We start from the raw sequence: 278736 nt of genomic DNA on the forward strand, positions 1-278736 counted from the left end.
GAGGGGGGCCGGGGGCTGTGCGGCTGGGCTGGCGGTATCTTTCTCAAGCCCCGTAAGGCTGCGTGTGTCTGACGGCCGGGCCGCCCGCCCGCGGCGCCATGTTGGGAGCACCGCGTGTCGTAGCGCGGGCTGCACAGCCCCGGCCGGCGGAGGGTGCGGCGCTCTGGCGCCTTCTTCACCTGTAATGTGGCGCGCGCGCGAACGGCAGATCCCGCCGCCTAGAGCAGGGGCCTCGCGCGCGAGGCTCGTCCGCCGCCCTCCCGCCTCGTGGAGTCACTGCCGCGCCCCGGGAGACGGGCACGTAGTGCTGGCGAGCTAGCGGGTGAGTGTCTGGGGTCGGCACCAGCGGGGAGGAAAGGAGGATAGTGACTATGCGGTTGGGCGATGCCTTCCTCACCAGCCTCCCACCCTTTCCCCAGCTCTCATTGACAAAGACGACAATGCGGCTAAAGCCACGCTAGCTGTGGGGGATGCAATGAACGTCGTGTCGCAACCCCCTCTGCTGTGTGGCGGAGCGACGTGGATCGTCTCCGTTTCCTTTACTCCCCCCTTGGCGTTTCTTTTGTTCCCGTCTCCACGTTGCCGGCTCCTTTTGCCAAGCCCATGGGACTGAGTGGGCATTTCAGCCAATCCAGAGCTGGATACATAATGCATGTTAAACAAGGAGACCGGGCTATAGTTCTTTTGTGGGTGGAGGAGGGGGCTAGTGATTTAGATGCTGTAGGCTATCTTCTGGTTTCATATCAAAAGACACGTCTAAAATTCACTGTTTAAAATGTGATGCCTTCTTGCAACTCTTCTATCTCTTTGTCCCTTTCTGCAGGGCTTTCTGGGAGAAGTAGAAAGTTTTCTTTGAGTACCATCAGTTCTCTAGAATCTTAGGTTTTGCATTTGAAAAAAACAACTTAAGGTTGCAGTGATATTATTAAAAATCTGAACAGTGCTGTCTTCATGAAACTGTCTAAACTAGGTTTTAATTTAATGTGTCTGAAATTTCCCAGAGTTCAGTTCTACCGGTGGTAGCAATGGTTAGAGGGCTAATGTGAACCAATGTGTCAGTTGGTGGATAATGACTTACTGGAGGGTGGTGTGTCCAGAGAGGCTCATGAGACACTGAAGATCAAATTACAGTGTAAAGCAAAGAAAAGCTTGATCCCCTACTCCCTGCACATACTTGCCCTTCAGGTCAAGTATTTTGTCAACCTCCCCAAACACACATACCCAACTTAATCATATAGGCTTGATACTTTGACTTGTTTATAGTAAAAATGGGGGAGGGATTTGAATATTGTTTGCTTCCTATAAGGGGTTGCCAAGCTGGTGTAGAGGATTTATTGCTGTATCGTAACCTCCATGTCCTCCCTATGTGCTCTGAGATGTGGTAGATAAAACAACAGTGGCTAGTCTGCATTCTTGCTTTCTGCAGTTGCTACCATCAGCAGAGCTACCTCATTAGTAGAAACAGAATGAAACTTTAGAAAAAAACAAGCATATTCACTCATTGTCTGCAAAGTTCCAATGTCTCAGTTGCCTCTCATAATTTTCCCAAGGCGCAATAAAGTGAAAACTGATCAGTTGTGTCAATTTCACATAGCAATGCAAATTTAAAAGAAACAGGTTAATTGTAATTTGATGCAGTGTGGAAAAGCTGAGTGGTAGCAGAGGCAAGTACTGGAGTTATTCACTAGGATGGAGGACCCATAATGGAGGCTGTGCAATGGTAGATTTATAGAGACACATCATTACCGCCATAATTGCAGTAGGCAGGAAGCTTGTGGATGGGGGAGATAGTGTGGTGTGAGAAAACAGTTCTTTCTAGCAGCCAACAGTGGGAGTGGGCTTCAGATGTTAGACACCTCCTAGCTGGGAGCTACAAAAGATGAAGCCACCAGGCACACAGTACTGTGTTGATTATATTAGCTGTCATAAGTTTAGATTTTGAAGCACAATATGCATCCGCCATAGAAAATTATTGCATTGGTGAGCTGCTGCAAGCAAGACAAATTTGACTGCTTCTTTTCCCAACAGCTTAAGGAAGGGGGGTGTGGGCTTGGCTTTTTATCTGGCCAGTCCTCAGCTTATTAGTGTTCTGGGAAATTTTACATATGAAAAAAGGGAGTGAGTATGAATTAGGGAGCAGGTGTATGGTAAGTCAAGGGAGAGTGATTATTGGAATAAATCAATTTAAAAAAACAGGATTCTGAGAGGGAGGCAGAAAATATAGAAGAGGTATAGATGACATGGTATCTAATGTGTACTCCTAAGGGCATTCTGTGCCAAAAAAACTAAAGATTCTGCACACCGTATTTAAAAATGCTGCAAATTTTATTTGTCAAATGTGGAGGCTCCACCATGGCATTGGAGAGCACAGGCCACTAGCTGCACAGAGGTGGGAGATCACTGTGCAGCTCCCCCCCCCCCCCCCCCCCCCCCGCATCCTCCATCCTTCCCAGGGACATGGACTCAGCGGTGAGGCTGCACCCAACCCTGACACAGTGCAAAGACCAGGCCTGCCCCAGAAACGGTCCAGGACCCTGCCCCTTCGTGCCAGGTGTTGACAGGCAGGCTCAGCAAGGCAGGATCCAAGTGTGGGGGGATCCAGGTGTGAGTTAAAAGGGTTCTGTGTGGGGCAATCTGGGTGTGGGGAGGATCTGGATGCACAGGGGCTTGTTGCGGGATTGGGTGCAGTGGTAATGAGACTCTGCAGGGGGCTGTCCAGGTGAATGTAGTTGGCTCAACGGAGGGGGTGTGGGGAGGATACAGCTTGGCGGGGGGGGTGGGGATCCAGCTGCTGGGGGAGTGGGACTCAGTGGAGTGGGGATCCAGATGCAGCTGGTTGGGGATTGGTAGGATGGGGATCTGGGTGCAGGTAGTTCATTGGGGTGCTCCAGGTGCAGGGGGAGTGGGTTTTGTCAGGGGATTCTGAGTGTGTGTTTGGGGGGGGCTCGGCAGGAGGGTCTGGGCATGAGGGGGTCTGGATGCATGCAGGGGAAGAGAAAGTCCTGTCCTCCCCAGCCCAGCCAGGACTGGCAGCTGAGCCAGGCGCAGGGTAGGAGCCACCATCCAGGTCTTCCCCAGTCCCACCCCCTGTCCCACAGTGATTTACCTTTCAGATTTACCTTTCTGCCTGCTGCCCTGGGCACCTGAAACATACTGCTGGGGAGGGTTGTATGACCGCTCTTGTAGCTGCCCTTTGCTTCCCCATTAGAAAGTCATTTTTCTGCGGGGAAGCAAAGAAACCTGTGGGGGACATAAATTCTGCAATGCACAGTGGTGCAGAATTCTCCCAAGAGTAAATGTGGAGGGTGTAAAGAGGAAGCATGCTGAAAGCAAGTGCATCAAGAAGGAGGACATAATGACCTAATCTGGGAAAGAAGAAAAACTGGAATAATTTCAGGAAAGAAGGTGAAACAAAATAAAAAACATATTAAATAGAAGTTTGAGACATATTTTCAGCTAACTAATATGTTATAGTAAACGTGTTCAACTCTTACTCTAAATTGCAAGGATTATGGAGGTTGGGGGGGAAGCAGCAACATAAGGTGTTTTTGTTTTTTAATGCTTGTAAGTCTAGTAAGCTCTTCAAGCTTGCATTCATAAAGACTGGAGGGAACCGTGTACAGTCTCAGTAGGAAATGGTAGGTAGCGTATTTCCTTTACAGAATGAAATGCACGTGATGATTTTTATCTTGTTAAAATCCCTACAAACCTCTGTGTTCACAGTGAAGCCTTTTTTTTAGTCATGGGGTAGGGGAAATCGTTTTAAAAAACAAATCATTGACCCATTGTTCATTTGGGACAACAACTAAAGATAATGTGGTTATGTCACCTTGTTGTTACATTTTGTTGAAGACATTGTAGTCCTTAATGGCCATTCCAAGATCTCTCTCTTTAGTAAGTTGCTCTGCATACATAGGACTATACTCTGGTATAGAGTGTATTGATATATCTTAAATACATTTGGTCCCATTTTAAAAATATCTTTACCTCAAATACAAATCCAGATATACAAAGGTGGCATTTATTGATCATTATAATAAAAAAAAAAAGTGTGAGAGTTGAGGATATCTCAAGAAGGAAACCTATTCATGAAGACTTCAGGTTTTATATTCTAGTTTCTAAATAATAAATGGACTACAAGTAGACATAAGTGTGACCTAAATTTCTTGCAAAGTAGAAAATGAAAAGCAAGAAAGCCTGCTGCAACTAAAAAGGTTTACTGGGCTAATTGAGTTCCTTTTTATTTGATCATAAAATCAAATGTTTTGATACAGGATTTTATCAAATTTTAAGATTTAAAGTCTTAATCCTACAAACACAAGTATGTGGGCCTGGCACAAAAAACAATGTTATTTTGTTTTCTTCACAATATTAAGGGAATGTAGTGTTTAGGGAAAGAGCTGATTGACAGCAGTGAAGATTGGAAGAGTTTATTCCAGAAATAAAATTTAAAAAAAAAAAAAAAAAACCCCAGACAGGCAAAAGCAGTCCAGGTTTATTCATATTACTCTATTGGTGTGTCTCATTGCTTTTCTACAGGACAAACTAAGTAATGTTTCTTCACCCATTCAGTCTGTGGCACCTCTACAACTAATGTCATTTATGATGGTGACTTATGTGTAGTGAACTCCTTTTCAGTAGAAACTGCATTAAGACTCAAATTTATTTCACGTAAGCGACCAGTTACTATAGAATTGGGCAAGATTTGAACCACAGACCTAGAAGCATACTATATTTTTATTACTTAAGATTACTAATCTGTTAAGACATCTAGTTCTCCAAATTCCTTTCTATGCCCAACAAATGTAACTGTTTTAAGAACAGTGTCAAAATAATCTCAGTATAGTTTTTTTAAAGCAGTCTAGTGTTTCTTTAAATTTTCTCATTTTAAATATTAAATTAAAATGAACTTTTTTGGTTGTGGAAATTCAAAAATCTACCTTTCTAAATGATACAATGTATGTGAGAAATGTTGACTTGCAAATTTAGACATTTTCTCTTGTATCTGTTAAATTTCAATTTCATTGTTAAAGGATTCTAAATAAACAGTTCAGTTTTTTATTTAACTATATAGCTTAAAGGGATACTTTGTAGTTGATTCTTCAGCATTTTTGTCATTGTCAGTAAGTGGCATTTTGTTTAGTTTGTAATGGAACATGTTTTGGACACATGAACACATCTTTCCAGGTAAAGGGGTTTTCGATTATTTGGTTTGATCTTACTTATTACTCTGAAGCTTCTTTACAGCCTGTATAGGAAAAAAAATGCAATATTTTCAGAGCTTTTTTATATCTGATAATTCATTTATGGTTGCCTTTTTATCCTTTCTCCCAAAATTTTTATTTTTCAGTAATATTTTCTCCCATTAAATATGAGAATTAAGTGAGGAGCTAATGGGGAATAGGTAATGTATTGTTCTGGCAAGCCCTTTGTATCTTTCTGTTTAAACAAAAGTAAAGATTTAATTAATGTTGAGAGATAGTAGTTTAAATAAGCAGTGATAATTTTGTATCTTTTGCATAAAAGTGGTTCTGCTAAATACAGGCAAATTGATTTATTCGTATGTAGGTCTGAATACATGATTTATCTTGCATTAACCAAACTAACGTATATACTTGATCATAAGCCAGTTCATTTATAAGCTGACACCTCCCTCCCCAAGATGGAAGTAAAAATGGAAATTTTTTATGACCCATTCATAAGCCAACCCTATAATTCAGGGGTCAGCAAACTTTGGCTCCCAGGCTATCAGAATAAGCCACTGGCAGGCCGAGATGGTTTGTTTACCTCGAGCGTCCGCAGGCATGGCCCCGGCGTGCCAGCTGCTTGCCCTGACAGGTCGGGACAGCAACTGATGGCGAAATTTGGGGGGGGGGGGAAGCTGGGCATCAGGGGATGACCCCCCCACATGATCCCACCCCTAGCCCAGGACCCCCACACTCTCCCCATCCCTTCCCACCTTATCTGGGGAGGGCTGGGGGAGGATGTCTTTGGCCTGGCTGGAGCTGTTCCGGTGGGCTAGACCAGAGGGCGTGGCCGCAGCCTGCTCTTGGGGGCGGGGCCAAGCAGCAGGGCTGGAGCCTGCTAGCCCTGGAGCTGCAGCTGCTTCAGAGGCTGCGGGAGAGAGAGAGCAGTGTGGCCAGAATCTGAGAGAGACTGGCCCCGCCTCTTCCCTTCTGGCTCTGCTGCCTCTCCTTGCTCCCTCTGTTGGGGGGAGGGGCTGTGTCCCACCTCTCCCTCTTTATGCCCGTTCATAAGCTGACCCCCTTCTCTGGTGCTTCCCTTTTTTACTTAAAAAATTCAGCTTATGAACGAGTATATACGGTACTTCAGGCAAGGATTCTTCCTCAGTCTTCCTATAGATGTAGTAGATAATTAAGCCCTGTATACTGGTGCATGTTCAGGTAATTATAAAATAGTATAGATACCAAAATATATGTCAGGTTTCAGAGTAGCAGCCGTGTTAGTCTGTATCCGCAAAAAGAACAGGAGTACTTGTGGCACCTTAAAGACTAACAAATTTATTTTAGCATGAGCTTTCGTGAGCTACAGCTCACTTCTTCGGATGCATAGAATGGAACACACAGACAGGAGATATTTATACATACAGAAAACATGAAAAGGTGGAAGTATGCATAACAACAGGAAAAGTCTGATCAATTGAGATGAGCTATTGATTAGACTTTAAGGTGCCACAAGTACTCCTGTTCTTTTTGTAAAATACATGTAGTTCTTATAGTAAAAATATTGATATTACACCACTGTCTTGCAGCTTGGCATCCATGTGGCCACAGATGCATGCATGGATCTAGTGGTAGGGTTAGAGCTTCAATTGTAAATACTTCAGGTTAGCCACCATGTCTTTTATTTTTATATATATATATGTGTGTGTGTGTATATATATATATGTGTGTGTGTGTATATATATATATATATATATATGTACAGATAGACCAGTAGTTGATAACTAAGTACTTATAATATTTTAAACCAATTCTGACAATTGGAAATGCCCCGTGGTTAATACAAGCAAATACTTGGAAATAGACTTGAGAAAATACTATTAGACATACATATACAGAATGTCCAGAATTGAAGTTGTTACAGGAATTGCTTTCAGTTCCTTTGTGTGTTAGGTTTCATGCTAGATTCTTTTGGATGCATTTACTCAACTGGCTTTTGGAGATCATAAGAATACCAGGCAAATTTTAACTATTGGAATACAGTAAAATTCTTTTGAGGTAGCAGAATACAACAAAAAATCTGATCAGAGGAATAGACCAGAATAAGAACCAAATGAACACGGACTCTCAAGGGTAGGTGTGTGGAGGGAATCTCTGAGGTTAGTAATTCATCTTTTAGGTCAGCAAGGATGATGCAGATGTGTAGTTATTAGATTGTTTTTGAAAAAAGTCTGCATATTTTTGAATAAAGAGTTGTTCAAAAGGAGTTGAATCTCTGGAAAACTGAGGGATTGTGTTAGACTTCTGGTTTTTTGTTTCAAAGAGAAACAACATAGTTTTTGTTTGGAAATTGCAAATAGTATTTTTGCCCGCAAGGGGAGAAAGTGGGGATTTAAAGATTTCCAGATAAAAGAAGTCTTTTGATGGTGCATAAATCTCTGTTCTTTCACTAAAACATCATAGCCAGATGATGCATTTGTGAACATACAATGAAATGAAGGTGTTTACTTGTATCACTAGGGTCATAGGAACAATTAAAGTTGCTTATGTGGCTTCTTGGGAATTTTGGCTAGCTCAGCTCTTATTTTCATCCATTTGGAGGAATCCATTTTTTGGGAGGCATAAACAGCCAAAAGGAGGCTCAGCAAATGCTGAATGAAATCTGTGATTTCATTTGAAAATCATAACATAGTATACTGATATTAAGGTCTTTGTTTAATTTGTGGTCCCCAAATACCTCTCTAGTAGACATTTTTGGTGCTTTATAACAAATATCTATCTTATTACTTCCTCCATTCACACACTCATATATGCTTTAGGAGTTGAATGTTCATTCTTTCCTGTCTTACTGTTGGCTGCTCTTTGCAGCACAGTATTTTCAGGAACAGAAAAAATTGCCGCTGTAAAGGTAGTTTTTCTAGATAACTGCAACAGAACATTGCAGGTGCTGTGGGAAAATCAGTATATTGCTCTTGATTTGAATTGGCTGAAACTATAGTAAAGAACAGAATTATGATGACACGCAGATGATTACAATAGGTTGGGAAGGAGTCAACATGGCTTTTGTAAAGGGAATAATGCCTCATCTATCAATCTTTGAGGGTGTCAACAAGCATGTGGACAAGGGTGATCCATCCAATTGATACAGTAATCATGGACTAAGAATGCCTTTCACAAGGTCCCAGCCAAAGGCTCTTAAGCAAAGTAAGCAGTGATAGTATAAGGCTTTGGCTACACTTGCATTTCAAAGCGCTGCCGCGGCAGCGCTTTGAAGCGCTAAGTGTAATCAAAGCACCAGCGCTGGGAGAAAACTCTCCCAGCGCTGTCCGTACTCCACTTCCCTGTGGGGAATAACGGACAGCGCTGGGAGCGCGGCTCCCAGCGCTGGGGCTTTGACTACACTGGCGCTTTGTAGCGCCGCAATTTGCAGCGCTGCAGAGGGTGTGTTTTCACACCCTGCTGCAGCGCTGCAAATTTGTAAGTGTAGCCAAGCCCTAAGAGGAAAGAGGATCAGTAACTAGTTAAAAGATAGGAAACAAAGGGTAGGAATAAATGGTTAGTTCTCTGAAAACATCTGCAGAATGTTAGGAACCATTAGGAAAAGAATAGATAATAAGACAAAAATGTCATAGTGGCACTATATAAATGTACAGTATGCCCACACCATGAATACTGCCTGCAGTTCTGTTTGCCTCATCTTAAAAAATATATATTAAAATTGGAAAAGATACAGGTAGAAGGACAGCAAAAATGATTAGGGGTATGGAACATTGTCCATACATATGAGGAGAGATTAAAAAGACTGGGACTACTCAGTTTAGAAAAGAGGTGACTAAGGGTGTGTGTGACAGAGGTCTATAAAATCATCAGTAATATGGAGACAGTAAATAGGGAAGTGTTATTTACCCCTTTACATCACACAAGAACCAGGGGTCACCCAAAGTTTTGGTAGAGTATATGTAGGTAAACATAATAGCTTTCATTACCTGAACGAATTACTGACTTGTGTAAGCAAGTAGTAGATGATACAGAAATAAAGTGCAAACAGTTAGACTGATCTGTCTTAAATGTTACTCAGTTATTTTTTTTTCTTAAAACATTACCTTGACAATCCTAGCTGGGCAACACTTCTGGCTCCTGGAGTATCAAAATTGATCTGAATACAAAATTAAGGATAGAAATTAAAAGAAGGTCTCTACCAATCAGAAGGATGAAGTTCTGGAACAGTCTTCTAATAGGAAGCTTGGAGCAAACAACTTAATTAGTTTTGAGAGAGACAAATTTGAGTGTAATTGTATGATGGGGTCGCTTGTGATGGTAAGGGGCAGGGTTCAACAGCTCTGGGGTTCACTTCAGGTTTGTTTTATGTACCTAAAAGGTCATGTCTCAAGGTTCAGCCAGCTGCCTGCAGGGGTCAGGAAGTTATTCCCCCTTCCCCAAATGTAGGAGTATTTTTTTGTTGTTGTTTTTTAAATCTCCCTCTGAAGCATCAGGGATGGCTACAGCTGGGAGGGCCAGGGTTCTGAGTTGGCACCAAGCATTCCTCTTCTGATGCTTGGCTGACTGGTTTTCTTGCATGCTGAAAGGATAACTGATCACTTTCCGTGGTGTAGAGAGGGAATTTTCCCCCAGGTCAGATTGGCAGTGACCTTGGAGGCAGGGGTGTTCCTTCCTCTGCAGCATGTGCTTATGGTCACTTGCCAGCATTATCTGGTGGGTGTATCTTACTTAATCATTTCCCTGCTATTGTGGGCACCTTGGAGGCTGGTGAACCTGGGTCCATCCTATTCTCTTCCTATGGCATATAATTGTATGCAGTGTAGTTGTAGCTGTGTCAGTCCCAGGATATTGGAGACACGAGGCTCGAAAACTTCTCTCTCACCAACAGAAGTTGGTCCAATAGAAGATGTTTCCTCATTCATCTTGTGGCACATAATTGTTACTCTCCTGTGGGTTGCAATGCTTTGGTTTAATTTTGGTTGTTGGGATTAGTGTGTGGGTGCTCGGTGTGGCGGCCTGTGACATCCAGGAGGTCAGATGAGATGCTCTAATGGTCCCTTTTGACCTTAAGCTCTATGACCGTTAGTTTTTGCCAGCTGAGAATGTATTGAGGTCACCATTAAAGAATGTGTGTGAGTACTTAGAACAGAATTTGTGAGGATAGATTATAGAGAAAAGTTAACTATACAGTTAAACATTCTAGCCCTGGATTTGAAAGGGATATTAATTGCTAAATCTGAAACATAAAATACTGTTTTATATGTAATTACTAACTTTTTCTTTGCTTGTTGCAGATTATGATGCATGATTATCACAGAAGAAATTCGTGTCTATAGCTCTTAAGGACTTGATTACATCATTTTCAAGCCTGCTAGTTTTGGAATCATCATTGCAGCTCACAGGACACGACCCGTCTGCTTGCACTTCAGCAAATTGTCTTCATATAAGAAGATATTGAAAGCAACGTGCTCTGATTTAACACCCCATTACCATTGGATTATTTAAGTTTTCTCAGTTATAAATTTACAGCAATATATTTAGCAGGTATGATAATGTTGTTAATTAAATGTGTAAAAGAACAAACATATAATTGTAGTTAGCAGATTTTTGTTCTGTTACTGTAATAGGCAGACATAACATAGTATTTGACTATAAATGAAAGTGTATGCAAAGGAAAAAGCTTGCAATTAAGTGAAACTTATCATTTAGTAGTTTATTTGTGGTAATTTACTCTAGTAAACTACTCAGGTAATTGAATTTACATCAGTGATTTACAGGGTTTTTTTTTTTTTAATATGGCTTATCTTTCTTAGTACTAATCTTTGCCCTAGTTTCCCAGTCTGGCCTTAAAATTAAAAACATTAAATCTTATGCTAATTACATTTCTTGAATTGTAAACTAAACTAAAAATGCAAATTGTTGTGAAATAATAAATTAGAAATAGCATATCTCATGTTCTTTTCCAAAAAGTTGTTTGGGTAACTTTATAGCGTGGGATTTTCAAACAGGTTTCTAACACCTTCAGTTGACACTTCTGAAGTTATATCCTCATCTTCCTTATCAATCCTACAGGCCTCTTTAAATTTGAAATCTTGTCAAACTCATCAAATAAGTTGTCGCTTCAAGTACTATTCTGCCTCTGAGTTTCCCTGTCTTTTTTTGGCATTCTTGCAATCACACTTTCCTATTTCTAAAAATGGTTCTCATTTACTCATAGCTATGTGAATGACCCACACAAACAGAAGTGACTGATTTGACTGAGCCCAGGGAACCAGTGAAACTGACTACATGTAAATTGCTATCAAATGCACAAAGTAAACTTTGAAAAAATAATTGTTCTTTACTCTGTTATAATAATCTTAGGGTTTCTCTGCATTATGCTGCAGTGCGAACTAGAGAAGTGTGAACTGTAGCACACTATTAACTGCTTGTGTAGACCCTGCTGCCTCAAACTAAAAGGTACCTGCTGTGCGTTAATATGACTAGATTAATACGCGCTATACGCCTTTTAGTTTGTGTCAGAAGAGTCTACATGGGGCAGTTAGACCTACAATTAATTTACTCCCCTCTAGTTTGCACTGTGGTGCTATGTAGATCAGACCGTAGGTGGTATTTATAAATAGGTAAAACTGCAAGTAGAAAAGACTTAAGTAGATAGTGATCCTTTAAATGTATGTTTGCTAATTGTTCAGGGTGTTTCGTTTCTGCTGATGTTATTACATAAAGCTAAACTGTTTTTTAAGATTTTTGTACAGTTGAAAAGTGTGTATAAACTAGGTCTTAAGAGTCATTTAAACAGAAGGTTGAAATCCTGGCACTTTTCAACTATTATTTTGTTTTCTTTGACCTCTGAAATGGTTATATTGTGCAGACCTAATGAACCATGCATGGCATGGAGTCCATAGAACCAGTAAAAATTAGTTCAGATGAACATACAGTACAAATCTTAGAATCATAGTAATTAGAGATGGAAAAGATCTGTTATCACTTAGTCCATCCCACTGCCAGTGCGTTTTGTCCAGTCTAGTTCTAAATGCGTCACTGCTCTTTATTTTATCAACATTGCACGAATTATCTATATATTTGGAAAGAGGGAGCTGGTAATAAGGAAATAGTAGTTTATACACTTCAGTGCTGTGTATGTAAACTTTACAAATTGAAAGACACTTACCTTTTTTTGACAGCCAAGCCAACAGCAAAATGATTCCTAATGGATATTTGATGTTTGAAGATGAAAACTTCATAGAGTCATCTGTTGCCAAATTAAATGCCTTGCGTAAAAGTGGTCAGTTCTGTGATGTTCGGCTTCAGGTAAGTTATAACGTGTCATCTGGGTGCAACATTTAAACAGTGCTCTTTGTTGTCTGTATACATTGATTCAGTGAATCTTAAGACTTTATAATCTGATTTTCCGTAGGATCTAAATTCAGAAAAATATAGTTAAAAACCATATATTGATAGCTGAAAATGTAGCAGTTTAATTCATCTGGTGCAAATTGAGAAAATGTGTATTAATAAAGTAATTTCTCTAATATACATTGAGTTTTGATCTGTTCAATTTTGAACAAGACTGCATAATACTTTGCATTTTTGTAATGTACATTCTTAATTTTTTACTGTCCTCATGTATATGTTTTTAAAATAAAGGTATGTGGACATGAGACGTTGGCACATAGAGCAGTCCTAGCTTGCTGCAGTCCCTACCTGTTTGAAATCTTCAACAGTGATAGTGATTCTCATGGAGTTTCTCATGTTAAATTTGATGATCTCAATCCACAAGCTGTTGAAGTCTTATTAAATTATGCCTACACTGCTCAGTGAGTATTACTTCCTGATAAGCAATAAGAGATAAATATTAATATTATTTGTTTTAGAATAACACCTAAATTTCTTTAATAGGTTGAAAGCTGATAAAGAGCTAGTAAAAGATGTATACTCTGCAGCAAAGAAGCTGAAGATGGAGAGAGTCAAGCAGGTATAATTTGCAGCTACTACAGGAGTCCCATTATTAACCTTTGAGGGGCAGAGAAAACATTGTATATTTAGTGTGAACTGGACACTCAAGTGAGATTACACTGTAGAAAAGTGATTAAAAATAACTACTTGTCGCTCGAGATCTATTCCTTGTGTACTCAAAATCACATGTACTAATTTTTAGTGACAGAAAGGTACTTACCACTTCCACACCTGTTAGCACTGTAGAGCCAAGATAATAGTGACGGATTCTGTACTTGTGTTTTATCACTAGAACTGTTGACTTAATTCCAGTCAGTTATACCCGTGCAAGCCTGCTGGAGGCACTGGGCTCGCAGAGAAGGCATAATTTGGCCTGAAGAACTGTAACTGATATAGGAATATGAATAATCCGCATTGACTCCCAAATCCCTGGTTGCTGGCAGTCTGTTTGTAAACAACACGTTCAATAGGGGAGACAGGCTATAAATTCATTTAAGAATAAACAATATGTACCTTGATAGGTGCTTAGATAGTACGATGTGGAGGCCATAAGTACTTAGGTAGATTTTATTTAACAAAACCACTAGAGAATGAAATGTTGCCCTCCTGTGAAAGAGTTAACCAGAAAATCTGTATCATAACTATACTGTTCTCCTTTTCTGTGGTATCTTCCATATTAAGGTACTAGCCATTACTGTTCTAACGTTATCACTACAATAGTGCATACGGTGATCAAACTTAGGTGATTCTACTTGTTTCAGAGAGATTTTCTGCACCCACAGTGTGGAGTACCAGTAGAGCAAGTAAAATCTTTCAAACTGGTAGAAAAGTAAGAGTTTGCCATATGTTGGAAAAGAAATGTATGTATAAAAGTGTAATATGCTATTAGTAAATTTGGGATATTACTCAATTTTTTTTTAAAGGTTTGTGGTGATTATTTGCTCTCTAAGATGGACGTTCAGAGCTGCATCTCTTATCGGAACTTTGCAAGTTGTATGGGAGACTCACGTTTGTTGAACAAGATTGATGGTTACATTCAGGAACATTTGTTGCAGATTTCAGAACAAGAGGAATTTCTCAAGCTTCCACGGTTAAAGGTTAGCAGCAATTTAAAGCTGTTTCTTTAATCTTGTTAACTAAATAAACCTAGGTAATTTAAAGTCGAGAGAGAGGACATAAGAACAGCCATAGTGGGTGAGACCAGAGGTCCATCTAGCCCAGTATCCTGTCTTCTGACAGTGGCCAATGCCAGGTGCCCCAGACGGAATGAACAGAACAGGTGATCATCAAGTGATCCATTCCCTGTTGCTCATTCCTAGCTTCTGGGAAACAGGCTTAGGGACACCATCCGTGCACATCTTGGCTAATAGCCATAGTAAGTTAAATAGTAAAAATCACTGGTTTCTTTTTCAGTGGTGGAGAAATTTCACACATGCTGAGTTTGCAGAGTAGTTTTCAAATTGTTTAACACAGTATGCTAGCATTTTATATAACTTTTTCTGGTAGACGTCTTCATTAGATTATATTGGTACCATGAAACTTGGCTGTGCATGATGCATGCTGTCTTCCATCCTGAGACGACTTTAGATATTAAGTCAAAATTAAAGGATGCAAAATCATCATTTCTGTTGCCAGGGTGTAGGAAAACAGCCAGGGGCTGATCTTCATTGGTGTAATAGTAGAGTAGTATACTCACTCATTTTCAGTATGCAGAGCTAGAAAATTCTGTCCTGTTTTAAATTCTTTAGGAATAATTAACTTCAGTAAAATACTGACATGCTGTAAATGTATAACTTTTATGCAGTAGTGTAAGATGGATGCTAACTACTCTTATTTTTAACTCAAGCTTGAAGTAATGCTTGAAGACAATGTTGGCTTGCCTAGCAATGGCAAATTATATACAAAGGTAATCAACTGGGTGCAGCGCAGCATCTGGGAAAATGGAGGCAGTCTGGAAGATCTAATGGAAGAGGTTAGTCTTTAAGAAAATGGGATTAAATAATTTAAAAAAATTAAACTTCTGTGACATGAAGGATGATCCCTTTTTTTCTTTTATTTTTAACCATGACCCTGAAGAATTTAAATTTTACTATAGGTACCCATAAGCTGAGAAACGGGGGGGGTGTCCAGGTGAGCTGAATGAACTGTTCAGTCTGGTCTCTTGCTTTCCTTTTTTGTTTTTGTTTTCTAACTGTGTGCTGTTTAACTATTCAAAGTGCATTTAACTTTGCTTTGGAAATGGGGAGGTGGCACTGAAACTTGCTGTAGATTCTTAAATGTTTTCTTCCACAGGTTTTTGCTTGTTAATGAGAAGTAGGTAAAAGCTTCTAATGGTTGTTCCTCCCCATTGATTTATCTCCCCATAGGTTTATTAACAAAACTAGGATACCAAGGCTGAAGAACCAAGAAGAAACCTCAAGTGTATTGACACGTAATGAAGCAGCAGTCCTGCCCCAGTTCTCCTAAGAAAATCCGCTGTGGGCAGAGAACGATGATGATGATTTAATGGTGTTTACTTACTCCTTTACAGGATATCTTATTTTTAATGTTTTGTGTGTTGTTTAATGGCTTTACTCATGAATACAACTACTACACTTAGACTGTGGCAAATTTTAAAATATCTACATTTGATGGAAATCATAGTGGAATTCTAAATTTTTAACTTGCTTGGAAAAATGGAGTTCACAAAACCTGTTGCTCATCATAAAATCTTCCCAGTTTGTTATTACAGGCACGGTAGATAATCAGAACACTTTTGTATAGGCGAAAGTACATGTTTATACTGTCAAATATATTCTTACATGTATGTTTCCCCTTTCAATAGTTATTTTTAAAATGCTCTGATTTTCCCAGTTGCAACTCAGATGCACTTGATTAATGCATTGCATTTGGTAACAAGTCATGGGCAACATTTCCTCCATAGCTTACATTTTTGCTCCGCTCTTTCAATTCCTTTCCTTTTTAGAATCCAATCTTTGGCTCCACCTCTCCCCCCTTTTTTTTTTGGCCCACAGAAAGCATTGTATTTGCAATTCAGAAAACTTGTTTGCAGGGAATAACGAGTGTTTGCATGAGATTATGGATTGTATAATTCTGAAGATAATGTACATTGTACTTGTGATATATATTAGTTACTATACTGGGAAATAATAGAAGTCCTTGGAAAATGAAGATTTCTTTCAAGCTGAGAAATCAAGGATCCTTCAGCTGATATTTGAAGACTTGCACCATGATGTCTGCTTCCTTTTAATTTTGCCATTCCTAGATTGAGATGACATGACATGACATGACGAGCTATGCTGGAGAGGACCTTCTGGAGTTTGTGTAAAACTGCCTGTAGTTAAGTAGCTATGGAGACAGCAGCCACATGGGTATTCTGTTCCTGTTTTGCAGGTTCAAACGTTGTACTACTCAGCTGATCACAAGCTGCTTGATGGAAATCTACTAGATGGACAGGCTGAGGTGTATGGCAGTGATGATGACCACATTCAGTTTGTGCAGGTACAAATTGCACATGGTCTGAGGTTACATCAGGTAAAAATATGGTTAGAGCAATTTATAGCACACCTAAAACCTTGCGTACTGTAGTAAAGGGAAGAAGCGGTATCTTAATGATTAATGCAGATGGGAAAACATTTTGCAAAAACGGCTTCTGTGTTGGTATTGACAATTCACTTGCTTCATCTTGTTATTAACAGTACTAATTTCAGTGCTAAACGTGAGTTTTTAAAAACAAAACCCAGGTTATCAGAGAACTGAAAAGATACAGAAGAGGATGGCCAGTACAAGGGAGTCTATTATAAAAATATTAGAAAAATTAAATTGAATATAAATAGTTTGAGAAGGGTGTGGGAGTGTCTAGTTTACACAGTTCATCTGGATTAGAAAATGTGGATGGCATGACTGAAAAAGTAATTGGCATAAAAACAAGAGGGTGCAGACTGAATGTAATACGAGCTAGGCATTACAGAGAGAGGAATTACAGAGAAATTTCTCTGTGCAAAATCTAACAATGTGTAGCATGGGCTTGCAAAGGAGGCAATACATTCTTTTGATTGTAGGGCCGGATGGGTTGGCAGGGGGGATCATGATGTAATATATATTGAACTTTAATCTGGTTTTAAATTTGGGCATAAGTCACAAGTTAAATTGAGTTTGGTGATTTAATTCTAGATCTTATTTGTTCATGTCCTTGAAAAAATAGACAACTTTGCACAGTTATTAGTTTGAGCAAGAAGCAGAAGTATGGAATAGTTAGGTTGAAAGTCAGAGCAGAGATACACTGGCAAAGTTGTGCAGGAAAGCATGTTCGTTTGTCTTCAGCTATTGCGGTTAGTCCTTGATTTTATAAATGCCAAGTTCATGAATCTTCCCACTTCTATCTTCTCAGCCTCCAAACTTTTTAACTAGTTCAAGAAAGGAACTTAAAAAAAATGGATGGGTTGATGGACCCAAATGAGAGTTACTATGTCTAAATTTGAATTGCTATTGAGTTTAAATGCAGTTTTATTTTGATTTCTGAAGTCATAGCAATGAGAGTTGCAGGCAGAAGCAATCTGGTTTTGGTAGATTTTTTTTTAAGTAAATTTTAAAAATACCTTTATAGTTGCATAGAGCATGGATTTTAAAAATGAAAATAAATCTGTAAAGAGAAGAGTTGAGTAAATAAACCCTGTTTGCATCAGTGGTATTTAATGAGTCCTTTGGATTAATTTTGTTCCTACTCAGTAGATCAAATATTTATTGGCAGTTCTCATACTTGGAAGCCAAGGACCAAAGTAAAATTCACTCGGATTTTTTTTCTTCATATTTGCAGAAAGAAACTAGAGCAAATATGTTTAAATTGTATCCATCAAATTTTTTTTTTAAGATACACTATCTTGGAGGATTTAATTCAGTCTTTAAAAATCCTCAAATAATGTAAGGGACATCCATGTGTACAAAAAGCTATAAAAAATGCCTGGGTGGGATTTAATACTTGAAACTGAAATAGTTTCACCATGGTGGGGGTAGGGGGAAAGAAGACACCAGTTTTAGTTGAGATACAAAAATAAACGCATTGTTTGGTCTCCTCAGAAACATATAACTTGTTGGGTAGTTGGTCTGTTAAGATGTAAAATAATTTTGGCAGACAACAGAGCCGTGCCATGTGATAAATATGGTTCAGTGCAGAGTATGGGAAATTCTTGGTGGAAAAACTAATGGATAAGCTTAGATTGGGAGTTAGTATTTTACAAATCTGGCTACCTTTTCTGTAATATGAAAAACGATACAGTTCAAGGGTCCACACAGGTGGTGTAAATTTCAGCTGCAGGGTTTTAGAACATTGTTATACAGAATTAATAGAATTGATAAATGTTGGACTTTTGCTCTTGACCTGGCTTTTACTCCAAACATTGTCAGTGATGTGATCTGAACCAAGTTTTTTTTCCCTTGGATCTGTTAAGTCTGCACAATAAATAGTTTATAAAATGAAATACTGAATAAACTATACTAGGGATGAGACTCAAGAAAATAACCCTTCCATGCAAAGTATTAGCATAAGAAAAGTAAGATCAGAGAAATAACTAAACAGCATCACAAAGACAACTTGAAGCTAAATCACAAAGACTTATTTTAGATGAGAACACAAGAATGGCCATATTGGGTCAGACCAATGGTCCACCGGGTCCAGTATCCTGTCTTCCAACAGTGGCCAATGCCAGATGCTTCAGAGGGAATGAACAGAACAAGCCAGTTATTGAGCAATCCGTTCCTGTCGTCCAGTCCCAGCATCTAGCAGTCAATGGCTTAAGGCCATCCAGAGCATGGGATTGTGTCCCTGACCATCTTGGCTGCTAACCATTGATGAACCTGTCCTCCATTAGCTTATCTAATTCTTTTTTGAACCTCATTATAGTTTTGGCCATCACAACATCCCCAGGCAATGAGTTCCACAGGTTGACTGTGTTGTGTGAAAGGGCCTCTAATCTGAGGAATAGGAATCTATTAAAAACCAATCAGAAATGGCATTGTGGGCTTAGCCCACATTCCAAGAGAGTTTGAAAATGTATACTTCCATTTTGTTAACCCCACATTCTTTGCCAGACTTTTATTATTAAAAAAAAAAAAAAAAATCTGGAAGATACAGGAAGTCTGAAAACCCTTTGTCCAGTGAAAGTGCATGCTTGACTTCTAAAAAGGAGTTCAGAGCCATATGATTTCTAAGGCTGAGTCTGTGATAGAGGCTCAGGTAGTGGTATGAGATGAAGTAAGTACTAAGGTGGGAGTAAATCGACTTAGGTGTTTTAATTATGTAAGCAATTCTATTTAAAATTTAGGTGTGCTATAAATGATGCTTTGCAGAGATGGAAAAGATCAAGCATTTTCCTCAGTTGTGTGGATTAGTTGAGAGAAGTAAAGGTAGATCAAGGTGTGGTCTCTGGCTAGGGTTCTGTAGCTGCCTTTTGATTTTGCAGAAAAAGCAACCACGTGAGAACGATCACAAGCAGATAAGTAGCAGTTCCTCTGGAAGCCTTTCTTCTCCAAATGCTACTGTACAGAGTCCTAAACATGAATGGAAAATCGTTGCTTCTGAAAAGACTTCAAGTAAGTATCTAGGCTTTTTTTGTTTGGGGTTTTCCCTGTTGCTCGTAATCATAGCATCTGAGCACCTCACATACATTAATGAATTTCCTTCAATACCCTTATGGGTTAGGGAAGTATTGTCCCCATTTTACAGGTAGAGAACCAGATAAAGTGAATTGCCCATGGTTACTCAGGCCTGTAGCATAGTTGAGATCAAAACCCAGATATTTTGAGGCCGAGGATGGAAAATTTTGGTGAATTGTGAGGAAGGTGGTGGACAAGTGCATTATTTATGGGTGAACCATGGAAGTTATTTTGTGCATGGGGAGGGGGACTTGCTCCTAAAATGTTTTCAGATTGATTTATAGTGTTTTTGTTTTTTTTTTTTAAGGTAGAATCTTAATTGAGTTGTCCAGTATAGTGTTTCTGTATAACTGGAGTGAAGTTTGGAGTCTGTAAATCTCAACAGTATTAGTATTAAGGTATCTCCAGACCTGTAAGGGTTAAGTATAGGCTTAAACTTGGAAGCCACTAGTTAATATTTTAAATATAGAAAAGTTTTTTAAAATTGTTTTTCAGGTAATACCTACTTGTGTCTTGCCGTTTTGGATGGTGTGTTCTGTGTGATTTTTCTTCATGGACGTAACAGCCCTCAGAGCTCTCCAACTAGTACTCCACGACTGCTGAAGAGCAGGAGTTTTGAGATTCAGCCAGATGAACTTATAGAAAAGCCCCTGTCTCCAATGCAGTATGCTCGATCTGGGTTGGGAACAGCAGAACTTAATGGCAAGCTAATAGCTGCAGGTAAAAATACCATTAAAATAATTAAAGCAAAAACTTGTTTGGATTGAACCATGTCTAATATACAGTACCTTCCATACGTAAGTGATCTGAACAAGGTTCATAGATTCTGTGCTAACTTTAATGAAGCTAGTAAACAATGTTTAAGACTTATTTTGATTCCCAATAAACTCCTTGCATGTGATTTGTTTTGGCTTACTGTTAGGTGGCTATAACAGAGAGGAATGTCTGCGCACGGTAGAGTGCTATGATCCACGAAAGGACCGTTGGACTTTTATTGCACCTATGAGAACACCAAGAGCCCGATTCCAGATGGCAGTTCTAATGGTATGTGCTGTGTAAAGAGCAGATTAAAGCACTTTCTTGTGATGTATAAATGCCCTAGTAGATAATTTTGATTGTGTAAGAGAAAGGAAGGATGGGACAAACAGATTTAGATCTAAAATATGCACAAATCCACTCAAAGGTATTCAGAATTTCTAGGATAGTGTTTCAAAAAGAAATATTGCAGCTACACAGAGGATATTATGATTTCATGCCCCATCTGCCAAGTGGGATAGTTAGTGTCTCAGTATTCACAAGCAGCCAATTCTATAGGTTTGCCAGGAGGGATTTTATTTGATTGTATGGGAATTAGTGAAGAAAGCACAGTATTGTTGAACACTTTCTCAGTTTGACTAATAATTAGAGGGGACTTAATCTGTGTCTATTAGAACATGCTGTGCTGAAAAGAGCTGACCATAGAGACTTCTGGAAACAGTTCTGTCAAGCATTCACATTTTTCTTCATTTGCAGTGTCCTCCTTGGTAGCTCCAGCCTTTGAGGAGGTTGTTCAATTACAGATGCAGAGACCCCTGACAATATAGAAAGACCATTTTTCTTAAAATATAACTTAAGCTTCAGTAATAAATACACCAGTGATGTTTGATATCTGGTTACATCTCTGGGATTGTACCTTGAAAAAACTGGGTTTATCAATCCTTAAAAGCAACATACAGGGTCACAGTAAACTACACTGTATTTAACTAATAACTTAATTGTTCTTGTACAGCGGGACTTTCCCTCGCAATTTCTGTTGCAAGCAGTTGAGTAATTGTAATTAATACCAGTGAACTGCTCTGGAACAGAATTAATTTCAGTTTACATGTGAAACACTGGTTGTTTTTTCTTCCACTTAGGGACAACTGTATGTTGTAGGGGGGTCAAATGGTCACTCCGATGACTTGAGTTGTGGGGAAATGTATGATCCAGAAATAGATGACTGGACTCCTGTTCCAGAACTGAGAACCAGTCGTTGCAATGCAGGTAATGGCTGTTTTGTTGACTGTGGCTGTTTAGTTCCTTACAAATTTATTAGATGATAAATCACTTTTATTTATATACAAACAGGAGTATGTGCTTTGAATGGTAAGCTGTACGTTGTTGGTGGCTCAGATCCTTATGGCCGGAAGGGATTGAAAAATTGTGATGTGTTTGATCCTATCACAAAATCTTGGACAAGCTGTGCTCCACTTAACATTCGTAAGTTTGTTGTGCTGTTTTTAAAGCAGATTTTTTAATGTTGCTGCCTATGTGCATATTTTATTTCTAATAAAAAAAGCAGCTGCCATGTACCAGCAAGTCTGTATTGCTAAAATCTTAGGAGTGGTGGGTTTGGGTTTTTTTTTGGCGTCTCAATATAACTAATGGCTTCTGATTTGTAGGTAGACATCAGTCTGCAGTATGTGAGCTAAGTGGATATTTGTATATAATTGGAGGAGCAGAATCTTGGAATTGTCTGAACAGTGTAGAGCGTTACAATTCAGAGAGTGACACCTGGACTCTAATTGCACCTATGAATGTGGCTAGGCGTGGAGCTGGAGTGGCTGTTCATGATGGTAAGTTTCTAGTCTTTCAGACAGTTAAGCAAAGGATTGGCAGAAGAAAAAAAATTTCATATACTTCCTGGGCTTGATTTTCATAAAGGACTTCCGACAATGGAAGTTTTATCTAGTGAAATATCATCCTACGCTATCTAGATAAACAGCATTTGAACACTAATTGGAAATTGTTATGGAAGTAATTCTGAAATTAGTACAGAAAACAGTTTTGGTAACCAAGAGAGCACAAGTAGTTTGATGGTATTGGGAATACACAAATCCCTTTTCCTAGATTTCAACCTCCCTTCATGTTGACTTAGTTTAGTAATTTCTTCACAAATGTACACAAGTAGTTCATGAAGGAGAAGCTTATGGAATGTAAGCAGTTAAACTTTTATCATTCCCTTTTAAATAGGAAAACTCTTCGTTGGTGGAGGCTTTGATGGTTCTCGTGCTGTCAGTTGTGTGGAGATGTATGACCCTGCTAAAAATGAATGGAAGATGATGGGAAACATGACTACTCCAAGAAGCAATGCTGGTATTGCAGCTGTGGCAAACACCATTTATGCAGTTGGAGGATTTGATGGCAATGAATTCCTGAATACAGTTGAAATCTACAACCCAGAGTCAAATGAATGGAGCCCATATACAAAAACCTACAAATTTTAACCACTTTAAGTGCCCCAGGCAAACTAACAGGCTTAGTGATGTAATTGTGTTTTAGTAGAGGTATGTGTCAGGGTTGGGAGGGTATAGAAGTTGCCAACAGCAACACAAAGCTTTTGCATATTGCATACTATTAATGTGCTGTATATACTTTTTTTTAGAAAGATGAAGGGTGTTTTGTGTATTTTTGGATTTTGTTACTTAGATTTTGGAAATTGATAATATTGTAAGAGAAATTAAGAACTGATTGGGCATATCATTTCAAGAGCTTCCCCCCCAATGTTTGTTTTGCCAATTTGCACATTTTTTCCCCCCTTAGAATGTGTGTTTGGGGCAGGAAGAATAGGGTTTTTGGTTATAGGCAGTTGGTTTTTCAGGCTCTCTTCCCCCCTCCCCAGTAACTGGAACAGTCTGTAACAAGAAGCCTTATTTAACACATATAATGCTTTTTTTTATTATTAAAGTTGACATGCCTGCCAATACTTAACCTTTTATGATTGCCTTTTTATAACTTTTTATATACTCAGCAGAATATTACCTGTTGAAGTGAAAGTGGCAGATAGTAGTTATTGAGGCAGACAATACCTTAGTGTTCATAGAGATGGGGTGGGATATTTAATTTACCACTGTACATGAGCATCTAAGCTTTTGCCTCTGCTACACTATTGTACTTTAGTATGCAACACTGATCATTAAATTTGAATGGAGTTTCTGAACATAACTGATTTTTATTTAAAATAATTGTAGCTCTACATATTTTGACACCTGTCAGAGGTGCTTTCTGAACAGCATTTTGTTACAAAGGTTGAGCTAATATTTGTAAAACATGAAGTGTTCATGTTTTTAGAATATTACTAGTGGTGATGAAAACATTTCTTAAAATGGTATTTATTTTTCTAATAGTGCAAGCTGACAAATATGCTAGAACATGAATTGTACTTAATTTGTTCCATAAGTGCTTGGTATTATGTTTTGATTCATTTTCTCTATTCATATGTAAAAATGTTGGCTGGGATGACTTGGTGTCTAATGTGTAGTGCTGCACATCTAACTTTCTTGGTGCCAAACTTAGCACTTAATGCTTGCTGCTGATGCAAACACATTAAAAGGTACCTTTCAGGAAATCCTTGCACCATAGGATTACTATCAAAGTTGTAGTTGTGGCTTTGTTCACAGGTCACTAAGAAGCTCTTTATTTAAAAGATAAATGATCCTGCAACGCAAATGGAAGTGAACCTGCCCACTAAAAGCAAAATTTTAGGATTTGCTAGAGCAGTGATACTCAGACCTCAGCAGCCAAATTAGCAATCAACAGTACCCAAAAGAGCCACAGTAGTGAGTTCATTGTTTCATTTACTATTTTTATTTATATATTTTTCTCACAGCAAAACAGACCAGGTTTTCTACAATTGGTTAATACTGAACTTAAAGTGGCTCATTTAGCACTATTCTAAAGCATAGCACTTTCAAATCTAAGTAACTGAAGTTTTTCTAACTACATTTTAAAGTTCTGATCTGTATAGCTAAAATTGGTCTAGGCTCAGGACCAATATTCTCACAGTGAGCACCACCAACTTTTGTCAGTCTTACACCTTTCCAACTCTGTACAGCAATGACAGGCCTTGCTACATTTCATCTTAACTACAGAACACTGGAATTAATTAAACTGGAATATTTGAGAGGTGGACCCAGAAGTCATAATGCCCACAAGCTGAATGTTGATTAGGCATTGTTAGCTCAGGACAGACATTAAGCCATATTAAATTAGTTTTATTAACTGGTCAGAAAATTACTAAGAGCTATCTAACTTTTAGTAGATCTGGAAAAAAGGCATATGTTTTACATATATACACACTGTGATGCATTCCTGACAAGTCACCAAGTTTTACTGCTGCCTTGAAGAATGAAGTTGTCAGAGTGTTTGAGGACAACAGCATTGACAGTATGTCATGAACAAGCTTTTTTTTTTTACCCCAAGCATATTAGGTACACATTAGAATACTCAGAATGGGGCAGCAAGGTATTTTTAAAAAACAATTTTTTCCGCAACTGAGAGCCTGTACTGTAGCAGCTTCTGAGACATTTGGAAATTCAGTACATAAAATGGTATAGAAGAACACGAACAAAAGAAATATTCCCCCCACCCCACCCCACCCCAGGTGTGGTAGAATTTGCTTGCCAAACTTTATCAAGACTTGAATAAAATCTCATCCTGCTCTTTTCTATAAGTGGTGAGTGGACACATTTGCATCTACATAGTAAAGATACAACTGTGCAAAATAGCACAATTTATTAAGGAATTAAACTTCAATTAGTTACACTTCCAATAAAGTTTTTACAGAGTCAAAATATATTAAAAAAATCAATGATACAAGTATCTCTGTACAAGCAAATAAGTAGTGTTAAAGGCCAGAAGTATTGTAAATAGCAGTAGACAAATTGAATAGCTGTGAACTCAGTTTCGGGAAACAAGTTAGTTACATTCCAACAGCAAAGTGTGCAACTTGAACAGCAGCAAGGGAAATCATTTGACAGTGCCCTGCAGTAGAAAAGTTCCTTTATATATAAAGGTAGGTTGAAAAGGTAGGTGTGTTTTGGTATTTTTTTTTTTTAAGATGACTTCTAGGTAAAAAACCATCCAAATTTCTACTGTAAGGGACAGGACAAATAGAATTACTAATCATGTATGGGTAAATAAAACCAGATAATTTAGAGGAAGCAATTTTTAGGCAGTTTTACTTGTTAGTAGCTGTTTAACTCATACACCTTATAAGAAACACTAGGGTCTCAGAACCTGCACCACCTTTGCTTAAGTTAAGGACAGGAAATTCTCAATACCACTCAGACAAGTACATACAGGAAAGGGTTAACTTGATCAGTGAACTGGAGGAGGGCAAGAGAACTTTTAAACTCTTTCTAAATTGGTGAAACCTATTTTTCAACTCTTCACCTGTCATCTTTTAGGCAGACCAAAAAGGTTGTCCTCTGGCTTGGATTTAAGATCTTTGAAAACAATAGCTTTTGTAGATTTTGTCTTGAACCTCTTAAGTTTTACACCACACTTTGTTTTCTTGCTTTTTGGTTGTGATAGAAGGGAGGTGTTTACAGGGTGGTCTTCTATACTATACAAAAAACACTGGCTATTTATTTTTTGCACTTTAATTTAAAAGTGGTCCAAACAGATGATGTATGTTAAGTATCCTAGTGGCAACATCTAGGATTGTGTTAATCTCGGGAAGACTAGATATAACGCAAATGCCAACAATGCTGCTGGTGGACTCCTGTTGCTAGCTGAATGGAAAAAAAAAATAATTCAGGAAGTAGATTAATTTACACTTTAAACAGCACTGAAAAAAACTGGACTAGATTGTGGTTGCTCTCCTGACAAAGTTCCCCATTTTATTTTTAAAAAACAAGTATAATTTAAGGCGGGGGAAGCTCCAGGGAGAACAGTGTAGATCAAAACCTGAAGTTGATTGTAGTATCATAACCAGCCCCTATTTTTGGCCTCCATATGGACAGATGCATTGCATTGTGTAATAGTGTATTCCAGCTGTGCCAGTTGGCAACATCCAACTGTTAATCTCTCTCTAGAAGGAAAAGAAAAGATGTATATTAAACCGTGTCAGCAGTCAATAACTTATAAAATGCCTACTTTGCATATTCAAAAATGTTTTAATTTTTAAATGTAACATGGTATTTTCAGAAAGGCTGTGCATCCAAACTTTCTGAACAGTGGGAGTGGAGGACACCTGACATAAGTGCCATCCTTTATCTACATATTGTCTTAGTCTTTCAAGTAGTAATATTAGTGAGTTTCAACTAAGCCAGCTATTCCCGTCCCCAGCTGCATGAACAAAAATTAGTATCAGCATATTTATGGAATTAACGTTTACCTAGACAGTCATGTACATGGAATAAAGTTGCCAAATATGCAATTGAAACTACAGATTTTATTTTAAAAGCTTTTTTCCACTGAAGCTGTTTTGAATGAAAACAATGTGTAAATTCCAAAGTCACCTTGTCCTTTAGAGTTTCTTTTCCCAATTTTTCCTAAGATTGCCTCATAACAGCCCCATTTCCACAAGGAATTTTAAATTAAGGGCTTAAGTATGTGAGCAATCTCAGACTTCTGTGAGACTACCTGTATGCATGAAGTTACGCACAGTACCTCCCTGAATTAGAGCCTATTTTCTGTTTTCCTACAGTAAACATCTCAGTTTTTATGGTAACCTCATCTGAGATAATTGGAAAGTTGATCATTGTATAGTCCAATGCTCAACTGCAGCAAAAGAGCATACAGTGGAATTTAGCTGCCTATCCACTAGAGCAGGGGTTCTAAAAACTTCATTGCACCATGTCATGACCCCAGGACGGGGGACTGAAGCCTGAGCCTGCCCAAGCCCCAGTGCCTTGGATGGGGGCCAAAATCTGATCCCCTCTGCTATTAGGGGCCAAAGCTGAAGCTCAAGGGCTTCATCCCGAGGCAGGGGGCCTGTAACCTGAGCCCCGTCATGCAGGGCTGAAGCCCCAGGCCTCAGCAAGTCTAAGCCCTGGGAACCCCATTCAAAGGGTTGCAACCCACTTTGGGGTCCCAACCCCCAGTTTGAGAACTGCACTAGAGCTACTGGAGCTAGAAGCCGTCCTGTGGCACTGATACTGCAGACAAATCTGTGACCTTATTTTGCCCTCTCCTTCAGTCTAGGAAATAAGAAGTGGAGTGTATTTTCTCAAATTAGGCATTTAACTTCCATGGGATTTGGTTAGTACAATCATTACATTTAGTTGTTTAGACGTGGCTTAATACTGCTCATTCAGAGCACAGGTACTGTATGACTTACACTGTGTTTCTGAACAGGAATCCTGAGGACCGATTGTTCTAGTGTTAATAAATTTTGAACAGTCATTGGTTTTGTTTCACTTTTGTTATTTTGTTTAATTGTTGCTCATGGAGATTAAAGAGGACCCTGTTATACCTCCTTAACATTACACAAGCAATACATACAATGGGGCAGATAGTCAACTGGTGTAAATTGTAGAAGTTCCATTGACTCCAGTGAAGCTCTGTCAGTTTACAGCAGTTGAGGATCTGTTCCAATGGGCATCATTAAACCCTAACCATTATCCGGGTAACTGCAGTAATCAGAGTAACTTCTATTTTAAACAAACACACTGAGTATGCAGAGTGGCAACTGCTGAGTTTTAATTTAAACTAGTATCCATTGCCGATTCACACAAGCCTTTCAAACTGAGTAGACCCCACTTCTCTGAGAAAGGTAAGCAATTTTTAGAGAGAATAAATAAATAAAGCCACCTTCCAAATTGCCTAATTTCCAATTATTTTTTTTTAAAGAGTCTGAATACATATTTGGTGTGGTTGTAAAAAAAGTTTGTTTTTACTGAGTTAGCCTCTGCCCCTCCACTCCCAGGGTTTCACAAAACCACAGAGATGCTCTTTTAAACTTTACCAGTTGAACAGCTAAACCTTTCCTAAGGCAGCTAACTTGCTAGATCTGACATCTGTATGTCTTAAGTTTTCTTTCTAACTTGATCTTGTGTTGGGGCTACTAAGTGGTAGAAATTCTATTTTTAGCTTCAAGTCACCATTACAGCTGGCAAATACGGAAACAAAAACCCTATAGTTTATTCAAAATGTACTTTGCTGCACTATTGAAGAAAATTAAGACTCAAAGCAAATTAAAATATTAATCTTAACACATTTAACAGCAGGAATATCCACAGAAATAGCTAATAGTAACAAGCTATTACTAATCTCACAGATTTCAAATTCATGCTAGTGAGAACATGCCCGGTGCAAAGGATGCTAAGATACTCAGCCAATTGGGGAACAGGAGCACATTATAGGTCCTTTGTGTCCAGTCAAAATAGCTTATATACTGGTAAACTGCCACAACTGAGTTACAGAAGTTATTGTTTGAAGTAGTAACTCAGCAAATAATTTTGAACAGTTTGTAACTTTTCTCAGCAGAATATGTGAACAAAAATATTTCTTGAATAGCATTCCTTATGAATTACTTGATACATTCTAATTGGGAATGTCAATGCTCAGACAACTCATGGAACCAATTTTTGCAAGTCTAATCTAGGTTTTGTCTTAAAATGCGTATAGGCAGAGGAAGTTATAATTACCTAGATGGCAGATGCATAATTTAAAGACTAGGCTACAAAGAGAACTAGAGATTGATTACTCTAAATCTTCTAAAATATGAGGACCACATCTAAATTATATATAAATATCCCTGTGGTAACCACCCTGCCACACAGCAATCAATTGCCACCCCTACCTTCAAATAAGTCTCAGTCACTCTGGCTGTTGTCCATGAAGCTATTTTGACTTATTACCCTGGCTTTGCCATAGTGTTGAAAAAAAATATCTAAGTAATAATAGGTTGACAAAATTTACAAGAGGAATTTTATCATGATGTTTGCTGCAGTTAGCACTGAGTCTCATATCTACATCCATTACAATCATGTGGAGCATTAAAAACCTAACACCAATTGGCATTACAGTCCCAATACCACTGTCTACCCAGGCAACACTTGCTAGGAATTTAGTGTGCATTATGTCCAAGTAAGGATTTCAGCAGTATGTCCTTGATAATGCCAAGGGGTTCTAACGCACAGATAATGTAATACCTTTGAAAAGCAGAGCGGAAAGAGTCTGGCAAAAAAGTCAAACTTTCACAAGATCCACAAGTAATGCTGAGATGGTCCAAAACTATTGCTAGTCCTACCATTCAGTCAAGACACCATCTGTATTTGAACAGTTAGGGTTTTATATCAACAGTTTGCTCAGCTATTGAGGCTTTTTCTAGCTACAGAAATACATTCTTTTCATCTCTTTGTGTATTGATATTTCACAGCTATTTAAATAGTGGTCATTTAGTGTCATGCCAGAAGTGGCTCCACTGCTGTCAGTGGATGAAGTTCTCACTGGTTTATAAACGGAGCAATCAATTTGGTAATAATGGCAGTATATACATTTCAAATAGCCTTTGGAGACAGTCTGTTTAATACTTATATATCTGGACTAAGTCAATGCAGTACTTGAATAACGAAATATCCTGAGCATCTATTACTTTGTCATAAGAGAATCTTGGGGGTGGTGGTTGTTTTTGCCCACCCCCCCACTTTTTTTTTTTTTTTTTTTAAAAGAATGCATTTTATTTCACTTTACTATGCAAAGGAAGCTATGATAAGGTACCTTTAACACACACATTTATTGCATAAGTAATTGTTACAAGCTGTCTGCGCCTAGCCAGAGGTCTGGACATGGCCAAAACTATGGAATTCCACAGCCAACATCAGATTGATTACATAGAATCACTGTAAGCCTGGATATCACTACCCTGAAAGATTCTTGCTAATGGCCCCAATTACTAGCCATAAAATAAACAAATAAAAATACTATCTATAAAACAGAAACAGTAAGAGTCATGCAACAATTAACCAAGTACAAAGGGTAAAAGCATGGTTTGGTAGAAAAAGTTAACGATAATGACATCTATGGGGTCCATATTTATATTTTGTTAATGACTCCATGTCCAGGACAAAGAATCACATGAGTAGGTCAACTGATTTAATTGGGACTACCTGCGTGAGTATGGATTTAAGTGATTATGGGTTTTACATTCAAGTGCCCAAATCAGTCAAAACAAGATTGTTCTAATTGCTTTTCAAATCCCCAGTATAGTTTTCCAGTGCTGGAGAATACATTTCTACCTCATACCATATAGTTACAATAAAGATTCCAGAAGCAGAATTTGGCTGCTATCTGCATTATCCAAGATAATAAATCTCAATTTTATCAGCAGATAAGACAGAAGAGCAGTAGTAAAAGTTTTGTTTTGTAAACAGTCACTTTCACAATCATTCCCACGCACTTCTATAATACCCAATACATAATCACTGCACATTAAAGGCTCGGTAGCAGAAATATACCTTTTTCCATTTTACATCTACACCTGACCATTGTGTAAATGCCATGTGTGTGTGTGGGGGGGGGAGAGATACAGTGTATGTACTCAGCATGATGCTGTAAGTGCAGACAGCCCTATAGACATTTTCCTCAACTTATCTAGCCAATAACAACATACTAATGATATGGGGCAGGTCTATTTACAAAGTTAACTAGTGAACAATACCAATACAAAATTATGAACTTCGAAAGCAATTAGAATGATTTTGACAATACAGTCTAATGAGATATTCCTTAGAAACAAGCTCAGGAAGATATCTGCAGCTCAAAACATAAATTAAAATCCTGCCTAAGATATTGTAGTGCCAATTGATTAGCAGCTAGACAAGATGAACATGAAAGGCAAGATTTAACATCCAGGCTCGCTCTCTTACACTAACAAAGAAGTAGTGCAAGAGGATATCAGTTCCGTCTGGGACTATTGATTTATAGTAGTTATATCCAATTCTCAGTGGGCCAACAGAGATTGTTTCTACATCTCCTTATTGCAAGAGGGAGCCTGATAGCATTAGCATTTTTATAGCATGTTGTTTTGTCATCACAGCTCAGAACATGGCTGCTGCTGTCAGGAAGCTCAAATACATCCCTTTTCTACTTGTGAAAAAAGGGGATAGGACAAAGGAGATGCACAGAAGATACTGAAAATAGGCTCTGAGTGTACCAGTTAAAGATACCCATTCCTGACTCAGAAGCGTCTTTGCCTCTCCTGTCATGCATGAGTTTGTAAATAATATTGCCAGTGGCTCCACAATTTCTTCAGCTAATTCCTTCCATAACCTCAGGTGAACAGCATCTGGCCCCATTCAAATTGATCAGAAAATCTCTGAGGTGTTCTTTACTTATCCCTATCTGCATCCCTTCCTCTTTATTGTCTATGGTAACTTCTCACAAAAAAACAACAACATGTGACCGGACAACTAGCGAAGACTGAAGCAAAATAGGCATTGAGCAGCTCCGCCTTCCTGTCATCCTCAGTTACCAACTCACCTTCTCCATTGAGCAATGGACCCAGACCATCCTTGATCTTTCTTTTTTGGCTGACATATTTGAAGAACTGCTTCTTGTTGTCTCTAACATTTGTTGCCAGCTGTAACTTATTCTTTATCTTGGCTTTCCTGATTTTGTCGCATCACACGCATGCTATTTCCATGTATTTCCAGTCTCCTTTATCCTCATATCCCAGCCTCTAACCCAGACAGCAAGGAGTGGAAGATGAGAAGAGGAAATATGCAGACAAGAGCCCTTGACAAGAAAAGCCCTGAAGCAGTTTCTCCGATTAATATCCCAAGTTTCAGAGAAGCTCTGATCAAACAAATCATGACGTGTTCAATAAGACTGGAACTCCAACAAGCAAACTTCAGAAGGTCACCAGGAGGTTGGTGGTAGTGGGGCAGGGAGTCATGAATGGGATATAAAGGCAGAGGTGGGCTGTAGAGCTACGTGAGGAGGGGAAGCTGCCAGTCATCCTGTGCAGGTGCAGCACAATCTAAAGTAGCTGATGGATCTGAGTAGTCCTGCTGGCTTTTGCAGCTGTAAGTAAGACAACTGTTCTTGTAACTCATCATAACCTCTTTCTCATTTAAACTGTGGGACAGTTTAATTTTGTCCTATTTACTGTTTAGAAAAAAAAAAACTTGGCTTTCCTGATTTTGTCGCATCACACGCATGCTATTTCCATGTATACTTCCTTTGTAACATGCCCCTCTTTCCATTTCCTTGTATGTATCCCTTTTGGTTTTTCGATAGCTAAAAAGCAACTTGCGCAGCCTCATTGGCCTCCTGGGGCTATTCTTATCTTTCCTCGGTGTCAGAATAGCTTGCTGTTGAGCCTCTAATATTCCATCTTAAGAACTGCCAGCCCCATTGTCATGGTCAAGCCTATACTCCCCAAGCTAACATTCTCTTAGGTCTGGTCTACACTGGGGGGGGGGGGGGGTCGAACTAAGGTACGCGACTAAGGAAGTCGAACTCACCGCGTCGACCCGCGCGGTAAGTATGGACCTACCCTTAGTCTAGACAGGGCCAAAGACTCATGGACCGAATAATTTTAATGTAATAATAATTCTTCCTCCCTCCTTGGGTTTTACGCCAAATTGTCAATTAGTCAATCCATATAACCCCCCTCACAAAAACAGTATCTCCTCTCAACACTGAAAACTCTAACAAGATATCCTAAATTAACCCCCAATACAATACCATACCCTTCTCCAAATATTAGCTACCACCACAACTACATAATACTACCCTCTCTACCACACTCACTTGCAATCCAACAATGCTATTGCCCTCAATGTACATGTTCCAGAACTGAAAAATGGAAAAGGGCAGGAAGAGGTGGAGCTTTCAGACAAATTCCCTGACAAGCTGCGCTCTTCTACTGAGACAGCTTCTCTGTGTGATAAACTTTCCACACTTCACCAGACAGGGAGCTCTACTATGATTAACTATGGATGGTTTATCAGGTCCTGACTCCACCAGCCAGCTTTACTTGGTCAGAGAGACAAGAAACTGTACTGGGAGAGAGGCTGATCAGACAGCAGGGAGCACTGCTTCTCAGCCCTTGGCCTTCCTGCTTTCTCCAGCCCTCTGACCTTGACTCATTCAATGATGGTCAAGGGGAATTTGTTAGAAAAGCTGCCCAAATAGTAGAACTAGGTATATACCCCTCCCTTTCCCACCCAGTCTCCTTTATCCTCATATCCCAGCCTCTAACCCAGACAGCAAGGAGTGGAAGATGAGAAGAGGAAATATGCAGACAAGAGCCCTTGACAAGAAAAGCCCTGAAGCAGTTTCTCCGATTAATATCCCAAGTTTCAGAGAAGCTCTGATCAAACAAATCATGACGTGTTCAATAAGACTGGAACTCCAACAAGCAAACTTCAGAAGGTCACCAGGAGGTTGGTGGTAGTGGGGCAGGGAGTCATGAATGAGATATAAAGGCAGAGGTGGGCTGTAGAGCTACGTGAGGAGGGGAAGCTGCCAGTCATCCTGTGCAGGTGCAGCACAATCTAAAGTAGCTGATGGATCTGAGTAGTCCTGCTGGCTTTTGCAGCTGTAAGTAAGACAACTGTTCTTGTAACTCATCATAACCTCTTTCTCATTTAAACTGTGGGACAGTTTAATTTTGTCCTATTTACTGTTTAGAAAAAAAAACCTGTCCTTTTTACTGTAGGGTAGGGACATGTCACATGCACACCTAGCAGAATGGGGTCTCAATCCCTGATTATCACCTCTAGGTGCTCCCACAATAAGGATACTACAACATATGAGATACTACAGTAGTGAGAGATGGAAATATGTGGCTGTTTAGTTACAGGGAGTCCCTCTCTCCTCCGTCAAAATGGTTAAACACTTCAGGAACAAAATTTCAAAATGGAACCATTTTAAAATGTTGTTTTCTCTTCAAAAATTGACAAATATTTGTCACAAAAATCATAGAAAGTTCAATTACCTTCTGGAGGTGTTAATCTGTAGACTAAATTAATCTAAGACAAAGATTTTTAATCCCACTTCAACTACAAGTCTCAATACCTTGGCTATTCAGTCTCTACCAACATCCACATAATCCACCTGCCTTAAAAATAAAGGATTCTTTTTCCTCTCCTTTGGGTTATTGTGCTTCCATTTTTATAAAGAGGGCTTTCAGACCAGCATTTATTATTTTTATTTCATTGGACAGGATCATGTTTTATTTAATTTCTGTACTACAAAATAACTTCACTGCTATAATAAAAGAGGAAGCGCAATTAAGGATAGAAGTTGGAAACATTACCTGTAACTTGAATTTGTAGATGCAAGATCTACTATCTAACTGGTTTGCTTGAAAGGTTCCCAAATGAGGCTACTTGTATGCAACATAAGCATCACCAAGGGGCAATGTGAACACATGTAGCTCATTATAGAAAACAAAGTTCTGATACAGAGCAGCCTGCTCGACAAGCTTCTCAATGGTTTACCCTAATCAAATAGCTGTGACCTAGTGTCAAGAAGCCAGAACTAGCAGAATTCCAGAAAGGGTCCATTTAATTTTTGGGATCCTCCAGAAAATGAAGAATTTTGGAGCTTGTTGAGGCAAGTTTTAAATACTGAGAAATTCCTCAGGTTATAATTATCTTCACACTGTACTAACACAGTACAGGAGGCTGTACTGTGGATTTTATTCCAAAGTTAGTTATTTAATTGCCTACAATCGGCTCCATAATTACTGCTGAAAACTGCATAAGTAGTTGGTGCCACCAAAAGCCAATGGATCATCCAAAATATTCCATCTCTATTGAACTCCAAGTTGAACCCCTCCCCAACACTGCAAAATATTTTCTCTAACACTAGAGTCAGCTTGTTGATAGGACAGTCATAAAAATTTAGTACATCCTGAATCACTAATCACCATACACATATATACAGACTAAGGGTTTGGAAAGATTTTAGCTGAGCAGGACAATGTATTGCAAACATGTTATGCATTTTTGGTGGAAGCCATCTTATTTTTTATTACTCTTAATTGCCTCTAGTTCCAGTTTATAATGGAAGCATCCAAGAAATCCCTATCAGCCTTTTACAACCTTAAAAGTTGGAATGTATTTTCAATTATGGTATTTAAAATAAAATCAAAAGCTCTGCATCACAAGCCTTTTAATTAATATTTTTGTAGGGAAAAAAAGTGATTGTTTTAGTTTGAGCCACCAAATAGTAGTAGTTACCCTTTTCTGACAGCTTTGATAACCCCCCCCCCCACACACACACACACAATAGCTAAACTGTAGGCAAAGCTTTAGACACCAGTGACCTTTATCCCCAAATGTTTGTACAATTCAACCTCTTTTTTCAATTTAATTTTAAAAACAAAACAAACAAAAAAGCTTCTATATTAAGTGTGTTTACTTCTAAGAACCTACTTCTTTGGATTGAGTTTATTCCAGACTTAGGGCTTGTCTACATGTGCATTAGTCTGTGTTAAAATATGTGAAATTCTAGAGTGCATGACATGTTAGTGCACAAACTGGCCTATATGGATCCTGATGGCACACTCAAAGTCACTTGGTGTACTGTAGTGTCCAAGTTTCCAGGGCCTACATTAATATGCACTAGGAGACATTTAGAGTGTGCCAGTGGTGTCCATACAGGCCAGTTACTGCCTGACACACTAGCACAAACTGGAATATACACCCCCTCTAGTGCAGACTAATGCACCATGTAGACAAACCCTTAAGAAAACTCAAACACAGTGGATCGAAAACAGTAAGTTGGAAGCAAATAACAGACCAGCTCCCTCAATAAATCTTAAGAACTACTTTGTATAGTAAGGTAATAATGGAGATTTTTCTAAGAGAAAATAACCAAGTACTATAAAGTAAAGCTTAACAAAATATAGTGCTACAACTGTTTCAGGAAATCCAGTAGATGTAATCAATAACTGGACTTACCTATACACTTCCTGTGAAACACACTCATAGAGTTCCTCAGCCGTAAATTTTATGCTGGCATTTATCTAAGATGAAAGAAAGAGTTACTTAGGATCACATACTTATGAAAATCACATGGCTGACATAACACACATTGGACCTAATGTACACACTTAACTGGAAGGATCTCAAGTCTAGACAATGGGAGAAGAACTGAAGCCAGACTATATAGTACGGACCAAGTATTCCCTATTCAGAATGATAGGGCAAAACAATCTAGAGCTAACAGTGCAAGTATCAGCTTGGTTTTCTTTAATAGCATTTTTATAGCAGCTTCCAGATAACTCGAGTACAGAAAGAACCATCCCCACAATTCCACAGCAAAAGATTTATAGAATTTGGAGCTCTGACATTCATAAACAAATATACTAAGCATATACAATGGACATGAAAATAATGCATCTTGTAACAAAAATGCTGTATATTTTTGAATGCCCATACTGATATAGAGCCATTAGTCCTTTATTTCAAGTTCAAGTGTCCTATAGTCTCCTTGAGCTGTTATCAACAGAACAATATTTTCTATTTTACAGGTTTAGCAGGATAGGAGAGACACTGTTGTCTGCTTTGTAACAGGATTTTTAAGGATGTTGAAGTGGCTCCTAGAGGCAGATTTTTTTTTTTAAATAAAATAAAAATGACCAATATAAATACAGTTCTGAATTTCAGGTTTCATATAAATATTCCAAACACTGCAATGCCACATACTTGTTTTTCTGTTTGGGTCCTTAGGTTGCTGTTTTGGGTCCACACTTTTAAAGGGGAAAAAAATTCAAATAATGGGTAGGAGCGACCTAGCTACAATAGGGACAGTTGATGTTTAGGGGTCATCTTTCTGTAACTGCTGACCCATGTGGTTGTGGTGAGGGTTATTATTTATATTCTAGTAGGTCTTAGAGGTTCCAAGCAAGACTGGAGCCCAATTGTGCTAAGAACTGTACAAAACATACAGACAGGGCAGTAGCCCTGAAGAGCTTATAAATGTACCTATAGCATCACTCATTGTATAACCCTGGAAAACTAGCTGCAAAACAGCCAATGTACATTGATTCCTTAAACTTAGTTGCCAATTGGATGCTGTTATGACAAGTTTAGTCTTTAAAAATAACTCATTTTATCCTGAATGTTGGCTCTATTAGAATGAGCAACACAACCAAAATTAAGATAACTGGTGATTCCAATGCTAGAATTGAATGTCATCCCTAGAGTTAAGTTTTTCAAAGTAACTAAGTAATTTAATTATAAATCTTATATAAATTATTTGTACTCTGTGTGAAAATATATTTCTAAGTTTTGATATTTCCACGTGTGATGTACTCAATTTCAAAATAAGGAGTTAAAAGTTATCTAAAAATCAAACAAACAATGTAGAAGTTAGGAACCTAGACAACAACAAAGAAGTAACCCATGCAATACGTTACCAGGAAAGTGACTGAAATGAAGAACATAGGAGTGGACTATAATTTTATTAATGGGGAAAACGAACACACACCTTGAGCCTCACTCAAGGTCACACAGCCCATTTCTATGGAAGAGTCAGGAATAGAACCCAGATCTCCCAATTCTGCATCCTCAGCTGTAGTCACAACATCCTTTCCTATTTTATAGGAATTGTCAATTTGTTTCTGAAATATTTTATTCCTTGCATAGATATTCACATATATTCTAAGAAGATATAGTTTGATTTCATGGTGTGTTGTGTTAATGCTGTTTTTAGGAATACTGTCATTTATGTTAACAAGTGCCAGCAAGCCATCACTCATGTGGAAGTGGCTATCAGCACAGGTACTCACTTTCAAACACATTTTATCTAAAGTCCTATAAAAACAACTGGTGATCTCAGATTACCTTAATTTCTCTAAATTGAAGGCCCCAGGCCTCATATGACTGCCTAATGGATTAAGTTAATATTATTTTTGTAAATTATTAGACTGGTGATGACTGTTAATTTTAAAGACTTCCCTGTAATGAGTTTATAATAAACCAGTGTCCTAGATTTAAAGGCTGCAGCTTAAACATGGTACCTGAATGGTTGGAGTTCCATTAGAAAGTCCAATGACCTCTGATCAAAAGAAACAAGTTCATATTTTTCCCCCGTAGACTTTATGACCAATAATGGCCAAGAGTACCAAATTTCACAATTCTAGCTCAATTGGAACACGAATGGTAGCTCTACCAGTTAGGCTACTCACTACATTTGCCTGTAGTATGCCATTTGGGGATTTTTAAGAGCATGTTAGACAAACACCTGTCAGGGATGGTCTAGATAATACTTAGTCTTGTCTTGAGTGCAGGGGGCTGGACTAGATGACCTCTCAAGGTCCCTTCTAGTTCTATGATTCGTCTTTATTATACATTTCCATTAAAGATTTTCAAAGAGATAAATTTCTTACCTCATTACTGATTAGGAAGTTATAAAGCGTCCAAATGTCTTGAAAACTACTGTTGGGGGTCAAAACTCTAAAAAGAAAAAGAAAAAAAAAGGTTTAAAAGATGGTTTATAGAAGAGCAAAAATACCCTGGAATGATATACATCTAAATTAGTAAGATACAGAAAAGCCGCACTGTGTAAAAATTCTAATTAGTTCCAGAACAAAACAAAAAAGAACACTCACAATCACTTCTGATTGCTGATATTTTTCCCCCAATTAAAAGAACAAAAGGAGTTTATTCTCTTAGTGGGAAAGTTCTATAGAAGGTTTTTCCCAATTAAAAATTCTAATGCAGTTTTCACATCAGCCAGTTCACTACATAGAAAGGGGGGGGGGGAACCAGCATATAACTAAAAGCCTTTTGTTTCTCACTAGCAAAGCCTCTCTTGTGTCAAGAGAGGGCAATAGAAAATTGACATACAATGCAAAAAACTTTCCCACACTTCAAAAAACAAAAACAAAAAAAAAGGGAAGGACTAAGTACAGATTGAATTTTTCTTGCATACTTCCCATTTATGGATGCAGAATTGGGTATTTTAGTTTAGGGGGTTGGGGGTGGAGAGAAGAGGAGAAATGGGATTGGTGAACAGACTGACATGCCAAGTCATTGATTCTTTTATTCATCTACAGAACACATACAGTACTGTCAACAGCACTTCAAGTTTCCCCATAGTGCCTACTCATGTATTTTACACCACGAACAGAGATACCACCTGTGGGAGCAAGATGGTAGTTCAATCTATCCATACCCATTCAGTCCTTGGCCCTTCTCCTGAGATTGCCAACAAAGGTACTTTATCAGTTCTAAGGGCTGATCTACACTACACAGTTAGATTGGCGTAAGGCGGCTTACGTTGACCTTATTATGTCAGTGTCTACACTATAGCCTTCCTCCCACCAATGCAAGAGCCTTACTACACCAGAATAACAACTCCAGCTCCATAAGAAGCGTAAGGCTTATGTCAGTGTAGTTAGGGTGACCTAGTGGCTGTGTAAACACTGCAGTTCCTTACATCGTCTGTAGACTGTCTTGTCAATTTCATGACAGGAGCTGTGAAGTTCACAAGAAAGCTGGGCAGTTAGGGACAGGGCCGGCTCTAGGCCCCAGCAAGCCAGGCGCGTGCTTGGGGTGGCATGCCGCGGGGGGCGCTCTGCCGGTCGCCGGGAGGGCGGCAGGCGGCTCTGGTGGACCTCCTGCAGGCGTGCCTGCGGAGGGTCCAGTGGTCCCGTGGCTTCGGTGGAGCATCCGCAGGCGGGCCTGCGGGAGGTCCACCGGAGCCGCGGGACCGGCGACCGGCAGAGCGCCCCCCGCTGCGTGCCGCCGTGCTTGGGGCGGCGAAATCGCTAGAGCAGCCCCTGGACCTGGAGAATGCCTCCCTCGCTTTCCTGGCCAGGAGCCATGGCGAGAAGCCCAGGTGATGCCCCTCACCCCCTGCTGGGAGCCAGGCAGCTGTGTCAATTTATGATTGGCATATGAAAATGATGGAACGGATGGGACACACTGAAGAGGAGGGAGGGAAAGAAGAAAGGATGGATAGGTGCAAGGAAGGCAGGAAGAATTAAGCTAGAAGCAAAGGGACCGTAGGGGGAAGATGGGAGGGGAAGTCAGAACTAAACAGCCAGAGAGCAAAGAAAGAACATCCATACAGTAGCTCAAACTGAAAGCAGAGTCTGGGGTCCTGCCTGGGTAGGGCTGTAGGACTGACTGCAGCCAGGAGTGCTGTTCACCCTTCCTCAGCCCATGTGGCTGGGGGAGGGGCCATGGGGACTGTTTTACATCTGCTGCCCCCAGAGGAAAGGGAAAAATCATGCTGGGCCTAACCCTGCCCCACCGATATTCTGCTGACAAAGTTTCTGCCAAATGAATGTCCTGTGTACATTATTACAAGAACTATACTGGGATCTGCGCTATGAGAACTGCCTATAAATCCACACTTTAGTGCTGTTTTGACACATCTCTGTAAACGAACTGCTGCTAGATAAGTGGTATAAGATAAAGGGTTTGGTTTTGTGAAACACTGGCCTTTTTTATGGAGAGAAGGGGCTATACCAGGGTTTCTCAAACTGGGGTACGTGGACTCCTGGGGGTCCACAAGGGTACTCCAGGGGGGCCATGAGTCATGTCCAGGGCCACCAACACCACTGATCAATGCCTCCCCCTCTCTCCCAGTACCTCCTGCATGCCACGGAATAGCTGTTCAGTGGCATGCAAGAGGTGCTGGGAGAGAGGGGGAGGAGAAGGGAAGGGGCATGCTTGGGTGAGGGGGTGGAGTGGGGGCAGGGCCTGCAGCTGAGCACCAGGCTTGGGGGTCCGTGAAAATTTTAAAATCAAAATGGGGGTCCTCGGGTTGGTAATGTTTGAGAATTACTGGGCTATACAATTTGGAGGACCTCCATCTCAGCAGAAGGGGAACCTATTTTCTAGGTGACAGGCTGGTTAGACTACTTAGGGTGGCATTAAAATAACAAAAAGAGGGTGAAAATGGGGAACAAATGAACACATTTAGTACAAAATCAAGACACTGAGAACAAAATTAATCAAGGGATCTGAAGAGAAGTTCTTTAGTTGCTTATACATGAATGCCAGGAGCCTGGGTAATGAGAAGAATTGAAATTGGTCATTTATGAGCTTAAATTTCACCAAGTTGGCATTATTGAAACCTGGTAGGAAAATTGATATGATTGGAGTGTTAAAAATCAATGGTTATAAGCTATTTAATGGGGATTGAGTGGGCAAGAGGGGAAAAGGAGTAGCACTCTATGTCAAAAATTACCTTACCTTTTTTCCGAGTCACTGACCACTCAGAAACAAGTGATCTTGGGTGCTTATGGATCAAGGTCTTAACAAATAAAGCACAAAATGGGGGTACTACTTGGTGTCTGCCATAGACAACCAAAAAAAAACCCCATCCCAAACCTGGATAAGGTTAAGTAGGAGGAAAAAAAACTGCACTATCATAGGGGACTGCAATCTGAGTGACATTCTGGAGGTCTCATGCTGCCAGCACTAAAAAAATTTCAGAATTCCTAAATGTTACAGATGACAATTCCTAACTCCAATCCAATATGGGAAAAGTGTGTGTGTGTAGATAGGTAGATTAGATAGAGAGAGCGCACGCGCACACTGTATATCTCAAGTATGTGTGTACACACACACACACACACACACACAATGTTTTTAAAAGGGCCAATTTCACAAAGCTGAAAACAATTATGAGCCAAATTAGCTGGGAGAAAGAATTTGAAAGGGAAAATATGAATAATAATTGGGAACTATTAGATTTTACTAAAATGCACAAAAAGCCATGATCTCACCATCAAGAGAGAAGGCTACACTGCTTAAAAAAACCCAAAAACAACAAGTTGGCTTAAGGGGTGGAAGTAAAAGTAGCTATATATTTTAAAAAAAAGTTGGGGGGGAGGTTAAATCCAGATTGGATGTTTTCCAACAGACATATTGCAGTTTAAACAGGAATTGATTTGAGGAAGCTCTATGGCCTGTGTTATGCAGGCGGTCAGACTAGATGATCACAACAGTCCCTTCAGGCCTTAATCTAGGAATATGAATCTATAAAACAGTCAGTCTGAATAAACTGCTCAAGACAGTACAGTATTTTCAAGTTAAAGCAACTGGTTGTACTCACTGAAGAAATATTACATGAACTTAAAAAAACTGAGGGAGAAAGAAGTTATGCTAGACACATATTTACAATAATTTCTCCCACATGAATTCTTTAGAAGTCAGTCTTCTTCCTAAATGTGCTTATTACTGTTTCCAACTAAAATTAAAAAGGTCTTGGACCAGAATTCTTGCAAAAAAAATTCTAAATGTGTTTCTAAGACAAGGCAGTCATTTTAAAGAATGGCAATTAAAAGATCATAATCAACTATCTACTGTTTTTTTAAAATGCCCCATTTCTTCCCTGCAGCCACTTTTGTTCTTTAAAACTACACTTTCTGTTTTAGTAGGAGATGTACATGAATCAAACTCCTAGATCCAAAAGCCATCTGAAACCAGGAATGTTTGGATTAAATTCTTATATCAAAATCACTTTATTCTCTCAACTTTGTAGCGCAGGCTCATCTCTATTTTCAGTGGAAATGTGTAGTTCTCCTCAGCCATGGAAAGGTATCTAAAAGCAACCTCCAACAATCCCATAAGACATTGAGTGAACGAGTTCTTCTATTTAAAATTCTTATTGTGAACTAGAACCATTAGTTTTGTGACCAACTGTAATATTAAATTACTTTATCTCTATTTCCAACATTAGATGGTAAGCACAAAAAAAAGTGAAATGTGGAAAACCATTGTGTCAACTATAAACTTATGTTTCAGGATAGCTAAGGGTTACGTCAAACCAAATAATAAACAGGGACAATTTAGATCCAGCTCCAAACTTCCCAAAGTTCAGACTGGGAAAGTATGGGAAAGGAAGTTGAAGATGGGAATGCTGGTTGAACTGGAAGCTTTCTTGCCTTTCAGAGATTATTGTGTTAGGATTTGCACTTGAACAACCTTTAACTGTTAACTTTTTCATAGTGTGGATATAACAATACGGGCATACAACCTGTTCTGGGGTGAAAGAGAAACCTTAACAGCACATAGCAATGCTACATTTTCAAGAGTCGAGTACAAGTGAAGAACATCATACCAAACAGAACTGAGATTTTTTTTGGCGGATAATATTATGCACAGACTGAAATCTGGCCAATGCACTGGGTTTAACAGCACTGCAAAAAGAGCACCACAGGATTTTTTTTAAAAACCGACCACAAGTGGCCAGGGCCTCCAGTTTTACATCCTATGAAATACAGAAACTCTACAGCACAATGTGCTGAACTACCACTGTGCTGAGGCACTGATTACGTAAGTGTAATTTAAGACCCACAACATTTTCCTACACCACCTGGATTTTCTCTGGAGGTTTTTCATCCAACCATTGTTCTGGCCAGACCTGCTTAGTTTGAGAGAATTTTCTCTGAAATAATTATAACTACTCACTTGTGTGCCAATAGATGTAACAAAAAATACAGCCTTCAAAACACCACTGGTGTGTGTACAGTAGTACCTCAGAGTTACGAACACCAGAGTTACAAACTGACCAGTCAACCACACACCTCATTTGGAACCGGAAATACGCAATCAGGCAGCAGCAGAGACAAAAAAAAGTAAATACAGTACAGTACTGTGTTCAACAAAAACTACTAAAAAAAATAAAAGGAAAGTTTAAAAAAAAGGACTTAAGGTAAGGAAACTGTTTCTGTGCCTCTTTCATTTAAATGAAGATGATTAAAAGCAGCGTTTTTCTTCTGCATAGTAAAGTTTCAAAGCTGTATTAAGTCAATGTTGAGCTGTAAACTTAAACCACCATAACATTTTGTTCAAAGTTATGAACATTTCACAGTTATGAACAACCTCCATTCCCAAGGTATTCGTAACTGAGGTTCTACTGTACTTATATCATGCATCTTGTGTTCTGCACAAAATCCCTACTTTCAGTTTCCATGTCAATTACTAGCTTTCAATGACAGCCAAAGGCCTTTAAACTTTTTGTACAACAATGCTGTTTATAGTTCATTGTATTCAAAATATAAATCTCCGTCTTCCTGTCTTGTGTGATTCCTGCTACTAACTACAATGGCATGTGGCCCGTTAGCAACTGCCAGTAGCAAAAATCCCCAACTACTGGAGATGGGACACTGGCTGGGAAGGATTCTGAATTACTACAGAGAATTATTTCCCAGGGTCTAACTGATTCCTTCCCAACCCCAAATATGGCAATTTCCCCTTGGGTCAGATTGGCAGAGACCCTGGATTTTTTTTGGCCTCCTCTGCAGCATGGGTCACGGGTCACTTGCAGGTTTAAACTAATGTAAACAGTGAATTCTCTGTAACCTGAAATCTTTAAATCATGATTTGAGGACTTTAGTAACTCAGCTGGAGCTTAGGAGTCTATTTCATGTGTGGGTGATGTTCTGTGGTCTGCAATGTGCAGGCAGTTAGACTAGATGATCACAATGGTCCCTTCTGACCTTAAAGTCTGAGTCTGAGGTCAAGGAATCTAAGATTGCTGTAGATTTGCTTGGCGGGAAGAGTAGCAAAAAGACTTCCAGTGTTAGCCTCTATTTCCTCCAAAAGTGTCTATTCAAGTCAAGTCAGGGAAGAGTTTTATTACAAACAGGACAATAGTCAGAGGTTTTTCCCCCCAGCACATGACTATGGAAGATGGACCAATGAACATATTAACTAAGTACCCTCACACAGCAGAAATCACAGCCCATAACATTCACTCTGTATTTACAAACTGGAAATACAAAAATCTTTACATGTATTGAAAGTTAAAGAACAAAAGTCATTTGGTTGGCTCCACCTGGGCTGGCAACTGGTTTTGAGAGTCTCTATGCAGAAGTGAGATGTGCCTGGCACAATCCAGTACCTACCTCACCAGTGACTTGGTTTTCCCAGACTCTCATAACACTCTCACCCATTCACCTGCTGAGTGCAAAGGCACATAAGGCAACCAGTACAGAGGGCACAATAAAGGTAACTGGATAGAGAAACAGGAAAAAAAAATCTGATCTAGTTCCTTGCCTGCATGTACAATGGAACCACACCTGGGCTAACAACAAACAAATGCTGAGAGAGAAGTGGGCTAACTGGGCACAGAGCAGGTTAACAGTCAGCAGCTCATTACCAGAGCTATAAGGGGTTTATGCTTCCAAGAATTTGGCTCGCCACTGCCAGAGTCCTAGACAAAGACATAGGCTGCCTGAGGCCAAAACTGGGATCCATTCTTTATGGCGTGGCATCTATTACAGATTGATTTATCTGGTCTTTTAATTCAAATACTAAATAGAACCTATGATGTTTTGAAGCATTAACCTATTCACTACATCCATGAGATTAATCACCAATAAATTTGAACTTTAATTATTTAAAAACCCTACTTGACCAGAGATAAAACCAGTTCTACCCATCTGGGGCTTAAGATCTGGGTGGCTGAGCTGACTTCCGTGAATTTTGCAGCGCTGGTGTGGCTGACCCCAGGACCACTCCAGCAGCTGGGGAAGTCCAGGGGCCAGCCACACCGGCCACTGCTCTGGCAGTCGGTCCCTGGTGCTGTCCTAGAGCAGCGGTCCAGGATCGGCGTTGGCGTCGGCGTTGCCCTGGGCCGCCCCCCTCCCTGAAGCAGTAATCTTCAAGAGTGCCCCCTTGCAGCAGGTAAGATTTAGTCACAGGTATTTTTAGTAAAAAAGTCATGGACAGGTTACGGGGCCGTGACTTTTTGTTTATTGCTCGTGACCTGTCCATGACTTTTACTAAAAATTACCCATGACTAAACCGTAGCCTTAACTATGAACAAATCTGACAATACATAAATATTTATTTTTATTACGGTTCTTTCCTTGAACAGTTGATTCTGCTTGTTCATTTCAGTTAGCAAAGTCAAACCAATTTCTTCTTCGAGTGATTGCTCCTATGCATTCCATGTAGGTGTGCGCGCCGCGCGTGCACGGCTCTCCTGAAGATTTTTACCCTAGCAACTCCGGCGGGCCGGCTGGGCACCCCCTGGAGTGGCGCCGCTATAGCGCAGGATATATACCCCAGCCGGCCCGTCCGCTCCTCAGTTCCTTCTTTCCGCCCGTGACGGCCGTTGGAACAGTGGAGCGCAGCTTAGCTGACCTCCACTTCCCTAGCTACTCGTAGTTTTCTCTCATTCTGTTTATAGTTGTAGTTAACTCTGTTTGTTTGTAGAATAGTATAGTGTATTTATTTTGCAGGGGTCGGGGTTTATCCCCTTCCCCTCACCCGGTGCCGGGTCCGATACCCGGTCCACAGCGTTTTCTAATGCTCGGCCGGCCACAAGCCGCTGCCGACAAGGGATCTTCTCCTCAGTGCCTCGAGGGATCTTACCTCACAGATAAGTGCCGCATTTGTGAGGCCCTTAAATCAGTGAACAAAGGGGAGCGGGGCTTTCGTTTTAAACAGCTCCTGAGGGAGGCAGCTCTTGCTCCTCCGCTCTCGGCGCCAAGCGCTAGTTAGTTTTCACGGCGCGCTCCCTCGGCACCGGATCGCCGGTACCGCCAAGGCCTCCTGGCACTACCGTCGCTACCGACGTACCCTTGGCATGGACCCCTCTCCTGGAGGATGAAGAGTTACTCCGGCCAAGCAAGAGCCATCGAGTCAGGTGCTAGAAAGCTCCCCGGTACGCACCATGGTCGAGCTCGCCCGGAAGCTGCGTCCGAGCCGCCTGCTCCGCAGCCGAGCGCGTTGCTCAGTAGGATCGCCCGGCACCGATGTCTGCCGCGGCACCGACAGTATCCACACCGTTAGCTCCGGCCAGGTAAGAGCTGTCGAGTCCGGTGCTGGTAAGCTCCCCGGTACGGACCGTGGTTGAGCTCGCTAGCATGCTGCGTCCGAGCCGCCTGCTCCGCAGCCGAGCGCTATGTTCAGTGGGACCGCCCGGCACCGATGTCTGCCGCGGCACCGTCAATGTCCGCACCGTTAACTCCGGCCAGGCAAGAGCCGCCGAGTCCGGTGCCGGAAAGCTCCCCGTACGGACCGTGGTCGAGCTCGCCCTAAAGCTGCGTCCGAGCCGCCTGCTCCGCAGCCGAGCGCTCTGCTCCGTCGGATCGCCCAGCACCGATGTCTACCGCGGCACCGACAATGCCCGCACCATTAACTCTGGCCAGGCAAAAGCCGTCGAGTCCAGTGCTGGAACGCTCCCCGGTACGGGCCGTGGTCGAGCTCGCTATGAAGCTGCATCCGTGGTGCCAGTTAGGGTCGAGCTCACTATTCCCTCCACGCCGGAGACAGTGTCCACGGCGAGGGGGCTGATTGCAACGACAGCATCTACGCTGCCTCAACCCCCGGCACCGCCGGTAGGGGTTACATAGTCGATGGGCAAGCCTGCCTTGATCAAACCACCCTACCTCGGCACCGCAGAGCGGCACCGTTCAGGGTCGCGGTCCCGCAGATGTTCTCGGTCCCGTCACCGATCTAGGTCTCGGCACCGTTCTCCATGTTGGTACCAGTAGTGCTCGCGGCACCGGTCAGCATTCTGATCCCCGGTCCGGGACACTCAGTACCGATCAAGCCCCAGGCACCGGGACGCTCGTAGCCACTCCTGATCATCGAGCCTCGCACCCTCGGTCGACCGCCCGGCACAGCTTCGGTGGCAGGTCCCGTTCTCGGTACCGGTCTGTCTACCGGTACCGATTCCCGGTGCCGCATCGAGCAACGTCAGTTACAGATGGAGACTCTACCAAGAGCTTTTCAGCTCCTCCAGGGCCATCCAGCCATGCATCAGTGTCGTCCCGTGCGGACACTTCATATGCGTAGCACTCTGTTTTCCGATGTGCCCTCCAGAGTCTTCCAGGAGACCTATCAGTGGTCATTCTGGATGCCTTGAGTGTACTCCCACGCCAGAGGCGTACCGGGGACCCCATCTCGCTCCGTTCCCTCGGAGCTCCGGGTGCCAGAGGTGACAATTAGTCGTCCCCGTCCGACCGGTACAGAGCAACCCCCGGTTCGGCACCAGGCTCCCAGATCCCACCGGATCAGCGTTCGTCCAGGAGCTCAAGCCCACACAGGACCCGCTTGTCCCTGGCCTTTCTTATTCCTCCTCCCCAGATGAGGCGGGGGCAGGAACATACCCCTCCGGCCCTCCTCTAATCGAAATGCGACCAGCCCCTAAATCCAAAGAGGCTGGGCGTGTGGTCTTACTGGGCCGTAAGATGTACCCAGAGGGGGCCCTGCAACTTCGTGTAGCGAACCAGCAAGCCCTGCTTATCCGCTACTGTGGGTGGCAGTGGACAAATTTACAGAGTCGGTTCTTCGTAACTCCCGTCAAGAGTTCGATGCCCTCCTGCGGCAAAGGACGGAGCTGGAGAGAGCTTCCCTCCAGGCCTTGTTGCACGCAGCTGACTCCGCTGCCATGACTCTGGCCTCGGGTGTTGCCACGCGGCGCGTTTCATGGCTCCAGTTGTTGAGCCTTCCCTCGCGGCTGCGGCACGCTATACAGGTCTTGCCCTTCAATGGCACAGGCCTGTTCTCTGAAACGACTGGCCCTAGGCTGCAGAACCTAAAGGGCAGCAGGGTCTCTTTGCTCTCTCTCTCTCGGCATGCACACGCCGGTGATTCAGCGCCGACGTTTCCATCCCCAACCTCCGCTCTTTCCCTGCGCCTTGACAGAGTCAGGACTTGGCCAGCGGGTATGGCTTACACGGTCGTGGCCATCAATCCGCACCCCAAAGGAGCCGGAATTAGGGTCCTTCTAACAACCAATGGGGCAAAAGCCTACCCATCCTCGCCCCTCCTGGGGACCCCTCTCACGAGCGATTCCTCTGGCAAGAGGTGCGGACGCTCCTCTTTATCGGAGCTATACAGGAGGTACCTAAGGGCGAAACCTAATCCCCTAGGCGAAGGGAGGTCTCAGACCTACCCTAGACCTGCGGGAACTCAACAAGTCCCAATGCAGAGTTAGGTACAATGGGGCTTCTGGGTTCCTTGGGCACAACATGAGTCGCAAGGCCCACCCATGCCCACACGGCCTCCGGGTTCTGAGCGTCGCGTGCCGGAAGCGACTGTCAGTAAGGCCCCGCCTTCGCCTACACCAGGAACTTCTCTGCCACTCCCGGTGGCTCAGCCAGACTCAGATGTTCCTGCTCCGATGGTGGACGAGCCACCGCCAGAACCTGCGGGCCCGGGTCTGTCGTCGTCCTCATCACCGGACGAGGCTGTCGCAGGGTCGTCAATGGCGGACCCACCGCCAATAGACTTAAGGGCGCATCAAGACCTGATCCGCAGAGTCGCGCAGTCCATCGACCTTCCAGTTGCTGAGGTTGTAGAAAATGACGACCCGGTTACTAACGTCATTGGGTCTGAGGCCCCCGTGCGAGTGGCCTCCCTTTTATTCGGACAATTCAGCGTAACGCCAACACCATCTGGCAAACGCCAGCGTCCATCCCACCTACTGCCCGAGGCGTGGAACGCAAATACTCGGTTCCCCCCACAGGGTACGAGTATTTGTATACTCATCCGACTCCGGACTCCCTCGTGGTCCAGTCGGTAAACGACCGGGAGCGTAACGGTCAACCGGCTGCAACCCCCAAATCCAAGGACGCTAAACGTATGGACCTCTTGGGCCGAAAGGTCTATTCGGCGGGGGGCCTGCAGCTTCGCATTGCCAATCAGTCGGCATTGCTGGCCCGCTATACCTACGAGATGCTACTCTCGCTCTCAAAATTCACCGAACTTGTCCCGACGACCTCCCGCCAGGAGTTCAGCGCCCTCCTTGAGGACGGTAAAAAGTCCGCGCGCTCCTCCATCCAGGCTGTGCTAGACTCGGCGGACTCGGGGGCCCGTACCCTTGCCTCTGGGGTCACTATGCGACGGATTTCCTGGCTACAATCCTCCACCTTGGCCCCGGAGGTGCAGTACTCCCTCCAGGACCTGCCGTTTGAAACGCACGGGTTGTTCTCTGAGAAAACGGACGCCCGTATACAGACCCTAAAGGACGGTCGCGTGGCTATACGAACACTGGGAATGCACACGCCAGCGACCCAGAGACAACCGTTTCGTAGACAACCATCCCGGCCGTTTACCCAGAACAGATCCCGACCATATAATAGTCGCCGGACCAACCTGACGCGCCGCCGACCATCAGGCAACAGGCGCAACCAGTCCCAAACGTCCTCTAAGGCCCCTCAAGGGCCTAAGCAGGCGTTTTGATGGGACGCCCGGGGACGGCTCTTCAGTCTCTCCATTGGATCCTTCCCCTTTGTTTTCCAACCGACTCTCCCATTTCCTCCCGGCATGGACCCACTTAACATCGGACAGTTGGGTTCTGAGTACGGTCCAGTCCGGGTACCGCCTCCAGTTTATTTCGCCCCCTCCTTCCCACCCTCCCTCCCTGTCCCTCTTCAGGGACCCCGCTCACGAGCAAGTCCTCCTACAAGAGGTCGAGACTCTGCTGAGTTTGGGTGCCATAGAGGAGGTGCCGCCCGACCGGCGGGGCAGGGGTTTCTATTCCCATTATTTCCTCATCCCCAAAGCAAAAGGAGGTCTCCATCCGATCCTGGACCTCCGGAAGCTCAACCGGTACCTGCTAAAACTCAAATTCCACATGGTATCCCTGGGGACTATTATTCCCTCCCTGGATCCAGGAGATTGGTTTGCCGCCCTCGACATGAGAGACGCATATTTCCATGTCGCGATCTATCCCCCTCATCGTCGATACCTCCGATTTATGGTGAATGGCAGGCACTACCAATTTGCGGTGCTTCCCTTCGGCCTCTCCACCGCCCCGAGGGTATTCACCAAGTGTATGGCGGTGGTTGCCGCGGCCCTCCGTCGTCGTCGGGTGCACGTGTATCCGTACCTCGACGATTGGTTGATTCGCGGCCCATCACGTCAGCTGGTAGCGGACCAGGTGACCGATATACTCTCTCTTTTTCGAGACCTGGGCCTGCTTGTCAACTTCGACAAGTCCGTTTTAACTCCAGCTCAAAGGGTGGAGTTCATCGGAGCGGTTCTGGACTCGCAGTTGGCCAGGGCCTGCCTTCCGATCACTCGGTACCAAACTCTGGTGGCTTGCATCAAGGATCTCCAAGCCTTTCCCACGACGACGGCGCGATCCTTTCTTCGCCTCCTGGGCCACATGGCGTCGTGCACTTTCGTGACAATGTATGCCAGGTTGCACCTTCGTCCGTTCCAGACGTGGCTGGCCTCGGTGTACCGTCCACATCGCGACCACATGGACTCGATCGTCACAGTCCCGAGAGCCACCCTCGACACTCTCAATTGGTGGCTAGCCCCTCAGGTCGTCTGTGCAGGGGTACCATTCCGCCCGCCATGTCCCTCCGTCACCTTGACCACAGATGCCTCGGACATGGGTTGGGGGGCACACCTGGGCGACATTCACACGCAAGGCCTCTGGTCCCCGCTGGAGCTCTCCTTACACATCAACGTCCGAGAGCTCAGGGCGATACGGTTGGCGTGCCAGGCCTTCCAGGCTCTTCTCCACGGCCGCTGTGTCACCGTGCTGACGGACAACACGACGGCGATGTTTTATGTCAACAAGCAGGGCGGAGCACGCTCCTCCCTGCTTTGCACGGAAGCGCTTCGCCTGTGGGACTTTTGCGTAGCCCACTCGATTCACCTGTCAGCGTCGTTTCTTCCGGGCATTCAGAACACGCTAGCCGACCGCCTCAGCAGATCTTTCCTTGCGCACGAATGGTCCCTCCGCCCAGATGTGGTGTATACGATCTTCCGACGGTGGGGATTTCCCCAACTAGACCTCTTTGCCTCAGAAACCAACAGGAAGTGCAACCGGTTCTGCTCCAAGGGCACGCCCGCGGCTCCCTGTCGGACGCGTTCCTTTGCTCGTGGAAGGACCACCTCCTATACGCCTTCCCTCCGTTCCCACTCGTTCATCGGGTGCTCCTAAAGCTTCGGAGGGACAAGGCTCGTCTCATACTGATTGCTCCGGCCTGGCCGAGACAGCATTGGTACACCCTGCTGCTTGAGCTCTCCGTCCGGGATCCCATTCCTCTCCCATTGTGGCCGGACCTTATCACACAAGACTTCGGCCGGCTTCGCCACCCGGACCTCCGCTCCTTGCATCTTACAGCCTGGTACCTGATTGGTTGACTCACGCGGAGTGGGGCTGTTCGCAGGCGGTTCAGCGAGTCCTCACTGAAAGCAGAAAGCCCTCAACGAGATCCACCTATCTCGCAAAATGGAAGCGGTTCGCTATCTGGTGCGACCAGAAAGGCCAGAATCCCTTTCTCGTCCCTATTCCGGTTGTCTTGGACTACCTTTGGTCCCTTAAGGAGCAAGGCCTCGCTGTCTCCTCCTTGAGAGTACACCTGGCGGCGATATCGGCTTTTCGTCCTCCGATTGAGGGTCGCTCCATCTTTTCCACCCATATGGTATCCCGCTTCCTCAAAGGCCTGGACCGTTTGTACCCACCCATACGACGTCCTACGCCGGTCTGGGACTTGAACCGGGTGCTGGCCAAGCTCATGGGTCCACCATTTGAGCCTCTGGCGACTTGCTCCCTGCTTCACCTCTCATGGAAGACGGCCTTCCTCGTCGCTATAACATCGGCGAGACGGGTATCCGAGCTTAGTGCATTGACTGTTGGGCCCCCGTATACTGTCTTCCACGCGGACAAGGTTCAGCTCCGGCCACATCCTGCCTTCCTCCCGAAGGTCGTGTCGGCCTTCCATATTAACCAGGACATCTTCCTCCCGGTTTTCTACCCGAAACCGCACGCCTCGTCTCGGGAGCAGCGGCTTCACTCCCTGGACGTCCGTAGGGCCCTCGCCTTTTATATTGAGCGCACAAAGCCTTTCAGGCGTTCGGCCCAGCTCTTCGTCGCGCTTGCGGAGCGTATGAGGGGCGAACCAGTCTCCTCGCAGAGAATTTCCTCGTGGGTGACGGCTTGTATTCGAGCATGCTATGATCTCGCTCGGGTACCACCTACTCGACTGACTGCCCACTCTACCAGGGCACAGGCCTCTTCAGCTGCCTTTCTGGCCCATGTTCCAATCCAGGATATCTGCAGAGCAGCCACCTGGTCATCCGTCCACACATTCGCAGCGCACTATGCGTTGGTGCAGCAATCAAGAGACGATGCAGCCTTCGGCTCAGCAGTCTTGCATTCTGCCACGTCTCATTCCGACCCCACCGCCTAGGTAAGGCTTGGGAATCACCTACATGGAATGCATAGGAGCAATCACTCGAAGAAGAAAAGACGGTTACTCACCGTAGTAACTGGTGTTCTTCGAGATGTGTTGCTCCTATCCATTCCAGACCCACCCTCCTTCCCCACTGTCGGAATAGCCGGCAAGAAGGAACTGAGGAGCGGACGGGCCGGCTGGGGTATATATCCAGCGCCATAGCGGCGCCACTCCAGGGGGCGCCCAGCCGGCCCGCCGGAGTTGCTAGGGTAAAAATGTTCCGAAGAACCGTGCACGCACGGCGCGCACACCTACATGGAATGGATAGGAGCAACACATCTCGAAGAACACCAGTTACTACGGTGAGTAACCGTCTTTTCTCAGCTGCCTTCCTGGCTCGCATTCCCTTTCGGGGGATGGGTCCTCGGACCACACCTTTGCCTCATTGGTCCCGGAGTCCAGAGCTGTTGCAGCCTCCAGCTTAGCGGTTGCGTTCTGCAACATCTAGCTCCGACCCCACCGCCTATGTAAGGCTTGGGAATCACCTACATGGAATGCATAGGAGCAATCACTCGAAGAAGAAAAGACGGTTACTCACCGTAGTAACTGTTGTTCTTCGAGATGTGTTGCTCCTATCCATTCCAGACCCGCCCTCCTTCCCCACTGTCGGAGTCGCCGGCAAGAAGGAACTGAGGAGCGGACGGGCCGGCTGGGGTATATATCCTGCGCTATAGCGGCGCCACTCCAGGGGGCGCCCAGCCGGCCCGCCGGAGTTGCTAGGGTAAAAATCTTCCGGAGAGCCGTGCACGCACGGCGCGCACACCTACATGGAATGGATAGGAGCAACACATCTCGAAGAACAACAGTTACTACGGTGAGTAACCGTCTTTTTTGTACATCTGCAAAAGCCCCCCAAAATTTTCAATTGAGTTAATTCCACATCATTCAACTTGATACTTATTACTAGTGGAGTAACATGTACATGTGTATTAACAATGCATTTTGAAGGGGATAAGTTTTACCATCCATCTAAATTCTTTGCATTGATTTGGCAGATTGGTCAAACACTTATCTTTTCCTCTCACATATACATGTTGGTTTTACTCAGAAAATATGCCCAAGGTTCAATAAAATCAATATACTTCCTAGTCTGATTTTAAGTCACTCCATTTCCAACTAGGTTTAGATAGAAATCATAGTTAGTGTCCAAACTGTTGCAGAATACAACTGCTTCATGACAGTGATCATACTTAATATCCCAGATTTTCCATAATGAGTTTGTTAATACCAGATTATCCTCAACCCCTATGCTTTAAATAAATGTTTCTATGGTAGGGTTTTTTAATCTATTACAAATGGACCTTTTATATGCATCTTGTTAAAGTCGTAACTACTACAGACAGTCTTTCAGAAACACCATGTCAATGTCTAGCATCTTGCAAGGTACTAAACAACTGAAGGTCATTTGTGATTTTAAAGCACCAAAGAAAAGACGGTTACTCACCGTTGTAACTGTTGTTCTTCGAGATGTGTTGCTCCTATCCATTCCAGTTAGGTGTGTGCGCGCCGCGTGCACGTTCGTCGGAAGATTTTTACCCTAGCAACACTCGGTGGGTCGGCTGGGCGCCCCTGGAGTGGCACCGCTATGGCGCAGGATATATACCCCTGCCGACCCATCCGCCCCTCAGTTCCTTCTTGCCGGCTACTCCGACAGTGGGGAAGGAGGGCAGGTCTGGAATGGATAGGAGCAACACATCTCGAAGAACAACAGTTACAACGGTGAGTAACCGTCTTTTCTTCTTCGAGTGATTGCTCCTATGCATTCCAGTTAGGCGATTCCCAAGCCTTACGTAGGCGATGGGGTCGGAGTTAGATGCTGCAGAATGCAAACTGCTGAGCCAAAGGCTGCATCAGCTCTGGACTCTTGGACCAATGAGGCAAAGGTGTGGACCGAGGACCAGGTAGTTGCACGACACATCCCCTGAAAGGGTATGTGAGCCAGGAAGGCAGCAGAGAAGCCTGAGCCCTGGTGGAATGTGCAGTAAGGTGGTTCTATGGAACATGGGCCAAAACACAGGAGGTGCGGATGCACAACGTCATTGAAGATGAAATCCTCTAGGAGGAGACAGGTATGCCCTTCGTCCGGTATGCCGGTACGACGAAGGTTTGGGGGCGTTACGAAAGGGCTTTGTCTGCTCGATATAGATTGCGGACGCCCTATGGACGTCTAGGGAGGGCAATTGGTGCTCTCCTTGCGATGAGTGTGGCTTCGGAAAGAAGACTGGAAGGAAGATATCCTGGTTGATATGAGAGGCCGACACCACCTTAGGGAGGAAGGTCGGACGTGGTAACAACTGCCCTTGTCCTTGAGGAACGCAGTATACCGTGGGTCCATCGTGAGAGCCTGAAGCTCGGAGACTCGTCTGGCCGATAGAAAGGCTACAAGGAAAAACTGTCTTCCGGGACAGGTGTCAGCGAGCATGTTGTCAGCGGCTCGAATGGGGCAATCATAAAACTGGTTAGAACCAGGTTGAAGACCCAGGTTTTGGTGGGGCCAACTGGGGGGGGTATAACGCTCCAAGCCCTTGAGGAACTTATAAACCGCTGGGTGGAAGGGAGAGATGGCTGCCAAGTGCACCCTTAAGGAGGACCGCGCCCGGTGCTGCTGTTTGAGAGACCCGAGGTAGACCAAGACGGAATGGATCGGGACCTCGGCGGGAGAAACATTGTGCGTTACATAGCAGCAGGAGAAAACGCTTCCACTCTGCCAGATACGTTAACCGAGTGGAAGGTTTCCTACCATCCAGGAGAATCCTGTAGAACCGAGGCAGAACAATGTAACTCAGATCGGTTCAGCCACGCAGCAACCATGCTGTGAGGTGCAGGGATTACAAGTCTGGGTGGTGAAGCTTGCCGTGATCCCGCGCTATGGGGTCTGGGCAAACAGGCAGGGAAATAGGGTTGGCTACCGACGGGGGTAGCAACCTGGTGTACCAGTGCTGCCTGGGCCACGCTGGAGTGATCATGATCAGGTGCGCTCTGTCCCTGCAGAGTTTCAGCAGGACCCTGTGAACCAGCCGGAACGGTGGAAAAATGTACAGCCAATGGCTCATCCACGGCATCAGAAAACACCTCCAAGATCGAGCCCGGGGAGAGGTCTTGGAATGAAGAGAAGTTCTCTCTCTTTTCGTTCTCGCGAGAGCGAAGAGGGCTATGCGGGGGAAGTCCCACTTCTGAAAAACAGAATGGATAATGTCCGGAGGAAACGACCACTTGTGAGACAGGAAGGATCTGCTAAGGCGATCCGGCAGCTGAAACGCCTGGTATACAAAGCAGACTGCTCTCAGCTCTCGGACATCGATGTGCAAGGCCAGCTCTTGAGCCGACTGAAGGCCGTGAGTGCAAAACTGACCCAGGTGAGCACCCAGCCGAGAGATGGGGTGTCTGTCACGAGGGACCCCGAGGAGTGAATGGAACAGCATCCCTGGATACACCAGGGAGGGCGCTGACTCCCGGTAGACGGAGCCTAGGATGCTCAGGGGGAACGAGACGACCATGAGTATGCAATCTGTGCCCGGGTGGTACATCAAGGTGAGCCACGATTGAAGTGGACGGAAGCAAAGCCTGGCATGTTTGGAAACAAACGTGCAGACAGCCATGTGACTCAGGAAACCTAGGCAAGTGCGAGCCAAAGTTGCCGGGAAGGTCCGTAGACCTTGTACAATTGTTACCATCGCCTGAAACCGAGGCTGAGGTAAGCAGGCTCTGGCGAGACTGGAGTCCAGGATGGCCTGAATGAATTCTATTCCCTGTGCGGGAATCAGAGTGGATTATTCTATTGATCATCAGGCCTAGACACAGGAATAGGTCCGTGTCGATGCCCACATGACTGGTAACTTGGGCCCGGTGGTCCCTCGAATGAGCCAATCGTCTAGATACGGAGAACGTGTATCCGACGGTGGCGAAGAGAGGCGGCGACTACAGCCCTGCACTTTGAATATACTTGGGCTGTATAGAGGCCAACCGGGAGGGCCGTATACTGGAAACAACGGGAGGCCCCAAACCAGGGGTACCTTCTGTGTGGAAGAGAAATGGCGACGTGAAAATACGCGCCCTTTATATCGAGGGCGGCATTCCAGTCTTCGGGATCCAAGGATGGGATGACGGTCCCCATGGGTACCATGCGGAACTTATCTGCATCGTGAACTTGTTGAGTTCCCGCAGGTCTAGGGTAGGTCTGAGACCTCCCTTCGCCTAGGGGATTAGGTTTCGTCCTTAGATACCTCCTGTATAGCTCCGATGAAGAGGAGCGTCCGCACCTCTTGCAAGAGGAATCGCTCGTGAGAGGGGTACCTAAGAGGGACGAGGATGGGTAGGCTTTTGTCCCATTGGTGGTTAGAAGGACCGCAATTTTGGCTCCTTTGAGGTCCTGATTGACGCCTACGACCGCGTAAGCAACGCCTGCTGGCAAAGTGCTGTCTTTGTCTAGGCGCAGGGTAAGAGCGGTGAGGCTGGGGATGGAAAGGTCGGCGCTGAAGCACCGGCATGTGCCTGCCGAGAGAGAGCGCAAAGTGACCCTGCTGCCCTTTAGGCTTTGCAGCCTAGGGCCAGTTTTTTCAGAGAACAGGCCTTTGCCATTGAAGGGCAAGTCCTGTATAGTGTGCAGCAGCTGCGAGGGAAGGCTCGATAACTGGAGTCATGAAATGCGCCTCGTGGCAACACCCGAGGCCAGAGTCGTGGCAGCGGAGTCAGCTGCATCCAACGAAGCCTGGAGGGAAGCCCTCGCCAGCTTCTTCGTTTGTTCCAGGGCATCGAACTCTTGACGGGAGTTCTGAAGAACCGACTCTGTAAATTTGCCCACCGCCACCCATAGTAGCGGCTAAGCAGGGCTTGCTAGTTTACTACACAAAGTTGCAGGGCTCCCGCCGAGTACATCTTAGGGCCCAGTAAGACCATTCGCCTAGCCTCCTTGGATTTAGGGGCTGGTGCCTGCTGGCCATGGCATTCCGTCCCATTGAGGGACTGGACGACAAGGGAGCGGGGGGGAGATGTACATATAGGTACTCGTACCCCCTGGAGGATACCATGTACTTGCATTTCGATCAGAGGAGGGCCCGAGGAGTATGTTCCTGCCCCCGCCTCATCTGGGGAGGAGGAAGAAGAAAGGCCAGGTACAAGCGGGTCCTGTGTGGGCTCGCGCTCCTGGACGACCTCCTGATCCGGTGGGATCTGGGAGCCCGGTGGCTGAACTGGGGCTTGCTCTGTACTGGTCGGAGGGGGACGGCTAATTGTCGCCTCTGGCACCCAGTGCTCCGACGGAACAGAGCGAGACAGGATCACAGGTACGCCTCTGGCACAGTAGTACGCCCAAGGTGTCCAGAATGACCACTGATAGGTCTCCTGGAAGACTCTGGAGGGCACATCGGAAACAGAGTACTGCGCATATGAAGTGTCCGCACGGGACGACACTGATGCATGGCTGGATGGCCCTAGAGGAGCTGAAAAGCCATTGGTAGAGAGTCTTCCTCTCTAACTGACGTCGCTCAACGCGGCACCGGGGATCGGTACCGGGAGACATACCGGTACCGAGAACGGGACCTGCCACCGGAGCTGTGCCGGGCGGTCGACCGAGAGCGCGAGGCTCGATGATCAGGAGTGGCTACGGGAGTCCCGGTGCCTGGGGCGGTGCCGGGAGCTGGATCGATGCTGAGTGTACCGGGCCAGCGAACGGGACGCTGACTGGTGCCGCGAGTACTACTGGTACCGAAATGGAGAACGGTGCCGAGACTGCGAGCGGCGTCGGGACCTCGATCGGTGACGGGACCGAGAACGTCTGCAGGACCGCGATCGTGAACGGTGCCGCTCTGCGGTGCCGACGGAGGGTGGCGTGAGCAAGACAGGCTCGCCGCTAGACAATATAACCCGCACCGGCGGTGCCGGGGGTTAAAGCTGCGCAGGCTCTGCCCTTGCCATCAACTCCCTCGCTGTGGAAATGTTTCCGGCATGGAGGGAATAGTGAGCTCGACCACAGCTCGCACCGGGGAGCGTTCAGGTGCTGGACTCGATGGCTCTTGCGTGGCCGGAGTCTACGGTGCTGATACTGTCGGTGCCGCAGCAGGTATCGGTGCTGGGCAGTGCGACGTAGTAGAGCGCTCGGGCTGCGGAGCAGGCAGCTCGGACGCAGCCTAATAGTGAGCTCGACCACGATCCGTACCGGAGAGCTTCCGAGCACCGGACTCGACGGCTCTTGCCTGGCCGGAGTTAACGGTGCGGATATTGTCGGTGCCACGGCGGACATCAGTGCTGGGCGATCCGACTGAGCATAGCGCTCGGCTGCGGAGCAGGCGGCTCGGACGCAGCAAGGATATTGTGCCTCTTCATCCTCCAGGAGAGGGATCCATGCCGAGTGGAAGCCAGCGACGGCCGGTGCCAAGAGGCCTTGGCGGTACCGGCGATCCGGTGCCGAGGGAGCGCTCCTTGAAGACTAACCAGCGCTCGGCGCCGAGAGCGGAGGAGCAAGAGCTGCCTCCCTCAGGAGCTGTTTGAGACGAAAGTCCCGCTCCCCTTTGTTCTCAGATTAAAGGCCTCACAAATGCAGCACTTATCTGTGAGGTGAGATCCCTCGAGGCACTTAGGAGAGGATCTCTTGTCGGCATCGGCTTGTGGCCGGCCGAGCATTATAAAACCCTGTGGACCGGGCATCGGACCCGGCACCGGGTGAGGGGAAGAGAAATTTACTCACCTTGCAGTAACTGAGGTTCTTCGAGATGTGTCCTCCTGTGGGTGCTCCACTCTAGGTGATGGTGCGTCCCGGCGCTGTCGATCGGAGATTTTCGGTAGCAGTGCCTGGTTGGGGCGCACGCACCCAGATGGCATCTCCCGTCTAGTTGGAATCTTCCTGAGTCCGTGCGCCCCACACCCTCCTCAGTTCCTTCTCTACCGTGGAGAGTAATCTTAGTACTCCACAGTAGAGGGGAGGAGGGCGGGGAGTGGAGCACCCACAGGGACACACATCTCGAAGAACCTCAGTTACTGCATGGTGAGTAACTTTCTCTTCTTCTTCGAGTGCTGTCCCTGTGGGTGCTCCACTGTAGGTGAATGTGTAGCAGTACCCACTACGGTTGGTGGGACTTTGGAGATACGGCAGGGAGTACTGAAGAAAGTACTGTATGACCTACTATTGTGTCTGCCGTGGTGTTTTGCGTTAGAGCATAGTGTTTTGCAAACGTGTGTTCAGATGACCATGTAGCCGCTTTGCAGATATCAGGAATGGGAACATTGTGTAAGAAGGCAATGGATGCCGACATGGCTCTAGTGGAATGAGTTCTAATGCCTTCAGGCGGTTGAAGATTCTTCGCACGGTAACAAGATCTGATGCAGTCAGAGATCCATTTGGACAGACGTCGTTTAGAGATAGCCATACCGGTTGATTTTTTTGGTAATGGAAACAAAGAGTCGTGGAGACTTGCGAAATGGTTTAGTCCTGTCTAAATAAAAGGCAATTGCTCGCCTGACATCGAGAGTATGCAGGGTTGCCTCTTGTGGAGTCTTGTGAGGTTCGGGATAGAAAGTAGGTAAGTATATAGGTTGGTTGAGGTGGAAGGTAGATACCACTTTAGGAAGAAATTTAGGATGTGGTCTCAAAGTGACTTTGTCTTTGGAGAAGATTGTGTAGAGAGAGTGGGCCATCAGGGCACTCATTTCACCTACTCTCCTTGCCGATGTTATGGCAACTAAGAAAGCCACCTTCATGGATATATGGAGATGAGAGGAGGTAGCCAAGGGCTCGAATGGAGACTTCATGAGAGCGTGTAGAACGAGGTTAAGATCCCATAAAGCAGCTATTGGGTGAATTTCAGGGTATAGGTTTTGCAGGCCTGTGAGAAATCGTTTTATGGTTGGGTGAGTAAAGAGTGAATAACCTGCTAAGAGGTCATGGAAGGTGGTAAGTGCCACCAGGTGCACTTTGGTGGAGCTGAGCGAATGTCCATCTTGTTTTAGTTCGAAGAGGTAGTCTAGAATGATAGGGAGAGTCACCATATTGGGCGCTAAGTGATTACGTGAGCACCAGAGTGCGAAATTCTTCCACTTCTGCGGGTAGGTTTTATGAGTGGAGTCTTTCCTACTGTGCAGGAAGACATATCGGACTTGCTCAGAACAGGCTAGTTCATGGGTCTGGAACCATGAAGGAACCACGCTGTGCGGTGGAGCTTGAGGAGCTCAGGGTAAAGAGCCAGTCTATTGTTCTGGAAAAGGAGATCTGGTCTGTTGGGGAGAGCCCGTGGGTGACGGGAGGACATGCAGAGTAGGTAGGGATACCACGTCTGTCTCAGCCAAGCTGGGGCAATAAGTATGACCCGGTCCTTATGGTCCACAATCTTCCGAAGAACGCCGTGTAGCAGAGGGATTGGTGGAAGGCGTACAGGAGAGAGGTGTTCCGCGGGATGAGGAATGCGTCTCCTGGGGATGCAGTTCTGAGTCCCACTCTGGAGCAGAACTGGGGACATTTTCGGTTCTGGGTTGTGGCAGAGAGGTCTACTGACGGGGTGCCCCAGAGGGAGAAGAGCTGTTGAAGTATTGTGGGGTGCAGTTCCCATTCGTGTTCCGTCGAGAAGTGCCTGCCGAGTGCGTCGGCAGTAGTGTTGTGTCAGTCTGGCAGGTAGGAAGCGGTGGTCTGTATTTGACGTTATATACACCAATTCCATAGGCGGATGGCTTCCATGCAAAGAGAGTGTGAGCGTGCTCCCCCTTGTCTGTTGATGTAGTACATACATGCTACGTTGTCTGTTAAGACTCGCAGGTATTTGTTCTTTATGAGGGGAAGAAAATGAAGGCACGCTCATCTCACAGCTCTGAGCAATAAGAGATTTATGTGTAGGTGCGACTCTGATGCAGACCACTAGCCTTGTGCCCTATGTCCCTCTAAATGCGCTCCGCAACCAATTAGGGAAGCGTCCGTGGTGAGCACGAATGCTGGGGATCAGTTCTGGAAGGAAACCTTAGTGCAGAGGTTCTCTGGTCTTGTCCACCACTGTAGGGAAGCTAGAAAGTTGGGAGGCGGAGTTAACAGCATCCCTAAGGTGTGTCTGTTGGGTTTGAAATTGGAATTGAGCCAGCCCTGAAGACATCTCATGTGCAGCCTGGCGTACTGGACTATGAAGGTAGTGGCTGCCATATGACCAAGGAGCTGTAGGCAGAGTCTTGCCTGTGTCCTTGGATGAATCGAGAGCGTGCGTTTGAGCTGCGTGATAGCGAGGAATCTGTGATATGGGAGCAAGGCTCTGCTCTGGATTGAGTTGAGATGGGCTCCGAGGAACTCAATCTGTTGTGTAGGTGTCAGGGTGGATTTTTTGGGCGTTTATTTGGAGGCCTAGGCTGTGAAAGAGGGCGATAGTGAAAGCGGAGCTTGGAGTGTCTCGCCATAGGAGTTGCCCTTGATGAGGCAATCGTCCAGGTAGGGGAACTGCGTGACCTCATGTTTGTGGAGGTGAGCCACGACCACAGCTAGAATTTAGGAAAAAAAACTCCCAGCGCTGTGGAGAGGCCGAAAGGAAGAACTCTGTATTGGAAATGGTCGTGACCGATTATGAAGCTTAGAAAGCGTCTGTGAGCTGGATGAATTGATATATGAAAAGAGACGTACTGTGGGTCAAGGGCTGTAAACCAGTCCCCTTGATCCAGTGCAGGAATTAATGTGCCCAGTGTGACCATTTTGAATTTTTGTATCCTCGCAAATTTGTTCAGTTAGCATAAGTCTAGTATAGGCCTCCAGCCCCCAGTCCTTTTCTGGGTCAGGAAGTAATGGGAGTAGAAATCTTTCCCTGGATGTAGCATTGGCACAGGCTCCACTGCGCCGAGCTGTAGAAAATAAGCAACTTCTGCGCGAAGCAGGTGCTCATGAGAGGGGTCCCTGAAGAGGGACGGGGAAGGGGAGGAGGATAGGATATGAATGGGCTAGAGTAACCGGACTGAACTATCTCAAGGACTCAGCAGTCCTGTGTAATTGCTGACCGCCATGTTGGAAACTCTGGAGGCGGTGGCGAAATGGGCAAATAGGCTGTGGAATCAAGGAGTGGTCGCACAGACCCTGAACCAACCTTTTAAAATTGTTGTTTATTCCCAGATGGATGGGAAGTGGTTGCTTGATTTTGTCTGCGCTTAGGGGGTCTAGCGCGATTCCTATTTATGTGGTAAGGTTTGGGTTGATATCGTTGACCCCTGGGAAGAGATGGGTGAATGCCCAGGGTGCGCAGTGTCGCTCTAGAATCTTTCATTGTATGAAGTAGTTCATCAGGTTTTTTTTTGTTTTTGTTTTTGTTTTTTTTTTTAAAAAAGAGAACAGTTTATGTTTATCAAAGGGGAGGTCCTCCACTTTGTTCTGCAGGGCTTTAGGGATGCCAGATGCAGAAAGCCATGAAGATCTGCGCATAACCACAGCCGGTGCAGTTGTACTGGCTGCTGTGTCTGTCGTGTCTAAAGAGGCTTGTAGGGCTGTTCTGGAAATCAATTGGCACTCGCTCAAAATTGATTTAAAGCCCGCTGTCCTGTCCTCTGGAATGTAAGAGGCGAATTCAAAAGTTTATTGTAGTTATCATAGTCATGCCTGGCAAGGAGTGCAAGGTAGTTTGCGATCCAGAATTGTAGAGTGGAGGATGTGTGAACCTTGCGACACAAGACGTCAAGGCGTTTAAGGTCCATGTCTTGCGGGGTGGACTGATATTGTGGCTGTTTCGTTCTTTGTGCGACTGCATTGATAATGAAAGAGTTCAGTTGTGAGAAAATAGGAAGTCAGCGTCCTTAGCAGGAACATAGTATCTATGTTCGGCTTTTCTGCAGGTTGGTAATAAAGAAGCTGGAGTTTGCAGAGAGCGTCAGCTGGTTCCAAGAGTGCCTCATTTATAGGGAGCGAAGTAGGGAAACTGAGGCTGGTGGCTGCAGACCTTATCCTGAGGTGGAAAAAGGCTCCAGTGGGGGAGGAGAGGGAGGTGCGGAGAACTCTGCTTGCCGTTGTAGATCAGGTTCGCTCTCAGTGAAGGTAGCCAGTTCAGGTGGTGGGACTGCGCTGTGTCATGTTAAGAAGCGAAAGTGAAAGTGTGAGCGGTGCAGTGGGTCGGTTGGAGGTACCCTGCAGGGGGTCTGCTGTTGGTGTGGGGGCGGAAGGCAGGCTCGGTGCCGATGTTCTTCCTGGCACCGGGGCAGAGCACGCGGTCGGAACCGCGGCTTTTTTTTTTTTTCCCGCCCTGAGGCTTGCGGTGCCGACGGCTTTGTCGGCACCGGGGCAGAGCGCATAGCCGGCTCCGCGGCTATTTTTAGCACGAGGCTTGCGGTGCCGACGTCCTTGTCGGTACCGGGGCAGAGCGCGGAGCCAGCTCCGCAGCTGATTTTAGTCCTCAGGCTTGCGGTGCCGACGTCCTTGTCGGCACCGGGGCAGAGCGCGCAGCTGGCTTCGCGGCTATTTTTAGCCCTGAGGCTTGCGGTGCCGACATCCTTGTCTGCACCGGGGCAGAGCGCACAGCCGGTTCGCAGCCTTTTTTTGTTTTTCCTGAGGCTTGCGGTGCCGACGTCCTTGTCGGCACCAGGGCAGAGCGCGCAGCCGGTTTTCGCGGCTATTTTTAGCCCTGAGGCTTGCGGTGCAGACGTCCTTGTCAGCACCGGGACAGAGCGCGCAGCCGGCTTCGCGGCTGTATTTAGCGCTAAGGTGCTTGGTGCCGCGGAATCCTTCTGTGTTCGGGAGGTTGAATTTCCGCCTCTACGGTCTGTGGGAACCGTTGTTGAGGCATGATCCGGGGCTGAGGCGCCTAGCTTTGGCGCTGTCAGCACAGAGGGTAGGGATCTCGCAGGAGACCCCTTACCCTTGTTAGAGTCTCTCCTATGAGACTGCTCTGCTTCTTGCCTCCGCTCCAGGGAGGGTGAAGCAACGCTCCCCACCGGTTCCGATCTGGCTGGGGAGGATGTGGGAGTGGGTTTAACTTTCCCCATCTCCGAAAGCGGCTGCGGGGATTTCTCCATGAGAAGCATTTTAAGCCACAGGTCTCTGTCGTGCCGAGCCCTCGACTCGAGGCTCATACAGTGGAGGCACTTTGCGGGGATATAGGCTTCCGCGAGGCACTTCACACAACGTGAGTGCCCATCCAACCTTGGTATGGAGTCGTGCCAGAAAACACACCTCTTGAATCCTGAAGCCCCTGGCATTGTAAATTAGAAATGGCAGGGGAGAGTGTCTCAGTGAGAGACAAGTCTGAAATGATTTTTTTTTAAACTAAGTAACTAACTATGTAACTATACTAAAGGAAGGGAAACAACTGGGAAGTAATAATTATTTCTATGTTCTTTGTTACTGTTTCCTATAGATACCAGGGAAGAGAAGGCAGCACTGCTCCGAGTCCCGTCTTCAGCCGAGGACGGTTGAGAAGGAACTGAGGAGGGTGTGGGGCGCATGCACTCAGGAAGATTCCAACTAGACGGGAGATACCATCTGGGTGCGTGCACCCCAACCAGGCACTGCTACCGAAAATCTCCGATCGACAGCGCCGGGACGCACCGTCACCTAGAGTGGAGCACCCACAGGGACAGCACTCGAAGAAGAAGGGGATAAACCCCGAACCCCTGTGAAATAAATACACTATACTATACTACAAACAAATAAAGTTAACTACAACTATAAACATCTGAACTACATACTTAACGAGAGAAACTACGAGTAGCTAGGGAAGTGGAGGTCAGCTAAGCCGCGCTCCACTGTTCCAACAACCGACACGGGCGGTAAGAAGGAACTGAGGGGCGGATGGGTCGGCAGGGGTATATATCCTGCGCCATAGCGGCGCCACTCCAGGGGGCGCCCAGCCGACCCACCGAGTGTTGCTAGGGTAAAAATCTTCCGATGAACGTGCACGCGGCACGCACACACCTAACTGGAATGCATAGGAGCAATCACTCGAAGAAGAACAGAAGAATCCTGTTTGTGTCAGACCTGCAAATCCTGGCTAAAGAAACGCATAATGCTGCTAAGATGTTTCTAACAAGACTGAAACTATCAAAAGTTTAAATGCTGCAACCTGTGCAAGCCGTATCTCACTCACTCAAAGTGCGGGTATCTGGAACAATAACCACTTTATAGTCAAAAAACATATACACTGAAGTTTAAATGGGTTATTGTTGGGTACAGAAAAAATAGTTATATAACAAACAGGCACAGCCTGAACATATGAAGCCATTCTTAATGCTGTTCCATAGCTTTCAAGGGCTTTAGCTGCAATACATTCTCAAAAACAACTTCTCAACAGTTCTCTTTTGGTATCCTAAAGCAGGAAGAGTCTCTGGCAGCTTGGGTCATGCTGAGTTTTAAATAATCAAATTAGTTTCCTACCATCCACATGTTGCAGTGGGGGAAGCACGGAGGACAAGAACCTCACCCCAGCTGCCCTCAGTCACCTGTTAAAACATGCATTCAGGAAACTTCACCAGCTCCATGCTGCAAACTGAGGACAAAAAAACCAAACAACAACCCCCCCCCCACTATCTTCCCCTTAACCCTCTGTTAATTAAAAAAGCTTCCATGCAATCAAGGCGAGCTCTCTAGTGAACTTGCATGTACTGGTGGGTTAAGCAATCACTTGAAATGCACTAGGGCCTAAGGTCTATCCACATCTAATGAAAGAAATGAAAAAGGTAGGTAAAAGACAGGCAGCAAGACCTACTCCTTTTGGGGAATTCTGCACCACTGCGCCTGTGCAGAATTCATGTCCCCAGCAGATTTCTTTGCTTCCCTGATGAAAAATGACTTTGACAGGGAAGCAAAGGGAAGCTGCAAGAGCAGCCATGCACCACTCCCTAGCAGCACAGGTACATCATTTCAGGCATCCGGAGCAGCTGATGGAGAGGTAAACCACCACAGGGCTGGGGACTCACCAACCAGTGGCTCCTACCCTGAGCCAGGATCAGCAGCTAGTCCCGGCTGGACTGGAGGCAGATGAGGACAGGACTTCCTCTTCCCCTGCAAAGAATGGCTGGGGTAGTGTCAGATCCACCCACAGAAACCTCCCCCAGCTGCAGGAAGTTCAGCATCCTACCCTGCTTCCTTCCCCCATCACTCCTCAGCTGCAGGGGGAGGGATCACTGTATGGAGAGCTGCACCCCACCCACCCATCCTCCATGCATCCAGGCCTCCCATACCCAGACACCACCACCAAGCCTCCACCTGTACATCCTGAACCCCCACTAGCACTCCATTTCCAAACCCCACTGAACCTCAACTCCTGCATCTGGAGCCCTCTGCACCCAGACCCCCTGCCTCCAGACCCTGCACCTAGACCACCCTCCAGAGCTCCCTGCACTCAAACCCCCACCCTCAGACCCACATCCAGACTCCCATACCACTGACCCCCAACTACTTGCACCCAGACCCCCACCTCAGCAAGCCCCACTTCCCCAGCATCCAGACTCCCCCACTGAGACTCCCGCACTGACCCCCTCCACTGAGCCCCAACCACCTTCACCTGGAAGCACCTGCAGAGTCCCATTGCCCCTGCACCTGGAACCACCCCCCGCCCGCAATGAGCTTCTGTGCATCCAGATCCCCCACCTAGACCCCCCACTGATCTGCCTGCACCCAGATTGTTCCACACAAAACCCTCTAACCCCATACCTGGATCTCACCCCCCACTGAGCCCCTTCACACTGCCTGGTTGAGCCTGCCTGCCCCACACCTGGTGCACCTGGCACAGAGGTGCAGACCCCAGGGTGTTTCTGGGCCAGGCCCAGGCCTTTGGCTGTGTCAGGGTCAGGTACAGCCTCACCACAGAGTCCGTTTCCCAGGAGTGGGGGTACTGCAGGGTGATCTCCCACCTTTGTGAAGCCAGGGGCCTGTGCTCCCCACTGCCATGCTGGAGCCTCTGCATTTATTTATTGACAAATAAAACTTGCAGAATGTTGAAATATTGTGCGCAGAATTTTTTATTTTTTGGCACAGAATGCCCTCAGGAATAAAGACCGCTTTAAAGTGAGGAACAGACCAGGAATAATCAATGGGCAGTATTATATATATATATATATATATATATCTCCAGGATTCCTGTTTAAGAACTAGAAACCATCCCAAACTTTTATACACCAGTTACCCAAACTAAATAAGCTATATTAGCAACAGCACTTTTTGCCAGTATAAACTGCCCTCAGTAGGAGGGTTTGCTGGTATATCTTTATTGGCAGACCCTTGAAGTGTAGACAAGCCTAATTCACTGGTTCTCAGTTGGAGCTGCTTTCTAGTTGTTAATTTCTCAGTCTGGTGGAGGAAAGGGTGGATCCAATGTTCCAGTTTGGACCATTTTTAAATAAAACTCATTAGCTACTAAATTAGGTCCATGGTAGCCACCATAATCATACTTATTAATAACACATTGATACAATGGTGTGGACTTAAACCTTACATGTGTCTATGCACAAGAACACACATTACATAAAACAGACACACCCACCCACCCCATTTTGGCGGAAAAAAACAAAAATTTTTTGCAGAAGCTTACTTTCACCTCCTCCCTGTGACCTCTGTGTATTGAGCTGATAAATTTATAAAACAAGCAAACAAATTATCTCCAGAAAGAAGCAGAATATACTAGTACTGAACTTTGATACCACAGTGAAGGAAACTGAGAGCAACAGTCTTCTAAAGATATGAAGAAACCTTGGTTGCAAGATGACACAAGAAAGGACATAGTGCTAAGAACAGTGCTCTCCAAAATTGTTTTTACTCTGTATCTGCTAGTGAGAAACTTTTTGTACCAGCCAACTTAGTTGTTTTTCTTCCATTAAGGCATTAAAATAAAGTTAAGAACCATTGTGTATTTTTAACACTATGTGCCTGATTTCCAGATAAGTTCCCACAGTTCCAGCTGAAGTCAATGGAAATTCTAGGTGCTCAACACCTCTGAAAAATCAGGTGCCATGTGTTTAAGAAATGAAATTCCAATCCTAGACTTCATTATTTTAATGTTTCCATCTCTAGATCTGCACTTTTTAAGATACAACTCAAAAGCATTAAAAGCAAAGAGAGCACTTTTCCATTAGATGCTACTAGCATACTGAGAACAAGTTAAGAAAGTCAGGTCATTTAATGCAACCAAACATGCTCCATTACGTTCCACAAATGCACTGTCTAGGATTAGATGTTTAATACACGATTATGTGAATTTTTTTTTCCATTATAATGCATTATGATCAGTTAACAGATTCACTGTGAAAGCCTTGTTTGAAATAGTGAACTACTAAAAAAAAAAAATCAATTTGAGAGAGTATTGTACTGAAAACATGCAGGCAATAATAGTTTCTCACATAAAAATTCTCAAGGGCCCAGACTATGCATAAAAACATTTTTTTCTTTTAAAAAACTAGCTATACTTGCTAGATGAAGCTGCTGGCTTGCATAAACCCCTGTAGGGACCATAAATGCTTCTCTGGTTTAAGATTTTTAAAGAATGGCCGATCTATTCATTTTTAGTGCTCCCATCAGCATGGTAACTGGAAGACAAAAAGCAGCTAACAATAAAATAATAATTAAAAAAAAAAACTTACATAGGATTAAGTTGGTCTGGACCAACTATAGTTTTTATTACTATTGATATTAATATTTGGCACTTATATAGTGTCTCTCACCATAGCATCTCAAATTGTGTATTACAACTTTTGGCTAAATTCACTGCTGATGTAAGTAGATGCAACTCCAGTAAATGATTTTGGACCATTAAATCTAACACTCAACATTTACAGTGAGGTAAAAAAGTTAGGGAGAGTTAGTGGTTTCCCCATGATCATGCAGCAAATCATGTCAGAACTGAAAACAAACAAAAAAAAGTCATGGACTTCTGATGTCTTATTCCAGCATTTCTCAAACTGGGGTCCCTGGACCCTGGGAGTCACGGAGGACTCTCCAGGGGGTCCACAGGCCCTGCTGAAAAATTCCTCCCCCTCCCAGCATGCCAGAGAACCAGCTTCCTACTTGCCCTGGCTCCATGCTGCTCCCGGAAACATCCGGCACGTCCCTGCATCCCTTGGGGGGGGAAGGGGGAGGGTATCCTTCACGCATTGCCTCCACCTCCAAGTGCCAATTCCGCAGTTCCCATTGGCTGGGAACTGCGGCCAATGGGAACTGTGGGGGTGGTGCACAGAGATCCCCTGCCTCTGCCCCCACCCCTCCGCCTACGAGCCACTGTCAGGGGGATGTGCCGATCGCTTTCGGGAGCCACCCCAGGTAAGTGCTGCACCCCTCACCCCCTCCCACACCCAAACTCACCCCCCAGCCCACACCCCACACCTCCTCCTGCAGCCCAACCCCCTGCCCCAGCCTAGTGAAAGTGAGTGAGGATGGGGGAAGAGTGAGCAAGGGAGGGAGGGGGGATGGAGTGAGTGGGCGTGGGGCCTCAGAAGAGGTGGGGCAAGGCTGAGCGGGGCAGCTTGGGGATCCCCCAAAAATGTTAAATAAAAAAGGGGGGTCATCAGGGTGCTAAAGTTTGAGAACTGCTGTCCTATTCTAATGCAAGACACTCTAAAATATACAAATAATTTAGTTCTCTTGTGCTGGATTAAAATATAGTCTTACTGTGTGGAGTTACTGAAAGACAAACACTTCCTAGCTGTACAAAATATCTAGAGGCAAGTGCTAATGTAACTTTACTTCCAATTCAAGCATACTGTTTCTCATAAATCCAAATCCTGCAAGGTATGCAGCATCTTATGAGATCAGATCATAGAGATGATTTATTTCTTTGCTATAAAGCACAATACTTTTCTTCTCCCGAAAAAAATCACAAACAGCCCAATCTTACTCCAAGTGAAACTGAAGGCAGTCTTTCTATGGACTTCAGCGAGGCACAATCCTGAAAACCATTTATTGTATGAATACATCCACTGACTTTAGTGGGACTATTTGAAGTCTGAGAAAAGATTTACAAGATCAGGCCCTACGTTAGTACATCCAAGTACTTGACTCCAAAATAAACCCTAATACATGCAAAACTTTAAGCCAACTCTGAAAATTTAACAAATATCTGTGAAATAACCCTTTAGTATGTATTTCAAAATTATATAAAATTGGCTTTAGAATATGCTTAGGAGAGAGGCTATTAGATTTCCACAGAACAATCAGCCCTGCTCCTCCTCCTCAGTCAATGGAATTTTCTCAGCACCTGTACAACTGTAGAGATGTCCTTGAATTTAAAATATCTTTCATAACCTTCAGCATAAGGAACAGATGAAGCATTGAATGCTGGCAAAAAAGAAAGTTTAAGTACGTTTGCTTGGCTTTACAATCTGGCTGAGAGTATTAACCTAAGGAGTTTAAAACCTTCTAGAAGATAAACATAGTAAAATGTTTTCTTTTGTCAATTTAAAGTATGGATAGATAGAACAGTCCCTGTGAAAAGAAGCTATTCCATTCTCATTCTTTGGCATGAGCAATTTTCATGTATTTATGAATACAGAACTGGCCTTTTGCATTGGGATACATTTGATCTCAAGTGGTTGATTTTACCGAACTGTTCTGCCTTGGAACAGTCCATGCTTCCCTTAGCAACTATCTCTGTTTAACATGGAAATGAAAACAGCACTGGTTCCAATTCATTTTCATTAAAATAGTGATTTTGTGCTGTACATGTTTAGAAATTAACAAAAGTAATGACACCACCGTGCATTTCCCGCAGGCCACTGAACTAAGGAAGTAATGGACTTTCATCCCTTACAAATCTGGGCCACATTCAAACTCAAAAACTGAAAATGAAAAGTTTCATATCCCACAGCCAGTCAGTCCTGAGTGTGCTAAGGGTCAGATTTCCAGAAGAGTGCAGCTACCATTTTTACACCAAAGAAAGAAGCAAGATTTTCAGGGAGTTAAATGGGAGTTAAAGGTGTTCAATATTTCTAAAATTCAAGCCCTGTTAAATTGATACAGTAGTATCACATCTATTACATTTCCTGTACAAATATCACCACCACTTCATATTACTTAGTTTGTGGCAAACATGTCTGGTCAGAGACTCTCTTTTTGTTGTGGCTGTACACTGCTCAGCACAATTGCGTCCCGATTTCTGGCCGGGGTTTACTACTACTACCACCATTTTTATTGTAAAAAACAAACATTCTATTCAAATTCCTTAATTAAAAAAGTCAGACAATGAGCATGCCTTGCGCTGCAACTTGTCCACCTCAGAGTTTAATGGGCAGAAAGGACCAGCAGATCATCTAGTCTGACCTCCTACATAGAGGACCCTACCAAATTCACCGCCATGAAAACCCCATCACTGACCGTGAAATCTGGTCTTTTGTGTGCTTTTACCCAATACTATACAGATTTCAAGGGGGAGACCAGTGTTTCTCAAATTGGGGGTCCTGACCCAAAAGGGAATGGGAGAGGGGGTCGCAAGGTTATTTTAAGGCGGAATCACAGTATTGCCACCCTTTTTTCTGCACTGCCTTCAGAGCTGGGCAACTGGAACGCGACGGCTGTTGGCCAGGCACCCTGCCAGCAGCAGCATAGAAGTAAGGGTGGCAATACCATACCATGCCCTCCTCACTTCTGCGCTGCTGCTGGTGGAATTCAGCAATCACATGATTACACCCAAACATACCTTAGAATATTATTTTTCTAGCTGTTTTCATAGGTGAACAGTCTTTATTACCTTATGGAAGTAAAGACGATACTCTGACAAAGCATAACATTTTTGAATCTGCGTTTTTAGTCATTCTGTGGTCTTAAAAACAAAGGGCTTAATCTTGCCACCATTAATAATCCATACATAAAGTCCGACTGATTTTACTAGCATCAGGATCAAACATAGCTGGTTTTGACATCACTATTACAGCTGCATTATATGTTTGCTAGAGTAGCCCTTGCTAGTTGTGATGCCAGTCATGCCTCAAGTGTTTCTCTATGGCTTTGTCTATACTGGAAATCTGCCCTGACTTCAGTAACTGATGAAGCTGTATTGGTGCAGATCCTAAGGATAGACAAGCACAGCCACATAATTTGTGCCACCAGAGCATATCCATGTTTCAAACCAGGGCTCCACCAATGCAGATTTCAGCTTACCTTGTCTACACTTAGGGTTTACATTGGTGTGGACATCAGTGGCTGGTCATCAATTGCTGGAAGACAAGGCCCAAATTTATAGAGGACGGGGGAAATTGCTCCAAGAGATCCAAATGGCTAATGATTTAAATGTCTACAACAACTTCATATTCTTTTTTTACTGACTGAGAAACACTCTTCCAAGTAAGTACAAGCAGTAATATCTCTCCTTTACTAATTCTGAGATATCTGAGCACACAGTACATTACAGTTTTAAAAAAAGTTATGCACTCTGGTTTGCTAAAATACTCACCTACGAATCCCCGCAAGAATATTATTCACAGCTGCCATCAGTTTCTGTAGGCCTAAAAAAGCTTCTTCAAATGAAGATATTTTCGCAGTGGTGAGGGTGGTGATATTGTGATCCAGCTTCTGGAAAATTTCAGTACTAGTATGAGGGCAAAAACAAGAGAAAACATTCTATCAGAAGAGGCCGTTAAAAAACAGTCTTTTTTGCCTCGTATCATGGAAAACTAGAAACGCACAACATCACAAATACTATATTTTGACTACCATAGACAAACACACACACATTGTCTCATAAGGTCAAAAACAAATGTCAGGTACATTAGTGTTGTCCAAAACACGCACACAGGAGTACAAAGTTTTCATTTTGTTTGTGTGCATTTTAGATAAGGTGCTTAAACAGGTAACAGAAGCCACCAATTCAATTGTTTTGTAAGTTAAAAAGGTAGATTTCTGATCACTTATTGTTACTTTAACAAATGTCATGTTGACATAGGACGTTCCAGCTGAGGCTTTCAAAACACTTTACAGAATAATTAAGTGGCACATTCCTATGAGTATGGAAAAGACCCTGGAGTGGTTATGCAAAGTGCTCACTGAAGTGCTAGTTCCAGTTTCTAACTGGGAAGCTACTCTCACTATTTAAATTTATAATATTAGTCAATCACTCTATGGCTGAGACCTTAATTGTCAAGAATTAGTCTTTAGCACATTTTGTACAGTTGGATTAGAAGAGAAAAAACTCCAAAAACCGTTCCATAAATTAAAAAAAAAAAACATTTGACAAAACGAAACAATCCTTATTTTTAATTTTTAGAAAACTTGTAACAGATATCTTTCCTTATAGAGTATCAAACATTTTAGCATAGAAGTAGGACCAGATTTCATAGTGCTAGACCAGATTTCACAGTCCATGACACGTTTTTTATAGCCGTGAACTTGATAGGACCCTCGTAAATATAGCCTTGTATAAACTTGGGGTCAAATTTTCACATGGGTCTCAAAATGCAACTCCAAAATGTGCAGACACACACATTTTTGATTTGTGCAACTGGAGCATCAACAGACTCCAGATGTGGATTTTCAGACATCTTGTTTAAAAATTCAACCATTAATACACTTCTTTATAAACTGCAGAGACCAAGAACTTAGTAAGATTTAAAGAAGAATGGTTGGTCATTTATATAGATAAGTTAGATTACCTAAACCAAAAAAAAATAAAAATAAAAAAAAATTGAAAGGCAAAAACCCCCTCATGTCTGAGTTTAAGCCAATCTTCCTGAAGAGCAGACTACCCCACATAAACCTATTGTCAGGTTCTTGTATCTTACTCTGAAGCATCTAGTGGTGGATAACATCAGAAACAGCATGGTCGGCTAGATGGACCATGGCTGATTCAATACAATTCCTATGTCATTACTAAGACATTCAAAATTAGAATGTGATTTTTCCCCACCCCTCAACTCATGTACATCACTAATAGGACAGTTTTGTAGGGAAAGGCAGACAATTTCCAAAAATAGCGTGTGTTTGGGGGAACCACACGAAACAACCAATAGCATGCAAACCCCCCCCGCCCCCAACTCTTTCAGCACTTTGTACCTGTACAGGTTTATTGTATTCCAAATGCTTTCAAGGACAGACCAGATTTCCTGATGTCTTTTATCTTGGGACAGCTGAGTGTTTGACAATGACTTGCCTTCCTCACATGTTTGCAGATGCAGCCTCACATCTTCCATTTTTGAACCTGCAGTGTTTTCTGAAAGAGCTGTCAGGGCTTCTGATGATTTTTGTCCACTGTCTGACCGAACCTCATGAAACAGACAACCATACAGTGTTGGAAAACTTTAGAAAAACCTACATGGGGATCCTTTCCCTCCCCTCCTTTCTTTTTTTGAAAATAATCAACATATCTAAAGGTACTTATATGGCCTTCATCACCATAGCATCTGAGACCCTCACAATCTTTAATGGAACAACTCAAAATGTCCCTGTGAGGCAGGTCAATCTTATTCCTATTTTACAAATGGAGCACTGAAGCACAGAGAGGCTAAGTGACTTGCCCAAAGTCACACAGGAAGTCTGTGGTGGAGCAGGAAACTAAACCCAGCCTCCCAACTCCTAGGTTAGTGCCCTAACCACTGAACTATCCATCCATAGAAGACTCCAAAGCTGAATTTGCACATTTTAACCCACGCCTTCCCCCCACTCCGTATAGCTCATTAATGCACAACAGAAGTGTTCCATTCTGTTTAATCGTCACTTAAAGATGTAAAGCACATGATTTTCACAGTAAAATGATTTCAACACTTGTTACAAACCAAGGACATGGAATTTCTTTCACACTAATGCCACATATACTTGACAAGAGTTATTCTGCAAAGTGAGGATTTGAAGTATTTTACATATAAATTACTACATTAAAAACACCACAGCAGGCTGTGGTGTGTGCAAATATTTTCTTTGTTTGTAAAAATGGGGATACTGAGAAGACCCACTGAAATGATTTCAATAAGGTCATCGTTACAGCGCTTTCCCTTCACCCTCTCCCCTGGTTCTTGTCATGCAGACAGAAAGTAGAAGACCAGAAGTCCGAAGTGCAGGCAATGCAATGTTTATTGGGGTTAGTTCCAAGCAAGCATATCCATATACACCTCAGAAGAGTCCGTTTCCTAGTGTCCCCCTTCCCAGCTCTGATACTACAGAGCCTTGCCTGTATCCCTGTTCCCCATTCCCACCTCCTCTTTCTTAGCAGGCCCAACTATACCTGCAATGCATGCCCTCGGTCCCACCCCTTACAACTTATGGTCATGTTCAGTTTTGGGGGGAGGGTTGTGGTCTGGGGTCTTCGTCCCACCTCTTTTGGGCCCCATGGGAGGGGTACGGAGTGAGACTGTGTTCTGGCCAAGGGCAGGCTTTTCTTTGGCATGCAGTGTTTCTTAGGCCTTCCCCCCCTTCCCATCCTAACTGGTTGCTTGACCTCGGCTTGAGAAAGGAGCCAGGCAGCCTTTCAGTATATGCTCATATTACACTTTCACCATACCCTGTAACACTTTAGCACTATCCCTCATCTTTTCTCATTGTAGTAAAAGCCCCATGTGGTTGTGGGAAATGCAACACAGTGTCTTTGTTAATTGTTCTTCACTCATCTCTTATATTAATATGTGTATCAAAAAGTCAAACCCAAAATTCTATCTCAGGCTGACAAACAACCCTATATACCAGGGATTGGCAACCTTTCAGAAGTGGTGTGCCGAGTCTTCATTTATTCACTCTAATTTAAGGTTGTGTGTGCCGGTAATACATTTTAACGTTTTTAGAAGGTCTCTTTCTATAAGTCTATAATATATAACTAAACTATTGTTGTATGTAAAGTAAATAAGGCTTTTCAAAATGTTCAAGAAGCTTCATTTAAAATTAAATTAAAATGCAGAGCCCCCCGGACCAGTGGCCAGGATCCGGGCAGTGTGAGTGCCACTGAAAATCAGCTTGAGTGCCGCCTTCGGCACACGTGCCACAGGTATATATAGTGCCTACTCCTGCTATATACTATACTAACAGTCATACTGGATCAGTGGCAAACCTAGGAATAAGAACCCTCTAAGTTTTAACTTTTATTGCCCTTCTCTAAAGAAGACAAAATTTAGCTGGGTGAGTGGGGGGTCAAAACCAAAACTCAAGTGATCCATGGTATTGGGTTGTATAATTCATGCAAGACTACTGTCAGATAATTTTTCAGACCGATAAAGGAAAAGGAGTTGCTCTAAGAGCAAACTACTAGGATAGAAGGTCAGAAAAAACTATTTCCTCTACTCTATTTAATGAGCTTTAAATTTCTATAATGTCAATCATGCCTAACTTGAGTCCAACAATTTATTCATATATGGAGCATACTAGATAAAGGCTCAGGCAAAACTCATTGCTGAAGAGAACTTAGGTAATCAATTATGTATTTGATAGGGAAAATAAAAACAAACTCATGCAGATACTTAGTCACTCCCATTCTGAAGTGTAGGAGACAGCAATTCCTGTTCCAATCAATTAGATTACCTTTACTCATTTTATACTGAATAACTTGATGACTACCTCTCAATAACCCAATAGCAAAACAGAAATAAGGATCTAAGGAAAAACAGCTCATGTTGTAAAAATAAATATACAAAACACTAACAGCCTCTTTTTGATCTCCCTGGGACCCTGGCTAGGCTAACTGGCTCAAAGTTACTACTCCCCTATAATAAATACGGCTTTTTGTTTTGTTTATTTAAACAAAATCAAAAAACAAAAAAAACACCACTTTTCCTCAGCTGTGGCCTATATACTATTTTTCATCCTTAGCGCCAGAATAAGAATTACCAGAGCTTTTAACTGGGCAGTCCAACAACCACCAAGTATAATGTGTCACCTTTCTGCTTTCTTTCAACAACTTTTATTCTTGTGAGGGGAAAGGGAAATTAGACATACAGGATTTCTGAGTGCACAAAGGAGAAACTTCACAACTGAATCACAAACTGAGTTGTCAGGAGGAGAAGGGGGGCAGCCCGCTCAACATACACAGACATATTCACAAACTAAGTGAATCTTACAAGATCATTTTAATTAGAGAAAAAAAGATTGGAATTGATTTATTAAATCACCTTCAAATGCAGGATAACAGGTATTTATTTGATATGAAGTTCAATATCAAAAAGCAGCAGTATGCACTTGCTTTTCAATTATTCACTTTCTTTTTGAGAGTTAATAGAATTTTGCTTCTATCAGGGATATTTTTATAAACAGAAAGCCTTCACTTTTGTTGTGGGAGCGGGGTTACATTTGGGACGCACCACTTATGACAATATCCTGTTAACCCCCACCTAGCACTGTTTACAATAATGTTTTTTGTCATTATAACAAAGAACTAGAAAACCCTTAGTAAGTTTGTAGTGTCAATGATTGGTGACGCTAAAATTTCAGTTAAGCCATAGTTTTAGTGTAAAAACTTATGTACATTGAAATGCAGCTTACCTCTGCAAGCATCTGGAGCAGTTTAGTCACATAAGCAAAAGCCTGCGGAAGTACCCCATCATAGTCTGACCTTGAGCTGAAAGCATGCAATAGCTTTTTAGATTCCTGGAGCAGGATGTTTGCTGTTATGTGGTCAACTGTCTTACCTGATATAAAAACATTAAGAAGAAACATGGGAAATCAGTTTTAGAGAAGTAGGCTAGTATGGTGTTAAAACACACAGGCAGTAAAGGAAAAAGCTAACAGTTCCAAATTGAAACCAAGTATAAATCACCACCAGTTCTATCATTTCAAAAAGGTATTACAATTATTGTATGAATTAAACATTCTAGGATATCCATACGTATAAAAATAAGTGTGTGTTATTATGTAAGATCATTATCAAACAAAAAAGGGTCTGAAAATCCTATTGACATAAATGGTATAAGATCAGGTGCAATTGTCTGAGGGTTTAATGCCTGTAGTCAAAGTCCAACAGTAAGCCTAAAAAAAAAAAAAAAAAAGTTTCAATGTGCTAGCACATCACTAAACTTAAAATCTTCCCTAGAGTTTGTAAAGTGCATCAGAGTTTGTGTTCTACTCAATTCAAGGGGCTGAAAGATTGTAAAGTGCTCCCAAGCTCCACTAAATACAGAACTCTGGCTGGAACAGGAAGCTATGTCACACATTCTAGCAATTTTGTTTTGTGGGTAAAATGAGAGCATGGAGGGAGAGAAGATCATCCTCATCAAATGGTGATCTGTTAAATGTTAAAATGTAAGAATAAAAATCTAGAACACTGCTTTTTAATGAAAAACAAAAACATTTAAAGACTCATCTACATTGTTTATTTCAGCCAGTATATGAAATATGTCTTGGATACAAACCATGAGCATTAAACAAACAGTTTCAGGAAGGAACATTACAATAAGCAGTGTGTAAAAATAAGACTTACTTTTGGATCAAATCACCCTCCATTCAGGATCTGGCATAGGCTCATTAGACATGTTGGGTTCCTTCCCCACTCTGAACTTTGGGGTACAGAGGTGGGGACCAGCATGAAAGACCCCCTAAGCTTATTTTTACCAGCTTAGGTTAAAAAACTTTCCCAAGGCACAAATTCCACCTTGCCTTGAATAGTATGCTGCCACCACCAAGTGATTTAGACAAAGAATCAGGGAAAGGACCACTTGGAGTCCTATTCCCCCAAAATATTCCCCCAAGCCCTGCACCCCCGTTCCTGGGGAAGACTTGAGAATAATATCCTCACCAATTGGTACAGCTGAACAGAGATCCAAACCATTGGATCTTAAGAACAATGACAAATCAATCGGGTTCTTAAAAGAAGAATTTTAATTAAAGAAAAGGTAAAAGAATCACCTCTGTAAAATCAGGATGGTAAGTACTTAACAGAATAACAAAAGATTCAAAAACACAGAGGATTTCCCCTCTAGGCAAAACTTTAAAGTTACAAAAACAGGGATAAACCTCCCTCTTAGCACAGGGAAAATTCACAAGCTAGAATAAAAAATAACCTAACGCATTTTCTTTGCTATCACTTACTATTTTTGCAATATTAGATGCTTAGCTTAGATATGGCTTAGGGAGATGCATTTTCCCTGCCCTGGTTCCTTGTTGACTCCAGGAGACACAGACAAAAAACCTTCCCCCACAGATTTGACAGTATCTTCTCCCCTTATTGGTCCTTTTGGTCAGGTGCCACCCAGGTTATCTAAGCTTCTTAACCCTTTACAGATAAAAGAGGAATTAACCCTTGACAGGGTAAAGAGGGATTTTATGCTACCCTTAGCTGTATGTTTATGACAACACGTCATCATCAGATAATCTGCTCATTACCTGTCCTCAGGGCCGGCTCCAGAGCCCAGCGGGGCAAGCACCTGCCTGGGGCGGCCCTTTCCCGGGGGGGCGGCAGGCTGGGCCGGCGGACCTGCCGCAGTCATGCCTGCGGGAGGTCCACCGGAGCCCCGGGAGCAGCGGACCTGCCGCAGGCATGACTGCGGAGGGGACGCTCGGCCGGCGGCTCCAGTGGACCTGCCGCAGGCATGACTGCGGACGGTTCGCTGGTCCCGTGGCTCCGCTGGACCTCCCGCAGGCATGACTGCGGCAGCTCAACCGGAGCCGCCGGACCTGCGAACCGCCCGCAGCTGCGGGAGGTCCAGCCGAGCCGCGCGACCAGTGGACCCTCTGCAGTCATGCCCGCGGGAGGTCCGCTGCTCCCGCGGCTCGGGGGCGCCTCCCGGGCATGACTGCTTGGGGCGGCCAAAAACCTAGAGCCGCCCCTGCCTGTCCTAACACACATTCTGGTGGACCATATCCCAGCATAGCTATGGCTACAAGTACTGAATGGAAAACTACTGCCAACTCATAAAAGCATTGACACTTTCATAACTAAATGCAAGACTCATGTCTTCAACTTTGCTTTCCATCAATAAGTTCTTCAGAAGCACAGCACACCTATACAAATGCCTATAAACTAATTAAGCGGTTTATCTTACAAACTAGGAAGGAAGATAGATTACAAATAGAAACAACAAATGCTTTGGAGGTACTTAAGTACTCTGGTAACCAAGCAGTCATGCCCGGGAGGCGCCCCCGAGCCGCGGGAGCAGCGGACCTCCCGCGGGCATGACTGCAGAGGGTCCACTGGTCGCGCGGCTCGGCTGGACCTCCCGCAGCTGCGGGCGGTTCGCAGGTCCGGCGGCTCCGGTTGAGCTGCCGCAGTCATGCCTGCGGGAGGTCCAGCGGAGCCACGGGACCAGCGAACCGTCCGCAGTCATGCCTGCGGCAGGTCCACTGGAGCCGCCGGCCGAGCGTCCCCTCCGCAGTCATGCCTGCGGCAGGTCCGCTGCTCCCGGGGCTCCGGTGGACCTCCCGCAGGCATGACTGCGGCAGCTCAACCGGAGCCGCCGGACCTGCGAACCGCCCGCAGCTGCGGGAGGTCCAGCCGAGCCGCGCGACCAGTGGACCCTCTGCAGTCATGCCCGCGGGAGGTCCGCTGCTCCCGCGGCTCGGGGGCGCCTCCCGGGCATGACTGCTTGGGGCGGCCAAAAACCTAGAGCCGCCCCTGCCTGTCCTAACACACATTCTGGTGGACCATATCCCAGCATAGCTATGGCTACAAGTACTGAATGGAAAACTACTGCCAACTCATAAAAGCATTGACACTTTCATAACTAAATGCAAGACTCATGTCTTCAACTTTGCTTTCCATCAATAAGTTCTTCAGAAGCACAGCACACCTATACAAATGCCTATAAACTAATTAAGCTGTTTATCTTACAAACTAGGAAGGAAGATAGATTACAAATAGAAACAACAAATGCTTTGGAGGTACTTAAGTACTCTGGTAACCAAACCTATACAAGTTTCTTACATACATCATTCCACTTTCTGGTAGCATGCATATGAAGATGTAATATTTGAAGCGAATCCTATAAATGACTAATTTCAGTAGTGCCTGTTCCTGTTTTTAAACAAATTTAAACAAACATGAAGGGAGCAGCAGACTATCAAAATATTTAATTAAGGCTACCAAAACAGTCTCCAGAGACAGTTAGCCTTTTTGTAGCTTCTTCAATAAGTAGCAGTGAATCCTTGCGCCATTTTAAGGCCCACGTCTGGGAAGATTTGAGAGTTAGGCAGGTTTTTCTTTTTGTCTTTACTGACAAGTATTGTATCATGGATCTTTGGGCTCAAGTTACAAAACGCTTGCATGCAGCAAACTGGGATTTTTGCCGCCCATCTGGAACCACCACCACCACATTGTGTGAAAGTCAAGAAGGAAGGCTACTTCTCCAGGGTATAGTCTCCCTTGAATAACCCACGTAACTCCCATTATTCTTGAATTAAAAGGAGAAAAATAAACCCTTTAAATATATTTTCATAATGCACACTTAAGACTCCTGTGATTAGAGGGCTTGACCTCAATGGAGAGAGGTTTATGTTTAGAAGAAGTTGATTACTAAAAAGGAGTCACATAAGTTCTTACCTTTACAAAGATGTTCATGCAGGCATTCAACGGTTCCAAGTAAGCTTCTTGGCACAATAGAGCCAAATACAGCCATCCAGTGTTTTTTAAAGCACTGCAATAAGCTTGCTAGGGTCCATGGGGGCTTCAGATACAGTACCTAAAAGTGAAAAGTTTAAAACTTCACAACCATGAAACTTTATCAATGTACATTTCTCAATTGTGCTATTCTTTAATACCAATTGTACATGCTGAAGTAAACATCCAAAGCATTCTCAGAAATAAAAGATCAGGTGGATTTTTCCTGGTAAAGTGATTGTATATTACATGACAAATCATAGCCTTGCTCAATTTAGTTTTACTCAGGAGGTGTCTTACACAGGTACAGACCCTTCTTAAAAGCATTTCAGTTAGCATATGTGCACTGCTGTGACTAAGACTATTTAGACTTTTATGAAGTATTTCTGTAAAGGATATTCTATTTGTACAACACTCAAGATTTACAAGCTCAAACAAGAAATGTTAGTTCTAGTTACCCGATAGCTCTCCGAGTTCATCTTGTGCAGATGAGTATAAAGTAAAGTAATTAACCATTCCAGCTAGATGAAAATGTTAATTGGAAGACACACAGAGATAAATAACTGGACTGATAGTCTTCTGGCTATAGTCAGAATATTTTGGTTCTACCCCCAACTCTGTCACACACTTCCTGTGTGAACTTTGACAAGACAGATAATCTGTGTGTCTCAGTTTCCCCACCTGAAAGTGAGGACAGTATTATTTCCCCTTCTCCTGAGGTTTTGGGAAACAATGTTTGTAAAGTGTTTTGAGCTCTTGGATGTTATGGAACATGGGTACAGCTTGCTCAAGAAGAACAGGCAGGGGAAAAAGGGAGGAGGTGTTGCCTCATATATTAAATGTATACACTTGGACTGAGGTTGAGATGGAAATAGGAGACAGACTTGTAGGAAGCCTCTGGGTAAGGATAAAAGGGGTAAAAAACACAGGTGATGTCACGGTAGGGATCTACTACAGACCACCTAACCAGGAAGAAGAGGTGGATGAGGCTTTTTTTAAACAGCTAAACAAAATCATCCAAAGCACAGGACTTGGTGGTGATGGGGGACTTCAACTACTCAGACATCTGTTGGGAAAACAACACAACAAGGCACAAATTATCCAACAAGTTTTTGAAATGTATTAGAGACAGTTTTTTATTTCAGAAGGTGGAGACAGTTACTAGGGTAGGAGGCTGTTCTAGATTTGATTTTGACAAATAGGGAGGAACTAGTTGAGAATTTGAAAGCTGAAGGCAGCATGGGTGAAAGTAATCATGAAATGATACAGTTCATGATTCTTAGGAATGGTGGGAAGGAAAAAGATAATAGATTTCAAGAAGGCAGACTTTAGCAACCTCAGGGAGTTGGTAGGGAAGATCCCATAGGAAGAAAGTTTAAGGGGAAAAACCAATGGAAGACAGTTGGAAGTTTTTCAGAGAGAGACATTATTAAGGGCATAAGAGCAAAACTATCCCAATGTGTAGGAAAGATAGGAAGTATGGCAAGAGATCACCCTGGCTTAACCAGGAAATTGTCAATGATCTAATAATAATAAAAAAGAGTCCTACAAAAAGTGCAAAGTAGGTCAAATTACAAAGGATTAATATAAACAAATAACACAAGCCTGTAGGGACAAAGTTAGAAAGGCCAATGAGATCAAACTAGCTAGAAACATAAAAGGCAACAAGAAAACATTCTACAAATATATTAGAAGCAAGATGACGACCAAGGACAGGGTAGACCTGTTATTCAGTGAGGGGGAGAAAAACAATAACAGAAAACATGGAAATGGCAGAGGTGCTTAATGACTTCTTTGTTTTGGTTTTCACCAAGAAGGTTGCTGGTGATTGGACATCTAAAATAGTGAATGTCAGTGAAAATGAGGAAGGATCAGTCTGAAATAGGAAAAGAACAAGTTAAAAATTACTTAGACAAGTTAGATGTCTTCAAGTCACCAGGGCCTGATGAACTGCATCCTAGAATACTCAAGGAACCGACTGAGGAGGTATCTGAGCCATTAGAGATTATCTTTGAAAAGTCATGGAAGACAGGCGATTCCAGAAGATTGGAAAAGGGCAAATATAGTGCCCATCTATAAAAAGGAAAATAAGGACAACCTGGGGAATTACAGACTGGTCAGCTTAACTGCTGTACCTGGAAAGATAATGGAGCAAATAATTAAGCAATAAGGTGATAAGTAACAGTCAGCATGGAGTTGTCAAGAACAAATCATGTCAAACCAACCGGATACTTTCTTTGACAGGGTAACAAGCTTTGTGGATGGGGGGGAAAGCAGTAGATGTGGTATATCTTGACTTTAGTAAAGCTTTTGATACTGTCTCGCATGACCGTCTCATAAACAAACTAGGGAAATGCAACCTAGATGGAGCTACTATAAAGGTGGGTTCAAAACTGGTTGGAAAATTATTCCCAGAGAGTAGTAATCAGTGGTTCACAGTCATGCTGGAAGGGCATAACGAGTGGGGTCCTGTAAGGATCAGTTGTGGGTCCAGTTCTGTTCAATATCTTCATCAATGATTTAGATAATGGTATAGAGAGTACACTTATAAAGTTTGCAGATGATACCACTGGGGAAGGGGTTGCAAGTGCTTTAGAGGATAGAATTTAAATTAAAATGATCTGGACAAACTGGAGAAATAGTCTGAAGTAAATATGATGAAATTCAATAAGGACAAATGCAAAGTACTCCACTGAGGAAGGAACAATCGGTTCCACACATACAAAATGGGAAATGACTGCCTAGGAAGGAGTACTGCAGAAAGGGCTCCGGGGATCATAGTGGACCACAAACTCAAATACGAGTCAACAGTGTGACACTGTTGCAAAAAAAAGCAGACAGACATTCTGGGATGTATTAGCAGGAGTGTTGTAAGCAAGACACGAGAAGTAATTCTTCCGCTCTACTCCATGTTGATTAGGCCTCATCTGGAGTATTGTGTTCAGTTCTGGGAAAGATTTCAGGAAAGATATGGACAAATTGGAGAAAGTCCAGAGAAGAGCAACAGAAATGATTAGAAGTTTAGAAACATGACCTATGAGGGAAGATTGAAAAAACTGGGTTTGTTTAGTCTGGAAAAAAAGAGAGAACTGAGAAAGGATGTAACAGTTTTCAAGTACAAAAAAGGTTGTTACAAGGAGGAGGGAGAAAAATTGTTCTTCTTAACCACTGATGATAGGACAAGAAGAAATGGGTTTAAATTGCAGCAAGGGAGGTTTAGGCTGGACATTAGGAAAAACTTCCTGTCAGGGTGGTTAAGCACTGGAATAAATTGCCTAGGGAGGTTGTGGAATCTCCATCATTGGGGATTTTTAAGAGCAGGTTAGACAAACATCTGTCAGGAATGGTCTAGATAATACTTAGTCCTACCAGGAGTGCAGGAGACTGGACTAGATGACCTCTCGAGGTCCCTTCCAGTCTTAGATTCTACGTTACAGAAGTCCAAAAAGTTACTGTTAATAAAATATGCATTCTGAAAATTCACATTGAACAACCAGACAGCACATAAATTACTATTAAATGTAATGTTGCACAGACATTACTAGTCAAACAATCATTCCAATATCAAATATATAATGAAATTTAACAATACTATGTGAGTGGATGGCTCACAGGATTGGAAATGGCAAGCATGAATCTTCGCTTCTAGGTCACTTGTTCAAATTCCCTTCAGGATAGTAGTGACTAAGTTATTAGACGGCCTGTGTAAAGTGAATTACGGCTCTTAGCCTAATACATGTTAGAGAGGTGTCCATATCACAAGAACACCAAAAGGCAAACTCCCAAAAGAGGTGAAGTACAAAATGAGTTTGGAGACTGAATTTCCCTAGGCAGGATTGAACTACACTAGCTGAGCAGTTGCAGGAGGTGGCAACGGGAGGGAGAAATGCTTCAGCTGAGGTTGCCTGTGATATGATCGTCCTATAATTTTTTTTTTAATTAAAAAAAATCATCTAAAATGTTAGTATGGTCACACTGGCACCTTGCAATTAAACACACATTCTACAATGGGTTAATTGACAAATTAAACGTTTATGGATTAAGATAACACTAGAATCCCTAACCAGAACTGTAGTCTTTTCAATTTATTCTGTATAATTTTAAAGAATGTTTCTCATCAACTCTTTTCCTATTGGTGCATTTTTACATGAACAGTTTAGATTAAAAAAAATCAAACGTTGAAACTCTCTTAAGCACAGAAGCAGGGTCCCTGAAGAATCATGACAGAGGGCAGCACAACTGGTCAGTTTTGCAGTTTTCAAACAAAAAAATCTGTTTAAATTTTCATAAGAGGTTATAATTGAAAATGAGTTCAGGGTCAACAACTGTAATGTAGTTTGAGACATCTTCCACATCATTGTACTGTATCAGCCCTATTTGTCATTAACATTGTAATGTAAAAAGCAGGCAGTGAACTTTGGACTCCGAGACAATCTTTAACTTAGTATTTGAAATATCAAGCAAAACACCACAAGTAACTACCTCCATCCACAAGTTTCCAAAAGCAATTTTCATTTCAGTTTCTAATATCGAGGATAAAGCTTCTCCTAAACTTTTTTCAAGGTCAGGAACAATGCTTAGGAGTGGAGTAGTAAGGCTGGGATCTTCCCTCTTGGTTTTCTGGGACCCAGTATCTGCCAAGTAAATACAGTTACAGTAAGCGCTTTCTTTAGTGTATTATTCATAGACAGTTATAGAAACAAGTTGCTAGGTTCTGTAATCCAGTCTTTGTGAGTGCTGGTTTGTTGACTACAACATATTTAATATTTGTCCTCTAGTTGCAGATCTCCAGCTACAGAGGATTCCATCACTTTACTTCTATGTAGTTACTTCTACTACTCCATGACCACAATATCCAAGCACCTTCCAAGTATTTTAAAATAGAATCAGTGTCCATATTTCTCACCCTCCTCCCCCATCCACCACCACCAGAAGGAGAAATAGCATGATTCTTCTCTAGGGTGTTTGTTTATGTTGTGTGAAGAGCCTACTGAACTTAAGAACTGCCATACTGGGTCAGACCAATGGTCCGTTGAGCCCTGTACCCTGTCTGACACTAACCAGTACCAGAGCTTCAGGAGGAGCATACAGAACAGGGCAATTTGACAGATCAACCCCCATCTTCTCCTCCCAGCTTCTGGTACTCAGCTGTTTAAGGTTGCGAGCATGGGCTTGCATCCCTGACCATCTTGGCTAATAGCCATTGATGGAACTATCCTCCATGAATTTATCTATATCTTTGTTTAACCCAGTTATACTTTTGGCCATCACAACAGCCCATGGCAATGAGTTCCATAGGTTAGCTGTGCATTGTGTGAAAAAGTACTACTTCTTGGTTTGTATTAAACCTGCTTATTAATTTCATTGGAGACTCTTGGTTTTTGTATTGTGGGAAAGGGTAAAAAAACCAAAAGTCTCTATTCGTTTTTCCATCCCATTCATGATTTTACAGATCTCTATCATATCCAGCTCAGTCATCTTATTTCAAAGCTCAACAGCCCTAAACTTTTTAGTCTCTTCTCGTCTGGAAGCTCATCCACACACTTGATCATTGTTCCTCTTCCATGAATCTTTTCCAGTTCCACTAGATCCTTTTTGAGATGGGGTGACTAGAACTGGGAATGGTATTCAAGGTATGGGTACAACAAGGACTTACAGAGCGGCACTAGGAGATTTTGTCTGATTTCCTATCCCTTTCCTAATCATTTCTAACATTCTGTTAGCCTTTTTGATTGCTGCGGCAAATTGAGCTGAAGTTGTCAGAGAAGTATCCACGGTGCCTCCAAGAGCTCTTTTAATTAGCTAATTTAGACCCCATCGTTTTATATGTATGGTTGGGATTATTTTTTCCAATCTGCACTACTTTGCATTTATCAGGTTGAATTTCATCTGCCATTTTGTTGTCCAGTCACCCACTTTACTGAGAAAACCCTCTCTCTTTTCGCAATCACTTTGGGATTTAACAATTTTTGGGACAGAGTCAACATGGTTTTTGTAAAGGGAAAATCATGCCACGACAATCTACTAGAATTCTTGGGGGGAGGGGAGTGTCAACAAGCATGTGAACAAGGGGGAAATCCAGTGGATATAGTGTACGGAGATTTTCAGAATGTCTTTGACAAGGTCCTCACCAAAGGCTCTTAAGCAAAGTAAGCAGTCATGGGATAAGAGGTAAGGTCCTCTCATGGACTGGTATCTGGTTAAAAGACAGGAAACAAAGGGTAGGAATAAATGGACAGTTTTCAGAGTGGAGAGAGGTAAATAGTGGTGTTCCTCAGGGGACTGTACTGGGACCAGTACTATTCAACATATTCATAAATGATGCAGAAAAAGGGGTAAACTGAGGTGGCAAAATTTGCAGATGATACAAAACTGCTCAAGACAGCTAAGTGCAAAGCAGACTGCAAAGAGCTGCAAAGGGATCTTGATAAATACAAACTAATGCACAATGGAAAACAATCTCAACTATACATATAAAACGATGGGGTCTAAATTAGCTGTTACCACTCAAGAAGGATCTTGGCATCATTGTGGATAGTTCTCTGAAAACATGTACTCAATGTGCAGCGGCAGTCAAAAAAGCTAACAATGTTGGTAATCATTAAGAAAGGGATAGATCAGACAGAAAATGTCATATTGCCTCTATATAAATCCATGATACACCCGTATCTTGAATACTTAGTGCAAATATATCTCAGAAAAAGATATATTGGAATTGGGAAAGGCTCAGGAAAGGGCAACAAAAATGATTGGGGTATGGGATGGCTTCCGTTTGAGGAGAGATTAATAAAATTGGAACTTTTCAGCTTGGAAAAGAGACAACTAAGGGGGATATGAAAGAGGTCTATAAAATCATGACTGGTGTGGAGAAAGTAAATAAGGAAGTATTATTTACTACTTCTCATAACACAAGAACTAGGGGTCGCCAAGTGAAATTAATAGGAAGCAGGTTTAAAAAACAAAAGGAAGTATTTCTTCACAGAATGCACAGTCAACCTGTGGAACTCTTTGCCAGAGGATGTTGTGAAGACTATAACAGGGTTCAAAAAAGAACTAAATAAATTCATGGAGGATAGGTCCATCAATGGCTATTAGCCAGGACAGGCAGGGATGGTGTCCCTAGCCTCTGTTTGCCGGAAGCTGGGAATGGGTGACCTGTTCTGTTCATTCCCGCTGGGGCACGTGGCATTGGCCACTGTTGGAAGACAGGAAGGTAGGCTAGATGGACCTTTGGTCTGACCCAGTATGGCCATTCTTATCTTGAATAATTTTTTAAATCACTGTTCACTCCCTTTTCCAAATCATTAATGTATATGTTGAACAGCACTGGTCCCATTAAGATCCTGGAGAGAAAGATTAGCAAATAACTGAATTTTGTATTAGTTCTGGAACTACGCACGTCCATCATCATTCTTTTCTCATAGCAGACAGTTCCTCTGAAAGTTTAGTCTCGCACACTTCATGAATTTCCTCCTACTAGCCGAGTTTCTTTGTTCGGAACATACCAAATATGGGAAGTCCAATCACACAGGGAGAGGTGATCTCTTTGGTACCTAGAGCCTGTCCTGCAGAGGGCTCTTAATATTAGGCAGAAACCTTGATCTGGACTCTGTATTTAAAGGGCAGCAAGTGTAAAGAGCACTAAGATGTGTCCACAGAAAGCTGTGTTACTAAGCTGTGTTACTAATTTAGCAGGATATTTGCCCTAAATTTTGTTTTCTTAGGTTTTCCTCAGTACTACTTATTATGCTTTGTCTTAAGCGACAGACCACTAACCAAGATGACCTAATTTCTCAGAATATATTTATTCATGATTCTACTCCACATTCCTGATTTTTTAAGTGACTTAGACACACACAAGTAAGTTCATTTCTAAGAAACAACTGTCTATAGAATACCAAGGGCCAAATACAGCCATGGTCTAAGAAGGTAAAATTCCACTGATTTCAATAGAATTATACCTGGTATATTACAAGACAACTCCATAATACTGTTTAATACGAACAGCTATCTTGAATCCTGAACAGTAAGAATTGGCCCACTCAAGGCTAAGTTACACCATTATAACCCATTGCCCAGGGTACAAGTATAGCTGTTCATATTAAGCAGTATTATTGAGTGACCTTAGATTTATAAGTTAGTTCAGGAATCCAACTAATAGTGGATTCATGACTTAGTATGAAACCTTTTTCAGTTAGAGAGTTGTGTTGGGGCTAACCTCTATTTCAAAATGTATTTTTTAAAAGGTGGCTAGAAGTTTTGTTTTAATGCACACATATACACAGAGCTGGGAAACATACTTAATACTTTCATTATTCGATTAACTGAAACAGTTTTACTCAAGCTCTCAAAAACTTACACACACACACCCCCACACACCCCCTTTGGGTAGAGGCCAAAGGTGGAAAATGTCATAAGAACATAAGAAAGGCCGTACCGGGTCAGACCAAAGGTCCATCTAGCCCAGTATCTGTCTACCGACAGTGGCCAATGCCAGGTGCCCCTGAGGGAGTGAACCTAACAGGCAATGATCAAGTGATCTCTCTCCTGCCATCCATCTCCATCCTCTGACGAACAGAGGCTAGGGACACCATTCTTACCCATCCTGGCTAATAGCCATTTATGGACTCAGCCACCATGAATTTATCCAGTCCCCTTTTAAACATTGTTATAGTCCTAGCCTTCACAACCTCCTCAGGTAAGGAGTTCCACAAGTTGACTGTGCGCTGCGTGAAGAAGAACTTCCTTTTATTTGTTTTAAACCTGCTGCCTATTAATTTCATTTGGTGACCCCTAGTTCTTGTATTATGGGAATAAGTAAATAACTTTTCCTTATCCACTTTCTCAACATCACTCATGATTTTATATACCTCTATCATGTCCCCCCTTAGTCTTCTCTTTTCCAAACTGAAGAGTCCTAGCCTCTTTAATCTCTCCTCATATGGGACCCTCTCCAAACCCCTAATCATTTTAGTTGCCCTTTTCTGAACCTTTTCTAGTGCCAGTATATCTTTTTTGAGGTGAGGAGACCACATCTGTACACAGTATTCGAGATGTGGGCGTACCATGGATTTATATAAGGGCAATAATATATTCTCAGTCTTATTCTCTATCCCCTTTTTAATGATTCCTAACATCCTGTTTGCTTTTTTGACCGCCTCTGCACACTGCGTGGACATCTTCAGAGAACTATCCACGATAACTCCAAGATCTTTTTCCTGACTCGTTGTAGCTAAATTAGCCCCCATCATGTTGTATGTATAGTTGGGGTTATTTTTTCCAATGTGCATTACTTTACATTTATCCACATTAAATTTCATTTGCCATTTTGTTGCCCAATCACTTAGTTTTGTGAGATCTTTTTGAAGTTCTTCACAATCTGCTTTGGTCTTAACTATCTTGAGTAGTTTAGTATCATCTGCAAACTTTGCCACCTCACTGTTTACCCCTTTCTCCAGATCATTTATGAATAAATTGAATAGGATTGGTCCTAGGACTGACCCTTGGGGAACACCACTAGTTACCCCTCTCCATTCTGAGAATTTACCATTAATTCCTACCCTTTGTTCCCTGTCCTTTAACCAGTTCTCAATCCATGAAAGGACCTTTCCTTTTATCCCATGACAGCTTAATTTACGTAAGAGCCTTTGGTGAGGGACCTTGTCAAAGGCTTTCTGGAAATCTAAGTACACTATGTCCACCGGATCCCCTTTGTCCACGTTTGTTGACCCCTTCAAAGAACTCGAATAGATTAGTAAGACACGATTTCCCTTTACAGAAACCATGTTGACTATTGCTCAAGAGTTTATGTTTTTCTATGTGTCTGACAATTTTATTCTTTACTATTGTTTCAACTAATTTGCCTGGTACCGACGTTAGACTTACCGGTCTGTAATTGCCGGGATCACCCCTAGAGCCCTTTTTAAATATTGGTGTTACATTAGCTAACTTCCAGTCATTGGGTACCGAAGCCGATTTAAAGGACAGGTTACAAACCTTAGTTAATAGTTCCGCAACTTCACATTTGAGTTCTTTCAGAACTCTTGGGTGAATGCCATCTGGTCCCGGTGACTTGTTAATGTTGAGTTTATCAATTAATTCCAAAACCTCCTCTAGTGACACTTCAATCTGTGACAGTTCCTCAGATTTGTCACCTACAAAAGCCAGCTCAGGTTTGGGAATCTCCCTAACATCCTCAGCCGTGAAGACTGAAGCAAAGAATCCATTTAGTTTCTCCGCAATGACTTTATCATCTTTAAGCGCTCCTTTTGAATTTTGATCGTCAAGGGGCCCCACTGGTTGTTTAGCAGGCTTCCTGCTTCTGATGTACTTAAAAAACATTTTGTTATTACCTTTGGAGTTTTTGGCTAGCCGTTCTTCAAACTCCTCTTTGGCTTTTCTTATTACACTCTTGCACTTAAGTTGGCAGTGTTTGTGCTCCTTTCTATTTGCCTCACTAGGATTTGACTTCCACTTTTTAAAGGAAGTCTTTTTATCTCTCACTGCTTCTTTTACATGGTTGCTAAGCCACGGTGGCTCTTTTTTAGTTCTTTTACTGTTTTTCTTAATTTGGGGTATACACTGAAGTTGGGCCTCTATTATGGTGTCTTTAAAAAGGGCCCACGCAACTTGCAGGGCAACTTGAGGGCAACTTCAGCCCTCAAGGTGAATGTTCTAGAAGTTCTAAGTATATGAAGACAGAAACTTAATTTTCTGCAAATTTAATTATGCTCCGCATGACTCACACGGCCACTATAAATATGTGCACACATGCAAACTAACCTGTTTTTGATTGTTGTAGGCCAACACAGTTCTGATGGCTGTTTACATTCAGGTTCTGGAGTGAAGTAACCAAATCTGCTTTGGATAGGGCCTTTACATCACTCACTAGGGCTTTGCTGCATAAATTTTTATCATCCCTATGAAAAGAGATTTACTTTTGATTTGACTGTATTAATTTTCAACAACAGTTATATTCTAAATTGTAAAGCTAACTCATTGACAAACTTGTCTTCAGTAAGCCCATATAAATCTTGAAGAGCTTCACTGTAAACAACATATTGCCTGCGAAATACAGGTACCCATGTAAGAAAGCAGATGAGATACTTCTTGATTTAGCTAAGTATTCTGAAAAGCAACACAAAATATATTAAAAACCACACAAAAAAAACAAAAAACACAACCCACCACACCACACACTTTATAACCACACTTTAGGTGGTTATGACTTCACCGGAAAAGCAGTTGCAAACACTGCCATCTTCTAACTCAACAGATCAAACCACATTCGCTTACTTACTGCCAAAAATAACACCGCCCCTCCCCCCCCCCCACGTCTTTACATCAAATTGGATTTTTTTAAATTTAAATCAGTTTAATTTAAACAATTTTTCTTTTTAAAATAAAACTATAAATAAACTTTAATTGATAAGTTATTTTAAGACCTACACTTACTTTAATCTATTAAAGTAATTTAAAATTAAAAATATTCAAGCAGGACATGTTTGCTACTAAAATTTTAATGAAAGTCAAACCACTGAACTGGTAGAAGTCACTGGATAAAGCACCTGGAACCAGAGTAAGTAGAAATGCTAAATCAGCTTTTGACAGTAGTAGCCTCTTCTGAGAGAATATTTCAGGTTAATGACTAATTCATTCAAAAAGGTGAGAAACTATTTGGGAATTGGAAAAAAAAAAAGAAAGAAAGAAAGCTTGTTTTTTATTCATAGATTGGAAGAGGATAACAAAGTGGGAGGAGGAGGAGTTCTACCTGAAGGACATAATGGCACTGACTGTTTCTAGTCACTAACTATAGATAATGTTTTCTTTAATAAATCTGTTTTAAATGCAATACATTTGATACTTATTCATCCAGCACATGTAAAAGATATTTTTATTAATTAAATAAAACCAATTTTAAAATGTTGTTTGTGCATTAATTGAATTTCAATTTTCATTCAAAGGCAGCTTGACACAAATCACAAGTAAAAAAATTAATGCTCTAAGATCATAAAAATGTAAAAACTACAAATCTGAACACATGTATATTAAACTATATAATTGATTAAATGTGTATTGATTCAGTGTATCATCCAGAGTGGCAAAAAGAAGCACCAAATTTAGTGTGATGGCTCTATGTAGTTACAAATCAATGTGTTTTAAGGTTAATGAGAATCAGCCTGTGTGATGAAGTGGGACTGGTTTTAATGTTCCCTCTGAATACTGTGTGGGGGCCTCAGCTCTGGCCGACCCTCTGTCGCCTGGCAACTAATGGCCAGGCCCTTCCCCCCCCTGCCAAGGGTTGCTAAAGGTGTTGGAGACAGAGAGATCAGGTGACCTCCTGGCCCGGGAAAGGAACAAAGCCGAGAGAGGAGGGGCTGGAGGGGGTTTGGTAGTTTTTGGAAGATGGAGGGGAGCCCCGAGGAGGCTCGGGCCTCCCAGCGGGGCAGTGGTCTCCCTGGGGCCCCAGATGGACCTAACTAAGGGGGGGTCTTGTTGTCTGTACTGGCAAGACCTGTTGTGGACTGTGTTCCTGTCATCTAAATAAACCTCTGTTTTACTGGCTGGCTGAGAGTCACGTCTGACTGCAAAGTGGGGGTGCAGGACCCTCTGGCTTCCCCAGGACCCCGCCTGGGTGGACTTGCTGTGGGAAGCACACGGAGGGGCACATGCTGAATGCTACGTGTGAGCTTCCTGCCCTAAAGGTAGTCTGCTCCAAGGGAAAGGAGGCTCCCCAAGGTCCTGATTGGCTTTGTGGGGAGCAGTTCCAGAGCATCGCCCGGGGACTCCGTGACAACCTCTCTTAGAAAGAATAAAAAATAGTTACATGCCTGTTCTGCAACTTTTGCTCAAGATGAGTTGCACATGTCCACTTCACTTAGTTGTCTGTGCACCAGTGTGCCAGAGTACTTTTCCCCCATAGCAGTACCCATTGGGCACTCATACTGCTTGGTGACAGGTTAGAGAGCAGAGCCATCACAACCTCCCCCTCAGTTCCTTCTTATACCAGAAGCCACCATACATATTGGCTCCAGTGTAAAGGGGAGAAGAGCAGGTTATGAAATGGACACACGTAACACATGTTGAACAACAATTACTGGACAAGCATATATCTTTTTCCCTTCGAGTGCTTGCACTTGTCCAGTCTACTTAGGTAACTCTCAAGCAGATCCTGACGGAGGAGGGTATCACTGTCTACCTCAACAAGGACTGCACCACTATTCTCCCAAACTTAGTATCATCTCTGAAGGGGAGATGGCATAAGGGTCATCATATAAACCAAAGACCACATGGTAGCCTAGCAAGTGTCAGTAATAGGAACACGACCCAGGAAAGCTGCTGAAGCCAACTTAGTCCTTGCAGAATGGGCTAACATTTTGTGAGGAAGAGATACATGGGCAATATTGTAATAAGCAAATGCAAGTGGAAATCCAGGAGCAGATTGTCTGGGAGGTTATTGATTTCCCTTTTATATAATAGTAAATGAAACAAACAGCTGAGGAGATGCCCAAAACGCCTTAATTCTGATAAAGTAAAAAGCTAAAAGCTCTTTCAATGTCCAAGGTCTGTAGCTGCTCTTCATCTTTGCGAGAATGGGAAAGAATGTCAGCAAACAAACAGTCTGGTTCAAATGAAAGTCCAAAACCACCTTGGCAAGAAATTTGGGGTGATGATGTAAGGCCACTCTGTCATAAAAAGTCAAATGGGAAGAGTCAGCCATCGGTGCTCACAGCTCAGCAACTCTCATAGTAAAAAAAACCAAAAACACAACTTTAATTAAGAGATGGGACAATGAACACGTGGCCATGGATTCAAAAGGAGGTCCCATCAAACCTGAAAGAACTGAGTTCAAATGCCGGGAGGGGATTGGATCTTACACAGGAGGGAAGACAGTCTGCCCAAACCTTTCAAAAATCTGATATAATCATAGGGTTGGAGAATACAGACCTGCCACCTAAAGGTGGGCTAGTCACTGAGATAATTAAGAATACACCTTGCTGCTGTCAGGCTCATCTGTTTTAGGTGAAGGAGGTAATCCAGATTCACCTAAATAAGAGCACTGGACCATGAGGTACTCTCAGTGGCGGATTAGCTACTGGGTCGACGGCGGTGGAGCCCTGGCCACCAGATGGGTAGAGGGAACCCCCGCGCCCCGGCAGAAGTGCCGGGCAGCCAGGGCAGGGGAAACCCCTGTGCCCAAGCCCTGGCTGTGGCCCCAGGACTAGAGAAGCTCTTGTTCCCTGCTGTGGAGGCTCTCGCTGAAGCCCTGGGGCTGGGGGGGAAGACACAAAGCTTCTCCAGTTTTGGGGGGAGGGGGAGGGCAGAAAGGAGCAAATGGGTTGCAGGGATGCAGCGGGGTGGGGTGGGAAGAATGGGCAAAACAGGGCAGGGTGTGCCCCCCCCACACACACACACTTGCTCTGGCCCAGGGCCCTCGAAACCTTAATCCGCCTCTATATCAGGTGCCAGGACCAAAGAAAGTTGTTCTATTTCATGAAATAATGTACATCTGGTAGAAGACTTTCCATTATGCAAAATGCACCGTCTGAACTGCCACCAAAACAGGGAAACCTTTGATGATCTAACCACTGAGTGCATCCAGGCAGTGAGATGCAGGCTGAAAAAGTATTCAAAATCTGGCTATGATCCTATCAGATTATGCATGGAGGGAATTGGATCCCAAAAAACAGATGTTCAATAGGTTTGAGAACAAACATTGACCAGACCAGGCAGGCACTATCAAAATTAGGATGGCATGGTCCTGTCTGAGTTTGGCACTACCTTCAGCACTATTGGGAATGGAGGGAAAAAGCATAAAGAAGTCTTGTTTCGACATCAGAAAGGCAGCCGTTAGTGACCTTGGGTAGAGGCCTCCCCTGGAACAGAATTAGTGACACTTCTTTTTCTGATGGGTGGTGAACAGGTCCAAGTCTGGTAATCCCAATTCAGAAAAATTAGCTTTGCAACATGAGGTATGTCATGGCCTCTGCTGAATGACCGGCTGAGTCAGTCTGCTAGTGAATTGAGAGCCCAGTAGATGAAATACTTGCAGGTATTTTGCATTCTTGAAGCAGAAATTCCAAAGACCCTTCACCAAGAAGCACTGGACATCAGATGTGGCCCCTCCCTGTTTGTAAAAGTAAAACATCACCACAGCACTGCTTTGAGAACCTGCATGGAGCAGCCAGCTACATGAGAGAGAAATATCTGACAGGCTAGGTATATAGCCCAAAGCTCCCTGACATTGATAAAGAGGAAGAGGTCCCAACCCTGAGTTTGTAAGCTCACAGGATGTGCTCTCCAGCCAAGGATGAAGCATCTGTGACTAGAGTCACTGATGGTAGAGCAGGAGTAAAGGGAACCCTGGTGCTTACATTGATTGAGTCCATCCACCAATTCAGGGAGAAGAGAACAATTGCAGGTATTTGAGTCAGCATGCCCAGCGGATGTCAGGAGCAATGATAAATTGACTTCAACCACCTCTGCATGACCCTAAGGTGAAGTCTGGCATGCTGGGTCACATATGTGCAAGTTGCCATGTGTCCTAAAAGTCTCTTGCAATTCCTCACTGTTATTCAGAGATGCGCCTGGAATTCTGAGCACAGATTGTGTACTGCTTGAAACAAATATGGCCTCACTGTGGTTGAATCGAGAACTGCCCCTGCAAATTTTATCTTCTTTGCAGGGGTGAGATCTGGTTGGTCTTTGTTGATTAGCAGGCCTAAAATTTGAAAGAGACAAGACCTTCTGCACCCCTTCTTCCACCTGGTTCTTGGACTGTACAGGGAGCAACCAGTTATTCAAGTAGATACACCTAAATGCCCACCCTTTGAACACGTGCTGCCACCACCACCACCACGCACATTGTGAAAACTCAGGACAGGGGCAGAGGACAAGCCAAATGAAAGAAATGTGAACTAATAATGGATATCTGCCAGAACAAATCTTAGGAACTTCCTGTGACTCTGGTGAAGGGCCACAAGGAAGTATACCTCCTTTAAGTCAAGGGTAGCAAGCCAGTCGTTGAGAGATAGGAATGGAATAATAGAGGATAGAGTAACCATTAGAAATTTTATCTTTAGGAATTGCTTGAGATTCTGCAGGTCCAGAATGGGCCTGAGGCCTTCCTTGGACTTCAGAATGAGAAAATACCAGGAATAAAATCCCTTCTCTTGATGTAGGAGCCATAGAAGAGACTGTCCTTCCTGAATTAGTACAGTCTCAGGAGAGCGATCTCTGAAAAGAGACAGAAAAGGTGGACAAGAGAGTGGAATAGATGTGATTTGTAGAATATATCCCACTTGCACCGTGCTTAGAACCCACCTGTCTGACAACATGATTCCAAGTAGTACAGTTTGCAGCCAAAGGGAAGGGAATTCTCTAAGTGGTTTGGTGCTCTTGACTGAGAGACAACACCACCACCACCAAGACAAAAGAATAGGTAAATGGAAACCTAAAATGGGCACAGCTAACTAACACACAGAGAAAACATGAAGAGCTCACACTTGCTCTGACCACCAATCATAGGCGGTGAGAAGAAAAAGGGGCACTGGGGCATCTCTGCCTTTCATGCTCCCGCTAAGCAGCACCGGTGCATGGAGAGCACATGTGCTGCCCAGATGGGTACTGCTATGGGAAAATATGTTATCTAGCTCCAGTGCACTGGCACACACTTAAGTGGAATGGACATGTGCAAGCACCCAACAAAGAATTAAGAAACGCAAATGCATAAACAAGATTTAAGCCAATGATTTAAATCAATCCACCCTGCTGCGCACCCAATGAAGATGTGATGGACTGAGCTGAATTCTGTTCTGCCTAATACAACAATTACCCAAGTTCCAGCTGGAGAATCTTTATTACTCATGAGGCTGTAAGAAGCCAAAAAGAGTATAGATAAATTTTAGCGTATAGATCACAGCCTGAGTTTAATAGAGCCGCATAATATAAGAGTCATCTCTTAACTCAGTTTGTGCTAACTTAACATGGAATCATTATGGACAGTCTCCCCATACTCATGTTTGTCTGGGTTTCCACTGAAAACACTAATTTGGCTCCCACACATTAAGTTTGCACAAATTAAACCAGTTCCCGTTAGAGAACTCATTTCCACTTTCTGAAATGGTATTGATTTTGTCCAGTCTTCGTTTGAACCACCTTTTCGGGATCCCTTCAGGGAGATCAGCTGCTGAAAATTACATTTCAATTCCTAGTGTAGCCAAAGCTAGAATCAAGTCACAAAAATCAGCAGGAGAATTAGAACAAAGTCAATCCCTATCCATACATGCTGTGGCATACATACTACCACCACCTTCACCATGTATGAAATCCAAACATCTATGTACAACCAGATCTCTGCTCTGTTCCCACACAAAATGTGATTAAGTCTTCAGTTACTTTATGCAGCACCAGTAATATTAGCAGCTGTTTTCCAGCAAATTCCAGTTTTAAGAAAATTAAGAACTTGAATTAACTCTACTTAAAGTGTTATGGTTAGAAAAGTGTTTTTAATTATTCCTTTATACTACAAAGGAGTTATATTGAGTGATTGTGCTTCTCAAAAAAACAAAACAAAAACAAAAACAAACCTTATTTCAATCACTTCTAAAAGTGATGGTGTGTAGTCTCCTCCCCACACACAGAATTCAGCAATCTTGAAAACAAAACATGAAATGCAGATGTAACTCACGTGCACAGTATGACAAAAGCTTGAGGGAAAAGACTCTGATACTGCAAGCAGCATTGTAAAACACGATCATCATTGTTTTCATCACTCAATCCATCTGCAAATTTAGCAAACACAATGGCAATAAATTCAGAAATAATCAGGCTTAATGAGCAATATCTTAATATATTTATTAAGATACTGTATTCAAACACTGTATTTGTTCAAGCAATGGGGAGATGTGTGGTCTAAGCACAGATCTGGGATACAGGAATTCCTGAGTTCTACTAGAAACTGCTGCTTTCTTGCTTTGCAACTTCAGGCAAGTCGCTTACACAGCTCTGTGATCAACTAGGTTGCAGTCAGCAACTGAAGACGACACATAATCCATACCTAGCTTGGTAGGATGAAGTAACTCCCCACAGCCTGTTTATAAAGTGGAGACACAGCTGGAATTGAGAACGCTGTAACAAATAAATTTATCGATAACATGGTAGGGAGTGAAGTACTAGTTTTGATTATAAACTACGCATGTACTAAATCTGTTCAAAAAATCTTTTACTACTGATTAAGGTGTATTTGATAGGTTCATGCTGAAAAATATAGGTGATGTTTGTCTTCTGATAACTCAGAAAGATACCTACCCATCACAAAAGATTGAGAAATATATAGGGCCTGATTCTTCACTCCATTACACCAGTTTTATGCCAGCATAACTCAGACATCAATTAACAGTATAAAATTGGTGTGACAAGGTGGAGAATAAGGTCCATAGTGATAGTCTGATGGCCACTGAAAGGTGTTAGTCAATTTTAATAGGGAAATTGCAAAGGTAAAAATGCAGATTATATTAAGCCCAGAAGTAGATGCTGATGCTCACGCTAGTGGAGCTGTGAGGACCATTCAACCCAGAAATAAATGCAACTATGTACATAGCTTACATATTTTCTGAGAGGCAAGCTGCATGGATTGCCCCCACAGCTTTGAATCTTGGTTTTTGAGACAAGTGTAGATGAACTGAACTGCAGGGACAGCTTTGTGCCGAACATGTTGTAGTACTTTGCCTTTCTTCAAGTTGTCCAGTTCTTGTAGAACCACCCAGGGAATTATCAGTGCAAGTCTGCCAATGCCTAGAAAACACAATTTAAAAAAAAAAACAAAAAAAACCCTGCCAATTGAACAGTAGGTTCCATTTTAATATGAACATAGTTCCCGAGGTTTATGTGTATTAGCAGATTTCTGCATTACTGGGCAAGACCCATTTCAAAACAGAAGTCAGCTTCCTTAACGTTAAATTCAATATAAACACTCATTCAGTGGGTTATTTTAAAAGTGATGACATGCAAAATTGAGGAGTAAACAATTTTTATCACATTACTGTACCATATTTTGACATAATTGTTGTGGTAATCCTGTTTACCACACAATGAATGCCACACTGTGTGATGCTTGATGCTAAAATAAAAGTCACTGAGCAGTAGAGGAAAAGGGAATACTGACATGTTCACAAATGATGGTCATTATATAACCAAATTCTAATTAATAAAAGGCGGCAATGGTTTGCAAAGACTATCATCCAACAACACTATCTCAGTGATAAACGCTATGGACACTGGACAAAAGTTTTACTGGCCTACATTTTCAATGAACTTTGTTAAAAAAAAAAATCTTTAAAAATATGTACTAAAAACTTTGTCATTAAAACTGGAATATACCAGACACACAATGAATACATTGGAAAGTGAATGACTATTCTGTCAATGCTATATACATTGGCCCTGTTCTTTATCTCTGGCACTTACATGATCAGACCTTATAAAGAGATACACCACATACATTATAGCGTAATGGGGCTGTTTCCAATTGGTTTGCATTATAAGTCACTGTTCATTAGCTCAGAATGTTAGAAGCACCTGATGGACTTCACTGGTGCAAGCTGGTATCTGCAGTCTTAGTCCCTCTAGCAGTACAGATCTAGAATTCAGCAACATACTAAAGGCAGTACTGAAAGCAAGGGGTTGGATGTCAGAACTCCAGGTGTATTATTTCCAGCTTTGACCTCAATTTTTTTTTCCCTGACAATTTTTTTCCTGCCTTGATAATATTTATCTTACAGATGGGATAATTTGTTCTTGTGTCCTCAGCTGTGTTTGAGGGTTAAACAAAGTGATTTGAGATCTTTGTATTAAGATACTTACTATTAATAATAGATCAAACGCTTAAGTCCCTACTCTGCCCTTACCTCAGGTAAGCTCTTACTGACTTTTTATAGCATCCAGTATCAGGTAGAACCAGACCTAGGGGTTTTTAGAAAGCAAGGATTCCTAAAACTTATGTATGCAGAAAAGTTTAAAATTTGTAATAAGTTCAGTTTTCATTACAGTAGATATGTACATAATAGGCTCTGATTTCAGATGTCAGTTTCCTTAATAGGAAGCCTACACTCTGAATTTAGACTCTCATGAACAGGCATTTACATGTGAAAATCTAAGCGTCCAAATGTGGAATTTGGATAGCTTGTTAAGGAACCCAGTGTTTGAGAGTTAGCCTCAGTATGTATGAAGTTATTTTTCCATTATGCACATTCCAGTACAGTGTGTTAGGCATTGTCCACACACACGGTATAGCTCATACCCTGAAGAGCTTACTATACAAACATGAACCTGTTGATTGTCCCTCTTCTATAGGGGCTGTAAAAGCATCCACATACCTGGTATATCTCTAGTTTTCAAAGTCATGATAAACTGAAGGTGACTAATCATTATGTTGGTGTCAATCACTATCAAGAGGTTCGAACCAGAAGTAGCACTTGCTGTAGAAGAGAACACATAGCAATTCATTCTTTTGCATTCCTTACTTAGGACACTGATTACTTTTAAATGTTGTCAGTGTGGAAGCAGATAGAGAAACCTCCTGACAACTTTACAGATGACATACCAGCTGGAATATCTGCATTCTCTTCTGGAAGATCTATTTCCATACTTGTCAATTCTCCACAAGTCTGCACGACTGGCAAAGCTATCTTTTTGTCAATACGAGCAGCATGCAAGTCCTCTATTATTTGCATCTATGGCAACACATGAATACATAAAATAAGAGGTGGGTAAGCTCTTTAAAAAAAAGTTGTCTGATAGGAACAAGCAATCTTTGGTATCATTGCTGATGTTTTCATGCAGTTCTTAGCATTAGTTAATTTTTAACTGGTGCAGCAAATTTAAGAGTATGAGCATCTGCAGCCTATACCCAAATATAGGAAGTCCAAGGTATGGCCTAAAAGTTTCATTTGTGACCACATTTCTAACCAATAGTTAACAGGCTTGATCTGTTCCTTACTACAGAGGCCGAAAGTGCTCTGCTAACAACAGTTCTTTAGGAACATTGCTCTTTATCAGTGGTTCTCAACCAGGGGGACACAAACCCCAAGAGTACACAGAGGTCTTCTAGGGGGTACATCCACCCATCTAGATATTTCCCTAGTTTTACAACAGGCTACATAAAAAGTACTAGCCAAGTCAGTACAAACTAAAATTTCATACAGACAATGACTTGCTCTATATACACTATACCCTGAAATGTAAGGATAATATTTATATCCCAAGTGATTTTATAATTATATGTTAAAAATGAGAATGTCAGCAATTTTTCAGTAAGAGTGTGCTGTGACACTTTTGTCTTTTTATGTCTGATTTTGTAAGCAAGTAGTTTTAAGTGAGGTAAAACTTGGGGATACTCAAGACAAAAATCAGACTCCTTAAAGGGGTACAGTAGTATGGAAAAGGGTGAGTCTCACTGCTCTATTTCTTTACCAAAAAAAAGTATAAGGATGCTGGAAAGTAAAGTTGGTGGGATTTGCAACCAAATATTCTGACCCCACTTTCCAACATGGAAGCAAGAAGTCTAAAACTAGGTTGTACCATGTAAACTTGTTTCAGAAAGCCCTTGACAGGCACAACAAACTAATTGGATTTTTTAGTACTTAAGAGATACCAGAGCCACTAGGAATGGAAGAAATGGCATAGCAACAGTGCAGAATGTCACAGTTTCAGGATACAGTTGTTTAAACTAACATAGCACAAACCTCTTGGTCTGTCTCTGTAATGTGAATGGCTTGATGGGAGGCAGAAGGGCATGGGACTTCAGAGCTCTGTTGAGAAATAATGCCAGAAATAAGACATTTACAAGAATTCAAGCACTTGCTACCTCACGACAAACTTTGTGACCTGACAATAAAATTAATGTTCTATCCAAATACTATTTTTGCAGTAGTATTATAAAGAGTTAAGAATGCAGTGTGCATATAGAAAACAGCAGAGAGTACTAGTTAAATTAGCACAATCCTAATGATACAAAAACATGTTAAGATGCTTTAAAAAAAAAAAGTAGACAAGTGTCTTGTATGAATGAGGTAGGGATGAAATTCTTCTTAGTTGTGGCCAAACTTAAGTCTACGTCTCCATACGCAGAGGGAGAAGATATAAACGGTTATCTAGAAACCACCATTTCAAAAACACAAAACAAAACCAAAAAAAACCCACCACACAGCCTATTTGTCCACTACTAACTTGTCCAGGATTTTATTACTTTACCTGTCTTAAATGTAATGGTATGGCTTCAAAGGTCCTTCCTTCAGTTCTTGAACTAACAGTTTTGCTGGAATCAGAATGCTGTTTCTTCTCTTTAAGATACTGCCATTCCTTAGATGTTGCAGTTGAATAGAATAATGGTATATGTTTAGTAACATGGTGATTTTTGTTAGATAGTTCTTTGGGGTTTTCTAGGTGTTCTTTATTCTTACAAGTCTTCAATGATGTGTGTGATATATTAGTGGGGAAATTGCCATCTCCTGCACTCTTTGGAAAGGTGGCTGAGGACTTTTTCAGACTTCTGAAATCATCACTCAGTTTTTTTGATCCATGCAACTTCTTACTCAGCAAGTCTGTAGGAAAGGTAGCTACCTTGAACTTCTCCAACATAGTTTGTTCAACTCTAGCCTTTAGTTTGCTGAGCTCAGTTTTCTCTTTCTTCTTCTTCCTCACCATGTCCTTCTGGATTGCAAAACTATGCCGCACCATTTTCCCTCCTGTTCCAACATTGTCAAAATAGTGGTCTTTTTTACAGATTTCCCTGCTAGTAGGGACCACACCAGAATCACTTTGGCTTTTCTCTCTTCCATGTTTAACATCATGATGTTTAAACTGTATAGATATCCTTTTTCGTTTCTCAGTTTGAATCAAAACAGCACTGATTGTTTTGCTATCGTTTGAAGACTCTCCTTGGAACCCTTCAGTAGTGCCTTGTGGAACATAGGAACTTTGCTTTTGTTTCTTCTCTTGAACCTCTTTATGTACTTTGAATCTGCAGAAATGTTACATAAATGGAAATTATTAAAAAAAGAGTCACAATATAGTTTAACGTGACTGAAATCAACAAAGAGAAGCCTGCACTAGACTGTTACTGTACTTCTTCGCCCAGCTAGTTACTGCTAAGTATTTGAAATTTCATTAACGTTGATCCTTTAAAAAAGAGTTGGGGGGGGAGGAGGAAAGAGATATTTTTGCTTCTCATGGACATGCTTTGCTCTCACTGTTTTTACATCTTGCATAATTTTCTTAATTTGCCAAATGTTGACCAAAAAAGGTAACAGTAAGGTCACTGTCTACATTGTACCAACCTAGTACAATTATTACAATATGGCAGTGACCTCAACATTGTTAAGACACTGTTCAGTCTTATAGCATAGGCAAGATTGGTTAAAATGCTGTTCATATTCCTGAGCTGAGGTTGCTGAAATCCAAAGATATAGCACTCAGGTTCTGTCTGCACTGTGAGGAATAGTGTAGTAACCAGGTAGTACTTATAAAATAGATGAGACCCAAATCTAGCTACTGCATGCACTGCAGTTTCAGCCCTGAACAGAGATTCTTAATCAGGGCAAAATGTCTATAGCAGTCTTTTTTTATTTTTTATTAAAAACCACACAATGCAACATTAGGGTGTGTAATAGTTTTCAAATATTTATGCCCATAACACTTTTTGCATCTGTGTTCACCAGTTATAGTCACCCACCATGCTTCAGTCATGCTACGGGTGGCCAAAAGCAGAGTTCTGTCTAGCACAAATGAGAGGGGGGAATGCCCCCTTTGCAAATGAGCCCCAAGATATGCTAAAATGATTATAGTTCAACATGTTCAAAAATATAGTCAAATATTGTTCCACCGGAGACCAATAAAAAACACTGAAAATGTAGCTAACAGAAATCCTAATAGGCCCATTAGTTATCATAAAAGTATAAACATTTAGTCAACAATAACTGAGAAATTCACTTAACATATGAATTCACAAGTCAGCCAAAGAGCATATTTGCCATTCCACAACTTGAACGATTTCTCAGTGCCTGTAACCTTGAAAATTACTTGAAGCATCAAGTTGTTATTGTTATCCAAGGTTCTTTCAACCCAAAGCTCTTGGCAACTTTTACTCTGCGTCAGGTGGTGTCTCTAGGCACCAGCAAAGCAAGCAAGTGCTTGGGGCAGCAGGGATCCAGCATGGGAGCTGAAAACCAACAGGGGGCCCTGGGAGCTGAAGTTCCTTGGTTAGCTCCCTGCCTATAGAGCCAGCCCTGAAGCAGGGAAAGAACTACATTTCCCAGCATTCCCTTGGCCACTACCAACAGGCAAGGAAGGGGGAGGGAGTGAGGTAGTTAAGACTTCATGCTGCAGCTTGCTGTGAATGGAGAGCTACACTGTGAAGGGTAGGGATATGGGAGGCAAGTTTGTAAAAATTTTGGTGGGGCCCAGAACCCGCCCCCAACTCCGCCCCCCCAACTCCGCCCCCACCTGCCTAAGGCTCTGGGAGGGGGCTCGGCGGGGGAGGTCTGGGGTGCAGATCCTGGGCTGGGGATTAGGGTGCAGGAAGGGTGCTGGGTGCAGGCTCTGGGCTGGGGCAGGGGGTGGGTGTGCAGGAGGAGGTGAAGGGTGCAGGCTTTGGGATGGAGTTTGGGGTTGGGAAGGGGTGTGTGGGAAGGGGGAGGGAGTTTGGGGATAGGAGGGAGTGCAGGGTGAGGACTGTGGGGCTGAGGATGAGGGGTACATGATGCAGGAGGGGGCTCAGGGCTAGGGAAGAGGGTTGGGCTGTGGGGTGAGGGCTGTGGATGAGGGGTTCATGATGCGAGGGGGCTCAGGGCTAGGGAAGAGGGTTGGGCTGTGGATGAGGGCTGTGGATGAGGGGTTCATGATGCAGGAGGGGGCTCAGGGCTAGGGCAGAGGTTTGGAGTGTGGGGTGAGGGCTGTGGATGAGGGGTTCATGATGTGGGGGCACTCAGGGCTGGGGCAGAGGATTAGGGTGGGGGGGGATGAGGGGTTCATGATGTGGGGGCGCTCAGGGCTGGGGCAGAGGATTAGGGTGCGGGGGATGAGGGCTCTGGCTGGGGCTGAGGATTAGGGTGCAGGGGGATGAGGGGTTCATGATGTGGGGGCGCTCAGGGCTGGGGCAGAGGATTAGGGTGCGGGGGGATGAGGGGTTCATGATGTGGGGGCGCTCAGGGCTGGGGCAGAGGATTAGGGTGCGGGGGGATGAGGGCTCTGGCTGGGGTTGAGGATTAGGGTGCAGGGGATGAGGGCTCTGGCTGGGGCTGAGGATTAGGGTGCAGGGGGATGAGGGGTTCATGATGTGGGGGTGCTCAGGGCTGGGGCTGAGGATTAGGGTGCGGGGGGAATGAGGGCTCTGGCTGGGGCTGAGGGTTTGGGGTTGGAGAGGCTCAGGGTAAGGGCAGCCTGCCTTGCCAGTACTGGCGGGGGGCAGGCACTAGGACCCTGCGGCAGCAGACAGCAAATCTGCTGGGAGCCCTCTGGGCAGCAGGCAGGGGAGAGGCGCGCTGCGTTCTGTCAGGCAGGGACGCAACACAACGCGGCGGAGGGGGGGAACACGCGGAGGGGGGGTGGCAGGCGGGGGCTGGGACCTGCTCCAGGCAGGGTCGCGGCGGCGGGGGGAGACCTGCGGTGGCCGGGGCCGATCCAGGCAGGACCGGGGGGGGGGGGGGGGGGAAGAGACCCAGCTCCAACTATTGCTGGAGCAGGGCGCCCAGCCCTGAATATTGCTGGGGCCCGGGCCCCACACAAATATATAACCTGCCGCCCATGGGTAGGGATACCATATTTTAACATTCAAAAAAATAGGACAGTCCATGGGGAGGGAGGGTTGCCCCACCCTGCCACCATCCACTCCCTCTGACTGCCCCCCACAGAAAGCCCAACCCATCCAACCCCCCCGATCACCCCTCCCGGGACCCCTGCCCCTAACTGCCCCTTAGAACCCCACCCCCTAGCTAAGCCTCCCTTTTCCTTATCCCCAACTGCCCCCTCCTGAGACCCCCCACAACTTCCCCCCAGGATCCCACCCCCTACCTGTCCCCTGACAAACCCCTGGGACTCCCATGCCTATCCAACCACTGCCTGTCCCCTGACTGCCCCCCCGAACCCCTGACACATCTACCCCCCCTGCTCCTTGTCCCTTGACTGCCCCCCCGGGAACCCTCTACCCCTTCTCCAACCCCGCAGCCCCCTGCTGCAGACATGCTGCCGTGCTCCCCCATGAAGCCACAGCCCCCCCCCCCCCCCCCAGCACCTGCCTTCCAGATTTGAACACCTCAAAATTCAGGAGTGCTCAAGCTCAGTTTGGGCAGCCGTTACTTCATTTCTCCCAAATCAAATATATTGATCCACTGTAACTTGCTGTAGAAAAAGTAGGATGAAATTGAGCAAGAAATGCTTCCCAGTGGTTATTAGGACTGGAATTGCTATTTTCAACAGCCATTGCCTTTTGTTTGTTTGTTTGCTTGTTTAAAAGGAAGACAATGATATTGCATTGGCAAATTCCCCATAGAAACAAAGAGTGGAACAAAAGAATAATAAAGGCCCCTCAACTTTTCCTCATTTATGGAGGACAGTCTTATAATATGCATCCAGATATCCTCCAATCACACAAGCTGAAAATTGTTCTATTTTACTGCAGTTCTGTAACCATATGGGACCCAATCCTGTCTGTGTTCTGTGCACATCCAAAATTCCTGCTGAATGACCCGCCCTGGGAGCGAGTTACCAGTGACCCAGGGCTGCAGCGGCAAGAGGTGTGGGGGGAAGGCGGGGGGGTTTAATGGTGGGGGGGAAAGGGAGGAGCCCAGAGCTGGGGCGGCAGGGGGTGTGGGGGGGGGAAAGAGGGAGGTCAGAGCACCCAGGGCTGGGGCAGCAGAAGGGTGCGGCGAGGAGCCCAAGGCTGGGATGGGGGGCAGCCAAAAATTTTTTTGCTTGGGCCGGCAAAAAACCTAGAGCCGGCCCTCGGTGGTGTCAGGAAATAAATCAGGGGAGACATGGCCATCCGACCGATAGATAGCTGGCACAAACAGGACAACACAAGAGTACTTTCACTTAAAGCTAAAGTTTTCTCAGTCTCAAGCACTTATACACGTCTGCAACAGGTTAGTAAAACACCCCCAACCCTCGATAATTAAAAGGAGTGCTCAAGCAAGTAAGAGTGTGGCTCTTGAGAGGCACAGCGGCAGCCCGTCTGCTGGTGGGGAACACAAAATGCATCCAGAGGGAGAATCCAGTCCCAAAGAGTCTCACTCCCTCAAACTTTTCCCTTATTTTATACATTAGTAACACAATGACATGTCCCTTAAAGAAAACTTGTTAAGCTAGCAGTTTCAATGGTCAAGCAAGAGGTCTTCTTCTGATTATTATTGATTAACCAAGTGTGATTTTTTTCCCCCGCATAGTTTGCAGCCTTGAAACCCTGTTAGACACATTCCTGAGGGCACATCCTCTCTTCTAAAAATGCATGTATCAGCAACTTCAACACACTTCTTATCAGGAAGGACGCGGGGTAAAGCGGCCCTTTCTGTGGCACTCAAAACCCCCTCCCCTCCTGCCTTGGTCAAGTTGCGCTTGCTATATGGCCACTTTACAGCCTGCTGACTTGGCTGCTTTTAGCAATAAGCAACAGTGGGTTCAGGCACTTTACTTGTTTGCTGAACATCTCCCTGTACATTATGACAACTGGATTGATTTGGGGGCTACCTAGAGCCAACAGAAATGGAAAATGAAAGATATTATACTTAATGCAAAATCCTCCTCTAAATTACACTATGGCTCTCTACTGTTTTTTGCTTTTGTTCCATGCCCAGTACTTCTGCTGACATCTACAGAATAACATTCAATACAGACACATTCCTATTACGAGGCCCACTGTTCAGAATGAGGAGGATAACACTGTCCCTGGTCTCCAGGGAGCAGCGGAAAGGTGCCATTCCTCTCTTGTTTAGTGTGAAGTAGCACAAATTTATAGTGAATTTAAAAAGAAATTTTAAGGACCTCATCTCTTAATTGCCATCACAACCTGACTGACTTAGGCAGAGTCCATTCATGAACACAAATGGAAATGTTTTATCTATTAAGGTAGCCCAGTTCTCCATCACTGCACAAGTAAAAAACCCAATATTTTGCTAGAATACTAAGCACTATCCTGTTGATTTTTTTTAAATGGTTATGTTTAATGACAAAGTAAGCATTTACCTTTGAAATTCTAGCTGTCCTTTTATGTTACAGATTCCTGTCTCTTCTGATTTCTGAAAAAAAAAAAAGTTAAAAACTTTAACAGGAACCACTAAATTGCAGTGAAATGCGTTACTGTGATCTATCACTAGATGCATTCAGATTTTGACTAGCTAAACTCAAACAAACTGGCCATCTACTCCATTACAATGTATTTGCTTCACTGTATTCTGTTACATTTTAAGAAAACACAAGGAACAAGTGAGCAACAGCATACAAACAGACCTGAATTACGAAAGAGAAACGAAGTATAACTGATTACAGATCTTTCAATACATGCATATCCTATATTCTACAAAGAAACCAGTAGATAAAGAATACACATTATCCAAATTGCTTCCTAGAAGCTTCTATCTAGTCGAGAACAGAGTTTTGACAATGTTTGGTCACAGTCATATTAGCCAGCCAAGATGCATTAGAAAGTTGCTTTTTTTTTTTTTTTAAAAACAGAGTTTCAACAGTTTCCTGAAATGAGTAAGACTTCAGAAGTCTTCTCTACATTGGAGGAAGTCTTCCAAGAACTCAACATCATTGTGGTGGTAGCCAGCACCCTATCCAAACGGGGGCTTCCAACACTGCTAACTTCAATGAGTCTGAATAAGTTAGCAACAGCCGAAAAGTTACCCTAGTGTGGTGGCCTTATACAAACAGAGCATCAGACCTGGTCCCTGTGCACAATCAGGTCAACCTAACATCCTACTGTATATTCTGTCGACCTAGCTACTGCCTCTTGGATTTACTACAGCAATGGAAAAATCCTTTCCATCGTTGTAGTAAGAGGCTACACTATAGTAGTACAGCACCACAGCCGCTGTAATGCTTGTAGGATATACATACTTAGAATTTACTCCAAGCTTACAACAGAGCTATCTCCCAGAACTCATCAATATCTAGCCATCAGATCAAGTTCAACATGACTAAAATAGAGCTAGCTCTTAATCCCCACCTCCCTTCTCAATCTCTGTGAACAATGCAACCATCCTGCTGGTTACCAAGGCCTGTAACTTAGACATCATATTTGACTCAGATGTCTCTAAGTCCTCATATCCAGACTACATCTAAACCTTGCCAATTCTTTCTGCATAACATCTGTAAGATCCAGGTTTTTCTATTCATCCTCACACATTTAAAAAAAACAAAAAACCCTCATCTTGATTATTGTAACATCCTTTTCTTTGGCCCTGCCTTGCTCAGCGCCATTCAGAATGCTGCTGCATAGATCATTTTCTTTTCCTCATCACCCCTCTCTTCACATCACTTCAGTGGTTCTCCCCATCGCTATTACACGAAGTTTGTCTTTACTTTCAAGGTCCTTCTCTACCCCACCTATCACTTTTCATTCACTAGCAAGATGTCAGCTCCTACCTCCAATCAGACCATGAAGCCAGCCTTCACTGTCCACATGTTACATTTTGAAACAAACACTTTGTGGTTATTCCCATCCAGCCCCTCATGCTCAGGGGGATCCCATAAACATTTGCAAAACTATCTCATTCAAATCCCGCCTTATAATTCTCCTTTGCCATGACAGTTACAAAAAGATGACCACAGTTGGGCCACTGGTGTGCTGAGACCACTATCATGCTCACCAATATTGTTTCATTATGACCTTGTACATCATTTGTCTATACTCATCTGCTGTCATCTGTTTTATACTTAGACAGTAGTGTCGAAGAAAAACTCAGTTCTCGCTTTTTGTTTGGGTGCAGCAAAATCAAATACTTTATTATTTCTCCAGTAATTACAATGGAGGGAGAGAGTGCCATAGGACACAGGGTCGCCCCAGTCCTGGACAGGTCTCTCAACTGGTAAACAATTACACCAAGCCTTTATACCTTTGTTACAGACAATTTCTAGCAATCATGGAGACAGTAAAAAGCAACAAATACATTTTGACAGGTTTCAGAGTAGCAGCCGTGTTAGTCTGTATCCGCAAAAAAAACCAGGAGTACTTGTGGCACCTTAAAGACTAACAAATTTATTTTAGCATGAGCTTTCGTGAGCTAAAGCTCACTTCTTCGGATGCATAGAATGGAACACACAGACAGGAGATATTTATACATACAGAGAACATGAGAAGGTGGAAGTATGCATACCAACAGGCAGAGTCTAATCAATTGAGATGAGCTATCGTTAGCAGGAGGAAAAAAAAACTTTTTGAAGTGATAATTAAGATGGCCCATAGAAGGTGTGAGGAGAACTTAACATAGGGAAATAGATTCAATTGGTGTAATGACCCAACCATTCCCAGTCTTTATTTTGTTTATACATAGCAGAAAGGCTTATCTTATTTGTCTCTCTCTTAAGAAAAGCAAGCCTGCATTTTGGTTAGTGATTGCAAGGTCGTAATAACTTTGTACACAGTTCTTGTCCTGTCGCCTCGCACTATCTTTGCTCCTACAAGTCTCACGTCATTAGGGTTACAGTATGGCCTGACTCTTGCTAACTGACTGACACGCATTAAAATCCGCTTCAAATCCTTATTGAAGCTTTCCCTGCTTCCACACTCCCCCCTTTTGTACTTCTAGTACAACAAATATTTTCAAATCTCCATTTGCATTAATCCATGGATTTCAGATTCTACAGCAGATATGTCAACCTTAGGGGTTTTCATGGGATGTAATGACAATGCATGATTAGCATGAACATGAAAGGTATTATTACTATCATTACGTCTTTTACAACAACAACATAATCCTAAACTAACTAACAACACTACAAACAATAACATTCCCATAGGAATAAAATAATGGGGTTGTTGTACAGTTTTGGTCACAAAGCACAATACATCATACTTAATACATAAAGTAGACACTCTATAAGCTGTATAAAAGGCATTCTGTTCAGCATGATATATATATATTCCGAAGCATATGAATTTGTCCTTGCAATTCAGAGATTCTTCGAACCTCTGGTAATAATGAAAGCAAATTTTGAAACCGATCAGGCACTACTCTAGTCCAATAGCTTTCCACCAGCCCCAGCCCTCTGGCTAAAAGTCTGAGGTAGCCAGAAGGATCCCTTGTACAATATGGGGAGTGGGTTAACTTTTCATGTCCTTGCTTCCAAAGACTGTTGGTATGCAAATTTTAACAACAATTCTTAATTAAAAGATTTGGCCAATGTAGTTTCTTTCTCTTACTGAAGAAAATGTATTAGACTTTAGTATATCACATTTTTCTGATGTAACCAAACACTTTGTATTCTAAGTTGAACAAAACAAGTATCTGCATTTCAAGCCAACACTTCCGCTTGAGTTCAAATCAGACCATCCCATGAAAATATTAAACAACAATTCTGGCCACGAGACAAACACCACAAGACAGAACATAGAACACACAACATAATTTTTTACTGTGCCAGTAAATCAAGGTACGTTGAATGTTGTGCAGCTGGCATTAGTTTTCTTTGATTATCTGAAAGACAAAAACAGAGGTCCACACCTTCTGGGCAGTTAAATACTTAAAATATACAAATACTCTTGTTGATTCTAGGCAAAACAGAGGAATTACCCCATATTTTCTCGTATGTGTTTCTTAGACAGCCCTGGTTCAGCGGCCTCTACCTTATCAGTTAGTTAACTTGCATTAACACAGATGCTTTCTGGCTTGCTTTTTTTACTTTTAACTCCTGCTTTTAAACACTGAAAGAAAACATCACCACTTATAGTGCCTGTAGAGCCTAATAAAATTTTCATTACATAGCACTGTATACATTCTTCAACTGATTTAACAAAATTGTTCATAGCCAAATGATTGCAATCTAATAATTTCTTTGCCTGAATTTATTTACAAACATTTCAAAGACACCAAAAACTGTTCTCTTTGTCTGTTGCCTGCCCGCCTGGGCCCGATCCTTTTTTCTCGCTGAGCCGTCCCTTCCATTTGGCACCAATTTGCTCCACTACCAGTTTAGCTAGGATGGTGAGCTTCTCAACTAGCCCCACCCTACTGGTCTTTTCCCCAAAACATTTTTACTTACAAGACTACCCGAGTCCTCCCTAGTAAGGCTTGCCACCTGGGCAAAAATACATGGCCATTGCTTAAAGGCCATTTACTCAACACACAATCCAAACCTCTTTAGGGGGTCTACCCAGAGACCCACCCATTTGTCTGCTGACACTTAAACAGAAAAGAAAATTACACAGAAAGCAGAGAGAATTACAGTCTAAGCCAGATTTTTCTACTTCTATTACATTGTCCGTTACAGGGGGCGGGACAGAAAGATCTCAATACAACCTACGTCCACACCAGAAGAATGTGTAACCACCCCCTATTTCTGTGAGCTGACCTTCGTTGGCTAGACGAGTTTCACACAAGGCCGCAATATCGATGTTAAATCTTGCGAGCTCTCTAGCGACCAGGGCTGTTCTTCTTTCTGGTCGATCTGCTGAGGGGTTATCTTGAAGCGTGCGTACGTTCCATGTACCAATAATGAGTGGTGTCACCTTACGGTTTTTTATTTGAAGTTTTGTTGTTCGACCGCATAAGATGGGATCCCCTCTAGCCGCGGTAAGCTGGCCAGGGTTCTGTGAAGCAAACAATGTTTAGGGCACCTTTTCTAGCCCCTTCCTCTTGCTACGGAGGTGAGCAGTGCGGTCCTAAAAAGGGCTGCTCAGTCACTCAGGTAGACGCCAAATCCAGCTGTTGCTTCGATCAGCAAGAAGACGACCATTAGACCTGAGCCGCCTGTGTGCAGGTCCGCGGCTACAGCTCCCAGTGTATCCACACCTGCTGCTTCGTCGCTCGCCCATCGCCACAGGACTTTGAAATTTACGGAAGTTAGGAGATGTCAAGACTTGCGCGTGGATTGGATTAAAATGAGGGAGAGGTGCGCATAGTCAGCCTCACTCTCTCTTCCCAGATCCCATCTTGCTCCAATGGCAGGACAAGAGTCGAGACGGTTGGAGATGGGCTGGCCACAGTGGTTGACCAGGGCATCGTTCGCGTCTTGCCGTGCTCTTAGCGTACCACACCGCTTGCAGAAACCGCCTTCATGACCGTTGGTCCTATTCTAGAAGGTCTCATCCGCTCAATCCGCCGGAGTCTGTCTTCACATGCTCGGGATAGACAAAGCCCTATCTCACCGGAGGTCTAAGCCCAACGGCTACCCTCAACCTGGTTTAGCCAGCCTGTCGAAGCTGTTGCCCGGGGTGTGGCCGCTGCACATGCTACAGCTACAGGGAGCCACAGGTGAGAGCTGAGTGACAGGTGGGGACCAAAGGTGGACGAGCTGCCCTGAAAGGACACGACATGCCCCTACACCAGAGGTGCTACCCCTCCCTGAACACCCCATACAATCCTACAGGCCATCAGCCAGCTGTCCAGTGGCAAGGCCTCAGGATCTGATGCGATCCCAGCAGAAGTTTATAAGGATGGTGGTGCAGTGCTTGTTGACAAACTCACTCAACTGTTTCAGTCCTTCTGGAATCAAGGGTCTATTCCTCAGGAATTGAAAGACGCGTCCATCGTACACCTCTATAAGAGGAAAGGAAATCGAAAAGTCTGCGATAATCATAGAGGAATATCATTGCTTTCCAGCGCAGGCAAGATCCTTGCACGAGTGTTGCTGAATCGCCTGATTGACCACCTGGAACAGGGTCTATTACCCGAGAGACAGTGCGGCTTTCGTAAAGAGCGTGGCACTGTGGACATGATCTTCGCAGTCCGACAGCTCCAAGAGAAGTGTCAAGAGCAGAATCGTGAACTGTACACCATCTTTGTGGATCTCACTAAGGCTTTTGACACTGTCAGTCGTGAAGGTCTGTGGCGTATCATGTCGAAGTTTGGGTGCCCTGATAGATTCATCCTGATGGTACGTCAGTTCCACGACGGCATGACGGCTCGTGTTCTGGACGACGGAGAAGCTTCAGAGGCCTTTCCCGTCACAAATGGCGTCAAGCAAGGGTGTGTGTTGGCACCGACCCTGTTCAGCATGATGTTTTCAGCCATGCTGTCAGACGCCTTTCAGAACAGTTCCTTGGGAGTCAGCCTGAGATACAGGACTGATGGGAAACTGTTCAACCTGCGAAGACTCCAGGCTGTCACCAAGATAAAGGAGACTGCTACGAGACCTCCTTTTTGCTGACGATTGTGCCCTGAATGCTGGATCAGAGCAGGAAATGCAAGCCAGCATGGACAAATTCGCAGCAGCATGCGATAACTTCGGCCTTCTTATCAACATAAAGAAAACCGAAGTGATGCACCAGCCAGCTTCGAAAGCCCAACACCAAGAGCCCACCATCACAGTGAAGGGGCAAAAGCTGCAAGCAGTGGACCAATTTACATACCTTGGCAGCACCCTCTCCCGCGCAGTGACAATTGACATCGAGGTCAACTGCAGAATCGCCAAGGCAAGCTCTGCATTTGGCGGACTGCTGACCAACGTGTGGGACCGCCGTGGAATAAGCCTTGCTACAAAGCTTAAAGTCTACCGAGCAGTAGTGCTAACTACTTGATGTATGCCAGTGAGACCTGGACTGTATACAGGAGGCACGCTAGGCAATTGAACCACTTCCACACGACTTGCCTCCGCAGCCTTCTGAGGATTCGGTGGCAGGATAAGGTGCCTGACACAGAAGTCCTTTCCAGAGCAGGCCTGCCGTCAGTTTACACTCTGCTTATGAAAGCCCAGACACGCTGGGCAGGCCATGTTGCAAGGATGCCAGACCACCGCATCCCCAAACAGCTCTTCTATGGTGAGCTGTCTCAAGGAAAGCAATCGCACGGGGGACAAAAGAAGCGATACAAAGATACGCTGAAAGCCTCTCTTAAGTCCCTGGATATCGACATCACCTCCTGGGAAACCCTGGCACAAGACCGATCGACATGGCGTACGCTGATCCACCAAGGCTGCCAGACATCTGAAGCCAGAAGGATAATCCTAGCACAAGAGAAGCGAGCACTCCGTAAAGCCAGAGCTGCAAATGTTGTAACAGTGGTGCCCACACGTCTGCCCAACATGTGGCAGAACATTCCGTGCCCGTATTGGCCTTACCAGCCATTTGCGGATGCACCATGGACAGCTCACAACCTGATAGATGTTAAGGTCTTCTTCGAAAACGATGGACGAACATCACTTAGACAGTAAGATCTTTGTGGCTAGGGCCACCTTTTTGTTTTATGTTTGTACAGAGCCTAGCACAATGGAGTCCTGGTCCATAGATTCAAGTATTCCAATGCCAGAAGAGACCATTTTGATCATCTGACCTCTTGTATAACACAGACCACAGAACGTCCTTAGAATAATTCTTAGAGCATATCTTTTAGAAGAACATGCAATCTTGATTTTAAATAACTGTCTGTGGTGGACATGATCCTTGGCAAACTGCTCCAATAATTACCCTCGCTGTCAAAAATGTACATCTTATTTCCAGTCTGAATTTGTCTAGATTCAGCCACTGGATTGTGTTACGCCTTTCCCTGCTAGAGCAAAGGGCCCATTATCAAGTTCCCCATGCAGATACTTATAGGCTGTAATCAAGTTACCTCTCAACCTCATCTTTCTTAAGCTAAATAGATTGAGCTCCTCACTATAAAGGCATGTTTTCTAGTCCTTTAGTCATTCTCGTGGCTTTTCTCTGAACCCTCTCCTCCAATTTACCAACAACATTATTTTTAAACTGTGGGCTCCAGAACTGGACAAAGTATTCCAGCATTGGTCACACCAGTGCCAAATCTAGAGGTAAAATAACCTCTCTGCTCCTACTCAGGATTCTCATTTATGCAACCCAGGATCACATTAGCTCTTTTGGTCAAAGCACAACATTAGGGGCTATCCATCAAAAACCCCAAATCTCTTTCAGAGTCACAGCTTCACAGGATAGAGTCCTCCATCCTGCAAGTATCAATTACAGTATCTCCTCACTTAACGTTGTAGTTATGTTCCTGAAAAAAATGCAACTTCAAGCAAAACAATGTTAAGTGAATCCAATTTCTGATCTAATTAACAAGGCAGTGTACTTAAGGGAAATGCATATATCTCCCTCTATTCCTGCTGCCTTGCAGAGTCAGAGAGTTAACCCTTGAGGGCTCAGCCAATTGCTAGTTCATCATTTAGCAGTAAGGGAAATATCCCACCCTCTGACTCCTCCACCTCAACGAAGCTTCACAATTATCATCACTGTGTTCCAGTATTAAATTGTTTGTTTAAAACGTGTGTGTGTGTGTGTGTGTGTGTGTGTGTGTGTGTGTATATCTTTTGTCTGGTGAAAAAAATTTCCTTGGAACCTAATCCCCTCATTTGTCTTGATATTTTGTGACACTCTGCTTTTTTTTGGGGGGGGGGGGGCGCCGCTGGCGACCCCCCCCCCCACACACACACACGCACAATGTGTCCCCATATTTTTCTTCCTCTCATCTGGTCACCCTATATGCAGTAGGATTCCTGTGAGGGACAGGATTCTGTTGAAGCCATCCAGCCATCGTGTTTTATGTTTTCCTGGGTATCTTTTCCATTCTCCTTTCATTGGCTTAAAGTCAAAGATGATTCTTGCAGGGAAGATGGTAGGCATTCAGAGCAGGTGACCAAATCACCTTTGAGAGCTTTGGGTGACCATTTGCGAGAGCAGGACCTGTTTAGTTAGAAAACAGATCTCTTCATTTGAATTTAAATATGTACCATCGGAGGTTTTCAATCAGTCAGAGATGCTTCGTCTGAATAGAGTCTAATTTCTTGGAAACAGCTGGTCCAGCACTTTTTAACAGTTCTGCAGGAATTCCAGTTTCCTGATGTCAAAATCTACAGAAATAAGGCAACAGTACATTCGCAAAGATCATTTTATGCAGAATAGGTCAACTTGGCAGCAGCCTTAACGTCAGGGTCCAAAGAAACTGGGGGTGCATTTAACAGCTGGCTGAAGTAGTCACTCCAGCCTGTCATGCACTCCATTTCTGTATTGATTAGCTAACCAGAACTGGAGTAGACTGCACCAAGTGAACCACCTCTCTCATCAATAAGGTCATGCATGTGTTGATAAAAGGAAGCAATATTGCTCCTGGCAGAAGCTTCCTTGAGTATGATGGCTTTGGCGTCCATAAAAACTTTGCAATCAGTGTGTATTACTTTATTATAAGTGCCATTTAACTTATGATACGTGACCATATCGCCTCTCAGACAAGTTGTATGACACTGTTCAATGCTGGTTAAGATATTAACAGAGATCCAGAGTTTCTTGACTCTTTTTTGGGACCAATAATAGTCATAGCGACATAGGTTACCAGGGCTCTGAAGTTCATCCAGGTGGACTCGCTGTTAGTCTACTCTGGCAGGGTCTCAACCCAATTCAAGATTTCAGTGGTTTCAAATTCTATTGATTTTTAGGTTAGATCATTTAAATTTTGCTAACCTTTTTATTCTACAAAAGGAAGTCTGCAGAGACTAAGATGTGGTCAGCATTACCAATCTCAGCAGACCAATAAGTTCTGCAGTTGCTGATGTGGGTATGGAAGCTGTTCCATACCCCTGATTATTTTTGTTGACCTTCTCTAAACCTTTTCCAATTCTAATACATCTCTCTTAAGATGAGGCAACCAGAACTGCATGCAGTTGCCTTGGGTTCCTACATAGCATAGGGCTGTTATTATTTGTCTCCTTCCTGTTAAGTTGCAGAAGTTTACTTCTAAATATAAGAGGCATCACAAAATATACCATATTATCCTCACAAACCCTTAATTTTTTATTATATAGAAGGTCTCATCTTTTTTTGAAGGAGTGCTCTGCAGGATGTATTTTTAAGTTATAACTGCAAAATTAGCATTTCCTGTAATAAAATTGTAAAAAAAAAAAAAAAATTAGTTTAAAATGACCAAGAGTTTGCTTTGGTAAAAAAAAAAAAGCTAGTGTAGTTAAAACTAACAATTTTCCTTAGTACATTATATATAAGCCCCTTTGTTTTCAATAAAAATTGGTTTTAACTGAAAAAAAAAATCCCAGGTTTTACAAAAAGTATTAGTTTTTTCCCTGAATTTTTACCCTACTTTTGTATCATTCAAATGTATTAACAAAACAAAAAACTTATTTTATTAGGAAAATACAATACATTGCATGAGATATATGTATTTGATAATACATTAGTCTGTATGTATATGCGAAGCTGCCTGTTGAAATAAGGCTACGTATTAGTCTAGAACAGAGGTGGGCAAACTCCGGCTCACGGGCCACATCCAGCCCATGGGATCGTTCTCCCCGGCCTCTAAGCTACCCCCAGCACTCCCCTGTTGTTCCCTCTCCCCCACAGCCTCAGCTCACTGTGCCGCCAGCACAATGCTCTGGGCGGTGGGGCTGCAAGCTCCTGGGGCAGCACAGCTGCAGACCCCGGCCTGACCCGGTGCTCTGTGCTGTGCAGTGTGTGGCTGACTCCAACTGGGCAGCACGGCTGCCTGTCCTGGTGCAGCTGCACCGCCAGCCACCGGTGCTCCAGGCAGCACAGTAAGGGGGCAAGGAGCAGAGGGGGGGGGTTTGGCTAGAGGGCAGAGGAGTTCGAAGGGGGGGGTGGTCACAGGCCAGGGATCCGGATAGGGGTCGGGGCAGTTGAATTGGGGCACGGGTTCGGGGGGGGGGGAAGAGAGAGTCAGGAAGGAGAGGAGGGGCTGTATGGGGCGGCTGAGGGCAGTTAGGGATGGGGGTTCCAGTGGTGGTCGGATGGGGCAGGAATCCTGGGGTCCGTCAGGGGTGAGAAGCAGTGGGGGGAGGGGGGAGAGGGTGGGGCAAGCCATGCCTGCCTGTTTGGCGAGGCATAGCCTCCCATAACCAGCCCTCCATACAATTTCTGAAACCTGATGCGGCCCTCAGGCCAAAAAAAAATAAAAATAAAATAAAAAAAAAGAAGTTTGCCCAACCCTGGTCTAGAAGATACACACAATAAACAGGCACACATGTAAGCTCTAAAAGTACATGGTATTTCAATGTATTGATAAATCTCATGCCCAAATACACATTTCAAGCTGTTAACAGATACCAGTTTAAAGATTTGACACACTAAAAATGGGAAAACGGAAATCTGTATCAGAATACATTTCAGAACACAAAGAAGTACTCAAAAGCTTAAAAAAAAAATTGGAGAAAAGGATGAAGTTGAGTGTATGCACTGCAAATGGTGTGGCCTAATTATTAAATGTAAATATCTATAGGCTAGTAGTTCTAAGTCTACAATGGTAAACTGTTTATTCAAATGAAAAAAATTAGAGATATACTGTTTTCTCAAACTCAGAGTTGGCATTGAGTTCGGTTTCAGTTCTGCAGCAAACCACATTAATGCTTTGAATTCTGTTCATCAAATCTACTGAATATTTTTACCCCCATCCTTCCATCCACCAAAATAAACCACAATATTTACCCAGAAAAAAATATTTTGCACTGATTTTCACCTGTTTAATTGTTGTAGTAATAAACACCAATACATTCCTGGGAAAATGTAAATAAAATAAAATAAAAAAAAGAACAAAGTGCCCTAATTATATACATCTTCACACACAAGTGGGAACAAGTTTGAGCTTTGTTTTTTCTGTTTTGGTTTGTATCAGCAACAAATTTCTCTTCATTCATATTTCCAACCAGCAGTGTATACCAAGCAATTTCACACCTAACAGAGACTAGAAGTTGCAGAATTTTCCCTACAATTCACATCTTTTCCCTGTGGTCCTGTCTACACCATGCTAAAACAGCCATGCTTAAATATAATTATGATCAGATCATACTGTAACATGGTTTAACCTTGCTTGTATGAACAGAACACAACCCAGCACCATCTATCATCATGTTAAGTTGGTTAAAACATGGTTCTTTATCTACAATAGGTTGTGTCTACACTGGCAATTGTTGGAAAGTCTCCCACCATTACACTAGAAATAGCACAGCTCCAGCAGCTTCAATAATAGGAGTATTTGCGTGGAGCAGTGCTTTAATCACAGTGCTATCTAATATCCTTCAGAACAGGTCTAAGTAACACAATGGTTAAAACATGGCAGTACCAGTGATAGGGTCACAGTGGGAAGTTTTAAGAAAACCGATAGATTACACAAGGCTAGCAAGTACAATTGCACTAGTGTTGGCAACACTTCTCTACTAGGATGACCAGGTGTCCGGTTTTTTGACTGGAACACCTGGTCGAAAAGGGACCCTGGTGGCTCCGGTCAGCACTGCCGACTGAAACGTTAGAAGTCCAGTTGGTGGTGCTGCAGCGCCAAGACAGGCCAGTTCCTACCTGTCCTGGGGCACCACGCTGAGCCCTGGAAGCGGCCAGGAGGTCTGGCTCCTGGGGGTGGGGGGGTCACAGGGCTCTGCGCACTGCCCCAGCCCCAACTCCACACTTCCATTGGCTGGTTCCTGGCCAATGGGAGCTGGGGGGGGGGGCAGTGCATGCAGGTAAGAGCAGCACACACCATGGAGCCTCCTGCCTGCCTGTCGTCCCCCCCGCCCCTAGCAGCTGGACCTGCTGGCCACTTCCAGGTGCAGCACGGTGCCCCAGCACAGGCAGGAAGCCTGCCTTAGCACCCACGCTGCACCACTGACCGGGAGCCACCGAGGTAAGTCTGCACCCCAACCTTGAGCCCCAGCCCTGAGCCCCAACCAAACCCAGAGGCCCCTCCTGTACCCCAAATCCCTCATTCCTGTTGGCCCCAGCCCAGAGCCCATACCCCCTCCTACACCCAGCCTTGAGGCCCTCCAAACCCAAAGACCCCTTCTGCACCGCAGAGCACACACTCCCATCCCAGAGCCCTCACCCCCCCCCGCACCTCAACCCGCTGACACAGCCCAGAGCCCACTCTCATACCCTGAACCCCTCATCCCTGGCCCCACCCCAGAGCCCAAACCCCCTCCTACACCCCAACCCCGTGCCTCAATCTGCATCCCCCTCCTGCATTCCAAATCCCTCAGCTCCACCCCCCCAGCCTGGAGCCCCCTCCTGCATCCCAAACCCCTCATCCCTGGCCCCACCCCAGAGCCAGCACCCCCAGCCTAGAGCCCTCACCCCTCCCATCTCCAACCCCCTACCTTAACCTGCAGCCCCCTCCCACATTCTGAATCCCTCAGCCCCACCACCCAGCCTGGAGTCCCCTCCTGTACCCCAAGCCCCTCATCCCCACCCCCAGGCCTCACTGCCTCCTGCACCCCAACTCCCTGCCCAGCCTGGAGCCTCCTCCTGCACCCTGAACCCCTCATTTCTGGCCCCACCCCAGAGCCCACACCCCCATTTAGAGCCCTCACCCTCTCCCATACCCCAACCCCCAGCCCAGTGAGAGTGAGTGAGGGTGGGGGAAAAAAATGTAGTGAGCAGGGGGACGAGGCCTCAGGGCAGGGGCAAGGGCTAGGGTGTTCGGTTTTGTGCCAGTAGAAAGTTGGCAGCCCTACTCTCTACTGTTGCATGTGTGCACACATGTGAGGAGAACATAGCAATAGGTATTGTTTTGTGATAGGAGAGGTCAATAACGGGTACTGCTGAATACAGCCAAGACACCTAGAGGGACATTTCTACTAAGTTTCATTTGTACATGGATGCAAGATAATTATATTACAGTAGTGCCTTCTTAGATCAAAGACCCATTGTGCTAGTCACTATCAGGGACGGCTCCAGACCCCAGCACGCCAAGCGTGTGCTTGGGGCGGCATGCTACGGGGGGCGCTCTGCCGGTCGCCGGGAGGGTGGCAGGCGGCTCCGGTGGACCTCCCGCAGGCGTGCCTGCGGAGGGTCCGATGGAGCCGCGTGGCTTCGGTGGAGCCGCGGGACCAGCGGACCCTCCACAGGCACGCCTGCAGGAGGTCCACCGGAGCCGCGGGACCAGCGACCGGCAGAGCGCCACCCCACCCCCCACGGCGTGCCGCCCTGCTTGGGGCGGCGAAATGTCTAGAGCCACCGCTGGTCACTATACAAACAGATTATGAGACAGTCCTGTCCTGTCAGTTTATATTGGAAACAAGATAGACAAAGGGTTAAGGGGGAAAAAGATTTTATAAAATGATTATATCCAATAGTTTTAGACAACACTCACCCATTTTCTTTTCTCTGAGGAAGGTGTTGAGCTTGCCAAGCTGGATGCCTTTGTTTTATTACTGGTAGTCTTAGAACAAGAAGGCTGAAAGAATATAATTGAGAAGCAAACAATGGGGAAATCAGGTGATAAAAATGAATACAGCATAAAATTAAAAATGTTTTAAAGTACACATTTGCTATGCAACTGAAGTCTGAGTGACTTGTTTGCCAAGAATCAAGAGTGATGTACTTATATTCATTTTCTCCTCACACACATTATTCCTTTATCCAAAAGCCTCCCAATGCCTATAATCACCTTCAGAGAATGCCATAAACTCTGTCAGCCATATTTCTGCATTTTTCCAAACTACTCCCACTTTAAGGAGCATGTATAATGCCATTTGATGGCTCACTTCATCCCACCTAAATTCTGAGTGAGAAAACTTGCTAACCTGAATTACTGGTTTGTCATACAGCCATCAGAAGACCAGTCACCAATAAAATAAAATGAAATCCACAAAACGTTGGGAGATTATTCTGACTGTGTGTGCAAGCATGGCCAAACAGGGGTTGTGGCCGTTAGAATCTACATTTAGCTTGTTGGACTAGGATTTTCTTAAGTGATTTGCTGAAAGAAACATCTAAAAAAAGTCAATCATTGATTAGATTCCTAGTAATGGTAACATGTCTGTACTCATAATATTGGTCATTGATAGAATCAAATCTCACAGGTTAAGAAAACACATTTCTGTGGGAGCCACTTGTTAAAATATTGGCAGAACATCACTGGCTCCTAATCTTAAAAAAAAAAAAAAAAAGAGGAAGATCACTACTCTGCCTTGGGCTGTATCTAGCAGATAAACAACACTGCTTTCTGACCGACAATTTCTCCTAGGAAAAAAATGCATACACCAAGATGAAAGCTTTTCTGACAAGTTCTGTACCTAGACTGCTCACAGCCTTCCTGAAAACCAGAGTGAAACTTAAAAGAACCTTGTTGATTCACTCTTGTTCCTGCCCTCATGACCCTATCTTTCCTCTCAGCCACTGATTCATTCCTCTATTAAGCATCTGCTAAGCAACTGAAACTCTGCTTTAAATGTATGTTATTTTCACAAGAGTATTAGTTTTCTTACTTTGTTATCCAAGCCATCCGAACTTCCCTCCTTTTGCTCAGACTTCTTGGATTTCTTTTTGGACATCTCAAATCCCTAAATAAAGCAGTGTTAATCAATATTATTTCAGAATTATCTTTCCACTTCTTGCCAAATACATGCAATTTAATTACCATTTGCATCAAATGTGATTGGGGGGGAAAAATACTTTACACTCAACTTTCCTCCCCCTGAATTCAGCCTCATGAGTTCTCTTTTTTCTATTTACACTTAACAGAACAATAAAAGCAGACCTCTAGTATAGCTGGATGCGAGGATCTCACTGTAACAACACTAGAGAAACCCAGAGCTGGGGAGGAGGGACAGAGAGAAACAAAAAAACCACCTACCACAACAAAGCACTCCAACGCACATACTTCTCTCTGTGGGGAGAGAGAGCAAGTGACATGAGAGATGTTAGACACATTATTAATGCATTATTGGAAGGCACTCAGCTACTATGGTGATGAGCATGGTATAACAAAGTAATAAAGAGCTTCTCTGTCTTCAATTACAGAAATACCTTGTTCACAAGTTTGTGGAGCTGGACCTCCATTTTTCTTCTCTCTCCTTTTATCTGTTGCTGCCTTATTGCAAAGAAGAAAGTTATCATTGTTGAGCTGTGTAATCACTATTTCATTCCCCTCCTAATTTCTTCTCCTTTCCACTCTTCCAGTGGAATCCTGTAGGACTACATTAAAGCTACATCCCTGAAGTATGCACAGAGAGAGGGACCAACTGATCCTAAACGATTGCTGCATTCAAAAAGGATCAACCATGAAGCATGGGCTGTGAGAGGTGGCCAAGTTGCCCAGAAAAAACGTTGATCTAGGAACCCATCCCTAAGCATACAGGGGGTTAGATTGGGAGGAAAGGGAGGAATGGGAGGAAGAAAAGTTTGCCATCCTAGGTATGGGAAGAATGCATGAAACGAACAAAAACAAAAACAGTGGAAGTAGAAGCTCCATGCACCCAGCAACCCAAACTGCACAATCTGGCATTTAGTTGTCATAGTGATAGAACTAGTTTCAAAGATCAAGGATTTTTCAGACCCCTCCCAACTGAAAGAAAAAAAAAATTAAGCAGAGGGACATTTTCAGGTAAGGTAGGCCTAAAAAGTTTGATTTCAGGATGGGTAGGAAACAGTTGTCTGTAATGTTAATAAAAACATTTTCATTAATTTTAAAACAATTTCTGATCATAAAACATTTCTGGTTTAAAGTGCCCCTAAAATATTAGTGAACCAAATATGAGAGAAAGCTTTAGTGCCCAAGAACTGAAACATGCAACTGATTTTTGTGTTAGTTTCATCATCATATATAACTTAAAAGAAAAATGCAAACTGAAATTAAATCAGAAAAAGCAAATTCAATTTTTAACTCTGCTAAGCTCAGGTGTTCTTAAAAAACACATATGACGACATTTTTCTAACAACAGTCTAACCCAGAGGTGGGCAAACTACAGCCCGTGGGCCACATCCAGCCTGTGGGGCCCTCCTGCCTGGCCCCTGAGCTCCTGGCCCAGGAGACTACCCCCGGCTCCTCCACTGCTGTTCCCCCTCCCCCACAGCCTCATCTCACTCCACCAGCAGCCCAATGCTCTGGGCTGCGGGGCTGCAAACTTCTGGGGCTCTGTGCTGCACAGTGGCGACACTGTGGCTGGCTCCAGCCATGCAGCGCGGCTGTAGCACTGCCAGCCACCAGTGCACCAGGCAGCGCAGTAAGGGGGCAGGGAGCGGGGGGCAGGGTTGGATAGGGGTCAGGGTGGTCAGAGGGCAGGGAACGGGGGGCGGGGTTGAATGGGGGCAAGGGTCCCAGAGGGACAGTCAGGAATGAGAAGAGGGGTTGGATGGGACGGCAGGGGGCAGTCAGTGGCAGGGATTCCAGAGGCAGTCAGGGGACAGGGAAAAAGGGTAGTTGGATGGGGCGTGGCTCTGGGGGAGGGGGCCCGTCAGGGAGCAGGGGGGGTTGGATGGGGCAGGAGTCCCCTAACCAACCCTCCATACAGTTTCCAAAACCCAATGCGACCTTCAGGCCAAAAAATTTGCCCACTCCTAGTTTAATCCAATTTATTGATTTATTTGGCATATGGAATCTGGTCAAGCCAAGCCACAACATTCTTATCAGCAATGTTCAAGGCATGAAGACCATCAAAAAGTGGAGTCATTTTGTAGACCTCAACAATGTGGGTCATGATTTGTGGCTGCCCACACTGACATAGTGGACTGTCTCTAAAACACCACCAAAATTCTGCTGCAGCACAAATTCCATGTCCTGTACAAAACATAGCTGAGAAGGCTCCATTGCCTTCATGGTAAATAAAACACGGGCTGATGCTGAGTGGAACATGGGATGAGATAATTATTTGTCACTCTGTCTGCGGACCATGAAGCTTGCCATGTGTCCTCAACCATAAATCCCCTCACCTGGTAAACTTATCCACAACTGACGCTGTGAGGGCAGATGATCATGTGGTGGATTAAACAAGTCTTTAATTAACGGTAGATGTGACATATCACACAATTTTGTTACAAGCTTTGCTACACTTTCCACTCTATGAACAGTGAGTGGGAACTATAGTATAGGAGTAGATTTAAGTGTGCCTGAAATAATATGCTGTACGTAATGTTGATCATCCTTGTTTGAGATGAGTAAGCCCAATAACGTCATATCACAGAATTTAAGGCCAGAAGGCATCACTAGATCATCTAGTCTCACCTGGATATCACAGGCCACTAACACCTCCAGCAACCCAAATTACACTAAAGTATTACAATCCTCACCAGACCAAGCCACAAAAGCAAAGAACTGGAGGACCAAGGTACACCAATGCCCAAGGCTCCTGTGATGACAGGGAAAGGAGTCCAGACAATCCTAGCAAGCAGCCTACACCCCATGTTACAGAAGAAGGCACCCCCACCCCATGGTCACTGCTAATCTGACCTGGGGGGGGGGAAGTTCCTTCTCAGCCCCACATATGGTGCGCAGTTAGACCCCAAGCATGTGGGCAAGAACCAGCCTGTCAGGCTTCTTACTATTATTATCTCCATAGTGCCTAGGAGTCCTAGTCATGGACCAGTACCCATTGTGCTAGGCACTGTTCAAACACAGAACAAAAGATGGCCCCTGCCCCAAATAACATACAATCTAAGCACGAGACAACAGCTTGATATAGACAGACAGATGGGAGAGCACAAGTAAATAATGACACAATATTGGTCAAGTTTTGTTTGGGTTTTTTTGTAAGCATCACAGCAAATAAGTTTTAAGGAGGGTTTTGAAGGAGCATATGATGTTTACAGGTAGTTCCTCTCAAGCATGAAGTTCAGCACGGGATAAAGCACAAAGCTGTTTGTTTTAAGAGTGAACAAATGGGCAATGGAGGCTGGCCTTAGAAGAAATGCCACCTGGAATGGGTGGGTCAGGTCTGACAGCAACTGCTATCCTAGAGTTATTCCGTAGGGTCACTAATCGCTTGTCAGGGCAGACTGCGAATTTACCTAAGCCCCTTTGCACCTCGCAGGTCAGTACCCTTGTTCCTAGTGCACCCACGATCGTGGCACCCACGCCAAAGAAGGGGAAGCAGAGAGAACTCCAGCCCTGAGAACAGTTCGGTGACTTCCCCCTCCAGCCCCCCAGCACCACACCACCCCCTATGTTTACAGCAGCAGCAGGGGGGGCACGATACCCCACAGACCCCGCGGGCAGCCTCCCTGCCACCGCCAGGAAATGCCCCATCCAGCCCCAGAGACCCACACGGCCGCTACTCCTCTCCCCCCCCCCCCGATGGGGCAGCCAGCCACTCGCCCCCCCCCAGTAAGTGAGCGCCCCTCTCTCCCAGCGCTCGGCCCCAGCCAGCCCAAGGCAGAGACCGAGGAACACAGACACCCCCGCAAACAGCCCGCAGCCCTACTCACCCTGGCGCCGTCTAGCCAAGGCCCAACGGAGACCTCATCGCACTGGCATTCTGGGTAGTGTAGTTTTCTCATTGCGCCTTTTGGCCGCCCGAGACTTTTTTACGTCACAGTGCCTGTCAGGGGAGGGCGGTTGGGTGCTGTGATCCCGGTGTATTCTGGGTAGTGTAGTTTTTTGCAGATATGCATCTCGGGAAGCGTAGTTTTTATTGGCTGGGCCCGAACGACTGCACCCCGCCCCCTTGCGGCGAGTCGGCGCGGCCGCCTGCCCAGGGAGAGGAAGTGAGCGGCGAACAGCGCCCTTCCCCCGCCCAGCGCGGCCAGGAGAGGCCTTTGCGGCTTGGACTCTCGCTCCCCTCCCCAGCCCGTAGTTCGTGCCGTGCCCTGTGCGGGGAAGATGGCGGCTGAGGAGGCTGCAGTGGCAGCGCTGGCCCGGCTGCCCCCCGAACAGGGGGAGGCGGAGGAGGAGGAGGAGGAGGCCGGAGAGATCAGTAAGGGAGCGGCTGCGGGCGGGCGGGTGGGTGCGTGGCGGGGGCAGCCTGCGATCTGGGGACAGACCTGTGGAAGAAGGGAACCCCCCCTCCCCCGGCCATAGGGGCTGAGCTGAGGGGATCGGGTGGGGGTCCGGGCCCTGCTCACCCGCTGCGGGGGGCCGGGAGCGGTGTGTGCCGTAGCAGCAGCATCCTCACCAAGCCCGGGGATGGGAGTCAGGACTCCTGGGTCCCGCTGCCTCCCTCGGCTGCCGGGAGGATGCTGCCACCTGCTAGCGGGGCCGGCTCGTGGTTGTGAAACGCCTTGAGTGGATGGCGATAGAGAAACGCAACGCCTCCCTGGCCCCGGTAGGTGGAAAAGCTGTGTTATTCCTGCACCGCCAGGTCTCTCCTGGCTCTGGGACACCAGTGAAGGCTATTGATGGAGCTGCTTCCTGCTCACAATCTCAAGGGTGTGATGTTCCCTCCAGGGGCATCATTTCAGATGCCGGGGGGGGGGGAGAGGAATTAACCACGATTCCAGGGGTGAGTTAGGTACCTGAAAACTCTAGGTGTTTTGCAGATAACTTAGAAATTAGCTGGCAGGAGCACTGTATCTAATGCCTTCCTATGTAAAGAAGGAAAATTAAATAAATATTAGATCCATTCAGCTGTAATAGTAACATGTTCTGACATCTTGTGCCAAGTCACTTAAGGGACATTGGTTAGGTTTAAAATACTAAACCTAATATCAGTTAATATTCTTACTTTTTTACTTACTCTTGAATACAATAGTTGAAATCGTTGTAGAAAAATCTCGATTCTTTTCTGTCATTTACACTTCTTACTCTTTGCAGTTCACCAACCTTGGAACAGGTCATTTAACTTTTGGAAACATCCTGCTAGGGCAAGGCTCTGTGTGTTTATACTTCAACTGCCCCAGGGCTCTAGAGGTGTTACCATACTACAAGTAATAGACTAGAAACTTACTTTAAATGAGTGAAACTGACAGTTTCAGGTCTCTTTCACAGTATTGCCAAACTCTAATGTTCAAAAATCACGAGTCAGGTTCACCAAAAAGCATGAGATTGGCTTAAAAATCATGAGATTATGTAAAAAGAATAGATTTGGTGTGCTTTTTGTTAGTCTTTGGCTTTTTGACCCTTGAGGGTGCACTGGGTCACATTTTGAAGCTTTCTCCACAGCCATGAGGGCTGGAAACTTACTTTTTCTTTATAAATGAAAGCTGAAATAATCACATAATCACTTAACTCCAGGAGCTGGGGTTTTAAGGAAAACAAGGACAAAATCATAAGAGTTGGCAACACTGCTTATTAACAAAGGACCTAACCTTCTAAACAGTTTTGAAAATACCGCTAGGTGCCTAAATACCTTTGAAAATCTGGCCCTTAATCTCTCTGTGCCTCAGTGCCCCATCTGTACAATGGGGATAACAGCACTGCTCTACCTCACAGAGGGTGTGCGAGGAGAAATAGGTTAGACATTGTGAGATGCTCAGATCCTATGGTGATGGGGCCACATAATTACCATAGGTAGGGTGGGAACTTCTCCATATCAGTGCTATCTCTTCCCTCTGTTTTGGCCTATCTTTTCTTCTATCCTCTTCACCTTCTTTTCACCTATCCTCACATCTCCATCTTTTCTGAATGTAACCTTGGCTCAGAGGGCTTGGCTGTATTTCTTCTGAGTCTCCTGTGTTCTTCAACACCCTTCTCCAGCCCCCCACAGAGGGAATCCTGTTTTACAGGCTCATCTAATGACTTCCAGATCCTTAATTTAATTACTAGCCCTTTCTTATCTTAATCACCCTGCCTCTGTTTGTAAACAAAATACTGACTCCCTGCCCCAGGGGAACAAACTGGGAGCAGCACCTCTCCTCTGCAGAATTCACATTCCATGTTCAGGCTGTGCTGCAGTTAAGAGCTCTGCCTGGGGCTAGGATGTGCACTATGAGCAGACAAAACTCAGGGGTGGGCTAGGAGACCTCCCTCCTGCCCTCCCTAAATGGTGCCCCTGTGAATACTGTGTCAGAATATTCCCAACAGACAGGGATTCTCTTGCTGTTTTACACAGTATAAAGCTCTGGAGAACAGGTTTCAGAATAGCCCTGTCCTTTGTGGGGAGGTAATATCCATCAGTGTATTTGAGGTCTTCGTCTTTATACACTGTTCAAAAAGACATTGAAACTAACTGGAACACCTTGAGTTTACAATACCAGTTTACCTTACATCTGTTACATGCACTAACCTTTCCAGTTGCTGGTGGTAGTTGGTTGGAACATGTGTGACAAGAAGCCAAACTTTCTATTGCCCTGAATCATCGGTTCCAAGGCCAACAGTGTGATCATCTAGTCTGACCTCCAGTACAACACAGGCTATTGGACTTCCCCAAAATTCCTAGAGCAGATCTCTTAGAAAATCATGCAATCTTCATTTAAAAATTGCCAGTAATGGAAAATCCACCAAGGCCTTTGTAAATTGTTCCAATGGTTAATTGCCCTCACTGTTAACATTTTACACCTTATGTCCAATCTGAATTATCTAATTTCAACTTCCAGCCACTGGATCATAGTACACCTTTCTCTGCTATACTGAAGAGCCCATTATCAAAGGCCCTGTCTACAATGGCAAGTTTCTGCACAGTAAAGCAGCTTTCTGTGCTGTAACTCCCGAGGTGTACACATTGCCAAGAGCCACTTAGTGCACAAGCAGCAAAGAATCCTGTGGCACCTTATAGACTAACAGACGTTTTGCAGCATGAGCTTTCGTGGAAATTTCCACTCTTGCATCCGACGAAGTGGGTATTCACCCACGAAAGCTCATGCTGCAAAACGTCTGTTAGTCTATAAGGTGCCACAGGATTCTTTGCTGCTTTTACAGAACCAGACTAACATGGCTACCTCTCTGATACTTAGTGCACAGTAACTGCACAGTTGCAGCGCTTTAAAAAAATCACCTCAATGAGAGACGTACAGCTTTCTGCGCCAGGGCTACAGTCAGGAGCGGCACCAGGGTTTTTGGCGCCCTAGGCGAGGATCCTTCCGTGCTCCCAGTCGTTGGCGGCAATTCTGCGGGGGGGGGGGGTTCTTCCGTGCTCCCGGTCTTCGGGGCACTTCGGCGGCGGGTCCCGGAGTGAGTGAAGGACCCACCGCAGAATTGCCGCCGAAGACCCGGAGCGCGGAAGGACCCCCCTGCCGCCAAATTGCTGCCCCCCCAAATCCTGGTGCCCTAGGCGACCGCCTAGGTCACCTAAATGGAAGCGCAGGCCCTGGCTACAGTGCTGCAGTGCCAGTGTAGACACTGTGGCAATTACAGCACTACGATTGGCCTCTGGGAGGTATCCCACAATGCCTGTTCTCACCTCTCTGGTCATCGGTTTGAACTCTACTGCCCTGCCCTCAGGTGACCAACCATCATCCCCACCCTGTAAATTCCTTTGGAAATTTGAAAGTCCCCTTCCTGTTTGCTTGGTGATACGTGCAGTGGTCTCAGCGCATCTTTCCAGGTGGCCAGGCCAGCTCCACGCACCAGGTGATCCCCCTCTTAGAGCAATGCCAAGCTGCTGGACCTCATCAGCATTTGGGGAGAGGAGGCTGTCCTTTCGCAGCTGCACTCCAGCTGAGGAATTATGATACCTACGGACAGATTTCAAGAGGCATGACAATGCAGGGTCAAAGAGAAGGAGCTGCGAAATGCCTTCCACAAGGCGCAGGAGGCAAACCACCACTCTGGGGCTGTACCCACGAGCTGTCAGTTCTACAAAGAGCTGGACGTGATACTCAGCAGCAACCTCATGTTCACTGCAAAGACCACTGTGGATACTTCGTTGGCTCATGTGCCAGTTGAGAGTGGACTGAGCCAGGAGGAGGAAATCTTGGACGAGGATGTGGAGGGGGAGGGAGACCCAGAGGCAGAGGATGCCTTGGAGGCCAGAGATGCATGCAGCCAGGAGCTCTTTTCTACCCTGGAGGACGCTAGCCAGTCACAGCTGTCGGAGATTGGCGAAGTGCAAACAGGAGAGGAGGACCCTGGTAAGTGGATCTGATTTGGGGAATCTCTGAAGTGAGTTGTTGGGGGCAGGAGAGTTGCAGAAAGCAGGCTTGTCTCCCACCGCATGCCTAGTCTGAGCAGCGGAACAGGCTATTGATTGACTCCCTCACTTCACAGGACTCTCCCTCAGAGATCTCAACGAAACTCTCGTGGAGATACTGGGCGATCCCCTGCTGCAGGTTCTTTGGCAGAGCTGTTTTGTTTCTTGCCCCACTAATAGTAACTTTCCCACCCCACTGTGCCATCACAGCAAGGGGGGACCATTGCTGCATAAAGGCAAGCCGCATAGGGGCCAGGGTGGAAGCCACAGGCTTGGAGAAGACCCTCCTTTGATTCCTGCTCACCCTCAGCAGCAAGATATCTTCCATAATGATCACATCCTGTGGAAAGTGTGGGGACAGGAATGATTATCAGGCCTCCCCTACAGTGCTGACTGTACCCAAGAGCCATGTGACCAGTGTACAGCAGGGTCCGGGAAGAGTTATTCACCCTGCCCCTGAAGCTACTCACCATTTGGGGGGGCTTGTTGCTCATGTATGCTTGCCAGGGGTCAGCCAGTTAGTGACAGGTGTGTGAGTACTGGCTGTGTTTTAAATCACTGAATCAATGTTGTCTGCATTGCAAACCATACTGCTTCTGTAAAATGTTGCGTTTAAACTTCACAGAGATGACCTTGGGAGCCCAGCCTCCCTCCTTGTTATCGGCGGCTGAACAGCTGTGCAGAATTAGAAAGCGGCCAAGAAGAACTAAGGAGGACTTTTTGCACAATGTTATAATGTACTCCGTTGCTGAGAAACAGGAATTGAAGGAGTGGTGGGACAGCGAGAAGAGGGACCGAAAGGAGAACGTGGCATGCCAGAATGAAGCCACGGAGCGGCTCTTAAAGGTTATGGAGCACCAAGCAGACACGCTCCATGCGATACTACCTCTTCAAACCGAGCAGCTCCGCCACTGCCCCCCCCTGCAGCCACTGTCGCAAAACATTTACCCATGTGCCCCCCAGACACCGCCAACACACTCTTATCAACCTCCTGGCTCCAGTCTATACCCACAGCATTCCACTCCTCCCCACTCAGCACTATGGACTCCCACTACCCACAGCACTCAACACCCATCCCTCTGCGGTTTGGCCCTGCTGAAGTACAGTACCCACTGCATTGTACTCCAGAGGAGAAGGTTAGATATGATCCCTGAACATACACAAATCTTTAGCCATCCCGGGACCTCCTCCTCCTCCTGTGACCTTCCCTTCCTCCATCCCCCTCACTGCTGATGTTTTTTGTTGGTTTTTTTTTTTGTTTGACTCTCTCCTCCAGTTGTTGTCTTTTAATAAAAAATTATGTTGGTTTGAAAGCAAACTTTATTCTATTGATTGAAAGCAAAAACAGCACTGCAAAGCAACATACAATTATGTTAAACCCCCTTATTGCATCATGTGCACCAATCACCTCCTAGCATTACAAGCACTGCAATCCCGAGCATAGCAACAAATATTAGTGGCTTTCAGCTTCAAATTGCTGCCTCAAGGCATTCCTGACCCTTATGGCCCCACGCTGTGCCCCTCTAATAGCCCTCGTCTCTGGCTGTTCAAACTCAGCCTCCAGGCGCTGTGCCTCTGCGGTCCAGCCCTGAGTGAAGCTTTCACCCTTTTCTTCATAAATATTATGGAGCGTACTGCACCTAGCTATAAGCATAGGAATATTGTCATCAGCCAGGTCCAGCTTCCCATAGAGGCAGTGCCAGCAGGCTTTTAAACGGCCAAAAGCACACTCAACAGTCATTCTGCACTTGCTCAGCCTGTTGTTGAACCACTCCTTGCTGCTGTTAGGTTGCCCTATATATGGCTTCATAAGCCATGGCATTAAGGGGTAGATGGAGTCTCCCAGGATCACATTGGGCATTTTGATTTCCCCTACAGTGATCTTCTGGTCCGGGAAGGAAGTCCCTGCTTACAGTTTCCTGGACAGGCCAGAAAGAAGTATGAGTCATGCACCTTTCCAGACCAGTCTGCGTTAACGTCTGTAAAACACCCACGGTGATCCATAAGCGCCTGGCGAACTATAGAGAAATACCCCTTGCAATTAATGTACTCAGTGGCTAGATTCTCTGGTGCCAGAATTGGTATATGCATGCCATCTATCGCCTCTCCATAGTTAGGGAAGCCCATTTGTGCAAAGCCATCCACAATGTCACGCACGTTGCCCAGAGTCATGGTCTTTCGATTAATGGCCCGGCACACTTCCGTCAACACGAGTCCAACGGTCGACTTTCCCACTCCAAACTGGTTAGCAACCGATTAGTAGCAGTCTGGAGTAGCCAGCTTCCACAGTGCAATCGCCACACGCTTCTTCAACGACAGGGCAGCTCTCATTCTCATGTCATTGCACTGCAGGGCTGGGGCGAGCTCATCACACAGTCCCATGAATGTGGCTTTTCTCATTCAAAAGTTCTGCAGCCACTGCTCATCATCCCAGACATGCATGACCATGTGATCCCACCTCTCAGTGCTTGTTTCCTGAGCCCCAAAGTGGCATTCCACTGTGGTCAGCACTGCCATGAATGCCACAAGCAATCTCGTGTCATAGCTACTATGCGTGGCGAGATCAGTGTTGCACTCCTCTTGCCTTTGTAGTTTAAGGAATAGCTCCACTTCCACTCATGACATGTTAGTCAGAGCGAGCAGCATACTGGTCAACAGTTCGGGATCCGTTCCTGCAGCCCAAAGAGGTGGGGCGCGCAGTACACAAACTGTTGAAAGGTGGTGCCAAATGCGGACAGAAGCACAGGGATTTCTGGGATGGGAAGCAGTGCATCACAGGGCATTGGGACAGGACACAGGATGCCCCGTGACCCTCTCCGCCTTCCCACAAGTCTTAGCAGCAGAAGAGAAAGGGATGCTCTGTGGGATAGCTGCCCAGAGTGCACCACTCCAAATACTGCTGCAAGTGCCGCAAGTGTGAACACGCTATTGCGCAGGCAGCTGACAGTGTGAACACACAACAGCAGTTTCCTTTCAGCGCGCTCTGAGCAGCGCTGTAACTGCCAGTGCTGTAATTTTGCCAGTGTAGACATGCCCAAATATTTATTCATCGTGTAGGTACTAATAGACTGTAATCAATTCATCTCTTAACCTTCTCTTAAGCTAAATAGGTTGAGCTTCTTGAATCTTTCACTAAAAGGCACTTTCTAATCCTTTAATTGTTCTCATGGCTCCTCTTTGAACCCTCTTCAGTTTATCAACATCCTTCTTGAGGGCACCAGAACTTGACACAGTATTATGCATCCTTGCATTGCATTGGCCACAGCATCATACTAGGAGCTCATGTTCAGGTGATTATCCACCATGACCCAACTCTTTTTCAGAGTCAGTTCTCTCCAGGATAATCCCCCATCTTGTAAGCATGGCCTACATTCTTTGTTCCTAGATGCATAAATTTACATTTAGCCATATTAAAACATATATTGTTTGCTTGTACCCAGTTTCCCAAGTGATCCAGATCTCTGTGAATCAGTGACTTATCCTCTCCATTATTTACCACTCTCCCAATTTGTGTGTCATCTGCAAACTTTATCAATTATGATTTTATATTTTCTTCCAGGTCACTAATAAAAATGTTATATAATGTAAGGCCAAGAATTGATACCTGCAGGACCGCACTAAGAAAAATGTCCATTCAATGATGACTTCTTATTAACAGTTACATTTTTAGATCTACCAGTGAGCCAGCTTTTAATCCTTTTAATATGTGCCATATTAATTTTATGTTCTAGTTTTTTCATCAAAATGGCATGTGGTACCTAGTCAAACACTTTACAGAAGTGTAAGTATATCAACATTACTACCTTTATCGGCCAAACTTGATATAATTTTTTATGAGATTACAAGTTATTTTGACAGGATATATTTTCCATCAACCCATGTTGATAGGCATTAATTATATTACCCTCTTTTATTTCTTTAGTAATCATGTCCTGTATCAGCCACTCCATTATTTTGCCTGGGATCAGGCTGACGGGCCCATCATTACCTGGGTCATCCCATTTACCCTTTTAAAATACTGGCACAACATTAGCTTTCTTCCAGTCTTCTGGGACTTCCTCAGTGCTCCAGAACCCATTGAATATCAAATTAATGATCCAGCAAGCTCCTCAGCCAGCTCTTTTAAGACTTTTGGATGCAATGTACACCGCTACCCCGATATAACGCAGTCGTGGGGAGCCAAAAATCCCTACCGCGAGGCTACTTAAAACTCAAACAAGTACACAGCCAATATTCATAACTTTGAATACAAAAATGATACATGCATACAAATAGGGTGAATATATTCAGTAGATCATAACCTTTACAGAGATATGTTACATGGCATATGTAGTATAAACATATTCCAGTTATGTTATATATACATTCATAAGCATAGTCCCAATGATTTAAAAATGTCTAACTATAGTTGCTGCTGTTTAACATCCTCCTGAGATATTAGTGGAAAGGCAAGAGTGTTATCATGACAATTGATCTGACTAGATCATTTGTTTCCTTTCCCCCCCACCCAATAGAGAACAGAAATATTTATTGAACATTTCTTCCCTTTCTTCATTATTATTAATAATTATACTATTTACATCTAACAGGGACACCATTTCAGATTTTGGAGGGGTGGCAACTTTAACTGTGATTCCAGGGGCTACTTGGGCACCTGAAAACACTTGTTTTTTTGCAGATGATAACTTAGAAATTATTATTTGACAGGAGCACTGTATCTATTTCCCATCTTAAGAAAATAAAATATATTAGATCCAATCAGCTCTAATACTAACATGTTCCGACACTTTTTCACTAGGAGGGTGGTGAAGCACTGGAATGGGTTACCTAAGGAGGTGGTAGAATCTCCTTCCTTAGAAGTTTTTAAGGTCAGGCTTGACAAAATCCTGGCTGGGATGATTTAGTTGGGGACTGGTCCTGCTTTGAGCAGGGGGTTGGACTAGATGATCTCCTGAGGTCCCTTCCAACCCTGATACTCAATTATTCTATGATTCAACTTCATGTCAATTCACTTAAGGGTCACTGGTTAGGTTTAAAATTGTAATGTATATTCTTACTTTGTTACTAAATCTTGAATACAACAATTGAAACAATTGTAGAAAATCATGCGTCTGATGTTTCCCCCATGAAAGCTCATGCTCCAATACATCTGTTAGTCTTTAAGGTGCTACAGGACTCATTGTTGCTTTTTACAGATCCAGACTAACACGGCTACCCCTCTGATACTAGCAGCAAAGAATCCTGTGGCACCTTATAGACCAGGGGTCTCAAACATGCGGCCCGCGGAGCTCCCCAGGGGAGCTCCGCAGGGGCCCCCAAGAGAAAAGCGGAGGCTCCCGCCTCCGCCCCTCTCCTGGAGCCTCGGCGCATAGAGCGCCGAGTCTCCGTCCGAGCGCCTGAGCCCCGCCCCGATCCGAGCCGCGTGGGGAGGGGGCGGGGCTGGGAGCTCTGGGCTGAGCGCTGCGCTCGGCATGGAGCTCACAGCCCCGCCCCCTCACCACGCGGCTCTGAGCGGGACGAAGCTCAGGCCTCGCCGGAGACGCGCTCGGGTAACGGGGGGGGGAAAGCGGGACCCGCCGGGGCCGGGCCGTGGGGGGGGGGGGAAGGGAAGCGAGACCCGCCGGGCCGGGGGGGGGGGGAGGGAAGCGGGACCCGCCGGGGCCGGGCCAGGGGAAGGGAAGCGAGACCTGCCGGGGCCGGGCCGGGGGAAGGGAAGCGAGACCGGCCGGGCCGGGGGGTGGGGGAGGGAAGCGAGACCCGCCGGGGCCGGGCCGGGGGAAGGGAAGCGGGACCCGCCGGGGCCGGGCTGGGGGGGGGGGGAAGGGAAGCGAGACCCGCCGGGGCCGGGCCGGGGGAAGGGAAGCGAGACCCGCCGGGGCTGGGCCGGGGGGCATGGGCGGCAGGTTATATACTTGTGTGGGGCCCGGGCCCCAGCAATATTCAGGGCTGGGCGCCCTGCTCCAGCAATAGTTGGAGCTGGGTCTCTTCCTGCCCCCCCCCCCCCCCCCGGTCCTGCCTGGATCGGCCCCGGCCACCGCAGGTCTCCCCCCGCCGCCGCGACCCTGCCTGGAGCAGGTCCCAGCCCCCGCCTGCCACCCCCCCTCCGCGTGTTCCCCCCCCTCCGCCGCGTTGTGTTGCGTCCCTGCCTGACAGAACGCAGCGCGCCTCTCCCCTGCCTGCTGCCCGGAGGGCTCCCAGCAGATTTGCTGTCTGCTGCCGCAGGGTCCTAGTGCCTGCCCTCCGCCAGTACTGGCAAGGCAGGCTGCCCTTACCCTGAGCCTCTCCAACCCCAAACCCTCAGCCCCAGCCAGAGCCCTCATTCCCCCCGCACCCTAATCCTCAGCCCCAGCCCTGAGCACCCCCACATCATGAACCCCTCATCCCCCTGCACCCTAATCCTCAGCCCCAGCCAGAGCCCTCATTCCCCCCGCACCCTAATCCTCAGCCCCAGCCCTGAGCACCCCCACATCATGAACCCCTCATCCCCCTGCACCCTAATCCTCAGCCCCAGCCAGAGCCCTCATCCCCCTGCACCCTAATCCTCAGCCCCAGCCAGAGCCCTCATCCCCCCGCACCCTAATCCTCTGCCCCAGCCCTGAGCGCCCCCACATCATGAACCCCTCATCCCCCCGCACCCTAATCCTCTGCCCCAGCCCTGAGCGCCCCCACATCATGAACCCCTCATCCACAGCCCTCACCCCACACTCCAAACCTCTTCCCTAGCCCTCAGCCCCCTCGCATCATGAACCCCTCATCCACAGCCCTCACCCCACAGCCCAACCCTCTTCCCTAGCCCTGAGCCCCTCGCATCATGAACCCCTCATCCACAGCCCTCACCCCACAGCCCAACCCTCTTCCCTAGCCCTGAGCCCCCTCCTGCATCATGTACCTCTCACCCTCAGCCCCACAGCCCTCACCCCTGCACTCCCTCCTATCCCCAAACTCCGTCCCAAAGCCTGCACCCCCACCCCCTGCCGCAGCCTGGAGCCTGCATCGAGCACAGAGCCTGCATCCAGACCCCCTCCCCCACCCAAACTCCCTCCCAGAGCCTTAGGCAGTAAATCTAAGTGCGTGTTTTGTCCTTTGAGTGAGGTGCATTACTGAGTGTATATATTTATTAAAACTGCGCGCGCTTAGGGGAGGAGGTGGAGAAGAGACAGGGCAGGGGCGGGGCCTCATGGAAGGGGTGGATTGGGGGTGGGGCCAGGGGCAGCAAGGGGGCGTGTCAGTGATGCGGCCCTCGGGCCAATGCACTAGTCCTCATGCGGCCCTCGGGGTCATTTGAGTTTGAGACCCCTGTTATAGACTAACAGATGTTTTTGCAGCATGAGCTTTCGTGGGTGAATACCCACTTCTTCGGATGCAAGTAGAAGAAGTGGGTATTCACCCACGAAAGCTCATGCTGCAAAAACATCTGTTAGTCTATAAGGTGCCACAGGATTCTTTGCTGCTTCTACAGAACCAGACTAACACGGCTACCCCTCTGATACTTGACACCTCTGATACTAGAAAATCTAGATTACTTTCTATCACTTTTTGCAGTTCACCAAGCTTGGAATAGATCATTTAACTTTTGGAATCATCCTACTAGGGCAAGGAGTTTAGACTGAGTTTAAACTGCACCTCGGGACATTACCCCCACTACAAATAATAAACTAGAATCTGATTTTAAACACACTCCCAAGTCACTTTCACAGTATTGCCAAACCCAAATGTTCCAAAATCGTGAGTCAGGCTCACAAAAAACCATGAGATTGGCTTTAAAATAATATTATGTAAAATAATAGATTTGGTGTTCTTTTTATTAGTTTTTGGCTTTTTGAGTCTTGAGGGTGCACCAGGTTAACATTTTGACGCTTTCTCCACAGCCACGAGGGCTGGAAACTTGTTTTTTCTTTAAGAAAGAAGGCTGAAATCATCACATATTCACTTAACTCCAGGAGCTGGGACTTTAAGGAAAACAATAATTATCATGACACTCATGACAAAATCATGAGAGTTGGCAACACTGCTTTCACTTTCGTTTAAAGGCTAATTACTTTCCAGAAGGTCTTAAACACAACACTACAGTCATTCTGTTGTAGTTTTCATAGGAGAATATTTAAAACCAAACACCAAGAAAATTCCACATTTTAAAGTTGAGAAAAAAATTGAGACTTTTAAGGTATATCAGGGCCACTGCAGGCAGGAAGGGAAAATAAACAGACACAGGAGCTCTTGGCAGCTCTTCCACTTGAAAGAACGTTGGAGGGTCCATCTTCCAGTCCTTAATCAAGTAAAACTTCTATTGCCATCAGCGCCTCCATTCATAGACATTAAAATCACAGTGAACATGTGATGACATTTAGTTAATAACTATACACTTCATACCTAAATATCTGAGCCATCTTATCCAGAGTTACACATCTCATACACATTGGCTCAAGAACTACATTTTCTGGCATAGTCTGAGCAGTGCTACACACACAGATAGTGCCCAGAGAATTATACAAATCATGACAATAATCGTCAACTTTATGGATGCAATTTCTCTTATTTGTTCTGCAATTCGCCTGAATACAGCTGAAACCCTAAGAATTTGAGGCATAAACATATCTGATACTCAAACGACACTTTTTCATTCCTTCCTTTTCTCTAACTCTGATTAAAAAATGACAAAACAAAATATTTCAGTTAAAATCTAAAATTGCACAGCAGGCATTGCTCTGCAACCCAGCCTGGGGCAGAACCTGCCACCCCTCTCATCTGAGTCTCTTCTTTCTTTCTTACCACTATGCTGCTTTTCATACTGTCAACCATGATATCCTTCCCAATCACCTGGGACCAATTGCTGGAGTCTCCGAGAACTAGCCTTGGTTTTGCTCCCATCTATCAGAGCCTTCTTTTTTGTAGCATGCAGCAGAGGGATAGTCTGGTACAGTGGATAGGGAGCTAGCCCTGAGTTCTACTCCCCCCATAGATTCCTGTTTGACCTTAGGGACAGGGTTTCATAGGTTTTTAGGCACCCAAAGATGCATCTAGGCATCTAGTGGGGAGTACAAAGCATCTAACCTTCTAGGTGCTTTGAAAATCCCTCTAGGTGCCTAAATACCTTTGAAAATCTGGCCTTTAGTCTCTCTGTGCCCCTGTGCCCCATCTGTACAGTGGGGATAACAGCACTGCTCTACTTCACCAAGGGGCTGTGATGTGAGACGCTCAGATACTACGGTGATGTGGCCACATAAGTACCACAGGTAGAGTGGGAACTTCTGTATACCACAGCTATCCCATCCCTAGGTTTTGGCCCCTTCTTTTCACCCACGTCCCTCACATCTCCCTCTTTAAAGAATATAAACTTGGCTTAGAGGGCTTGGCTGTATTTCTTCTGAGTCCCTAACAGACTCAGGGGGTGGGGATTTCTTCAACACCCCCACCCCCTGCAGTAGAATTCCTGTTTTACAGGTTTATCTAATGACTTCCAGATCTTTAATTTAATTACCAGCCCTTTCTTATATTAATCACCCTGTCTCTGTTCACATACAAAATACCGACTCCCTGCCCCAGGGGCACAAGCTGGGAGAAGCACCTCCCTGAAGAATTTACATTCCACACTAATGCTGTGCAGTTAAGAGCACCCCACCTCCGAGCACACTTCCAGTACGAAATTTAGGATTATTTTTGTTCCTAATATACTCAAAAACTCATCTTATTGTCCTGAACTCTGGGGGCCACAGATTTCTCCATGTGTCCCTTTGCTTTTCTTTTTAATTTTCTACAATTCCTAGCTTCTGATTTATATTCATTACTATCAACTTCCCGTTTCTTCTATTTGCTTTATATATTTATATCTGCCTCCACTTCCCCTCTAAATCAGTTTACATATGCATGTAGTAATTTACATAAGCACAAAGTTAGTGCAAAATCCTATTTTTCAGAGTTAGTGGTTTATGCTAGAGCCATGCAACTTGACCTGAACTGGATGGGACCCAACTGCAAGTGTCGGATCAGGTGGGAAAACAATTGGACTCTGATGGGTTTAGTTGACCCTCCTCATGCTCGAGGGATCAGCATAGTGGCAGCTGCATGCCCCGCTCCAGCCTGCTACCACCATTTTGCTGCACTGTGAGTGTGCCTACTGAGGAGCTGCAGCACCTCTTACAGTTCAGCAACAGGCAGCAGATGGCAGGAGCAGAGAATGGCTTTGAGCAGGGGGTTGGACTAGATGACCTCCTGAGGTCCCTTCCAACCCTGAGATTCTATGATTCTATGAATGCAGCCACTGGCAGTGGCACAACCAGCTGCTACCATGCTGAGCCCATGGACTGGCGGCAGCAGCAACAGCAACTCAGATTCAGGGGGAACGAACTGGTCCGAAAAGCGCTGTGACCCTCTTGACGTCAGGCCTAAAAATTAGTCTGAACAAACCTTTACTTTACATTTGCTTTATGTTGTTGTAAATGACTACCGATGGTCTTCTGCTCAGCTCTGGCAGATCCAATGCAGTCTGAACCAGTTTGTCCCCACTTTGGATAGGAAGTTGCACCAGTTCCGATAGTTGTCTTAACTCTGTCTGACAATGCAGTTCCTAACAGTTTACAACAAATTAAATGCTCCACTTCTAAGCTAATTAAGCCTTTCTTAATCATTTATTTTGGTGTATCATATTGTATATTTTTTTTGAGTGCAGTAATCTGTACTTTTATCCTGAAAGCTCAAACAATTCATCCTCTCAGTTTTGCAGTTCAGTTCCAGCATTCAAATACTGCTTCTACTGCTGCACAAACTGACTACATAATTGTACCAGTTCCTAATTATTTTGGTTTTTAGCAGTTTAGACATGAAGACTAAATCAGTTTTAGCACACATAACACATTTAGTCATATCTCATTTGAATTTGATGGAATTTCTCCTCCATTCCCCCTCTGTTTATTTAATTGATAAACAATATAAGAATTTGTCCGCAAGTAGCTAGAATCTTTCCCTTTGCCTGTGTACTCTCCACTTACAAAAGCTGGCTGCTAAGTAATAGGACTTTGAGAGAGATTCCAATTCTTCATGAATAACTGGCTTCTACCACTTGCAAACAGTTATTATTTACATGGGTGGCGGGTGAACCCTCGCTTTAGGGAGTCTAGCCTGTTGGCTGTGCCCCTTCTGCCCGAGGCCCTGCCCCTCCCGCCGCACACCAGAGCCCCGACCCCACCCCCATAACAGGAGGACCCTGAGGCCCCCTCCTGTGACTGCAGGAGCCCCACAGTCTGCCCACCCCAGCCACGGCCACGCAGGGTCGAGCCGTCCCCCGACCCCACCGAGTGCTGGGCTGAGCCACCGGCCACCCCAAGCCACCATGCCAGCCACGCCAGGCCAGGGTGCTAGGGAGGAGGGATGCAGCAAGCAACAGCAGGCAGGCAGCAGCAGACAGTGGGGGCTTGGAGAAGGGGCAGGGCTATATCTAGACTGCAAGTGAAGATGTGATCATAGCCTTCTCTGGCCTATTATACCCGCCATTCATGATCATTTATCATTATTAGGCTAGCCCAGAGAGTTTGGACCCTGAGCCTCTCCCATCAGACTCTACATTCATTTCTTGGCCTCCATCTCCCATGCCCTCTCCCCTCCCCCCTGCATTCCTCTACATGTGTTATTTTAGAGTATTAAGTACTAATATTAAATTGTGATTTATTTTTTTTTGCTGATCAATTGTCCAAACATCCAGTGTTCTAAACTTTTATTAGCTATATTTTAAAATAGATTCCTGTAGTTTGGATACCTTATTTTTGTCTGCTTTATGTGTTTCTGGTCTGACAGGGGTTTTCTGTCTCTGTTTTCATTCCCTGTGCACACATCTTAGGCTCTGCCATCTGCCAGAAAGTAAAATTTACTTCATCGTCTGTATTTTCTCCAAGTGCTTCATTGTATTCTTTTGGCCACAGATCCTAAATTCCAAAGGAATGTTTTCTTCTTTTGGATCCTAGAAACTATAAAAATGGTTTTGAAAAATAAACAGCAGTTTAAAAGGGAATCCCCATTTATAGCAGATGTCTCTCCTATCTCTGTAATATCTTGTAGCTCCTATCTTAAAGAAAATGCAATGGAGGAGAGAGAAATTATGTCACCACATTACAACATTTTTGCCTAGATTAGAACCATCTAGTTTGAGGGTATGTCTGCACTGCAGATAAAGGTGTGACTGTAGCACAGGTAGGCATGCCTATGCTTATTTGACTCTAGCTAAATGTGAGTAACAATAGTAGTGTAGACATAGCAGCACAGCTTATCAACCAGAGTACAGACACCAGTCTCCAATGTGCTTGTACTCTGGTTGCTAGACCATGCTGAAGCCCGTCCTGCTATATCATTGCTGCTGCTATTACGCATACTATTTAGACTAATGCTAGCACAGGTATGCCTACATATGCTATGATCACATCTTCACTTGCAGTGTAAACATACCATGAGTCCTCGGTCCAAAGGAATGATTTTGATTATCCAAATTTCGTTTAATAACCTATGTCAGTTTTGTAAAATTCTACTTGCCCAGGACAAGTAACTTAATTTTTGACAAGCAAGTGAAATATAAATATTTCATTAACATCAGACTCTCCATGATTAGGGTGGGTGAATAGACTTTTCTGTTGGAGGTAATAAATTTTCCTGGCTGTTTTTCAAGAATGAGATGTAGGTATCCTGAATTATTCTCTGACATGGTGATTAAACAGCTCCTCTCTCCAAAGTCATTGCAATCCTTTTTGCATGATATGTAGCGGGAAAGAATGGGAAACTGAAACCATAATTAATACATCATGCAAATGTTATATAAACAAACTAATTGGTTTCTGATTTTTTTTTTTAAAGATGGTGTGGTTGTGTCTGGAAAAATGGATAACAACAAACTAGATGTGTATATGTCTGAAGCAGAAATGAAAAACAAAGAGGAAAGAACTGAACAAGAATCTATAAGGGAGACTGATAGTACTATTTTGGATGCCTCATCTGATTCTCCAAGAGGTTTGCTAACAAACTTCAGAAATCTTTGTAGTAGGGGAGGGGGAAAGGATGTGAGACGTGATTCTTAGTACAGGTTGTGCTCCAGGTTCTGTTTCAGCCACAAATATATACATATACACAGAAAAGGCTGTACTCCCCCGATGCCCTGGATTTCAGATGTTTTTCATCTGAGCTAGCATTTTCCCCTGTATCATTTCTAGAAATCTCTTCTAAGGCGCTTACTGACACAGGAGCATAAAACAAGTCATGTTGTTGAAAGAGCTGGGGTCTGCATCCATATTGTAACTGAAAGTGCCACCTTTTTCATTCTCTTGGTTCAGATACATGACAGTGACTAGAGAAAGGCATTGTATCTGAGCACAGAACTGGGAGCTAGAAATTTCTGGGTTGTAATCCCAGCTCCAACACTTACGAGCTCCCTGGCCTTGGGCACGTAATTTAATCCCTGCTTCAGTTTCCTTTCCTCATAAGGTACTGTGAAGTTTAAGGTTTTTAAAAGGTTTTAAAAGCGGAAAACCACTATAAAGTCAAGTATTATTCTGAAACTGCGTCTCCTGTGTCAGAGCCGCGCAATACAGTATGTAAAGGCAACAGCCAAACTGGTTATCTGTCAGTAAGGAATGGTGCCGAATTTAGTAAAAGCAAGAGAAGTTGTGAGCATTTGAAAGCAATTTTAGAGGGAGTTAATCTCAACCCTGCCAAAAAAACCAGCCCAGAAATGGATGAAGGATCTGAGGTGTATAATGTGCCATGGTTGTATTAATAAACCATGGCACATTGTACTAATATAGAAAGGTGTATCTATGATATGCTAGTCTTGCCAAACACCTCATAGGACAATTTTGTATTTGCATACCACATTTTTCATGATGTGAATATGGTGCTCTCAATCTATAGAATGGCATCAGTGAAGAATCCACAAATATAAGATGTAAACATTGTATGAAATTCTTCAGTTTAGCTTTTAGAATATCTTTAAAAAACAAAAATAAATAAATCTGGAACATGTAGGAATTCAGATAAGTTATTCCATTCTGACTATAGCACTTTCCTCAGATTTAAGTTTGAAAGATGAAGAATGCAAAATATTATTCCAGCTGGCATAAGATTCAGCTAGCATTAGAATTGAAGTGGCTGACAGAAGAACAATATGAACTGAAAAATAAATGGAATGTGAAAGTAGAAGTGTTTAACTTAAAAATCTCTAACTTTTAGAGAAACATATTTCAATTCAAAGACAGCTTGCTGATCTAGAGAAACTAGCTGACCTGAGTGAAGGTGAGTTTACATCGACTGTATCCCAGAACACAGATCAACATGTTGCAGGTATTTACATTCTTCTTTTTAATGTATTTTTAAAATATTGTCATTTTTCTTTGTAGTCGAGTGTTTGAGTCTTCAAGTTTGGAAGTTTTTTTAAAAATATTGCTTACTATTCCCCCTTACCTTTTAGCAACATCAGTTCCCACTCCATGTATCCCGTTCTTAATGACATAGGAAAGGCCCCAGTGGCTCCATTTTTGTTTGTTTTTCTCTCAGTATAGTAGCATCAATACTGTAATGAACATATACAGCTAAGAAATTGTGTTACACTGTTGGCCTACAGCTAGAAGTTATACTCTAACATTGTTTTCTAGTGTCATGCCAGAAGGGTGATCAATATTTTCCTTGGTAAATACATATGTTGTTTGAAATTAAAAGAATAGGATTATTATTTGAATAGTTGACCTCTTTGCAGCTGTTATTTCACTGTCTGGCTTGCCTCAAAGCATTTTTACTTGTATCTGTTACCTTGTAGCTGTTAAATTCCATCATCTATGTACAATGAATATGATAAGACACATATTTTATTAAAAGGCTTTCATGCTACAAGATGCTTCTCATTCATCCTGTGCTGTCCAAAGTCAAAATGGAAGCTACTAAATTCTGCCTGATTGATCATTCAGCATCCAGTCACAGAACTCAGCACCAAGGACATGCACAGTTGCATGTATGAATCATATATCAGAGCAAAATATGACTCTGAAAGCTGGATTTTATTTCAGGGTGGCATTTAAATTATTCAGAATCCTTCAATACCAGTGGATTCTTATACAAATTGATTATCACATCCCTGACTTTGACGTTTCTAGAATTGTTGCTTTAACGTTGACTACAGAAAATGATTTATTTTAAAGAAGGGATTTAAGAGTCGTGTCTGAAAGTTTGTTTTGGAGATTCAGCAGAGAGAGAGAAAGCAGACTCTAGCACTAAACGTCATGAATGTGTTTTTTAAAAGATTTTGTTTGAAGTGTAGTTACTCTGAAACGAGGGAAATGGCACTGCGGGGCTAGATAGGTATTGTGTCTCAATGATTTCCTGTTGAAATTTACAAGTAAAATTTCCCCCCATCTCCCAGCTTGGTAAACTCAACCTGGAAACTGAAAGTCAAACTGGGTTCTTTCTGCCTTGTGCATCAATAATAGCAAAAGTTGTATAGTTAGAATTGTGTAATTCTCTGATTGATGTTTATGCCAGAAATATCTAACTCATGCTCCTGAATCTGTATTTACCTGGCTCATGAGTAAAAAGAAGCAAAAACTTAGTTTGCCAGTAACTAGATACGAGTCTGAATACACAGAGAGAAGATCAGTTGAGTAAGAACACGTCAGAAAAATGACTGTGTAAATGACATTAGCCACGCTTTGAAATATTATTTGATGAGAAATTCACTGAGAGTGGATTGGGTTGAAATAATTATTATTTATTTGTATTGTGGTAGTGCTTAGGAAGCTCCAGTCATGGATCAGGATCCTCACTGTGCTAACTGCTCTACAAACACACAACAAAAAGATGGCCCCTGCCCCAAGGAGCTAACAATCTAAGTATAAGACAAGAGGCAACAAGTAGATAGAACATCATGAATAAAACAAAACTTAGAAAACGTTGTTGAATGTTTTAAAGGAGCATATGATACCTGCATGAATGGCATTTTGGGATTATAAACTTAAATATGTCTGAATTTACAGAGTTTAATCTTTTATTATACAAAAACACAATTCTACCTGTACTAGATGTGGAGGAAAATAATGTTTTGTCTCAAATATGCATTAGTTATATGTATGGAAATTTATACCAATATATAGTAGCATATACAATTCTAGTCTGCTTATATCTCCTTGTTTTGTTCTTATATGAATTTTCAGCTGGAAAGAAACCTTGTCCACTGTGTCCTGAAGAGAAATTCAAAGCTTGCTATAGTCATAAGCTCCATCGCCACCTTCAGAATTTGCATTGGAAGGTTTCTGTTGAATTTGAAGGTAAAGTCTTTTATACTTGAATAGATTGCTTATATTTTATGGAACAAAGTACAGCATAAGATTAAGTGGAAGCGTAGAGCCCAATTCTGTAGTCCCCCCATGCATTTAAAATTCCCATTGAAGCAGTGGGAGTTTCACGCACATAAAGACTTCTAGATCCTGACCCTAAATCAGAGCCAATGGTATGTTCCTCTTTAAACTTAATGTTTATAGCACAAGTCAAAATCTGCATATTTCATTATTTTTCTGACTAATTTTAAAATTGCTACATGGATATGCTAAATGAGTTTTTAATATTAATATCAGGAAATATCTGTGGATATTTCACCTTAATGTGAGTTTGTTTATACACCTAATCAGTGGTGCAAGAAAAATCCATTTCTTATTGGGGGGGGGAACCAGCAAAGGGGAGCACGTGACCTCCCCACGTGGCCCTCCATGTGATTCCTCACTGCCCAGCCCAGGGCTCCTCCTGCTGCACCAGAGACTTTGTGGCAGTGGTCTCCCGGGAACCGCAGCGGGGAAAGGAGCAGAACCCCCAGCCCTGCCCCCTGCCCTTCCATGGAGCTGCGTATCTGTCCTCCCTCTGTGTACCACAGCAGCAGCCCCACCAGAGGACAGGGCTGGGCGGGGTGGGGGAACAAGGTGCCAATAAGGAGACACAGTAGGTTACATTTTAAAGTTTATCATATGGAAAGTTGTTTGGCAGTATTATATTTGCATACAGTACACAAGTGTTTTATTTGTTTAAATTGCAGTCAAGGCTTTTGTGGTGTTCACAGCACAGGTATTTTCACTTGATTAGTAGGCTGTGGGTAAAATTTTCCAAAGCTCTTAAGTCCCAGATTCAAGGATAACTTAGGCCTGGTCTACACTGCATGGCAGAATCCATCTAAATTATGCAACTTCAGCTACATGAATAACATAGCTGAAGTCGACGTACTTAGATCTACTCACCGCAGTGTCTTCACTGTGGTGAGTCGACTGCTGGCGCTCCCCCATCAACTCCGCCTGCACCTCTCAGCCTGGTGGAGTACAGGAGTCGACAGGAGAGCACTTCGGGGTTGATTTCTCGCGTCTAGACTAGATGCGATACATTAATCCCCGCTGGATCGATCTCTGCCCGTTGATCCAGTGTGTAGTATAGACATACCCTTAGACATGAAGGAGCCTATGTCTTATTTGAAATCTATAGGACTTGGGAGCCTAAGTGGTTAAAAGTCACTTTTGAAAATGGAACTTAGGAGCCTAAGATGTTTAGATGCTTTTGAAAAGGTTACTAGTCAGGTAGATGTTTCAAGTCCTAACAACTACCTAGTACAGTTCTGGGACCTGAGTGCCTGACAGTGATATTTTTTGTATTAAAGTTTAACAGCAGAAGCTTCTCTGCATTGATAGGATATATGTACCAGAATAAGTAGATGCTATTATTTACTCTTATTATTTATTTGTATTGTAGAAGCACCTAAGGTGCTCAATCAAGGTCCCATTACAATTGTACTGACAAGTAACAAATAAGATAATCCTTACCTCCAAATTGCTTATGATATATGATAATTATGTACTATGTATTTATCATACTGTAAGTTGACAAGAGCTAGTTTGTTTTCTAGGATACAGAATGTGCATCTGTCACTTACCTTGTCGCCCAGTGAAGCCAAACCTCATTGGAGACCAGGTAACAAATACTAGATCACATATGCTCATTTACTCTATAAAAAAGGGGAAACTAAGAAGAACTTTTGTGAAGTGTTTCAATGTAGTCTTCAAACATATGTTGTTTTCTGTAATGGGATGCAGAACCTTATGGTCCCCAATTCAAATTCAGCCAAGACCTTTAGGTGGTGAGAATTAAACCTTTCTGATGTTAGTTGAATGGCCTATGGTATGTGTAATGGATTTGGTGGTCTCAGTCCTGTTCCCCATGGACAGATGTCCACATCAGATAAAATAGTACCACATTTTGGACTAATCAGCAACCTTGTTTGCAGTCACAGGAGAGGCCGAAAACTTAGTAGACATACAAAATAAATGTACTGTACCCTTTTGACCCCTAGAAGTGATCTTTTTGGGTCAGGTTGAGAGGGGCAGTAGTATGGAGGAAGCCAGTACTGTCACTTCCCATGCTACATCTTTTCTGTGGACATACTTTTGTCTGCAGTCTCCAGTCCAGAACCCTTTGGCCACACGCAGCTTTTTTTTTTTTTTAAGATTATCTAACTCAGGTTCAATTCCAATTTAGGTCTGTTGCTGTATTCTAAAAGTGCTGTAGCCATGTTGGTCCCAGGATATTAGAGACACACGGTGGGTGAGGTCATATTTTTTATTGGACCAGCTTCTGTTGGTGGAAGACACAAATCTTTCAAAGGTTACTTAGGGCATGGCTACACTTGCAGATGTAGAGTGCTGTGAGTTAAACACTCTCAGCTGGAAGTGCACTCACGTGGCCACATCAGCGGCTTTTGCAATGCCACAAAGAGCAGTGCATTGTGGTAGCTATCCCAGGGTTCAAGTGGCTGTAATGTGCTTTTCAAATGTGGGGGGTGGGGTGGAGTGTGACAGGGAGTGTGTTGTGTGTATGTGCTGGGAGAGAGAGTGGGTTTTTGGGGTGCTGAGAGTGTGTCAGCTGACATGCTCTCAACCTCCAAAAACCCACTCTCTCTCCCTCCACATACACACACAACACACTCCCTGTCACACTCCACCCCACCCCTCCATTTGAAAAGCACGTTGCAGCCACTTGCATGCTGGGATAGCTACCACAATGCACTGCTCTCTGTGGCCCTTGCAAGAGCTGCTAGTGTGGCCACGCCAGAGCGCTGGCAGTGTGGACAGACTGCAGCACTTTCCCTACTGCACTCTAAAAGGCTGGTTTAACTCAAAGCACTCTACATCTGCAAGTGTAGCCATGCCCTGAGTGGACGGGTTGGGAGTTAGGACGCCTGGGGCTGCTTTAATGCGCTCTAACTTGCAAGTGTAGCCATGCCCTCAGAGTTCTTCTTCAGGTCTGAGAATCATACTCAGAGTGTCACAGCTAAATACAAGGTGGAACAGATTCTTTAGCCTAAATAGTCAACACATATTGTAAAAGACCATTCAAGGGAAAGTGGTCGGTTAACACCTTTGCAGCCATAGGATGGAAAAAGAGGACTTGGGGGGTTACAGATTGTTGTAGTAAACCATAAATCAAGCATCTCTATTAAGTCCATGATTTTTAGTATTTATAGACCACTATGTACAAGAAACCCATGGATAATCACACTTGCCTTGACAGATCCAGTAACCACCCCAAACACAACAAGAAATCTATTGTCTACAGCCAGGCCGTCCAATGCCACAGAATATGCTTGGAGGAGAAAGTCTGGGATATACACTTTAGCACATTTAAAACGGCCTTCACCAAACAAGGATGCTCCACTAGAGAAGTAGATCACATCACTGAATGGGCCGCTCCAATATCCCAAGAGATCTTGCTTCAATATGGGGGATTTGGGGAACCCTCCAACTGCACACCCCTAGTTGTCACCTACCACGCCACACTCGAACCCCTGTGGGATATCAATAAATAATTTCAATGCATACCTATTTGGAACCACATCCTGAAAGAAACAGGTCCTGAACCCCTTCTTCTGGCCTTCCAACAACACCCCAACTTCACTATCCAAAGCAATCTCCCCACAGACCAGGACACACCAACTCAAATTGGAAGACCCTTTCATAACAACAGATATAAAACCTGTAGACGCATTTCCACTGCTGTGATAATCTTTACTCCCTGCCCCCAACACACCCTGCAAAATCCATGGGTCCTACACATGCCTATCACTACATAGTGTACCAAACCCAGTGCACTAAATGCCCCAACAACTATATGAGTGAAACAAGACAATTTATGCGCTTTCCAATGAACTAGCACAGAAAAATGATAAAAGAGAAAAAAGACACTATCAACTGTGGATAAATACTTTTCACAAAGTAATCACTCCATATCCAGTCACTCTCAGTCCTCATCCTCAAAGGAAACTTGTATAACACTTTAAAAAAAATGAGCCTGGAAGCTTAAATTCGTAACTTTGCTAGACACTAAAAATCATGGACTGAATAAGGACACTGAATTTATGGTTTATTACAACAATCTGTAACCCACTAACGTCCCTTTTTTGTCTAATGATTGTAGAGGTGTTAACGCACCACTTCACCTTGAGTGGTGTCTTACAATATGTGTTAACTATTTATGCTAAACAATCCGTTCCACCTTGAATTTAGCTGTGACATCAGGTCAGGTCTACACTACAAACATACATGGGTATAATTACATCACTTGGGTGTGAAAAATCCACACCCCTGAGTGACGTAGTTATACTAATCTAACCTCCAATGTAGACAGCTACCACTTCCCATGGAGATAGATTAACTACACCGACAGGAGAAGCTCCCATGTGGCAAAATCTTCACTAAAGCACTACAGCAGCAACGCTGCACAGGTGTTACTTCACTCACTTTGTCTGACTGTATTTTAAAACTACACTGACTCTTTTACAGAGCTCTACGAAGCTGGGAGCCCATTATCACTGCATCATCTGTTCTGCAACCATTACACGAAGAACTGACATGATAGGGCATATTAAGCGCCACGTGAACAAAGGAGAAACTGAGTCCAGGTATATTGCAGGTAAATTATTTAATGTTCCTGCTTTATTTGTAAATGGATCCTTTACACAGTGCATTGTGTGTTATACCTGGGCTATATGTTCAAGGGACTGTCAAAAGTAAGCCTGTGCCAAAAGTAAGTTTGCTCAGGGTTAGGAGGAAATTTTAAAAAAGAGAAATCTATCCTTCATAATAAAGGTTGCCAAACTGTTAATCTGACCTTTTTGCTTGGATAACCCCAAAAGGCTGGCGTGCTGAGTTTGTAGTGTTTACCCTCTGCTCTGCCCTCTCGCTTTGTAGCCTATACATTTAGGTATTTGCTAGGTAAGGCATAGGCATAAGAAAGCTAGTAAAGCAATGAGCTTACAGGCCTCAGGCCTGAAAGACAATAGCTTAGCTAAACAAGGCATAAGGCCCAAAAGCTTTAGCATATGCAGTTAATCAGGAGTAACCCTAGATCAGAGGTTCTGAATCTTTCTTTATGAGACTCCTCTCTCTCCCCCACCCCACACATGCTATAAAAACTGCTTGGCTCACCTGTGCCACAATAACTGGTTTTCTGCATATAAAAGCCAGGGCTGGTATTAGAGCATAGCAAGCAGGGCACTTGCCTGGGGCCGTGTACCACAGGTGCCCCCACGAAACTACATTGTTCAGGCTTCAGCTTCAGCCCCAGGTGGTGAAGCTCAGGCACCTGGGTTTCAGCCCCATGCAGTGGAGCTTTGGCTTTCTGCCCTGTGCCCCAGCAAGTCTAATGCTGGCCCGGCTTGGAGGCCCCTAAGGGGCCCATGAACCCCTGGCTGAGAACTGCTGCCCTAGATCATAAGATATCACAAGATGGAACACTGTAATGACTCAACTGCTGACAGATAACCACAAGATGCTAGTTTATACCAGCTAGATGGGATATTTTAAGTTAGGAACGTCAGCAGACATCTGACACAAGAGAGCCATGGTACCTAATTGATGTATATGCTAATAAGCTTGAGGTAAAAGGCCAAGTAACCTATGGGAGAAAAGCACCCCAACATTAGTAGGGTGAGGAAACACAAAAGGGAAGAAGCTCTTACTGAATATGCATTAGGTATAGTAGTGTCAATGTAACACATTCTAAAAGTTATATCCTGGTCTGTGTCCCTTGGGAAATGTAACTCTTGGGAGATCCCAGGATGACCATCACTGGAGGTGGTGATGATGATGATGGAGAGGATGACACTTCAGGTCCTTTTGCAAGGGATGGTGTGAGTATATGGCTGCTCAGACACACATTCTGTATTATCTCTATCTATGTTGTTGGGTTGGAGGTGTTTGACTTTCCTAATTGTGTTGGTAAAACTACTGCAAATTCAAAAGGCTTTTCCCAACTGAGAGTGTTGCAACCGTGCACGTCAGGGTTCCCATCAGAAAAATAATTGTAATAATGTTGGGACAAGAATCTACCAAACCTCAGAGTGTTAATTAAGAATTCTTAAGTGATTGATATAATTAATATACAATTAATAGATCAGGCGACAGCTCTGTTTTTTGCTCATAAAAAACATCATTATTTTGCAATTAGCTTGATAATCTTGGAAATGTCAATACCCAACCTTTTCAAAAGAATGGCACAGATAGTGAGAGACAGTACCCGTAAAACAAAACTGGCGTGGCAAATTTCATGCCTCCCTATTTTGACAGCATCCATTTATTTTTGAAATCAATCCCGAGTATAAATCAAGTTCAGATAGAATACTAAAATGCTGAATTGTTTGAAGTGCATAAATATGGAATATTGAAACCAGCTGACTGTCTTCAGTTCTACAGCATGTTGATAAAAGTGTAGATGGTAGGTTGCTCATTTAATTCAGTAAATCAGAATCCTATTGCAAATCCCCATAAATTATATGCACTAATCTTTTGGTCTGATAGAAGCTAAACTGTAAAAGCGAATTATATTATTGGAAGGACTCACTCATTTTAAAGAAAGATAATTTAGCACAAGATTTCAGGTACTTTATTTTTGCAAGTTATTAAAGGAAGAGGTTACTTACCTGTAACTGGAGGTTCTTTGAGATGTCTGATCCCTATTTGTATGCCAAATGTGGGTGCCCAGGCTCTCCATGCACCAGAGCCGGAAGCTTTTCAGCAGCAATGCCTGTTGACCCATACAGCTGCCTTATGTCGTCATGTGCTCCAGGCAAGGTTATAAAAGGCCTTGTGGGGTGACACACCCTCAGTCTCTGTCTTACCATAGCATAGAGAGTCTGCAGCAGAGGAAGGTGAGTGGGTATTGGAATATAAATAGGGACTACACATCTCAAAGATCCTCCAGTTACAGGTAAGTAACCTCCTCTTCTCCTTAGAGTGATGGTCCCTATATGTATTCCAAATGCAGGTGAGTATGGAACAGTGATCAGCTCCGGAGGTGGGTGCAAGGACGCAATTGGTAAGGCCTGTTGCAGGACAGCACGGCCTATGGTGGCGTCAGCAGCCGCCCACTGGTCAATGGCTGTGAAGGTGTGGACAGAGCACCATGTTGCCGCATGGCAGATCTCATGGTAGCATACGTCCACCACGGAGGTGGAGGTGGTCACATGCATGCCTTATTGCCACCCCTGTGGCCAGGGAGCAGGAGGACATGTCTACCGCATCCTCCGCAGCCTGGAGGCTGACTTGGCCCCAGGCAGCCCTCATCCAGCAAGGCCTGGAATCGCTGGACCTTGGTCTGCATGATGTCCTCCAAGAACTCCACTAGCTTAGTATAATTATTGAAAGTGTACTTCACTAGCAGAGCTTGATAGTTAGAAAAGTGGAATTGAAGGGCTGCGGAGTAGAGTTTGCAAGCCAGGAGGTCCAGGCATTTCACCGCTGTGTGTGTGTGTGTGAGTAAGAGTTGGAGTGCTGGTGTGCCCATTCCATGGCCATGTGCATGACCATTGAGGCCAGAGGGGGGTGGGAAAACAACTTCCGCCCCCCTTAGCTGGTACGAAGTACCTGCCTTCTGCTCTCTTGGGTGTGCAGGCACAGGTTGTAGAACAGCGTTGTGAATGGGCAGAGCTACGTGTGTCAGGCCCCGGGGCTGGAGAATGTCTAACAACTGGTCCAGTTGGTCTTGGACCTCTTCCAGGGCGATGCCCAAGTGTAGCAATGTGGGACTCACCCCTGCGGCGCCTCCTGCTGGTGTCCTGGGAATTAGCTCATTTTCCAGCCTTGGAGCACCCTCTGCAGGCCAGTGTCCCACTGCTGCTGGGCCTCCGCGTCGCTCCCTGGACTCTGGTGCCACGTTATCTGGGGTGCTTCCCCTGGCAGTAACCCCCCCACTCTCGGGGTCTCTCCTTCCCGGGGAACCCCCATCCCCCTATCCCCACCTCGCCTCAGTCATAGGCTACTGCCAGTCACCAACTAGCCCCCGCTCCCTGGGGCAGACTGCAGTATAAGCCACTCATCACAGACAAGGGGTTTTTGGACCTGCTGCCTTTCTCTGCAACCCAGTACCTCTATGGGGCCTTGGACAAGGCCCTGCAGCCTGGGGAGTTGCCAGCCTGGAACTCCCCAGCCCTGCCTCACTCTAGGCACCCTGAGCTTCCCAGCAGCCTCTCTCTCTCTGAAGGCAGAGAGAGACTGTCTGCTCCCCAGTCCACTGCCCTCATAAGGGTCAGCTGCAGCCTGATTGGGGCGTGGCTCATCTGGGGCTGTTTCCCTATCAGCCTAGGGTTTTCTCTCTCAGCCCCAGCCCTCTCCAAGGGCTGGCTTTTGACCCCTTCAGGGCAGGAGTGGGGTTACTGCCCCGCTACACCAACTCAAAGGCCATGCTCTGTACCAGCTCCTGGTACTGGTGGGGATCGTCAGGAGGCAAGAGTGTTGAGGGATCAGGGCCTCATCTGGAGAGAAGAAGGCTGCTGTCATAGCCGGCGGTACCGGATCAAGCATTGGGTCCTCTTCCGGATCTGAGACCATTGGAGCCAGCAGAGGGGCTAAGGTGGTTCTGGTCTGAGGCTACTGACGGTGGGTACGGGCAGTGATAGGGGTCCCACGTGGGCCAGTGATGCCATGAGGCCAGGTCTTAATGGTACTGCAGGCCCCATGGATACCGGTACCACCCAGGTGAGCCCAGAGCATAGGGAGCTGGAAAAGGCATGTGAGCCTGAGAGTCCGCATTATGCCGAGAGACTGGGAAGAAGGACATCTCTTCCGCTGAGAAGCCCTCCGAGTCCGAAGAAGCCTCCAGCAGTGCGGGCGGTACCGCGATCGCCAGGGGTGTGTCGCAGCTGAGGAGGAGTGACTCAACCACTGGTGAAGGTGGCCAAGAGGCCGAAAGAAGCAATGAGGGCAGGTACAGCAGCTCAAGATGGGACAAGGAGACCAGTGGATCCATCTGGCCTGGTGGCTAGGGCACATCCCATCCTCTGCCACGCTGAGCAGGGGTATGCAGAGCACAGCCTGGAGAGTGCTGCCATGGCTGAGTAGCATGCACAGGCAGGCTGTTGGGACCTTGCTCCTCACAGGAGCTGGCAGGTCTCGCCTCTGCTTTTCCTTGCCCCCCCTGGCTTAGGGGGTGGCCCTGCAGGGCCATCACATGACATCTCATCCGACCAAACCCATCTTGGGGAGGAAACAGAGTGTGGCTCAGCAGTCTGCGATGGGGACCTGCTGCAGTGTTTGAGAGAGCACTTGTGACTATCCTTGTGTGCTTTCTCATGTTTTGGTGGTGCTGATGGATCCAGGTGTGAAGTCGAGGGCAGGGCACTTACCGCCAGTGATGGGCAATGCACCACCTGCACGAATGGTCTGGGATCAGACACTGCATGAGGCTGGAGTGCTTCCACCATGAAGAACTTGCAGAGGCGCTGAAGACAAGCATTGCAGGTCCTTGATGGAAAGGATTTGCAGATATCGCAGCGGGTGACAAAGTGTGTTTTGCCCAAGCAGTAGAGGCAGCACATGTGCTTGTTGCTCACGGAGAACGAGTGAGGGCAAGAGGCGCAGTTCTTGAACCCCAGAACATGGGGCATATTCCCCCGAATGGGTCAGGACAGGACCTGTAAGGGGCTACTATATAAACTAACTAAACTAATGTATTTACAGAAGTATGGAAAGAAAGAACCAGAACTCACTATCTACCTACAATGGACCGTCATTCTCGTAGAGTGCACAAGCACCAAGAGAGGATTCTGACTCCAATCACGTTGTAAGAGGAAACTGAGGTTACGTCACCCCACACAAACTCCTATAACCTCACATGGAGCACATGGCAACCTAAGGTTGCTGTGTGGGTCAATGGACACTGCTGCTCTAAAACTTCTGGCTCTGGTGCATGGCATGCATGTGCACCTGCATTTGGAATACATATAGGGGACCATTACTCCAAGAACAACAGTTACTACTCTTCTAATTCATAAGATATGCAGTTCTGCTCCTCTCTGTCCTCTTCATCCATCTTCTATTCTGTCCTCTCTACCACTGCCACGTGAAGGGCACGTAAAATTAAAGGTAGCTCCCATTCTGCTGCTGCCATATGAACAGGTCATTGTAGAAAGTGAACCTGTCATTTTCCCCACCACCACACATGCATATGATTCTATATACACACACACACTCTTCATTTAGGGGGAAAGGTGATCTAATCAACTGAGTATGGGATTGGGAGTTAAAAAATCTGGGTTTTATTCCCAAATCCTCTCACTAATTATCGGCCTTGGATCAATCTCTGAACTTTTATGGTCACTTTCCCCCCCATCTACAAAATGGAGATACTACTTCCATACCTGTATAATTTTGAGATTGACAAATGGAAATCACAGTATAAATTGTGAAGTACTTGCTCTTTGCTCCTTTCCCCTTTTCAGTTCTCTATAATGTAGTCCTGTTGGTTAAGTCTAATCAATTTGTATTAAAAATGAAAGATTTGATTCCAATATTTTATGGATGGTTGGGGAGAATTATATAAATATCTAAGCAGTACATATGTAGGAGGCATTTATATGGTCCTCATCCCCATGATATATAGTACCTAGACAGAGATACAAAAAAACCTTATTTGTGTGACGCCTCACTTGTCCCGACTGGATCAAGGCAGTAGAGGGAGTACACAGCACATGGATACATTCTCTCTCTAATTCTCTGTTAGTATGATTCTAATGGAATGGCAGTATTCTATGTTTAAGCATGCAGAATAGAAAGCCTGTCTTCAGTGATACTGCCAGAGAGGGTAGATTTGCAAGGTTCAGAGTATATAGCCAATTCTCTGCCTCTAGGAGAGTAATGGTTTGTTTCAGAAACTATTCTGAATTTTTCAGGTAAAAATGAAGGCCTCTGAAATCCTGGACTGACTTGAGCCCTTCTGGCTTTTTAGTTATCAAGAAGTGACTGGAGAACTATCACAAGCTCAGTGGTATTTTTTGTTATGAGAGAATGTATTTCCTGCAGCATCTCATACTATTCAACTTGAACGAGTTCTTGAAGGGGTGTAAATCTAAGAAAGAAATTTGATATGATGAAACTATGGCATTTTACAGGGTGTAAATCAGGGTAGAATTTGGCCCCAAGTCTGCCAATGTCCTGAATTTAAACTAGCTGTGATCTCCTTTCCTGACACCAAATGGTAATAGGCTGGTTTCCATGTGTTAACATTGTTATGTATCAGTGGGATTGGGGCCCTAATCATTGAGAGATCTTTTTTGAATTTTATAAAATGTACAAATACTCACAAATTATCATTAACTCTCTCCTTTCCTCCCCTAAAATATTTTTTAGCCCCTGCTCCTAAGTCTTCTCATGAAGTGCTGAAAGAGGCAGACACAGATGTACAAGTTCTTCCTAACTACTCCACACCTCAGAAATCAGATTCCTATTTTAATCCCAAAATGAAACTCAACAGGTGAGGGGGGTAGTGGGGAGAGGTTGCAATGAAAATGCTCTCACATAAAAAAAATTATCCCAGTAAACAGCCCACTATGATGTCTAGAGGAATAACATTTTTCAAGCAATAAAATAAGGTGCCCAATATAGGAAGGCTCCATTTTGATGCTTTTCTAATTTTGCTCACTGAACTATCTTCCTTATATACTGCTGGGAGTTGGGGTCCGTTTCGGTGAGCGGCTGCTTATCTGGTCTGTGAGAAAAAAGGAAACAGCTGCTGTTTGCTTTCAGTGAGTGAGAGAGATGCGGGGAAGGAGGGGGGTCTGAACTTACAAGACAGCATGCTGACACACTCTCAGCACCCCAAAAACCCACTCTCTCTCCCCCGACTCTCCCTGTCACACTCCACCCCACCCCCATTTGAAACGCACATTGCAGCCACTTGAATGTTGGGATAGCTGCCCATAATGCACTGCTCCCAATGCTGCTGCAAATGTGGCCACGACAGTGCGCTGGCAGCTGTCAGTGTGGACAGACTGCAGCGCTTTCCTTACTTAGCTGTACGAAGGCGGGTTTAACTCACAGCGCTGTACATCTGTGAGGGTAGCCATACCCTCAATTGCTGCAACAACAAAGCCTGTTCTCTGAAACATGGAAGTTTAATTACCCTTCAGTCATTGCCAGGGTCCTTTTCCAGAAGGAACCCTGCCAAAGATAATTTTGAATCGGGAAAATTTCTCAAGCCAGTCTAAGAAGATTGCTGGTAATTTCCAGACAGCTATTACTAGCACTGAATGGTTTAAAAAAAAAAACCCACCACCAATAATGTCTCTGGTCTGTTCTTTCATAGAGCACATTAACTTCCTATAGAAAGCAGCACGAACCCCAAACAAACAGCATATACTCTTAAACCCCAGTTAGTGTTGTTTAACTGGCAAGTGGAATCTCAAGTTCTTATTTTTCATATTACCTTTTTGCCACACAGTGAAGGATCCATTCCACTACAAACTCTTAGGCCAGGTCTACACTACAAACTTATATTGGTGTAACTACGTCACTCAGGGGTGTGAAAAATCCACACCCTTGAGTGACATAGTTATACCAACCTAACCTCTCATGTAGACACCGCTATGTCAACGGGACAACTTCTCACGTTGACATAGTTAATCCACCACCCTGAGAGGCAGTAGCTGTGCTGACAGGAGAAGCTCTCTTGTTGGCATAGTAGTATCTTCACTAAAGCACTACAGTGGTACATGAAGACAAGCCCTTAGGCCAGCAGTTGGTACTTTAAATGGCCAAACAATTTGCCTGCGTACCAAATTTGTCCTGCTACATGGACTCACTGATCATAGAAACTGTTATATAGTGGTGTTTTATATCTCAGTGCTCCCTGGATCAGTGTTAAAGTCAGCACTCCTAGAAAGTTATCACTGGAATTAACTTAAGAATATTTGGGTACTCTTAGACCTACAAATGCTGTTTAAGGAAGCAAAAGGTTTAGAAAACCTTCTGGAGGCTGTTAAACCCAGTTATTACAAAACCTGTTACTGGAACAAATTACCCTAAGATGGAAGAAACAAAAATATGTGAAATACATACTCTAAAAACTTTATTATACACCTTTTTATCTTCTAGGCAACTGATATTCTGTGCATTAGCTGTTTTGGCTGAAGAACGGAACCCGTTAGAATGTTTGGATGCATTTGGGGCCACCGGTAAATAAACAAACTTTTGGAATCTCATTTTACTTTCTTTAAATTTCTAATTTTATTTTACAATTTGTAGCAAGTCCCTCTCATGAGAAATTGACATTGTATATTTAAGTATTATGGGGTCCTTGCTTAGGCAGACTCCTTTTGACTTCCATGTGTGTTTCCCTAAGTTAAGGAGATCAGAATTTGGCTCTAGATGTGTAAAAGGACCATAACTATCTTGGAGTTGAAGTTATTGATGCTCAAAGGAAGAATTTTTACATTTTAAAGCGCATGAAATACCGTGCGTCTTAACTTGATGAGTTATGTCCAACATCCGATGTATTCTGATTCCATAGCTTTGGAGTTTGGCTTTCAAATCAACCCCTAGTCATAGGACAGTGCCACTGAATCCAAACTTTCATTTAAAAAATTGTTTCCAGTCTTTATATTAATAAAGAAGAATCCTGACCATGAAATTAATGTAAACCAATGCGGTGTTATCTTCCTGAATCTGTAGACAGTGAAACAACAGTGAACTATCCCCATGATCTCAAACAGGTGTTAGTTCTAAAACCCGAAGACAACAATTAAAATGCTCAGCAGTTAATGTCCTGCTAATGTGTTTATTGCACAGTTCCAAGCCACACCAAAAGTCTAAACTGCCTCCTATCCAGCTATCAAAACCTCCTGTTCCCCCCCCCCCGACAACAACTTTTACAATACAATCACATATTGTTGTTACAAATATCTGCAGCACATCAAAAATTTAAAATTTTTGGGCAGCATAAAAACAATTTAATATCAGACTAACAAGAATTGCTATATTAGTTAAAATGTTAATTTTCCTGTTTCATTCAGTTAAATTGAAAAATTGAGGGTTTTTTTTTTTTTTTAATCTTGCTCTGCCACAGAAGTTTCAGTCTGCTGCATTAGAGTGTTGCACAAGCCCAGGGGACTTGCTACAGATTTGAGGTCCAATTTGTTTCACAGTACACAGAGCATTTTTATATCTATGGCACTTATCTTGTAATGAGAACTGGGTAGGCAAACCTTTGTGCCCATATAGACTTCAGGGAGTCTTCACACAAATGCTGGAGTTTGCCAACAGAGTTCTTGCACGATGAAAGCCTGAGTATGGATCACATTTCTGTATTATGCACATTTAGGGTTTGATTGTGTTTTTATTGAAGTTAAGGGGATCAAAAAACAGGCCTTTATTCTATTCCATGCAGCCAACCTTAAAATTATGCACTTGTCTTTCTCCTCAGGTATAATGGGATTACAGTGGGCAAAGCACCTTGGAAATTCTGTGAAGGTTACGATTAATGATTTCAATGAAAATTCCGTGACAATGATTCAGGAGAACTGCCATTTAAACAAGATGAAGGTGATGATGAACACTAAGGAAGAGGATGACTGTGATGAAACTATGGAAGAAGGAGAGGAAAATGTAGGCATTATTGATGTGACAAAAATGGATGCCAATGTCATAATGCACTTGAGATCCTTCGATTTTATGTAAGTGAAGAGTGTTTGCTACTACAAGTTTGTCTTTACTTGGTGCTTTGATCTTGACTGTAATTTAATTTTTTCCCCAGTGATTATTTAGAGAAGTCTGAATGGATGAGATAACCAACAGCATCTGGTTATTTCCTTATTAAAAGTTTAATTGTGTAGCATCTGAAGTGCTATGTAAATGGAGATTTAATTTTAAATCTTTTAAAAAATAATCACTGGGAAAACATGTAAGCCCTTCTGGCATCCAACGTGGAAAATAAGCACCAGGATAATGTGTATTGGGTGCTGTGATCCGGCCTGGTGGTTGGAGACATGGTTGAGAACAGGTACCAAGGTTGAAGCCAGCCGAAGAGTCAGGACCAGGACAGCACTGAAATTGGGGTCCAAGGATAGGCTGTGGGTCAGAACTGATGTCAGTCTATAGACAAGCCAAATCAGGATGCAGACCAAAGGTTGAAGCTGGGTTAGAGTCAGTCCAAGGGTCCGGAGGGAAGGGCAGGGCTGGAGCAAGGTCAGAATAAGGCATGGGCAAGGCTGAAGTGGGCTGGAACAAGGCTGAGGCAGGAACAGGAACTGGATCAAGGGCAGGCTGGAAGCCTAATGACACTAACACTGAAATCCAGCAGGAGGATTCCTGGCTAAGTAATGCTGTTGTACAGACTAACTTACTGCTCAGGCAGGATCAGTGAAATACCTGTGCCTAGAGGTCATCTGACCCAGGCTCTGCCCAGGAATAGGCTGCTGCAGTATGCGTTAATGCTGAGGCTCTGCTTATGGGATGAACCCCTGCAATTGAGTTGCTGCAGCCCGGGTCAGTGCAACCATTTAGGCGACCTAGGTGGTCGCCCAGGGTGCTAGGATTTCAGGGGCTCCATTTTCTTTGGCAGCGACCGCGGCGGCCGGATCTTCAGCTGCCCCGGTCGCCGCCAGCATTTCGGCAGAGGGAGCTGGGCCACGGCGTGCTCGGGGAGGAGGCAGAGCAGGGGTGAGCTGCTTCACTTCTCCCACCTCCCAGGCTTGCGGCGCCAATCAGCTTAGGTGCCGCAAGCCTGGTAGGCGGGAGAAGTGAAGCAGCCACGGCGTGCTCGGGGAGGAGGCGGGGCAGGGGTGAACTTGGGGGGGCGGGGGCGGTGCGTCAGGGCGGAGGGTGGGGAGCTGCCGCAAGGGGGGCACCTCAAGGCAGAGGGGAGGAGCTGCCATGGGTGGGGGGAGCGCGCATCAGGGCGGGGGCACGGGGGGGGGGGCAAGGTGGAAGTTTCGCCTAGGGCGCGAAACATCCTTGCACCGGCCCTGGCTGCAGCATGCCTGATTGATGAGCAGGGATCCTAGTTTTCCATGCTAAAAAACCCCCAAAATTCTCCAATAAAAAACCATAAAAATCAAGTGTTTTTCCCATGATTATAATGAAATGCTGAACTTTAGTTTTCCTAATCACAATAGGGAGCCCAGCCACCTGGGGCTGACAACCCAAGCCCCTCCACCCAGGGCCCTGGCTGTGAGCCCCGGTTCGGTTAATACGAAGAGCTGGATAATGGCGGCTCAGATAACATATACAATAGAACCCAGTTTTTCATTTTTTACAAAATGTAAAAACTAAAGACTGTAAAAATACAAATTCTGGATTTTTCCATGGCAAAGGGATCTCTAAGATCTATGGTGAGGAGTTACTGCAGACTCTGTTGGAGGGGGAAGTCACGGCAGCTGAGTCAGCGGCTCTGGTCTGGCTGCAAGTTTGCCTCACAGTGTGTATGAACATTTTAGGCCAAACTTGTGGATTTTTGGTATAACTTTGTCTATTTGGGGAAAAATGAAATACAAGAATCTTTTTTCTATAATTTTAGCCCATTTGAAATTCATATCTGTGCATGTAGTTTTTAATAAGGCTGCATGTTTATGGATCACTTATTGTAATCCATTCTTAAATAGCATGGCTGATCTAATTAGATTCTAAGGCCAAAATATTCAAATTTTAGTGCCCAAATGCAGGCACTAAATCTATATATAGACCTCAAATTAAGTGGTCTGATTCTTAGAGTTGCAGAGCATCCACAAACCAATTGAATTCAGTGGGAGTTGAAGTGTATTTGTATATTTTGAAAGACATGGGAGAATAAACACCGGTATCTTGGCCAGCATTCTTCTTGGTTCAATTATCCAGCATGCTAGGATGTGAGAGAGATTGTGCTGTATGTGTGATGACTATTGCATTAGTCAACATATACTGCCTGCCCCCTCTAACTTGTTGCTTTGTAAATTATTTGGGCATGTTAGAGGTATGGAAGGTGTGTTGTAAAATCAAATTCTATTTTTATTTTACTTCAGATGTTATGGATGAGGTTTTTTAAAACAGTTTTTTTCTCAAGATAGCTTAAAAGCTAAGTAGTTATGTACCAGAGATGCTTCTCTGTATTTTTTGTTTTTAGACACCTGGACCCATTTGGAACAGCTGTGAACTACCTGGATTCTGCATTCAGAAATGTAAGAAATCTTGGAATAGTATCAGTGACATCCACAGACATCAGTTCTCTGTATGCAAAAGCTCAGCATGTGGCCCAGCGCCACTACGGCTGTAACGTTGTCAGAACGGAGTACTACAAGGAACTGGCAGCTAGAATAGTAGTTGCTGCTGTGGCAAGGTACTATTACAACACATGAATCATAGTCAGCTCTTAAGCTCTGGCAGAAGAGGATTGCTAATGCACGCTTTTGGTGATTGCTAAAGCAAGTTGTGTGTCTTTGCTTTTCAGAATTCCTTAAGCTCTACAAGTTAGGCACTGAAATATCAGTTTTGTACTTGATTTCAAGTTCACTACTATAGAACAATTTAAGTATTTTAAACTGAAGTGACTGACGAGATGGCAAATGGGTATGGAGTATATTATTAATCTTCAGAAAGAAAAGGTAATATAATGCAAATTTGAATATCTGAAGATTTTAAGTTCCTTTTTCATTTGGTGATGATTTAATGCTGCCTAAGCCTTTATAAATACTTCAGAAGCTATTAATACAATTATCTGTGGGAAAGAGCATTAAATTAGATTTGCTTTAAATGGAAATAAACTCATTAGTGTCAACTTTCACAGTATATTTCATAATGAGAAAATAGATATTCACCCCAAAATCTAGACCCCCTAGCCTCAAGTGTTTACAAACAAACACAGTGTGGCTAAATTTTTCACAGGTTAAATATTATGGTTAAGGAAAAAAAATGATCTGGTGCTGTAATTCTACTACTTACAAGCAAATATGATATGGTGCTGCTTGCCCTGCAAACCCTGTTAATAATAATAGTTCTTTCTCATACAGATATTCCCAGTGACTTCACAAGTGTACTCAGAAGTGAAAGTTGGGGGTTTGGACACTAAATCAAGACATACAAATCCAGATCAAGATAATGGAACAATAGTTCAGGGAAGAGTGAGTGGGAGATTAGGTGTGAAAGATCTTCAGGCTCCATAAACGAATCCACTCACTGCTAGGTGGCCAGGAGTAGAATGCCAGCATGATCCAGAACTGTGGTGGTTTCTCTATCAGAAACTTGGCCCTCTTGCTGGGTCACCATCTTAAGTCTATCCTTTCTCGGGTCACAGTCATGCAAACTAAGAGTCCCCAAAATATTTTTGACACAAACAAATCCTTCCCCCTCTGTAGAGTTCTTCCTTACCCTGTTTTCAACACAGCCCGTAGCCCCTTTGCTGGCTCAATAACCATTGTGGAAGGCTTTATATGCCCCTTTCCTTGGGGCCAGTAGGGGACCCAGTCCCATCCTCTACTCTGGGTTCTGGTCCAGGGGTCCTATACTGAACAGACAGGTCTGCTCCCTTACCTGAGCTGCAGTTTTCCATGGGCCACTTCCTACATAATCTCTTAAATTGTCCTTTGGGTATGTCCATTTTGTCCCTGCTTAAGCAGGGTCTCTCCCAGGCCTCTCTACAGGGAGAGCTTTTCCAGACTCTTCCCTTTTTGGTCTGGGTCTCTCCCAGGCCTTCATGCCTGTAGAACTTTTCCTTACTGCCTGAGCTTTCTGCCTGGTTCTTTCCCCAGCTGGGCTTTATCATCACTTAAGCCTCATTCCCCTCAAGTGGGACTCATTCGGTAATCAGACTGGTTTAGCCCCATGCTCTCCAGCCCAGAGAGCAAGCTACCCTGTTACAGACTCCATAGTCAATTATATTAAATTGGACCTGTTTAGATTGTCTTGTCTAGCTCCTTGCCCATGCTAACTTATTCCCTATAGCATGTTCTCCAGTGCTATATCTCATTTAACTTTTAAATGATTCTAGCACTAAGGGTTTCAACTGTCTCTGTAAAACCACACCGCAGGCTGAGACCTCATATTGGAATAACTTTTCCAGAGTGTCAAGCTAAATTTTCTTTGCTAATTTTCACTTTGCTTCTAATTACACCCCTCCAAAGTACCCTAAAGGATTCCTCTTTTCTGTGTACCAGTTCAGATCCTTAGCTAGTGATTTATCTCCCCTTAGTCTTCATTTAACTTAGATCTATTTATTTACTTTCTATAATCTTTCCTTTGAAGTCTATCCCTCCAAGTCTTCTCAACACCTAGCTCAACACCTAGGAACCCCAGTCATCGACCAGCACCCTATTGTGCTAGGCCCTATACAAACACAGAACAAAAAGATGACCCCTGCCCTTCAGAGCCCACAGTCTAAGTGGAGGCTCTTTATAGACAGTGTAGGATTTTTCCAAACAATGGATGATCGTAAATATATATATTGCACAAGGTGGAACATCTGGGAAAGTTAGTCTTTGTTGAATTCCTATAGTAATATGTTATCTTTTTGCTTTTGTAGAGCTGCAGCTCGATGTAATAAAGGCATTGAAGTTTTGCTTGCAGTAGCTCTAGAACACTTTGTCCTAGTAGTGGTGAGAGTTTTGAGGGGACCATCTCCTGCAGATGATTCAGTCAAGAAAATTCGGTATCTTATCCACTGCCAGTGGTGTGAGGAGAGGATTTTTCAGGAGGGTAATATGGTAGAAGGTAAATGGATTTTCCTTTGGTTTCTTTTAAAGGTATAATCCATGCATGTTTATTGTATGTACCTATGTTAGGCACATGGTAAGTTCCAATATGTAAAAATACTTGCTTTCACAGGAAATATTTCATATATAGAATTGTGATAATGATCGTGCACATAAAGGAGAGGGATTTCCATTATAATCCTCTAGTTTAAAAGGGGTTCTTTGAGTAATTGTTATATGGATCCCACTGTATGTGTGTGCGCACAAGCTTGGAATCTTTTGACCAACAGTATCCATTGGGGCTACCCATGGCACCCTGCATGCCCTCACACCACACCACCAGGGGCTTGTCTGCCTGCTCTGAACCCTCACACCAGTCTTTTTCAGGTCAGTCAGTGACTACTTCTGCTGCCCAAGGTAGGAAGAAGCAAAGATCTTCGGACACTGCTCACCAACAATCATAATTTCCTGTACTGGCCAAGAAGAGATCTAAGAGCCACTTTTCTGATTGGTCCAAGCCAGCTGCAGCGAAACCCAACTGGCACTGGGAGTCTTCATATGCTACCAGAGTCAGGAGATGCAAGGCAAAAGACACCAGTCAGTTTTCAGCAACCAAGGCCTCAAAATCAGCTCTGATGTCATTGGTACTAACAGATTTGGATTCTTTAGTACCATGCCTGAGCAGAAAACCTCAGTCTCTTGAAGCATTTTTTTTGGTACCAGTATGGTCAACACCATCTTCATCAGTACAGAGGTCCTCGACTCTGGCTGCATTTACAACACTTGCTGACCTGGTGATGACCTCAGAACCAGAGCATCCACTTTGGATATTTCTCTGTACCTACAGTATCTATGTCTGTCTAGGTATCGGGACCCAGAGTACCAGTTATGACTATATTGCTTCATCTGTCTTCCTCAACACCTATCTCAGTCTCAGAGTTATTGCTGGATCTTCTCAACCAGTGTTAACCTCTCAGAGATCTGCACCTCCCATAGAGAAGTGCTACTTGTTGGCATAATCATCATCATCATCTTGGGGGCATAGAAGCCCTTCTCCTAGGTTATCTTCTCCTTCTCCAAGATGTGTTCCTGAGAGGGACATTGGGAGAAGTTCTTGTAATCACAGAAGACATGCTTCTGAAGACTATAAGCTTCTTGTATTCTATCTCTGTTGCATCATATACCCTTTTCTTATGGAATGCAATCCTGGCCATACTGGTTCTCCTGTAAACCTCAAAACCCATTTTCTTTTCCTTATGTGAGATCCAGATGTAGGAACAAGTTGGCTCGCAGGGTCGTCTTCACAAATTGAGCCAGGACCCACAGAGCGATAATGCATATCTCCTGGAAGAGTATGAGGATGAGTTTTTTCCATGTGTATTTCATCTTCACCAGATGAAATAGTTACACCATCAGCATCTTCCACTATTGATGACTTCAAGGACTTGCAGGAACCTCTTAAAAGAGTGGCTAATACTTTGGAGATTCCATTGGAAATAGCCCAGGAACATCCCTGTTATTCAATATTCTTCATCTGTTCCCTCAGGGCCATTTAGCAATGCCCATTAATAAGGGCATTCTTGCACTGATCAAGAACCTCTGGTAGACCCCAACCTCCATTTCAGCCACGTTTAGGAAGTCATTTTCCCCCTAAGGGGTTCAAGTAATTTTTCCACTCTGCCCTGGCATCATTGGTAGTGGCAGTGGCTCATGAAAAATCTAAACAGCATCTTACTGTGAAATCCACCCTTGGTATAAGGAATCAAAACTCTCTTTTGGGAGAAAAATATACTCAGCTAGCCTACAATTCTGTGTAGTCAGTTACCAGGCTCTGTTGGCAGAATATGATACAGTGGGATACAATCTTTCAGTTTGCCAAGCAGCTACCCCTGGACTCCAGAGATGAGTTCAGGGCTATGATTACAGTAGATAAACCTAAAAGGGCCATGACGTTTTAAACTCAACAATGAACAAGAAATTAGCCTTTCTGAATGATTTCAATTTGATCCATAGAACTTTATATCCCAGCTCTGTGCAAGAAGTAAGGAAGGCGTCTACCCTTCTGGAGCCAGAGACCTTCCTTATCTTACTCATACCACCAGATGGCTCCAGACTCTTCCAAGAGACTGTTTCCAGAAGCAGATATGCCTTCCATCTACTGAAAGCGCACATTCTTCTGGTTAAGGAGGGAAGGATTGATACTGCTATCAAGAGCCTTGGACTGATTTTCAAGGATCTGTACCTGTTCTCCCCTCCTTTGGCAATGGCCTACCCCAGCCCTCCTCATGACAATCTGCTGTTTTTTTGCTCCTCGGGAAGATGCATTGCTGATCAGAAAGGGATCCTTTCACCCCATCCCTGTTATTTCCCAGAGTCCTCAGGAAGATGACAAAGGACAAGGTCCAGTTGATAATGGCCTGGGCATATCAGTTCTGGTACTCCAACTTCTGATGCACTTATCCCTCCATACCCTTCTACCACTTCCAAGCCATCTTGATATCATTTCACAGACCCGGGGGCTTGTGTCTCTGGATCCAGTGTCTCTGCCTCTGACAGTATGGAGATTAGTTGACTAAACTTGGGAAAGGAGAAAAGCAGTACAAGACATTCTAATCCAGAGCAGAAAGGTTTCCACAGGACTGACTTACAGAGCCGAAGTGAAAGCATTTTTCATTATGGTCCATTCAGAGATACTTTGAACCCTTGGAGTTTTCTATTCCTACTATCTGCTGTCTTTTGAAATAATTGGGTCTATCCATCAGAGTATGTTTAGCAGTTGTCTTTGCATATCATCCACCTATTCAAAGCCATTTGTTTTTTTCCCCCACTCTACTGTGTCAAAGTATCTAAAATGACTACTAATTCATATCTTCCCTCTAGTCAAGGATCCTTTTTCTACATGGAACATGAATATGGTACTTTGGTCATTTAGACCGGTCATGATTTAGACAAAAATCGAAATGTGCATTTATCTTAAAACTTTCTGGAAAATTACTCTGTTGAAATTTCTCATACTGCTTCTCTACCCCATTGGTGGTGGTTGGTAGTTTTGTTGGAGATGTAAGGTTAGGAAAAAAGGGTGTTAAAAATTCTGCCATGGTTTTGATATGTTAAAAACAAAAAAATTCACTGCGTATTTTTCCAAAGATCTTTTACTACTCAAATATTTAGTTTTTAATGAAGACAAGTGCCTTTAGGATATTTGAAATATTTTTAAGAACAGTTTGGTGTATACAAGATTATTCTGCAATTTGAGAATGTATTGACTTGTGATGACCCAAAGTACATCCAGTTGTTTATCTGTATCTTATTTGAATGTCTAACCATATCTTATTTCTCACTGTAACTAAAGGGCCCGATGCCTTGGGCTGTTAAGGTATTGACACTTCTCCTTAAGACAATGATGCGTTTCTTGGCTATACGAGCATTAGACTGCAATAAGTATCACATTTTCTTTTCATTCTTAACAGAAATAAAATTGTCACCTGTATAGGTCCAGTGTTATGGCTGAGATTTTAAATGCACAAACTGACAGCATTTAGAGTCCTTCAACCTACTACGTATGTGCAAGGGAGCTGAGCTATGGCTGTCATAAAAATCCTACGATTCAACTGAATTTTGTGCACATATGCAACCATAATTTTTAACAATTTTTTGCATAATACACTTTTCCTTGAAAAGCTTTTTTAGTTTAAACTTGTTTTGCAGTGGAAAGTTCTAATGCAATAGCTAGAAGGAGTTATTTAAAACACATACCAAGTAATATGGCGCTCTGGTTTTGTTTTATTTTAATTTAAAAATAACTAAAAAGTTACAGTGCCCCTCATTAGATTCCAGCAGACACCAGAGGTAGTAACTTGTGACAACATTAATAAAAGTTGGTGTCTCAGGCATTTTTACAGCTGTTTGTGTATTTTGGGTTCTGATGTTGCTTGTCCTATTAAATGCCTCTACTTAGGCAGAATTACTTCTTATTGGGTGCAACATTTCTAGTATCTAAAACATGTCTTTCATTTTGTTTGTTAAAGTGAGTTCTATAGATTGTATTTTGAAATCACTTAATTCTGTTTTCTGTTACAGAAAACCCTTACCGGCAACTACCTTGTGACTGCCATGGCAGTATGCCTGGGAAGACAGCAGTAGAACTTGGTCCTCTGTGGTATGTACAGCACACAGTGTAACAAAAGTGAAAGCTTGTTTGTTCGTACAGCAGTAAATTTATATCTAGCAACTGAGATGGATTTGGCAGCTGGTTATTTCATTGGAGAGCTGAGTAATAAGAAAATGAGTTTTCCTAGTCAAACTGGTAGACAACAAGCAGTGAGTTTACTAAATAAACAATAGTGAACTAGTTTTCAATTTCACATCTTGGAGATATGATATATCTTGGAGATATTAAACAATTACACTGCACAGGAGAATCTGGCTGAGTAGCTTGATGTTTTGGGACCAGAGAACTAGTATACACTAGTATACATTGATAACTAACTTACATAATATCTTAATACCTATGCACTTCCAATATTATTAAATAACTTGAACTGTTTGATGGTAATTAGCAGTGGTGTTTATCCTTGGATTTTTGGATTGAAAGAATAGTTAAATTTAAATGTGAGCATTTCAGAACTAGATTATAGAATCAGAACTAATCCTTAGCACTACCTCTGCTTTTACTATTTCCAAATACTATTAGTACACCACCCTAATTTTGACAGTGCATCCCTGTGATATGGGTATCGTCCCCATTTTACACATGGGGAAATGAGATGAAGTGACTTTGCCCAAGTTGACACACTAAATCAATGGCAGAACTGGGATTAACACTCATGAGCTCTTGACTTTCAAGCCATGACCCTGCACTGCCACTACCTAAAACAAAAATAATGTTAAATTGTATCACAAACTATGTACCCTGTTAATATAAGTATAGTTCACCAGCTACTCAGTTTGTGGGAACCACTTCTAAAGGAGCAAAGGCCTTTTGCTGTAAATAAATATACTTTGTCATACACCAGTCTCCTTATTTTCACTGGCATTCTATTGCACTGTCCAGGTCAGGGTCCCTCTTTAACACTGGATTCCTCAGAAGAATGCTGTTTGAAGCTGTTCAGCATGGCTTGGATGAGATTCAGCCACTTGTAAAGACATTAATCTGTGAAGCAGAGTGTACAACTCTAAAACAGTTTTCAATCCATGGTCCTGCCAGCCAGAACAAACAAGGTGAGATAAAATGGCAAGTTGCTTACAAAAAACACATAGGATTTTTAAATGTCTAAAACCAATTGAAAATTTCTTGAGCAAAAGTAACTGTAGCAGTGCATATTAAAAGAAAGTCAGGAACATGTTCCCTCTCACAAAGCATGGGAAAAATAGTCTTGCCATATTATGGGATTTTGTCATACTCTTTAAACCTCTGCTGTTAAGGCCTGCTTGCGACAGGGTGCTAGACTTAAACCAGTATGGAAAAATCCTATGTTAAGGAAACTAGTGCTGATACAAGGTGCCATGCTGACAGTACTGTAGTCCAATTTATTCACAAAACAGGCAGCAGTAGCAGAAGCTTCCCATATACTAGCCTTCGTACTGCAGCCCTGAGGGGGAAGTTCCTCCCCTCTTAGTGAGAAGGGACTCTGCCCTTCATGCTCAGTCAATCCTGGGCTTCTCTACAGAGACTGCCAATGGGGGGGAGTGATTGAGATGGCAGTCTAGTCTGTTCTTATTAGAATAGAATCCCACTATAGAGGCTACCACCTCACTTCAGATAAATCATCCTATAGTAATTTTACTTGAATATTGTCCTATGCCAGATTCAAACTGATAAGTGTTTAGTGAAAGTTTCCATAACCCATTACCTATCCTTTTGCCTCTATCGTTTTTACGCCTTTTACTTTGTCTAGAAAGTTTGGGGTTTTCCCCTTTCAAATTTTTGTGGATCCCTTTATAAGGCAGCAAAACAAAATCTATTTAAAACATTGTTTTGTCACACTTCGGATTTAATTTTGACTTTTGTATTCTAGAAGAATGTGGTGTCTTTATTAAAACACCAGATACTGCCGCTGACTACTATGTGGTACAAGGTATGTAGTTCATCCATCACACCTACATGCACACCCCTTGTGGTTTGTGCTAGCAGATAACCACAATCAGTGAAGGAGGGGTGGGGTGGGTTTCTTGGGTTGTTTTTTTTTTTTAAACAAATGTGCTCAGTGGTTCACCTCCAGTGAAGATTAATGAAACTTTAAAAATATTTTTAATCTTTACCCAAAATAGTATTTGCTGGGAAAGACAAAAAGCCATTATTGCATGAAGTGCACTATGTACCTTTGCAAGTCTAGTTTATCTGTGCAGCCCTTGGCTCCTATGGAAGTGAGTTATAGAAAACTTTAAAATTATCTATTAAACTAGACTAGATTTCAGGTCCCTTCAGCTTTTAAGGAATGAGGGGTTTTCCCCCCAGAAGTGGTGTAGTTGTAGCTTTAGTTCAATCAGTCTAAGCCAGGAATGCTACCTACGGAAAAGCAATAGAGGCCTAAGGTGAGTTTCCCACAGGGGAACGCTTATCATTTAGGTACTCTACTGCTTAGTGAAATCCACAGCTCTGAGCTGGGCTCCATATACAATGCTGGGGAGAGTTAGGGATCCACAAAATCCAGCTCACTGAGCTGCCTAATATAGCCACTACAAAATGCCAAGGAAAAGGGCAAGTCCTGAGTCCTGCTCCTCAGAGGGACTTATGTACCTATATCTGGGCTGGAAGGTGCATCCCTCCACTCAGGATTCAAAGCCATGAACCCTCTCCTGAAGGCTGCAAGAAAGGGCTTATGCACCTTACACACACACACACACACTGGGTGCTGGGTGCCATCATCACTAAGTGCTACAAGAGCTCTGGTCAAATGTATATAATTTAGCTGAGTGCTAAGAGCACTCACCTACCATATTGGAGACCTAGTTTGGTTGTCCCCTCTCACTGATATCAAGAAGAGACTTCAGCTGTGGTCTCCCCTATCTAAGGATAGTACCCTAACCACCAGGCTTTCGGTTTTCTCCTGTTGAAACTGTTCCACTATATATAAATAAATATGTACTGGAGCTGGAGGACTCTAACATGGTTCTCCCATGTACCTAGTGGGTTACTCTGGCCCAATACATGTTAATTATATACAGTGGAACAGTTTCAACAGAAGAGAGATCTGCCTCAAAATACTCCCTAGCACAGTGGTTATGGCACTCTCCTGGGTGGAGGCAGACCAGAGTTCAAATCTCTTCTTCATATCAGACAGAGGGGGGGAAATTAAACCCAGGTCTCCCACATCCCAGGTGAGGGCTCAAGCCATTGGGTTAAAGCAGTGGTTCTAAGGTGGCACCATCATCTTCTGTGGTTTTTGTGGGGCCTGATCCAGTAGGTAGCTTCGGCGAGCACCTGCCAGATAAGCAGGGGAATATTTAGTTTGAGGCACCCGGCTGCCTGGACTGAAGCAACTCAGTAATTGGTTTTTTAGGTGGCTACAGAGTTAGGCAGAGGCTGAAGAACTACATTTTGGATCTTGCCCCTAATGAGCATTTCTGTGTTTCAGGTAAAAGGAAAAGTAATGAAATGAGTAGAAACACAGCAAAAAGACAGAAGTCCGAAAGCAATGCTGAGCACCCTGCATTTTACTATAATATCCATAGACATAGTATCAAAGGAATGAACATGCCAAAGTAAGGATCAAGTTCCAGTTTCTGATGTCAAATAAAATCAGTGTGTAATCTGTGTTGAAACCAACTAACCAGTAATAACTTTCTCTATAATTTTTTCAGGTTAAACAAGTTCTTACAGTATCTGTCCCAAGCTGGGTATAGAGTAAGCCGAACCCATTTTGATCCCATGGGAGTTCGCACAAATGCACCGTTGGCACAGTTTAAATCTATCCTTGTGAAGTACAGCACTCCCACGTACACTGGGGGACAGGCAGAAGGCCCTCTCCAGTCCACTGAAGATGCCCAGGCAGAAGACAATGTCCAAGCTGCTGTAGCTGACAAGTCAGGAGACATGGAGTTTACAGAAGATGATAAATCAGAAGGCATTCTCACATTCACAAAAGACAGCTATAACGATAACTTTACTGCTGCTGAATGCAAATAATGTGTTAATTTGAGATTTGCAACTAAGCCACTGTAAACCAATGTTACTCATGTAAACCAATCTACAGAACTGGTTTTGAAAGCTTGGGTTGCCAGTTATTTTAATGCGTGGGAGACATTTTAGAATTACACAGAAGAACTTGTAATTGATCACAATACATATGGTCAAGTTACAATTAGAGTGGAGAAAGAAACTGTAGAGGGTATTGACTTTTATGCTCTTGTCTTTCTTTTAAACACTGGCATTTTGTGACTACCCGCAGCTCTTCGAAAAGCCTTATTCAAACTCCTAGTGCAATTTCCAGTACAGTGGATAAGCGATGGGGCCAGAAGTCTTAAGCATTTCCATAAGTGTTGCTAGAGCATAACCTAAGTATGAAATGGGCCATCATGCCTGCAGCTTGATTGGTTAGAGTTTAGCAATAGGTCAAGTCTGTAAGAAACCAAAAATGTTGCACTATAAAATGTGGTATTAAATTTAAGCAAGCCAGAACATTTTAAATAGGTAGTAAACTTAACTTTTACCTAAAAGCAAAGACCTAAATGCAAGTGGATCGGGAATGAAATTAAACTTTTTGCTATTTGATTTTTTATCTTTAGCGCTATATAGCTATATATTTCAAGTGAATTAGCTACTTTGAACAAAATAACAATTACCTGCTGGTAATGAAGGAGAAAGCTGGTAAGCTATTGGGTAGAGAGGACTGAGTGGCAAAGAATTAATTCACCAGGATTTAACTCATCCTGCATTTAAATTGTCACTGGTACTATTTGATGATTAAGTCAATACAGCTGAACTCTAGTCAGTTAGCTGGCAGTTATCTAATTTAACCTGCTTGTGAGATTCCTTTTACAAGTCAGTGATTAAATTTGTACATAAACAGGTTATTTTCACTATTAGAACCATCTCTTGTAGTACAGGTTGAAAAAACATTTAATAAATAGTCATTTTTTTTTATATTTTCCTTTTAAAATACATATATGGTATTACTTCAGCCATAAAATCATGCGGTTCATTTTAGTGTGGCTTTTTCCAACTGTTAGAATGAAGAGTTTCGTCCAAAACTTCTGTCATTCGCTAGTTCTGATCTAGGAACAACTGTCTTATACTGTTTTTAAAACAGGATCTTCCATACAACAAGGGTAATAATTTTAGATTCAGGCTTAGTCTACAAAGTTTTGGTGGCATAACTATGTATTGGCTAGGAGACTGAGGGGGAAAAAAATCATACTCCCTAAAAACCAATGTAGGTGTGCCAAAGGAAACTCCCCCCATGTAGATATAAGTATGCAGCCAGAAGAGTTTTTCTGGTGGCTTAGCTGTACCAGCAGAACTCCTCCTGTCGTGTCAGTTTATGCTACATCTCCCTACTACGGGGTTCTTCCAGCAGAGTTATGCCAGCAAAGCATATGTAGTATAGACACGCCTTCAGATACAGGTTTTCACAGCCGCTACGGCCCCAGTCCTGTCACAGAACCACTCTATCACTTCCTTCTCAGCCGTTCTATGCCACTCAGTTCTACAAGATAGGGTATTTGTGATACGTAGCACTTTCAGGCTCTGCCAAGCTGTAAGACTCTCTAGTCATGTAGCTATTTGACTTATAGAAGAAAAATCTTCTTCAGAACTCCACAAAATAAACACTAGTAGTGTGAGGTTTGGCATAAAGTACATGAACTAGTCTAATAGGACTGGGAACACAGAGGGAGAGAATCATGCATGACTTACTGGTGCTGGAGAAAAAGCAATTTCAGGGTTGGCACCAGAGAAAATCTTCCACATAGTACCACTTACTTCATGCTAAAGTTCACATAAAAACATCACAGGAAAAAGAAAAATCCATGAAAATTGACAGGGGGTCTGTACAGCAGATGTAGAACCTGGAATTACTTAGCGCAATTTTTTTTAAGTTGACAAGGTTTCAAATTGAGTGTCCTTTTAACTAAATACTGGCCTTAGGGAGCGTTCAGACCTCATTCTTGTTTTTATTCTTTATTGCTGTGGAAGAGTCTCACACCAACAGAGCAACTTGACCATACAGTGAAACTGGCAAACCAGGAAGTTGTCAAATGCAAAGCAAACAAACTGACAAAATACAAAAAGTTTCTAATGTTTCAGTTAAAGCAATCCAACACTGAACTGAAACCAATTTCAGGCAGAAATGTGATTTTAAAGTTGACCAACTAACTGCAGAGATTAGGAGAACAGGTTGTGTATACCTCTATCTTAACACTCAATATCCAAATCTTGTTGTTGAGGCAAATCTGGCACGTAGTCAACTAGCTCCTTAATGCATAATCTTTAGTTTAACTTGCTGTCATGGTTCAGCAAGTCTCAGAAGTACAAATTAGCTTTCAGTTGTATGTATTCATGGAAAAGTAATATAGCAAAACACAAAATGTCCAGTAAGTTCTTAAAGTGTATTGGGGCAACTTCTTAAACAAAAAGGTGGAGTAAGTTACCGGGGCTAGCCATTATCGACTTGATTCTGACTAACAGGGAGGAATTGGTTGCAAAGCTGAAGATTGAAGGCAATGGGTGAATGTGATCACAAAATGATAGATTTCATGTTTCTAAGGAAAAGAATGAGTGAGAATAGCAGACTATGGGCAATGGACTTCAAAAAATGGACTTCGACAATATTTCTCTGTTAGTGTGGAACTCTTCCAAGTTCAGAGAACTGGTACATAAGAAAATTTAAGAGAAAAGAGAGTTTGAGAAAGCTGGCAGTTGCTCACAGATTCAAGATTAAAGGCCAACAGCAAATTATCCTCATACTATAGGAAAAATAGTAAGAAGCCAATATGGCTCCATCAGAATCAGAAAATCAAAAAGGAATCCTGCAAAAAGTGGAAACATGAATGCAAAATGAATACAAAGGACCAGTACAAGCATGGAGGACAAAATCAGAAAGGCTAAGGCACAAAATGAGTTACACCTAGCAAAAGAAATAAAAGGCAATAAAAAGAGGTTCTATAAATACATGAGGAGCAAGAAAAAGACCAAGGAAAGTGTGGGTCCTCTACTTAAAGATGGAAAACTAATAACACAGCATCAAGAAAGCCGAGGTATTTAATGTACATTTTGCTCCAGGCTTTACTAAAAACGTAATCTGTGATCAGATACTTAACACACTATTAACATGGGGGAAGAAACCCAAGCCAAACTAGGGAAAGAACAGATTAAAGAATAAGGTCATGTCTACACTAGTGATCTTAGAAGCACAGCTGTACCACTCAACAGTAGCACAGCTGAGTGACACCTATGAGCAACATAAATGTTGCTGACTATAGCGGGGTGGTTACCCCGCTCCTGCGCTGAAGAGCTTAAAACAGCCCTGGGAGAGGGCTGTGGCAGGGAAAGCACCTGCAGCTGGGCCACACCCCAATCAGGCCTCAGCTGGCCCTATATAAGAGGCTGGGAGCCAGGAGCTCAAGAGTTTCTGTGTTCAGAGAGAGAAGGGCCTGGCTGCAGGGAGGTTAACCAGGTATCTGGAGTGGAGCAGGGCTGGGGAAAGGCCAAGGGAGATGGGGAGCTCTTGCCTGGTAAGCGGTTGCAGGGGCAGCCCACAGGTAGCCAGAGGCAGCAGGTCCAAACCGCTTTGCCTGTGATGAGTGGCTTATACTGCAGTCTGCCCCAGTGACTAGATGGCGACTGGGCAGTAGCCAAGACTGAGGCGAAGTGGGGATAGTGGGTGGGGGTTCCCCTGGGAGGGGGAGACCCAGACTGGGGGGGTACTGCCAGGCGGCAGCACCCCAGACAACAAGGCACTGAGTCTGGGAGGGACACGGGATCCAAACGGTAATGGGACACCGGCCTGCAGAGGGCGCTCCAACAACTGACGAGCTAATTCCCAGAGACAACCAGCAGGAGGCGCTGCAAGGGTGAGTCCCGCATGTTTACACTGACATAAGCGATAGTGTAGGCCTGGCTTAAGTTAGAATGTACTCAAGTTGGCAGGACCTGATGAAGTTCACACTAGAGCACTTGAAGTAGCTGAAGCAATCACAGAACCATTAGCAATTATCTTTGAAAACTTATGGAGGATATGTGAGATCCCAGAGGACTAGAGAAGGAGAAACATAGTACCTATCTTTAAAAAGGTGAACAAGAGGACGTGGGAAACCATAGGCCAGTCAATCTAATGATGATACCTGGAACAAATTATTAATTTTAAGCACCTAAAAAATAATAGGGTTATAAATATATGCCAATATTGGATTTGTCAAGAACAAATGCAAAACTAATTTCCTTCTTTGATAGGGTTACTGGTCTAATTAACGGAGGAAACTTGTAGACAGGATATCTTGATTTTAGTAAGGCTTTTGACACAGTTCCACATAACATTCTCTTAAGCAAACTAGGGAAATGTTGGCTAAATGAAATAAGGTGGGTTTTGGCGTGGCTGTGTGGCCTTCTGCCCTATCAGAAGGGGAAAGCCCAAGATCACCCCCTGGTGGGCAGAACCAGTGGGCAGAACCAGGCCCCCTGCGGCCACCCCACCAGAAGCAGAGGGGCGGGACATAGGTTCAGCTGTGGAATTATCGTGAACTGGCCAGCATGTTGCGGGCAGATCCCCACTGGCCTAATGGCGAACTACCCCACCACTAATAAGGCCCTGGGCTGGGATGCAGTGAAGTGGGAGGGCCTGCATCCCCCTACCCCAGCCACCCCACCTGTGGAGGGTGGCCATCTCCCCACTAAGAAGCCAGGAGGCCTGAATTGGTCTGGTGCCCACCGAAGCGATTTGCTGTCGCTCACAGTTGAGAGTTTATTCCCCACCCTGAACTGCTGGGCTGTATCGCATGGACTCAGCCTGAGCTATAAACTGTGAATTGCCCTCATTGAGGGACTGGGGCTGAGAGAAGAATTAAGGCCTGGGCTGATTGTCAGCCAGGCCTGCTAACTGCTCGCTGCCCTGATTGAGGGGTGCTGCTTGGATTAATCACCAGGGTGGATTCACTAGCTAGGAGCTGCACTCGCTTGAGAAACAGTGAGGAGGCACGGCCTCCTGCCCTGTCAGAAGGGGAGAGACACGTGCCCCTCTTTACATGGGTGCACAGCTAGTTGAAAGATCGTACTCAAAGAGTAGTTATCAGTAGCTTGCTGTCATACCTGGGAGGACATAAATAATGGGGTTCCAAAGGGTCTGCCCTGAGTCTGGTCTCATTCAATATTTTTATTAATGACTTGGATAAATAAGTGGAGAGTATGCTTATAGAATCTGCAGATGACACCAAGCTGCAAGGGGTTGCTAGCACTTTGGAGGGCAGGATTAGAATTCAAAATAACCTTGTGTCATTGGAGAATTGGTCTGAAATCAACAAGATGAAATTCAATAAAGACAAATGTAAAGTACTACATTTTGGAAGGAAAAATCAAATACAAAATGGAGGCTAACTAGATAGGCAGTAATACTGCAGAAATGGATCTGGACCATCCCAGATGTGGTCCCAGTACAGATACCTACCAAAAATCCAACTTCTGTTGTTCATACAGAGAATTTAAAAACAACCACCTAAATAACATACATTCCATGTTGGAGGACAGCTGAAAGTACAAAGCATCTGCAAACCATTATATCGCACAAGTTGTGTGACCTTTCTTCTCATCAAAAGAGCCCTAAACATTTCTTGACCCTAAACAGTGGGAGGAAAGAGAAATCCTAATTATGTTTTTCTATGGAGGGGATAAGGAGAGGGAGACATTGTTTTATATTCAGTATAATCATGGCTTAATGTTTGATTCAGCACTACAGTTATAATGAAGGGCTGAGGTTTAGAGTGCACAATATAGTTTCATCTTAGACTTTATCAAATACCACTTTTCTGGTAGTGGATAAAACTACTAATCTTACAATACATTTATCCTCAAATATAGCTGCAGTTTGTAAAACTTTGCAAAAATTGACACTGCATATTTTTATAAAAGTTCAACCCCATTCAGTATGTAATGCTATGATCCTACTTCACATATTCCAAGTCTTTTGTCTCCAATTATGTTGGGAAGGTGATTAGCACACATGTAAATCACCATGCATAGTAACTGATTTTGCTGGGGTTCCTAAGTAGGGCACGCCAAACCAACAGTCTTCTTTTCATATCACCGTTTGCATGACAATTATTCTGTGTCCCACCCAACAGAATAACTTGTTATACATGCCATGGCCACTGAAAAAGTTTGACATTAGCTAGTGTTATTACACATGCACATCCCATTCTAAGGCCCTGATGCAAATCCCACTGAAGTAAATGGGAATTTTTCAACTGATTTCAATGGGCCTTACAAGTTGGGTGGGGGGGGTGGGGGGGGGAGGAAGAGAACAGGACTGAGGCACCAGATTCCACTGTGTGGTGTTGGCATGTGTATCCAGAAAGCAGATGCATCTCCCAGCCCTCTATTGAGAAAACTGCAGATATGATAGTGTTGTTAGACAGTGCAAGACTAGTGGATTTATAATGCAAATGGTTTCTTTTGTAGATTGTAATAGGAAGTGATTGAATTTCCAGTACTGTGTTCACAGCATTTTTGCTTTATTGTGACAAATGTGAGATGTTAGGTATGACTTTAGTTTCAGATATTATAACTGTTCAATTTACCATACCTAACAAGCACAAGGTACCAAAAATGAGGATCTAGCTCAACAGGAAGGCAATATGAAAGTTGTTTTGAAAAGTAAAATTGTTTATAGCACTAAAGTCAGTGCATCAATGGTATAATCAAACACCTACATAATATATATTTTTAAAGAACATAAATATTCAGTAAATTCACTATGACATGAAAATAAGTTTCACATTCTTCCACACTTTTTTAAACTGCGGACAAAAAAAGACATTCTCTAGACAGACACAGCTCAGCTTCACAAATACCTTCTTTGCTCCTTAAACATTCTTAGATATACTGGGAATTTGTCATTCTGCTGCAGCTAACATAGAAGTTTCCCCATAAAATCTAAGTATCACAAAAACAGGATTATATTTAGTGGACATGCACTAGTAATCTATACAATTGAACATTACACCAAGTAATACTGAATAAAACAACATTTGAAAATCAACCCTCACCCTCCACTATGCTTGGTGACTGGAAATGTCAGTTTCATGGCACAGATTACAAAAAGAGTAGTAAAAACATTTTAGATACCAAAAAGAAATATTAAAAGTTATTCAAGAAACCTATGAGTTTTTCATATAGAGATTAAACTGACCCAAAACAGCTGTCAAAATGGACATATTTACAAATGTTAGACTTGAATGACAAGGAGTAATGGAAGGCTTGTTCCTTTCCCAACAGAAACCTAGGGATTTGAAAGTGTACAAGTTCCATATACTTTAGAAACTCATCCATCTTAACTGTGAGCAAGACAAGAAGGGAGGAGAAGACAAACTGTAACATTCCTCAACTACTTTAAGGGTCTTTTCACTTTCAGCATCCAAACTGCAAAGACAGGAAGGCTGTACTGATAAAACCTTAGAGCAAAGAGAACATCACTGTGCCATTTCCCTAACATTGAGAATTCTCTTTAGCTGCAGCAAAGCATCCCTACTAGGTGAAGGCAGGGTTCACACCAAAACAAAAACCCACCTGTTTAACATGCAGATGAACTGTAAATGCAAAACTTCACACAGCAGCCAACTTCCAAGTTTAAAAAAAAAACACACTACTTTAAGACACTAAATGGTAAACCTGTCAAGTACTAACACATTTTCTTCCAAAGTGCTAAGCCATATTTGTTAAAGTTTTGGCTAAAACAGAATACTTAGAACAGTTTGTAGTTGAAGCAGTTCTTTCCCCTCAGTGATGAACCACAGTTATAGCTCACACAAGTGGTGTGGATAGAGTGCTATAAAATAAGATACTCTTGCTGCAACACAATGCCATTTTTGTTGCAAAATATTTCCAAGAAAGAGAATCCTTTACAGCAAAGTCTATGATATTTCCACAATAGTCTGCCATTACACTTGATATAGCAGGACTTTTAAATTGTCCGAGACGATTTTGTACAATAAATGTTATCAGCCAAGCACATGTGCACAGGAGTCAAAGACCAGAAATTAGAGAGTGCACAGGGACTGTGATATTCTGCCCAGAAAAAAATAAAATTCCTTTTTTTTTTAAATATATTTTTTTTCTGATACTGAAATTAATGAAATCCAGCAGATAGCAAGATTTTTTAAAGTGTCAGAACTTTTTCCCTTAAGTCTTCATCTTGGTCTACTGAAAACTATACCTTACCTGGACTATTACCAATAATCCAAGTCTTGCAAGGAATCAGATTACTACTGTAAATACCTTGAAGCCAAAATGGTATGCTGTTATCAGAACTGAATTCTTCAACATCTTTTATAGTGACAGTAACTGGCAAATCACCACCATTACCATACTCCCACAACAGCTGCTACTATTGACTACTTTAGACCCTCACTATTTCACCTAAGGGCTGGTATAATTGTATCAAGCATATTAGCAGACCAACAGCTTTTCCTGGACTAAGTTAAAACATTCCACGCTGGAACCTTTGCTTGATCTGATATCATAAGCTGAGAATAAAAAAAAAGCATATCTTTGATAACAATGGAATGCACTGGAAAGGTTATTCAGTCCCCTGGGAAAAAAATATTAAATTAAAAATAAAACCCAGAATACTGTCTAATTATAAGAAGTAGGCTCTGTGAGTAGTCTGAAGACATCCTAAGTACTGTCCATGAAGATGATGATGGTGCCTCCTTAATATTAAAGAAATCATAGCTATAAAAGTTAGAGTCCTCTCTCCAAACCTTCTCGCAAAGCCTATTTATGTTCCTTTGTTGGTGCATAGTAGAGTTCCATGGGTTTGTTCACTTTCCAGTACTTCTCACTGACCAGCTCCAAGGAAAAGGAACCATTCAATACCTAAAGGAGGAGAAAAAACCAACAGTTCTGAAAATATATTTTCTGTCAACTAGCTATGAACTTCTGATGGTCCTGTCACTACTATCTGGTCACTGTGAAAACCCTGCAGTAGACTTGGGGAGGAACATTTACAGAACACAAGTCTTCTGTGGTTCTGGCTGCAGTTAATAGATATTTCCTGTTAAATATGTTATCAGTGTTTCTGGTTGCTTATCTGCTCATTATAATCCAGTGACTAGTGCCTCAATTCTAATACTAGCCTCCCCCCCCCATAGCAATACAGATTAGATCTTAACTATACTGATCACCACTCTTTCATTTATTATGCTTTTTTTTTTGCGCGGGGGGGGGGGTATTTCTACCCCACTCCCACCCAGTAGCACCAACCAATGTGCTAGCTGCTTTCCAAACACAAGAAATTGTGATCTCTTTTCCTAAGAGCTTGCATGCTAACAAGAAAAACAAATAGACAAGGACAGTGGCAAGGAGAATCAACAAGCAGCAAGGTGATCAGAGGATGACTGTGTCATCACGATATATCCAAACTGTTACTGGAACAATTAATTTTTGGTGTGTTGGGTGTATGGTGGTGGGTTTTGGGGAGAAGCAGACAAATGATGTGTAGAGGGTTGGCATCACTGATGGATGGAGAAGCCTGCATGATGTGCAGAGCAACATAGGTGGATAAGTAAGGAGGGAGAGAACTATGCAGGACCTTGAAAGCAAAGAAATAAGCTCGAAGTTTCACTTTAATTTACGCACCAAGACCTGAGGTCAGGCCTCAGCTTCCCTACCAACAGTCTGACTTTATGAACAGCTAAAATGCAGTGACCCAAGCTGCCTCTTCCCTTTGTTTCCTACTGGACCTGGAGTCTTGCAGCCACCTTGCTGGGCCTCTGCTAATGTGGCTTTTGAGCAACTTTATGGTTTCAGGTGCTACTGGCAGTAGAGTATGCATCTCCCAGTTATCAGTCAGGGGATTATCCACCAATATGCCTGAAAATCTTTGAAAATATTTTTCAAAAATCTTTCAAACATGACTACAGATTGCCCTAGAAAGGAAATTGAGGCATCCCCAGAGTATGTGCACTGCTGCCCCTCTCCCAGCTTTACAAATGGGAGGTGGGATGGGGTGGAACTTGGGGCTGAAGTCCAATGTATTTCACTTTTTAAACCAGCAAAATCTCTAAACCTTTCTTGAATTCGTAAGACTGGCAGGAATTTAAAATAGCTAGTGATACTGAGTATTCATCTAGCTAACGACTGTATTGTATCTTGACTGAATTTTTGTGGATTGTGCTCATTTAATATTTGCCTGTCTGAAATACTACTTATGTGTGAATTTGACTTTATATCAATAGATGTGTCTCCTACTGATAAAAAGCCAGACTGAATTTGCCTAGGAAGTGCTACCTCCCTTGGGCAATGAAGGACATTCTCAATAAGCAAGTCCTCAAATCAAAGTACCACTTTTTTCCTCCTAAATTTTTACCTGTAAAATAAAGAGCAAAAATAAATTGGTAAAATCCCAGTGATGTCAATGGAGCCACACCATTTACCCTAGCTCAGGGGATTGTGCCCAGAGCATCCACACATTTACACGCCACTCCTTTTCTACTATCAATGCTTTTGCTGTATGCAATCGCCACAGAACAGACTTTTGCCTAAAATGTCACAGCAAATAATGCTGGTGCTATGCTTTTAAAAATGGATTATGAATACAATCCATAGATCAATTTGTAGACAGAATCCAAACCAATCACAATAGGATAACAAATCCATTGTGCCTTCAAGTTATAGTATTGTTGGGTCTAAACATTTCTAAATTAGAGTATCAACCAGATCAACTACTCACAGTGTACTGGCCATTGGCCGTAGCAATGTAAATTGTGTACTGCTTCTCACTGGCTGTGTCAAGATTCATCTGGTTTGACTCTCCTTTGCTCCGAAGTTCCTCCAAAGCCAACCTCACAGCTAGGTACTTAGACAAGTGATCAACTGTGGCATTACCGGAGGTCTTTATATATCTGCAACAGTAGCAACAAAGACAACCAAACATATTTGAATCACTTGTGCAGAAAAAGGCACTAGATAAGCTTCATATGTAAAAGTAAACAAACTTGTATGTGAAGAGTACAGAGTGCCTCAATGTTTTCACTCAAGATACAAAAGAAGCAATTTACTGAGCAAGAAAAGAAGTCCTCACACCTCTCTCAACCTCCTCTTCTGCAGACTCCCACTCTATTTGTGGATAGGAAATATTACTACTTGTCATCTGCCTGAATTAACTGATCATGTGAGAGATTTTTTTTTAAAAAGTAAATATTAAGGACTGCTCAATCCTCTGAACACAGATGTGTGACATCAATTCAGTGGACAAGAATTGGATACTTGGCATGCTCTGTGACCACTTTCCTTGCCCTAGCTACTCTTCATTGACTCCTCATTCTCTGGAAATCTAAACCAAAGAGTGAGATTTTCAAAAGTGCTGAATGGCCTAGGATGTTGTACTTCTAGAACCCATGAGAAAGCTCTTGTGCTGAAGAGGAATAAGAAAGCAGATTCCAGATATTTCAGGAAACTCTAGAAAAAAAAATACAAACCTGCATACTGCAGATACCAGAACTTATGAGCATGGATCTGGACAGGATTACACAGAATTTAGGGTGAGATTCACTTTTAATGGGACTTATGCTCCTGAGCCACTTTTGAAAAACTTCACTCTTCTTTCCCAATTTCCAAAGACAAAGGAATTCACATGTTGATCCATTCAGCTACACTCTAACACTTACATAAGGCTTATTTTTATATACATATTTTCAAAAGGAGTGAGGAGAGACTGGAATCTAAAATCATCTGTGGTTTTAAAATGCTGTCAACCAAGCATACCATACCAAGAACAGAGGTGTGTTCTTAACTGTTAGGAACTTTTTCTGCGATCAAAGGGTTAAAACAGACTATGATACTATAAAATATTAACTAAAATAATTGGCTACCCTATTTAGGATGGAGAAAGTGCATTCAGTTCAACAGGATAAGGTGTAACTAGAGAAGAAATGTCTACATTTGATTTTAAAAAAGCCCCAAGAAACAACAGATTAAGTAGCAATAAGAAAATGATTAAAAGATGTTGAAGATACTTACCTGGTCTGTGCACTGTCATCATTCTCCATGAGTGTAGGATGGGGCCTGAAGACTAGCTCTATTTCACTAGCACCGTCCATTACTGGGTCTATTGCCACAGTCGTATTGTTATTGTCCAATTCTAGCCCAGAATCATCTGATGTTTTGGTTCTTTTGTTACTAGGCCCTGCTTCCTGATTGCTGTGTGTCGAAGCATTGCTACAGTGTGAACTGTCACCATTATCCTCTGCTCCACTGCCATTCTCAATCTGTTGTTTCTTGCCTCGTTGTAGCCTGTTTAAAGATATACGTAAATAAACGTGATCTCTTCAGCAGCTAAACACTGGTCTACAATTTTTGAGAAGTCGTCTGCTTCAGAGATAAAATGTGCTATTTATTATGTATTTTGATGTGCTGAATTCAAATATGACAATTAAAACAACTGATTGGCTACTGTTTCTAATATATTTAAGTTTTTACATTTTATGTCTATGTATATTGTGTAGATAGTAGAGTTTTAATCATAAATTGTAAACCTAGGTCTTTTCATGTGTTTATGGTTGCTTTACATGATAATATTTCACCTGTCCTGTTTATGTAACACTTTAAAAATCAGCAAAAGGGTTATATAACTAAAATTTATTATGAAACAAAAGGCAAAAAACTATTATGTACATAGTTTAGTCCTATTCAGTGTCTACTCGGCGCTTCTTGGCTTGTCTCTTGTATTCATTAAATGGAGCATCTCTTGTCACTGTCCAGCAATAGTCTGAAAGCACTGATGGGCTCCATTTGCCCTGATAGCGTTTCTCCATTGTTGCAATGTCCTGGTGAAATCGCTCGCCGTGCTCGTCGCTCACTGCTCCGCAGTTCGGTGGAAAAAAATCTAGATGAGAGTGCAAAAAATGTATCTTTAGTGACATGTTGCAACCAAGGCTTTTGTATGCCTTGAGGAGGTTTTCCACCAACAACCTGTAGTTGTCTGCCTTGTTGTTTCCGAGAAAATTTATTGCCACTAACTGGAAGGCTTTCCATGCCGTCTTTTCCTTGCCACGCAGTGCATGGTCAAATGCATCATCTCGAAGAAGTTCACGAATCTGAGGACCAACAAAGACACCTTCCTTTATCTTAGCTTCACTTAACCTTGGAAATTTTCCACGGAGGTACTTGAAAGCTGCTTGTGTTTTGTCAATGGCCTTGACAAAGTTCTTCATCAGACCCAGCTTGATGTGTAAGGGTGGTAACAAAATCTTCCTTGATTCAACAAGTGGTGGATGCTGAACACTTTTCCTCCCAGGCTCCAATGACTGTCGGAGTGGCCAATCTTTCTTGATGTAGTGGGAATCTCTTGCACGACTATCCCATTCACAGAGAAAACAGCAGTACTTTGTGTATCCAGTCTGCAGACCAAGCAAGAGAGCAACAACCTTCAAAACGCCACAAAGCTGCCACTGATGTTGGTCATAGTTTATGCACCTCAAAAGTTGTTTCATGTTGTCATAGGTTTCCTTCATATGGACTGCATGACCAACTGGAATTGATGGCAAAACATTGCCATTATGCAGTAAAACAGCTTTAAGACTCATCTTCAATGAATCAATGAACAGTCTCCACTCATCTGGATCGTGAACGATGTTGAGGGCTGCCATCACACCATCAATGTTGTTGCAGGCTACAAGATCACCTTCCATGAAGAAGAATGGGACAAGATCCTTTTGACGGTCACGTTAGGGTTTCCATGTTCCATCACCTGCCAGGAGATTCCACTGCTGTAGTCTGGAGCCCAACAGCTCTGCCTTACTCTTGGGTAGTTCCAAATCCCTGACAAGGTCATTCAGTTCACCTTGTGTTAAGAGGTGTGGTTCAGAGGAGGAGGATGGGAGAAAATGTGGGTCCTGTGACATTGATGGTTCAAGACCAGAAGTTTCATCCTCTTCCTCATCTGACTCAAGTGAGAATGATTCTGGTGCATCAGGAACCGGCAGTCCTTCTCCGTGGGGTACTGGGCGTATAACTGATGGAATGTTTGGATAATGCACAGTCCACTTTTTCTTCTTTGACACACCTTTCCCAACTGGAGGCACCATGCAGAAGTAACAATTGCTGGTATGATCTGTTGGCTCTCTCCAAATCATTGGCACTGCAAAAGGCATAGATTTCCTTTTCCTGTTCAACCACTGGCGAAGATTTGTTGCACAAGTGTTGCAGCATATGTGTGGGGCCCACCTCTTGTCCTGATCTCCAACTTTGCAGCCAAAATAAAAGTGATAGGCTTTCTTAACCATAGTGGTTATACTGCGCTTTTGTGATGCAAAAGTCACTTCACCACAAACATACCAGAAGTTATCTGCACTGTTCACACAAGTACGAGGCATCTCTGCTCACTTTGGCTAAACAGAAATGTGTCCCTTTGCAAAATCAAACACTGACAAATAAGAGAGCACGACACTGTATGGTTTCTAGAGCGGATATAGGGCAATTTGTTCAGCAGAGTGATGTAAGCTTCGTTATGATTGCATCATCCGTGACTTCTAGGAATAACATGATGCAATTCATATCATGTATGACGCAATACCAGCTTCAGATTGCATCATTCATTGTTTTGCCTAAAAAGCAAGTACTGTCCAAACCCAGTCATAGATTTATTCATAGATCCAGTCAAAGATGTATTTTAGTCATTTCTGGTTTAAATTGAGATCCCTTCCCTTTATAAGTCACTTATCCTCCGCTATTCCCAAGTCAAGGGTCGTATACACTGACCCAATAGCATATATTGAAAACTAGAGCCAATCAACAATTTTAAGCATCATTTTCGTTCTCAGTGACCCATAATTAGTAAAGTTTGACTACATTTATTTCAGAAGCATTTTGGCTGTAGAGCATAATCAGCATTCAGAATTAATCAAATTTCTTTAAATTTTCACATGCTGGCTCACACAGTATCTCTCAAACAATTTATTTTCAATTGTCTATAATCAGTCATACACAAAGGGTGATATAGTTAGCATATTTGAAGGCACCAACATTTCATAGCAATTATCAGTTACATGTTCAACAACAATGAATTTTTCTAACATTCTTTTCTATAGAGCGACTATGCTGATTTTGTTCTGGCACTGAAACTACAAAAAAGGATTTTCTTTTCTTTGCACAGATATTGTACACATGAAAAACTTTGTTTTAAAAAGTATAAATTCTGAAATAGATTCTTATAGAAATATCCCATACAGTTTAATAGCTTATATTTTTCCAAAAAATAATTGTATCAGAAGGCCTTTGGGAACACAGGTCAATAATTATTTTCACACAAGACTGCAGGTTCTTTTCTCTACATTACTACGTTTCCTGGCAACACACACCCTTTAGGTTAAATTCAGAATAGTGTATTTGTACCTTCCCATCCACGACAGAGTGGAAAACTGAGCAACCTGTAAAGGACACTGTATACTATGTTTCCAAACATTACATATTTAATTGTATTAGATTTAATAATGCACTGGCAAAATATTAATGAGCTACAATTGATTTATGCCACCCTGTTCTTAATTCTTTTATCTGAATATGATCCCATATGTATGCCACCATATTAGTTACTTTGAGCACTGTGAAAGAGTAATCATATCTGTACCACCAGTGTGAGTTTCAAGCATATTTTATTTTATACTTTATTTATACAAATTGTTTCTCTTTTAGACTTAAATATAGTGCTACAGCAAGCTGAGAAATTGTATGTATGCCTTTCAATCTTGCAAAATAAATTGTCATTAAAATGTCCCAGTCCAAATGCAAGATCTATTTGCCTGTTTACCCTCATCCCCCATGACAGCAGACAACCAAGAACAAAAATCCCTACTAATGAGATTTTACTTACCAAACCAAAACAAAATCCCTTATCCCAGGTCAAGTATAATTTTGCAAGACAAAATGTTATCAAAATTATGCAATATTATTAAACTGTAGAGACATTATGGTAGGACATGCTTTTCACTCTACGGGACCAATCAAAGAACTGATAAAACTAGCAGATTAACAAAGTGTCTGGGGGGGCAACCTTCAATAAACACAGCAGAATTATATTCTAAAACATCTAGAAGTACCTTAGGGGTGTTCTCTTCAGACACAAGGTTGCCCAAAAGGGGTGATTCTTTGTACAGATTTCACTGTATTGTATTATTTGAGAATCTGTATGATCGTGTAAAAATACTGCAATGCCTATACTTTTACTGATTTGCAAGCGGGTTCTTACTGTGATACTGATGTCCATCTTTTGCACACAATACAATCACTAGTTTGTGAAGCCTAATATTTGCTGTCATGGAGAGTTTGGGATGCGATACAGGAACTCAAATTGCTGGTCAAAAGGTAGGAAATTTTATTTTTTTTAAGACCCAGATAAAAATTATCTGGAAAAAAACGTTTACCTACCTTTCGTAACTGTTGTTCTTTGAGATGTGTTGCTCATGTTCATTCCATTCTAGGTGTGTGCGAGCACATGTGCATGGCAGGAGACTTTTGCCTCAGCAGTATTTGTAAGGTCGGCTGTAGCACCCTCTTAATATACCATGCATTGGTGTATTAGATGCTGCCAATCCTACGCCCTCTCGGTGCCTTCTTTCCGGCAACTCCAACAGAGGGACAGGAGGGCGGGTAATGGAATGAACATGAGCAACACATCTCTAAGAACAACAATTACAAAAGGTAAGTAACTTATTTTCTTCTTAGAGTGCTTACTCATGTCAATTCCATTCTAGGTAACTCACAAGCAGTATCCCTGGTGGCAGGCTCGGAGTTCATGGCTGTGTGGCTTGCAACACAGCTCTACCAAAGCTAGCATCGTCCCGGGCTTACTAGGTGAGCGTATGAAACGTAAACAGGTGGATAGATTACCAGATAGCGGCCCTGCAAGATATCCTGAATCGGCACCTGGGCCAGGAAGGCTGCCAACTATGCCTGCACCCATGTCGAGTGGGCAGTCGCAGACACCGGTGGAGGCACTTTTGCCAAGTCATAGCAGTAATGGATGCAGGTTATGATCCAAGATGAAATCCTCTGCACAGACATTGGGCGACCTTTCATCCTGTCTGCCACCACAGCAAACAACTGTGTTGACTTACAAAACTTCTTGGTCCTGTTGATGTAGAAGGCAAGCACCCTCCTGATGTCCAGGGCATGAAATTTGCACGCCTCTCTCAATTTATGAGGCTTTGGAAAGAAGATAGGTAAGTATATGTCTAGACCGGTATGAAACTGTGAAACTACCTTCGGCAGGAACGCAGGATGCGGATGCAGGTTGGACCTTGTCCTTGTAGAACACGGTATAGGGTGGCTCTGAAGTAAGTGCCCTGATCTCAGAGACCCTACGGGTGGACATTATTGAAGAATTCTTATCTTGAAGAATCGGAGCAGGCTGTGCAGAGGAGAGAGAGGGACGGTGAAGAAATTTGGCAGCATGTGACCACCAGAAGAAGAAAGAGGAAAGTCCATGTACCAGCAATGGAGATACAGATCAGCAACCGTTTTCATGTTCTTTCCACAGGTACTAATGCGGAGAGAGGAGTAGATGGTACATCTGAGAGAAGGGAGCAGAAGGAGACTCCACCGATTAGAAGGCATGAGATGCACTGTCCTAGGGATGGGGGTTCCACGACCACCGCTCCCAAGAGAAGGAGGAGGGTGGTGGTGGTTGGGGACTCCCTCCTCAGGGGGGCTGAGTCATCTATCTGCCGCCCCAACCGAGAAAACTGAGAGGTCTGCTGCTTGCCAGGAGCTAGGATTCACGATGTGACGGAGAGACTGCCGAACTCATCAAGCCCTCGGATCGCTACCCCTTCCTGCTTCTCCACGTGGGCACCAATGATACTGCCAAGAATGACCTTGAGCGGATCACTGCAGACTACGTGGCTCTGGGAAGAAGGATAAAGGAGTTTGAGGTGCAAGAGTTGTTCTCGTCCATCCTCCCTGTGCAGGGAAAAGGCCTGGGTAGGGATCATCGAATTGTGGAAGTCAATGAATGGCTACGCAGGTGGTGTCGGAGAGAAGGCTTTCGATTCTTCGACCATGGGATGGTCTTCCAAGAAGGAGGAGTGCTAAGCAGAGACGGGCTCCACCTAACGAAGAGAGGGAAGAGCAGCTTCGCAAGCAGGCTGGCTAACCTAGTGAGGAGGGCTTTAAACTAGGTTCACCGGGGGAAGGAGACCAAAGCCCTGAGGTAAGTGGGGAAACGGGATACCAGGAGGAAGCACAAGCAGGAGAGTGCAAGTCTCAGACTGAGAAAGCAGGACAATCAGCGAGTTATCTTAAGTGCCTATACACAAATGCAAGAAGCTTGGGAAACAAGCAGGGAGAACTGGAAGTCCTGGCACAGTCAAGGAACTATGATGCGATTGGAATAACAGAGACTTGGTGGGATAACTCACATGACTAGAGTACTGTCATGGATGGATATAAACTGTTCAGGAAGGACAGGCAGGGCAGAAAAGGTGGGGGAGTTGCATTGTAGTAAGAGCAGTATGACTGCTCAGAGCTCCAGTCTGAAACTGCAGAAAAAACTGAGAGTCTCTGGATTAAGTTTAGAAGTGTGAGCAACAAGGGTGATGTCATGGTGGGAGTCTGCTATAGACCACCAGACATGGGGGATGAGGTGGACGAGGCTTTCTTCTGGCAACTAGTAGAAGTTACTAGATCGCAGGCCCTGGTTCTCATGGGAGACTTTAATCACCCTGATATCTGCTGTGAGAGCAATACAGGGGTGCACAGACAATCCAGGAAGTTTTTGGAAAGTGTAGGGGACAATTTCCTGGTCCAAGTGCTGGAGGAACCAACTAGGGGCAGAGCTCTTCTTGACCTGCTGCTCACAAACAGAGAAGAGTTAGTAGGGGAAGCAAAAGTGGATGGGAACCTGGGAGGCAGTGACCATGAGATGGTCGAGTTCAGGATCCTGACACAAGGAAGAAAGGAGAGCAGCAGAATACAGACCCTGGACTTCAGAAAAGCAGACTTTGACTCCCTCAGGGAGCTGATGGGCAGGATCCCCTGGGAAAATAACATGAGGGGGAAAGGAGTCCAGGAGAGCTGGCTGTATTTTAAAGAATCCTTATTGAGGTTGCAGGAAAAAACCATCCCGATGTGTAGGAAGAATAGTAAATATGGCAGGCGACCAGCTTGACTTAACAATGTAATCCTTGCTGATCTTAAACACAAAAAAGAAGCTTACAAGAAGTGGAAGCTTGGACAAATGACCAGGGAGGAGTATACAAATATTGCTCAGGCATGCAGGACTGAAATCAGGAAGGCCAAATCATACTTGGAGTTGCAGCTAGCAAGAGTTGTTAAGAGTAACAAGAAGAGTTTCTTCAGGTATGTTAGAACAAGAAAGTCAAGGAAAGTGTGGGCCCCTTACTGAATGAGGGAGGCAACCTAGTGACAGAGGATATGGAAAAAGCAAATGTACTCAATGCTTTTTTTGCCTCTGTCTTCACAAACAAGGTCAGCTCCCAGACTGCTGCACTGGGCAGCACAGTATGGGGAAAAGGTGACCAGCCCTCTGTGGAGAAAGTAGTAGTTCGGGACTATTTAGAAAAACTGGACGAGCACAAGTCCATGGGGCCGCATGCGCTGCATCCGAGGGTGCTAAAGGAGTTGGCAGATGTGATTGCAGAGCCATTGGCCATTATCTTTGAAAACTCATGACAAACGGGGGAGGTCCCGGATGACTGGAAAAAGGCTACTGTAATGCCCATCTTTAAAAAATGGAAGGAGGAGGATCCGGGGAACTACAGGCCAGTCAGCCTCACCTCAGTCCCTGGAAAAATCATGGAGCAGGTCCTCAAGGAATCAATTCTGAAGCACTTAGAGGAGAGGAAAGTGATCAGGAACAGTCAACATGGATTCACCAAGGGCAAGTCATGCCTGACTAACCTAATTGCCTTCTATGAGGCGATAACTGGCTCTGTGGATGAGGGGAAAGCAGTGGATGTGTTATTCCTTGACTTTAGCAAAGCTTTTGACACAGTCTCCCACAGTATTCTTTCCAGCAAGTTAAGGAAGTATGGACTGGATGATTGGACTATAAGGTGGATAGAAAGCTGGCTAGATCGTCGGGCTCAACGGGTAGTGATCAACGGCTCCATGTCTAGTTGGCAGCCGGTTTCAAGTGGAGTGCCCCAAGGGTCGGTCCTGGTGCCTGTTTTGTTCAATATCTTCATTAATGATCTGGAGGATGGCGTGGACTGCACTCTCAGCAAGTTTGCAGATGACACTAAACTTTGAGGAGTGGTAGATATGCTGGAGGGTAGGGATAGGATACAGAGGGACCTAGACAAATTAGAGGACTGGGCCAAAAGAAACTTGATGAGGTTCAACAAGGACAAGTGCAGAGTCCCGCACTTAGGACAGAAGAATCCCATTCACTGTTACAGACTAGGGACCGAATGGCTAGGCAGCAGTTCTGCAGAAAAGGACCTAGGGGTTACAGTGGATGAGAAGCTGGATATGAGTCAACAGTGTGCCCTTGTTGCCAAGAAGGCTAATGACATTTTGGGCTGTATAAGTAGGGGCATTGCCAGCAGATCGAGGGATGTGATCATTCCCCTCTATTCGACATTGGTGAGGCCTCATCTGGAGTACTGTGTCCAATTTTGGGCCCCACACTCCAAGAAGGATGTGGAAAAATTGGAAAGAGTCCAGCGGAGGGCAACAAAAATGATTAGGGGGCTGGAGCACATGACTTATGAGGAGAGGCTGAGGGAACTGGGATTGTTTAGTCTGCAGAAGAGAAGGATGAGGGGGGATTTGATAGCTGCTTTCAACTACCTGAAAGAGGGTTCCAAAGGGGATGGATCTAGACTGTTCTCAGTGGTACCCAATGACAGAACAAGGAGCAATGGTCTCAAGTTGCAGTGGGGGAGGTTTAGGTTGGATATTATGAAAAACTTTTTCACTCAGAGTGGTGAAGCACTGGAATGGGTTACCTAGGGAGGTGGTGGAATCTCCTTCCTTAGAGGTTTTTAAGGTCAGGCTTGACAAAGCCCTGGCTGGGATGATTTAGTTGGGAATTGGTCCTGCTTTGAGCAGGGGGTTGGACTAGATGACCTCCTGAGGTCCCTTCCAACCCTGATATTCTATGATTCTATGATTATTGCAACCAGGGAAGAAACTTTCCAGAAGAGGAGGAGAAGGGGGCAGGAGCTAGAGGCTCTAAGGGAGGACCCATGAGCCACAGCTTTAGCATGAGATTCAGGTCCCAGGGAAGGATGGGATCACTGACATGTGGGTAGAGATGCTCCACACCTTTCAAAAACCAGACCATCATGTCATGAGCAAAAACCAACCTGCCCTGGAGTGGAGTGTGGAAGGCTGAAATAGTGGCCAAGTGGACTTTGATCGATGACAGGGACAATGACTGGAGCTTGAGGTGTAGAAGATAGTCCAGGATCACCCACAGCGAGGACTGCTCAGCCCGGAAACCCCAGTCTGAGGCCCAGCACACAAACTTTTTCCACTTGACCAGGTAGGTTGCTCTGGTGGAGGGCTTTCTGCTACCCAACAAGACCTGTTGGACTCGGGCTGAGCATTCCCATTCCTCAGCATTTAGCCATGCAGAAGTCATGCTGTCAAGTGCAGTGCCACCAGGTTCAGCTGCTGAAGACTGCCATGGTTCTGGGACAGCAGGTCTGGCCAGAGGAGAGCTGCAGTGGGGCAGCTACCAAAAGGTGCATCAGCATGCCGAACCAGAGCTCTTGCATGGCCTCGCCAGCAGTCAGGATCACCTTCTCCTTGTCCAATTTGATCTTCATAAGAACCTTGTGGATTAGCAGCACCAGTGGGAAGGCATACATCAGAGCCTCCGACCATGGGAACAGAAAGGCGTCTGACAGGGAGCCCTTCTCCAATCCCCAGAACACGGGACATTTCCTGTTCTGATGAGATGCGAACAGATCCACCTAGGGGGTCCCCACCTCTGGAAGATCACATTGACCACCTCCGGGTGGATTGACCACTCATGGCGAGACGAAGGTCCCGCTAAGGCGATGTGCTACCACGTTCTTGGCCCTGTGCAGATGCGCGGTCACCAGATAGATGGCATGCTGCACACAGAAGCCCTACAGGTGGAAAGCTTCTTGGCAAAGGACTGATGACCTGGCTCCGCCCTACCGGTTGATATAATACATCACTGTGGTATTGTCTGTCATGACCTGCACCACCTTGCCCTTCACTTGGGGCAGGAAAGCCTGGCAGGCCAGGTGAACTGTTTTGAGCTCCCTGGTGTTTATGTGGAGGGACAGATCATCCCACGACCAGTGGCCTTGTGTGCTGAGCTTGCCCAGGTGGGCTTCCCAACCCAGGTCTAAGGCATCAGAAACCAGGGTCGGGAGTTGCGAAGGGAACTTCCTCCAACACCACTTCAGGGCTCAACCACCAATCCAGGAACGATTGGATGTGAACCAGCACCCTGACCACCAGGTGTAGATCGTATCTACTGGGGATGTAGACCGACGCCAACCACTTCTGCATTGGCTGGAGATGGATCCAGGCATGCTGGACCACATACGTACATGCAGCCATGTGGCCCAACTGCAGGCAGGTGTGAGCAGTGGTGAGTGGGTAGTTTTAGCCTGGAAATGCATCTCCAGAAGGAAGGCTCTGGCTCGTGTGGAGTCGAGAACCGCCCTAATGAACTCTATTCATTGCACCGGCCTTAAGATCAATTTCTTTTTGTTTACCAACAGGCACAGGTTGCGGTGGGTGGAATGAACCAGATCGAGGCGTCTTTGCACCTGTTCCCGAGATCTGCCCTTGATGAGCAAATCATCAAGATATAGGTAGACCTGAACCGCTCGGCGCCTGAGGTAAGCAGCCACTGGTGCCATGCATTTTGTAAAACACCCTCGAGGCAGACGAGAGGCCAAAGGGCAGCGCCGTGAACTGGAAATGGTGTCCGCCCACCACAAAATTGAGGAATTGTCTGTGACCTTGGAAGATGCAGATATGGAAATAGGCATTCTTCAGATCGAGGGTGGCGTACCAGTCTCCCAGATCCAGGGAGACCATGTGTAACTTCAAGTTTCTGAGTAACTTGTTGAGGTGCTGCAGGTCCAGAATGGGTCTTAGACCCCCTTTCGCTTTCAGAGTTAGGAAATAGCAGGAGTTAGAATCCTTTTCCCCTCACATCCCAGGAGACCTCCTCCACTGCTCCCAGTTGCATGAGGTTCTCAACCTCTTGAATGAGGAGCTGCTTGTGAGACGAGTCCCTGAAGAGGGACAGGGAAGGCGGGGGGGTGGCCGAGAATTGCAGGGTGTAGCCCCAAGATACAATGCCTAGCACCCAATGGTCTGAGATGACCCGTGACCAGGCTGAACAGTAGGGACAATGATGGTTGAGGAAAGAACAAGGGAGTTGACTGGGGCATCGCTCTCGAGCACACCCTCAAAACAAGCACTTCTCGCCGTGAGAGGCTTCAATGGGCCAGATTGCACAGGGAAGTGGGAGGAGGAAAGGCGGCGATGACCAAATCTTGTCTCTATCCCTTCTCCTTGCAGGCCCCTGTCGAGGCTGCCAAGGTCTTAGCGGTGGGAGTGGCTGGAACTGCTTCCTCATCGACTGCAGCATATGCAGACCTAGCAAGCAAAGGGTGGCCCAAGTGTCCTTCAGTCCATGCAGCCTCAGGTCAATCTGTTCTGCGAAGAGCCCATTCCCATCAAAGGAAAGATCCTGGATCGAGGCCTGCATCTCCTGGGACAGGCCAGTGGTCTGAAGCCAAGAGCTCCTCCTCATGACCACCGCCAACGCGACCACCGTAGCTGCTGAATTGTCCACGTCCCACGCTATTTGGATAGAGCACCTTGCCTCCATCATATCTTCCTCCACCAGGGCCCTGAATTCCTGGGCCAAGTCCTGGGGCAGTGAGTCCTTGAATTTATGGAGGAAGTCCCATAGGTTGAAGTTATACTTCCCCAAGAGAGCCTGATGGATGGCCACCCAGAATTGAAGGCTGACCATCGAATAAATCTTTCTCCCAAAAAGGTCCAGTGTCTTGGCCTCTTTATTCTTCAGGGCCAAACCGGTTTGCCCTTATCTCTCCTTCTCGTTGGCCACCGAGACTATCAGCGAGCCCAGGGGAGGGTGGGTATACAAATATTCAAACCCTTTGGCCAGGAGGAAATACTTTTTCCTCAGCATTCTTGGAGGTGTGAGGGATGGAAGAAGGAATTTGCCAAAGGGCTTCTGCTATTTTTAGGACACCATCGTGTACTGGTAGCACAACACAGACAGGGGTAGAAGCCGAGAGCACATTGAACAGGGTGTCTGCTTGTTTGGCCATCTCCTCCACTTCCAAGCCTAAGTTCGTAGCCACCCCACGAAGCAGGGCCTGATGTTCTTTGAAATTGTCTGGCGGGCTGGTGCAGGAGAGGCTCACCACCACCTCATATGGGGATGAGGATGACGACTGGGTCCCTGGGGGGGCCCTGAGGGATCATCCCCCACAACGAAAGAGGGTTTCGGGGTAAGCGCTTGCTCCTCTATCCCAGCCTCCGACTGTGCCTCGCACACCGAGCTTGGTGCTGCCAGTGCCAGTGGTTGTTGCTCTGAGACGGTCACTGAGGAATGGACTGACTGAGGCATCAGCATCACAGGCATGCCCCACTTGCTCCAGTAGGGCCATTGTGCTGGCCAATGGCCTTGCTGCCACGACGGCATCGCAGAGGTCAACACAGCCTCGGGTGCCCACTCGCACCGGTGCAGTCGTGGAGAAGGACTGAATTCCATTTCTGAAACCAGAGGAAACACCTTCCAGTGACCACGGAGGGGCCATTGAAGCTTGCATCTCATAGCTAACCATTGCCGCAGGAGACCGGTGCCTCGAGTAGGAGGATCAGTGCTCAGGTTGGGGGGACTGCTCCCACCATGGGGATCTGAGGCAAAGAGACAGCTGGTGGGAGGATGATTGGTGCCGGCAATACAGTGACTGATGCCTTCTTCTAGGCGACCTGCATCAAGAGGGGAGACCATGAGCATGGTGCTGGCAATGTAGGATGTCCCACAGAAGACAGAGACCTGGGGTGCAGAGATGGAGAGCGCTGTCTCATCTCCAAAGAATGGCATCGTTCGCCCGCCCTCTTGGGGGTCTTTATGGCTGGCTTGCCCTCACTGGAAGCCTTTGCCATGACCTGCAACACACATGGTGCTGGAGGTGTTGGTAGAGGCCTCTGCGCTCTATGCGCCAGGAAGGCATAATCACTGCCACCAGTCTGGGTCCCCTACCACCTCCTGGAATCAGTGGCAAATCCCTGTGGGAGCTAGAGGGCCCCATTGGGAGGGAGCATCCCCATGTGGCTCCAGTGTGGGTTGTCGGCCCGAACTGGGTCCTTTGCCCTTCTTGGTGCCAGGGAGTCACTTCTTTGACCTCTTAGACACTAGTGCCGGAGGTGCGCTGCGCACCGAGGCTGAGGTGCTCGGGACAGAGTCTGGCCAGGAAGGCTTGGACTCCAGACAGAGAACAGCCTCCAGGAGGAGGGCCCTCAAACAGATGTCTCACTCTTTCTGAGTTGTGGGACGAAAGTTCTTACAGATGCGACACTTCTCCTTCACATGTGATTCCCCCAAGCATTTGAGGCAGCTGCTATGGGGGTCACGAACAGGCATAGGCCTGTTACAGTCAGAGCAGGGCTTAAAACCTGGAGATCAGGGCATGTCCCACCTGGGGCGAAGTCCCTGCTGGGACTCGATCTCTAACTACACTACTTAACAACTACTTATTAACTAACTACTGTAAACAAACTATTTACAAAGCCTTAACGCTCAAAGACTGAACTGAAGAACCACTAGCCCTTGCAAGGCAAGGGAAAGGCGCTGCAACTAACCACTATGGGCGGTAAGAAGAAACTGAGAGGGTGTAGGGCCAGCAGCACCTAATATACCGACGCATGGGTGCGGCACTCCAGAGGGCGCTACAGCCGACCCTACGGATACCACTGAGGCAAAAATCTCCGACGGCTGCACACATGGGCGTGCGCACACTTAGAATGGAATCGACGTGCTCAAGCACTCAAAGTTTTTATGGTTTAATTTGCTTTGAATTTTAAGTTAATGTTACAATAACACAAACAACCCACCTTTAGAGCCCCATACCTGTTCATTGCTTGAATCTTTAATCCTTCCTCAATGCTGTGGCTCAGAGCTTGCTGGTTATTGTGCTTACTGATCCTTGCTAGAACTCTCTCTTGATGAGCCTCATATTCATCACGACTTGGGTAAATTTTACTGATGAGGGCATCAAAATTTGGATCTGGTCTCAGTGATCTTTTGGAAACAAGCTTTTTACGACATGTGGGACACTCTTTGTTTCTAAACCAACAAAAAAGAAAGGTGACAATGAATGCTGTTCGTGGCTGTAATCCAGAGTTCCCTGTTGTGATGCAGTTCAAAGAACCATAGACTTTAAGGTCAGAAGGGACCATTATGATTGTCTAGTCTGATCTCCTGTACAACGCAGCACAGAATCTTACTCAGAATCACTCACTCCTGTATCAAACCCCTAACCTACTGAAGTCCTCAAATCGTGGCTTAAAGACTTCAAGGTGCAGAGAATCCTCCAGCAAGTGACTCATGTCCCACGCTGCAGAGGAAGGCGAAAAACTCCCAGGGCCTCAGCCAATCTCCCCGGAGGAAAATTCCTTCCCGACCCCAAATATGGCGATCAGTTAAACCCTGAGCATGTGAGTAAGACTCACCAGTCAGACACCCAGGAAAGAATTCTCTGTAGTAACTCAGACCCAACCCCATCTAACAGGACATTGGACATATTTACTGCTATTAGTCAAAGATCAATTAATTGCCAAAATTAGGCTATCCCATCATACCATCCCCTCCATAAACTTATCAAGCTTAGTCTTGAAGCCAGATATGTCTTTTGCCCCCACTGCTCCCCTTGGAAGGCTGTTTCAGAACTTCACTCCTCTGATGGTTAGAAACCTTTGTCTAATTTCAAATCTAAACTTCCTGATGGCCAGTTTATATCCATTTGTTCTTGTGTTCAAATTGGTACTGAGCTTAAATAATTCCTCTCCCTCCCTGGTATTTATCCCTCTGATATATTTATAGAGAGCAATCATATCCCCACTCAATCTTCTTTTGGTTAGGCTAAACAAGCCAAGCTCTTTGAGTCTCCTTTCATAAGACAGGTTTTCCATTCCTTGGATCATCCTAGTAGCCCTTCTCTGTACCTGTTCCAGTTTGAATTCATCCTTCTTAAACATGGGAGACCCAGAACTACACACAGTATTCCAGATGAGGTCTCACCAGTGCCTTGTATAATGGTACTAACACCTCCTTATCTCTACTGGAAATACCTCGCCTGATGCATCTCAAAACCGCATTAGCTATTTTCACAGCCATATCACATTGGCGGCTCATAGTCATCCTGTGATCAACCAATATTCCAAGGTCCTTCTCCTCCTGTTACTTTCAAGTGATGCGTCCCCATCGTATAACAAAAATTCTGGTTAATCCCTAAATGCATGACTTTGCACTTTTCACTATTAAATTTCATCCTTTTACTATTACTCCAGTTTACAAGGTCATCCAGATCTTCCTGTATGATATCTCAGTCCTTTTCTGTATTGGCAATACCTCCCACCTTTGTCATCCACAAACTTTATTTTAGCACATTCCCACTTTTTATGCCAAGGTCAGTAATAAAAAGATTAAATAAGACTGGTCCCAAAACCGATCCCTGAGAAACTCCACTAGTAACCTCCCTCCAGCCCGACAGTTCATCTTTCAGTACGACCCGTTGTAGTCTCCCCTTTAGCCAGTTCCTTATCCACCTTTCAGTTTTCATATTGATCCCCATCTTTTCCAATTTAGCTAATAATTCCCCATGTGGAACCATATCAAATGCCTTACTGAAATAGAGGTAAATTAGATCCACTGCGTTTCCTTTGTCTAAGAAATCTGTTACCTTTTCAAAGAAGGAGATCAGGTTGGTTTGGCACGATCTACCTTTTGTAAAACCATGTTGTACTTTGTCCCAATTACCATTGACCTCAATGTCCTTAACTACTTTCTCCTTCAAATTTTTTTTCCCCCAAGACCTTGCATACTACAGATGTCAAACTAACAGCCGTGTAGTTACCCAGATCACTACTTTTTTCTTTCTTAAAAACAGGAACTATGTTACCCAGGGCTGGCTTTAGCAAGTGCGGGGCCCAATTCGGACTCACGCAGCAGCACTTCAGGTCTTCAGCGGCACTTCGGCAGCAGGTCCTTCACTCGCTCTGGGTCTTCGGTGGCACTCAAGGACCCGCTGCTGAAATGCCACCAAAGACCCGGAGCGAGTGAAGGGCCCACTGCCGAAATGCCGCCGAAGATCCAGACTGCCGCCGGGTGAGTAAAAATTAAAAAGGAATTGGGCGAATCGGCCTAAAGCCAGCCCTGATGTTAGCAATTCTCCAGTCATATGGTACAACCCCTGAGTTTACAGATTAATTAAAAATTCTTGCTAATGGGCTTGCAATTTCATCTGCCAGTTCCTTTAATAATCTTGAATGAAGATTATCTTGGCCCCCCAATTTAGTCCCATTAAGCTGTTTGAGTGTGGCTTCTACCTCGGATGTGGTAATATCTGTGACGGTGCCCCCCATAAGGCTTTATGGAAATATGCTTATGAATGTATATATAACATAACTAGAATATGTTTTATGCTACATATGCCATGTAATATATCTATGTAAAGGTTATGATCTACTGAATCTATTAATCCTATTTGTATGCATATATCATTTCTGTATACAAAGTTATGAATATTGGCTGTGTACTGGCTTGATTTTTAAATAGCCTTTGTAAAGCATTTGGTCAGCTTCTTGAAAAAGGAATGTGCAAATTAAGTGCCCAATCAAGCACTTAAGTGACAATGGATCTTGGAAGGCTCCAAATCACATAAGAAGTCTACATGAGAACGTTTAAGGTAGCGGCCTCAGGTAAGCAATGGCTGCTGCCTGTAAAAACGGAGTCATGCATGGACATATGACTTGCCCATGTGACTCCAAAACTCCATCTTGGAGCTGGACTTTGCATAGGAGAGAGGAGGGGGTCTCCACTCACGGGAGAGTCTATTTAAGCCTGTGGGAGACCCCTCCATTTTTTCTTCAGCTGGCTAAAGAGATAGCCTCTCCACCCCAAAGGATACCTAAAAGAAACTGGAACAAACGACAGTAACCCCGGGAGTGTGAGTGATTGCTGCACCCAGACTAGAAGGAGGCTAGTCTGTAAAAGGAAGCTTACTGGGTGAGGTTTTTATCTGTATTCAGTTTTCTTAGACACAGACTTGCATGTTCTATTTTATTTTGCTTGGTAATGCACTTCGTTCTGTCTGCTATTACTTGGAACTACTTAAATCCTACTTTCTGTATTTAATAAAAGCACTGTTTACTTATTAATTAACCCAGAGTATGTATTAATACCTGGGGGGGGGGGAACAGCTGTGCATCTCTCTCCATCAGTGTTCTACAGGGTAAACTCATAAATTGTTCGCCTTCTATAAGCTTTATACAAGGTAAAACGGATTTATTCAGGGTTTGGACCCCATTGGGAGTTGGGCATCTGAGTGTTTAAAGACAGGAACACTTCTTAAGTTGCCTTCTTAAACATCAGTTAAGTCTGCAGCTGTGGGGCACATGGTTCAGACCCTGGGTCTGTGTTGGAGCAAACTGGCATGTCTGGCTCAACAGGACAGGGTGCTGGAGTCCCAAGCTGGCAGGGGAAATGGGCAGTAGTCTTGGCACATCAGTTGGCAGCCCCAAGGGCGTTTCTGTGATCCAAGCCATCACAATATCTACCTCCATATCCTTATTCCCATTTCTCATCCTACCATTATCCCTAAGCTCATTTGTCGCATTAAAGACTGAGGCAAAATATTTGTTTAGATATTGGGCCATGCCTAGATTATCCTTAACCTCCACTCCATGCTCAGTGTTTAGCGGTCCCACTTTTTTTCTTTGTTTTCTTCTTATTTATGTGGCTATAGAACCTTTTACTATTGGTTTTAATTCCCTTTGCATGGTCCAACTCTACATGGCTTTTGGCCTCTCTCGCTTTATCCCTACATGTTCTGATAAGGTAGCTTTCCTTGCTGATCCCTCCTTTCTGCTTTTTCTTAATCACCTCTCTGAGATGCTTGGTCTACAACTCCTGCCTATGAATTTTTTCCCCTTTCTGGGGATGCAGGCTTCTGATAGTTTCTGCAACTTTGACTTGAAGTAATTCCAGGCCTCCTCCGCCTTTAGATCCACAAGTTCTTCAGTCCAATCCACTTCCCTAACTAATTTCCTTAATTCTTTAAAGTTAGCCCTTTTGAAATCAAAAACCCTAGTCCCAGATCTATTTTTTGTTATCCTTCCATCTAGTTTGAACTGAATTAGCTCATGATCACTCGAACCAAGGCTGTCCCCTACAACCATGTCTTCTATGAGGTCCTCACTACTCACCAAAACCAAATCTAAAATGGCATCCCCTCTTGTTGGTTCAGCAACTACTTGGTGAAGGAATCAGCTATTGCATCCAGGAAAATCTGAGCCCTATTATTATTACTAGCACTTGTCCTACAGTCTATATCTGGAAAATTAAAGTCTCCCATGATCACACAATTCCCATTGCGTCTGACGAAGTGGGTATTCACCCACGAAAGCTTATGCTCCAATACATCTGTTAGTCTTTAAGGTGCCACAGGACTCTTTGTTGCTTTTTACAGATCCAGACTAACACGGCTACCTCTCTGATACTTGACAATTCCCATTAGTATTTATTTCATTAAAAACATTAAAGAGGTTTCTATCCATATCCAAATCAGATCCCGGTGGTCTACAGCACACCCCAAGCACTATCCCAGGGGAGGTTCTAGTAGCGTTCTTCCCCAATGTGATTTTTGCCCAGACAGACTCTGTCTTATCCATTCCATCACTTCTTATTTCTTTAGTCTACCTCATCACTGATATACAATGCTACTCCACCACCTTTGCCTTTATATCTGTCTTTTCTAAACAGCATATACCCTTCAATACCTGTACTCCAGCATGACTACTATTCCACCATGTTTCAGTTATCTCTATAATATCTGGTTTCACTTCCTGCACTAGTAACTCTAGTTCCTCCATTTTGTAACCTAGGCTCCTCGCATTGGTGTACAAACATCTTAATTTTTGCTGTTTACTTTCACTCACATTCTTTACCCGATAAGGCACAGACATTCTACCACCAGTATCACCTATTAGACTGGTATCTACACTACCCTTCCTCCTTATGTCCATTCTCCTGCCCATAGCTGTATCCTCTCTTACTTCGTTTTCTTCCCTCTCAATGTTAAAATCCAGCGTGGAGATTACCTGGACATCTCCCAACCATCTCCTCCAAATTCCTAGTTTAAAGCTCTCTTAATCAGTTGTGCCAGCCTCCATCCTAGAAATCTATTCCCTCCCTACTCAGGTGAAGTCCATCCCAAGAGAACAGTCCTCTGTCCATGAATGCCTCCCAGTGGCCATACATCCCAAAGCCCTCCTTATAGCACCACTGCCTGAGCCATCTGTTGATCGTCCTAATCTTGTCACACCTTTGTTGCCCTTCTCTAGGAACAGACAGAATCCCACTGAAGATCACCTGAGCCTCGATTTCCTTAATCATCTTTCCCAGCCCGGCATAGTCTCCCTTGATACATTCCAGTGAGAATCTAGCCGTATCATTTGTTCCCACCTGAAGGACACTCAGTGGATTCTTTCCCACTCCCGTTAGGATCCTCTTCAGCCTCAGGTCCACATCCCGTATCTTAGCACCCGGCAGATAGCACACCCTTCTGTTCTCTGGATCAGCTCTGGTTACAGGCCTATCTATTCTTCTCAGTAAGAAGTCCCCAGTCACATGACTGGTCTTTTCCTGGTGATGGTGCAATTCTCCGGTATATCCCCTGTTCCCTCTGGCTGCAAGTCCTCTCAATTCCTGTTCTCCTATGCTTTCCCTATGACATTTACTGTACATCCAACATCCTCTTAGTATTTTCTAGGAATAGACCCTTCGGCCTAAGCCTTTGACAGTAGTTATTACACTCCCTCCCCTGAGTGAGAGTGAGTTGTTATTCTCACTGAGAAGTCTGCAGTGATCACAGCTTATATTTACATTTAAGGATTCAAGTGTCTTGCTTTTCTTTGCAGACAGGTTCTTCCCCTTAACCTCTCAAATTGTGTCTTAATTAATGTAAAAAAGATACTTTTAACTCAATTTAGCATCCTAGACAAGACAGTTCATAGCTTTCACCCAAGTTAGTAAATCAAGTTTAAAAACTGTGACGAATCCTACTCTTTAGCTTGACCTGCTAAATCATGTGAAAACTACCAACTGCCTTTTCTTCACTAGGATTTTACTTAGACTTGGTTAATTCACATTCGCTGGGCTCCCCCCACGTGCGGCCGCCCCGGGAGCCCGCTGGGCCCATTCGCAGCAGGCGGGTTCGGTGGCTGGGCGGGTCCCCGCCGGGGGGGACAGGGGGCTTCCCGCATGGGCAGCCTGGGGGCAGGGGTTGGGGGCCAGACTCGGGGCTTGATCCTGAGCGGTGCTGAGCAGCCCTGGCCCTGCCGGGAGGCCCGGGCAGCGCCCAGCCCCTTGGAGGGTGGCAGCCTGGGCACCCAGAATTAGCCGCTGCATCTGGAAAGGCAGGTCCCATGCCTGTGTCCCGGGGGCCGAGGGGTCCTTCACCAACGCCAGTGGCGGGCACACCATCCCCCTGAAATGCACTGGGGTCCTGTTCTGATTGCTGCGACCAACAGCAGACAGGGGGAGGGATAGTTCAGTGGTCTGAGCATTGGCCTGCTAAACCCAGGGTTGTGAGTTCAATCCTTGAGGGGGCCATTTGGGGATTGGTCCTGCTTTGAGCAGGGGGTTGGACTAGATGATCTCCTGAGGTCCCTTCTAACCCTAATAATCTATGATTCTATGATTAATGAAAGCAAGAGCTCCATAATGGCAACTATATTTGTGTCAGACAGTTTTCATTCACTGACATTCTTACTACTCCAACTTCTAATTAATTTACACAATGGAGACCAATAGACCATCTTCTATTGCATGTTCCAGTTCATTCAATAATGAATGAAAATATCTCGACAAATTTTTTGTTTCCATTTCACGACACATAGGAATCATTTTGCAGGACATGAGATTAAAACAATCTATTTACACATGCATAATTTTTCTTGTCCAAGACAGGAGGGTTAATTTTTGCAGAGTAGTTCAGCATTGCCCATATTCCCCCAAGACATCTATTTTCTCTAGCTCAGCAGTTTTCAACCTGTGGTCCATGGATCCGCGGGGGTCTGTGGACTATATCTAAGATTTCCAAGGGGGTCCGCAAATGAAAAAAGGTTGAAAAACACGTATCTGGCTTAATCACTGCAGTTCTGATTAAACTAAGGCACAAATAAAATAGTAAGGGGATCAAATGGGACATCTCAACACAGTCATTATGATTATCATAATGTCATAGGTTTGATATTTGTATCATTGAATTAATGGTAAAAAGACTGGCAATTGCAAATTCTTTTAAATTTAAATAGTCAGGAATGGTTATCAATTAGGATTTGTTTTAAATACAAAATAAATACTTGTTCCACACATTAGGGAATCTTGTACTCTATACATTTACATATTCATTTGGTAAGATTCCACTGAGACAGTTTAGTTCATTCTTGTGGTACAATCCATTGTGACTAGACCTAGCTGGCTTAAGAAAGGAGGATTTTTTTTTCTGTTCCTTAAACGATAATTTAGTTTTTCTACATTGGTGTATACAAGGTAATGGGTATACTTCCTCCCAACACCTGGACTGCCTCAAGAGAACAAACATTGAAACAGTGAAATAACATTGGAGTACACACTTTAGGTACTGGATGCAATGTTCTTTGGTTCCTTGCAATCTGGTAGTGGTGTGTTTCCGTATCTTTGAACACATAGGGCTTCAAAGGGGCCTCACTGTATCATTTTGATTCTTGACCACCATCCCTCACTCTGCAATAAGGCAGGATTCTTAGGTATACATTATTTCTTACATACCCACTCCTGAGAGCTGTAATGATACAGTCAGCACAGAAACGATGCAAGCATTCCTTTGTTGTCATGGTGTTTTTCAACATATCCAAACAAATGGGACACATCAGTTCACTGTGCAGGCTTCTAGGTGACACTACTATTTCCAGGCCATCAGTTATTGCTTCCTAATGGTCAAATATTAAAGTGAAATCATATTAATGGGAGTTATTTACATACAAAGATTACATTATTTCTAAGAAAATTATTAGAGATACACTACACTGTAGAAAACACTTTAAAATAAAAGCAAGCTACATAATTTTATATTTGTAACTATGTGGGGATTGTTTATGTTTTGTTTTTCAATGTGTTACAATTTTAAATAGTAAATTAGAGATTTTACCAAGCATTTTACAAAAAATACTTAACAAAATTAAACTGTTCTAGGATTTATAGAAAAATATTACATACTATGTTTTCTGGCAGTGCCTTGCATGAAATAATCTTCTTAACCTGTATTACCTGAGGTGTTCTCTGTAATTCATATAAACTGAGCTCCCATGTTTTGCTTAAAGGTTGAGTTCCATTGGTCTGCACAGCCTGAGACATGGCTAGGAAAAAAGAGAAGAGGGGAAAAAATTACATAAACAATCATAAAACAAAAGCTTAAGTGTGTTTAACTGAAGCTAGAAGCAGATTCCCTCCCCTTTAAATGGTAGTGCTGGTTCAGCATTTTAACAGAAACAGCAATCCCCAGGTTCTCTGCAGATGCATTTGCAATTTCTATTCTAATAAAGAAGAAATGAGAAAAATGGTTCCTATAGGATGAAGAACAGCCAGAATAAGCACCAAATGCCACTCTCAGCTAGACATGTACAATCCCACTCACGTAACTGGAATCATACAAGTGTAACCAAGGATGTTATTCAAACACACACATCTTGAAAGTCAGTTAAGGTTGCTAAGGGACAATAACGTAAGACAAAACCACAAAACCTAGGAAGTACAGCATAAGAGCTGCACACATCACCCTATCAAATACATACCCGAAAGACATTTAAAACACATTGTGGTTGAGTACGGTTGACTTGCTAAGGGAATGGAGAGTCACTAAAGTTACACGCAGACAACCTTCACTCCCCTCTGATGTGAGTGTTCCTATAGGAACAATCTATACGCTCACCTTCTCCTTTCCCCTCAAATGCTCACAGGTGGTTTTCATTCCTAACAAGTTTTAAAAAAATACTGATGCATGAAGTAAGACTAGCTGGGTTTGGGGGCATTTAGAAAGTCTGTTTCTAGCTTTAGGTTTCAATGATGAGCCCAATTCTCCTCTCACACCAGTGTGATTCCATTGGGTTCACTATAATTACTTCTGACTTACAGTGGTGAAAGCATGAGGAGAATCAGCATCAGAAATGGTAAGTCTCAGATAAGCAATATGCCTAAACAACTACTATCACTACCCTAGTTTCTCTCCTTAATTGGGGGAGCGGTGTTAAGCCAACTCTCTCTCCAACAATGCATACTTGAAAAAAAGTTGAGCATAAGAAATGAATGAAAATAATTTAAGACTGCATTTCCATAGCACCATCCACCCAAGGTTTTCAAGATGCTTTACATGGTCATGAGTCCACAGAAAATCAGGTAAAGGAATGCCTCCTTTTCATAAAGGGGAGGTACAGAAACATTTACATGGCTTGCACAACATTGCAAACTGGAGTCAGTGTCAGATTTAGGAGTAGAATCCAAGTCATCCAACTCCCAGTTAGTTCTGAGTTTTTAAACCAGTAGACAAGTATATTGCAATTATAGCCACACTGGAGAAAGTCTTACTTTAGCCTTATGCAAACGGTAAAGATCAAAATAATAGAAAAAGGAACGCAAAAAAGTTTCTGGACAGAAAATAGTTAATTACAGGGGGCAGATGGGGAAGAAGGAACACTCTCCAAAAAGAACGTGGAGCAATCTAGAAAGTTATTTTGTGAGTGTGTGTGTATACATAGCTATTTCTGAATTAGGAGACTACAGTATGATGGGAAATTATAGTTGCAAATATCTGTACTAGAAGAGGAAAAAATGAAGTTTTTTCAGTTCACTTTAAAAAAAATATCTAAATGTGCACTTCCAAACCATCCCAACGTGTAGCCAAGTTGCAGATCCTATTTTTGTATGACTACCAAGTGTATAAGGGACAGTAATTACCAGATGAGAAATGTCAACTCCTTTGCTCCAAGGGAGGTTGAACAAGCTTAAATAACTTTTTTGAGGGGTTGGGGGGGGGGGGAGGAGAAGAGATAAAAGAAGCAGCACAGGTTACTACTATGCCTGTTCATCTTAATCTTGGCCGTGGTGCTTGGAGCACATCTGTTCCTACTGAAAAGGAATGGTCAAATGAGAAGTAGTTCTCAGCAAGCCAAGTATTACACCTAAATAATAACTTGGGGTTGGAGAGATGGCAGAAGAATTGGGAAAGGATGATGGATTTAGGCTGTCAACTCCTGTTTTAGTAGCATAAAAATATATTTTCTATGGCATAAGGGACATGTTTATCTGAGTGTATAAGAGAAATAAGACATCAATTTAGTGCCCTAACAGACTACTGAAATTGACATGCTGCGAATAGCTAACTGCAGACTGTAAACTCTAAAATGAACACATACTGAGAATCCAGCCAACGATTTGACTAGTGTGTCAGGGTCCTGAAGATTTATTTAACACAGAGCACATGCACACACGCACACACGCACAGAGCCAGCGGCTTGTTTAGATTAGCACTCTCACTATTGATTGTGCTGATGGAGATGTGCTGATGCTGCAGCAATGGTGCAAGTTACTCACAGGATGGGGAGACCTAATGTGAACAGTAAGCATATTATTAACATTTATATCACTGTAGTGTCTTGAGACTCAGGCATGTCAGGGCTCCATTGTGCTACACACTGTACAAACATAGAAATAAGAGTTCCTGTCCCCAAACAGATTTCCATCTGAAACGTCTAGAGCGCTTGCTGAGCTGACAACAGACTTCCATAGGTTCACAGATTTTTAAGGCCAGTGTGTTCATTTCTTCTGACCGCCTGTGTAACACAGGCCACAGGATTTCCTTGAATTAATTCATGCTTCAGGTCCCATAGCTGTGGACTACCATGCCAAAGCCTAAGCAATAGTAATCCTTGCACTGTGACCTGAATGTCATTAAACCTGGGGCTCTCTTGGACCAACAAGGGAAGCATAGTCCAGAATCAAGAGCCTTTTGTTAGGTATGCCCAGCTGCCTGATATACAAAACTTTAGCTAGGGTTTGTCTGTAAGAGCAATCAAGCTGATCTCAACTGCCAGGATGGTGAATAAGGAGAGAGGCAATGTCTAGTGTAGACGGGGCCCAAACCATAAAGGTCTTTGTAGATGATGACCAGCATTTTAAATTGTACCCAAAAATGAAGGTTAGTGCAGATTATGGTGCACAGGTATAACATGCTACATATATGAGACACCACTGAGTAAGCAAGCAGCCATGTACTGCACTAGCTGAGGTGTCTGAGAAGTCTTCATGATTAGATTGCTATAGAGATTGAGAATGTTGCAATAATTCAGTCTGGAGGTGACAGAGGCCTGGCTAATTGAGAGTCACGTCTAAAGAAAATGCTGTTACCTCTTTGCCAAGAAAAGATGGGTTTGGTTGTTGGAGAAAGACATGGTTTCTGCTGCTACATGGGAATCCAAGAGTACTTGGAGTGCAACTCCATCTACGCAGACAGGAATTGTAGCACCTCTGTGTGGCTTACAGTAGAGGCAACTGCCACAGCTACAATGGATATTTTCCTAACAGTTCTCCACATAGGAGGCCTGAGCAGTTTTTGTTCCCAGTTCTAAAGCCAGACTGAAAAGGGTCAGCTAATGACAGAATTTCCTCACACCTGTACCTCTCATCATACACCAAAACCTAGCAGAGACAAAGTGGTCATTGGTGAGAATCTCTGTGATGGGATGACTTATTGACCCTGGACTAGTAGTTTCCTATTGGAGAGATACTGGCACCTTTCCCACTACTGAAGAGAAGCGTTTTTGATCTCAAACATGTCCTTCAAAATTGGTTTGCATCCTTTATTTTGTGTTTTATTTAAAAAGCATAGGAGGCGGCCAGCATGTTTTTTTCCAGCTTTTTTCCCCACTGAAAATAGAGAACGTTAGCCTGATCTCATCTATTGTGGTTTTGAGGAAGACTCCCTGGAAAGCTAGAGAACACCCTCACAATCCCTTCAGATAAGAGCTGAGGAAATCGAATCTTTAACAAAAGATCTTTCTGCCTTTCCTTTCCACCCCGCCCACCTGAATTAAAAAAAAAAAAGGTTTTGTTTACACTCTGAATAAAAACTCTTTCCAGTCTCAGTTTTCACTCTTTTTACTTATGATAAAATCCTACCAAGAAGAAAGAATAAACTAAGGCCTGAACTTCAAGTGCAAAAAAAAAAAAAAAAAGGTGGGGTGGGGTGGGAATGGCCTGGGGGGGGTGGGATGGGGGCAGGAGAGGGAGAGAGAGAGAGAAACAGTTATGAAGTGACAGAAATCTGAAAAGTTCCATTAAAGAAAAAAGGGCACCTCTTTTCCTTTGCAAGTCAACTTTGTGCTAGTACCCTCAAAAATGTTCAGTTAAAATGGCAACAAGCATATGGGAGGCTATTTTTGTTTTGCTTTTTAATAAACTCATATGTAATTCTAAAATGCCATCACCATAGTATCTGGGTGCCACAGTTCAACAGTTTCACATATAGGCAGGATTTTTCAAGCTAAAATTAACAAAAAGCATGTGCTTTTGACAAAATTGTAAGAAGGGGAGACTGTGAGGGGGAGAGAAAGTCAAATTTGAATAAGCAGATCAATCATCTTTTCAGAGTCACTAACAACAAGGGATATGATTTACATAGGAGTCAGAGGGATACCTATCTGCTCATTACTGATGTCAGAGTCACTAGAACACCTGCAACCATTCTGACTGGCTCAGACTTCAAACTCAGGGCAGTTGTAAATATAAACTTTTTTAATTACAGAGTATGCTTTGATAGTGGTATTCATGCAACAGCTGAGTCCAGTAAACCCAAAATCCAGAAGAAGGGATTAGTAATTTGAGAACAAGTAGTGCTGGAAGCCTGTTTAATTTTCATTTCCTGTCCCCCAATTTGATATGGTATTCATTTCTTTTTTCTATACATGATCCCAGCACATCTAAACCAACACACACAATATTTACTGCTATTTATGGGCAAAGGAAAAGGAATGCTGCCCCTCCTTTGCACAACATCTCCCACAGAATATCTGTAACACAAAACTTGATCATTATCAAATGGTGAAGATGATAGCAGAATACAAACTAACATCTGTTTAAATACTATACACCTCAACCTCGATATAATGCAACCCGATATAACACGAATTCAGATATAACGCGGTAAAGCAGTGCTCCGGGGGGGTGGGGTTGCGCACTCCGGTGGATCAAAGCAAGTTCAATATAACGCGGTTTCACCTGTAATGTGGTAAGATTTTTTTGGCTCCCGAGGACAGCATTATATCGAGGTAGAGGTGTACCATTTGTTAGTGAGATTTTCCTGGTCACCTCCTCTACGTCTTTTATCAAATACCATAAAAGGGAGAGGGGGGTGGGAACCTGTTATGAGATGACAATCATTTAGATAGACCAGGGGTCGGCAACCTGCGGCTCCCGGCTCGCCAGGGTAAGCACCCTGGAGAGCTGGCCCGGTTTGTTTATCTGCCGCGTCGGCAACTTCGGCCGATCGCGGCTCCCACTGGCCGCGGTCCCAGGCCAATGCGGGAGGCAGGAAGCCGCGGCTAGAACATCCCTCGGCTCGCGCCACTTCCTGCCTCCCGCATTGGCCTGGGACTGCGAACCGCGGCCAGTGGGAGCTGCGATCGGCCGAAGTTGCCGACGCGGCAGATAAACAAACCGGGCCGGCCCGCCAGGGTGCTTACCCTGGCGAGCCGGGAGCCGCAGGTTGCCGACCCCTGAGATAGACTTTAGGGCCAGAAGAGTCCATCATGATCATCTAAGTCTGATCTTCTGTACATTGTAGGCCAAAGAACCTCACCCATACACTCCTGTAATAGGCCCATAACCTCTAGCTGAGTTACTGAAGTCCCCAAATCTTGATTTAAAGACTTAAAGTTACTGAGAATCCTCCATTTACTCTAGTTCAAACCAGCAAGTGACCCGTGCTGCACACTGCAGAGGAAGGCAAAAAAAAAAACAAAAAAAAAAAACCCTGAGTCTCTGTGAATCTGACCTGGGGGAAAATTCCTTCCTAACCCCTAATATAGCTATTTGTTAGACCCTGAGCACATGAGCCAAATCCACCAGCAAGACACCTGCAAAAGAATTCTAACTAGTAATTCAGAGCCCTCCCAGTCTACAATCCCATCTCTAGCCATTAGAGATTCCTTGAACGTATATGCCAGTTTAGAATATTTCTGAGCGTTTTGCCAACATTTCCTTGCATCACTACAGCACTTATTTCAAAAGAAGGTTGCTGTTATTTTAAAGGACCTTCAGAAATGCTCTCAGTTCTAGCTGGATAAAATTTGGTTATGGAATACACAAGAACCAAATTTATCCAGCTAGAACCTAAAGAGCAACCTACAGACTAAGCAAACAGCATTATATCACTTTACATTTTGGAAGTTTTATCTTCATATTCATATGCGTGAGTGGAGTTTTTATTACTTCTACTATTAGCAGCTCATTTTCTGTAGAAATTCTCCACTCCCTCCAACCAGAGTAAGATTCCTGCTTGCTAATGCCAAGCACATTTTCCAAGCCCTGCAGTGAAGTATACTTAGGTAAATAATTAAGCACAATTACCTCCTTTTTTAAAGGTTTATTATATTATTATTACATAAAAACAAAAAGCAGCATTAAAATACAAACCAGCAATTGTTTATTCAGAACAAAAATTAAAATTAGATATTTGAACTTTCAAAGAAAAAAGTAGGCCTACTTTTGGGAACACGAGTCTTTAATATAGCTTCATTTTTAAAAACTGGGAGAATGTTCCATTAAAAGCAGTATCTGAGTCTACTTGCTCTGGAAGCTTAATAGGAATAAACTTTAATTAACAAGACAATTTATTTCATTTTACTCTCTTGGACTGATACTGTAGTTTCATTCTATTAGGGATAGAGTATAAGTTTGGATACAATAAGGTTGTCTTTCACCCAAACCTGTACCCAATTCAAAATAGTCAGATAATTAGTTCCTGGCTGGGACTAGAGTTAAAATTGCTAAAATACTACACACACACACACGCACACAGGCAAGCAAATAAATGAATGAATGAATGGTTGTTCCCATTCCATTTCTGCCCGGATGCATCAGAAGTTTTATGAGAGAAATTGTTCTCATGGAATTGGCAGTCCAATTATTATTTTACATGCAGTTCATGGATTTTTGCAGTCTGGTACTGTTTATCTTACACAAGAGGAGACTTCAGATAGATAATAGTTGTTTTACGGTGCTTTCCTTCCAGGATCGCAGCAGGGTGTTGGGAGGTAGTGTGTCAAGTAACTGGAGTCCTGGACTGTGAGTCAGGGGACCAGGGTTCTGGTCCTGTTTCTGCCACTAACTTTTTCTTGTGATCTTGGCCAGGTCACTTCACATCTTTGTGCCTCCATTCCCACAACCTTTGTATGTCTTGTCTGTTTGGATAGTTAACTCTTTGGAGCACAAACTGTCTTTTGCTATGTCTGTATTTTGCCTACCACAATGAGACCCTGATCTCAGTGGGGGACTTGGCACTTCTTTAATTCAAGTTAATAGAGCCCAACAGACTTAGGGGAAAACAAACAAACTAAAGCTTATTTTATTCAGTATGTCAACTTCTCTCTTCCAGTACCAGAATTTGATGTCTTAAAGTGTGGTGAATCAAGTTCTACTGAATCAAAGAAAATTGAGTTTTAGCATTAAAAAAGTCAGCAAAGAGAACTACAGACCAAGTTCCAAATGGGTTCCCAAAACCTTATTTCCAATCTGGAGCAACTGAAAACCTTTCACAAAAAGTAACCCCAACTGTCAAAGTTCCCATTTAGCACTATGATTAAACTACTATACACTGACTATTAGAGCTTCATAGAATCATAGAATTCAAGATCAGAAGGGACCATTATGATCATCTAGTCTGACCTCCTGCAAGATGCAGGCCACATAAGCCGATCCACCCACTCCTTAAGCAAGCGACCCCTGCCCCATGCTTCGGAGGAAGGCGAAAACCTCCAGGGCCACTGCCAATCTACCCTGGAGGAAAATTTCTTCCCGACCCCAAATATGGCGGTCAGCTGAACCCCGAGCATGCGGGCAAGACTCTCCAGCCATACCCTCTGGAAAAAGGCTTGTCTTCACTACAAAGTTTTACTGTGTTTGTAAATTGTGTTCAGAACCACATTAGCCAAGATGTTTGGTCATACTTAGCTGACAAAGTGATGAGTATGTTAGTAAGCATAGACTAGGGCTAATCATGTAAACTAATATGATTCTTCACAATCGTGTGCCAACACAGTAACATTGAGTAGTCCAGATGACCCCTCAGTTGCAAGATTTCAGGCTCCAGTCTCTCAGACTAGAGCAACTAGGTAGTAACATAAATGATTTGACATTCATCCTAACATTTTATTAAAAAGACTCCCAGAGATTTAAGCTGTGGAATCATACTGTGAGACACAGACATTAAACCATGATTATGTAAGCTACCAAAGTTGAAGGAGAAACTATTTGATATAAGAGGCACACGTACTAGAGAAGTAGCTGCTGGTACATACAGCAACAGAAATTCAGAACTCCATCAGTGTCCAAATATAAAACTGCTGTTGAATACACACTGTGTAGGATGTGCAGTATTCCATGTGACAGGCTGGGATTCTATGATCAGCCACAGTGACCAAACTGCACTGGAATGTTTTGACTTCTAACATGTAACTTTAAACCAATACATTTATTCAGCGCTATGAACAAACCACTCTTCTCAATGCAATAAATTCTTTGTCCTGCTTTACAAATATTCCTCTTAACATAGGAGACCATTCTCAGCCCCAGCGGCTTTGTCAACATTAGTTTTTTTGTTTTGTTTTGTTTTTTTTAAAAGAAAACACCTCTCCTCAGCATGCACTTTCCCATTCTCTCTCTCATACACACAAACTACTAATTCTCCCATTGGTTTAATAACAAGAGGACAAACAAAAACCTGTGTACGTACATACATACACATACAAACACACACATATACACATACACACCCCCTTAGGTCATCACATTAATAATAGCAATCCTTGAAAAGCATATAGGCCAGGAGTGGGCAAACTTTTTGACCCAAGGGCCACATCTAGGAATAGCAATTGTATGGCAGGCCATGAATGCTCAGAAAATTGGGCTTGGGGTGCAGGAGGGAATGAGAGCTCTGGCTGAGGGTGCAAGCTCTGGGGAGGGGCCAGAAATGAGGAGTTCAGGGTGCGGGGGAGAGGGGCGGACTGGGGTGCAGTTGGGAGTGAGGGCTCCAGTTGGGGGTGCGGGCTGTGGGATGGGGCTAGGGATGAGGAGTTTGGGGTATAGAAGGGTGCTCTGGGTTGGGACCAAAGGGTTCAGAAGGCAGGAGTTCAGACTCCATCATTTAATCATTATCCTAATAACATAAGTATGGTTCTTTATGCATGCTTATGATTCTTGAAGATATGATTTGTAATTAATAACAGTTATGTAAAGTCATTGTTTAAAATAATTATGTATAAATTAACTGGTGTGTTATGTTCAAGATGACTAAGATCTGTAAAATGCAATCAAAGCTAATTTTAAAAGGCTATTAATGCACCAACTCATTATATAATCTCTGAAGTTGAAACTTCAAATAGAAGTTACATGCCTCAAGAGAAGTCAAACAATGATTGAGCACTTACATATGTTTTCCATCCCCAAAGACCTTTCAAAACAAATTAATTTTTGCATTATCCCTGCCAGGCAGGGTAGATACAGGGCTGGCAGCACAATTGGGAATCACCAGACATCTACTACTTAGATGCCAACATGACAGGCAAGTGGGGGCTGGCTTGCCAGCAAATCCGGGAGCAAGGTCATGCTGATGGGCAATGGGAAGGTGGTGGGATTCTTACCAGGGTGCTGTCCCTAGACATTACTTGTGGGCACTCCATCTTATAGACCAGCCCTCTTGCTAGGAAGTGCTTTGATGAACTTAGTCACCTTCCCCACCCCAACAAAAATATCTACACATATAGGAAAGAAGAAGGTGCTTTCTCTCATAGTTTCCTCCATCCCCACCCCAGAAAGAAGAAAGGTGTCTGCTTATCTACTCTTCCCCAAGCCTCCTGGCTGCTCAGGAAGCAGTGAGAGTCCATGGGGAGTGGTTGCTTGAATAACTCTGTTGCTGAGGCCCATATATTTCCCCAGACAGCAGACAGAATGAGAAATGATCGTTTCACTGTTGCCCACAGGGTTTCCATTAGCACCAATGGGACCAGGAATGACACCAAGGAGTAGTGGGTGCTTCCCACCACAAAAATATTTCCCTCTACCCCACCACACCAGAGAAGTGGAATAGAAGCAGAGGCATTTTGTTCCCTTACTATAGTGTGTGAGCTGTGACTTTGATAGTGATTCATGAAATACAAGCAGTGATTACCTCAGAGAACAGGGTAATGATCAGCGTACAGGGGATGCACCAGCATAATTGAGGCCAGGTCTATATTACAAACTGACATTGGTATAACTATGTGGCTCAGAGGGTGTGAAAAATCTACACCCCTGAGCAACGCAGTTATACTTACATAAACCCTGGTGTTTACATCAGGAGCCAGAGAAGGGAGGTTGATCGTAGCCAGGCCAGACCCCCAGCTGCCAGGGTAGGGCCAGGAGAGCCTATGTGAAGGGATCCTTCCCTTTTCCAGGCAAACTCCCCTTTGCAGGCTTGGACTATGGACTGGCACTGCTGCCCCCTTTGCCTCCCCTATCCCAACTTCTTCCAGCTGTGTGGACTCAGGCAGGAAGAGGAAGCTAGCCTGGGAGGTCTAGCCTAGACTAGTCCAAAACAGTGGCCTGTAAGAGGGATCGACCTGGGCTCCCACCTGTGAGGCCTCCGTTTCTGAACAGAAATAAAGTTTCTTTAAAACTCAAGCAAATGATTGGTGACCATTTCAGAACTTTTCAGCAAACAAAATACATCAAAGAAAAGCAAGTTGTCTGAAATTTGACAAGACATACCCTCAACTTCAAGAATAGCCCTAATTCTGGGGAGGGGGGGTGGGGGAGAGGAGGAAATCGGTAGGAGAGTCCTCTACCATTATTACTTCTGAACTATGTACCTTAGATAATAACGAAGAAGACTGTATCATAGAAGAATGGGAAGTGGAACATTCAGCATCAGATTCCTCATTAGAATAAAGAGAGGTGGAAGGAAATGACTGAGTGATACGGTACCATGAACGGAAACTGGAAAAGAACCCACATGGTAATAAAGTAAGCCCAGGGAGTAAGATTCCACCAGGATCAAGTGATATTGTGCAAACTGTATCTGAAGGCCCAAAACAACCACAGTTAAGGTCTTATCTTCCAATGAAACAAGAATGAGTGGAGAAGTTTCAAAATAGAGGCTTGGTTTATATCCATGGGGAAAATATAGTGAAATAATGAACGCAGCTTACTGCTTCCCATGCAGACTGCTTTCATCACCTATTACTGTACAAAAATCTGTGTTTATTGGTAATGGCTTCAGAAATTGGAAATTGAAAAAGCTATGGCATAGGATGCAGGTTTCCAACAGCATGAAAACAGAATCACAAGACTTGTCACATGGTATGGGATTCATTCAAAGTTATTCAGTCAAAAAGTAATGGTCTTTCAGTTCTGTTGCAAATTACTAATGCATATTTTCCTTCAGTGCAGGAGAACTGTATGCACATTGAAGTTGTGGCAGATGTCCTCCGACTCACTGCAGTCCAGGGGATTGCTCAAAGAGGAAAAGAGGAGAGTGACAGCAGCAACAATGACAACTTCCTGGCACTAATGACTCTAAATAGCCAAATACATGAGTACTGGTAAGAAAGAAAATTGAAAGTGGACCAGACAATGCATAATATACCCATTCGTCAATATAAAATTAAATCATTCCCGTTATGTCAAAAATACATGAATGCATAAGCTAAGAAGTAAAAGAGACTAATGTTTTCTCTGTAATGCTTAATGAAACTAAAGACATTAGCAAAGTAGAACGAGTGTCAGTTGTGTTGAGATATTATTTGCATAGCACCATATATGAAAGATTTTTTGGCTTCCACCTCGTCAAGTCACTTGATGCAGAGTCTCTCTTTCATGATGTGTAGAACACATTGTCATGGTGTGGCACTGATATATAGAACTGTATCACAATGGTGCCAATGTTATGAGTGGAAATTTTAATGGTGTGCAAACTTTTTAATGGGAAGAAATACCACAAGCACTATATGGTCATTGTTTCAACCAAAGGCTCAATTTAGCTATTGTTTATGTATGCAAAGGAAACAAACATGCACTGGATTTTTTCACTATCCTGGAGAAATTGTCTTTTCTCTTTGGTCAGCTTTACACACTAAATTCACATCCATTAAGAAAGTACAACTCAAAAATAAAGTCTTGGCAGTAAAGAAGCTCTGTGACACTCAATGGGCATGCCAAGTTTCCACTTGTAATGCTGTAAAAAAGGCAATTTCATCCATTCTTGTCATTCGCTGTAATATCTCAAGATATATAAGAGATGACAGGGCAATGGGTGTACAAGGTCTTTAGCTCAGTATTAGAGTGACTTTGCTGTCATCCTTTGCATGTTAACAAAAATTATTTAACTGCTTAAAGTTATATCTGACTACCTACAAGCAGTTGAGTGTGGCTTTTTTTCAGGCATGCTTATCTGTGGACACCCTAATCAGTGAATTTCTGAACATGAGAGATTTGGAAGAGGCATTTGATGAAATATGGAGCAAAGCCATTACCACTGCTTCAGAAAATGATTTGAAGCCATCTAAAGTTTTGGGAGTACACAGTTGTGTACAAAATTTGCTTAGAAAACTTCAGAAACATATTTCAACTTAAGAACAGATGAAGGAGATTTCAGGACAAACTCCTTTTTGCCAGAAATTTATTTGAAGTTCTCTCCAGTTATTTAATCAGATGTTCTGAAAATGAATTTGTTCTTAATGGTATCAATTGCCTCAACCCAAAGTATGAAAACTTTATTGACTTTCTAAAAATCAAACCACTCGCAGAACACTATGGATGTGATATAGACACTGTGAAGACAGAGGTAAACCTCTTGCAAAAGTAACTGAATGCTATGAACAAGAGAAAAAGTCCAAGATTGACAGTTTGCCGCAGCTGCTAATTTCTTTGGATAAATACAAATTTGCCTTCCACAAGCTGCATAAATTATGTGTGATTGGTACAAGTATTCCTCCATCAAATGCCTTTAAAAAACAAAAACAGAAAAACCCAACCTGTAACTGACAGTTGTACAAGTAAAATCTCTCTGTAGACTAGTTCTCATACAAAACTTCACTGGAGGACATACAAATGATTATCTTTACAACTATAAAGGCCTGGCCTTTTTAAAATTTATTAAATTTATTTATTTATGAAACGGCATTCTCGTGTCTTCGATGGGTGAATGACTAGCTTGGGAAGTGTATGACAAGTGACCAGGTAAGGGACTTGGATGTCATGGCTACTGAAAAAAAGTTGTCCAAGTCTCTGCAGCTGAAGAGAGTTGTCAACAGATTTGCTGCTGCTTTCAACAGGCATATCAAGCTTCAATAAGGTAAGTAAATTGTGACAAACATTATTTATCCCCATTCTATAAAGTATATGTAGAAAAATCTGTGTTCCCCTAATAATAGTCTTTACTACCCCTTCGGTACCCCAAACTAATTATTCTAGCATTGCCCCTGAATGGGACTGATCAGGGTCTTTTTAATTTCTCTACTGCAGGTTGGGGAATGTACCAACCATGAGGCACCAGAGCAATGTGTGTGCAAACACTGGAGTTTGTCTACATACAAAGGATGTACCACTGAAATGGTATAACCTCCCTCACGTGGGCACAGTTATACCAATATAAAAGGTGCTTAGACCAGTACAGCCTATTCTCATACAGGCAGGGGAATAAGCGATACCAGTATAAGTACAGTTATGCTGGTTTAACTGCATCCACAGGTTGTACTAGTAAACTACATTGGTTTAAAAAACAAAAACAGAAAAACCCAACCTGTAACTGATAGTTGTACAAGTAAAATCTCTCTGTAGACTAGTTCTCATACAAAACTTCACTGGAGGACATACAAATGATTATCTTTACAACTATAAAGGCCTGGCCTTTTTAAAATTTATTATTAAAGAAAGTTTAATTCCTGCAGAAATTTGCAAGCCCACATTTTCCTGCTAATAGGGATGAGTAGGCAAATTGACCTTTCAAGTCTTGGATAGAAAAGTAACAGTATCCCCAGACCAGTGAGACAGGAATGGTTAATTGATTAAGACTACACAAATTCCTGGATGCCAGCCAGAGATGCTAATCATGCCTCCCTTTTCCAAGAGCGGACAGATGTGTATCAGCATGCTTAGGGAACTATTTAAAAAACTTGTTAACATTACAGCATTATCTTATGCCATCTGCTGATAAGAATGTCAGAGAGATGCTACATTGAAGAAGCCACTCTTGCAGTAGCGGCGCCAGGGTTTTTGCTGCCCTAGGCGGCAGCGCTCCTCCTCTGAGCATTCAGCGGCAGGGGTCCTTCCGCTCTGCGTCTTCAGGGCACTTCGGCGGCGGGTCCCAGAGCGAGTGAAGGACCTGCCGCTGAATTTCCGCCAAAGACCCGGAGCAGAAGGACACTCTGCTGCCAAATTTCCACCGAGGACGGCAAAATGCCACCCCCCAAATCCTGCCGCCCTAGGAAGCGCCAGCCCTGCACTCTTGGTTCCCACACATTTGTATTCTGTTCCCCACTCAGCTCTCTGCTGATCAACCTAGACCAGTCCAGTTCCTTCCTAATTGGAGAGAAAAATCAGGATGTTTTGTTTCAAGATACATAAAGAAGAAATAGATGGGAACGGGTCGGAACAGACGTGTACTGAAGACTGAGAAAGGCTAAATTAGTACATTACTGAGTTCACATATTGCTAAATATATTATATATATAATGTAATATTACTGGGAATCATCACTGCATGTTAATCCAAGTAATATAACACAGCACTATAGTACAATGTATATTAAACATGATGAAAAAAGTTATGTTTTAAAGCAAGTCTTCTACCCTTTTATTTGTAATTTTAAATCAATCACTTCAGTTTTGGTTACACTTAAAGAATAGTGTAATGCACACTGAAAACTAAACAGGCCCAGTGCAATAACTTTCCTAATAAAAATCCTTTACTAACATTTACAACTGTTCTTTACTTTCTGTTTTCCTACTTAGAGAAGTGTGTGTTGAAATATAAATTAAAATAATTTGAGTGTAACTATATATATATTAAAAAAAACACAATTAAAACAATGAAATTCCACCATGGCAGACAAGAGATTAGTATCTATATGAAAAAAGGAAAAACAGTTTATGAAGCATTTACAGATGATATTTGACCTCAGATAGGCACATATAGCTCCCACTGATGTGAATGCTAGATGTTCAATTCATATCCAAGGGCACAAGTTAGCAAGTACCATTTATGTACAGGTATTAGCTTTATTATGGAGGTGTCAGCTAAACTTCATACTTAAGGCTGAGAAGGTTTACACTTAAAGCAGGAATTCAACTTCTTATGAAAAATGATGTATCCTCCCTAAAGTTACAGCACTTTAACTACAGGACGATTTTCTTTCTGAGGGCTTGGCTACACTTGAGAGTTGCAGCGCTGGGAGTTTACAGCGCTGGTCATCCAGCTGTGTAGGAACAGCGCTGGTGTGTGGCCACACTCACAGCTACCAGCGCTGGTGTGTGGCCACATTTGCAGCATTTGCAGCGCTGTTGAGAGTGATGCATTATGGGCAGCTATCCCAGCGTTCAAGTGGCAGCAACATGCTTTTCAAAAGAGTGGGGTGGGGTGGGATGGGATGTAGTGTGACAGGGAGCGGGGGAGAGAGAGAGAGTGGATTTTTGGAGCCAACACTGTGTGTTAGCTTCCTCCCTTGCAAAAATCAGAAAATGTTCCCGACCCCTTACTCTTAACTGCAAACAGCCTGCATCCAACGGACTCCCTTTCTCCCCTCTGCCCCTGCTGTTTCTCTGTCAAGCAAACACTCACTCCCTGCCTGCCTCATTCACAGGGGTTATCTCATTTGATTGTTTACAGTCAGGTACAGATTGATCACAGCAAACAGGAGCTGTGTTTGTTTTTTAGATAAGCAGCTCCCAGAGCACCGGAGCTCCGAGTTCACAACAAAACAAAGAGAGGCTGCATAACAAAACAAAGAGAGTAATTTAGTTAAAAGCATTCTGGGATATCTGCTAATACCCTGGAGGCCAATAACAGCGCTGGTGTGTGTCCACACTTGATGAGCAGCGCTGGATCACCAGCGCTGCACTCGCTACACCCCAAGCAGACCAGGTGTTCAGCCAGCGCTGCAGCCAGGGAGTTGCAGCGCTGGATGTGCCTTGCAGGTGTGGACAGTTACTAAGTTGCAGCGCTGGAAAGCCTCCACCAGCGCTGCAACTCTCAAGTGTAGCCAAGCCCTGAGAATTTACAAGTAAATCTATTAGTTTATAAGTTAACAGTAATTCTAAAAATTGGCCCTTAAAGACAGACTTTTTCCTTTGTCCTTAATGATTTTAACAAAATTCTCTCAACTCCCTATAAAATAAAAACCCCACTGAAATCTTGTCCATAGGCCACACTTGAGGTGTTTTGTTGTTGTTTTTTAAAAAAAGAGTCATAGTCATTGTCATAGGTAGTTAGTTAAGGGTTAAGTTCTACCTGTAAAGGGTTAACACAGACCTGGTGAAACACCTGACCAAAGGACCAATCAGGGAAGAGAATTTTGAAAATCCCAGAGAGCGGGAACTTGGGTCTCTGTGTTCTTTGTTCTGTGTTCTTAGCCGTCTGGAACTACACCAGCCCAGACGCTTAATCAAGTCTGCTCATCTTTCTGAACTAATTTCTTCTATTCAAGCTAGTGAGTATTAGAAGTACTGGGTAATTTCATATAAGAATCCTGTGTCTGCAATTCTGTGTGTTTGTATTGATTATTCGTAATTTTGCCTGTATTGTTTGTACTGAGGAAAAGGGAGAAATTTCTCCAGGGATTAATAAGACTAGACCCTATGAATGTCTATCTTGGATTCATAGAGATTGTGTATTTTTTTTTCTTTTTTTTATTCTTTTAATAAACTCTTTTAGGTTCAGGACTTGGTTAAGTTCCTTACCTGTGGATTCAGGGGAAGGAAGCTAGGCGCCACTCTGTGGAGACAAGGGTTGTCTCCAAGCAGAGAAAGCAGGGAAGGGAGAGGGAAGTGAAAGGAATCTTTCTCCCTCTGTGATTTGATCTGTGCTTCCCCAGGAAAGTCTCTGGAAGGAGGAGGGGGGAACAGAGGGGTGTCTCGATTCACCAAATAAATCGAGTGGTGGCAGCGAGAAGGAAACCTACCCTAAGGGTTAGGGTGGGAGGAGAATACCTGCGGGTCCCCATCTTTGAACTCACAAGCTCAAAGTGGGGGTGAGGCCCTAGGACAGTCATTCTCTATGGTCCCACCCCATCTGCTCCTATTCCGCCACTAGCACCACCACCTTTATTCTTCATAACTGAAAGTTTCTCCTTTAGCAGAGGCTATATTAAGATAAAGTCAAGCTTGAGAGTACATATCAGTAATTTAGGGTTCAGCACATTACAGCGTTGTTGTGATTATCCCCCAGAATAAGCATAATAAATCCAGGAATTCCAAGTTAAGGTTACGCTGAATAGAAAACCAAATTTGTTGTGTGGGTGTCATAACTCCATTTTCATACATTAACCTTAATTCTGCCCTGTAGTGACACCATAAGGGGGAAAACAGATACAGTATTTAAAAATCAGTATAATCTAACACAAGACCACAAACACTGAAATGCCTTAATGGTAATTGTATGATTAAACACCCAATAAAATTGAGAAGTCCAAAAGGACCACAAGGCTTTACAGCATCCGAAGAAGTGAGCTGTAGCCCACGAAAGCTTATGCTGAAATAAATTTGTCAGTCTCTAAGGTGCCACAAGTACTCCTGTTCTTTTTGTGGATACAGACTAACATGGCTGCTACTCTGAAACCAATCTAAAGGCAGACACCCTTGATAGTAGTGGATGTTTTAGAAGAGATTAGTTCTTCAGTATGCTTCCAAATTCCTAGTCACACTTGTTATGAATTTTTAAAATCTACCGTTAGCCAGCCTCCAAATCCCTGATCATCCACAACCATCTCCAATAAAAAAAATTAATTAGTATTTCTCTTCAACACTAGGCTTCTGAAAATCCAGTAGCACATCTGAAACTATTATTAGGAAAGCCCTCCAGATGATATCTGATAGTGAGGAATACAAAATATTGATCCAGAGATTCAGTAGCACAAGATTTCTTTATTATATTCCTTCTCCTGAAGAGGAGAACAGGAGCTGACACATTTTGCCTGGTGCATTAAGATCTAGAAACTTCCTGCTAATTGTCTTTTCACAACTTACTGGCAGCGAAATATACTGATCAGTATTCTCTAGAGTGCAGCAACATTTCCAGTCTCTCTCTCTCTTAAGCTGCTCAATCTTGCATTAGCAAACATCTGAGTTTGACAGTTATGTTCTTACAGTTGCTTAATTAGTATTTGCGGGCGCACGCACACACCCCCCCCTGGAATTTGCAATGACAAACCAGAGATGGGCAAATTGCCACTGTTAACATTAACCAAAAAAGAGGCAATGCTCCTGTTTTAGATATCAAGAGAACAATTACTGCATTATTTGTTAAAGAATTAAAAATTGTGCCCATCATTCCTAAGAATGTTTTATGGTTTCTAAAGGACTTTGACAGCAGCACGTTTTTAAAACCAAATGATTTCAAGTTTGATATTTCTCTTTTTCTTCTGTGTACTAATAGGCATCAGACTAATTACAATAACATTTCATAAAAAGGGAGAAGTTACACACTCAATGCCTTTATTAAACAATGTCATTCTCACCAACAGAGCTCAAATTTATTCTGATGATCATGTCTGCCCTTTGACATACCCAGTCTGCATTAGTATGCAGTCTTTTGGATCATTCTGTTCTTTTCCATATAAAAAATTCTTAGTGTCATTACCCAACCCCCACAATTGTTTTGATCTCTCTTTCCAATATCTTCTCCAGCTATGCAGACAGAATTATAATAAATTGGTTTACTCCACTTACAATGCACCTTGACTGTATTATCACCTGTTTTTAAAGTGACCCCAAATGCCTTTAAATTCACAAGGATGCTACTTTTCACTAGTTTTCATATTTCATTTTGGCAAATCCCAAAGGGACATGGCTTCCTTGCATATCAAGCACCACCTGGATCAATCTCCATTATGGTGGTCCTTATGGTGGTCTAGCTGTATATTCAACATATGTCCAGCACTGGCAATCTTCTCATTCCAAAGTTTAGCTCTCACATGATCACTGACCACGTAGTGGAATTCCTTGGTAAACTCACTTCAGAATTCACTGGTCGTAGCCATCGGGCACATCTACACTGGTGAATTTACAGCGCCAGCAGTTACAGCACTGCTCAGAAAGCACAGAAGGAAAACGCTGTTGTTCGTTCACACTGACAGCTGCCTGCAGTATGGGGTGTTCACACTTGCAGCACTTGCAGCAGTATTTGGAGCGGTGCACTCTGGGCAGCTATCCCACAGAGCACCTTTTTCTCTTTTGCCGCTAAGACTTGTGGGAAGGTGAAGTGGGTCACGGGGCATCCTGGGTCAGTCCCAATGCCCTGTGATGCATTGCTTCGCATCCCAGCAATTCCTGTACTTCCATCATTTAGCACCTTCTTTCAACGGTTTGTGTATTGCGTGCCCTGCCTCTTTCAGGCTGCAGGAATGGATCCCGAACTGCTGACCAGTATACTGCTTGCTCTGACCAACACGTCATCAGTGGCTAGGGTGACCAGATGTCCCGATTTTATAGGGACAGTCCCAATTTTGGGGTCTTTTTCTTATATAGGCTCCTATTATCCCCCACCCCCGTCCCGATTTTTCACACTTGCTGTCTGGTCATCCTATGAGTGGCAGTGGAGTTATTCCTTAAACTACAAAGGCAAGAGGAGTGCGACATTGATCTTGCCACATGAAGTAGCTATGACACAAGATTGCTTGTGGCATTCATGGAGGCGCTGACCACAGTGGAACGCCACTTTTGGGCTCAGGAAACAAGCACCAAGTGGTGAGATCACATCGTCATGCACATCTGGGATGATGAGCAGTGGCTGCAGAACCTTCGCATGAGGAAAGCCACATTCATTGGACTGTGTGATGAACTCACCCCAGCTCTGCAGCACAAGGACATGAGAATGAGAGCTGCCCTGTTGCTAGAGAAGCAGGTGGCGATTGCACTGTGGAAGCTGGCTACTCCAAACTGATACCGATTGGTCTCTAACCAGTTTGGAGTGGAAAAGTCGACTGTTGGAGTCGTATTGATAGAAGTGTGCAGGGCCATTAATCTCATCCTGTTCCAAAAGACTGTGACTCTGGGCAATTGTGGATGGTTTTGCACAAACGGGCTTCCCTAACAGCAGAGGAGCAATAGATGGCACACACATTGCAATTCTGGCACCAGACCACCTAGTCACCGAGTACATTAATCGCAAGGGGTATTTCTCAATGGTTCTCCAGGAGCTTGTGGATCACCGTGGGTGTTTCACGGACATTAACGCAGGCTGGTCCGGAAAGGTGCATGACGCACACATCTTTCGGAACACTGGCCTGTTCAGGAAGCTGCAAGCAGGGACTTTCTTCCCGGACCAGAAGATCACCGTTGGGGAAGTCGAAATACCCATTGTGATCCTGGGAGACCCCGCCTACCCCTTAATGCCATGGCTTATGAAGCCATACACGGGGCAATACGACAGCAAGGAGTGGTTCAACAAAAGGCTGAGCAAGTGCAGAATGACTGTTGAGTGTGCTTTTGGCTATTTAAAAGCCCGCTGGCGATGCCTGTATGGGAACCTGGACATGGCCAATGACAATATTCCTATGCTTGCAGCCATGTGCTGTACGCTCCATAATATTTGTGAAGCGAAGGGTAAAATGTCCCTTGTGATCCACCAGTGCTTGCAGCACCATTGAAAAGTACCCCTTGAGGTTTATGTACTCGCTGCCCTGATGCTCCGGTGCCAAGATATGGATATGGGTTCCATCTATCGCCCCACCACAGTTAGGGAATCCCATTGCAGTAAAGCCATCCACTATGGCCTGCACATTTCCCAGAGTCACTACCTTTAGTAACAGCAGCTCAGTGATTGCTTTGGCTACTTGCATCACAGCAGCCCCCACAGTAGATTTGCCCGACTGACCGGTAGCTGTCTGGTATTGCAAGCTTCCACAGGGCTATCGCCACTCACTTCTCAATTGTGAGGGCTGCTCTCATCTTGGTATTCTGGCGCTTCAGGGCAGAGGAAAGCAAGTCACAAAGTTCCATGAAAGTGCCCCTACGCATGCAAAAGTTTCACAGCCACTGGGAATCGTTCCACACCTGCAACACTATGCGGTCCCACCAGTCTGTGCTTGTTTCCCGGGCCCAAAATCGGTGTTCCATGGTTAGAACCTGCCCCATTAACAGCATGATCTCCAAAGCGCCAGGGCCCGCGGTTTAAGAGAATTCTGTGTCCATGTCCATGTCCTCATCACTCTCGTCGCCGCGCTGCCGTAGCCGCCTCCTCCTCGCTTGGTTTTGCAGGTCCTGGTTCAGCATAAACTGCACGATAATGCGCGAGGTGTTTACAATGTTCATGACTGCTGTCTTGAGCTGAGTGGACTCCATGCTTGCCGTGGTATGGCGTCTGCACAGTTCACCCAGGAAAAAAGGCTCAAAACGGTTGTCTGCTGTTCCTTTCACGGAGGGTGGGGGAGGATGTACCCAGAACCACCAGCGACAATGTTTTTTGCCTCATCAGGCACTGGGATCTCAACCCAGAATTCCAATGGGTGGGGGAGACTATGGGAACTATGGGATAGCTACCCACAGTGCAACGCTCCAGAAATCTACGCTATCCTCGGTACATGGACACACACCGCCAAATTAATGTGCTTAGTATGGCCGCGTGCAATTGACTTTATACAAGCTGTTTCCAAAAATCAGTTTCTGTAAAATCGGAATAATCCCGTAGTGTAGACATACCCTAAGTGGCTTTGCAGTGTGTACACCTCGGGAGTTACAGCACAGAAAGCGGCTTTACTGCGCAGAAACTTGCCAGTGTAGACGGGGCCATCCTAATAAGTTATCCATACCAAGAATGCTGCTGAAACTGAACCAGTGCTGATTACTCCAGGGGAGGGGGGATTCTGCATGACTGTGCGCCTGCAGAAAACGCTCCTCCCCCCCACAGAATTCCTGTGTTTCCCTGTGGAAAATGGCAGGGAAGCAAAGGGAAGCTGGGGGGCGGGGGGTGAGGCGGGACGACCATGTGCGCAGATTTTGGGGGGGGACTGCCTCCCTCCAGAAGTGAGGCATGGGGAACACACACAGGGTTATGTGCCACTCCCCCTACCCCAATCATTTCTGCAAGCGCAGAGCTTACCAGCTGAACAAGCCTGGGTCTCGGCTCCACTGACTCTGCAGCTGGACACCGCCTTCTGGGTCCTAGTGCCAGTCGTGCTCCCCTTCTGCGTGCTGGGAGCCTTCCTGTTTTCTGTGCAACAGTGAGTGGTTGCAATGGGGCTGGGTAAGGAGGTGTGTGAGGGGAAGAGATAGCAGGGAAGGAAAGGGGTGGAATAGGGCAGGGGAAGGGGAATACAGGAATAAGGGGAGGGGGAAGGAGAAGAATAGGGAAATTGCAGGGGGAACCGGGAGCCCGGCATGCGGCATCCCCTCGGAAGCAGCTGTGGCTCCCCCGTTAAGCAGGCCCACTGAACCCTCACCCTGACAAGCCCTACCCCCTTACATCTGGACACCCCCCGCAGCCTCCCACCCCACTGATCCCCAACCAGCTGCACTTGGACCCCCACCCCATCAAGCCCCAGTCCCCCAGCACCTGCCCCCACCTTCTGCCCCTCACACCCAGACCCCCAAGCTGAGCCCCAAACACCTTCACCTGGATCCCCTGCAGAATCCCACTGTCCCTGCACCCAGAACCCCCCAACAAGCCCCTGTGCATCCAGATCTTCCAATGAGCCACCCACACCCAGATTGCCCCACACAGAAATCTCTCATCCCACACCTGGATTCCCCCACACTATGCCCCTCCACACTTGGATCCTACTGGGCTGAGCCTACCCACCCACACTGGTGCACCTGGCACAGAGGGGCAAGACCCTGGGGTGTTTCTGGGGCAGGCCCAGCCCTTACACTGCGTCAGGATTAGGTGCGGACTCACTGCCGAGTCCCTGTACCAGGGAATGTGGGGGCTTCAGGGTGATCTCCCACCTCAATGCAACAAGTGGCCTATGTTCCCCACTGCCATGCTGGAGCCACATTTATTTACTGACAAATAAAATTTGCAGAATTAAAAAAAAAGTTTGCATAACTTTTAATATTTTTGGTACAGAATTTTTAGGTACATAATTCCCTCAGGAGAAGCTGATGGAGGCAGTTGCTGGGTTTGACTTCCAATATCCTTATTTCTGATATTGAATTTCCATATTTATGCATACTCAAGTTCACTAATTTTTCAACAAGACTATTACTAAAACTAAAGCAAGATGAGGTTTTAAAAAATTCCAGCGCAAAACCAAAAATCTCTCCCTTTCCGTTAAAAACAAAAATTCAAATTTCAGCTTTACTAATGCAACAGACAGTTCAGAAATTTCCTACTATTCAAGCTAAAATGAACTGACATTTATACTTATATGGTGTCTGTATTTTGTCTAAAAGCAATATTAAGCTGTCACACATGATTAAAGATCTGTGCCAAGACTGAAATGAAGTATCATTACAGAAACAAACTATCCTATCAGTCATCATTGCTGGCCCAGGTTGATAGACAACACCAGCACTTGAACTCAAAGGCATTAAATGCACATAAGGATTTAGCGCACAGCTAATTTAAAAAAACAAAAACACACCATGAAGGACCGAAATCTAACTCCATGTGTGTCAATGAAAGTATTGGCACTGATATCAGTGGGAACTGGATCAACCTTTGTATTACAGTCCAGATTATCCAAAACAGGGGTGTTCATGCCTTTTGTGGCTAGAGCTAAATTACATTTTTAATTATGGTCCATGAGCTAAGGATACAGAATAAGGATCATATGCTACACACAATCCATAGCAGCTCTCCCAAGGAGGTCAATAGAAGTTCTGCACAAAGATGAAGCAAATAAGACCTTTATGAAATGGCTACCATTTAATATTCTGTTATTTCTGTCCCTTGTTTGCAGATTTGTGTGCCAAATTCTAGTATTCGTGTACATGAGTAAGGCATGCTACTATATCTGCATTCTGTGCATGACTGCTAACCTAAATTTTAGAAAATACGGCTCTTAGATTGTCAATATTAGACTTCAGAGTTAACCCACTGAGATGAATGGGGGCCGTTTAAGACACTTTCACAGCCTGAAAAATCAGATTTAGCCAGTGCTATATCAGCTCACATTTGAAAAGATTAAAAAAACACCACCAACCATCATAAGGGCTAATTTTTTTAAAGAAAACAAACAAAACAAAGATTTTAGATTCTTGAGAATCTGAATCTATGATGGAGATTGGATAAATACATCATACAGGCTAGGAAAGACACCCCTTATCCAACTAACAGACTCATTTTTAAAATAAGCTCTTTTCTTAAATAAATAATTAAATAAATAAAAAGTGTGAAGCATAAGAAAGCAGGTTACAAATAGAGTAAACCTTAGCCAGAAATGCACTTTATCATTTTTAGAATGGGGCAGTGCTGGGAAAACAGTACATACTCAGTCCTTAATTCAGACTGCTGGTAATGCATAGGATACAAAGTGCCCCATGTATCCCCCTGTTGTGGAATGCACCCCTTGTGGTAGAGCTGTGCTTCAGAATCACAGCTTTCACTTTTAAAGACCATTCTAGCCCTCACAGTATGCTTGGCTCATTTTTTTAAGTTAACCAAGTTAGTGTTATCTTCCTGAAACAATAGTTCTGGGAGGTATAAATTGCCCATTCAACTCAATAAGGATGTTTTTCTAAGTGATATGCTCTAGTTTAAACAGGAATCAATTCAGGGAAATCCTATGGCCTGCATATTATATGGGAAGTCAGACGAGATGATCACAGGCATTTTTGGTCTTATAATATATGAACTCTGACAATTTAAATGCCAATATTGTTAACAATTTCACTGCTGATTATTTTAGCAGAAATACACAGCTGACTTGCTCACACAATAATCCAAACAGTCACTGCCCACACCTCCACTGGCACCAAAAGCCACAACTATCCTCAATCCAGCTGCCAAAGTCTCTGGCTTCCCCCAACTTCTATGATGCAGTTAGTCCAGCAGTTCTCAAACTGTGGGTCGGGATCCCAAAGTGGGTCACGACCCTGTTTTAATGAGGTTGTCAGAAGCGGGTTGGGGTGCAATGAAGCTTGAGAACCCCTAAGTTAGTCTGATATTGACAATGCCTGTGTGCAATACTGAAAACAGGAGGACAACATCAAAATGAATTGAATTAAAACAATTTTATCATTTTCATATTAAAGTAAAAGACTCATTTTCAAAATTTATCTGGAGTTGTGGGAGAATTGCCAGGCTGCTTTACCAGAGTACCACAGAATCCAGGAACCTTGCAACAGCATCAGGGCAAGAGTATGTGAGGTCTTACCCATTATACAGCCTCCAAGTGATATCTAAGGGCTTGTCCACATTTTAAAGTTAATTAAGATAGGTTGTGAATTTAGCTATTCTTGTCCAACTCCATTTGCGGACACTATTATTCCAGAACAAGGTTGCTTAGTTCCTGTTTAGCTTAACCAAGTGTCTTACCTGAGTAACCCAGGAACTCTCTCAATGTGTAGCAAACCCTTAGCTACACAGCAGTGAGGTGCATCAAGCTGCTCATTTCAAGCAGATTCAGTCAAGCTGCTGAGATTCGGTCACATGCAACTATCAGGAGAAACACCGCTTTCAAATCTGCTAGTCAGCATACAATTTATACAATGTAACCCACTATTATCATATCTAACACTCAGGCCTGGTCCACACTGGGGGGCAGTGTCGAGGTAAGATACACAACTTCAGCTACGGGAATACCGTAGCTGAAGTCGAAATATCTTATCCCTACTTACCTCCCGTCCTCACCGCTCGGGATCGACGTCCGCGGCTCCCCCGTTGATTCCGCTACCGCCACTCGCTCCGGTGGAGTTCTGGAGTCGACAGGCGCGCGTTCGGGGATCGATATATCGCGTCTAGATGAGACGTGATATATCGATCCCCGCAAAATTGATCGCTACCTGCCGATTCGGCGGGTAGTCTGGACGTACCCTCAGTTTGGCCATCAGTGATAGGAGTTAACAGACTACAGAGAATGTAGTATGTTGTAGCCGTGGTGCTCCCAGGATATTAGAAAGAAAAGGCGGATAAGGTAATGTCTTTTATTGGATCAACTTCTGTTGGTGAGACCCACCTTGTCAATCTACAGAAAATTTAATTAATCACAAGAATTAGCAAGTTATTCCTCAAAAACTGATCAGCTACAGTGAGTCAGATCATCTGCAGAAAACCAAAAAGTGATATAATTTTTATTGCATACAAGAAAAAGACATTCCATTGCCTGACTATATAAGAGAAGTTCTAAAAGTCAAATAACTCAACCTTATATATAATTGCTTTACATCTACATTTTTATTACATTTGGTAAGTGAATACTTTGATCTAGTGGTTGGCCAAAACCAACAGTAATTCACAGGATTTCAGGCCTCTCACCCACCACATATATCTTGGCTGACAATATCTACACTAGGTTTAAATGATCTGAAATAGTTTACCTTTAACCCCTTGTGGTGGAAGGGAGGAGGATTTTAAAAAAAAATTGTAAAAGAAAAGAATACTGCTGCTCTTGCTCAAACAAACTGCTCACAAGAGTATACTGCAATCCAGAGGTGGAAGGGGGGGGCGAGAGAAATCACAATTCTTTGAATATTTCTACATTGCTACAAGACTGTGCAGCACGATGACGCTGAACTCTATTCATTCTTCACTGAATTATTTTAATTTAAGATAAGCTTCTCCACAGATCAGTTAATCTCCCCCACAAAAAATAAAATAAAATAAAATCAGATTTAACAACCCTTCTTCTTGCCCCATAATCAATCAAAAGCAGGCACTTGAAATTCCACCCATGCTTTACATGAACTATGTGAAGCATTTCAAAACCCTGCTCTAATTACACAACAGGCGCTAGCAAATCTTTCTACACAAACACAACACAACACATTACTGTATGTCATTCTTAAAACACAAAATGCCATTGATACAGGCAGAAGCGTGCCACATAGTTCATTGGGACTCCGCATATTACTTAAGCAGTGAGACACAACAGGCAGTGCTTTTCTTGGCAATTACAGCGGAGTTGGTATTGGAGCTAGGATGCTGACAGTCAAGTCATTTTATCCACCCCAAGAAGAGAAATAATCACCCTAAAGTTCACCATCTGTGGTAGCCTCAGTGGTTTGAGCATTGGCCTGCTAAACGGAGGGTTATGAGTTCAATCCTTGAGTGGGCCATTTGGGGATTGGTCCTGCTTTGAGCAGGGGGTTGGACTAGATGATCTCTTGAGGTCCCTTCCAAACCTAATAATCTATGATTCTATTATGAAATTTAATAAATACAGAAAACAAACATTTGTTAGCATTATGAGTATCAATGTCAGATCACAGAGTCATAAAGCTCTAATTGAAAGTTTTGAACCTATTTCAATTTCACTGAGATACATGTGACATGGCTTTAGATCCAGCCACCAGCGCAGATTTCCCACAGTCACTCTCACACTAATGTCTATGCCTAGCAAATGCACAGATCTGGCACTTTGCTGTAACTCCTCCCCACCCCCCAAGTAACCCATTTAGGCTAAAGCTCCACACACACATCTTTAAATGTCAAATAATACTTCAAGGTAACTGCTGATATGATTTACATTACATTTTGTGAAAGAAAAATATCTGTGTCTTGGCTGACAATTTATACACCCATTCTGAGTTTGACAGGATGTATAAAAATGACAAACTGTAACATTACAAAAATAAATTTATAATGAAAACACAAAAATATTCAGCTGCAGTACTTCTAGCAGGAATTCCTTCAATAAATCAAATCTTTGTCACAGAATGAATGACATATTTAAAGAGCTTGCCCAAGCTATCCAAAAATAGTTTCACACATGTACTAGCTACATGTTTTCAAATGCAGAGGTATTCTTTTAATCTTTAAAAAAAACAAAACTGTCCCATCACTAGGGATCTCATGCAGCATTGCATCTCACCAATACCCAACAGGAATAATGGCATTAGAATTTGACCTCTGTTTGTGTTGGGTATCACCTTACTCCACTTGATCCTCTTGAATTCAATGGGATTATTCATGGACTAAGAAATCTAGCCCAAGTATTTTTATAGAAAAGGCGATACTAAAATCAACTAATGGAGTTTAGCATGCACCCCAAAAGGACAGGAAGACATTTAAACTAAAAAAAAATATTGCTTAAAATGATTGTTTTATATATTAATTTAAACGGTGTTAAAGGTGGGCAAGTGCTCTCAAAAGGTTCTGTCAAACTAAAACACTGAGCAAAAGTTTTAAGCAAGGAGTGCTGTCAAATTGGTACTGGAAACAGTGTAAATGTTAGCGTGGACACTAGCCTTCACAATTCCTTGACAAAAAGACTTGCTTCAGCCCGGTCTTTCTGATACCCTATTGAAAATTATGTCCATTCTATGCCAGCAGTTAAACATTCAATACCCACTGCTCACAACTGTGAAGGTGTGCACATGGCTTCAACGAAAAAAATAGAGCAAAAAAAATGATGATAGCACAGTGGTTTTGCCAGTAGGTGAAACCAAGACATTTACCATCCCTCTCTCAAAAAATAAATGCACCAGGCTACGTTTAATAGCATCCTCTTGCTTTTTCCCCAAATGCATGTACCCCATCTTGCCCTCTCTGTGGTTTGCACTGTTGTTCGCTTTTACGACGCAGCGCTATTTACCTCGCACCGCGGCTCTTTGTGTGTATTCTGCCCCTGTGGGATTGCCAGCAATAAATCGAGGGACACGCAGGGGCTGCCATCCCCTTTAGGGATTAATCAGCGTTTGCAGAGCGCTCTGGAGGTGCAAAGCGCTGTCTAGATGCTCAGCGAGACCCGCGGTGATGGGAGAGGAAAGCCCCGACATGTCTGACACAAACCCACTGCCACCAAGATAATCACCCGGAGCCAATCCCGCCCGCCCCAGGCACAGAGGCGTCTGTGCCCCCAGCACAGAGACAGGGGAAGCAGGACGCAGACAGCTCGGGCTGGAGGGGGGGGGGGGGGAACCCAGACACCGACACCTCCTTGCTGATGAGCAGCGAACACACCCGCCGCAAAGGGGGCACGTTTGGGGGGAGCCCTGGGGCCTCCTCGCCGGAGCATGGGGAGACCGGGGTTAAACCACTGCTGGGGCGAAGGGTCCCACCGCGGGGAGCCGCCAGGACTAACCCCCCTTGCGGCACGAAGGGGCCCCGCCCGCGGAGCCGGCGCAGGATGAGCTGCGATCCCCAGGCAGCCCCGGCCACCCCAGCCCCGGCGGGGGAAGAGACCCAGCCCCGCCCGCTGTCCCCTCACTCACCGGCTGCGAGCTCTCCCCTCGGCCGAGCCCCTTCTCCGGCGGCCGGAGCAGCCCCAGCCCCAGCAGCACAATATGGCGAGCGGCAGCCTCCGCAATGGAGCTCGGGAAATAGAAGGGAGTTACATATTCATGGCCGGGGCCGGGCAGGGGGAGCGGGGATGGGACCGGGCTTCCCGAAGCCCCCTCCCCCGGCGGTGGGGAGCGAGACAGCTCAGCTAGCGGGAACCCAGCTCTTCCCTCCCCTCGCTCCCGGCTGCAGCCCTCTTCAGCAGCCCCTCAGCGCCTCCGCCCCCGCGGGCTGCACAGCCCCCCTCAGCCTAGCTCCAGCCCCTCGGTGCCACTGACCCCCTCAGTGCTACTGCCCCTCCCACCCAGGGCTGCACAGCCCCGCTCAGCCTAGCTCCAGCCCCTCGGTGCCACTGCCCCCCGGGGCTGCACTGACCCCCTCAGTGCTACTGCCCCTCCCACCCAGGGCTGCACAGCCCCCCTCAGCCTAGCTCCAGCCCTGCGGTGCCACTGCCCCCCCAGTCTGCACAGCCCCCATCAGCCTAGCTCCAGCCCCGCGGTGCCATTGCCCCCCCCCAGGGCTGCACAGCCCCCCTCAGCCTAGCTCCACCCCGTCAGTGCTGCCCTCCCCTGCTGCACAGCCCCCCTCACCCCAGCTCCAGCCACCCAGCTGCACAGCCCCCACTCACCCTAGCTCCAGCCTCTTGGTGCCACTGCCCCCCCAACTGGACAACCCCCCTCAGCCTAGCTCCACCCCGTCAGTGCTGCCCTCCCCTTCTGCACCCCCCCCCCAGTGCCGCCCCCCCTGGCAGCACAACCTTCCTTGACCTAGCTCTAGCCCCTCAGTGCCCCACCTCAGCCTAACTCCAGCAGCTCAGGCCCAAGCCCTGGGCCTGAGCTGCTGAATGAATCCAATGCCTTCATCTTCACTCTGCACTGACAGGCTGAAGTTCTGTGTTCCTTCCCTTTTGGCTTCTCCCTTCAGGCTTCCCACCTCCCCATCTTGGTTCAGCCCATTAGTGCACAGCCCTATGCTTCACTCACCCTCTATCCCCCATTTTACCTCTAATCCTCTGTTACAGAGCCCTTTGTTTTCACCCCCACATAACCTTTACCTCTAGGCATTGAACCTTATGCTGAACCCAAGGAATGTTCCCTCTTTATCCTCCCTAGCTGAGCTCCAGGTGTTCAGTGCAGAGCTTGGGTTGCCCCATTAGCACTCCCTGGATGCTAATGCTTGGGCTCCTGCCTTATCCTGAGCGTTTAGCCTTCTATTCCTTCCCTCCTAGCGCCCCCACCCCCACCCCTGGGCCCTTTATGCTGAGCTCCAGACATGGAGAGGCAGTACCCTCTATTCCTGTATCCTATCCCCACTCTCCCAGCTGAGCTCCAAGTTTCCTTTAGCTGAGTCCAAAATGTAACTACTAATGCAGAAACCCTTTTCTACTGTTTTGTATTATTCAATACTTTCCAGATGATGAAACTGAACCAAGGAATAGAAAATACTTTTCAGCACTCCTCCCTTTCTTTGTTCAACATCACACACTTGAATTAAGAAACTGAACCAGTGAAGCCCACTGGAGGAGGAAGATGCAATACAATATAAGGATACCAGAAGGGAGCAGTAGTTTTTTATTGTGCTATAAGAAGACATGTTGGGCTGCATTTGTGTTTTCATATTTACCTACCACTGACTTCAAAAGGCAGCTTATATCTGATTTTCAGATGAGACCTTGAACTGGAGACTGTAGTACTTGTCTTTAGATAGCTCATGGTTTTTCTCACTGTGTCCCAGTGCCTGTTTGGGTAACTACCTTTTGCCTGCCTACATTTTTCTCCTGCAATTTTAGTAGGATGCGTTCCATTCTTCTCTCACCTTAAAAGTTTTCTCGTATGATGTGGATTGCATGTATGAGGCATGAAATATATCTGTTTGTGAATCACCATGCAAAGCTAAAGGACTATATAAATTCCTAAACACACTACACACACATACACTCACACACACACACAAGTTAAGATAGAATTAAGGTTGCGACAATGTCCCTAATTTGGGGAGGGGAATTACAGAGTTATTGTATCAGAGGGGTAGCCGTGTTAGTCTGGATCTGTAAAAGCAGCAAAGAATCCTGTGGCACCTTATAGACTAACAGACGTTTTGCAGCATGAGCTTTCGTGGGTGAATACCCACTTCGTCGGATGCATCATGCTGCAAAACGTCTGTTAGTCTATAAGGTGCCACAGGATTCTAGAGTTATTGTAGTTACCCCCAAAACAATTACAGATTCAGGAAAGTCTGATTTCCTGTGGAAACTATGATGAGTGCATTTTAGTGTTTGTGGTTCCAGATTAAACCAATGCTCAAACCACTGAGCTATCCCTGCCCCCCCCCAAAACAATTAGAATAGAATATCAGAGTTGAAAGGGACCTCAGGAGGTCACCTAGTACAATCCCCTACTCAAAGCAGGACCAAGCCCCAGACAGATTTTTGACCCAGATCCCCATATGGCTCCCTCAAGGATTGCACTCAGAACCCTGGGTTTAGCAGGCTAATGCTAAGCTAGCCCTCCCCAGTGGTTTGAGCAATGGTCTGCTAAACCCAGGGTTGTGAGTTCAATCCTTGAGAAGGCCATTTAGGGATCTGGGGCAAAAAGAGGGCTAGCTCAGTGGTTTGAGCATTGGCCTGCTAAACCCACACCCAATGATACTGGCATTAGATGGATCTCTGTTCCCTGCAGAACTATATTGAAGTCAGTGATGCTATATTGGTGCAGGTGTGTTTGCTTGTGTGGCTGTCAAAAGATCAAGGACTAAGTTTATATAGAAAGGATTGAAGCTCTTGTCTCCAATGATGTCATTGTCACACTTTCTGTAGTCATGAGTACCAACCTCAGGGCAGACATCCCAAACTGGTGGTATGTTTTATAATTGGATTTCGCCAACCCAATAACAAATATAAACTCCTGGATCACTGTAACAGTCTTACCATGGAGTCACAGACAGTACTTTTAGACTCTCCAGTCTATCTTGCCACTCATGCAAGACAGACTTAGTGATAAATGCTCACTTACCCTAAAATTCACAAAATATTCAGGTTGCTCTCAAGTCCCAAGAGACCAGTCACTTACCCCAAATCAATTTGTACCTTAGATATCACACTAAAGACAACTCTGATAGCCAATCCTATAGTTAATTAAGGATTTATTAACTAGGAAAAATAAATGAGAGAGTTATTTACAGGTTAAAGCAGGCAACGTATAAGTACAACTGAGTTACAGTTTATAGTTCCAAAAGGTGACAGAAATGCAATAATCTGTTTTTTAGGGCTAATCCAGGTTTACCCTGGGGATCTCTGCTTTTGTTTCTTAGCGCCAGCCCTTGTGATTGTACAAGCTGCAAAGAGAGAACTATTTCTTCTTCTGAGCATCTTTATATGTCCTTCCCCCAGAGTTCAAACTAATAGAAGGAGTGCTTCTGGATGTACCTTTTTCATGGGTCAATGGTGCAGTCAACAAAGTTTTTGTCCTACAATGGTCCATTTAGTCTTGATAGTCCTTCATGGGCAGTGGAACCACTCTTTCTGCCTAGGTTCACTAGTTCAGAGCAGGCATTTTTACAATTATAAAGCCTGGGATACAGCCATGACCAGTAAGATTAATGCATGCAGCAATTTACAAGCATTTTATAAACACTAAACACATCTTTACAAGTCTAACATCTCTCTTGAACAATATCAATATACAAGTGAGATGGTCTGGTTTCCAGCTATGAATTTGTAAGTGTTCAGCTGATGTATACTGCCTTGGCAAAGAGCTGGCACCTGGTTTACCAGCATCACACTCATTTTAAAATATTTCAGCACTTCAAAGTTGTTAGTGAGATTCAGTCCCCTAAAGCAGTGGTTCTCAGCCTTTCCAAACTACTGTACCCCATTTAGGAATCTGATTTGTCTTTACACCCCAAGTTTCACCTCACTTAAAAACTACTTGCTTTCAATATCAGACATAAAAATACAGAAGTGTCACAATACACTATTACTGAAAAATTGCTTACTTTCTCATTTTTACCATATAATTATAAAATAAATCAATTGGAATATAAATATTGTACTTACATTTCAGTGTATAGTATAAACAAGTCATTGTCTGTATGGAATTTTAGTTTGTAATGACTTAGCTAGTGCTTTTTATGTAGCCTGTTGTAAAACTAGGGAAATATCTAGATGATGTCTGGAAGACCTCTGTGTACCCACAGGAGTACACGTACCCATGATTCAGAACCACAACCCTGAAATGAGACTGCTAAAATGTAGTGCACTTAAATTTTAGCAATGTTAGAGCTTTGACTGTTACATTAATAAGTGACAATATAAAGGCTTTTGTCTTGTTTTTATTTATTAAGGCCTACTTTATGCCATGCTCATTTTTCATTACACCTAATTTTAAAAAGTTTACCATTCAAGTTCAGGTTTCAAGTCATTTTTGTTTGCTCTAATCAACATTTAGATAGTACCTTTCATCCAAGGATCTTAAGGCAGTTTAAAAAAATCAAACCTTCAACATCCCTGTGATCAGGGCCGGCTCCAGGCACCAGCCAAGCAAGATCGTGCTTGGGGAGGCAGATTCGAAGGGGCAGCATTCTGTCCAGTCTTAGGGCGGCACGGCTGCCCTTTTTTTTTTTTTTTTTTTTGCCGCTCTGGCTGCCCTGTAGGGGGCTGCAGCGCGGAGAAGGGGAGCGCCCTGCTGGGAGCTGGCTGCACACTCCATCTGCCCCAGCCAATGCCAGGTCTGCAGCAAGCCTGGCAGCCCGCGTCCTTCCCTCCCTGCCTACCGGAGCAGTGCAGAGCCCTCCCGGCAGGCAGTGTGGTGGGAGGGGACGAATGGTGAGCGCCCTGGCTGAAGGAAGCCCTGGCCGCCCCCCTTCTCTTTCTCCCACCTGCTCCCTCCCCCTTCCCCCTGCTAGCCGGGGCGCGCACTCCACTGCCCGGGGCACATCTGCAGCGCAGGGAGTCCCGCTAGCTGAAAGTTTGTACCCTGGCTCTGGCCGCCCCGCAGGTTTTTTTGTTTGTTTGTTTGTTTTTGCTTCGCCGCTCCAGCCTCCCAGCAGGTTTTTTGGTTTTGTTTTGTTTTTGCTTTGATGCTCCAGCCGCCCCGCAGGGTTTTTTTTTGCTTGGGGGGGCAAAAAAGCCAGAGCCGGCTCTGCCTGTGATGTAGCCAAATATTATCCAAATTTTCTAAAGGGGAAATGGAGATACCAAGAGGTCAAATGATTGCTCAAGGTCACAGTTAGAGGCAGAGTTGGTAATAGAATCCAGCAGTCCTGACACAGAATCCTTGTTCTGTTTTGTATAATTATATATACTATAATCAAGATGTGTTGGATGTTTTCTAAACACAGAAGATGTAGTCCCTGGTACAAAGAGTAAATTGTATTTAAAAGAGAGAGAGAAGAGAAGGGGTGGGATGAAGGAAGGCAACATAAAAGCTAACGTGTCAGATGATTTGCACTCAATTTGTGAAAGCTCTCTTTCCCCTTCCACTTCACTCCATTTATTCTTTGCATGTGTATAGTCATTACACCTGTGCAAAGCTACACCACTATCTCTGAAGGCATGGCTACACTCACAGATATAGAGTGCTGTGAGTTAAACCCGCCTTCGGAGAGCGCAGTAGGGAAAACGCTGCAGTCTGTCCACATGACAGCTGCTTGCGCACTGGCGTGGCCACATTTGCAGCACTTGCAGCGGCATTGGGAGTGGTGCATTATGGGCAGCTATCCCAGCATGCAAGTGACTACAACATGCTTTTCAAATGGGGGTGGGGTGGGGTGGAGTGTGACAGGGAGTGTGTTGTATGTATGTGGAGGGAGAGAGAATGGGGCTGGGGGGCTGAGAGCATGTCAGCATGGTGTCTTGTAAGTTCAAACAGCAGCAGACACCCTCCCCCGCCCCGCCTCTCTCTCTCTCACACACAGCATTCCACACTAATGGCTTGCATGCCGGCTGTCAGAAATGGAGTTTTGAAAGGGTATTTCCGCATTCCTAGAGGAGTTCAAAACAATGGCAAGAGTGGCCACTTGATTTAAGGGGATTATGGGATGTTTCCGGAGGCCGATCAGAGCGCAGTAACCCAACACCTCGTTCACACTGACATTTACAAAACATTTTCTTTACTGTGGTGATTTTTGGTATTACTTACAAACAGCAGCTCAATTTTTAAAATAGAAGTGAGTTTTAAGTTAAAAGGTTAAAGTTGGAAGATAGAGTCAGGTAAAGTGTAAAACTGAACCTCACCACTCTAATCCTGCTGTATGTTTTGCAGGAACAGGTATTAACACCAGTGTCCTACTCTATTTAAATTCTTGGTAGTTTCATTCTGACTTAAAATTTCCTGTTTCAGTTGGAAAAGAGTGTCTTTTCCATCTATTATGTACCATTACTCTTCATTGATACAGCAACTGTGATTCACTCCAGTGGCTGAAGTACGGTGGTAAGTGAAGCAATTCCTACATTATTGTGTAACAATCTAAAATGCTTTGGAATCTTTCTGGATAAAAGGTGCAGTATAAATATATCATCACTCAATATCATTAGGAAAGCAAGGGACAAAGTTAGCAAAAGAAAAACTGGAAGTATATAGTTCTTGGCAAGCCAGAGTTATGCAACTGAGATCTTAGTCAAATATTTACACTAGTTTGCCCAAGTCTCTAGAGTAACATGTAAATTAAACTTCTAAAATAACTGTTTCTTTACACTTATAATTTATGTTGCAAGTAAAGTGGAGTAAGGTGACAAATTCAATGCAATTCAGTATAAAACATACTGGGATGCAGAATCAAGTTCTTCTAGATATGAGTAGAGTCATTTCTAACTAGGTACTTAACATCTACATATTACTGTTCTAGTTGCATTAGAAATTCTTGGATAGAGATTATAGCAAGTACATATTTCTAATAAGGAGACCCATACAATAGCCTCCCATGAACCATCTGTAGCAAATGCAATCTAAAGTTTACAATGCCTTAACACAATTGGCTAGTCACAAACTAACCAGCAGGAAGGGATGAATGAATAACATGTAGAAAGAAAACAAAACAAGATGATGAAATCATGTGACAGAATCACATCAGTCATGGCAGTTGAATTGTAAAAATATCACAGGGATCAAGACTTCCTACTGTGTTTAAGCCAGATTCAGGACTTAAAGGGACATTTGATTTTTGATGTAGGTTTTGGCTCACTTCAATCAGCTTATACTGATTGCAACATGAGAATCTGATGCTTTAGTTGTAGCCCCACAAAACCTCTCAATATGATGTCACAGATTTAGGAAGGCAAGAAGGTCCTTGTGGATTTCTCTGGTGCACTCAACCACTCAGCAAGTTCGCAGTATGAGAAATTAAAAACAAAAACTTATGGTTCCTGGTCAGAAAAAATAGGACCTAGACAGAAGGATCAGTCAATCAGAATACAACAGATACCTGTTTGATCTGAGTACCATGGACACTATATTTATATGGCAAGGAGGAAGGAATGGGGAGTAGGTGAGATTTAGAAGCTCAGAGTTATGACACAATTCTTGCTGTCTGCAGGTTTGGCTGTGATAGTTGGAGAAAGCATTCATATATTACAGAGTCTGAAATAGCTTTAATTAGCTCTGGGTTACTATGATTCCCAGCACAATGTCAAAGCATTCCCCCCTCTTTTCACAGCAGTAAAATGGAGGTAAAGAAAACATCATTCCCACCCTGTTCCAATTGCTTGAGATATGCAAGAGACCCTCCTCTAAATAGAAGTAATTCGCTACCTTTTAAAATGGTCTCAAGGCCATCCATGACATTTTAAAACAAAGGGGTTATGGTGGAGAATAGGAAAGACAGGGAAAGAAACACCTCTAGTGAAACTCTTTGAAAGAATAGCAACAACACACAAATGGGTAAAGTTAGGATATATATATACTCCCTTTTGTGCATTATACTAGTGCATCAGAACCAGAAAGTGAAACTAGTTTGTGTCCAAATGCAACAAGAAAACGAACAGCATATAAATGTTGAAAAGTAGTAAATTGGGTATTGCTGATGGGGGAGGAGGGAGAGAAGAAAATAAATTGGGCTATGTACCTGCCTGAGCATCAGAATAAGGGGATGTAGGACAACCCTTACTCCCCTGTATTGACTATCTATATCAGTGGTAATGTGCCTGTGTCCTGGCCCCCGGGAGAGCACCCGCCAAAATGCCGCCAAATTTCAGTGGCATTTCGGCGGGGACGCCTCTCGATGACGCCGTTTGTCACCAACAAGTGATGTCATCGAGAGGCGTCGCCCCCGAATTTCAGCAGGGACGCCTCTCGATGACGCCGCTTGCCGTCGACAAGTGACATCATCAAGAGGCGTCACTCCCGAATTTCGGCAGCGACGCCTCTCGATGACACTGCTTGCTGTCGACAAGTGACGTCATCGAGAGGTGTCGCTCCCGAATTTCGGCAGGGACGCCTCTCAATGACATTGCTTGTTGACAGCAAGCGGCATCATCGAGAGGCGTCGCCGCTGAAATGCCGCCGAAATTCAGTGGCATTTCGGCGGGTGCTCCACCGCCGCAGTGGTCCTTCATCTGGCGCCCGCCAGAAGAAAAGTTTGGAGACCACTGATCTATATCATGGGTAGCAAGGCTGCCTCTGCAACACTATTAATCCCTCTCCTGTGCAGGTGGGAAAAAGGTGGGGACTAAGGCTATGTCTATACTATGCACCTTTTAGTGGCACAACTAAGGAAGCAGTATAGCCACAGTTTGTCAGCAGAAAAGACCTCTCCTGTCAACAAAAATCTTCCACCCCAATGAGCGGCAGTAGCTTTGTCGGCAGGAGAGCTCTCCTGCCGACAAAACATTGTTCACACTGGCACTTTTCGTTGGTAAAACTTTTATCATTCAGGGGGGTGTTTTTTTCACACCCCTGAACGACAAAAGTTTTGCCAATAAAAGTCCAGTGTAGACATAGCCTAAGGCTCGATTCTCCACTGCACCTATCAGCTCAGCTGCGTCTGTGCCAACTTTGTGCACTGATTACTTCTCCCTGGGTCATAGATGGGTGGAAGGAGAAGGACCAGGGACCAGACTGAAATTCTCCAATTCATTGTCTGGTTTTGTTGCTCACAGTTTGTGGGAGTGCCTTTATATACTGTATGTATAATTATTAAGTACAATCAAGTAGATTTTGTATTATTTTTATCATAGCAGTGACCCTTACAATATCCACATTTTTCCTTTGCATTCATAGCTTACTTTTTTTATTAAAATAAAATCCCCAAACTGAAATTTGTCATGCTAAATCTTATTCCAGAGAAAACTTTGATTACAGGAGAATCCACTACAAATTTCATATAACACTGGTACACCATCCATTCTAAATACCAAAAATGTTACTTGAAATTAATCTCTGCTGTGTCAAGCAAATGTTTGTCTGATTAGACAAAGCTAATCAAGTGAGTTTATAGAGGTCTAGCACAGACAGACTAGGATTTCTTCCCTAGAGAAAAGAGAGCTGGAATATAGCTGGAGTTCAATTCACATGATTTAGCGGCTTGATATGGGTATAGAGAAAAAAATACATAAAATCAAGAAATGGAGTAATGTTTGCATAGATGATGTGTGTGGGTTCCCCCACACCCCTCTTAAACCCAATCTATTGCGCAGTTTAGAAGGCCAGTGGCTATTCAGGACCAAATCCTATCCAGGTAGGATAAATGAGGTTAAAGTAGTTTAGTGTTTAGGTTGGAGAATATCCTCCACTTCTCTCCCAAGAAAAGACCACTCATGGAAACTACTTAATGAGCCATTCTTGCTACCATACTGTGGGTTTCATGTTCATGGTGAAGGGACAGGTAGAGTGGGAGAACAGGTATTGTGTTGTTTTGTATCTAGCATGATGAGGGATACAACACTGTATGCACACACGAAGGACAGATATTTTGGGTTAGCAACTAGCCAGGGACTCATACACATGCAGCTCTTGTAGAAGCCATATATTGCCACTGGGTCCAGTTAGTAATCCAGAGACAGCTTCAGTGGATCATAGGAGAGCCCCCAAAGGGAGAACCCCATATCAAGGTCTATGGCGACAGTTCAGTTACAAAGAAGCTCATGGCTTATGGGCTTTTTTCTTGTTTCCTATGTGGGTTTTTCCACTGTGGAAGGGACAATCTGCCCCTCAAGAGTTATGATAAAGGGGTACATATAGGACAATAGTGCCTCAGCCTGAGGAAGTAGCTACATGTTGCTTTGTGTAACATTCAGCTGTTTTATCAATTAAGCACCTCAAAGCTAATTATGGGGAGATAACATATTACATCGTTGGAAGGAGTATCAGAGGTATATTCAATGTCTGGAGGCCAGCCAATGAAATCTACATTTAAAATTTATTCCAGCAGTGGGCCAAGAATTAGCAAGGCATCTATTTATTCTTGCAAGAGAACAAACGCACATGATAAAAACAATTCACTATGTGCCAGAGTCAGTTAGCTCAGCTATAATTGAGATTAATTTCCTGCACTGACAGAGTAAGCATAATACCACAGTAATGTGTTTGTTAAAACCTTTAAAAGAATAATCTTGTTTTTATTTTGAGACTTTTATGCAAAATGAGAGAGGAGGAGGAGGAGGAAACCATGTCTTGTTAACTCTTCAGAGGGGTAGATGTGTGCATAAGACAAATGATGATTGTAGCAGTATTTTTTATACCAAAACCAAATGAGCTCTAAACCAGGAAGGATTTGAAATCTGATCCTGCACTCTTTACTCCCATTTGTTTCAAAAGGAGTTTTGCCAGAGGAAAAACTACAGATCAGGACATAAGATTCAACCCCATGTTCAGAAGGATCTTGCTATCAGCAGAGATTGCTGCCAGCTGGCCACTTAACTGCTGATACAGGACCCAGGGGTAGAACAATGCACTAGGTACTCTTGGGGGGATTCTGCGCCAAAACATTAAAAATTCTGCACACAATATTTTTTAAATTCAGCAAAATTCTGCAACTTTTAACACTATATAATTAAGCCAGTTTCAATTATTTTGGTAATTTATTTAAAAATACCTGTCAGCAAGTATGTCTGTAACAACACATACACACACAAAAATTTCTCCAGGAGTAGAGTGTTAAAGAAACCTTATGACAACACAGTTCCTGTTTTTCTGCTCCCTCCCCCACAGAACCCAGCTGGGGGCCAGACACTCACACTCGTTACCCCCTAGAGGACAGCTGTGGCCCCCCACCAGGCCCAGACACTCACATCGCCTAACCCCCTGTCATAAACAGATAGTTAAGGGTTAAGGTCTCTTTTACCTGTAAAGGGTTAACAAGCTCAGTAACCTGACGAACACCTGACCAGAGGACCAATCAAGGGACAAGATAATTTCAAATCTCTGTGGAGGGAAGTCTTTGTCTGTGTTCTTTGTTTGGGGTTTTGTTCTCTCTTTGGATCTAAGAGGGGCCAGACGTAATTCCAGGCTCTCCAGGTTTCCTGAAGTATTCTCTTCTATTCAGTATAGTGAGTATTAGAAAGGCGGATTAGTCTTCTAATTAATTTCTGTATTTGCAAATGTGTGTTTGCTGAAACCCTGTTTTATTTTATTTTTGGTTACTGTATTTGTCCTGATGCTAGCTCTCTAGTTTCATAAGTTGTACCCTGTAAACATTTCCATCCTGATTTTACAGAGATATTTTTACTTTTCTTTCTTTAATTAAAATCTTTTCTTTTTAGAACCAGATTAATTTCTTCCCTTGTTGGAATTTCAGGGGAAGGGGAGGGGGGAAGGTGAGTCCCTCTTTGTTTTGATTAAACTCCTTGATTCAAGGTAATCTCTCCCAAGGACTAGGGGAGGGGGAAGAAGGTGGGGGGAATGGATTATTTCCCTTTGGGTATGTCTACACTACAAGAGTAGTTCGATTCAACTTAAGTCGAATTTGTGGAATCGACCTTACAAAGTCAAATTTGTGTATCCACACTAAGGACACTAATTCGACTTTGTGAGTCCACACTAACGGGGCAAGCATCGACATTGGAAGCGGTGCACTGTGGGCAGCTATCCCACAGTTCCCGCTGTCCCCGCTGCCCATTGGAATTCTGGGTAGAGCCCCCAATGCCTGCTGGGGGGAAAAATGTGTCGAGGGTGGTCTTGGGTAACTGTCATCATTCAACCGTCACTCCTGCCCTCCCTCCCTGAAAGCCCCGGCGGGAAATCTGTTCGCGCACTTTTCTGGTCAGTGACAGCGCGGACGCCACAGCACTGCGAGCATGGAGCCGGTTGTGATCATCGCTGCACTTATGGCCGTTGTCAACTCCTCGCACCTTATCGTCCACCTCTTCGACAGTCAGCTGCTGAGAAATCGGGCGAGGAGGCTCCGGCAGCACGGTGAGGACATGAAGTCTCAGAGTGGCACAGACCTCTCAGAAAGCACGGGATCCCGCGCCGCGGAGATCATGGTGGCAATGGGTCATGTTCATGCTGTGGAACGGCGATTCTGGGCCCGGGAAACAAGCACGGACTGGTGGGACCGCATAGTGCTGCAGGTCTGGGATGAATCACAGTGGCTGCGAAACTTCAGGATGCGTAAGGGCACTTTCCTTGAACTGTGTGACTTGCTGTCCCCTGCCCTGAAGCGCAAGGACACCCGGATGCGAGCAGCCCTGACTATGCAGAAGCGAGTGGCCATAGCCCTCTGGAAACTTGCAACGCCAGACAGCTACCGGTCAGTAGCGAACCACTTTGGCGTGGGCAAATCTACCGTGGGGGTTGCTGTGATGCAAGTAGCCCACGCAATCGTTGAGCTCCTGCTCTCAAAGGTAGTGACCCTGGAAAATGTCCAGGTCGTCATAGATGGCTTCGCCGCGATGGGATTCCCAAACTGCGGTGGGGCTATAGATGGAACTCACATCCCTATCCTGGGACCGGACCACCAGGCCAGCCAGTATATTAACCGAAAGGGCTACTTTTCAATGGTGCTGCAAGCACTGGTGGACCATAGGGGACGTTTTACCAACATCAACGTCGGGTGGCCGGGCAAGGTTCATGACGTGCGTGTTTTTAGGAACTCTGGTCTGTTTAGACGCCTGCAGGAAGGTAGTTTCTTCCCGGACCACAAAATAACTGTTGGGGATGTGCAGATGCCTATAGTGATCCTCGGGGACCCAGCCTACCCGCTAATGCCCTGGCTCATGAAGCCCTATACAGGCGCCTTGGACAGTGACAAGGAACTCTTCAACTACCGGCTGAGCAAGTGCAGAATGGTGGTGGAGTGTGCTTTCGAACGTCTCAAGGGGAGATGGCGAAGCTTACTGACTCGCTCGGATCTCAGCGAAACCAATATCCCCATTGATATTGCAGCTTGCTGTGTGCTCCACAGTCTCTATGAGAGCAAGGGGGAGACCTTTATGGCGGGATGGGAGGTTGAGGCAAATCGCCTGGCTGCTGATTACGCTCAGCCAGACACCCGTGCGATTAGAAGAGCCCAGCGGGAAGCGCTGTGCATCCGGGAGGCTTTGAAAGCTAGGTTCCTCAGCGAACAGCATGACCTGTGACTGTTCAGTTTCTTTACAGAGAAGCTGAACCTGCCCCTGTTTCTTTGCCCAGTTACTGTTGACTATCCTCTGCAGTTACATACCCCGTTCACCCCGTTTCCCCCCTTCCAACACACGTGTAAAAATAAAATACATGTTCCATTGTTACTTAACAAAGGTTTCTTTATTAATGACTTTGCGTTAAAGGGTTGAAACTGGGACGCAGACTGTGCTGGGTAGGGTGTGCAGTGATGTAAAGACCGCCTCTAAACTCGAGGAATGACAGGCTTCTGCTCCTAGAGCAGTCCGCAGTGCCGGACTGGTTGTTTCAACGGAGCCTGCCATCCCTCCTTTTTGGGACTCTGTGTGCAGGGGCTATGTGACCTTGTTGCGGAGGAGGACGGATACAGATTCCCCTGCTGCGTGGCTCTGTGGTCCAGGACAAGGACTGCTGCATAAGATCTGTAACCACCCTCCCCCGCTACAAAGTCACGTACCCCCTCACCCACACAGAACCTGGAAACCACCTCCCATACCGACCAGGGTGCCTACTGACTGCACTGTGTGTGTGACCTGCTACTGATCCTGCCCCCGTGTCTGTACCCTGGTAAAGGTGACTGTCCTATGCAATTACCAACACCCTTCCCCACCCCCCCCTTCAAACACAGTCTTCTGTACAAAAACATGACGGAAACAGTAATTAACAGCAAAGTATTTTTAATAATCAACTAGACAGTTAGGGGATGAAACTGGGATTGGGGCTTGGGTGAGTCAGGAAGGGAAGGACTTCTCAAAATTTAGGGAATGAGAGCTTTTGGGTAATTGAGCACTCTGCTGGGGTGCGGTGACAGTTTTCACGGCCCATGGCGCCCCTCCTTCTTGTTATTTTGGGTGAGGGGGGTATGGGACTTTGTGGCGGGGGAGGGCGGTTGCAGATACACTGCACGGGGGCTCTCTCCTCCTGCCTGTGGTCCTGCAGAACATCCACAAGGCGCCGGAGCGTGTCCGTTTGCTCCCTCATTAGTCCAAGTAGCGTTTGAGTCGCCTGCTTGTCTTCCTCACGCCACCTCTCCTCCCGTTCGCTGTGTGAGCGCTGGTACTGAGAGAGGTTCTCCCTCCACTGGCTCTGCTGGGCCGCCTCGGCTCGGGAGCAGCCCATAAGTTCAGCGAACATCTCGTCCCGTGTCTTTTTCTTTCGCCGCCTAATCTGCGCCAGCCTCTGTGAGGGGGATGCTGGGGCAGGTCTGGAGACAGTCGAAGCTGTGTGATTGGAAAAAGGGAGTGAATTCCTTGCAAAGATACATTTTTGCAAACAATGAACACAGTCTAGTCTGTCTCTGTGAACAAGACCATGTACAGCACCTATCTCATGAGCACTGACTCAGGACAAGTTCTAATTTTCGGTCTTCGCTTTCATTGCCTGGGGTCTTGCACTGGAGATCAGACAAGCGGGGCAGGACAGCAGAATCCGTGTAGCAGCCAGGCATGGTAAGCTGTAGACTTTAGGCTGCTTAAAACTTAATGTATAGCAGTGCCCTCCTGCTGCAGGCATCCGGAAAGCATAAACTCTGCCCCTGTTCCACCTCCTCGCGGCTGTTCCCTGGGAAAGATCCCTGTATGCTGCCCCTCTGCAGCCTCCACCACGTGGCTCTAAACGGAGGCTTATTGTCATGCAAAGGAACAGTCAAGCATTCCCAATACTAACAGTACACAAATTACTCTAATTAAATGCAGGAGTCTCCGAGCGAAATCACCCTGAGGAGGATCACAGAGCGAGATAGAAAGCGCATGCTGCATGAAAGCCAGCATGCTCGTGGAGGCAATGCTCCCAGAATACCTCATGAAAGCCTGGCACGGAAAAGCGTGCTACCACGGAGCACCCAATAAGGCAGCTCTCCCCAGGAACCTCATGCGGAGGCTTTTCGTTTACTTCCAGGAGAGCTTTGTGGAGATCTCCCAGGAGGATTTCTGTTCTATCCCCATATATATAGACCTCCTTTTCACATAGTTCAGATTCCTGTTACATTAATAATAAAAGTTTACATGTTTAAAGCACTTACCGACTGATCCTTCCCCTGATTCAGGGTCCGGGGTAACTGCTGGGGTGGGTTGGTAGGGGATCTCCGTGAGGGTGATGAAGAGATCCTGGCTGTTGGGGAAATCAGCGTTGTAAGCGCTGTCGACTGCCTCCTCCTCCTCATCTCCTTCCTCATCTTCCCTGTCCGCGAACTCTGAGATTGCATGGACTCCTCTGCTGGAGAGCTCTGCATCGTTGCCATTCCTGCTGAGCTCGCCACGATGTCCAGCCAGGAAATGAGATTCAAACTGGCCAGACAGGAAAAGGAATTCAAATTTTCCCTGGGCATTTCCTGTGTGGCTGGTCATAACATCCAAGCTTGGACTGCTGTCCAGAGCGTCAACAGAGTGGTGCACTGTGAGATAGCTCCCGGAGCTACTGAGGTCGATTTCCATCCACACATAGCCTAATTCGACATAGCCATGTCGAATTTAGTGCTACTCCCCTCGTCGGGGAGGAGTACAGAATTCGAACTAAAGAGCCCTCTAGGTCGAACTAATTAGCTTCCAGGTGTGGACGGGTGCACGGTTAAGTCGAATTAACGCTGCTAAATTCGACATAAACTCCTAGTGTAGACCAGGCCTTTGTGTTAAGATCCAAGGAAGTTGGGATCTGTGTTCCCCAGGGAAAGTTTGGGGGAACAGGGAGTGTGCTAGACACTGTAATTTCTAGCTGGTGGCAGCTTTACCAGATCTAAACTAGGATTTAAGTTTAGAGGAGTCCCCATCTTGTGGACGCTAAAGTTCAAAGTGGGGAATAAACCTATTGTTATATCCTTGGGGGGAGCCAGTTTAGGAAGAAATCAGTTGAGGCCAGAGAGCTGACAGCTAACAAAACCACCATTTTATTTACAGAGACAGAGAGCTCACTCAGCCGGCTGAAGCTGGCTGAGCTAACCCATAATAATCTAACTCAGTTGCCATGGCAACAAAAACCATGACAACCAAATACACAACATATTCCTCCCCCCCAATAAGAACATCCCCTAAATAAAACACACACTATACTAGAGAAGGAGGGTAGACTGCCTCCATTCCTGGCTAAACCCTGGGGATTATTTTGCCCCATAACCGTGGGTTCGCCCTAGCTAAAGATCCAGCCGATGAGGAGGCCTTCTGTCTCTAGGCGGATTACGGCGAACTTCTGGTTTTATTGCACCCGAAAGCACTAGGGGCTCAGGGTCCGCAGCACGAACGGGTGAGGAGGTGGTATCAGCTCGTGCTGGGCAAAGGGGTATCTCAGCCGCCGGCAGTAATGGAGGAGAACAGTCAGGAACAGGTGACTCGTGATTCGGTACCTCACCAGAAGTGGTGAAGTCAGACCCCTCAACTGCAGATGGGTCCTGAGGACTGGCATGACCTGGCAACAGCTGATCTACATGTCGCCGCCAGGTAAGATTCTCTGCAGTCCGGACTGTGTAGGAAACAGGTCCTGTTTGAGTGATGACTGTGGCCGGGACCCATTTAGCTCTGGAAGTATAATTCCAAGCCAAAACTGGCTGTCCCGGGCTAAAGGTTCGGTCTTTTGCTCTGGGTGCCCATCTGATGACTTGATATTGCTGCTGATGTTGCACAATTTGTCGGGGTTCAGAAGGTTTCAGCAGATCAAAGCAAGTGCGCAGCTGTCGTCCCATCATTAGAAAGGCCGGAGATGCGTGGGTCGTAGCATGAGGTGTGTTTCTGTAGGAAAGTAAAAAGGTATCCAGACGCTTTTGAATGGAGTGTTGTCCCCTTGCTGATTTCAAAGCGTTTTTCATTGTCTGCACAAATCTTTCAGCTAATCCGTTGGTGGACGGATGATATGGTGCTGACGTGATGTGGTGTATCCCATTTGCTTTCATAAAATTTTGAAACTCCTGAGAAACGAACTGCGGTCCGTTGTCGTTCACAGGTTGTTCTGGCAGACCAAAACGACTAAAGAGTCCTCGTAGTTTTTGGATAGTACTCTCTGCAGAAGTGGACTGCATTATAGAGACTTCTGGCCATTTAGAATGGGCATCTATTGCCACCAAGAACATGCTTCCTTCAAGGGGGCCAGCAAAGTCAACGTGAATACGTTGCCACGGGTTTTCAGGCCAGTCCCATGGGTATAGGGGTGCCCACTGGGGTGCATTCCTCACACCCTGACATGACATACAAGCTTTTGCCTTCTCTTCAATAGCGCTGTCCAATCCAGGCCACCAAAAATAGCTTCGTGCAATTTCCTTCATGCGCACTATTCCACAGTGACCGGAATGTAGCTGTTCTAACATCTGTGATCTCAGTGGTGGTGGAATAATGACACGTCTCCCCCACAACAAACAACCAGATTGGACCGATAACTCCGTCCGCTTGGACATGTAGGGAACAAAGTCGGATGAGACCGGAGAGGTTTGTCGAGATTTTCCATGCATCACCAGGTCCATAACTTGGGACAATACTGGGTCAACGCGAGTTGCCTTCTTTATCTGAGTAGCAGTGATGGGTGTATTCTCTACCTGTTCAAAGTAGAAGATTTCCTTTTGGGCACTATCTTGGTGTTTGACCGGCAAAGGCAACCTTGAGAGGCCATCTGCATTGCCGTGCAGAGTGGATTTCCGATATTTGATTTCATATGTGTGTGCTGAAAGTAACAATGCCCAACGTTGCATACGACTAGCAGCTAATGGGGGAATGCCTGTGTAGGATCCAAAAATTGATGTCAGAGGTCGATGGTCTGTGAGAAGAGTAAACTTTCGCCCAAACAGGTACTGATGAAACTTCCGAATTCCAAAAACAATTCCTAATGCCTCACGTTCGATTTGGGCGTAGTTAGTTTCTGCTTTGCTTAGAGTGCGTGAAGCAAAAGCAATAGGTCTCTCTTCTCCTGAAGGCATAATATGTGACACGACTGCTCCCACTCCATAAGGGGAGGCGTCGCAGGCCAATTGCAGTGGTAAGGATGGATCAAAGTGCGTTAGAACTTCAGAATTTAGCAATGCATCCTTAGCTTTGTTAAATGCAGCATCACAGGCTTCAGTCCACTTCCAGGCCTTTTTCTGCCCAAGGAGCTCATGAAGTGGTTTTAGCAGTGTGGCTAACTGTGAGATGAACTTTCCATAATAGTTCAGGAGTCCTAGAAACGAGCGCAGCTGGCTTACATTTCGAGGTGGGGGAGCCTCCACAATAGCTTTAACTTTTGCAGGGGCCTTATGAAGACCTGCAGAATCAATGATGTGTCCCAAATATTCAACAGAGGGCTTGAAGAATTCACACTTGTCTTTGCGAACTCGTAGGCCATACTCTTCCAGTCTTTGTAGGGTAGCCTCTAAATTCTTTAAGTGATCCTCTTCATTTCTTCCAGTGACCAGGATATCATCCAGATAGCACTGAACTCCTGACAAGCCACACAAGATCTGGTCCATAGCCCTCTGGAACAGGGCAGGAGCAGATGTTATTCCGAAGGGTAGGCGACAGTATCGATAAAGCCCCTTATGAGTCGCAATAGTCAACAGCTCTTGGGACTTTTCATCGATGTGCATCTGTAAATATGCTTGACTCAGATCAATCTTACTGAACTTTTGTCCCCCAGCCAGGCCTGCGAAGAGGTCATCGATGCGGGGAAGCGGGTATTGCTCTGCACACAACACTGGGTTGACAGTGACTTTAAAATCACCGCAAATCCGGAGAGAGCCATCTTTCTTCACGATTGGAACGATAGGAGTGGCCCATGAGCTATGGGTAACTGGCATTAGGACTCCATTGGTGACCAGGCGCTCCAGGTCCGCTTCAACTTTTGGCCTGATGGCATATGGCACAGTTCGGGCTTTCAGATATTTTGGTGGACTGTCAGGTTTAATGTTCAATGTCACAGTGATTCCCTTCATACTTCCCAAATCATCTCCAAAAACAGCAGCATGTTTCCTTAATATAGGGGTTAGACTGGTTTCTTCTTTAGTCATCCGGTGCACTTCTGCCCAGTTCAGTTGAATCTTCCCAAGCCAAGACCTACCCATTAGGGCTGGGTAGTTACCTCTCACCACAAACAGTGGCAATTTAGCAGCCTGTCCATTGAGCTCCACCTTAACATCAATAGTGCCCAACATGGGCACAGCTTCTCCCGTATACGTCTTCAGAACAGTTTTTGTTGCCTTAAGCGGAAGATGCTGTAGCTTTTCTTTATACACAGTCTCTGAGACCAGCGAGACGGCTGCACCGGTGTCCAGTTCCATGCGTATAGGTTTGCCATCCAATAACGGGGTTACCCAGTATTCATGTGAGCCCATTGCCAAAGACAAAAACATGCAGTAGCACTTCCTCTTGCGATGAGGTGTCACCTTGATCATCCTGGGTCTGCTCTAGGGTATGCAGGGTTTCTCTTTTTGTCAGCCAGACCACAGGCCTCTTTTTCTTTTGTTTACAGGCAATGTGTCCCTTTTTGCCACAGTGTCGACACACCAGGTCCTTACACCAGCATTCCGATGCTTGGTGACCCGGCTTACCACAGCGGTAACATTCTTGACTCTGCACAGTTTTGTGGGTCGGTTCTTGTGACACTTTTTGCACCCTAGGGGATGCACCGATGTATTGCGCCTCCCTTGTAGCCAGTTCCATGGAGACAGCAATATCAACAGCCTTCTGTAAGGTAAGCTGAGCCTCTATCAGTAGGCGCTTCCGTATAGCTTCACTGTAGAGGCCACACACTAACCTGTCACGCAGGGCATCATTTAACATTTCTTTAAATTCACAGTGTTCTGCTAGCTTTTTTTAAATGGCTACAAATTGTACAACTGTTTCATCTTCCTTTTGGTCTCTTTTGTGGAACCTATATCTTTCAGCAATTACCAATGGTTTTGGGGAGAAATGGGACCCCAGGATTTCCACAATGTCACTGTAAGATTTAGTCTTAGGCTTAACAGGATGTAGTAAGCTGCGTAGCAGGGAGTAGGTTTTAGCCCCTACAACACTTAAGAATATTGGCACCTTCTTCGCTTCTGTAATGTCATTTGCAATAAAAAAAAGCTCAAAACGCTCAGTATACACATGCCACTGCTCCATATTCTCATCAAAAGGTTCCAGTGGCCTGGTCAGAGTAGCCATGATTTTAGTCTCACTTTCACAGTCAGTGCAAACAAGCAGCTTTTTTGTTTGTTTGTTCTTTACCTTGACTTCTATTTCCTTCTGTTACTGGAGCAGCACCGGAATCTCACCCTCGTCGCCACTTGTTATATCCTTGGGGGGGAGCCGGTTTAGGAAGAAATCAGTTGAGGCCAGAGAGCTGACAGCTAACAAAACCACCATTTTATTTACAGAGACAGAGAGCTCACTCAGCCAGCTGAAGCTGGCTGAGCTAACCCATAATAATCAAACTCAGTTGCCATGGCAACAAAAACCATGACAACCAAATACACAACACCTATGACACCCCCAGAGGCCAGGGATTCAAAGGTCCTGGGCTTGGGTCCTGGGCTTGTACAGACTTTCCTCTGTGTTGCTGCCTCCTTCCTTCAGGGTGTGCTGAGAACTGCAGCTGCTGTGAACCCTCCAGTTCCCTTCCACTGCCCATGGCTTTGTTTTCTATTTGTGAGCTGGCCCCTCATGAAAGCCAACATCTCTGCAGCCAATTTCTGTGGGGAAAAAGGAAATTCTGGCCACACAACATTAATTTCTGAAAAATTCTGCATTGCATAGTGGTGCAGAATTCCCCCAGGAGTAACATAGGAATCCTTATCAACTCTTGGCTCCTGTCATGAGTGACCCAAGGGAAACAGGAGTGGGAGCAGGAAGTGATATTAAACACTACTGCTTGTCTGGGAATGGGCAAGAACATTTCTTCCTCCCCAAGCTAGTCTAAATGTTTTGGGGTATCCCAGATTAGGTTAATTAACACCTGGCTCTAAGGAATCTACAAAACAATACAAACTATAAAAATACAAACTTATTCCCAATTAAATCAATGGCAACTCCCACCAATTTTGATGGCAGTAGCGTCTGGCCAAATTCTTTAGCCCATATAGCTTATAAGAAAGAGTGGAGAGAACAGAGAAGGTTATCTCAAAGCTAGATAGGTTCCTTAGGAAAGAGGGACAAGTTGATGGCAGTAAGTTGTAATAGATGCTTTGTTAGTTATTTTTGAGAATGAGTAGTTATGATGTGAATACAATAGAAGACCAGATAAGCAAAGCAGTCATACATCTGTCTGTACTGCTCAGTGTCATTACACCAATAAAACATTCACTTCTCAGAGCAAGTCACATTAATGGGGTAAAAATCAGAGTAGCAGAAGCAGCCTGAAGACATCAGGACTAGCTGTGAGATTCTGTTTCCTACCTCATCAAGAGGAATTACAGACATCAAAGAAAGTGAGAAAATAATTTGACCTACTTTTAAATATACATGCCAGTATATGTAAACATATTTTAGTTCAAAAGCCCTATGTGTTACAGCATAGATAAGTGGCCAAATAAAAATTAAAAAAATTTTTTTTAAGGGTTGAATAGATAAAACCCAGGCTCTTAAACAATTAAGATAAAACAATAAAGCCTAAATATGGTAGCCTTACAAAGTGTGTGTATATGTGTAAATACACAAAAACTTAAACCTGAGAAGAAACCATAGAACTTGTCCCAGAGAATATTAAACATTCTAAACTCAGACACCAATAAAGAACACCCCAACTTATAGTTTGCAGAGCATTTTTCATACAAACTAATTTTTGTTTGTTCATTATGTATAGTGTGTATTTTATGGAAATAAATGGCATAAGAATGAACAAATATATACTAATTTAAATTTTGCTTTTAAGTTGGGCTTTGGAATGGTCCAACATACAGTAGAAGTAGAAGCCAATAAAGTGTAATATTTAAAATAAGGTATTTATTGGGAAAAAAACCAACAACCCTGGCAATTTAGATTCATGTGACTTATTTAAAAGATGACCCTCTTCAATGGAAGGCAATCTAAGCATTTTCTTTAGCTTTTGAAATACAGTGTGGGGGATTGTAACAAGGCGGTGGGATCCCTCACTGCCCCGCAGAGGGATGAGCTTTCCCTAGCACCAATGTGGGCGGAGCCAGCGTGTCCTGCGCCCGCCCAAAGAGGGCAGGGCGCAGGACAGGAAGTAGAAAAGAGCAACTGCAGATCTCACTTGAAAGCCAGCTGCCGGAGAGGCCAGGTGCCTGTGGCCTAGCTCCAGGTTGGGACATGCCGGCAGGCTGTGGCTGACACGAGGACTGGCCAGGCCAGCCCAGCCTAGCCTACTCCTGGCCAGCTACCCTGCGGAGCAGCCAAGCCTACCCCTTGCCCACTACCCGGAGGAACTGATGGTGCTGGAAACATCCAAGGACACCACCCTAACCCAGGTACCCTACGAGGGTGAGTCCGGAAGTAACCTGGGGGAAGTCAACCCTGGTCTGGCCACAGCCCAGCCAGAACCCATGTCAGTGTGTTGCGGTCAGGATCCTCACTGACACAGCAGTGAGTCTCCTGCTGCTGCTAGGGCCCCGGGCTGGGACGCAGTGGAGTGGGTGGGCCTGCGTCCCCCCTGCCACCCCACTCATGGGTGGCAGTCTCCCCCTCGCACCAGATGCTCAGAAGCCTGAGCTCCTGACTGTGTGTTTGCTGCCCCGCCCTGACCCAGGGCCTGGACTCATATTGAACTATTGGCTCAGCTCTTGCCTAAGGGCCTGAGCTCCTGACTGTTTGTTTACTGGCTAGCCCTGACCCAGGACTTGGGCCCATAGCAAACTGTTGCAAGGCGGTGGGATCTCCCACTGCCCCGCAGAGGGACGAGCCTCGGCCGAGCCCTTCTACAGGGATGTGAAGCCATTCAAGTTAACCAACATTAATTTCTTAGCCACAACTAGTATAATAGTAATAACTGCTTCTGCTTGCATGTGATACCAAAGAACTAACAGTTAGGGGCCCCAATTCTCCTCTGTTGTCTTACATCTGCAGAGTTACTCCTGATGTACACCAGTGTAAGTTTAACACATGGAAACTGCGCTTTAGCCTAGTGTAATGCATCTATAGAAGGTAGCTGCATCAGTATAACAATGTAGTCACATCAGTGCAAAGTTTCTTTTCTGTAGGGAGGGCCATATTCCTGCCAACCATATTCCAGGTGTGGACTTTTGTAAACCATTCTGGGGAAGGAGCTTGTCCACTTCCTATCCTCCCTGGGCCCCAAAGTAATGTGCTCCAGGACTACATAAACTTCTTGTCTGAATTAATCCCCAACTGGCTGGAGTGTTCCTGCAGCTTCAGCGCTGGAAGCACAGGCTTCTTCTTGCCCACACTACTCCTAGAATTGAGAGAAGAATTCACTCAACAAGTTTGTCCTATTTTTCCACTCACTGAATGTCACTTTATTGTGACTGGCTGAGTGCAGCTATTTGATAGCAATATTCAGTCCATAAAGATACATTGCAACTGGGCATCTGTCCATAACCAGACTTTTAGGGCCAGGAGATATGACACAGAACTGGACAAAGCTCTCCAGACAGAAGTAATTTATTACAAATAGTCAGGAAAAGAAAGCTAACGTGTCCTTCCCTTTTGAAGACTACGTCAAATGAATCCTCCAAACTGTAATACAGACAAGAATGGAAAAGAAACTAAGCTTAGCTGACCTGACTGCTTCAAGGTTTGCTCCGTTCCAAGACTCCCAACCCAAAAAGCATCCTTCTCTTTCCCAGCTGGGCCCCTTCTCTGCTAGATAGTGTCACTGAACCCACCCTACTTTAACAGACAGTTGCGGTCGTTTTGAAGTGAAGCTGATTAATCCTTTCCTCACTTCAGTGAAGGGGCATAGGCACCCAAATATACACCTCCGCTTAGGAGTGTGATGAAGGGACGCCCAGTGGAAGCCAAGCCCTGCCTCCTGCAAAAAGAAATTCCACACTGGTCTGGTCATTGCTTCCCTGGTGGTGCATCGGAAATGAATTCTCTGCCAGCTCAAACACTAAAGGACAATGAAGATGCACATCCTTCACCATATGCAGCCAATTATGTGACACATGGTTGATAACAAGGAGGAAGCAGGAGCCTGGGGGTAATAGCAGAAGACATCAGCTTCCCACTGTGGGTTACAGATATTATAACAGAATAATTTTCCCCAGCTCCCAAACATTCTCTAGAGAACGTTTGTGTGAATGTACATGATTGAGTATATTCCACCTTCTCCCACTCTTGGACAAAATTACTGTCAGGCACACCTCCGATTTGTCAATAGGCAGAATACTTGTTTAAGTGAAGTCTGGATTTCATAGGATGGGTTGGTTAAAGAGAATCTTCTTGGAATGGGTAAATGCACAACCACAAGCATCAGACCATGAACTGTGGTTGGGGCTTTCAGGCAAAGTCCACGTGAGAGGCAGTCCGCATGAAAAATTCAGAACAAATAACGTCAACTAGTACCAGATAAAAACAGAGCTGTTTTTGGTGGTTGGGATAGGATGCTGTAATAGGCCTTGTACCTTGCTTACCTGATCGTCTCTCCCAGAACCTAACCCAAAGTCCTTGATTTCTGGATTTTCCCAGGTCACAGTTAGTTTTACTTACTTTAAGCCTTCCTGCTCGATGTAGCAGCTTCTGCTGCAGAACAGGTTAGTTCGAAATAATCAAAAGTGAATACCTAACTGTGCATCTACTTTTAAGTCAGCATCTATAGACTTAAGATGTTTTCAGCTGGGCATGCACAGTATGACAGAATCCAGTCCACCAGATGTCAAGATTCAGCTGTTTGTGGTGCAGTAATCCTGTTGTTGTTTTTTTAAAGGTGTAGGCAAACTTTTCACTGTGTGTGCGGTGGGGTGGGGATGGGGAGGAGCATGTTACTTTCTCACCTCTTCTATAATTCAAAAGTGGTTCAGGGGATTTTACTCAGACTTTCAGAAAAGCAGCTAAGTTAGTCTCAGGGCAGAGTTCAAGCATAGAATGGTTCAGCTCTAATAGTGAATACTTTATAGTATTAATGGAAACATGGAGTTTAATGGAAAGTTTTCAGTTTTAACTAAAAGTTGCTACTTGCAATGCTATATGATGTAGAATTATATTTGTCAGAGAAGAAGAGACCTGTTGGATGTAAAGTTCATCCTCCCTCAAGAGACATGCATATAGTATTCAACAGAAGTTCTTGTATTGCCCTCACCACCATAGAAGCCCTCAGCAGTGCATTAAGCAGCATGACTAACATTTGTCATGTGCACAGTGTGGTCTTTTTTAATTAGTTTTTATTTTAATAAATATGTACATGCTAGGTGTTTATAATTAGAGAAGGCAAGGCCAACATAGTATGCTTTGAGCGGAAGGGAGTGAGGTTTGTGGGTTTTGTTCCTCAGTCACAGAAAGAGCCACCAGGAACTGCTGTCTCCTGCACAGATCAGTCTTACCCTTGTGGTAGAAAGTTCTTCTATGCCTGAGGAATGGGACTGACGACCACCGTCTTCATCCAAAAGTTTTAGGTTATCTTTTAGATATGCTGGGTCTAGCCATGGAGTCCCTTGAAGGACAGAGACCTTGAACTTGGCTCATACCGCATACTGAAGATGTAAGAAGTATTCAACTAATGATTCTGTTGATCTCTAGATATATTAAAAAACAAAGAAACAAAACAAGTACTGTAGATATAAAGCTAACAAATTTGTTATCCCTGGGACATGGAATTTCTTAGGTAGCTATCTGGAGCCCCCTGGTGGAGTTTTCCACAAACTGAAAAAAGAAGCATTTTAGTGCTTGAATTCTTCTGATTTTTGTATTCTTCCCTTTCTGGATTTTTTACAGCATCAACACAGATTCCCTCTAAAATGGTGGCAGAGGGAATTATAATCTGGCCACAGATACATTTGCAATTGCATTTTTATCAAGTGGGGAAAATCAAGATCTTTTGTTCAAGTTGATCAACCAGATTTAGTCCACAGTAACACTTACTCCTTAAAGACAATTCTCATTAGCTTTCCAGGTGTCAGTTAGAGTTCTACTAGTCTTCCAAACCATGATTTTGTTCACCAGCATGCACAGCCATGACATACTATAACTACAAAAGAGAAATTCCCCTGAAGTCACTGAGAAAGGCTTGTACTGATACTATCATGCTGTACTTGATGTGTAGATATAAATAGAGAGACTTCTGTCTCCTGATTTGTCAAGTGTGGAATCTTGAATGAGCATTTATATGCACTTTAAAGTGGAGGTGTCAAGGCTGATTCCCCACTCTGGCACTTCGAGTGCAGAAGGGGGGGGCCCGCAAGGATTCTAAAAATTAATAATACTGGCCACTCCAGGCTTGTATTCAACTCCCAAGGTTACAGCTTCTCTCTGACCTTGGATGGGTTGATGCTGCAACCACCCAAGTGCAAAAAACCCCTTTGGACCCAGGAAGGCTCACTTGGGAATTCCTCCCTGTGGGGTACCCTCAAGCCCTTTCACCCCCGCTCCAGGGAAGAGCTAAGAAAGAAAACAAAGGAAATCAGTTGTTGCCACCAGCTAATTAAACAACATATGCACAACCCTCATAGGACACAAAAAACCCAATCCTGTTCTTAAAAAAGGTAAATTTTATTAAAAACAAAGAAAAAAAATACATCTGGAACTTAGGCTATGGCTAGATTTAAAAAGAGTAAATATAATAATTAAACACCAAGAATGGTTTTCTTGTGGTCCAGCTTAAAGGTTACAAGCAAAGCAAATTTCAGAGTAGCAGCCATGTTAGTCTGTATCTGCAAAAAGAACAGGAGTACTTGTGGCACCTTAGAGACTAACACATTTATTTGAGCATAAGCTTTTGTGTGCTACAGCCCACTTCATCGGATGCACAGAATGGAACATATAGTGAGGATATATATATATATATATAAAATAATACACATAGCGAGAACATGAAAAGGTGGGAGTTGTCCTACCAACTCTAAGAGGCTAATTAATTAAGATAAAAAACTTTTGTAATGATAATCACTAATTCTCTAAGGTGCCACAATTACTCCTGTTCATTTTGCGGATACAGACTAATGGGGCTGCTACTCTGAAACCTCTTAAATACAGTGTTTCTCAAACTGTGGTTGCTGGAACCTGGCAATTATTTTTTTTTTAACTCAGTAGTGGAAGAGATGCAATATTGTGTTTAAGTTGTGGTAAATGCCAAACAAGAATACAGAGAAATATGACAAGGTGGTCTTTTCCATTTGCTCAGACAGAGGTGAGAACTCACATACAGTCATCCTGAACTTCTGAAGTAGGAGTGTTCACCAAACTATTTATTTATTTCTTGTAGTTAAAGTAGTAACTACCACAAGTGCTAAAGCACATTTGGAAGTTCAAAAATTCTTCGGGGGCCAGCATCAGCTTCATTAGTTGAATGGAAAAGGAGGATTGATGCTCCAAGTTCCCAATAACTGTCACTCAGTCCACAATTACATCCAACCACAGCTAGTATATTGATAATTGCAATGAGGATTTTGATCAAAACATAGCACTCACATAACATCACAAGGGAGCTGTCTAGAAAGAGATATTAAATTTACAAAAATAACTGAAGAAGATTTCAGAAGGAATTGACAGATTAAAAATTATTACTGTCACAGTCTCAGTGGAAGTCAAACTTGATCGAATTAACAGAGAACTGGAAACACAAAAGAAAAAGTCAGAGATGATTCATAGAAGCTATGGAAACTTTCTATTACTGTTAGCCAGTATGACTAATCCCAAATTCAAATGTGATAGGCTGAGTCCAGAACAGTCATGCTTAAGAGTGGCTAACATAACATAATCATGAGTTTTCCCTTCTCTTGTATCATTTAAAAATGAGAGACCTAAATCTGTCCAAATCTGTTGGCAAAGTAGGTTGCATCATAGTTAGTGGCAGTTAGGGGCTCTGATGAAGGAAGAAAGTGGGAGGTACAGGAGGGGAGCAGGGGTGTGGGGTGAGTGATAGTGGAATTGGGATGTGGGGGCCTGTCAGCTCCATGTTCTCCCTTCCTGTATGTGTGCTGGAACCTGCGGGGTCCTGTCCTGTTCGAGAGGTATTACCCCACTTCCTTACACCCCCATGGGAGAGGGCACTGTGTACCACTATTAACAATCTATAGAACTCAGCATTGAATGAGGCATGCTGCAGAGGGGCAATCCCCGCTCCCCAGATCCCTTCATATCATAATCATGGCTCTGCCAAGCTGATCCAACTAATCCCTCCCTCAATCCATATAGTTACACCTAACAGTGAATGCAGCTGGAGTGCATGCATATAATCCTCAGGAGTCAGTGGCTATTGCTAGCTGGAGACGACAAAGTTAAGGCTATGGTGGCGTGTACCTTAACTCTGTATTGCCTGGTTTTCAGAAGTGTGAGTTTGGCTGAACCTGATGTTCTGGGAGGGCCCAAGATACCTCCAGGTGACTGTAGTCTGTGTTGATGGAGATTTTTCCATCAGTGAATTAATTATGAAAACCACCACTACAGTGGAGGACCAGCAACAAAATAGTCAACAGTGATAGAGAAAAGTGGGATGAATGAAGGTTCTGGTTTCCCAGCCTTTGTCTGTACATGCTTGAGTGCTGGTTCCTTTTTTCCTCTCTTTCAAGCATAGTTCTAGTTGCATCGTATATATGCCAAACGACAACTCTCCAACAGCACCTACTATAAAGAACTCAGAGAAGACCCCACATCATAATGTACCCAGGAATTTAAAGATATCATTAAATCTTCCCCCAAACAATGCCAAGAGAAACTCTATAATCTTATCCCCCATTAACCCACCATAGGGACCTTTTACATACTTCCCAAGATACACAAACAGGAAACCCAGGCAAACCCATCATATCTAGTCATGGCACCAGAGCCGTCCCTAGCTATTTTGGTGCTCTATGCAGCACCCCCTTGGGGCGGAGGAGTCTGTGGGGGACCCAGGCCTCTGTGGGGCAGCTGGCCCCCGGTCCTAGCCCGCTGTGCTCCCCTGGCTCCTAGCCTTGAGGGGCACGGGGAACTGCCCCCCAGCTCTCACCGGCAGTGCGTCTGGGAGCCGGCGGAGCGGAGCAGGCTGGGGCCGGGTTGTTGCACTTACCGCCGCCAGTGAGTGCAGGCCCGACCCCCTGCAGCAGTTCTCAGGAGAGTGGGGGTGGGGCTGGGGCAAAGCAAGGTACGGGAAGAGGTAGGGTGGGGCGGAGCAGGGGTGGGGGCAGAGCAGGAATGGGAAGAGGCGGGGCTGGGGCAGAGCAGGGGAGGGGGCTATGGGGAAGAGGCGGAGCAGGGGCTGGAACAGTACACAACTATGCAGGGCACCAGGAAATGTGGTGCCCCAAATTTCCCGGTGCCCAACGCAACCACGTACTTTGTGTATGGGTAGAGATGTCCCTGCATGGCACTCTTACTGAAGGAATATCAGGACTGATAGAAACCATCCTCAAACTATTCAACACAAAGGGCCAGTTTCCTCCAGGATATAACTGATTTCCTCTAGAAACTCTGCAACATTAACAACCTCCTTCAGAACAGCATCCTTGCCACGATGGATGTCACCTTCCCTATACCTCAACATGCCCCACATTGATAGCCACCCCAACCGCATCACCAACTCATCCATTTCATCCTCATCCATAATAATTCTACATTCAACAACAATTTGTCCAAACCATGGGAACAGCCATGGGTACTAGGATGGCTCCCTAATATGTCAATCTCTGCATGGGCCACCTTGAAGAATTATTTCTGGATAAATGCACCACAAAACCAATGAGACACCCGAGATATATCAATGATATTTTCATCTTTTGAACAGGCAACCTGAACTCCTTCACAGATTTCTACCACAACGTCAACAGCCACCACCTATCCATTAACTCTCTAGAACACTCCCACGCTAGCTTCAACTTCTGTGACACCACAGTCGGCTTCAACAATGGAATCCTACAGACAACTATACACACAAGAAACCCACAGATCACCACACCTACCTTCACAGATCCAGTAACCACCCCAAACACACCAAGAAATCTGTTATCTACAGCAGGACACTCAGATACCAAAGAATATGTTCCAAGGAGAAAGTCTAGGACACATACTTTACTGCACTTAAAACCACCTGCACCAACCATGGACCCTCCAACCAAATATGCTGAGAGAACCTTCTTCAACACAGAAATAAAACCCCCTCCGACCGCAGACCCCTAGTTGTCACCTACCACCACATGCTGGAACCCAAATGGGGTCTCCTTGAACAATTATGCATAGTCAATGGGGACCACATCCCGAAAGAAAACTTTCCTGATCCCCTCTTCTGGCCTTCAACCAACCCCCGAAGCTCATCTTCAGAAGCAAGCTCCCCACATATCAGGACACACCAACACAAAGCAGCATCAGACCCTGCCATAACAACAGATGCAGAACCTGTAGACCTATCTCCACTGCTGTGATTATCATTACCCCACAACATACCTTTCAAGATCCATCGGTCCTACACATGCCTATACATGTGGTATACCTCATCCAGTGCACTAAATGATGCAATAACAACTATAGGGGTGAAACAAAATAATCACTATGCTCTCAAATTAACTCTCACAGATAAATGATAAAAGACAAAAACACCCTATCACCTGTGGGTGAACAGTTGTTACAAAGTGATCATTCTATATCTGACTTCTCAGTCCACATCTTCAACAGAAACCCACACAACACTTTCAAAAGATGAATTTAGGCTATGTGTACACTACGCACCTTACAGCAGCACAGCTGTACCGCTGCAGCTGCACCGCTGTAAGGTCTCCTGTGTAACCACTCTATGCCAGCAGGAGAGAGCTCTCCTGCCAGCATAACTAAACCACCCCCAACAAGCGGTGGTAGCTATGTCGGTGGAAGAGCATCTCTCACCAACATAGCGCAGTCCACACCAGCACTTTTGTTGGTGAAACTTACATCGGTCAGGGGTGTGTTTTTTCATACCTCTGACCGACAAATGTTTTGCTGACAAAAGTGCTTGTATAGACAAAGCCTTAAATTAATAACTTTGCTAGACACTAAAAATCATGGACAGAATAAACACACTGGATTTATGGTTTATTACAACAATCTGTAACCCACTAAGGTGCTGGTCTGATGCTTTCCCGCCCACATAGCTAGCGCCACTCATTGGGAGTGGTTTAATTATGAAGGTGGGACAGCTTTCTCCCACCAGCATAGAGAAGTTACACAGGAGATCTTACAGTGGCGCAACTGCAGCGGTACAGCTGTGCCGCTGTAAGGTCCGTAGTGTAGACATAGTGTAACTCCCCCTGCTTTTTTCCCACCCTCTCCTTTCCCCCCTGTAGCTGGAGAGGTGTTAATAGGCCACTTCACCTTGAATGGTCCCTTGAAATATGTGTTATGCTAACTACTTATGGTAAACATTCTGTTCTACCTTTGGCTGTGACATTCTAAGGGTATGGCTACACTTACAAATCTGCAGCGCTGGTAGTTGCAGCGCTGGTCATCCAGCTGTGCAGGGCCAGCGCTGGTGTGTGGCCACACTCACAGCTACCAGCGCTGCAGTGTGGCCACATTTGTAGCATTTGCAGCGCTGTTGGGAGTGATGAATTATGGGCAGCTATCCCAGCATTCAAGTGGCAGCAACGTGCTTTTCAAAAGAGGGGGGTGTGGGGCAGTGTGACAGGGACCGGGGGGGAGAGAGAGAGAGTGGATTTTTGGAACCGACACTGTGCAAAATCAGAAAATTTTCCCACCCCCTTACTGTTAACTGCAAACAACCTGCATCCAACATACTCCCCTCTGCCCCCTCCCCCCGTTTCTCTCAAGCAAAGCAAACACTCAACCCCTGCAGGGGTTATCTCATTTCATTGTTGACAGTAGTTACAGATTAATGACAGCAAACAGGAGCTATAAGCAGCTCCCGGTGCGGTGCACGGAGCCCGGAGCTCCGAATTGACAACAAAACAAAGAGAGGCTGCATAACAAAACAAAGGGAATAATTTAGTTAAAAGCATTCTGGGATACTCCTTATACCCTGGAGGCCAATAACAGCGCTGGTGAGTGTCCACACTTGATGACCAGCGCTGCAGAACCAGCGCTGCAACCCTTATACCCCAAGCAGACCTGGGTGTACGGCCAGCGCTGCAGCCAGGGAGTTGCAGCGCTGGTTGTGCCCTGCAAGTGTGGACAGGGTGTAATTGCAGCGCTGGAAAGCCTCTACCAGCGCTGCAACTTGCAAGTGTAGCCAAGCCCTAAGGGCTTGTCTGTGTTTTAAAACACTACAGCGGCATAGCTGTGCCACTGTAGCATATTCTACATTGGTGTAGGTAATCCACCTCCCTGAGAGGTAGTGGATTTTTCACACCCCTGACCATGCATGGCAAGTGAATCGCCCTTCCATCCCCCGCCGGAGCCCAGAGCCCCCCTCCACCTTGGCCACCGGCCCAGTCCTGCAGCTAGCCTCACAGCCGCAAAGGCGCATCAGGAAGGCGGGCAGCACGCAGCCCCAGGCCCCCCAGTCGTGGAGAGCGTAAGGGCAGGCGGCACACGGTTCCAGCCCCCCCAGTCCCAGAGTGAGGGAAGGCGGGTGGTGCGCAGCCCTAGCCCCCTCAACTCTGGAGCACTGGGAAGGTGGGCAGCATGTGGCCACAGCCTCCCCAGCTCTGGAGCACGGGAAGGCAGACGGCACCAGCACCCCCAATCCCGGAATGCCAGGAGGGTGGGTGGCCCGCAGCCCTCCCAGCCCTGGAGCACAGGAAGGCGGGCAGTGTGCAGCCCCAGTCTTCCCAGATGGAGCTCTGGGGGGCTGGAACTGGAGTACTGGAGCCGAACATATGGAGCATCACGGCAGGGGGTGGGGCATGCCTGGCTGTTTGGGGAGGCAAAGCCTCCCCCAGCCTATGCGACCCGCTGCCTATGCCCCTGGCCAATGAAGTTAAACCAACCTAATTTTCTAGTGTAGACCAGGCCTGAGTATGTTTCCCAGACCTGCAAAAGAGCTCTGTGTAAGCTCCTCTCTCTCACCAACAGAAGTTGGTCCAATAAAAGATCACCAGTCTTGTCTCTAATATCCTGGGCCCAACATGGTTATTGCAATACTGCATTACTCATATTAGACTAAGTATTGAATAAGTATTTTTGTACCTCTTCTCACCTTCTGGAGATATTTTAAATAGCTGTAACAGTATATTAGTGGAGTTGAGGATAAAGTCTCAAATGATGCAAGATTCCTTCTAGAGAGAATTCCAAGTAACAGAAGATTGTTTTGTTAGCAGAGACTGCAGAGTCAGTTCCATCCACTACTCTCAGTCTACAGCAGATAGTGAGGCGTGCACAAAGAAAGAAGGAAGGTATAAAAAGGTCTTTATGTTGTGACCTAGGGTGACCAGATGTCCCAATTTTATAGGGACAGCCCCGATTTTTGGGTCTTTTTCTTATATAGGATCCTATTACCCCCCACCCCCATCCCGATTTTTCACACTTGCTGTCTGGTCACCCTAGCTTTTAGGGCTAGTTTGTACCTGTTAAGAGTCTTTTTGAAGGATGGACTTCTATTGGCCTGCATGTGGAGAGTAGGGTGGGCCGATCTAATTATTCAGCCCATTCCCACCACCTTCTTTGGAACACCCAGCACCTCCAGAGGAGTCGTTAAGGAGCAGGAACTACTATTCTGCCTGATATTTATGCAGGTTGTACAAAGAGTGAGAGATATCTTTGCCTTTTGAATTTATGGTCTCCTGGACTGAAATAGCCCAACACTGGACTAACTTGAATGAATGTAGATTAACTCCCTCCCCCCCACAAGTTTTTTGGTGGAAGGTACTACTGAAGTGTAAATAATTATTGTTAAAGACATTGTTCTTCTATTTTGTTTTTACCCTAAGTGTGTGTAGACTAAAAATCTCACTTCCATTCTGTATGTGCACTGCTTTCTGCCTTTCTGCTCCTCAGAATTTATTCTAAAGCTTCTGCTCTTAGATATATTTTTATTTTCTGAATTATAAAGATAGAACAGGAGTTTGTTTTAGAATAACATAGTTCATGCAAATTGCATGGTTTATCTCTTCCGTCTCAGATGTGTCTACAGGCTTTGGATATAAATTTGACACTACAGGACATGCAACACTATATATTAATATTCTGCACTAATGCTACATGAAACACTTTAAAGTTGCAAGACGGTGCACAATGTAGCTCGTTTGTTTATTTTTTACTCAGACAGCTCACAGCGGATGTGCAATGATCACACTACTGCAACCACCACATTGTTACAAGTTAAAACCTTGTGAATAAAGTTTAACAAATGAAGATGTTGATGAAAGGCCCCTATTTATATTTACCTCTAGGAGTGCTGTTGATTTGAGTCTCAGTTAAGATATCCAAATACTTATGAGAGCCAGTCTTTATTAAGGCACTGCATGCATCCAGTCTCCTTGCTAGAACAGTTAAACAATTGCCTCATTTCAGTATAAAAGTGGCATACATCAGCGAATTAATATTGATCAACTGCCTTAAGTAAGCTTTATTTGTCTGCTTACCAAAGGTTGTTTAGCACAATACTTAATTAATATTGTATAATTTTTTTTAAATCTTTTTGGCTGTTTCAAATTGTATCAAGCTGATTATTAATTTAAAAACTTGTCAGCTTGGATGTGAAATTTCTAGGGCTGTTGATTAATCGCAGTTAACATGCGATTAACTAAAAAAATTAATCACAGTTAAAAAAATTAATTGATTAATCACACTGTTAAACAATAGAATACCAACTGAAATGTATTAAATATTTTGGATGTTTTTCTACATTTTCAAATATATTGATTTCTATTGCAACACAGAATACAAAGTATACGGCGCACACTTTATATTATTATTTTTTATTACAAATATTTGCACTGTAAAAATGATAAACAAAAGAAATAGTATTTTTCAGTTTACCACATACTACTGTAGTGCAATCTCATTATCCTGAAAGTGTAATTTACAAATGTAGATTTTTTTGTTACATAACTGCACTCAAAAACAAAACAATGTAAAACTTTAGGGCAGTGGTTCTCAAACTTTGTTGCACCGTGACCC

General features: G+C 44.0%; 4 protein-coding genes across 10 annotated transcripts in view; 2 read left to right on the forward strand and 2 right to left on the reverse strand.

Annotated features, from left to right (window-relative positions):
* The window catches only part of LOC123375812 (influenza virus NS1A binding protein), a 23765-nt gene extending 251 nt beyond the window's left edge, over positions 1 to 23514 (forward strand). The window contains exons 2-15 of the mRNA XM_045027100.1: positions 10478 to 10727; positions 12368 to 12494; positions 12831 to 13000; positions 13083 to 13158; positions 14063 to 14236; positions 14986 to 15111; positions 16533 to 16640; positions 19598 to 19727; positions 20286 to 20510; positions 20713 to 20834; positions 21686 to 21812; positions 21897 to 22028; positions 22211 to 22384; positions 22782 to 23514. Of these exons, the coding sequence (XP_044883035.1) occupies positions 12384 to 12494; positions 12831 to 13000; positions 13083 to 13158; positions 14063 to 14236; positions 14986 to 15111; positions 16533 to 16640; positions 19598 to 19727; positions 20286 to 20510; positions 20713 to 20834; positions 21686 to 21812; positions 21897 to 22028; positions 22211 to 22384; positions 22782 to 23035 (1929 nt within the window). The 5' untranslated portion in view covers positions 10478 to 10727; positions 12368 to 12383 and the 3' untranslated portion in view covers positions 23036 to 23514. The remainder of the gene's footprint in view (positions 1 to 10477; positions 10728 to 12367; positions 12495 to 12830; positions 13001 to 13082; positions 13159 to 14062; positions 14237 to 14985; positions 15112 to 16532; positions 16641 to 19597; positions 19728 to 20285; positions 20511 to 20712; positions 20835 to 21685; positions 21813 to 21896; positions 22029 to 22210; positions 22385 to 22781) is intronic.
* An 862-nt stretch (positions 23515 to 24376) lies between these two features.
* Positions 24377 to 130462, reverse strand: SWT1 (SWT1 RNA endoribonuclease homolog). Of its 5 annotated transcripts, none has more exons than XM_045027094.1 (21): positions 130336 to 130353; positions 126943 to 127006; positions 126770 to 126802; positions 126402 to 126476; positions 125285 to 125368; positions 111258 to 111310; positions 105276 to 106044; positions 104768 to 104833; positions 103627 to 103756; positions 103400 to 103501; positions 101631 to 101819; positions 100714 to 100807; positions 93807 to 93943; positions 87507 to 87658; positions 82968 to 83106; positions 78980 to 79125; positions 75575 to 75783; positions 73980 to 74114; positions 38887 to 38953; positions 36455 to 36519; positions 24377 to 26622 (listed from the first exon to the last, which is right to left on the reverse strand). In XM_045027094.1, the coding sequence occupies exons 2-21, from the start codon at positions 126973 to 126975 to the stop codon at positions 26517 to 26519; spliced, it is 2784 nt and encodes a 927-aa protein (XP_044883029.1). In that variant the 5' UTR covers positions 126976 to 127006; positions 130336 to 130353; the 3' UTR covers positions 24377 to 26516. The 5 variants fall into 5 exon arrangements, with proteins under 5 accessions (XP_044883029.1, XP_044883030.1, XP_044883028.1 ...); XM_045027095.1 differs by lacking the exon at positions 130336 to 130353 and adding an exon at positions 129919 to 130067; XM_045027093.1 differs by lacking the exon at positions 126943 to 127006 and having other exon boundaries at positions 130336 to 130462.
* On the forward strand, positions 127472 to 180017 carry TRMT1L (tRNA methyltransferase 1 like). 3 transcript variants are annotated; one of them, XM_045027099.1, is made up of 16 exons: positions 127472 to 127519; positions 147747 to 147899; positions 149115 to 149225; positions 151085 to 151198; positions 152812 to 152876; positions 155741 to 155870; positions 162581 to 162704; positions 164324 to 164403; positions 165651 to 165900; positions 168324 to 168536; positions 170715 to 170902; positions 174964 to 175042; positions 175937 to 176103; positions 176901 to 176960; positions 178461 to 178587; positions 178687 to 180017. In XM_045027099.1, the coding sequence occupies exons 2-16, from the start codon at positions 147770 to 147772 to the stop codon at positions 179009 to 179011; spliced, it is 2163 nt and encodes a 720-aa protein (XP_044883034.1). In that variant the 5' UTR covers positions 127472 to 127519; positions 147747 to 147769; the 3' UTR covers positions 179012 to 180017. The 3 variants fall into 3 exon arrangements, with proteins under 3 accessions (XP_044883034.1, XP_044883032.1, XP_044883033.1); XM_045027097.1 differs by lacking the exon at positions 127472 to 127519 and adding an exon at positions 130576 to 130823; XM_045027098.1 differs by lacking the exon at positions 127472 to 127519 and adding an exon at positions 130576 to 130823 and having other exon boundaries at positions 149115 to 149177.
* A 5424-nt stretch (positions 180018 to 185441) lies between these two features.
* RNF2 (ring finger protein 2) lies at positions 185442 to 243387 on the reverse strand. The gene is made up of 7 exons (XM_045028732.1): positions 243119 to 243387; positions 213618 to 213706; positions 213120 to 213280; positions 205158 to 205373; positions 191051 to 191323; positions 189762 to 189933; positions 185442 to 187906 (listed from the first exon to the last, which is right to left on the reverse strand). The coding sequence occupies exons 2-7, from the start codon at positions 213702 to 213704 to the stop codon at positions 187805 to 187807; spliced, it is 1011 nt and encodes a 336-aa protein (XP_044884667.1). The 5' UTR covers positions 213705 to 213706; positions 243119 to 243387; the 3' UTR covers positions 185442 to 187804.
* Positions 243388 to 278736: the final 35349 nt, after the last annotated feature.

Source organism: Mauremys mutica, chromosome 8 (genome assembly GCF_020497125.1).
Source record: "Mauremys mutica isolate MM-2020 ecotype Southern chromosome 8, ASM2049712v1, whole genome shotgun sequence".
NCBI classification, from domain to species: Eukaryota; Metazoa; Chordata; order Testudines; family Geoemydidae; genus Mauremys; species Mauremys mutica.

What these genes read in the sequence shown, in the direction of transcription:
- SWT1 (XM_045027092.1), bottom strand. Translation starts at nt 127,032, where the DNA reads ATGATAACTTTCTTCTTTGCAATAAGGCAGCAACAGATAAAAGGAGAG. An exon ending in GGACAGCTAGAATTTCAAAG is followed by an intron (nt 106,045 to 111,257) that starts GTAAATGCTTAC and finishes ACATTTCTGCAG; the next exon opens with ATTCAAAGTACATAAAGAGG. An exon ending in GCTTGCCTCTCAGAAAATAT is followed by an intron (nt 100,808 to 101,630) that starts GTAAGCTATGTA and finishes CTAAATTTGCAG; the next exon opens with ATGGATTGAGTGATGAAAAC.
- TRMT1L (XM_045027097.1), top strand. Translation starts at nt 130,730, where the DNA reads ATGGCGGCTGAGGAGGCTGCAGTGGCAGCGCTGGCCCGGCTGCCCCCC. An exon ending in GGAGGAGGCCGGAGAGATCA is followed by an intron (nt 130,824 to 147,746) that starts GTAAGGGAGCGG and finishes TTTTTTTTAAAG; the next exon opens with ATGGTGTGGTTGTGTCTGGA. An exon ending in CCCAAAATGAAACTCAACAG is followed by an intron (nt 162,705 to 164,323) that starts GTGAGGGGGGTA and finishes TTTATCTTCTAG; the next exon opens with GCAACTGATATTCTGTGCAT.
- RNF2 (XM_045028732.1), bottom strand. Translation starts at nt 213,704, where the DNA reads ATGTCTCAGGCTGTGCAGACCAATGGAACTCAACCTTTAAGCAAAACA. An exon ending in AAGATTCAAGCAATGAACAG is followed by an intron (nt 191,324 to 205,157) that starts GTATGGGGCTCT and finishes ATCTTTAAACAG; the next exon opens with GCTACAACGAGGCAAGAAAC. An exon ending in GATGACAGTGCACAGACCAG is followed by an intron (nt 189,934 to 191,050) that starts GTAAGTATCTTC and finishes CTACTGTTGCAG; the next exon opens with ATATATAAAGACCTCCGGTA.